Here is a 287,335-nt window from a genome sequence, read left to right on the forward strand (position 1 = left end):
TCTTCCCTGGGTGTGTTACATTGACAGAGTGAGGTCAGTCTTCTCTTCCCTGAGTGTGTTACATTGACAGAGTGGGGTCAGTCTGCTCTTCCTTGGGTGTGTAACATTGAAGAGTAGGGTCAGTCTGCTCTTCCCTGGGTGTGTGTTACATTGACCGGGTGGGGTCAGTCTGCTCTTCCCTGGCTGTGTTACAGTGACAGGGTGGGGTCAGTCTGCTCTTCACTGGGTGGGTTACATTGAGAGTGAGGGCAGTCTGCTCTTTCCTGGGTGTGTTACATTGACAGAGTAGGGTCAATCTGCTCTTCCCTGGGTGTGTTACATTGACAGAGTAGGATCAGTCTGCTCTTGTCTCGTTGGGTTACTTTGACAGAGTGGTGTCAGTCTGCTCTTCCCTCGGTGTGTTACTTTGACAGAGTGGGGTCAGTCTGCTCTTCATTGGGTGGATTAAGTTTAGAGTGAGGACAGTCTGCTCTTGCCTTGATGTGTAAATTGTCAGAGTGGCGTCTGTCAGCTCTACCCAGGATGTGTTACATTGACAGAGTGTGGTTAGTCTGCTCTTCCCTGCGTGTGTGACATTGACAGATGGGGTAAGTCTGCTCTTCCCTGGGTGTGTTACATTGACAGAGTGGGGTCAGTCTGCTCTTCCCTGGGTGTCTTGCATTGACAGAGTTGGGTCAGTCTGCTCTTCTCTGGGTGTGTTACATTGACAGAGTGGGATCAGCCTGCTCTTCCCAGGTGTGTTACACTGACAGATTGGGTTCAGTGTGCTCTTCCCTGCCTGTGTTACATTGACAGAGTGGGGTCAGACTGCTCTTCGCTGGATGTGTTATATAGACAGAGTGGGGTCAGTCTGCTCTTCCCTGGGTGTGTTACATTGACAGAGTGGGGTCAGACTGCTTTTCCCTGAGTGGGTTACATTAACAGGGTGGGGTCACTCTGCCCTTCCCTGGGTGTGTTACATTGTCAGAGTGGGGTCAGTCTGCCCTTCCCTGGTTGGGTTACATTGACAGATTGGGGTCAGTCTGCTCTTCCCTGGGTGGGTTATATAGACAGAGTGGGGTCAGTCTGCTCTTCCCTGGGTCGGTTACATTGACACAGTGGGTTTAGTCTGCTCTTCCCTGGGTGTGTTACATTGACAGAGTGGGATCAGTCTGCTCTTCCCTGGGCGTGTTTCATTGACAGAGTGGGGTCAGAGTGCTCTTCCCTGCGTGTGTTACATTGACAAAGTGGGGTCAATCTGCTCTTCCCTGCGTGGTTTAAATTGGAAGAGTGGGGTCAGTCTGCTCTTCCCTGGGTGTGTTAGATTGACAGAGTGGGATCAGTCTGCTCTTGTCTGGGTGGGTTACATTGACAGAGTGGGGTCAGTCTGCTCATCCCTGAGTGGGTTACATTGACAAAGTGGGGTCAGTCTGCTCTTCCCTCGGTGTGTTACACTGACAGATTTGGTTCAGTTTGCTCTTCCCTGCGTGTGTTTCATTGACAGAGTGGGGTCAGACTGCTCTTCCCTGGGTGTGTTATATTGACAGAGTGTGGTCATTCTGCTCTTCCCTGGGTGTGTTACATTGACAGAGTGGGATCAGGCTGCTCTTCCCTGGGCGTGTTTCATTGACAGAGTGGGGTCAGAGTGCTCTTCCCTGCGTGTGTTACATTGACATAGTGGGGTCAATCTGCTCTTCCCTGCGTGGTTTAAATTGGAAGAGTGGGGTCAGTCTGCTCTTCCCTGGGTGTGTTAGATTGACAGAGTGGGATCAGTCTGCTCTTGTCTGGGTGGGTTACATTGACAGAGTGGGGTCAGTCTGCTCATCCCTGAGTGGGTTACATTGACAAAGTGGGGTCAGTCTGCTCTTCCCTCGGTGTGTTACATTGACAGGCTGGGGTCAGTCTGCTCTTCCCTCCTTGAGTTACAGTGACAGAGTGGGGGCAGTCTGCTCTTCCCTGGGTGTGTAACATTGACAGTGTGGGGTCAGTCTGCTCTTCACTGGGTGGGTTACATTGAGAGTGAGGGCAATGTGCTCTTCGCTGGGTGTTTTACATTGACAGAGTAGGGTCAGTCTGCTCTTCCCTTGCTGTGTTACATTGACAGGCTGGGGTCAGTCTGCTCTTCCCTCCTTGTGTTACAGTGACAGAGTGGGGGCAGTCTGCTCTTCCCTGGGTGTGTAACATTGACAGTGTAGGGTCAGTCTGCTCTTCCCTAGGTTTGTTACAGTGACAGTGTGGGGTCAGTCTGCTCTTCACTGGGTGGGTTACATTGAGAGTGAGGGCAATGTGCTCTTCGCTGGGTGTTTTACATTGACAGAGTAGGGTCAGTCTGCTCTTCCCTTGGTGTGTTACATTGACAGGCTGGGGTCAGTCTGCTCTTCCCTCCTTGTGTTACAGTGACAGAGTGGGGGCAGTCTGCTCTTCCCTGGGTGTGTAACATTGACAGTGTAGGGTCAGTCTGCTCTTCCCTGGGTGTGTTAGATTGACACAGTGGGGTCAGTCTGCTCTTCCCTGGGTCTGTAACATTGACAGAGTGGGATCAGTCTGCTCTTCCCTGGATGTGTTACATTGACAGATTGAGGTCAGTCTGCACATCCCTGGGTGCGTTCCATTGACAGAGTGGGATCAGTCTGCTCTTGTCTTGGTGGGTTACATTGACAGCTTGGGGTCAGTCTGCTCTTCCCTGAGTGGGTTACATTGACAGAGTGGGGTCGGTCTGCTCTTCCCTGGGTGTGTTACATTGACAGAGTGGGGCCAGTCTTCTCTTCCCTGAGTGGGTTACTTTGACATAGTGGGGTCAGTCTGCTCTTCCTTGGGTGTGTAACATTGAAGAGTAGGGTCAGTCTGCTCTTCCCTGGGTGTGTGTTACATTGACCGGGTGGGGTCAGTCTGTTCTTCCCTGGGTGAGTTACATTGACAGGGTGGGGTCAGTCTGCTCTTCCCAGGTGTTTGTTACACTGACAGATTGGGGTCAGTCTGGTCTTCACTAGGTGTGTTGGAATGACAGTGTGGGATCAATCGGCTCTTCCCTGGGTGTGTTACCTTGACAGAGTGGGGTCAGTCTGCACTTCCCAGATTGTGTTACATTTAAAGAGTGGGGTCAGTCTGTTCTCCCAGGGTGAGTTCCATTGACAGAGTGGGGTCAGACTGTTGTTCCCTTCGACTGTTACACTGATGGAGTGGGGTCAGTCTGCTGTTCTCTGGGTGTGTTACATTGACAGAGTGGGATCAGTCTGCTCTTCCCTGGGTGTGTTACATTGACAGAGTGGGTTCTGTCTGGTCTTCCCTGAGTGTGTTACATTGAAAGGGTGGGGTCAGTCTGCTCTTCCCTTCGTGTGTTACATTGACAGGCTGGGGTCAGTCTGCTCTTCCCTGGGTGTGTTGCAATGACAGTGTGGGATCAATCGGCTCTTCCCTGGATGTGTTACATTGACAGAGTGGGGTCAGTCTGCACTTCCCAGGGTGTGTTACATTTAAAGAGTGGGGTCAGTCTGTTCTCCCAGGGTGAGTTCCATTGTCAGAGTGGGGTCAGAGTGTTGTTCCCTGGGACTGTTACACTGAGGGAGTGGGGTCAGTCTGCACTTCCCAGGGTGTATTACATTTAAAGAGTGGGGTCAGTCTGTTCGCCCAGGGTAAGTTTCATTGTCAGAGTGGGGTCAGACTGTTGTTCCCTGGGACTGTTACACTGATGGAGTGGGATCAGTCTGCTCTTCTCTGGGTGTGTTACATTGACAGAGTGGGATCAGTCTGCTCTTCCCTGGATGTGTTACATTGACAGATTGAGGTCAGTCTGCACATCCCTGGGTGTGTTACATTGACAGAGTGGGATCAGTCTGCTCTTGTCTCGGTGGGTTACATTGACAGCGTGGGGTCAGTCTGCTCTTCCCTGAGTGGGTTACATTGACAGAGTGGGGTCTGTCTGCTCTTCCCTGGGTGTGTTACATTGACAGAGTGCTGTCAGTCTGCTCTTCCCTTGGTGTGTTACATTGACATAGTGAGGTCAGTCTGCTCTTCCCAGGTGTGTTACACTGACAGATTTGGTTCAGTGTGCTCTTCCCTGCGTGTGTTACATTGACAGAGTGGGGTCAGACTGCTCTTCCCTGGGTATGTTATATTGACAGAGTGTGGTCATTCTGCTCTTCCCTGGGTATGTTATATTGACAGAGTGTGGTCATTCTGCTCTTCCCTGGGTGTGTTACATTGACCGAGTGGGGTCAGTCTGCTCTTCCCTGGGTGTCTTGCATTGACAGAGTGGGGTCAGTCTGCTCGTCCCTGAGTGTGTTGCATTGACAGGGTGGGGTCAGTCTGCTCTCCCCTGGGTGTGTTACAGTGACAGGGTGCGGTCAGTCTGCTCTTGACTGGGTGTGTTACAATGAGAGTGAGGTTATTCTGCTCTTCCCTTGGTGTGTTACATTGACAGACTGGGATCAGCCTGCTCTTCCCTGGGTTTCTTGCATTGACAGAGTGTAGTCAGTCTGCTCTTCTCTGGGTGTGTTACATTGACAGAGTGGGGTCAGACTGCTCTTCCCTGGGTATGTTATATTGACAGAGTGTGGTCATTCTGCTCTTCCCTGGGTGTGTTCCATTGACCGAGTGGGGTCAGTCTGCTCTTCCCTGATTGTCTTGCATTGACAGAGTGGGGTCAGTCTGCTCGTCCCTGAGTGTGTTGCATTGACAGGGTGGGGTCAGTCTGCTCTCACCTGGGTGTGTTACAGTGACAGGGTGCGGTCAGTCTGCTCTTGACTGGGTGTGTTACAATGAGAGTGAGGTTATTCTGCTCTTCCCTTGGTGTGTTACATTGACAGACTGGGATCAGCCTGCTCTTCCCTGGGTGTCTTGCATTGACAGAGTGTAGTCAGTCTGCTCTTCTCTGGGTGTGTTACATTGACAGAGTGAGGTCAGTCTGCTCTTCCCTGCGTGCGTTATATTGACAGAGTGGCGTCAGTCTACTCTTCTCTGGGTGTGTTACATTGACAGAGTGAGGTCAGTCTGCTCTTGCCAGGTGTGTTACACTGACAGATTGGGGTCAGTCTGTTCTTCCCTGGGTGAGTTACATTGACAGAGTGGGGTCATTCTGCTCTTCCCTGGGTGTGTTTCATTGACAGAGTGGGGACAGTCTGCTCTTCACTGGGTGTATTGCATTGACAGAGTGGGGTCAGTCTGCTCTTCTCTGGGTGCATTCCATTGACAGAGTGAGGTCAGTCTGCTCTTCCCAGGTGTATTACACTGATAAATGGGGTTCAATGTGCTCTTCCCTGCGTGTGTTACATTGACCGAGTGGGGTCAGTCTGCTCTTCCCTGGGTGTCTTGCATTGACAGAGTGGGGTCAGTCTGCTCGTCCCTGAGTGTGTTGCATTGACAGGGTGGGGTCAGTCTGCTCTCACCTGGGTGTGTTACAGTGACAGGGTGCGGTCAGTCTGCTCTTGACTGGGTGTGTTACAATGAGAGTGAGGTTATTCTGCTCTTCCCTTGGTGTGTTACATTGACAGACTGGGATCAGCCTGCTCTTCCCTGGGTGTCTTGCATTGACAGAGTGAGGTCAGTCTGCTCTTCTCTGGGAGTGTTACATTGACAGAGTGAGGTCAGTCTGCTCTTCCCTGCGTGCGTTATATTGACAGAGTGGCGTCAGTCTACTCTTCTCTGGGTGTGTTACATTGACAGAGTGAGGTCAGTCTGCTCTTGCCAGGTGTGTTACACTGACAGATTGGGGTCAGTCTGTTCTTCCCTGGGTGAGTTACATTGACAGAGTGGGGTCATTCTGCTCTTCCCTGGGTGTGTTTCATTGACAGAGTGGGGACAGTCTGCTCTTCACTGGGTGTATTGCATTGACAGAGTGGGGTCAGTCTGCTCTTCTCTGGGTGCATTCCATTGACAGAGTGAGGTCAGTCTGCTCTTCCCAGGTGTGTTACACTGACAAATGGGGTTCAATGTGCTCTTCCCTGCGTGTGTTACATTGACCAAGTGGGGTCAGTCTGCTCTTCCCTGGGTGTGTTATATTGACAGGGTGGGGTCAGTCTGCTGTTCCCAGGTGTTTTACACTGACAGATTGGGGTCAGACTGGTCTTCACTGGGTGTGTTGCATTGACAGTGTGGGATCAATCGTCTCTTCCCTGGGTGTGTTACATTGACAGAGTGGGGTCAGTCTGCACTTCCCAGGGTGTGTTACATTTAAAGAGTGGGGTCAGTCTGTTCTCCCAGGGTGAGTTCCATTGACAGAGTGGGGTCAGTCTGCTGTTCTCTGGGTGTGTTACATTGACAGAGTGGGCCCAGTCTGCTCTTCCCTGGGTGTGTTACATTTACAGAGTTGGGTAAGTCTTCTCTTCCCTGAGTGGGTTACATTGACAGAGTGGGGTCAGTCTGCTCTTCCTTGTGTGTGTAACATTGACAGAGTAGGGTCAGTCAACTCTTCCCTGGGTGTGTTACATTGACAGGGTGGGGTCGGTCTGCTCTTCCCTAGGTTTGTTACAGTGACAGGGTGGGGTCAGTCTGCTCTTCACTGGGTGGGTTACATTGAGAGTGAGGGCAATGTGCTCTTCGCTGGGTGTTTTACATTGACAGAATAGGGTCAGTCTGCTCTTCCCTGGGTGTGTTACATTGACAGAGTGGGTTCTGTCTGGTCTTCCCTGAGTGTGTTACATTGAAAGGGTGGGGTCAGTCTGCTCTTCCCTTGGTGTGTTACATTGACAGGCTGGGGTCAGTCTGCTCTTCCCTGGGTGTGTTGCAATGACAGTGTGGGATCAATCGGCTCTTCCCTGGGTGTGTTACATTGACAGAGTGGGGTCAGTCTGCACTTCCCAGGGTGTGTTACTTTTAAAGAGTGGGATCAGTCTGTTCTCCCAGGGTGAGTTCCATTGTCAGAGTGGGGTCAGACTGTTGTTCCCTGGGACTGTTACACTGATGGAGTGGGGTCAGTCTGCACTTCCCAGGGTGTATTACATTTAAAGAGTGGGGTCAGTCTGTTCTCCCAGGGTGAGTTCCATTGTCAGAGTGGGGTCAGACTGTTGTTCCCTGGGACTGTTACACTGATGGAGTGGGGTCAGTCTGCTCTTCTCTGGGTGTGTTACATTGACAGAGTGGGATCAGTCTGCTCTTGTCTCGGTGGGTTACATTGACAGATTGAGGTCAGTCTGCACATCCCTGGGTGTGTTACATTGACAGAGTGGGATCAGTCTGCTCTTGTCTCGGTGGGTTACATTGACAGCGTGGGGTCAGTCTGCTCTTCCCTGAGTGGGTTACATTGACAGAGTGGGGTCTGTCTGCTCTTCCCTGGGTGTGTTACATTGACAGAGTGGTGTCAGTCTGCTCTTCCCTTGGTGTGTTACATTGACATAGTGAGGTCAGTCTGCTCTTCCCAGGTGTGTTACACTGACAGATTTGGTTCAGTGTGCTCTTCCCTGCGTGTGTTACATTGACAGAGTGGGGTCAGACTGCTCTTCCCTGGGTATGTTATATTGACAGAGTGTGGTCATTCTGCTCTTCCTTGGGTGTGTTACATTGACTGAGTGGGGTCAGTCTGCTCTTCCCTGGGTGTCTTGCATTGGCAGAGTGGGGTCAGTCTGCTCTTCCCTGAGTGTGTTGCATTGACAGGGTGGGGTCAGTCTGCTCTTCTCTGGGTGGGTTACATTGAGAGTGAGGGCAATGTGCTCTTCACTGGGTGTCTTGCATTGACAGAGTGAGGTCAGTCTGCTCTTCCCAGGTGTGTTACACTGACAAATGGGGTTCAATGTTCTCTTCCCTGCGTGTGTTACATTGACAGAGTGGGGTCAGTCTGCTCTTCCCTGGGTGTGTTACATTGACCGAGAGCGGTCAGTCTGTTCTTCCCTCGGTGAGATACATTGACAGGGTGGAGTCAGTCTGCTGTTCCCAGGTGTTTTACGCTGACAGATTGGGGTCAGACTGGTCTTCACTGGGTGTGTTGCATTGACAGTGTGGGATCAATCGGCTCTTCCCTGGGTGTGTTACATTGACAGAGTGGGGTCAGTCTAAACCTTCCCAGGGTGTGTTGCATTTAAAGAGTGGAGTCAGTCTGTTCTCCCAGGGTGAGTTCCATTGACAGAGTGGGGTCAGTCTGCTGTTCTCTGGGTTTGTTACATTGACAGAGTGGGCCCAGTCTGCTCTTCCCTGGGTGTGTTACATTTACAGAGTTGGGTAAGTCTTCTCTTCCCTGGGTGGGTTACATTGACAGAGTGGGGTCTGTCTGCTCTTCCTTGTGTGTGTAACATTGACAGAGTAGGGTCAGTCAACTCTTCCCTGGGTTTGTTACATTGACAGGGTGGGGTCGGTCTGCTCTTCCCTAGGTTTGTTACAGTGACAGGGTGGGGTCAGTCTGCTCTTCACTGGGTGGGTTACATTGATAGTGAGGGCAATGCGCTCTTCGCTGGGTGTTTTACATTGACAGAGTAGGGTCAGTCTGCTCTTCCCTGGGTGTGTTACATTGACAGAGTGGGTTCTGTCTGGTCTTCCCTGAGTGTGTTACATTGAAAGGGTGGGGTCAGTCTGCTCTTCCCTTGGTGTGTTACATTGACAGGCTGGGGTCAGTCTGATCTTCCCTGGGTGTGTTGCAATGACAGTGTGGGATCAATCGGCTCTTCCCTGGGTGTGTTACATTGACAGAGTTTGGTCAGTCTGCACTTCCCAGGGTGTGTTACATTTAAAGAGTGGGATCAGTCTGTTCTCCCAGGGTGAGTTCCATTTTCAGAGTGGGGTCAGACTGTTGTTCCCTGGGACTGTTACACTGATGGAGTGGGGTCAGTCTGCACTTCCCAGGGTGTATTACATTTAAAGAGTGGGGTCAGTCTGTTCTCCCAGGGTGAGTTCCATTGTCAGAGTGGGGTCAGACTATTGGTCCCTGGGACTGTTACACTGATGGAGTGGGGTCAGTCTGCTCTTCTCTGGGTGTGTTACATTGACAGAGTGGGATCAGTCTGCTCTTGTCTCGGTGGGTTACATTGACAGCGTGGGGTCAGTCTGCTCTTCCCTGAGTGGGTTACATTGACAGAGTGGGGTCTGTCTGCTCTTCCCTGGGTGTCTTACATTGACAGAGTGGTGTCAGTCTGCTCTCCCCTTGGTGTGTTACATTGACATAGTGAGGTCAGTCTGCTCTTCCCAGGTGTGTTACACTGACAGATTTGGTTCAGTGTGCTCTTCCCTGCGTGTGTTACATTGACAGAGTGGGGTCAGACTGCTCTTCCCTGGGTATGTTATATTGACAGAGTGTGGTCATTCTGCTCTTCCTTGGGTGTGTTACATTGACCGAGTGGGGTCAGTCTGCTCTTCCCTGGGTGTCTTGCATTGGCAGAGTGGGATCAGTCTGCTCTTGTCTCGGTGGGTTACATTGACAGCGTGGGGTCAGTCTGCTCTTCCCTGAGTGGGTTACATTGACAGAGTGGGGTCTGTCTGCTCTTCCCTGCGTGTGTTACATTGACAGAGTGGTGTCAGTCTGCTCTTCCCTTGGTGTGTTACATTGACATAGTGAGGTCAGTCTGCACATCCCTGGGTGCGTTACATTGACAGAGTGGGATAGGTCTGCTCTTGTCTCGGTGGGTTACATTGACAGAGAGCGGTCAGTCTGTTCTACCCTGGGTGAGTTACATTGACAGGGTGGGGTCAGTCTGCTGTTCCCAGGTGTTTTACGCTGACAGATTGGGGTCAGTCTGGTCTTCACTGGGTGTGTTGCATTGACAGTGTGGAATTAATCGGTTCTTCCCTGGATGTGTTACATTGACAGAGTGGGGTCAGTCTGCACTTCCCAGGGTGTGTTACATTTAAAGAGAGGGGTCAGTCTGTTCTCCCAGGGTGAGTTCCATTGACAGAGTGGGGTCAGACTGATGTTCCCTGGGTGTGTTACATTGACAGAGTAGGGTCAGTCAACTCTTCCCTGGGTGTGTTACATTGACAGGGTGGGGTCGGTCTGCTCTTCCCTAGGTTTGTTACAGTGACAGTGTGGGGTCAGTCTGCTCTTCACTGGGTGGGTTACATTGAGAGTGAGGGCAATGTGCTCTTCGCTGGGTGTTTTAAATTGACAGAGTAGGGTCAGTCTGCTCTTCCCTTGGTGTGTTACATTGACAGGCTGGGGTCAGTCTGCTCTTCCCTCCTTGTGTTACAGTGACAGAGTGGGGGCAGTCTGCTCTTCCCTGGGTGTGTAACATTGACAGTGTAGGGTCAGTCTGCTCTTCCCTGGGTGTGTTAGATTGACACAGTGGGGTCAGTCTGCTCTTCCCTGGGTCTGTTACATTGACAGAGTGGGATCAGTCTGCTCTTCCCTGGATGTGTTACATTGACTGATTGAGGTCATTCTGCACATCCCTGGGTGCGTTACATTGACAGAGTGGGATAGGTCTGCTCTTGTCTCGGTGGGTTACATTGACAGCTTGGGGTCAGTCTGCTCTTCCCTGAGTGGGTAACATTGACAGAGTGGGGTCGGTCTGCTCTTCCCTGGGTGTGTTACATTGACAGAGTGGGGTCAGTCTTCTCTTCCCTGAGTGGGTTACTTTGACAGAGTGGGGTCAGTCTGCTCTTCCTTGGGTGTGTAACATTGAAGAGTAGGGTCAGTCTGCTCTTCCCTGGGTGTGTGTTACATTGACCGGGTGGGGTCAGTCTGCTCTTCCCTGGCTGTGTTACAGTGACAGGGTGGGGTCAGACTGCTCTTCCCTGCGTGGGTTACATTGACAGAGAGCGGTCAGTCTGTTCTACCCTGGGTGAGTTACATTGACAGGGTGGGGTCAGTCTGCTGTTCCCAGGTGTTTTACACTGACAGATTGGGGTCAGTCTGGTCTTCACTGGGTGTGTTGCAATGACAGTGTGGGATCAATCGGCTCTTCCCTGGGTGTGTTACATTGACAGAGTGGGGTCAGTCTGCACTTCCCAGGGTGTGTTACATTTAAAGAGTGGGGTCAGTCTGTTCTCCCAGGGTGAGTTCCATTGACAGAGTGGGGTCAGACTGTTGTTCCCTGGGACTGTTACACTGATGGAGTGGGGTCAGTCTGCACTTCCCAGGGTGTATTACATTTAAAGAGTGGGGTAAGTCTGTTCTCCCAGGGTGAGTTCCATTGTCAGAGTGGGGTCAGACTGTTGTTCCCTGGGAATGTTACACTGATGGATTGGGGTCAGTCTGCTCTTCTTTGGGTGTCTTGCATTGACAGATTGGGGTCAGTCTGCTCGTCCCTGGATGTGTTACATTGACAGATTGAGGTCAGTCTGCACATCCCTGGGTGTGTTACATTGACAGAGTGGGATCAGTCTGCTCTTGTCTCGGTGGGTTACATTGACAGCGTGGGGTCAGTCTGCTCTTACCTGAGTGGGTTACATTGACAGAGTGGTGTCAGTCTGCTCTTCCCTTGGTGTGTTACATTGACATAGTGAGGTCAGTCTGCTCTTCCCAGGTGTGTTACACTGACAGATTTGGTTCAGTGTGCTCTTCCCTGCGTGTGTTACATTGACAGAGTGGGGTCAGACTGCTCTTCCCTGGGTATGTTATATTGACAGAGTGTGGTCATTCTGCTCTTCCTTGGGTGTGTTACATTGACCGAGTGGGGTCAGTCTGCTCTTCCCTGGGTGTCTTGCATTGACAGAGTGGGGACAGTCTGCTCTTCACTGGGTGTATTGCATTGACAGAGTGGGGTCAGTCTGCTCTTCTCTGGGTGCATTCCATTGACAGATTGAGGTCAGTCTGCTCTTCCCAGGTGTGTTACACTGACAAATGGGGTTCAATGTGCTCTTCCCTACGTGTTACATTGACCGAGTGGGGTCAGCCTGCTCTTCCCTTGGTGTGTTATATTGACAGAGTGGGGTCAGTCTGCTCTTCCCTGGGTGTGTTACATTGACAGGGTGGGGTCAGTCTGCTGTTCCCAGGTGTTTTACACTGACAGATTGGGGTCAGACTGGTCTTCACTGGGTGTGTTGCATTGACAGTGTGGGATCAATCGGCTCTTCCCTGGGTGTGTTACATTGACAGAGTGGGGTCAGTCTGCACTTCCCAGGGTGTGTTACATTTAAAGAGTGGGGTCAGTCTGTTCTCGCAGGGTGAGTTCCATTGACAGAGTGGGGTCAGTCTGCTGTTCTCTGGGTGTGTTACATTGACAGAGTGGGCCTAGTCTGCTCTTCCCTGGGTGTGTTACATTTACAGAGTTGGGTAAGTCTTCTCTTCCCTGAGTGGGTTACATTGACAGAGTGGGGTCAGTCTGCTCTTCCTTGTGTGTGTAACATTGACAGAGTAGGGTCAGTCAACTCTTCCCTGGGTGTGTTACATTGACAGGGTGGGGTCGGTCTGCTCTTCCCTAGGTTTGTTAAAGTGACAGGGTGGTGTCAGTCTGCTCTTCACTGGGTGGGTTACATTGAGAGTGAGGGCAATGTGCTCTTCGCTGGGTGTTTTACATTGACAGAGTAGGGTCAGTCTGCTCTTCCCTGGGTGTGTTACATTGACAGAGTGGGTTCTGTCTGGTCTTCCCTGAGTGTGTTACATTGAAAGTGTGGGGTCAGTCTGCTCTTCCCTTGGTGTGTTACATTGACAGGCTGGGGTCAGTCTGCTCTTCCCTGGGTGTGTTGCAATGACAGTGTGGGATCAATCGGCTCTTCCCTGGGTGTGTTACATTGACAGAGTGGGGTCAGTCTGCACTTCCCAGGGTGTGTTACATTTAAAGAGTGGGATCAGTCTGTTCTCCCAGGGTGAGTTCCATTGTCAGAGTGGGGTCAGACTGTTGTTCCCTGGGACTGTTACACTGATGGAGTGGGATCAGTCTGCTCTTCTCTGGGTGTGTTACATTGACAGAGTGGGATCAGTCTGCTCTTCCCTGGATGTGTTACATTGACAGATTGAGGTCAGTCTGCACATCCCTGGGTGTGTTACATTGACAGAGTGGGATCAGTCTGCTCTTGTCTCGGTGGGTTACCTTGACAGCGTGGGGTCAGTCTGCTCTTCCCTGAGTGGGTTACATTGACAGAGTGGGGTCTGTCTGCTCTTCCCTGGGTGTGTTACATTGACAGAGTGGGGTCAGTCTGCTCTTCCTTGTGTGTGTAACATTGACAGAGTAGGGTCAGTCAACTCTTCCCTGGGTGTGTTACATTGACAGGGTGGGGTCGGTCTGCTCTTCCCTAGGTTTGTTACAGTGACAGGGTGGTGTCAGTCTGCTCTTCACTGGGTGGGTTACATTGAGAGTGAGGGCAATGTGCTCTTCGCTGGGTGTTTTACATTGACAGAGTAGGGTCAGTCTGCTCTTCCCTGGGTGTGTTACATTGACAGAGTGGGTTCTGTCTGGTCTTCCCTGAGTGTGTTACATTGAAAGTGTGGGGTCAGTCTGCTCTTCCCTTGGTGTGTTACATTGACAGGCTGGGGTCAGTCTGCTCTTCCCTGGGTGTGTTGCAATGACAGTGTGGGATCAATCGGCTCTTCCCTGGGTGTGTTACATTGACAGAGTGGGGTCAGTCTGCACTTCCCTGGGTGTGTTACATTTAAAGAGTGGGATCAGTCTGTTCTCCCAGGGTGAGTTCCATTGTCAGAGTGGGGTCAGACTGTTGTTCCCTGGGACTGTTACACTGATGGAGTGGGATCAGTCTGCTCTTCTCTGGGTGTGTTACATTGACAGAGTGGGATCAGTCTGCTCTTCCCTGGATGTGTTACATTGACAGATTGAGGTCAGTCTGCACATCCCTGGGTGTGTTACATTGACAGAGTGGGATCAGTCTGCTCTTGTCTCGGTGGGTTACCTTGACAGCGTGGGGTCAGTCTGCTCTTCCCTGAGTGGGTTACATTGACAGAGTGGGGTCTGTCTGCTCTTCCCTGGGTGTGTTACATTGACAGAGTGGTGTCAGTCTGCTCTTCCCTTGGTGTGTTACATTGACAGAGTGGGGTCAGACTGCTCTTCCCTGGGTATGTTATATTGACAGAGTGTGGTCATTCTGCTCTTCCTTGGGTGTGTTACATTGACTGAGTGGGGTCAGTCTGCTCTTCCCTGGGTGTCTTGCATTGGCAGAGTGGGGTCAGTCTGCTCTTCCCTGAGTGTGTTGCATTGACAGGGAGGGGTCAGTCTGCTCTTCACTGGGTGGGTTACATCGAGAGTGAGGGCAATGTGCTCTTCACTGGGTGTCTTGCATTGACAGAGTGAGGTCAGTCTGCTCTTCCCAGGTGTGTTACACTGACAAATGGGGTTCAATGTTCTCTTCCCTGCGTGTGTTACATTGACAGAGTGGGGTCAGCCTGCTCTTCCCTGGGTGTGTTATATTGACAGAGTGGGGTCAGTCTGCTCTTCCCTGGGTGTGTTACATTGACAGAGAGCGGTCAGTCTGTTCTTCCCTCGGTGAGTTACATTGACAGGGTGGGGTCAGTCTGCTGTTCCCAGGTGTTTTACGCTGACAGATTGGGGTCAGACTGGTCTTCACTGGGTGTGTTGCATTGACAGTGTGGGATCAATCGGCTCTTCCCTGGGTGTGTTACATTGACAGAGTGGGGTCAGTCTAAACCTTCCCAGGGTGTGTTACATTTAAAGAGTGGAGTCAGTCTGTTCTCCCAGGGTGAGTTCCATTGACAGAGTGGGGTCAGTCTGCTGTTCTCTGGGTGTGTTACATTGACAGAGTGGGATCAGTCTGCTCTTCCCTGGATGTGTTACATTGACAGATTGAGGTCAGTCTGCACATCCCTGGGTGTGTTACATTGACAGAGTGGGATCAGTCTGCTCTTGTCTCGGTGGGTTACCTTGACAGCGTGGGGTCAGTCTGCTCTTCCCTGAGTGGGTTACATTGACAGAGTGGGGTCTGTCTGCTCTTCCCTGGGTGTGTTACATTGACAGAGTGGGGTCAGTCTGCTCTTCCTTGTGTGTGTAACATTGACAGAGTAGGGTCAGTCAACTCTTCCCTGGGTGTGTTACATTGACAGGGTGGGGTCGGTCTGCTCTTCCCTAGGTTTGTTACAGTGACAGGGTGGTGTCAGTCTGCTCTTCACTGGGTGGGTTACATTGAGAGTGAGGGCAATGTGCTCTTCGCTGGGTGTTTTACATTGACAGAGTAGGGTCAGTCTGCTCTTCCCTGGGTGTGTTACATTGACAGAGTGGGTTCTGTCTGGTCTTCCCTGAGTGTGTTACATTGAAAGTGTGGGGTCAGTCTGCTCTTCCCTTGGTGTGTTACATTGACAGGCTGGGGTCAGTCTGCTCTTCCCTGGGTGTGTTGCAATGACAGTGTGGGATCAATCGGCTCTTCCCTGGGTGTGTTACATTGACAGAGTGGGGTCAGTCTGCACTTCCCAGGGTGTGTTACATTTAAACAGTGGGATCAGTCTGTTCTCCCAGGGTGAGTTCCATTGTCAGAGTGGGGTCAGACTGTTGTTCCCTGGGACTGTTACACTGATGGAGTGGGATCAGTCTGCTCTTCTCTGGGTGTGTTACATTGACAGAGTGGGATCAGTCTGCTCTTCCCTGGATGTGTTACATTGACAGATTGAGGTCAGTCTGCACATCCCTGGGTGTGTTACATTGACAGAGTGGGATCAGTCTGCTCTTGTCTCGGTGGGTTACCTTGACAGCGTGGGGTCAGTCTGCTCTTCCCTGAGTGGGTTACATTGACAGAGTGGGGTCTGTCTGCTCTTCCCTGGGTGTGTTACATTGACAGAGTGGTGTCAGTCTGCTCTTCCCTTGGTGTGTTACATTGACAGAGTGGGGTCAGACTGCTCTTCCCTGGGTATGTTATATTGACAGAGTGTGGTCATTCTGCTCTTCCTTGGGTGTGTTACATTGACTGAGTGGGGTCAGTCTGCTCTTCCCTGGGTGTCTTGCATTGGCAGAGTGGGGTCAGTCTGCTCTTCCCTGAGTGTGTTGCATTGACAGGGAGGGGTCAGTCTGCTCTTCACTGGGTGGGTTACATCGAGAGTGAGGGCAATGTGCTCTTCACTGGGTGTCTTGCATTGACAGAGTGAGGTCAGTCTGCTCTTCCCAGGTGTGTTACACTGACAAATGGGGTTCAATGTTCTCTTCCCTGCGTGTGTTACATTGACAGAGTGGGGTCAGCCTGCTCTTCCCTGGGTGTGTTATATTGACAGAGTGGGGTCAGTCTGCTCTTCCCTGGGTGTGTTACATTGACAGAGAGCGGTCAGTCTGTTCTTCCCTCGGTGAGTTACATTGACAGGGTGGGGTCAGTCTGCTGTTCCCAGGTGTTTTACGCTGACAGATTGGGGTCAGACTGGTCTTCACTGGGTGTGTTGCATTGACAGTGTGGGATCAATCGGCTCTTCCCTGGGTGTGTTACATTGACAGAGTGGGGTCAGTCTAAACCTTCCCAGGGTGTGTTACATTTAAAGAGTGGAGTCAGTCTGTTCTCCCAGGGTGAGTTCCATTGACAGAGTGGGGTCAGTCTGCTGTTCTCTGGGTGTGTTACATTGACAGAGTGGGCCCAGTCTGCTCTTCCCTGGGTGTGTTACATTTACAGAGTTGGGTAAGTCTTCTCTTCCCTGAGTGGGTTACATTGACAGAGTGGGGTCAGTCTGCTCTTCCCTGGGTTTGTTACATTGACAGGGTGGGGTCGGTCTGCTCTTCCCTAGGTTTGTTACAGTGACAGGGTGGGGTCAGTCTGCTCTTCACTGGGTGGGTTACATTGAGAGTGAGGGCAATGTGCTCTTCGCTGGGTGTTTTACATTGACAGAGTAGGGTCAGTCTGCTCTTCCCTGGGTGTGTTACATTGACAGAGTGGGTTCTGTCTGGTCTTCCCTGAGTGTGTTACATTGAAAGGGTGGGGTCAGTCTGCTCTTCCCTTGGTGTGTTACATTGACAGGCTGGGGTCAGTCTGCTCTTCCCTGGGTGTGTTGCAATGACAGTGTGGGATCAATCGGCTCTTCCCTGGGTGTGTTACATTGACAGAGCGTGGTCAGTCTGCACTTCCCAGGGTGTGTTACATTTAAAGAGTGGGATCAGTCTGTTCTCCCAGGGTGAGTTCCATTTTCAGAGTGGGGTCAGACTGTTGTTCCCTGGGACTGTTACACTGATGGAGTGGGGTCAGTCTGCACTTCCCAGGGTGTATTACATTTAAAGAGTGGGGTCAGTCTGTTCTCCCAGGGTGAGTTCCATTGTCAGAGTGGGGTCAGACTGTTGTTCCCTGGGACTGTTACACTGATGGAGTGGGGTCAGTCTGCTCTTCTCTGGGTGTGTTACATTGACAGAGTGGGATCAGTCTGCTCTTGTCTCGGTGGGTTACATTGACAGCGTGGGGTCAGTCTGCTCTTCCCTGAGTGGGTTACATTGACAGAGTGGGGTCTGTCTGCTCTTCCCTGGGTGTGTTACATTGACAGAGTGGTGTCAGTCTGCTCTTCCCTTGGTGTGTTACATTGACATAGTGAGGTCAGTCTGCTCTTCCCAGGTGTGTTACACTGACAGATTTGGTTCAGTGTGCTCTTCCCTGCGTGTGTTACATTGACAGAGTGGGGTCAGACTGCTCTTCCCTGGGTATGTTATATTGACAGAGTGTGGTCATTCTGCTCTTCCTTGGGTGTGTTACATTGACCGAGTGGGGTCAGTCTGCTCTTCCCTGGGTGTCTTGCATTGGCAGAGTGGGGTCAGTCAACTCTTCCCTGCGTGTGTTACATTGACAGGGTGGGCTCGGTCTGCTCTTCCCTAGGTTTGTTACAGTGACAGGGTGGGGTCAGTCTGCTCTTCACTGTGTGGGTTACATTGAGAGTGAGGGCAATGTGCTCTTCGCTGGGTGTTTTACATTGACAGAGTAGGGTCAGTCTGCTCTTCCCAGGGTGTGTTACATTGACAGAGTGGGTTCTGTCTGGTCTTCCCTGAGTGTGTTACATTGAAAGGGTGGGGTCAGTCTGCTCTTCCCTTGGTGTGTTACATTGACAGGCTGGGGTCAGTCTGCTTCTCCCTCGTTGTGTTACAGTGACAGAGTGGGGGCAGTCTGCTCTTCCCTGGGTGTGTTACATTGACAGATTGAGGTCAGTCTGCACATCCCTGGGTGGGTTACATTGACAGAGTGAGGTCAGTCTTCTCTTCCCTGAGTGGGTTACATTGACAGAGTGGGGTCAGTCTGCTCTTCCTTGGGTGTGTAACATTGAAGAGTAGGGTCAGTCTGCTCTTCCCTGGGTGTGTGTTACATTGACCGGGTGGGGTCAGTCTGCTCTTCCCTGGCTGTGTTACAGTGACAGGGTGGGGTCAGGCTGCTCTTCACTGGGTGGGATACATTGAGAGTGAGGGCAGTCTGCTCTTTCCTGGGTGTGTTACATTGACAGAGTAGGGTCAATCTGCTCTTCCCTGGGTGTGTTACATTGACAGAGTGGGGTCAGTCTGCTCTTCCCTGAGTGTGTTACATTGACAGGGTCGGGTCAGTCTGCTCGTCCCTGCGTGGGTTACATTGACAGAGTTGGGTCAGTGTGCTCTTCCCTGGGTGTGTTAGATTGACTCAGTGGGGTCAGTCTGCTCTTCCCTGGGTGTCTTGCATTGACAGAGTTGGGTCAGTCTGCTCTTGTCTCGGTTGGTTACTTTGACAGAGTGGGGTCAGTCTGCTCTTCCTTCGGTGTGTTACTTTGACAGAGTGGGGTCAGTCTGCTGTTCATTGGGTGGATTAAGTTTAGAGTGAGGACAGTCTGCTCTTGCCTTGATGTGTAAATTGTCAGAGTGGCGTCTGTCAGCTCTTCCCAGGGTGTGTTACATTGACAGAGTGTGGTTAGTCTGCTCTTCCCTGCGTGTGTGACATTGACAGATGGGGTCAGTCTGCTCTTCCCTGGGTGTGTTACATTGACAGAGTGGGGTCAGTCTGCTCTTCCCTGGGTGTCTTGCATTGACAGAGTTGGGTCAGTCTGCTCTTCTCTGGGTGTGTTACATTGACAGAGTGGGATCAGCCTGCTCTTCCCAGGTGTGTTACACTGACAGATTGGGTTCAGTGTGCTCTTCCCTGCCTGTGTTACATTGACAGAGTGGGGTCAGACTGCTCTTCGCTGGATGTGTTATATTGACAGAGTGGGGTCAGTCTGCTCTTCCCTGGGTGTGTTACATTGACAGAGTGGGGTCAGACTGCTTTTCCCTGAGTGGGTTATATTAACAGGGTGGGGTCACTCTGCCCTTCCCTGGGTGTGTTACATTGTCAGAGTGGGGTCAGTCTGCCCTTCCCTGGTTGGGTTACATTGACAGAGTGGGGTCAGTCTGCTCTTCCCTGGGTGGGTTACATAGACAGAGTGGGGTCAGTCTGCTCTTACCTGGGTCGGTTACATTGACACAGTGGGTTTAGTCTGCTCTTCCCTGGGTGTGTTACATTGACAGAGTGGGATCAGTCTGCTCTTCCCTGGGCGTGTTTCATTGACAGAGTGGGGTCAGAGTGCTCTTCCCTGCGTGTGTTACATTGACATAGTGGGGTCAATCTGCTCTTCCCTGCGTGGTTTAAATTGGAAGAGTGGGGTCAGTCTGCTCTTCCCTGGGTGTGTTAGATTGACAGAGTGGGATCAGTCTGCTCTTGTCTGGGTGGGTTACATTGACAGAGTGGGGTCAGTCTGCTCATCCCTGAGTGGGTTACATTGACAAAGTGGGGTCAGTCTGCTCTTCCCTCGGTGTGTTACACTGACAGATTTGGTTCAGTTTGCTCTTCCCTGCGTGTGTTTCGTTGACAGAGTGGGGTCAGACTGCTCTTCCCTGGGTGTGTTATATTGACAGAGTGTGGTCATTCTGCTCTTCCCTGGGTGTGTTACATTGACAGAGTGGGATCAGGCTGCTCTTCCCTGGGCGTGTTTCATTGACAGAGTGGGGTCAGAGTGCTCTTCCCTGCGTGTGTTACATTGACATAGTGGGGTCAATCTGCTCTTCCCTGCGTGGTTTAAATTGGAAGAGTGGGGTCAGTCTGCTCTTCCCTGGGTGTGTTAGATTGACAGAGTGGGATCAGTCTGCTCTTGTCTGGGTGGGTTACATTGACAGAGTGGGGTCAGTCTGCTCATCCCTGAGTGGGTTACATTGACAAAGTGGGGTCAGTCTGCTCTTCCCTCGGTGTGTTACACTGACAGATTTGGTTCAGTTTGCTCTTCCCTGCGTGTGTTTCATTGACAGAGTGGTGTCAGACTGCTCTTCCCTGGGTGTGTTATATTGACAGAGTGTGGTCATTCTGCTCTTCCCTTGGTGTGTTACATTGACGGAGTGGGGTCAGTCAGCTCTTCCCTGGGTGTCTTGCATTGACAGAGTGGGGTCAGTCTGCTCTTCCCTGAGTGTGTATTTTGACAGGGTGGGGTCAGTCTGCTCTTCCCTGGGTGTGTTAAAGTGACAAGGTGCGGTCAGTATGCTCTTGACTGGGTGTGTTACAATGAGAGTGAGGTCATTCTGCTCTTCTCTGGGTGTGTTACATTGACAGAGTGAGGTCAGTCTGCTCTTCCCTGGGTGTGTTACATTGTCAGAGTGGCGTCAGTCTCCTCTTCTCTGGGTGTGTTACATTGACAGAGTGAGGTCAGTCTGCTCTTCCCAGGTGTGTTACACTGACAGATTTTGGTTAGTCTGTTCTTCCGTTGGTGAGTTACATTGACAGAGTGGGGTCATTCTGCTCTTCCGTGGGTGTGTTACCTTGACAGAGTGGGGACAGTCTGCTCTTCACTGGGTTTCTTGCATTGACAGAGTGGGGTGAGTCTGCTCTTCTCTGGGTGTGTTACATTGACAGAGTGGGGACAGTCTGCTCTTCACTGGGTTTCTTGCATTGACAGAGTGGGGTGAGTCTGCTCTTCTCTGGGTGCGTTACATTGACAGAGTGGGGTCAGTCTGCTCTTCTCTGGGTGCGTTCCATTGACAGAGTGAGGTCAGTCTGCTCTTCCCAAGTGTGTTACACTGACAAATGGGGTTCAATGTGCTCTTCCCTGCGTGTGTTACATTGACAGAGTGGGGTCAGCCTGCTCTTCCCTGTGTGTGTTATATTGACAGAGTGGGGTCAGTCTGCTCTTCCCGGGGTGTGTTACATTGACAGAGAGTGGTCATTCTGTTCTTCCCTGGGTGAGTTACATTGACAGGGTGGGGTCAGTCGGCTGTTCCCAGGTGTTTTACACTGACAGATTGGGGTCAGTCTGGTCTTCACTGGGTGTGTTGCATTGACAGTGTGGAATCAATCGGCTCTTCCCTGGGTGTGTTACATTGACAGAGTGGGGTCAGTCTGCACTTCCCAGGGTGTGTTACATTTAAAGAGTGGGGTCAGTCTGTTCTCCCAGGGTGAGTTCCATTGACAGAGTGGGGTCAGACTGATGATCCCTGGGACTGATACACTGATAGAGTTGGGTCAGTCTGCTGTTCTCTGGGTGTGTTACATTGACAGAGTGGGCCCAGTCTCCTCTTCCCTGGGTGTGTTACATTTACAGAGTTGGGTAAGTCTTCTCTTCCCTGAGTGGGTTACATTGACAGAGTGGGGTCAGTCTGCTCTTCCTTGTGTGTGTAACATTGACAGAGTAGGGTCAGTCAACTCTTCCCTGGGTGTGTTACATTGACAGGGTGGGGTCGGTCTGCTCTTCCCTAGGTTTGTTACAGTGACAGTGTGGGGTCAGTCTGCTCTTCACTGGGTGGGTTATATTGAGAGTGAGGGCAATGTGCTCTTCGCTGTGTGTTTTACATTGACAGAGTAGGGTCAGTCTTCTCTTCCCTTGGTGTGTTACATTGACAGGCTGGGGTCAGTCTGCTCTTCCCTCCTTGTGTTACAGTGACGGAGTGGGGGCAGTCTGCTCTTCCCTGGGTGTGTAACATTGACAGTGTAGGGTCAGTCTGCTCTTCCCTGGGTGTGTTAGATTGACACAGTGGGGTCAGTCTGCTCTTCCCTGGGTCTGTTACATTGACAGAGTGGGATCAGTCTGCTCTTCCCTGGGTGTCTTGCATTGACAGAGTTGGGTCAGTCTGCTCTTCTCTGGGTGTGTTACATTGACAGAGTGTGGTCAGTCTGCTCTTCCCTGGGTGTCTTGCATTGACAGAATTGGGTCAGTCTGCTCTTCCCTGGGTGTCTTGCATTGACAGAGTTGGGTCAGTCTGCTCTTCTCTGGGTGTGTTACATTGACAGAGTGGGGTCAGTCTGCTCTTTCCTGGGTGTCTTGCATTGACAGAGTTGGGTCAGTCTGCTCTTCTCTGGGTGTGTTACATTGACAGAGTGGGATCAGCCTGCTCTTCCCAGGTGTGTTACACTGACAGATGGGGTTCAGTGTGCTCTTCCCTGCCTGTGTTACATTGACAGAGTGGGGTCAGACTGCTCTTCGCTGGATGTGTTATATTGACAGAGTGGGGTCAGTCTGCTCTTCCCTGGGTGTGTTACATTGACAGAGTGGGGTCAGACTGCTTTTCCCTGAGTGGGTTACATTAACAGGGTGGGGTCACTCTGCCCTTCCCTGGGTGTGTTACATTGTCAGAGTGGGGTCAGTCTGCCCTTCCCTGGTTGGGTTACATTGACAGAGTGGGGTCAGTCTGCTCTTCCCTGGGTGGGTTACATAGACAGAGTGGGGTCAGTCTGCTCTTACCTGGGTCGGTTACATTGACACAGTGGGTTTAGTCTGCTCTTCCCTGGGTGTGTTACATTGACAGAGTGGGATCAGTCTGCTCTTCCCTGGGCGTGTTTCATTGACAGAGTGGGGTCAGAGTGCTCTTCCCTGCGTGTGTTACATTGACATAGTGGGGTCAATCTGCTCTTCCCTGCGTGGTTTAAATTGGAAGAGTGGGGTCAGTCTGCTCTTCCCTGGGTGTGTTAGATTGACAGAGTGGGATCAGTCTGCTCTTGTCTGGGTGGGTTACATTGACAGAGTGGGGTCAGTCTGCTCATCCCTGAGTGGGTTACATTGACAAAGTGGGGTCAGTCTGCTCTTCCCTCGGTGTGTTACACTGACAGATTTGGTTCAGTTTGCTCTTCCCTGCGTGTGTTTCATTGACAGAGTGGGGTCAGACTGCTCTTCCCTGGGTGTGTTATATTGACAGAGTGTGGTCATTCTGCTCTTCCCTGGGTGTGTTACATTGACAGAGTGGGATCAGGCTGCTCTTCCCTGGGCGTGTTTCATTGACAGAGTGGGGTCAGAGTGCTCTTCCCTGCGTGTGTTACATTGACATAGTGGGGTCAATCTGCTCTTCCCTGCGTGGTTTAAATTGGAAGAGTGGGGTCAGTCTGCTCTTCCCTGGGTGTGTTAGATTGACAGAGTGGGATCAGTCTGCTCTTGTCTGGGTGGGTTACATTGACAGAGTGGGGTCAGTCTGCTCATCCCTGAGTGGGTTACATTGACAAAGTGGGGTCAGTCTGCTCTTCCCTCGGTGTGTTACACTGACAGATTTGGTTCAGTTTGCTCTTCCCTGCGTGTGTTTCATTGACAGAGTGGTGTCAGACTGCTCTTCCCTGGGTGTCTTGCATTGACAGAGTGGGGTCAGTTTGCTCTTCCCTGAGTGTGTTTTTTGACAGGGTGGGGTCAGTCTGCTCTTCCCTGGGTGTGTTAAAGTGACAAGGTGCGGTCAGTATGCTCTTGACTGGGTGTGTTACAATGAGAGTGAGGTCATTCTGCTCTTCTCTGGGTGTGTTACATTGACAGAGTGAGGTCAGTCTGCTCTTCCCTGCGTGCGTTACATTGACAGAGTGGCGTCAGTCTCCTCTTCTCTGGGTGTGTTACATTGACAGAGTGAGGTCAGTCTGCTCTTCCCAGGTGTGTTACACTGACAGATTTTGGTTAGTCTGTTCTTCCGTTGGTGAGTTACATTGACAGAGTGGGGTCATTCTGCTCTTCCGTGGGTGTGTTACCTTGACAGAGTGGGGACAGTCTGCTCTTCACTGGGTTTCTTGCATTGACAGAGTGGGGTGAGTCTGCTCTTCTCTGGGTGTGTTACATTGACAGAGTGGGGACAGTCTGCTCTTCACTGGGTTTCTTGCATTGACAGAGTGGGGTGAGTCTGCTCTTCTCTGGGTGCGTTACATTGACAGAGTGGGGTCAGTCTGCTCTTCTCTGGGTGCGTTCCATTGACAGAGTGAGGTCAGTCTGCTCTTCCCAAGTGTGTTACACTGACCAATGGGGTTCAATGTGCTCTTCCCTGCGTGTGTTACATTGACAGAGTGGGGTCAGCCTGCTCTTCCCTGTGTGTGTTATATTGACAGAGTGGGGTCAGTCTGCTCATCCCGGGGTGTGTTACATTGACAGAGAGTGGTCCTTCTGTTCTTCCCTGGGTGAGTTACATTGACAGGGTGGGGTCAGTCGGCTGTTCCCAGGTGTTTTACACTGACAGATTGGGGTCAGTCTGGTCTTCACTGGGTGTGTTGCATTGACAGTGTGGAATCAATCGGCTCTTCCCTGGGTGTGTTACATTGACAGAGTGGGGTCAGTCTGCACTTCCCAGGGTGTGTTACATTTAAAGAGTGGGGTCAGTCTGTTCTCCCAGGGTGAGTTCCATTGACAGAGTGGGGTCAGACTGATGATCCCTGGGACTGATACACTGATAGAGTTGGGTCAGTCTGCTGTTCTCTGGGTGTGTTACATTGACAGAGTGGGCCCAGTCTCCTCTTCCCTGGGTGTGTTACATTTACAGAGTTGGGTAAGTCTTCTCTTCCCTGAGTGGGTTACATTGACAGAGTGGGGTCAGTCTGCTCTTCCTTGTGTGTGTAACATTGACAGAGTAGGGTCAGTCAACTCTTCCCTGGGTGTGTTACATTGACAGGGTGGGGTCGGTCTGCTCTTCCCTAGGTTTGTTACAGTGACAGTGTGGGATCAGTCTGCTCTTCACTGGGTGGGTTACATTGAGAGTGAGGGCAATGTGCTCTTCGCTGGGTGTTTTACATTGACAGAGTAGGGTCAGTCTGCTCTTCCCTTGGTGTGTTACATTGACAGGCTGGGGTCAGTCTGCTCTTCCCTCCTTGTGTTACAGTGACGGAGTTGGGGCAGTCTGCTCTTCCCTGGGTGTGTAACATTGACAGTGTAGGGTCAGTCTGCTCTTCCCTGGGTGTGTTAGATTGACACAGTGGGGTCAGTCTGCTCTTCCCTGGGTCTGTTACATTGACAGAGAGGGATCAGTCTGCTCTTCCCTGGATGTGTTACATTGACTGATTGACGTCAGTCTGCACATCCCTGTGTGCGTTACATTGACAGAGTGGGATCAGTCTGCTCTTGTCTCGGTGGGTTACATTTACAGCTTGGGGTCAGTCTGCTCTTCCCTGAGTGGGTTACATTGACAGAGTGGGGTCTGTCTGCTCTTCCCTGGGTGTGTTACATTGACAGAGTGGGGTCAGTCTTCTTTTTCCTGAGTGGGTTACTTTGACAGAGTGGGGTCAGTCTGCTCTTCCTTGGGTGTGTAACATTGAAAAGTAGGGTCAGTCTGCTCTTCCCTGGGTGTGTGTTACATTGACCGGGTGGGATCAGTCTGCTCTTCCCAGGCTGTGTTACAGTGACAGGGTGGGGTTAGTCTGCTCTTCCCTGCGTGGGTTACATTGACAGAGAGCGGTCAGTCTGTTGTTCCCTGGGTGAGTTACATTGACAGGGTGGGGTCAGTCTGCTGTTCCCAGGTGTTTTACACTGACAGATTGGGGTCAGTCTGGTCTTCACTGGGTGTGTTGCAATGACAGTGTGGGATCAATCGGCTCTTCCCTGGGTGTGTTACATTGACAGAGTGGGGTCAGTCTGCACTTCCCAGGGTGTGTTACATTTAAAGAGTGGGGTCAGTCTGTTCTCCCAGGGTGAGTTCCATTGACAGAGTGGGGTCAGACTGTTGTTCCCTGGGACTGTTACACTGATGGAGTGTGGTCAGTCTGCTGTTCTCTGGGTGTGTTACATTGACAGAGTGGGATCAGTCTGCTCTTCCCTGGGTGTGTTACATTGACAGAGTGGGTTCTGTCTGGTCTTCCCTGACTGTGTTACATTGAAAGGGTGGGGTCAGTCTGCTCTTCCCTTGGTGTGTTACATTGACAGGCTGGGGTCAGTCTGCTCTTCCTTGGGTGTGTTGCAATGACAGTGTGGGATCAATCGGCTCTTCCCTGGATGTGTTACATTGACAGAGTGGGGTCAGTCTGCACTTCCCAGGGTGTGTTACATTTAAAGAGTGGGGTCAGTCTGTTCTCCCAGGGTGAGTTCCATTGTCAGAGTGGGGTCAGACTGTTGTTCCCTTGGACTGTTACACTGATGGAGTGGGGTCAGTCTGCACTTCCCAGGGTGTATTACATTTAAAGAGTGGGGTCAGTCTGTTCTCCCAGGGTGAGTTCCATTGTCAGTGTGGGGTCAGACTGTTGTTCCCTGGGACTGTTACACTGATGGAGTGGGGTCAGTCTGCTCTTCTCTGGGTGTGTTACATTGACAGAGTGGGATCAGTCTGCTTTTCCCTGGATGTGTTGCATTGACAGATTGAGGTCAGTCTGCACATCCCTGGGTGTGTTACATTGACAGAGTGGGATCAGTCTGCTCTTGTCTCGGTGGGTTACATTGACAGCGTGGGGTCAGTCTGCTCTTCCCTGAGTGGGTTACATTGACAGAGTGGGGTCTGTCTGCTCTTCCCTGGGTGTGTTACATTGACAGAGTGGTGTCAGTCTGCTCTTCCCTTGGTGTGTTACATTGACATAGTGAGGTCAGTCTGCTCTTCCCAGGTGTGTTACACTGACAGATTTGGTTCAGTGTGCTCTTCCCTGCGTGTGTTACATTGACAGAGTGGGGTCAGACTGCTCTTCCCTGGGTATGTTATATTGACAGAGTGTGGTCATTCTGCTCTTTCCTGGGTGTGTTACATTGACCGAGTGGGGTCAGTCTGCTCTTCCCTGGGTGTCTTGCATTGACAGAGTGGGGTCAGTCTGCTCGTCCCTGAGTGTGTTGCATTGACAGGGTGGGGTCAGTCTGCTCTCCCCTGGGTGTGTTACAGTGACAGGGTGCGGTCAGTCTGCTCTTGACTGTGTGTGTTACAATGAGAGTGAGGTTATTCTGCTCTTCCCTTGGTGTGTTACATTGACAGACTGGGATCAGCCTGCTCTTCCCTGGGTGTCTTGCATTGACAGAGTGTAGTCAGTCTGCTCTTCTCTGGGTGTGTTACATTGACAGAGTGAGGTCAGTCTGCTCTACCCTGCGTGCGTTATATTGACAGAGTGGCGTCAGTCTACTCTTCCCTGGGTGTGTTACATTGGCAGAGTGAGGTCAGTCTGCTCTTGCCAGGTGTGTTACACTGACAGATTGGGGTCAGTCTGTTCTTCCCTGTGTGAGTTACATTGACAGAGTGGGGTCATTCTGCTCTTCCCTGGGTGTGTTTCATTGACAGAGTGGGGACAGTCTGCTCTTCACTGGGTGTATTGCATTGACAGAGTGGGGTCAGTCTGCTCTTCTCTGGGTGCATTCCATTGACAGAGTGAGGTCAGTCTGCTCTTCCCAGGTGTGTTACACTGACAAATGGGGTTCAATGTGCTCTTCCCTGCGTGTGTTACATTGACCGAGTGGGGTCAGCCTGCTCTTCCCTTGGTGTGTTATATTGACAGAGTGGGGTCAGTCTGCTCTTCCCTGGGTGTGTTACATTGACAGGGTGGGGGCAGTGTGCTGTTCCCAGGTGTTTTACACTGACAGATTGGGGTCAGACTGGTCTTCACTGGGTGTGTTGCATTGACAGTGTGGGATCAATCGGCTCTTCCCTGGGTGTGTTACATTGACAGAGTGGGGTCAGTCTGCACTTCCCAGGGTGTGTTACATTTAAAGAGTGGGGTCAGTCTGTTCTCCCAGGGTGAGTTCCATTGACAGAGTGGGGTCAGTCTGCTGTTCTCTGGGTGTGTTACATTGACAGAGTGGGCCCAGTCTGCTCTTCCCTGGGTGTGTTACATTTACAGAGTTGGGTAAGTCTTCTCTTCCCTGAGTGGGTTACATTGACAGAGTGGGGTCAGTCTGCTCTTCCTTGTGTGTGTAACATTGACAGAGTAGGGTCAGTCAACTCTTCCCTGGGTGTGTTACATTGACAGGGTGGGGTCGGTCTGCTCTTCCCTAGGTTTGTTACAGTGACAGGGTGGGGACAGCCTGCTCTTCACTGGGTGGGTTACATTGAGAGTGAGGGCAATGTGCTCTTCGCTGGGTGTTTTACATTGACAGAGTAGGGTCAGTCTGCTCTTCCCTGGGTGTGTTACATTGACAGAGTGGGTTCTGTCTGGTCTTCCCTGAGTGTGTTACATTGAAAGGGTGGGGTCAGTCTGCTCTTCCCTTGGTGTGTTACATTGACAGGCTGGGGTCAGTCTGCTCTTCCCTGGGTGTGTTGCAATGACAGTGTGGGATCAATCGGCTCTTCCCTGGGTGTGTTACATTGACAGAGTGGGGTCAGTCTGCACTTCCCAGGGTGTGTTACATTTAAAGAGTGGGATCAGTCTGTTCTCCCAGGGTGAGTTCCATTGTCAGAGTGGGGTCAGACTGTTGTTCCCTGGGACTGTTACACTGATGGAGTGGGGTCAGTCTGCACTTCCCAGGGTGTATTACATTTAAAGAGTGGGGTCAGTCTGTTCTCCCAGGGTGAGTTCCATTGTCAGAGTGGGGTCAGACTGTTGTTCCCTTGGACTGTTACACTGATGGAGTGGGGTCAGTCTGACTTCTCTGGGTGTGTTACATTGACAGAGTGGGATCAGTCTGCTCTTCCCTGGATGTGTTACATTGACAGATTGAGGTCAGTTTGCACATCGCTGGGTGTGTTACATTGACAGAGTGGGATCAGTCTGCTCTTGTCTCGGTGGGTTACATTGACAGCGTGGGGTCAGTCTGCTCTTCCCTGAGTGGGTTACATTGACAGAGTGGGGTCTGTCTGCTCTTCCCTGGGTGTGTTACATTGACAGAGTGGTGTCAGTCTGCTCTTCCCTTGGTGTGTTACATTGACATAGTGAGGTCAGTCTGCTCTTCCCAGGTGTGTTACACTGACAGATTTGGTTCAGTGTGCTCTTCCCTGCGTGTGTTACATTGACAGAGTGGGGTCAGACTGCTCTTCCCTGGGTATGTTATATTGACAGACTGTGGTCATTCTGCTCTTCCTTGGGTGTGTTACATTGACCGAGTGGGGTCAGTCTGCTCTTCCCTGGGTGTCTTGCATTGGCAGAGTGGGGTCAGTCTGCTCTTCCCTGCGTGTGTTACATTGACCGAGTGGGGTCAGCCTGCTCTTCCCTGGGTGTGTTATATTGACAGAGTGGGGTCAGTCTGCTCTTCCCTGGGTGTGTTACATTGACAGAGAGCTGTCAGTCTGTTCTTCCCTGGGTGAGTTACATTGACAGGGTGGGGTCAGTCTGCTGTTCCCAGGTGTTTTACGCTGACAGATTGGGGTCAGACTGGTCTTCACTGGGTGTGTTGCATTGACAGTGTGGGATCAATCGGCTCTTCCCTGGGTGTGTTACATTGACAGAGTGGGGTCAGTCTGCACTTCCCAGGGTGTGTTACATTTAAAGAGTGGAGTCAGTCTGTTCTCCCAGGGTGAGTTCCATTGACAGAGTGGGGTCAGTCTGCTGTTCTCTGGGTGTGTTACATTGACAGAGTGGGCCCAGTCTGCTCTTCCCTGGGTGTGTTACATTTACAGAGTTGGGTAAGTCTTCTCTTCCCTGAGTGGGTTACGTTGACAGAGTGGGGTCAGTCTGCTCTTCCTTGTGTGTGTAACATTGACAGAGTAGGGTCAGTCAACTCTTCCCTGGGTGTGTTACATTGACAGGGTGGGGTCGGTCTGCTCTTCCCTAGGTTTGTTACAGTGACAGGGTGGGGTCAGTCTGCTCTTCACTGGGTGGGTTACATTGAGAGTGAGGGCAATGTGCTCTTCGCTGGGTGTTTTACATTGACAGAGTAGGGTCAGTCTGCTCTTCCCAGGGTGTGTTACATTGAAAGAGTGGGTTTTGTCTGGTCTTCCCTGAGTGTGTTACATTGAAAGGGTGGGGTCAGTCTGCTCTTCCCTTGGTGTGTTACATTGACAGGCTGGGGTCAGTCTGCTCTTCCCTCGTTGTGTTACATTGACAGAGTGGGGGCAGTCTGCTCTTCCCTGGGTGTGTTACATTGACAGTGTGGGGTCAGTCTGCTCTTCACTGGGTGTGTTAGATTGACACAGTGGGGTCAGTCTGCTGTTCCCTGGGTCTGTTACATTGACAGAGTGGGATCAGTCTGCTCTTCCCTGGATGTGTTACATTGACAGATTGAGGTCAGTCTGCACATCCCTGGGTGCGTTACATTGACAGAGTGGGATCAGTCTGCTCTTGTCTCGGTGGGTTACATTGACAGCTTGGGGTCAGTCTGCTCTTCCCTGAGTGGGTTACATTGACAGAGTGGGGTCGGTCTGCTCTTCCCTGGGTGTGTTACATTGACAGAGTGGGGTCAGTCTTCTCTTCCCTGAGTGGGTTACTGGACAGAGTGGGGTCAGTCTGCTCTTCCTTGGGTGTGTAACATTGAAGAGTAGGGTCAGTCTGCTCTTCCCTGGGTGTGTGTTACATTGACCGGTTGGGGTCAGTCTGCTCTTCCCAAGCTGTGTTACAGTGACAGGGTGGGGTCAGTCTGCTCTTCACTGGGTGGGTTACATTGACAGTGAGGGCAGTCTGCTCTTTCCTGGGTGTGTTACATTGACAGAGTCGGGTCAATCTGCTCTTCCCTGGGTGTGTTACATTGACAGAGTGGAGTCAGTCTGCTCTTCCCTGAGTGTGTTACATTGACAGGGTCCGGTCAGTCTGCTCTTCCCTGCGTGGGTTACATTGACAGAGTAGGGTCAATCTGCTCTTCCCTGGGTGTGTTACATTGACAGAGTGGGGTCAGTCTGCTCTTCCCTGAGTGTGTTACATTGACAGGGTCGGGTCAGTCTGCTCTTCCCTGCGTGGGTTACATTGACAGACAGCGGTCAGTCTGTTCTTCCCTGGGTGAGTTACATTGACAGGGTGGGGTCAGTCTGCTGTTCCCAGGTGTTTTACACTGACAGATTGGGGTCAGTCTGGTCTTCACTGGGTGTGTTGCATTGACAGTGTGGGATCAATCGGCTCTTCCCTGGGTGTGTTACATTGGCTGAGTGGGGTCAGTCTGCACTTCCCAGGGTGTGTTACATTTAAAGAGTGGGGTCAGTCTGTTCTCCCAGGGTGAGTTCCATTGACAGAGTGGGGTCAGACTGTTGTTCCCTGGGGCTGTTACACTGATAGAGTTGGGTCAGTCTGCTGTTCTCTGGGTGTGTTACATTGACAGAGTGGGCCCAGCCTGCTCTTCCCTGGGTGTGTTACATTTACAGAGTTGGGTAAGTCTTCTCTTCCCTGAGTGGGTTACATTGACAGAGTGGGGTCAGTATGCTCTTCCTTGTGTGTGTAACATTGACAGAGTAGGGTCAGTCAACTCTTCCCTGGGTGTGTTACATTGACAGGGTGGGGTCGGTCTGCTCTTCCCTAGGTTTATTACAGTGACAGGGTGGGGTCAGTCTGCTCTTCACTGGGTGGGTTACATTGACAGGGTGGGGTCGGTCTGCTCTTCCCTAGGTTTGTTACAGTGACAGGGTGGGGACAGCCTGCTCTTCACTGGGTGGGTTACATTGAGAGTGAGGGCAATGTGCTCTTCGCTGGGTGTTTTACATTGACAGAGTAGGGTCAGTCTGCTCTTCCCTGGGTGTGTTACATTGACAGAGTGGGTTCTGTCTGGTCTTCCCTGAGTGTGTTACATTGAAAGGGTGGGGTCAGTCTGCTCTTCCCTTGGTGTGTTACATTGACAGGCTGGGGTCAGTCTGCTCTTCCCTGGGTGTGTTGCAATGACAGTGTGGGATCAATCGGCTCTTCCCTGGGTGTGTTACATTGACAGAGTGGGGTCAGTCTGCACTTCCCAGGGTGTGTTACATTTAAAGAGTGGGATCAGTCTGTTCTCCCAGGGTGAGTTCCATTGTCAGAGTGGGGTCAGACTGTTGTTCCCTGGGACTGTTACACTGATGGAGTGGGGTCAGTCTGCACTTCCCAGGGTGTATTACATTTAAAGAGTGGGGTCAGTCTGTTCTCCCAGGGTGAGTTCCATTGTCAGAGTGGGGTCAGACTGTTGTTCCCTTGGACTGTTACACTGATGGAGTGGGGTCAGTCTGACTTCTCTGGGTGTGTTACATTGACAGAGTGGGATCAGTCTGCTCTTCCCTGGATGTGTTACATTGACAGATTGAGGTCAGTTTGCACATCGCTGGGTGTGTTACATTGACAGAGTGGGATCAGTCTGCTCTTGTCTCGGTGGGTTACATTGACAGCGTGGGGTCAGTCTGCTCTTCCCTGAGTGGGTTACATTGACAGAGTGGGGTCTGTCTGCTCTTCCCTGGGTGTGTTACATTGACAGAGTGGTGTCAGTCTGCTCTTCCCTTGGTGTGTTACATTGACATAGTGAGGTCAGTCTGCTCTTCCCAGGTGTGTTACACTGACAGATTTGGTTCAGTGTGCTCTTCCCTGCGTGTGTTACATTGACAGAGTGGGGTCAGACTGCTCTTCCCTGGGTATGTTATATTGACAGACTGTGGTCATTCTGCTCTTCCTTGGGTGTGTTACATTGACCGAGTGGGGTCAGTCTGCTCTTCCCTGGGTGTCTTGCATTGGCAGAGTGGGGTCAGTCTGCTCTTCCCTGCGTGTGTTACATTGACCGAGTGGGGTCAGCCTGCTCTTCCCTGGGTGTGTTATATTGACAGAGTGGGGTCAGTCTGCTCTTCCCTGGGTGTGTTACATTGACAGAGAGCTGTCAGTCTGTTCTTCCCTGGGTGAGTTACATTGACAGGGTGGGGTCAGTCTGCTGTTCCCAGGTGTTTTACGCTGACAGATTGGGGTCAGACTGGTCTTCACTGGGTGTGTTGCATTGACAGTGTGGGATCAATCGGCTCTTCCCTGGGTGTGTTACATTGACAGAGTGGGGTCAGTCTGCACTTCCCAGGGTGTGTTACATTTAAAGAGTGGAGTCAGTCTGTTCTCCCAGGGTGAGTTCCATTGACAGAGTGGGGTCAGTCTGCTGTTCTCTGGGTGTGTTACATTGACAGAGTGGGCCCAGTCTGCTCTTCCCTGGGTGTGTTACATTTACAGAGTTGGGTAAGTCTTCTCTTCCCTGAGTGGGTTACGTTGACAGAGTGGGGTCAGTCTGCTCTTCCTTGTGTGTGTAACATTGACAGAGTAGGGTCAGTCAACTCTTCCCTGGGTGTGTTACATTGACAGGGTGGGGTCGGTCTGCTCTTCCCTAGGTTTGTTACAGTGACAGGGTGGGGTCAGTCTGCTCTTCACTGGGTGGATTACATTGAGAGTGAGGGCAATGTGCTCTTCGCTGGGTGTTTTACATTGACAGAGTAGGGTCAGTCTGCTCTTCCCAGGGTGTGTTACATTGAAAGAGTGGGTTTTGTCTGGTCTTCCCTGAGTGTGTTACATTGAAAGGGTGGGGTCAGTCTGCTCTTCCCTTGGTGTGTTACATTGACAGGCTGGGGTCAGTCTGCTCTTCCCTCGTTGTGTTACATTGACAGAGTGGGGGCAGTCTGCTCTTCCCTGGGTGTGTTACATTGACAGTGTGGGGTCAGTCTGCTCTTCACTGGGTGTGTTAGATTGACACAGTGGGGTCAGTCTGCTGTTCCCTGGGTCTGTTACATTGACAGAGTGGGATCAGTCTGCTCTTCCCTGGATGTGTTACATTGACAGATTGAGGTCAGTCTGCACATCCCTGGGTGCGTTACATTGACAGAGTGGGATCAGTCTGCTCTTGTCTCGGTGGGTTACATTGACAGCTTGGGGTCAGTCTGCTCTTCCCTGAGTGGGTTACATTGACAGAGTGGGGTCGGTCTGCTCTTCCCTGGGTGTGTTACATTGACAGAGTGGGGTCAGTCTTCTCTTCCCTGAGTGGGTTACTGGACAGAGTGGGGTCAGTCTGCTCTTCCTTGGGTGTGTAACATTGAAGAGTAGGGTCAGTCTGCTCTTCCCTGGGTGTGTGTTACATTGACCGGTTGGGGTCAGTCTGCTCTTCCCAAGCTGTGTTACAGTGACAGGGTGGGGTCAGTCTGCTCTTCACTGGGTGGGTTACATTGACAGTGAGGGCAGTCTGCTCTTTCCTGGGTGTGTTACATTGACAGAGTCGGGTCAATCTGCTCTTCCCTGGGTGTGTTACATTGACAGAGTGGAGTCAGTCTGCTCTTCCCTGAGTGTGTTACATTGACAGGGTCCGGTCAGTCTGCTCTTCCCTGCGTGGGTTACATTGACAGAGTAGGGTCAATCTGCTCTTCCCTGGGTGTGTTACATTGACAGAGTGGGGTCAGTCTGCTCTTCCCTGAGTGTGTTACATTGACAGGGTCGGGTCAGTCTGCTCTTCCCTGCGTGGGTTACATTGACAGACAGCGGTCAGTCTGTTCTTCCCTGGGTGAGTTACATTGACAGGGTGGGGTCAGTCTGCTGTTCCCAGGTGTTTTACACTGACAGATTGGGGTCAGTCTGGTCTTCACTGGGTGTGTTGCATTGACAGTGTGGGATCAATCGGCTCTTCCCTGGGTGTGTTACATTGGCTGAGTGGGGTCAGTCTGCACTTCCCAGGGTGTGTTACATTTAAAGAGTGGGGTCAGTCTGTTCTCCCAGGGTGAGTTCCATTGACAGAGTGGGGTCAGACTGTTGTTCCCTGGGGCTGTTACACTGATAGAGTGGGGTCAGTCTGCTGTTCTCTGGGTGTGTTACATTGACAGAGTGGGCCCAGCCTGCTCTTCCCTGGGTGTGTTACATTTACAGAGTTGGGTAAGTCTTCTCTTCCCTGAGTGGGTTACATTGACAGAGTGGGGTCAGTATGCTCTTCCTTGTGTGTGTAACATTGACAGAGTAGGGTCAGTCAACTCTTCCCTGGGTGTGTTACATTGACAGGGTGGGGTCGGTCTGCTCTTCCCTAGGTTTATTACAGTGACAGGGTGGGGTCAGTCTGCTCTTCACTGGGTGGGTTACATTGAGAGTGAGGGGGAAGTCTGCTCTTCCCTGGGTGTTTTACATTGACAGTGTGGGGTCAGTCTGCTCTTCCCTGGGTGTGTTAGATTGACACAGTGGGGTCAGTCTGCTCTTCCCTGGGTGTGTTACATTGACAGAGTTGGTTCAGTCTGGTTTTCCCTGAGTGTGTTACATTCAAAGGGTGGGGTCAGTCTGCTCTTCCCTAGGTTTGTTACAGTGACAGGGTGGGGTCAGTCTGCTCTTCACTGGGTGGGTTACATTGAGAGTGAGGGCAATGTGCTCTTCGCTGGGTGTTTTACATTGACAGAGTAGGGTCAGTCTGCTCTTCCCTGGGTGTGTTACATTGATAGAGTGGGGGCAGTCTGCTCTTCCCTGGGTGTTTTACATTGACAGTGTGGGGTCAGTCTGCTCTTCCCTGGGTGTGTTAGATTGACACAGTGGGGTCAGTCTGCTCTTCCCTGGGTCTGTTACATTGACAGATTGGGATCAGTCTGCTCTTCCCTGGATGTGTTACATTGACTGATTGAGGTCAGTCTGCACATCCCTGGGTGCGTTCCATTGACAGAGTGGGATCAGTCTGCTCTTGTCTCGGTGGGTTACATTGACAGCTTGGGGTCAGTCTGCTCTTCCCTGAGTGGGTTACATTGACCGAGTGGGGTCGGTCTGCTCTTCCCTGGGTGTGTTACATTGACAGAGTGAGGTCAGTCTTCTCTTCCCTGAGTGGGTTACATTGACAGAGTGGGGTCAGTCTTCTCTTCCTTGGGTGTGTAACATTGAAGAGTAGGGTCAGTCTGCTCTTCCCTGGGTGTGTGTTACATTGACCGGGTGGAGTCAGTCTGCTCGTCCCTGGCTGTGTTACAGTGACAGGGTGGGGCCAGTCTGCTCTTCACTGGGTAGGTTACATTGAGAGTGAGGGCAGTCTGCTCTTTCCTGGGTGTGTTACATTGACTGAGTGGGGTCAGTGTGCTCTTCCCTGGGTGTGTTACATTGACAGAGTGGGGTCAGTCTGCTCTTCCCTGAGTGTGTTACATTGACAGGGTCGGGTCAGTCTGCTCTTCCCTGCGTGGGTTACATTGACAGAGTAGGATCAGTCTGCTCTTCCCTGGGTGTGTTACTTTGACAGAGTGGGGTCAGTCTGCTCTTCATTGGGTGGATTAAGTTTAGAGTGAGGACAGTCTGCTCTTGCCTTGATGTGTAAATTGTCAGAGTGGCGTCTGTCAGCTCTTCCCAGGGTGTGTTACATTGACAGAGTGTGGTTAGTCTGCTCTTCCCTGCGTGTGTGACATTGACAGATGGGGTCAGTCAGCTCTTCCCTGGGTGTGTTACATTGACAGAGTGGGGTCAGTCTGCTCTTCCCTGGGTGTGTTGCTTTGACAGAGTTGGGTCAGTCTGCTCTTCTCTGGGTGTGTTACATTGACAGAGTGAAGTCAGTCTGCTCTTCCCTTGGTGTGTTACATTGACATAGTGAGGTCAGTCTGCTCTTCCCAGGTGTGTTACACTGACAGATTTGGTTCATTTTGCTGTTCCCTGCGTGTGTTTCATTGACAGAGTGGGGTCAGACTGCTCTTCCCTGGGTGTGTTATATTGAACAAGTGTGGTCATTCTGCTCTTCCCTGGGTGTGTTACATTGACGGAGTGGGGTCAGTCTGCTCTTCCCTGGGTGTCTTGCATTGACAGAGTGGGGTCAGTCTGCTCTTCCCTGAGTGTGTTTTTTGACAGGGTGGGGTCAGTCTGCTCTTCCCTGGGTGTGTTAAAGTGACAAGGTGCGGTCAGTCTGCTCTTGACTGGGTGTGTTACAATGAGAGTGAGGTCATTCTGCTCTTCTCTGGGTGTGTTACATTGACAGAGCGAGGTCAGTCTGCTCTTCCCTGCGTGCGTTACATTGACAGAGTGGCGTCAGTCTGCTCTTCCTTGTGTGTGTAACATTGACAGAGTAGGGTCAGTCAACTCTTCCCTGGGTGTGTTACATTGACAGGGTGGGGTCGGTCTGCTCTTCCCTAGGTTTGTTACACTGACAGGGTGGGGTCAGTCTGCTCTTCACTGGGTGGGTTACATTGAGAGTGAGCGCAATGTGCTCTTCGCTGGGTGTTTTACATTGACATAGTGGGTTCTGTCTGGTCTTCCCTGGGTGTGTTACATTGACATAGTGGGTTCAGTCTGCTCTTCCCTTGGTGTGTTACATTGACAGTCTGGGGTCAGTCTGCTCTTCCCTCCTTGTGTTACAGTGACAGAGTGGGGGCAGTCTGCTCTTCCCTGGGTGTGTTACATTGACAGTGTGGGGTCAGTCTGCTCTTCCCTGGGTGTGTTAGATTGACACAGTAGGGTCAGTCTGCTCTTCCCTGCGTCTGTTACATTGACAGAGTGGGATCAGTCTGCACTTCCCTGGATGTGTTACATTGAGAGATTGAGGTCAGTCTGCACATGCCTGGGTGCGTTACATTGACAGAGTGGGATCAGTCTGCTCTTGTCTCGGTGGGTTACATTGACAGCTTGGGGTCAGTCTGCTCTTCCCTGAGTGGGTTACATTGACAGAGTGGGGTCAGTCTTCTCTTCCCTGAGTGGGTTACTGGACAGAGTGGGGTCAGTCTGCTCTTCCTTGGGTGTGTAACATTGAAGAGTAGGGTCAGTCTGCTCTTCCCTGGGTGTGTGTTACATTGACCGGTTGGGGTCAGTCTACTCTTCCCTGGCTGTGTTACAGTGACAGGGTGGGGTCAGTCTGCTCTTCCCTGGGTGGGTTACATTGACAGAGTGGGGTCAGTCTGCTCTTCCCTGAGTGTTTTACATTGACAGACAGCGGTCAGTCTGTTCTTCCCTGGGTGTGTTACATTGACAGGGTGGGGTCATTCTGCTCTTCCCTTGGTGTGTTACATTGACAGACTGGGATCAGCCTGCTCTTCCCTGGGTGTCTTGCATTGACAGAGTGTAGTCAGTCTGCTCTTCTCTGGGTGTGTTACATTGACAGAGTGAGGTCAGTCTGCTCTTCCCTGCGTGCGTTATATTGACAGAGTGGCGTCAGTCTACTCTTCTCTGGATGTGTTACATTGACAGAGTGAGGTCAGTCTGCTCTTGCCAGGTGTGTTACACTGACAGATTGGGGTCAGTCTGTTCTTCCCTGGGTGAGTAACATTGACAGAGTGGGGTCATTCTGCTCTTCCCTGTGTGTGTTACATTGACAGTGTGGGGTCAGTCTGCTCTTCCCTGGGAGTGTTAGATTGACACAATGGGGTCAGTCTGCTCTTCCCTGGGTCTGTTACATTGACAGAGTGGGATCAGTCTGCTCTTCCCTGGATGTGTTACATTGACAGATTGAGGTCAGTCTGCACATCCCTGGGTGCGTTACATTGACAGAGTGGGATCAGTCTGCTCTTGTCTCGGTGGGTTACATTGACAGCTTGGGGTCTGTCTGCTCTTCCATGAGTGGGTTACATTGACAGAGTGGGGTCGGTCTGCTCTTCCCTGGGTGTGTTACATTGACAGAGTGGGGTCAGTCTTCTCTTCCCTGAGTGGATTACTGGACAGAATGGGGTCAGTCTGCTCTTCCCTGGGTGTGTTAGATTGACACGGTGGGGTCAGTCTGCTCTTCCCTGGGTGTGTTAGATTGACACAGTGGGGTCAGTCTGCTCTTCCCTGCGTGCGTTACATTGACAGAGTGGCGTCAGTCTGCTCTTCTCTGGGTGTGTTACATTGACAGAGTGATGTCAGTCTGCTCTTCCCAGGTGTGTTACACTGACAGATTTTGATTAGTCTGTTCTTCCCTTGGTGAGTTACATTGACATAGTGGGGTCATTCTGCTCTTCCGTGGGTGTGTTACATTGACAGAGTGGGGACAGTCTGCTCTTCACTGGGTTTCTTGCATTGACAGAGTGGGGTGAGTCTGCTCTTCTCTGGGTGCGTTACATTGACAGAGTGGGGTCAGTCTGCTCTTGTCTGGGTGTGCTACATTGACAGAGTGAGGTCAGTCTGCTCTTCCCAGGTGTGTTACACTGACAGATTGGGTTCAATGTGCTCTTCCCTGCGTGTGTTACATTGACAGTTTGGGGTCAGCCTGCTCTTCCCTGGGTGTGTTACATTGACAGGCTGGGGTCAGTCTGCTCTTCCCTCGTTGTGTTACAGTGACAGAGTGGGGGCAGTCTGCTCTTCTCTGGGTGTGTTACATTGACAGAGTGGGGTCAGTCTGCTCTTCCCTGGGTGTGTTAGATTGACACAGTGGGGTCAGTCTGCTCTTCCTTGTGAGTGTAACATTGACAGAGTAGGGTCAGTCAACTCTTCCCTGGGTTTGTTACATTGACAGGGTGGGGTCGGTCTGCTCTTCCCAGGGTTTGTTACAGTGACAGGGTGGGGTCAGTCTGCTCTTCACTGGGTGGGTTACATTGAGAGTGAGGGCAATGTGCTCTTCGCTGGGTGTTTTACATTGACAGAGTAGGGTCAATCTGCTCTTCCCTGGGTGTGTTACATTGACAGAGTGGGTTCAGTCTGGTCTTCCCTGAGTGTGTTACATTGAAAGGGTGGGAACAGTCTGCTCTTCCCTTGGTGTGTTACATTGACAGAATGGCGTCAGTCTGCTCTCCCTGGGTGTGTTAGATTGACACAGTGGGGTCAGTCTGCTCTTCCCTGGGTGTGTTAGATTGTCACAGTGGGGTCAGTCTGCTCTTCCCTGGATGTGTTACATTGACAGATTGAGGTCAGTCTGCACATCCCTGGGTGCGTTACATTGACAGAGTGGGATCAGTCTGCTCTTGTCTCGGTGGGTTCCATTGACAGCTTGGGGTCAGTCTGCTATTCCCTGAGTGGGTTACATTGACAGAGTGGGGTCGGACTGCTCTTCCCTGGGTGTGTTACATTGACAGAATGGGGTCAGTCTTCTCTTCCCTGAGTGGGTTACTGGACAGAGTGGGGTCAGTCTGCTCTTCCTTGGGTGTGTAACATTGAAGAGTAGGGTCAGTCTGCTCTTCCCTGGGTGTGTGTTACATTGACCGGTTGGGGTCAGTCTGCTCTTCCCTGGCTGTGTTACAATGACAGGGTGGGGTCAGTCTGCTCTTCCCTGGGTGGGTTACATTGACAGAGTGGGGTCAGTCTGCTCTTCCCTGAGTGTGTTACATTGACAGGGTCGGGTCAGTCTGCTCTTCCCTTGGTGTGTTACATTGACAGACTGGGATCAGCCTGCTCTTCCCTGGGTGTCTTGCATTGACAGAGTGTAGTCAGTCTGCTCTTCTCTGGGTGTGTTAGATTGACAGAGTGAGGTCAGTCTGCTCTTCCCTGCGTGCGTAATATTGACAGAGTGGCGTCAGTCTACTCTTCTCTGGGTGTGTTACATTGACAGAGTTAGGTCAGTCTGCTCTTGTCTGGGTGTGCTACATTGACAGAGTGAGGTCAGTCTGCTCTTGCCAGGTGTGTTACACTGACAGATTGGGGTCAGTCTGTTCTTCCCTGGGTGAGTTACATTGACAGAGTGTGGTCATTCTGCTCTTCCCTGGGTGTGTTACATTGACGGAGTGGGGTCAGTCTGCTCTTCCCTGGGTGTCTTGCATTGACAGAGTGGGGTCAGTCTGCTCTTCCCTCGTTGTGTTACAGTGACAGAGTGGGGGCAGTCTGCTCTTCTCTGGGTGTGTTACATTGACAGAGTGGGGTCAGTCTGCTCTTCCCTGGGTGTGTTAGATTGACACAGTGGGGTCAGTCTGCTCTTCCCTGGGTCTGTTACATTGACAGAGTGGGGTCAGTCTGCTCTTCCTTGTGAGTGTAACATTGACAGAGTAGGGTCAGTCAACTCTTCCCTGGGTTTGTTACATTGACAGGGTGGGGTCGGTCTGCTGTTCCCTGGGTTTGTTACAGTGACAGGGTGGGGTCAGTCTGCTCTTCACTGGGTGGGTTACATTGAGAGTGAGGGCAATGTGCTCTTCGCTGGGTGTTTTACATTGACAGAGTAGCGTCAGTCTGCTCTTCCCTGGGTGTGTTACATTGACAGAGTGGGTCCAGTCTGGTCTTCCCTGAGTGTGTTACATTGAAAGGGTGGGAACAGTCTACTCTTCCTTTGGTGTGTTACATTGACAGACTGGGGTCAGTCTGCTCTTCCCTCGTTGTGTTACATTGACAGAGTGGGGGCAGTCTGCTCTTCCCTGGGTGTGTTACATTGACAGATTGAGGTCAGTCTGCTCTTCCCTGGATGTGTTACATTGACAGATTGAGGTCAGTCTGCTCATCCCTGGGTGTGTTACATTGACAGAGTGGGATCAGTCTGCTCTTGTCTCGGTGGGTTACATTGACAGCGTGGGGTCAGTCTGCACTTCCCTGAGTGGGTTACATTGACAGAGTGGGGTAAGTCTGCTCTTCCCTGGGTGTGCTCATTGACAGAGTGGGGTCAGTCTACTCTTCCCTGGTTCTGATACATTGACAGAGTGGGGTCAGTCTGTTCTTCCCCGGGTGTGTTACATTGACAGAGTGGGGTCAGTCTTCTCTTCCCTGAGTGGGTTACTTTGACAGAGTGGGGTCAGTCTGCTCTTCCTTGTGTGTGTAACATTTAAGAGTAGGGTCAGTCTGCTCTTCCCTGGCAGTGTTACAGTGACAGGGTGGTGTCAGTATGCTCTTCACTGGGTGGGTTACATTGAGAGTGAGGGCAGTCTGCTCTTTCCTGGGTGTGTTACATTGACAGAGTAGGGTCAGTCAACTCTTCCCTGGGTTTGTTACATTGACAGGGTGGGGTCGGTCTGCTGTTCCCTGGGTTTGTTACAGTGACAGGGTGGGGTCAGTCTGCTCTTCACTGGGTGGGTTACATTGAGAGTGAGGGCAATGTGCTCTTCGCTGGGTGTTTTACATTGACAGAGTAGCGTCAGTCTGCTCTTCCCTGGGTGTGTTACATTGACAGAGTGGGTCCAGTCTGGTCTTCCCTGAGTGTGTTACATTGAAAGGGTGGGAACAGTCTACTCTTCCTTTGGTGTGTTACATTGACAGACTGGGGTCAGTCTGCTCTTCCCTCGTTGTGTTACATTGACAGAGTGGGGGCAGTCTGCTCTTCCCTGGGTGTGTTACATTGACAGATTGAGGTCAGTCTGCTCTTCCCTGGATGTGTTACATTGACAGATTGAGGTCAGTCTGCTCATCCCTGGGTGTGTTACATTGACAGAGTGGGATCAGTCTGCTCTTGTCTCGGTGGGTTACATTGACAGCGTGGGGTCAGTCTGCACTTCCCTGAGTGGGTTACATTGACAGAGTGGGGTAAGTCTGCTCTTCCCTGGGTGTGCTCATTGACAGAGTGGGGTCAGTCTACTCTTCCCTGGTTCTGATACATTGACAGAGTGGGGTCAGTCTGTTCTTCCCCGGGTGTGTTACATTGACAGAGTGGGGTCAGTCTTCTCTTCCCTGAGTGGGTTACTTTGACAGAGTGGGGTCAGTCTGCTCTTCCTTGTGTGTGTAACATTTAAGAGTAGGGTCAGTCTGCTCTTCCCTGGCAGTGTTACAGTGACAGGGTGGTGTCAGTATGCTCTTCACTGGGTGGGTTACATTGAGAGTGAGGGCAGTCTGCTCTTTCCTGGGTGTGTTACATTGACAGAGTAGGGTCAATCTGCTCTTCCCTGGGTGTGTTACATTGACAGAGTGGGGTCAGTCTTCTCTTCCCTGAGTGGGTTACATTGACAGAGTGGGGTCAGTCTTCTCTTCCTTGGGTGTGTAACATTGAAGAGTAGGGTCAGTCTGTTCTTCCCTCGTTGTGTTACAGTGACAGAGTGGGGGCAGTCTGCTCTTCTCTGGGTGTGTTACATTGACAGAGTGGGGTCAGTCTGCTCTTCCCTGGGTGTGTTAGATTGACACAGTGGGGTCAGTCAACTCTTCCCTGGGTTTGTTACATTGACAGGGTGGGGTCGGTCTGCTCTTCCCTGGGTTTGTTACAGTGACAGGGTGGGTTCAGTCTGCTCTACACTGAGTGGGTTACATTGAGAGTGAGGGCAATGTGCTCTTCGCTGGGTGTTTTACATTGTCAGAGTAGCGTCAGTCTGCTCTTCCCTGGGTGTGTTACATTGACAGAGTGGGTTCAGTCTGTTCTTCCCTGAGTGTGTTACATTGAAAGGGTGGGAACAGTCTGCTCTTCCTTTGGAGTGTTACATTGACAGGCTGGGGTCAGTCTGCTCTTCCCTCGTTGTGTTACATTGACAGAGTGGGGGCAGTCTGCTCTTCCCTGGGTGTGTAACATTGACAGATTGAGGTCAGTCTGCTTTTCCCTGGATGTGTTACATTGACAGATTGAGGTCAGTCTGCACATCCCTGGGTGTGTTACATTGACAGAGTGGGATCAGTCTGCTCTTGTCTCGGTGTGTTACATTGACAGCGTGGGGTCAGTCTGCACTTCCCTGAGTGGGTTACATTGACAGAGTGGGGTAAGTCTGCTCTTCCCTGGGTGTGCTCATTGACAGAGTGGGGTCAGTCTACTCTTCCCTGGTTCTGATACATTGACAGAGTGGGGTCAGTCTGTTCTTCCCCGGGTGTGTTACATTGACAGAGTGGGGTCAGTCTTCTCTTCCCTGAGTGGGTTACTTTGACAGAGTGGGGTCAGTCTGCTCTTCCTTGTGTGTGTAAAATTGAAGAGTAGGGTCAGTCTGCTCTTCCCTGGGTGTGTGTTACATTGACCGGGTGGTGTCAGTCTGCTCTTCCCTGGCTGTGTTACAGTGACAGGGTGGTGTCAGTATGCTCTTCACTGGGTGGGTTACATTGAGAGTGAGGGCAGTCTGCTCTTTCCTGGATGTGTTACATTGACAGAGTAGGGTCAATCTGCTCTTCCCTGGGTGTGTTACATTGACAGAGTGGGGTCAGTCTTCTCTTCCATGAGTGGGTTACATTGACAGAGTGGGGTCAGTCTTCTCTTCCTTGGGTGTGTAACATTGAAGAGTAGGGTCAGTCTGTTCTTCCCTGGGTGAGTTACATTGACAGAGTGGGGTCAGTCTGCTCTTCCCTGGGTGTGTTGCATTGACAGGGTGGGGTCAGTCTGCTCTTCCCTTGGTGTGTTACTTTGACAGACTGGGATCAGCCTGCTCTTCCCTGGGTGTCTTGCATTAACAGAGTGGGGTCAGTCTGCTCTTCCCTGAGTGTGTTACATTGACGGAGTGGGGGCAGTCTGTTCTTCCCTGAGTGCGTTACATTAACAGGGTGGGGTCACTCTGCCCTTCCCTGGGTGTGTTACATTGTCAGAGTGGGGTGAGTCTGCCCTTCCCTGGCTGGGTTACATTGACAGAGTGGGGTCAGTCTGCTCTTCCCTGGGTCGGTTACATTGACACAGTGGGATCAGTCTGCTGCTCCCTGGGCGTGTTTCATTGACAGAGTGGGGTCAATCTGCTCTTCCCTGCGTGGGTTAAATTGACAGAGTGGGGTCAGTCTGCTCTTCCCTGGGTGTGTTAGATTGACACAGTGGGGTAAGTCTGCTCTTCCCTGAGTGTGTTACATTGACAGAGTGGGATCAGTCTGCTTTTGTCTGGGTGGGTTACATTGACAGAGTGGGGTCAGTCTGCTCTTCCTTGTGTGTGTAACATTGACAGAGTAGGGTCAGTCAAGTCTTCCATGGGTGTGGTCATTGACAGAGTGGGGTCAGTCTACTCTTCCCTGGTTCTGATACATTGACAGAGTGGGGTCAGTCTGTTCTTCCCCGGGTGTGTTACATTGACAGAGTGGGGTCAGTCTTCTCTTCCCTGAGTGGGTTACTTTGACAGAGTGGGGTCAGTCTGCTCTTCCTTGTGTGTGTAACATTGAAGAGTAGGGTCAGTCTGCTCTTCCCTGGGTGAGTTACATTGACAGAGTGGGGTCAGTCTGCTCTTCCCTGGGTGTGTTGCATTGACAGGGTGGGGTCAGTCTGCTCTTCCCTGCGTGGGTTACATTGACAGACAGCGGTCAGTCTGTTCTTCCCTGGGTGAGTTACATTGACAGGGTGGAGTCAATCTGCTCTTCCCTTGGTGTGTTACTTTGACAGACTGGGATCAGCCTGCTCTTCACTGGGTGTCTTGCATTGACAGAGTGGGGTCAGTCTGCTCTTCCCTGGGTGTGTTGCATTGACAGGGTGGGGTCAGTCTGCTCTTCCCTGCGTGGGTTACATTGACAGACAGCGGTCAGTCTGTTCTTCCCTGGGTGAGTTACATTGACCGGGTGGTGTCAGTCTGCTCTTCCCTGGCTGTGTTACAGTGACAGGGTGGTGTCAGTATGCTCTTCACTGGGTGGGTTACATTGAGAGTGAGGGCAGTCTGCTCTTTCCTGGGTGTGTTACATTGACAGAGTAGGGTCAATCTGCTCTTCCCTGGGAGTGTTACATTGACAGAGTGGGGTCAGTCTTCTCTTCCCTGAGTGGGTTACATTGACAGAGTGGGGTCAGTCTTCTCTTCCTTGGGTGTGTAACATTGAAGAGTAGGGTCAGTCTGTTCTTCCCTGGGTGAGTTACATTGACAGAGTGGGGTCAGTCTGCTCTTCCCTGGGTGTGTTGCATTGACAGGGTGGGGTCAGTCTGCTCTTCCCTGCGTGGGTTACATTGACAGACAGCGGTCAGTCTGTTCTTCCCTGGGTGAGTTACATTGACAGGGTGGAGTCAATCTGCTCTTCCCTTGGTGTGTTACTTTGACAGACTGGGATCAGCCTGCTCTTCCCTGGGTGTCTTGCATTAACAGAGTGGGGTCAGTCTGCTCTTCCCTGAGTGTGTTACATTGACAGGGTCGGGTCAGTCTGTTCTTCCCTGCGTGGGTTACATTGACAGTCAGCGGTCAGTCTGTTCTTCCCTGGGTGAGTTACATTGACAGGGTTGGGTCATTCTGCTCTTCGCTTGGTGTGTTACATTGACAGTCTGGGATCAGCCTGCTCTTCCCTGGGTTTCTTGCATTGACAGAGTGTAGTCAGTCTGCTCTTCTCTGGGTGTGTTACATTGACAGAGTGAGGTCATTCTGCTCTTCCCTGCGTGCGTTATATTGACAGAGTGGCGTCAGTCTACTCTTCTCTGGGTGTGTTACATTGACAGAGTGAGGTCAGTCTGCTCTTGCCAGGTGTGTTACACTGACAGATTGGGGTCAGTCTGTTCTTCCCTGGGTGTGTTGCATTGACAGGGTGGGGTCTGTCTGCTCTTCCCTGCGTGGGTTACATTGACAGACAGCGGTCAGTCTGTTCTTCCCTGGGTGAGTTACATTGACAGGGTGGAGTCAATCTGCTCTTCCCTTGGTGTGTTACTTTGACAGACTGGGATCAGCCTGCTCTTCCCTGGGTGTCTTGCATTAACAGAGTGGGGTCAGTCTGCTCTTCCCTGAGTGTGTTACATTGACAGGGTCGGGTCAGTCTGTTCTTCCCTGCGTGGGTTACATTGACAGTCAGCGGTCAGTCTGTTCTTCCCTGGGTGAGTTACATTGACAGGGTGGGGTCATTCTGCTCTTCGCTTGGTGTGTTACATTGACAGTCTGGGATCAGCCTGCTCTTCCCTGGGTGTCTTGCATTGACAGAGTGTAGTCAGTCTGCTCTTCTCTGGGTGTGTTACATTGACAGAGTGAGGTCAGTCTGCTCTTCCCTGCGTGCGTTATATTGACAGAGTGGCGTCAGTCTACTCTTCTCTGGGTGTGTTACATTGACAGAGTGAGGTCAGTCTGCTCTTGCCAGGTGTGTTACACTGACAGATTGGGGTCAGTCTGTTCTTCCCTGGGTGAGTTACATTGAGAGAGTGTGGTCATTCTGCTCTTCCCTGGGTGTGTTACATTGACGGAGTGGGGTCAGTCTGCTCTTCCCTGGGTGTCTTGCATTGACAGAGTGGGGTCAGTTTGCTCTTCCCTGAGTGTGTTTTTTGACAGGGTGGGGTCAGTCTGCTCTTCCCTGGGTGTGTTAAAGTGACAAGGTGCGGTCAGTCTGCTCTTGACTGGGTGTGTTACAATGAGAGTGAGGTCATTCTGCTCTTCTCTGGGTGTGTTACATTGACAGAGTGAGGTCAGTCTGCTCTTCCCTGCGTGCGTTACATTGACAGAGTGGCGTCAGTCTGCTCTTCTCTGGGTGTGTTACATTGACAGAGTGAGGTCAGTCTGCTCTTCCCAGGTGTGTTACACTGACAGATTTTGGTTAGTCTGTTCTTCCCTTGGTGAGTTACATTGACAGAGTGGGGTCATTCTGCTCTTCCGTGGGTGTGTTACATTGACAGAGTGGGGACAGTCTGCTCTTCACTGGATTTCTTGCATTGACAGAGTGGGGTGAGTCTGCTCTTCTCTGGGTGCGTTACATTGACAGAGTGGGGTCAGTCTGCTCTTGTCTGGGTGTGCTACATTGACAGAGTGAGGTCAGTCTGCTCTTCCCAGGTGTGTTACGCTGACAGATTGGGTTCAATGTGCTCTTCCCTGCGTGTGTTACATTGACAGAGTGGAGTCAGCCTGCTCTTCCCTGGGTGTGTTACATTGACAGGCTGGGGTCAGTCTGCTCTTCCCTCGTTGTGTTACAGTGACAGAGTGGGGGCAGTCTGCTCTTCTCTGGGTGTGTTACATTGACAGTTTGGGGTCAGTCTGCTCTTCCCTGGGTGTGTTAGATTGACACAGTGGGGTCAGTCTACTCTTCCCTGGGTCTGTTACATTGACAGAGTGGGGTCAGTCTGCTCTTCCTTGTGAGTGTAACATTGACAGAGTAGGGTCAGTCAACTCTTCCCTGGGTTTGTTACATTGACAGGGTGGGGGTCGGTCTGCTCTTCCCTGGGTTTGTTACAGTGACAGGGTGGGGTCAGTCTGCTCTTCACTGGGTGGGTTACATTGAGAGTGAGGGCAATGTGCTCTTCGCTGGGTGTTTTACATAGACAGAGTAGGGTCAGTCTGCTCTTCCCTGGGTGTGTTACATTGACAGTGTGGGTTCAGTCTGGTCTTCCCTGAGTGTGTTACATTGAAAGGGTGGGAACAGTCTGCTCTTCCCTTGGTGTGTTACATTGACAGAATGGGGTCAGTCTGCTCTTCACTGGGTGTGTTGGATTGACACAGTGGGACCAGTCTGCTCTTCCCTGGGTGTGTTAGATTGACACAGTGGGGTCAGTCTGCTCTTCCCTGGGTCTGTTACATTGACAGATTGAGGTCAGTCTGCACATCACTGGGTGTGTTACATTGACAGAGTGGGATCAGTCTGCTTTTGACTAGGTGGGTTACATTGACAGCGTGGGGTCAGTCTGCACTTCCCTGAGTGGGTTACATTGACAGAGTGGGGTAAGTCTGATCTTCCCTGGGTGTGCTCATTGACAGAGTGGTGTCAGTCTACTCTTCCCTGGTTCTGATACATTGACAGAGTGGGGTCAGTCTGTTCTTCCCCGGGTGTGTTACATTGACAGAGTGGTGTCAGTCTGCTGTTCCCTGGGTGTGTGACATTGACAGAGTGAGGTCAGTCTGCTCTTCCTTGGGTGTGTAACATTGAAGAGTAGGGTCAGTCTGTTCTTCCCTGGGTGAGTTACATTGACAGAGTGGGGTCAGTCTGCTCTTCCCTGGGTGTGTTGCATTGACAGGGTGGGGTCAGTCTGCTCTTCCCTGCGTGGGTTACATTGACAGACAGCGGTCAGTCTGTTCTTCCCTGGGTGAGTTACATTGACAGGGTGGAGTCAATCTGCTCTTCCCTTGGTGTGTTACTTTGACAGACTGGGATCAGCCTGCTCTTCCCTGGGTGTCTTGCATTAACAGAGTGGGGTCAGTCTGCTCTTCCCTGAGTGTGTTACATTGACAGGGTCGGGTCAGTCTGCTCTTCCCTGGATGTGTTACATTGACTGATTGAGGTCAGTCTGCACATCCCTGGGTGCGTTCCATTGACAGAGTGGGATCAGTCTGCTCTTGTCTCGGTGGGTTACATTGACAGCTTGGGGTCAGTCTGCTCTTCCCTGAGTGGGTTACATTGACAGTGTGGGGTCGGTCTGCTCTTCCCTGGGTGTGTTACATTGACAGGGTGGAGTCAATCTGCTCTTCCCTTGGTGTGTTACTTTGACAGACTGGGATCAGCCTGCTCTTCCCTGGGTGTCTTGCATTAACAGAGTGGGGTCAGTCTGCTCTTCCCTGAGTGTGTTACATTGACAGGGTCGGGTCAGTCTGTTCTTCCCTGCGTGGGTTACATTGACAGTCAGCGGTCAGTCTGTTCTTCCCTGGGTGAGTTATATTGACAGGGTTGGGTCATTCTGCTCTTCGCTTGGTGTGTTACATTGACAGTCTGGGATCAGCCTGCTCTTCCCTGGGTTTCTTGCATTGACAGAGTGTAGTCAGTCTGCTCTTCTCTGGGTGTGTTACATTGACAGAGTGAGGTCATTCTGCTCTTCCCTGCGTGCGTTATATTGACAGAGTGGCGTCAGTCTACTCTTCTCTGGGTGTGTTACATTGACAGAGTGAGGTCAGTCTGCTCTTGCCAGGTGTGTTACACTGACAGATTGGGGTCAGTCTGTTCTTCCCTGGGTGTGTTGCATTGACAGGGTGGGGTCAGTCTGCTCTTCCCTGCGTGGGTTACATTGACAGACAGCGGTCAGTCTGTTCTTCCCTGGGTGAGTTACATTGACAGGGTGGAGTCAATCTGCTCTTCCCTTGGTGTGTTACTTTGACAGACTGGGATCAGCCTGCTCTTCCCTGGGTGTCTTGCATTAACAGAGTGGGGTCAGTCTGCTCTTCCCTGAGTGTGTTACATTGACAGGGTCGGGTCAGTCTGTTCTTCCCTGCGTGGGTTACATTGACAGTCAGCGGTCAGTCTGTTCTTCCCTGGGTGAGTTACATTGACAGGGTGGGGTCATTCTGCTCTTCGCTTGGTGTGTTACATTGACAGTCTGGGATCAGCCTGCTCTTCCCTGGGTGTCTTGCATTGACAGAGTGTAGTCAGTCTGCTCTTCTCTGGGTGTGTTACATTGACAGAGTGAGGTCAGTCTGCTCTTCCCTGCGTGCGTTATATTGACAGAGTGGCGTCAGTCTACTCTTCTCTGGGTGTGTTACATTGACAGAGTGAGGTCAGTCTGCTCTTGCCAGGTGTGTTACACTGACAGATTGGGGTCAGTCTGTTCTTCCCTGGGTGAGTTACATTGAGAGAGTGTGGTCATTCTGCTCTTCCCTGGGTGTGTTACATTGACGGAGTGGGGTCAGTCTGCTCTTCCCTGGGTGTCTTGCATTGACAGAGTGGGGTCAGTTTGCTCTTCCCTGAGTGTGTTTTTTGACAGGGTGGGGTCAGTCTGCTCTTCCCTGGGTGTGTTAAAGTGACAAGGTGCGGTCAGTCTGCTCTTGACTGGGTGTGTTACAATGAGAGTGAGGTCATTCTGCTCTTCTCTGGGTGTGTTACATTGACAGAGTGAGGTCAGTCTGCTCTTCCCTGCGTGCGTTACATTGACAGAGTGGCGTCAGTCTGCTCTTCTCTGGGTGTGTTACATTGACAGAGTGAGGTCAGTCTGCTCTTCCCAGGTGTGTTACACTGACAGATTTTGGTTAGTCTGTTCTTCCCTTGGTGAGTTACATTGACAGAGTGGGGTCATTCTGCTCTTCCGTGGGTGTGTTACATTGACAGAGTGGGGACAGTCTGCTCTTCACTGGATTTCTTGCATTGACAGAGTGGGGTGAGTCTGCTCTTCTCTGGGTGCGTTACATTGACAGAGTGGGGTCAGTCTGCTCTTGTCTGGGTGTGCTACATTGACAGAGTGAGGTCAGTCTGCTCTTCCCAGGTGTGTTACGCTGACAGATTGGGTTCAATGTGCTCTTCCCTGCGTGTGTTACATTGACAGAGTGGAGTCAGCCTGCTCTTCCCTGGGTGTGTTACATTGACAGGCTGGGGTCAGTCTGCTCTTCCCTCGTTGTGTTACAGTGACAGAGTGGGGGCAGTCTGCTCTTCTCTGGGTGTGTTACATTGACAGTTTGGGGTCAGTCTGCTCTTCCCTGGGTGTGTTAGATTGACACAGTGGGGTCAGTCTACTCTTCCCTGGGTCTGTTACATTGACAGAGTGGGGTCAGTCTGCTCTTCCTTGTGAGTGTAACATTGACAGAGTAGGGTCAGTCAACTCTTCCCTGGGTTTGTTACATTGACAGGGTGGGGGTCGGTCTGCTCTTCCCTGGGTTTGTTACAGTGACAGGGTGGGGTCAGTCTGCTCTTCACTGGGTGGGTTACATTGAGAGTGAGGGCAATGTGCTCTTCGCTGGGTGTTTTACATAGACAGAGTAGGGTCAGTCTGCTCTTCCCTGGGTGTGTTACATTGACAGTGTGGGTTCAGTCTGGTCTTCCCTGAGTGTGTTACATTGAAAGGGTGGGAACAGTCTGCTCTTCCCTTGGTGTGTTACATTGACAGAATGGGGTCAGTCTGCTCTTCACTGGGTGTGTTGGATTGACACAGTGGGACCAGTCTGCTCTTCCCTGGGTGTGTTAGATTGACACAGTGGGGTCAGTCTGCTCTTCCCTGGGTCTGTTACATTGACAGATTGAGGTCAGTCTGCACATCACTGGGTGTGTTACATTGACAGAGTGGGATCAGTCTGCTTTTGACTAGGTGGGTTACATTGACAGCGTGGGGTCAGTCTGCACTTCCCTGAGTGGGTTACATTGACAGAGTGGGGTAAGTCTGATCTTCCCTGGGTGTGCTCATTGACAGAGTGGTGTCAGTCTACTCTTCCCTGGTTCTGATACATTGACAGAGTGGGGTCAGTCTGTTCTTCCCCGGGTGTGTTACATTGACAGAGTGGTGTCAGTCTGCTGTTCCCTGGGTGTGTGACATTGACAGAGTGAGGTCAGTCTGCTCTTCCCTGGATGTGTTACATTGACTGATTGAGGTCAGTCTGCACATCCCTGGGTGCGTTCCATTGACAGAGTGGGATCAGTCTGCTCTTGTCTCGGTGGGTTACATTGACAGCTTGGGGTCAGTCTGCTCTTCCCTGAGTGGGTTACATTGACAGTGTGGGGTCGGTCTGCTCTTCCCTGGGTGTGTTACATTGACAGAGTGAGGTCAGTCTTCTCTTCCCTGAGTGGGTTACATTGACAGAGTGGGGTCAGTCTTCTCTTCCTTGGGTGTGTAACATTGAAGAGTAGGGTCAGTCTGCTCTTCCCTGGGTGTGTGTTACATTGACCGGGTGGGGTCAGTCTGCTCTTCCCTGGCTGTGTTACAGTGACAGGGTGGTGTCAGTATGCTCTTCACTGGGTGGGTTACATTGAGAGTGAGGGCAGTCTGCTCTTTCCTGGGTGTGTTACATTGACAGATTAGGGTCAATCTGCTCTTCCCTGGGTGTGTTACATTGACAGAGTGGGGTCAGTCTGCTCTTCCCTGAGTGTGTTACATTAACAGGGTCGGGTCAGTCTGCTCTTTCCTGCGTGGGTTACATTGACAGAGTGGGGTCAGTGTGCTCTTCCCTGGGTGTGTTAGATTGACTCAGTGGTGTCAGTCTGCTCTTCCTTCGGTGTGTTACAGTGACAGGGTGGGGTCAGTCTGCTCTTCATTGGGTGGATTAAGTTTAGAGTGAGGAGAGTCTGCTCTTGCCTTGGTGTGCAAATTGTCAGAGTGGCGTCTGTCAGCTCTTCCCAGGGTGTGTTACATTGACAGAGTGTGGTTAGTCTGCTCTTCCCTGCGTGTGTGACATTGACAGATGGGGTCAGTCTGCTCTTCCCTGGGTGTCTTGCATTGACAGAGTGGGGTCCGACTGCTCTTCCCTGGATGTGTTATATTCACAGAGTGGGGTCAGTCTGCTCTTCCCTGGGTGTGTGACATTGACAGAGAGCCGTCAGTCTGTTCTTCCCTAGGTGAGTTACATTGACAGAGTGGGGTCAGTCTGCTCTTCCCTGGGTGTGTTGCATTGACAGGGTGGGGTCAGTCTGCTCTTCCCTGGGTGTGTTACATTGACAGAGTGGGGTCAGTCTGCTCTTCCCTGGGTGTGTTACATTGACAGAGTGAGGTCAGTCTGCCCTTCCCAGGTGGGTTACACTGACAGATTTGGTTCAGTGTGCTCTTCCCTGCCTGTGTTATATTGACAGAGTGGGGTCAGTCTGCTCTTCCCTGGGTGTGTTACATTGACGGAGTGGGGGCAGTCTGTTCTTCCCTGAGTGCGTTACATTAACAGGGTGGGGTCACTCTGCCCTTCCCTGGGTGTGTTACATTGTCAGAGTGGGGTGAGTCTGCCCTTCCCTGGCTGGGTTACATTGACAGAGTGGGGTCAGTCTGCTCTTCCCTGGGTGGGTTACATAGACAGAGTGGGGTCAGTCTGCTCTTCCCTGGGTCGGTTACATTGACACAGTGGGATCAGTCTGCTGCTCCCTGGGCGTGTTTCAATGAGAGAGTGGGGTCAATCTGCTCTTCCCTGCGTGGGTTAAATTGACAGAGTGGGGTCAGTCTGCTCTTCCCTGGGTGTGTTAGATTGACACAGTGGGGTAAGTCTGCTCTTCCCTGAGTGTGTTACATTGACAGAGTGGGATCAGTCTTCTTTTGTCTGGGTGGGTTACATTGACAGAGTGGGGTCAGTCTGCTCTTCCTTGTGTGTGTAACATTGACAGAGTAGGGTCAGTCAACTCTTCCATGGGTGTGGTCATTGACAGAGTGGGGTCAGTCTACTCTTCCCTGGTTCTGATACATTGACAGAGTGGGGTCAGTCTGTTCTTCCCCGGGTGTGTTACATTGACAGAGTGGGGTCAGTCTTCTCTTCCCTGAGTGGGTTACTTTGACAGAGTGGGGTCAGTCTGCTCTTCCTTGTGTGTGTAACATTGAAGAGTAGGGTCAGTCTGCTCTTCCCTGGGTGTGTGTTACATTGACCGGGTGGTGTCAGTCTGCTCTTCCCTGGCTGTGTTACAGTGACAGGGTGGTGTCAGTATGCTCTTCACTGGGTGGGTTACATTGAGAGTGAGGGCAGTCTGCTCTTTCCTGGTTGTGTTACATTGACAGAGTAGGGTCAATCTGCTCTTCCCTGGGTGTGTTACATTGACAGAGTGGGGTCAGTCTTCTCTTCCCTGAGTGGGTTACATTGACAGAGTGGGGTCAGTCTTCTCTTCCTTGGGTGTGTAACATTGAAGAGTAGGGTCAGTCTGTTCTTCCCTGGGTGAGTTACATTGACAGAGTGGGGTCAGTCTGCTCTTCCCTGGGTGTGTTGCATTGACAGGGTGGGGTCAGTCTGCTCTTCCCTGCGTGGGTTACATTGACAGACAGCGGTCAGTCTGTTCTTCCCTGGGTGAGTTACATTGACAGGGTGGAGTCAATCTGCTCTACCCTTGGTGTGTTACTTTGACAGACTGGGATCAGCCTGCTCTTCCCTGGGTGTCTTGCATTAACAGAGTGGGGTCAGTCTGCTCTTCCCTGAGTGTGTTACATTGACAGGGTCGGGTCAGTCTGTTCTTCCCTGCGTGGGTTACATTGACAGTCAGCGGTCAGTCTGTTCTTCCTTGGGTGAGTTACATTGACAGGGTGGGGTCATTCTGCTCTTCGCTTGGTGTGTTACATTGACAGTCTGGGATCAGCCTGCTCTTCCCTGGGTGTCTTGCATTGACAGAGTGTAGTCAGTCTGCTCTTCTCTGGGTGTGTTACATTGACAGAGTGAGGTCAGTCTGCTCTTCCCTGCGTGCGTTATATTGACAGAGTGGCGTCAGTCTACTCTTCTCTGGGTGTGTTACATTGACAGAGTGAGGTCAGTCTGCTCTTGCCAGGTGTGTTACACTGACAGATTGGGGTCAGTCTGTTCTTCCCTGGGTGAGTTACATTGAGAGAGTGTGGTCATTCTGCTCTTCCCTGGGTGTGTTACATTGACGGAGTGGGGTCAGTCTGCTCTTCCCTGGGTGTCTTGCATTGACAGAGTGGGGTCAGTTTGCTCTTCCCTGAGTGTGTTTTTTGACAGGGTGGGGTCAGTCTGCTCTTCCCTGGGTGTGTTAAAGTGACAAGGTGCGGTCAGTCTGCTCTTGACTGGGTGTGTTACAATGAGAGTGAGGTCATTCTGCTCTTCTCTGGGTGTGTTACATTGACAGAGTGAGGTCAGTCTGCTCTTCCCTGCGTGCGTTACATTGACAGAGTGGCGTCAGTCTGCTCTTCTCTGGGTGTGTTACATTGACAGAGTGAGGTCAGTCTGCTCTTCCCAGGTGTGTTACACTGACAGATTTTGGTTAGTCTGTTCTTCCCTTGGTGAGTTACATTGACAGAGTGGGGTCATTCTGCTCTTCCGTGGGTGTGTTACATTGACAGAGTGGGGACAGTCTGCTCTTCACTGGATTTCTTGCATTGACAGAGTGGGGTGAGTCTGCTCTTCTCTGGGTGCGTTACATTGACAGAGTGGGGTCAGTCTGCTCTTGTCTGGGTGTGCTACATTGACAGAGTGAGGTCAGTCTGCTCTTCCCAGGTGTGTTACGCTGACAGATTGGGTTCAATGTGCTCTTCCCTGCGTGTGTTACATTGACAGAGTGGGGTCAGCCTGCTCTTCCCTGGGTGTGTTACATTGACAGGCTGGGGTCAGTCTGCTCTTCCCTCGTTGTGTTACAGTGACAGAGTGGGGGCAGTCTGCTCTTCTCTGGGTGTGTTACATTGACAGTTTGGGGTCAGTCTGCTCTTCCCTGGGTGTGTTAGATTGACACAGTGGGGTCAGTCTGCTCTTCCCTGGGTTTGTTACATTGACAGAGTGGGGTCAGTCTGCTCTTCCTTGTGAGTGTAACATTGACAGAGTAGGGTCAGTCAACTCTTCCCTGGGTTTGTTACATTGACAGGGTGGGGTCGGTCTGCTCTTCCCTGGGTTTGTTACAGTGACAGGGTGGGGTCAGTCTGCTCTTCACTGGGTGGGTTACATTGAGAGTGAGGGCAATGTGCTCTTCGCTGGGTGTTTTACATTGACAGAGTAGGGTCAGTCTGCTCTTCCCTGGGTGTGTTACATTGACAGAGTGGGTTCAGTCTGGTCTTCCCTGAGTGTGTTACATTGAAAGGGTGGGAACAGTCTGCTCTTCCCTTGGTGTGTTACATTGACAGAATGGGGTCAGTCTGCTCTTCACTGGGTGTGTTGGATTGACACAGTGGGACCAGTCTGCTCTTCCCAGGGTGTGTTAGATTGACACAGTGGGGTCAGTCTGCTCTTCCCTGGGTCTGTTACATTGACAGATTGAGGTCAGTCTGCACATCACTGGGTGTGTTACATTGACAGAGTGGGATCAGTCTGCTCTTGTCTCGGTGGGTTCCATTGACAGCGTGGGGTCAGTCTGCACTTCCCTGAGTGGGTTACATTGACAGAGTGGGGTAAGTCTGCTCTTCCCTGGGTGTGCTCATTGACAGAGTGGTGTCAGTCTACTCTTCCCTGGTTCTGATACATTGACAGAGTGGGGTCAGTCTGTTCTTCCCCGGGTGTGTTACATTGACAGAGTGGTGTCAGTCTGCTGTTCCCTGGGTGTGTGACATTGACAGAGTGAGGTCAGTCTGCTCTTCCCTGGGTGTGTTACATTGACAGAGTGGGGTCAGTCTACTCTTCCCTGGTTCTGATACATTGACAGAGTGGGGTCAGTCTGTTCTTCCCCGGGTGTGTTACATTGACAGAGTGGTGTCAGTCTGCTGTTCTCTGTGTGTGTGACATTGACAGAGTGAGGTCAGTCTGCTCTTCACTGGGTGTGTTGCATTGACAGAGTGAGGTCAGTCTTCTCTTCCCTGAGTGGGTTACTGTGACAGAGTGGGGTCAGTCTGCTCTTCCTTGTGTGTGTAACATTGAAGAGTAGGGTCAGTCTGCTCTTCCCTGGGTGTGTGTTACATTGACCTGGTGGGGTCAGTCTGCTCTTCCCTGGCTGTGTTACAGTGACAGGGTGGTGTCAGTATGCTCTTCACTGTGTGGGTTACATTGAGAGTGAGGGCAGTCTGCTCTTTCCTGGGTGTGTTACATTGACAGATTAGGGTCAATCTGCTCTTCCCTGGGTGTGTTACATTGACAGAGTGGGGTCAGTCTGCTCTTCCCTGAGTGTGTTACATTAACAGGGTCGGGTCAGTCTGCTCTTTCCTGCGTGGGTTACATTGACAGAGTGGGGTCAGTGTGCTCTTCCCTGGGTGTGTTAGATTGACTCAGTGGTGTCAGTCTGCTCTTCCTTCGGTGTGTTACAGTGACAGGGTGGGGTCAGTCTGCTCTTCATTGGGTGGATTAAGTTTAGAGTGAGGAGAGTCTGCTCTTGCCTTGGTGTGCAAATTGTCAGAGTGGCGTCTGTCAGCTCTTCCCAGGGTGTGTTACATTGACAGAGTGTGGTTAGTCTGCTCTTCCCTGCGTGTGTGACATTGACAGATGGGGTCAGTCTGCTCTTCTCTGGGTGTGTTACATTGACAGAGTGGGGTCCGACTGCTCTTCCCTGGGTGTGTAATATTCACAGAGTGGGGTCAGTCTGCTCTTCCCTGGGTGTGTGACATTGACAGAGAGCCGTCAGTCTGTTCTTCCCTGGGTGAGTTACATTGACAGAGTGGGGTCAGTCTGCTCTTCCCTGGGTGTGTTGCATTGACAGGGTGGGGTCAGTCTGCTCTTCCCTGGGTGTGTTACATTGACAGAGTGGGGTCAGTCTGCTCTTCCCTGGGTGTGTTACATTGACAGAGTGAGGTCAGTCTGCCCTTCCCAGGTGGGTTACACTGACAGATTTGGTTCAGTGTGCTCTTCCCTGCCTGTGTTATATTGACAGAGTGGGGTCAGTCTGCTCTTCCCTGGGTGTGTTACATTGACGGAGTGGGGGCAGTCTGTTCTTCCCTGAGTGCGTTACATTAACAGGGTGGGGTCACTCTGCCCTTCCCTGGGTGTGTTACATTGTCAGAGTGGGGTGAGTCTGCCCTTCCCTGGCTGGGTTACATTGACAGAGTGGGGTCAGTCTGCTCTTCCCTGGGTGGGTTACATAGACAGAGTGGGGTCAGTCTGCTCTTCCCTGGGTCGGTTACATTGACACAGTGGGATCAGTCTGCTGCTCCCTGGGCGTGTTTCATTGACAGAGTGGGGTCAATCTGCTCTTCCCTGCGTGGGTTAAATTGACAGAGTGGGGTCAGTCTGCTCTTCCCTGGGTGTGTTAGATTGACACAGTGGGGTAAGTCTGCTCTTCCCTGAGTGTGTTACATTGACAGAGTGGGATCAGTCTGCTTTTGTCTGGGTGGGTTACATTGACAGAGTGGGGTCAGTCTGCTCTTCCTTGTGTGTGTAACATTGACAGAGTAGGGTCAGTCAACTCTTCCATGGGTGTGTTACATTGACAGGGTGGGGTCGGTCTGCTCTTCCCTAGGTTTGTTACAGTGACAGGGTGGGGTCAGTCTGCTCTTCACTGGGTGGGTTACATTGAGAGTGAGGGCAATGTGCTCTTCGCTGGGTGTTTTACATTGACAGAGTAGGGTCAGTTTGCTCTTCCCTGGGTGTGTTACATTGACAGAGTGGGTTCAGTCTGGTCTTCCCTGAGTGTGTTACATTGAAAGGGTGGGGTCAGTCTGCTCTTCCCTAGGTTTGTTACAGTGACAGGATGGGGTCAGTCTGCTCTTCACTTGGTGGGTTACATTGAGAGTGAGGGCAATGTGCTCTTCGCTGGGTGTTTTACATTGACAGAGTAGGGTCAGTCTGCTCTTCCCTGGGTGTGTTACATTGACAGAGTGGGGGCAGTCTGCTCTTCCCTGGGTGTGTTACATTGACAGTGTGGGGTCAGTCTGCTCTTCCCTGGGTGTGTTAGATTGACACAGTGGGGTCAGTCTGCTCTTCCCTGGGTCTGTTACATTGACAGAGTGGGATCAGTCTGCTCTTCCCTGGATGTGTTACATTGACTGATTGAGGTCAGTCTGCACATCCCTGGGTGCGTTCCATTGACAGAGTGGGATCAGTCTGCTCTTGTCTCGGTGGGTTACATTGACAGCTTGGGGTCAGTCTGCTCTTCCCTGAGTGGGTTACATTGACAGTGTGGGGTCGGTCTGCTCTTCCCTGGGTGTGTTACATTGACAGAGTGAGGTCAGTCTTCTCTTCCCTGAGTGGGTTACATTGACAGAGTGGGGTCAGTCTTCTCTTCCTTGGGTGTGTAACATTGAAGAGTAGGGTCAGTCTGCTCTTCCCTGGGTGTGTGTTACATTGACCGGGTGGGGTCAGTCTGCTCTTCCCTGGCTGTGTTACAGTGACAGGGTGGGGCCAGTCTGCTCTTCACTGGGTGGGTTACATTGAGAGTGAGGGCAGTCTGCTCTTTCCTGGGTGTATTACATTGACAGAGTAGGGTCAATCTGCTCTTCCCAGGGTGTGTTACATTGACAGAGTGGGGTCAGTCTGCTCTTCCCTGAGTGTGTTACATTGACAGGGTCGGGTCAGTCTGCTCTTCCCTGCGTGGGTTACATTGACAGAGTGGGGTCAGTGTGCTCTTCCCTGGGTGTGTTAGATTGACTCAGTGGGGTCAGTCTGCTCTTCCCTCGGTGTGTTACATTGACAGGGTCGGGTCAGTCTGCTCTTCCCTGCGTGGGTTACATTGACAGAGTAGGATCAGTCTGCTCTTCCCAGGGTGTGTTACATTGACAGAATGTGGTTAGTCTGCTCTTCCCTGCGTGTGTGACATTGACAGATGGGGTCAGTCAGCTCTTCCCTGGGTGTGTTTCATTGACAGAGTGGGGTCAGTCTGCTCTTCCCTGGGTGTGTTGCATTGACAGAGTTGGGTCAGTCTGCTCTTCTCTGGGTGTGTTACATTGACAGAGTTTGTTCAGCCTGCTCTTCACTGGGAGTGTTATATTGACAGAGTGGGATCAGTCAGCTCTTCCCAGGGTGTGTTACATTGACAGAGCGTGGTTAGTCTGCTCTTCCCTGCGTGTGTTACATTGACAGAGTGGGGTCATTCTGCTCTTCGCTGGGTGTGTTACATTGACAGAATGGGGTCAGTCTGCTCTTCCCTGGGTATCTTGCATGACAGAGTGGGGTCAGTCTGCTCTTCTCTGGGTGTGTTACATTGACAGAGTGAGGTCAGTCTGCTCTTCCCAGGTGTGTTACACTGACAGATTGGGTTCAGTGTGCTCTTCCCTGCCTGTGTTACATTGACAGAGTGGGGTCAGACTGCTCTTCGCTGGATGTGTTATATTGACAGAGTGGGGTCAGTCTGCTCTTCCCTGGGTGTGTTACATTGACAGAGTGGGGTCAGACTGCTCTTCCCTGAGTGGGTTACATTAACAGGGTGGGGTCACTCTGCCCTTCCCTGGGTGTGTTACATTGTCAGAGTGGGGTCAGTCTGCCCTTCCCTGGTTCGGTTACATTGACAGAGTGGGGTCAGTCTGCTCTTCCCTGGGTGGGTTTCATAGACAGAGTGGGGTCAGTCTGTTCTTCCCTGCGTCGGTTACATTGACACAGTGGGTTTAGTCTGCTCTTCCCTGGGTGTGTTACATTGACAGAGTGGGATCAGTCTGCTCTTCCCTGGGCGTGTTTCATTGACAGAGTGGGGTCAGAGTGCTCTTCCCTGCGTGTGTTACATTGACATAGTGGGGTCAATCTGCTCTTCCCTGCGTGGTTGAAATTGGAAGAGTGGGGTCAGTCTGCTCTTCCCTGGGTGTGTTGCATTGACAGAGTTGGGTCAGTCTGCTCTTCTCTGGGTGTGTTACATTGACAGAGTTTGTTCAGCCTGCTCTTCACTGGGAGTGTTATATTGACAGAGTGGGATCAGTCAGCTCTTCCCAGGGTGTGTTACATTGACAGAGCGTGGTTAGTCTGCTCTTCCCTGCGTGTGTTACATTGACAGAGTGGGGTCATTCTGCTCTTCGCTGGGTGTGTTACATTGACAGAATGGGGTCAGTCTGCTCTTCCCTGGGTATCTTGCATGACAGAGTGGGGTCAGTCTGCTCTTCTCTGGGTGTGTTACATTGACAGAGTGAGGTCAGTCTGCTCTTCCCAGGTGTGTTACACTGACAGATTGGGTTCAGTGTGCTCTTCCCTGCCTGTGTTACATTAACAGGGTGGGGTCACTCTGCCCTTCCCTGGGTGTGTTACATTGTCAGAGTGGGGTCAGTCTGCCCTTCCCTGGTTGGGTTACATTGACAGAGTGGGGTCAGTCTGCTCTTCCCTGGGTGGGTTTTATAGACAGAGTGGAATCAGTCTGCTCTTCCCTGCGTCGGTTACATTGACACAGTGGGTTTAGTCTGCTCTTCCCTGGGTGTGTTACATTGACAGAGTGGGATCAGTCTGCTCTTCCCTGGGCGTGTTTCATTGACAGAGTGGGGTCAGAGTGCTCTTCCCTGCGTGTGTTACATTGACATAGTGGGGTCAATCTGCTCTTCCCTGCGTGGTTGAAATTGGAAGAGTGGGGTCAGTCTGCTCTTCCCTGGGTGTGTTAGATTGACAGAGTGGGATCAGTCTGCTCTTGTCTGGATGGGTTACATTGACAGAGTGGGGTCAGTCTGCTCATCCCTGAGTGCGTTACATTGACAGAGTGGGGTCAGTCTGCTCTTCCCAGGTGTGTTACACTGACAGATTTTGTTCAGTTTGCTGTTCCCTGCGTGTGTTTCATTGACAGAGTGGGGTCAGACTGCTCTTCCCTGGGTGTGTTATATTGACAGAGTGTGGTCATTCTGCTTTTCCCTGGGTGTGTTACATTGACGGAGTGGGGTCAGTCTGCTCTTCCCTGGGTGTCTTGCATTGACAGAGTGGGGTCAGTCTGCTCTTCCCTGAGTGTGTTTTTTGACAGGGTGGGGTCAGTCTGCTCTTCCCTGGGTGTGTTAAAGTGACAAGGTGCGGTCAGTCTGCTCTTGACTGGGTGTGTTACAATGGGAGTGAGGTCATTCTGCTCTTCTCTGGGTGTGTTACATTGACAGAGTGAGGTCAGTCTGCTCTTCCCTGCGTGCGTTACATTGACAGAGTGGCGTCAGTCTGCTCTTCCTTGTGTGTGCAACATTGACAGAGTAGGGTCAGTGAACTCTTCCCTGGGTGTGTTACATTGACAGGGTGGGGTCGGTCTGCTCTTCCCTAGGTTTGTTACAGTGACAGGGTGGGGTCAGTCTGCTCTTCACTGCGTGGGTTACATTGAGAGTGAGGGCAATGTGCTCTTCGCTGGGTGTTTTACATTGACAGAGTGGGTTCTGTCTGGTCTTCCCTGAGTGTGTTACATTGAAAGGGTGGGGTCAGTCTGCTCTTCCCTTGGTGTGTTACATTGACAGAGTGGGGTCAGTCTGCTCTTCCCTCGTTGTGTTACAGTGACAGAGTGGGGGCAGTCTGCTCTTCCCTGGGTGTGTTACATTGACAGTGTGGGGTCAGTCTGCTCTTCCCTGGGTGTGTTAGATTGACACAGTGGGATCAGTCTGCTCTTCCCTGGATGTGTTACATTGACAGATTGAGGTCAGTCTGCACATCCCTGGGTGCGTTACATTGACAGAGTGGGATCAGTCTGCTCTTGTCTCGGTGGGTTACATTGAAAGCTTGGGGTCAGTCTGCTCTTCCCTGAGTGGGTTACATTGACAGAGTGGGGTCGGTCTGCTCTTCCCTGGGTGTGTTACATTGACAGAGTGGGGTCAGTCTTCTCTTCCCTGAGTGGGTTACTGGACAGAGTGGGGTCAGTCTGCTCTTCCTTGGGTGTGTAACATTGAAGAGTAGGGTCAGTCTGCTCTTCCCTGGGTGTGTGTTACATTGACCGGTTGGGGTCAGTCTGCTCTTCCCTGGGTGTGTTACATTGACAGAGTGGGGTCAGTCTTCTCTTCCCTGAGTGGGTTACTGGACAGAGTGGGGTCCGACTGCTCTTCCCTGGGTGTGTTATATTCACAGAGTGGGGTCAGTCTGCTCTTCCCTGGGTGTGTGACATTGACAGAGAGCCGTCAGTCTGTTCTTCCCTGGGTGAGTTACATTGACAGAGTGGGGTCAGTCTGCTCTTCCTTGGGTGTGTTGCATTGACAGGGTGGGGTCAGTCTGCTCTTCCCTGGGTGTGTTACATTGACAGAGTGGGGTCAGTCTGCTCTTCCCTGGGTGTGTTACATTGACAGAGTGAGGTCAGTCTGCCCTTCCCAGGTGGGTTACACTGACAGATTTGGTTCAGTGTGCTCTTCCCTGCCTGTGTTATATTGACAGAGTGGGGTCAGTCTGCTCTTCCCTGGGTGTGTTACATTGACGGAGTGGGGGCAGTCTGTTCTTCCCTGAGTGCGTTACATTAACAGGGTGGGGTCACTCTGCCCTTCCCTGGGTGTGTTACATTGTCAGAGTGGGGTGAGTCTGCCCTTCCCTGGCTGGGTTACATTGACAGAGTGGGGTCAGTCTGCTCTTCCCTGGGTGGGTTACATAGACAGAGTGGGGTCAGTCTGCTCTTCCCTGGGTCGGTTACATTGACACAGTGGGATCAGTCTGCTGCTCCCTGGGCGTGTTTCATTGACAGAGTGGGGTCAATCTGCTCTTCCCTGCGTGGGTTAAATTGACAGAGTGGGGTCAGTCTGCTCTTCCCTGGGTGTGTTAGATTGACACAGTGGGGTAAGTCTGCTCTTCCCTGAGTGTGTTACACTGACAGAGTGGGATCAGTCTGCTTTTGTCTGGGTGGGTTACATTGACAGAGTAGGGTCAGTCAACTCTTCCATGGGTGTGTTACATTGACAGGGTGGGGTCGGTCTGCTCTTCCCTAGGTTTGTTACAGTGACAGGGTGGGGTCAGTCTGCTCTTCACTGGGTGGGTTACATTGAGAGTGAGGGCAATGTGCTCTTCGCTGGGTGTTTTACATTGACAGAGTAGGGTCAGTGTGCTCTTCCCTGGGTGTGTTACATTGACAGAGTGGGGTCAGTCTGCTCTTCCCTGAGTGTGTTACATTGAAAGGGTGGGGTCAGTCTGCTCTTCCCTGGGTGTGTTAGATTGACACAGTGGGGTCAGTCTGCTCTTCCCTGGGTCTGTTACATTGACAGAGTGGGATCAGTCTGCTCTTCCCTGGATGTGTTACATTGACTGATTGAGGTCAGTCTGCACATCCCTGGGTGCGTTCCATTGACAGAGTGGGATCAGTCTGCTCTTCCCTGGGTGTGTTACATTGACAGAGTGAGGTCAGTCTTCTCTTCCCTGAGTGGGTTACATTGACAGAGTGGGGTCAGTCTTCTCTTCCTTGGGTGTGTAACATTGAAGAGTAGGGTCAGTCTGCTCTTCCCTGGGTGTGTGTTACATTGACCGGGTGGGGTCAGTCTGCTCTTCCCTGGCTGTGTTACAGTGACAGGGTGGGGCCAGTCTGCTCTTCACTGGGTGGGTTACATTGAGAGTGATGGCAGTCTGCTCTTTCCTGGGTGTATTACATTGACAGATTAGGGTCAATCTGCTCTTCCCAGGGTGTGTTACATTGACAGAGTGGGGTCAGTCTGCTCTTCCCTGAGTGTGTTACATTGACAGGGTCGGGTCAGTCTGCTCTTCCCTGCGTGGGTTATATTGACAGAGTGGGGTCAGTGTGCTCTTCCCTGGGTGTGTTAGATTGACTCAGTGGGGTCAGTCTGCTCTTCCCTCGGTGTGTTACATTGACAGGGTCGGGTCAGTCTGCTCTTCCCTGCCTGAGTTACATTGACAGAGTAGGATCAGACTGCTCTTCCCAGGGTGTGTTACATTGACAGAGTGTGGTTAGTCTGCTCTTCCCTGCGTGTGTGACATTGACAGATGGGGTCAGTCAGCTCTTCCCTGGATGTGTTTCATTGACAGAGTGGGGTCAGTCTGCTCTTCCCTGGGTGTGTTGCATTGACAGAGTTGGGTCAGTCTGCTCTTCTCTGGGTGTGTTACATTGACAGAGTTTTTTCAGCCTGCTCTTCACTGGGAGTGTTATATTGACAGAGTGGGATCAGTCAGCTCTTCCCAGGGTGTGTTACATTGACAGAGCGTGGTTAGTCTGCCCTTCCCTGCGTGTGTAACATTGACAGAGTGGGGTCATTCTGCTCTTCGCTGGGTGTGTTACATTGACAGAATGGGGTCAGTCTGCTCTTCCCTGGGTATCTTGCATGACAGAGTGGGGTCAGTCTGCTCTTCCCTGGGTGTGTTACATTGACAGAGTGGGGTCAGACTGCTCTTCCCTGAGTGGGTTACATTAACAGGGTGGGGTCACTCTGCCCTTCCCTGGGTGTGTTACATTGTCAGAGTGGGGTCAGTCTGCCCTTCCCTGGTTGGGTTACATTGACAGAGTGGGGTCAGTCTGCTCTTCCCTGGGTGGGTTACATAGACAGAGTGGGGTCAGTCTGTTCTTCCCTGCGTCGGTTACATTGACACAGTGGGTTTAGTCTGCTCTTCCCTGGGTGTGTTACATTGACAGAGTGGGATCAGTCTGCTCTTCCCTGGGCGTGTTTCATTGACAGAGTGGGGTCAGAGTGCTCTTCCCTGCGTGTGTTACATTGACATAGTGGGGTCAATCTGCTCTTCCATGCGTGGTTGAAATTGGAAGAGTGGGGTCAGTCTGCTCTTCCCTGGGTGTGTTAGATTGACAGAGTGGGATCAGTCTGCTCTTGTCTGGATGGGTTACATTGACAGAGTGGGGTCAGTCTGCTCATTCCTGAGTGGGTTACATTGACAGAGTGTGGTCAGTCTGCTCTTCCCAGGTGTGTTACACTGACAGATTTGGTTCAGTTTGCTGTTCCCTGCGTGTGTTTCATTGACAGAGTGGGGTCAGACTGCTCTTCCCTGGGTGTGTTATATTGACAGAGTGTGGTCATTCTGCTCTTCCCTGGGTGTGTTACATTGACGGAGTGGGGTCAGTCTGCTCTTCCCTGGGTGTCTTGCATTGACCGAGTGGGGTCAGTCTGCTCTTCCCTGAGTGTGTTTTTTGACAGGGTGGGGTCAGTCTGCTCTTCCCTGGGTGTGTTAAAGTGACAAGGTGCGGTCAGTCTGCTCTTGACTGGGTGTGTTACAATGGGAGTGAGGTCATTCTGCTCTTCTCTGGGTGTGTTACATTGACAGAGTGAGGTCAGTCTGCTATTCCCTGCGTGCGTTACATTGAGAGAGTGGCGTCAGTCTGCTCTTCCTTGTGTGTGTAACATTGACAGAGTAGGGTCAGTGAACTCTTCCCTGGGTGTGTTACATTGACAGGGTGGGGTCGGTCTGCTCTTCCCTAGGTTTGTTACAGTGACAGGGTGGGGTCAGTCTGCTCTTCACTGGGTGGGTTACATTGAGAGTGAGGGCAATGTGCTCTTCGCTGGGTGTTTTACATTGACAGAGTGGGTTCTGTCTGGTCTTCCCTGAGTCTGTTACATTGAAAGGGTGGGGTCAGTCTGCTCTTCCCTTGGTGTGTTACATTGACAGGCTGGGGTCAGTCTGCTCTTCCCTCGTTGTGTTACAGTGACAGAGTGGGGGCAGTCTGCTCTTCCCTGGGTGTGTTACATTGACAGTGTGGGGTCAGTCTGCTCTTCCCTGGGTGTGTTAGATTGACACAGTGGGGTCAGTCTGCTGTTCCCTGGGTCTGTTACATTGACAGAGTGGGATCAGTCTGCTCTTCCCTGGATGTGTTACATTGACAGATTGAGGTCAGTCTGCACATCCCTGGGTGCGTTACATTGACAGAGTGGGATCAGTCTGCTCTTGTCTCGGTGGGTTACATTGACAGCTTGGGGTCAGTCTGCTCTTCCCTGAGTGGGTTACATTGACAGAGTGGGGTCGGTCTGCTCTTCCCTGGGTGTGTTACATTGACAGAGTGGGGTCAGTCTTCTCTTCCCTGAGTGGGTTACTGTACAGAGTGGGGTCAGTCTGCTCTTCCTTGGGTGTGTAACATTGAAGAGTAGGGTCAGTCTGCTCTTCCCTGGGTGTGTGTTACATTGACCGGTTGGGGTCAGTCTGCTCTTCCCTGGTTGTGTTACAGTGACAGGGTGGGGTCAGTCTGCCCTTTCCTGGGTGTGTTACATTGACAGAGTAGGGTCAATCTGCTCTTCCCTGGGTGTGTTACATTGACAGAGTGGGGTCAGTCTGCTCTTCCCTGAGTGTGTTACATTGACAGGGTCGGGTCAGTCTGCTCTTCGGTGCGTGGGTTACAATGACAGACAGCGGTCAGTCTGTTCTTGCCTGGGTGAGTTACATTGACAGGGTGGGGTCATTCTGCTCTTCCCATGGTGTGTTACATTGACAGACTGGGATCAGCCTGCTCTTCCCTGGGTGTCTTGCATTGACAGAGTGTAGTCAGTCTGCTCTTCTCTGGGTGTGTTATATTGACAGAGTGAGGTCAGTCTGCTCTTCCCTGCGTGCGTTATATTGACAGAGTGGCGTCAGTCTACTCTTCTCTGGGTGTGTTACATTGACAGAGTGAGGTCAGTCTGCTCTTGCCAGGTGTGTTACACTGACAGATTGGGGTCAGTCTGTTCTTCCATGGGTGAGTTACATTGACAGAGTGTGGTCATTCTGCTCTTCCCTGGGTGTGTTACATTGACGGAGTGGGGTCAGTCTGCTCTTCCCTGGGTGTCTTGCATTGACAGAGTGGGGTCAGTCTGCTCTTCCCTGAGTGTGTTTTTTGACAGGGTGGGGTCAGTCTGCTCTTCCCTGGGTGCGTTAAAGTGAAAAGGGGCGGTCAGTCTGCTCTTGACTGGGTGTGTTACAATGAGAGTGAGGTCATTCTGCTCTTCTCTGGGTGTGTTACATTGACAGAGTGAGGTCAGTCTGCTCTTCCCTGCGTGCGTTACATTGACAGAGTGGCGTCAGTCTGCTCTTCTCTGGGTGTGTTACATTGACAGAGTGAGGTCAGTCTGCTCTTCCCAGGTGTGTTACATTGACAGAGTGGGGACAGTCTGCTCTTCACTGGGTTTCTTGCATTGACAGAGTGGGGTGAGTCTGCTCTTCTCTGGGTGCGTTACATTGACAGAGTGGGGTCAGTCTGCTCTTGTCTGGGTGTGCTACATTGACAGAGTGAGGTCAGTCTGCTCTTCCCAGGTGTGTTACACTGACAGATTGGGTTCAATGTGCTCTTCCCTGCGCGTGTTACATTGACAGAGTGGGGTCAGCCTGCTCTTCCCTGGGTGTGTTACATTGACAGGCTGGGGTCAGTCTGCTCTTCCCTCGTTGTGTTACAGTGACAGAGTGGGGGCAGTCTGCTCTTCTCTGGGTGTGTTACATTGACAGAGTGGGGTCAGTCTGCTCTTCCCTGGGTGTGTTAGATTGACACAGTGGGGTCAGTCTGCTCTTCCCTGGGTCTGTTACATTGACAGAGTGGGGTCAGTCTGCTCTTCCTTTTGAGTGTAACGTTGACAGAGTAGGGTCAGTCAACTCTTCCCTGGGTTTGTTACATTGACAGGGTGGGGTCGGTCTGCTTTTCCCTGGGTTTGTTACAGTGACAGGGTGGGGTCAGTCTGCTCTTCACTGGGTGGGTTACATTGAGAGTGAGGGCAATGTGCTCTTCGCTGGGTGTTTTACATTGACAGAGTAGGGTCAGTCTGCTCTTCCCTGGGTGTGTTACATTGACAGAGTGGGGGCAGTCTGCTCTTCCCTGGGTGTGTTACATTGACAGTGTGGGGTCTGTCTGCTCTTCCCTGGGTGTGTTAGATTGACACAGTGGGGTCAGTCTGCTCTTCCCTGGATGTGTTACATTGACTGAATGAGGTCAGTCTGCACATCCCTGGGTGCGTTACATTGACAGAGTGGGATCAGTCTGCTCTTGTCTCGGTGGGTTACATTGACAGCTTGGGGTCAGTCTGCTCTTCCCTGAGTGGGTTACATTGACAGAGTGGGGTCGGTCTGCTCTTCCCTGGGTGTGTTACATTGACAGAGTGGGGTCAGTCTTCTCTTCCCTGAGTGGGTTACTGGACAGAGTGGGGTCAGTCTGCTCTTCCTTGGGTGTGTAACATTGAAGAGTATCGTCAGTCTGTTCTTCCCTGGGTGTGTGTTACATTGACCGGTTGGGGTCAGTCTGCTCTTCCCTGGCTGTGTTACAGTGACAGGGTGGCTTCAGTCTGCTCTTCACTGGGTGGGTTACATTGAGAGTGAGGGCAGTCTGCTCTTTCCTGGGTGTGTTACATTGACGGAGTAGGGTCAATCTGCTCTTCCCTGGGTGTGTTACATTGACAGAGTGGGGTCAGTCTGCTCTTCCCTGAGTGTGTTACATTGACAGGGTCGGGTCAGTCTGCTCTTCCCTGCGTGGGTTACATTGAAAGACAGCGGTCAGTCTGTTCTTCCCTGGGTGAGTTACATTGACAGGGTGGTGTCAGTCTGCTCTTCCCTGCGTGGGTTACATTGACAGACAGCGGTCAGTCTGTTCTTCCCAGGGTGAGTTACATTGACAGGGTGGAGTCATTCTGCTCTTCCCTTGGTGTGTTACATTGACAGACTGGGATCAGCCTGCTCTTCCCTGGGTGTCTTGCATTGACAGAGTGTAGTCAGTCTGCTCTTCTCTGGGTGTGTTACATTGACAGAGTGGCGTCAGTCTACTCTTCTCTGGGTGTGTTACATTGACAGAGTGAGGTCAGTCTGCTCTTGTCTCGGTGGGTTACATTGACAGCTTGGGGTCAGTCTGCTCTTCCCTGAGTGGGTTACATTGACAGAGTGGGGTCGGTCTGCTCTTCCCTGGGTGTGTTACATTGACAGAGTGGGGTCAGTCTTCTCTTCCCTGAGTGGGTTACTGTACAGAGTGGGGTCAGTCTGCTCTTCCTTGGGTGTGTAACATTGAAGAGTAGGGTCAGTCTGCTCTTCCCTGGGTGTGTGTTACATTGACCGGTTGGGGTCAGTCTGCTCTTCCCTGGTTGTGTTACAGTGACAGGGTGGGGTCAGTCTGCTCTTTCCTGGGTGTGTTACATTGACAGAGTAGGGTCAATCTGCTCTTCCCTGGGTGTGTTACATTGACAGAGTGGGGTCAGTCTGCTCTTCCCTGAGTGTGTTACATTGACAGGGTCGGGTCAGTCTGCTCTTCGGTGCGTGGGTTACAATGACAGACAGCGGTCAGTCTGTTCTTGCCTGGGTGAGTTACATTGACAGGGTGGGGTCATTCTGCTCTTCCCATGGTGTGTTACATTGACAGACTGGGATCAGCCTGCTCTTCCCTGGGTGTCTTGCATTGACAGAGTGTAGTCAGTCTGCTCTTCTCTGGGTGTGTTATATTGACAGAGTGAGGTCAGTCTGCTCTTCCCTGCGTGCGTTATATTGACAGAGTGGCGTCAGTCTACTCTTCTCTGGGTGTGTTACATTGACAGAGTGAGGTCAGTCTGCTCTTGCCAGGTGTGTTACACTGACAGATTGGGGTCAGTCTGTTCTTCCATGGGTGAGTTACATTGACAGAGTGTGGTCATTCTGCTCTTCCCTGGGTGTGTTACATTGACGGAGTGGGGTCAGTCTGCTCTTCCCTGGGTGTCTTGCATTGACAGAGTGGGGTCAGTCTGCTCTTCCCTGAGTGTGTTTTTTGACAGGGTGGGGTCAGTCTGCTCTTCCCTGGGTGCGTTAAAGTGAAAAGGGGCGGTCAGTCTGCTCTTGACTGGGTGTGTTACAATGAGAGTGAGGTCATTCTGCTCTTCTCTGGGTGTGTTACATTGACAGAGTGAGGTCAGTCTGCTCTTCCCTGCGTGCGTTACATTGACAGAGTGGCGTCAGTCTGCTCTTCTCTGGGTGTGTTACATTGACAGAGTGAGGTCAGTCTGCTCTTCCCAGGTGTGTTACATTGACAGAGTGGGGACAGTCTGCTCTTCACTGGGTTTCTTGCATTGACAGAGTGGGGTGAGTCTGCTCTTCTCTGGGTGCGTTACATTGACAGAGTGGGGTCAGTCTGCTCTTGTCTGGGTGTGCTACATTGACAGAGTGAGGTCAGTCTGCTCTTCCCAGGTGTGTTACACTGACAGATTGGGTTCAATGTGCTCTTCCCTGCGCGTGTTACATTGACAGAGTGGGGTCAGCCTGCTCTTCCCTGGGTGTGTTACATTGACAGGCTGGGGTCAGTCTGCTCTTCCCTCGTTGTGTTAAAGTGACAGAGTGGGGGCAGTCTGCTCTTCTCTGGGTGTGTTACATTGACAGAGTGGGGTCAGTCTGCTCTTCCCTGGGTGTGTTAGATTGACACAGTGGGGTCAGTCTGCTCTTCCCTGGGTCTGTTACATTGACAGAGTGGGGTCAGTCTGCTCTTCCTTTTGAGTGTAACGTTGACAGAGTAGGGTCAGTCAACTCTTCCCTGGGTTTGTTACATTGACAGGGTGGGGTCGGTCTGCTTTTCCCTGGGTTTGTTACAGTGACAGGGTGGGGTCAGTCTGCTCTTCACTGGGTGGGTTACATTGAGAGTGAGGGCAATGTGCTCTTCGCTGGGTGTTTTACATTGACAGAGTAGGGTCAGTCTGCTCTTCCCTGGGTGTGTTACATTGACAGAGTGGGGGCAGTCTGCTCTTCCCTGGGTGTGTTACATTGACAGTGTGGGGTCTGTCTGCTCTTCCCTGGGTGTGTTAGATTGACACAGTGGGGTCAGTCTGCTCTTCCCTGGATGTGTTACATTGACTGAATGAGGTCAGTCTGCACATCCCTGGGTGCGTTACATTGACAGAGTGGGATCAGTCTGCTCTTGTCTCGGTGGGTTACATTGACAGCTTGGGGTCAGTCTGCTCTTCCCTGAGTGGGTTACATTGACAGAGTGGGGTCGGTCTGCTCTTCCCTGGGTGTGTTACATTGACAGAGTGGGGTCAGTCTTCTCTTCCCTGAGTGGGTTACTGGACAGAGTGGGGTCAGTCTGCTCTTCCTTGGGTGTGTAACATTGAAGAGTATCGTCAGTCTGTTCTTCCCTGGGTGTGTGTTACATTGACCGGTTGGGGTCAGTCTGCTCTTCCCTGGCTGTGTTACAGTGACAGGGTGGCTTCAGTCTGCTCTTCACTGGGTGGGTTACATTGAGAGTGAGGACAGTCTGCTCTTTCCTGGGTGTGTTACATTGACGGAGTAGGGTCAATCTGCTCTTCCCTGGGTGTGTTACATTGTCAGAGTGGGGTCAGTCTGCTCTTCCCTGAGTGTGTTACATTGACAGGGTCGGGTCAGTCTGCTCTTCCCTGCGTGGGTTACATTGAAAGACAGCGGTCAGTCTGTTCTTCCCTGGGTGAGTTACATTGACAGGGTGGTGTCAGTCTGCTCTTCCCTGCGTGGGTTACATTGACAGACAGCGGTCAGTCTGTTCTTCCCAGGGTGAGTTACATTGACAGGGTGGAGTCATTCTGCTCTTCCCTTGGTGTGTTACATTGACAGACTGGGATCAGCCTGCTCTTCCCTGGGTGTCTTGCATTGACAGAGTGTAGTCAGTCTGCTCTTCTCTGGGTGTGTTACATTGACAGAGTGGCGTCAGTCTACTCTTCTCTGGGTGTGTTACATTGACAGAGTGAGGTCAGTCTGCTCTTGCCAGGTGTGTTACACTGACAGATTGGGGTCAGTCTGTTCTTCCCTGGGTGAGTTACATTGAGAGAGTGTGGTCATTCTGCTCTTCCCTGGGTGTGTTACATTGACGGAGTGGCTCAGTCTGCTCTTCCCTGGGTGTCTTGCATTGACAGAGTGGGGTCAGTCTGCTCTTCCCTGAGTGTGTTTTTTGACAGGGTGGGGTCAGTCTGCTCTTCCCTGGGTGTGTTAAAGTGACAAGGTGCGGTCAGTCTGCTCTTCACTGGGTGTGTTGCAATGAGAGTGAGGTCATTCTGCTCTTCTCTGGGTGTGTTACATTGACAGAGTGAGGTCAGTCTGCTCTTCCCTGCGTGCGTTACATTGACAGAGTGGCGTCAGTCTGCTCTTCCTTGTGTGTGTAACATTGACAGAGTAGGGTCAGTGAACTCTTCCCTGGGTGTGTTACATTGACAGGGTGGGCTCGGTCTGCTCTTCCCTAGGTTTGTTACAGTGACAGGGTGGGGTCAGTCTGCTCTTCAGTGGGTGGGTTACATTGAGAGTGAGGGCAATGTGCTCTTCGCTGGGTGTTTTACATTGACAGAGTAGGGTCAGTCTGCTCTTCCCTGGGTGTGTTACATTGACAGAGTGGGTTCAGTCTGGTCTTCCCTGAGTGTGTTACATTGAAAGGGTGGGGTCAGTCTGCTCTTCCCTAGGTTTGTTACAGTGACAGGGTGGGGTCAGTCTGCTCTTCACTGGGTGGGTTACATTCAGTGTGAGGGCAATGTGCTCTTCGCTGGGTGTTTTACATTGACAGAGTAGGGTCAGTCTGCTCTTCCCTGGGTGTGTTACATTGACAGAGTGGGGGCAGTCTGCTCTTCCCTGGGTGTGTTACAGTGACAGGGTGGGGTCAGTCTGCTCTTCACTGGGTGGGTTACATTGAGAGTGAGGGCAGTCTGCTCTTTCCTGGGTGTGTTACATTGACAGAGTAGGGTCAATCTGCTCTTCCCTGGGTGTGTTACATTGACAGAGTGGGGTCAGTCTGCTCTTCCCTGAGTGTGTTACATTGACAGGGTCGGGTCAGTCTGCTCTTCCCTGGGTGTGTTAGATTGACACAGTGGGGTCAGTCTGCTCTTCCCTGGGTGTTACATTGACTGAATGAGGTCAGTCTGCACATCCCTGGGTGCGTTACATTGACAGAGTGGGATCTGTCTGCTCTTGTCTCGGTGGGTTACATTGACAGCTTGGGGTCAGTCTGCTCTTCCCTGAGTGGGTTACATTGACAGAGTGGGGTCGGTCTGCTCTTCCCTGTGTGAGTTACATTGACAGAGTGGGGTCAGTCTTCTCTTCCCTGAGTGGGTTACTGGACAGAGTGGGGTCAGTCTGCTCTTCCTTGGGTGTGTAACATTGAAGAGTAGGGTCAGTCTGTTCTTCCCTGGGTGTGTGTTACATTGACCGGTTGGCGTCAGTCTGCTCTTCCCTGGCTGTGTTACAGTGACAGGGTGGGGTCAGTCTGCTCTTCACTGGGTGGGTTACATTGAGAGTGAGGGCAGTCTGCTCTTTCCTGGGTGTGTTACATTGACAGAGTAGGGTCAATCTGCTCTTCCCTGGGTGTGTTACATTGACAGAGTGGGGTCAGTCTGCTCTTCCCTGAGTGTGTTACATTGACAGACAGCGGTCAGTCTGTTCTTCCCTGGGTGAGTTACATTGACAGGGTGGGGTCATTCTGCTCTTCCCTTGGTGTGTTACATTGACAGACTGGGATCAGCCTTCTCTTCCCTCGGTGTCTTGCATTGACAGAGTGGCGTCAGTCTACTCTTCTCTGGGTGTGTTACATTGACAGAGTGAGGTCAGTCTGCTCTTGCCAGGTGTGTTACACTGACAGATTGGGGTCAGTCTGTTCTTCCCTGGGTGAGTTACATTGAGAGAGTGTGGTCATTCTGCTCTTCCCTGGGTGTGTTACATTGACGAAGTGGGGTCAGTCTGCTCTTCCCTGGGTGTCTTGCATTGACAGAGTGGGGTCAGTCTGCTCTTCCCTGAGTGTGTTTTTTGACAGGGTGGGGTCAGTCTGCTCTTCCCTGGGTGTGTTAAAGTGACAAGGTGCGGTCAGTCTGCTCTTGACTGGGTGTGTTGCAATGAGAGTGAGGTCATTCTGCTCTTCTCTGGGTGTGTTACATTGACAGAGTGAGGTCAGTCTGCTCTTCCCTGCGTGCGTTACATTGACAGAGTAGGGTCAGTCAACTCTTCCTTGGTTTGTTACATTGACAGTGTGGGGTCGGTCTGCTCTTCCCTGGGTTTGTTACAGTGACAGGGTGGGGTCAGTCTGCTCTTCACTGGGTGGGTTACATTGAGAGTGAGGGCAATGTGCTCTTCGCTGGGTATTTTACATTGACAGAGTAGGGTCAGTCTGCTCTTCCCTGGGTGTGTTACATTGACAGAGTGGGTTCAGTCTGGTCTTCCCTGAGTGTGTTACATTGAAAGGGTGGGAACAGTCTGCTCTTCCCTTGGTGTGTTACATTGACAGGCTGGGGTCAGACTGCTCTTCCCTGCGTGCGTTACATTGACAGAGTAGGGTCAGTCAACTCTTCCCTGGGTTTGTTGCATTGACAGTGTGGGGTCGGTCTGCTCTTCCCTGGGTTTGTTACAGTGACAGGGTGGGGTCAGTCTGCTCTTCACTGGGTGGGTTACATTGAGAGTGAGGGCAATGTGCTCTTCGCTGGGTATTTTACATTGACAGAGTAGGGTCAGTCTGCTCTTCCCTGGGTGTGTTACATTGACAGAGTGGGTTCAGTCTGGTCTTCCCTGAGTGTGTTACATTGAAAGGGTGGGAACAGTCTGCTCTTCCCTTGGTGTGTTACATTGACAGGCTGGGGTCAGACTGCTCTTCCCTCATTGTGTTACATTGACAGAGTGGGGGAAGCCTGCTCTTCCCTGGGTATGTTACATTGACAGAATGGGGTCAGTCTGCTCTTCCCTGGGTGTGTTAGATTGACACAGTGGGGTCAGTCTGCTCTTCCCTGGGTCTGTTACATTGATAGAGTGGGAACAGTCTGCTCTTCCCTGGATGTGTTACATTGACAGATTGAGGTCAGTCTGCACATCCCTGGGTGTGTTACATTGACAGAGTGGGATCAGTCTGCTCCTGTCTCGGTGGGTTACATTGACAGCGTGGGGTCAGTCTGCACTTCCCTGAGTGGGTTACATTGACAGAGTGGGGTAAGTCTGCTCTTCCCTGGGTGTGCTCATTGACAGAGTGGGGTCAGTCTACTCTTCCCTGGTTCTGATACATTGACAGAGTGGGGTCAGTCTGTTATTCCCCGGGTGTGTTACATTGTCAGAGTGGGGTCAGTCTTCTCTTCCCTGAGTGGGTTACTTTGACAGAGTGGGGTCAGTCTTCTCTTCCCTGAGTGGGTTACTTTGACAGAGTGGGGTCAGTCTGCTCTTCCTTGTGTGTGTATCATTGCAGAGTAGGGTCAGTCTGCTCTTCCCTGGGTGTGTGTTACATTGACAGGGTGGGGTCAGTCTGCTCTTCCCTGGCTGTGTTACAGTGACAGGGTGGGGTCAGTATGCTCTTCACTGGGTGGGTTACATTGAGAGTGAGGGCAGTCTGCTCTTTCCTGGGTGTGTTACATTGACAGAGTAGGGTCAATCTGCTCTTCCCTGGGTGTGTTACATTGACAGAGTGGGGTCAGTCTGCTCTTCCCTGAGTGTGTTACATTAACAGGGTCGGGTCAGTCTGCTCTTTCCTGCGTGGGTTACATTGACAGAGTGGGGTCAGTGTGCTCTTCCCTGGGTGTGTTAGATTGACTCAGTGGGGTCAGTCTGCTCTTCTCTGGGTGTGTGACATTGACAGATGGGGTCAGTCTGCTCTTCCCTGGGTGTCTTGCATTGACAGAGTGGGGTCCGACTGCTCTTCCCTGGATGTGTTATATTCACAGAGTGGGGTCAGTCTGCACTTCGCTGGGTGTGTGACATTGACAGAGAGCCGTCAGTCTGTTCTTCCCTGGGTGAGTTACATTGACAGAGTGGGGTCAGTCTGCTCTTCCCTGGGTGTGTTGCATTGACAGGGTGGGGTCAGTCTGCTCTTCCCTGGGTGTGTTACATTGACAGAGTGGGGTCAGTCTGCTCTTCCCTGGGTGTGTTACATTGACAGAGTGAGGTCAGTCTGCTCTTCCCAGGTGGGTTACACTGACAGATTTGGTTCAGTGTGCTCTTCCCTGCCTGTGTTACATTGACAGAGTGGGGTCAGACAGCTCTTCGCTGGATGTGTTATATTGACAGAGTGGGGTCAGTCTGCTCTTCCCTGGGTGTGTTACATTGACGGAGTGGGGGCAGTCTGTTCTTCCCTGACTGCGTTACATTAACAGGGTGGGGTCACTCTGCCCTTCCCTGGGTGTGTTACATTGTCAGAGTCGGGTGAGTCTGCCCTTCCCTGGCTGGGTTACATTGACAGAGTGGGGTCAGTCTGCTCTTCCCTGGGTGGGTTACATAGACAGAGTGGGGTCAGTCTGCTCTTCCCTGGGTCGGTTCCATTGACACAGTGGGATCAGTCTGCTGCTCCCTGGGCGTGTTTCATTGACAGAGTGGGGTCAATCTGCTCTTCCCTGCGTTGGTTAAATTGACAGAGTGGGGTCAGTCTGCTCTTCCCTGAGTGTGTTAGATTGACACAGTGGGGTAAGTCTGCTCTTCCCTGAGTGTGTTACATTGACAGAGTGGGATCAGTCTGCTTTTGTCTGGGTGGGTTACATTGACAGAGTGGGGTCAGTCTGCTCTTCCTTGTGTTTGTAACATTGACAGAGTGGGGTCGGTCTGCTCTTCCCTGGGTGTGTTACATTGACAGAGTGGGGTCAGTCTTCTCTTCCCTGAGTGGGTTACTGGACAGAGTGGGGTCAGTCTGCTCTTCCTTGGGTGTGTGACATTGAAGAGTAGGGTCAGTCTGTTCTTCCCTGGGTGTGTGTTACATTGACCGGTTGAGGTCAGTCTGCTCTTCCCTGGCTGTGTTACAGTGACAGGGTGGGGTGAGTCTGCTCTTCACTGGGTGGGTTACATTTAGAGTGAGGGCAGTCTGCTCTTTCCTGGGTGTGTTACATTGACAGAGTAGGGTCAATCTGCTCTTCCCTGGGTGTGTTACATTGACAGAGTGGGGTCAGTCTGCTCTTCCCTGAGTGTGTTACATTGACAGGGTCGGGTCAGTCTGCTCTTCCCTGCGTGGGTTACATTGAAAGACAGCGGTCAGTCTGTTCTTCCCTGGGTGAGTTACATTGACAGGGTGGTGTCAGTCTGCTGTTCTCTGGGTGTGTGACATTGACAGAGTGAGGTCAGTCTGCTCTTCCCTGGGTGTGTTACATTGACAGAGTGGGGTCAGTCTTCTCTTCCCTGAGTGGGTTACTTTGACAGAGTGGGGTCAGTCTGCTCTTCCTTGTGTGTGTATCATTGCAGAGTAGGGTCAGTCTGCTCTTCCCTGGGTGTGAGTTAAATTGACAGGGTGGGGTCAGTCTGCTCTTCCCTGGCTGTGTTACAGTGACAGGGTGGGGTCAGTATGCTCTTGACTGTGTGGGTTACATTGAGAGTGAGGGCAGTCTGCTCTTTCCTGGGTGTGTTACATTGACAGAGTAGGGTCAATCTGCTCTTCCCTGGGTGTGTTACATTGACAGAGTGGGGTCAGTCTGCGCTTCCCTGAGTGTGTTACATTAACAGGGTCGGGTCAGTCTGCTCTTTCCTGCGTGGGTTACATTGACAGAGTGGGGTCGGTGTGCTCTTCCCTGGGTGTGTTAGATTGACTCAGTGGGGTCAGTCTGCTCTTCTCTGGGTGTGTTACATTGACAGAGTGGGGTCAGTCTGCTCTTCCCTGAGTGTGTTACATTGACAGGGTCGGGTCAGTCTGCTCTTCCCTGCGTGGGTTACATTGAAAGACAGCGGTCAGTCTGTTCTTCCCTGTGTGAGTTACATTGACAGGGTGGGGTCATTCAGCTCTTCCCTTGGTGTGTTACATTGACAGACTGGGATCAGCCTGCTCTTCCCTGGGTGTCTTGCATTGACAGAGTGTAGTCAGTCTGCTCTTCTCTGGGTGTGTTACATTGACAGAGTGGCGTCAGTCTACTCTTCTCTGGGTGTGTTACATTGACAGAGTGAGGTCAGTCTGCTCTTGCCAGGTGTGCTACACTGACAGATTGGGGTCAGTCTGTTCTTCTCTGGGTGAGTTACATTGAGAGAGTGTGGTCATTCTGCTCTTCCCTGGGTGTGTTACATTGACGGAGTGGGGTCAGTCTGCTCTTCCCTGGGTGTCTTGCATTGACAGAGTGGGGTCAGTCTGCTCTTCCCTGAGTGTGTTTTTTGACAGGGTGGGGTCAGTCTGCTCTTCCCTGGGTGTATTAAAGTGAAAAGGTGTGGTCAGTGTGCTCTTGACTGGGTGTGTTGCAATGAGAGTGAGGTCATTCTGCTCTTCTCTGGGTGTGTTACATTGACAGAGTGAGGTCAGTCTGCTCTTCCCTGCGTGCGTTACATTGACAGAGTGGCGTCAGTCTGCTCTTCCTTGTGTGTGTAACATTGACAGAGTAGGGTCAGTCAACTCTTCCCTGGGTGTGTTACATTGACAGGGTGGGGTCGGTCTGCTCTTCCCTAGGTTTGTTACAGTGACAGGGTGGGGTCAGTCTGCTCTTCACTGGGTGGGTTACATTGAGAGTGAGGGCAATGTGCTCTTCGCTGGGTGTTTTACATTGACAGAGTAGGGTCAGTCTGCTCTTCCCTGGGTGTGTTACATTGACAGAGTGGGGGCAGTCTGCTCTTCCCTGGGTGTGTTACATTGACACAGTGGGGTCAGTCTGCTCTTCCCTGGATATGTTACATTGACTGAATGAGGTCAGTCTGCACATCCCTGGGTGCGTTACATTGACAGAGTGGGGTCAGTCTGCTCTTGTCTCGGTGGGTTACATTGACAGCTTGGGGTCAGTCTGCTCTTCCCTGGGTGTGTTTCATTGACAGAGTGGGGTCAGTCTTCTCTTCCCTGAGTGGGTTACTGGACAGAGTGGGGTCAGTCTGCTCTTCCTTGGGTGTGTAACATTGAAGAGTAGGGTCAGTCTGTTCTTCCCTGGGTGTGTGTTACATTGACCGGTTGGGGTCAGTCTGCTCTTCCCTGGCTGTGTTACAGTGACAGGGTGGGGTCAGTCTGCTCTTCACTGGGTGGGTTACATTGAGAGTGAGGGCATTCTGCTCTTTCCTGGGTGTGTTACATTGACAGAGTAGGGTCAATCTGCTCTTCCCTGGGTGTGTTACATTGACAGAGTGGGGTCAGTCTGCTCTTCCCTGAGTGTGTTACATTGACAGGGTCGGGTCAGTCTGCTCTTCCCTGCGTGGGTTACATTGAAAGACAGCGGTCAGTCTGTTCTTCCCTGGGTGAGTTACATTGACAGGGTGGGGTCATTCTGCTCTTCCCTTGGTGTGTTACATTGACAGACTGGGATCAGCCTGCTCTTCCGTGGGTGTCTTGCATTGACAGAGTGTAGTCAGTCTGCTCTTCTCTGGGTGTGTTACATTGACAGAGTGGCGTCAGTCTACTCTTCTCTGGGTGTGTTACATTGACAGAGTGAGGTCAGTCTGCTCTTGCCAGGTGTGCTACACTGACAGATTGGGGTCAGTCTGTTCTTCCCTGGGTGAGTTACATTGAGAGAGTGTGGTCATTCTGCTCTTCCCTGGGTGTGTTATATTGACGGAGTGGGGTCAGTCTGCTCTTCCCTGGGTGTCTTGCATTGACAGAGTGGGGTCAGTCTGCTCTTCCCTGAGTGTGTTTTTTGACAGGGTGGGGTCAGTCTGCTCTTCCCTGGGTGTGTTAAAGTGACAAGGTGCGGTCAGTCTGCTCTTGACTGGGTGTGTTGCAATGAGAGTGAGGTCATTCTGCTCTTCTCTGGGTGTGTTACATTGACAGAGTGAGGTCAGTCTGCTCTTCCCTGCGTGTGTTACATTGACAGAGTGGCGTCAGTCTGCTCTTCCTTGTGTGTGTAACATTGACAGAGTAGGGTCAGTCAACTCTTCCCTGGGTGTGTTACATTGACAGGGTGGGGTCGGTCTGCTCTTCCCTAGGTTTGTTACAGTGACAGGGTGGTGTCAGTCTGCTCTTCACTGGGTGGGTTACATTGAGAGTGAGGGCAATGTGCTCTTCGCTGGGTGTTTTACATTGACAGAGTAGGGTCAGTCTGCTCTTCCCTGGGTGTGTTACATTGACAGAGTGGGTTCAGTCTGGTCTTCCCTGAGTGTGTTACATTGAAAGGGTGGGGTCAGTCTGCTCTTCCCTCGGTTTGTTTCAGTGACAGGGTGGGGTCAGTCTGCTCTTCACTGGGTGGGTTACATTGAGAGTGAGGGCAATGTGCTCTTCGCTGGGTGTTTTACATTGACAGAGTAGGGTCAGTCTGCTCTTCCCTGGGTGTGTTACATTGACAGAGTGGGGGCAGTCTGCTCTTCGCTGGGTGTGTTACATTGACACAGTGGGGTCAGTCTGCTCTTCCCTGGATGTGTTACATTGACTGAATGAGGTCAGTCTGCACATCCCTGGGTGCGTTACATTGACAGAGTGGGATCAGTCTGCTCTTGTCTCGGTGGGTTACATTGACAGCTTGGGGTCAGTCTGCTCTTCCCTGAGTGGGTTACATTGACAGAGTGGGGTCGGTCTGCTCTTCCCTGGGTGTGTTTCATTGACAGAGTGGGGTCAGTCTTCTCTTCCCTGAGTGGGTTACTGGACAGAGTGGGGTCAGTCTGCTCTTCCTTGGGTGTATAAGATTGAAGAGTAGGGTCAGTCTGTTCTTCCCTGGGTGTGTGTGACATTGACCGGTTGCGGTCAGTCTGCTCTTCCCTGGCTGTGTTACAGTGACAGGGTGGGGTCAGTCTGCTCTTCACTGGGTGGGTTACATTGAGAGTGAGGGCAGTCTGCTCTTTCCTGGGTGTGTTACATTGACAGAGTAGGGTCAATCTGCTCTTCCCTGGGTGTGTTACATTGACACAGTGGGGTCAGTCTGCTCTTCCCTGAGTGTGTTACATTGACAGGGTCGGGTCAGTCTGCTCTTCCCTGCGTGGGTTACATTGAAAGACAGCGGTCAGTCTGTTCTTCCCTGGGAGAGTTACATTGACAGGGTGGGGTCATTCTGCTCTTCCCTTGGTGTGTTACATTGACAGACTGGGATCAGCCTGCTCTTCCCTGGGTGTCTTGCATTGACAGAGTGGAGTCAGTCTGCTCTTCTCTGGGTGTGTTACATTGACAGAGTGGCGTCAGTCTACTCTTCTCTGGGTGTGTTACATTGACAGAGTGAGGTCAGTCTGCTCTTGCGAGGTGTGTTACACTGACAGATTGGGGTCAGTCTGTTCTTCCCTGGGTGAGTTACATTGAGAGAGTGTGGTCATTCTGCTCGTCACTGGGTGGGTTACATTGAGAGTGAGGGCAGTCTGCTCTTTCCTGGGTGTGTTACATTGACAGAGTAGGGTCAATCTGCTCTTCCCTGGGTGTGTTACATTGACAGAGTGGGGTCAGTCTGCTCTTCCCTGAGTGTGTTACATTGACAGGGTCGGGTCAGTCTGCTCTTCCCTGCGTGGGTTACATTGAAAGACAGCGGTCAGTCTGTTCTTCCCTGGGTGAGTTACATTGACAGGGTGGTGTCATTCTGCTCTTCCCTTGGTGTGTTACATTGACAGACTGGGATCAGCCTGCTCTTCCGTGGGTGTCTTGCATTGACAGAGTGTAGTCAGTCTGCTCTTCTCTGGGTGTGTTACATTGACAGAGTGGCGTCAGTCTACTCTTCTCTGGGTGTGTTACATTGACAGAGTGTGGTCAGTCTGCTCTTGCCAGGTGTGCTACACTGACAGATTGGGGTCAGTCTGTTCTTCCCTGGGTGAGTTACATTGAGAGAGTGTGGTCATTCTGCTCTTCCCTGGGTGTGTTACATTGACGGAGTGGGGTCAGTCTGCTCTTCCCTGGGTGTCTTGCATTGACAGAGTGGGGTCAGTCTGCTCTTCCCTGAGTGTGTTTTTTGACAGGGTGGGGTCAGTCTGCTCATCCCTGGGTGTGTTAAAGTGAAAAGGTGCGGTCAGTCTGCTCTTGACTGGGTGTGTTGCAATGAGAGTGAGGTCATTCTGCTCTTCTCTGGGTGTGTTACATTGACAGAGTGAGGTCAGTCTGCTCTTCCCTGCGTGCGTTACATTGACAGAGTGGCGTCAGTCTGCTCTTCCTTGTGTGTGTAACATTGACAGAGTAGGGTCAGTCAACTCTTCCCTGGGTGTGTTACATTGACAGGGTGGGGTCGGTCTGCTCTTCCCTAGGTTTGTTACAGTGACAGGGTGGGGTCAGTCTGCTCTTCACTGGGTGGGTTACATTGAGAGTGAGGGCAATGTGCTCTTCGCTGGGTGTTTTACATTGACAGAGTAGGGTCAGTCTGCTCTTCCCTGGGTGTGTTACATTGACAGAGTGGTTTCAGTCTGGTCTTCCCTGAGTGTGTTACATTGAAAGGGTGGGGTCAGTCTGCTCTTCCCTAGGTTTGTTACAGTGACAGGGTGGGGTCAGTCTGCTCTTCACTGGGTGGGTTACATTGAGAGTGAGGGCAATGTGCTCTTCGCTGGGTGTTTTACATTGACAGAGTAGGGTCAGTCTGCTCTTCCCTGGGTGTGTTACATTGACAGAGTGGGGGCAGTCTGCTCTTCCCTGGGTGTGTTACATTGACACAGTGGGGTCAGTCTGCTCTTCCCTGGATGTGTTACATTGACTGAATGAGGTCAGTCTGCACATCCCTGGGTGCGTTACATTGACCGAGTGGGATCAGTCTGCTCTTGTCTCGGTGGGTTACATTGACAGCTTGGGGTCAGTCTGCTCTTCCCTGAGTGGGTTACATTGACAGAGTGGGGTCGGTCTGCTCTTCCCTGGGTGTGTTTCATTGACAGAGTGGGGTCAGTCTTCTCTTCCCTGAGTGGGTTACTGGACAGAGTGGGGTCAGTCTGCTCTTCCTTGGGTGTGTAACATTGAAGAGTAGGGTCAGTCTGTTCTTCCCTGGGTGTGTGTTACATTGACCGGTTGGGGTCAGTCTGCTCTTCCCTGGCTGTGTTACAGTGACAGGGTGGGTCAGTCTGCTCTTCACTGGGTGGGTTACATTGAGAGTGAGGGCATTCTGCTCTTTCCTGGGTGTGTTACATTGACAGAGTAGGGTCAATCTGTTATTCCCTGGGTGTGTTACATTGACAGAGTGGGGTCAGTCTGCTCTTCCCTGAGTGTGTTACATTGACAGGGTCGGGTCAGTCTGCTCTTCCCTGCGTGGGTTACATTGAAAGACAGCGGTCAGTCTGTTCTTCCCTGGGTGAGTTACATTGACAGGGTGGGGTCATTCTGCTCTTCCCTTGGTGTGTTACATTGACAGACTGGGATCAGCCTGCTCTTCCGTGGGTGTCTTGCATTGACAGAGTGTAGTCAGTCTGCTCTTCTCTGGGTGTGTTACATTGACAGAGTGGCGTCAGTCTACTCTTCTCTGGGTGTGTTACATTGACAGAGTGAGGTCAGTCTGCTCTTGCCAGGTGTGTTACACTGACAGATTGGGGTCAGTCTGTTCTTCCCTGGGTGAGTTACATTGAGAGAGTGTGGTCATTCTGCTCTTCTCTGGGTGTGTTACATTGACGGAGTGGGGTCAGTCTGCTCTTCCCTGGGTGTGTTAAAGTGACAAGGTGCGGTCAGTCTGCTCTTGACTGGGTGTGTTACATTGACAGAGTGGCGTCTGTCTGCTCTTCCTTGTGTGTGTAACATTGACAGAGTAGGGTCAGTCAACTCTTCCCTGGGTGTGTTACATTGACAGGGTGGGGTCGGTCTGCTCTTCCCTAGGTTTCTTACAGTGACAGGGTGGGGTCAGTCTGCTCTTCACTGGGTGGGTTACATTGAGAGTGAGGGCAATGTGCTCTTCGCTGGGTGTTTTACATTGACAGATTGGGTTCTGTCTGGTCTTCCCTGAGTGTGTTACATTGACAGGCTGGGGTCAGTCTGCTCTTCCCTCGTTGTGTTACAGTGACAGAGTGGGGGCAGTCTGCTCTTCCCTGGGTGTGTTACATTGACAGTGTGGGGTCAGTCTGCTCTTCCCAGGTGGGTTACACTGACAGATTTGGTTCAGTATGCTCTTCCCTGCCTGTGTTACATTGACAGAGTGGGGTCAGACTGCTCTTCGCTGGATGTGTTATATTGATAGAGTGGGGTCAGTCTGCTCTTCCCTGGGTGTGTTACATTGACGGAGTGGGGGCAGTCTGTTCTTCCCTGACTGCGTTCCATTAACAGGGTGGGGTCAGTCTGCTCATCCCTGGGTCGGTTACATTGACACAGTGGGATCAGTCTGCTGCTCCCTGGGCGTGTTTCATTGACAGAGTGGGGTCAATCTGCTCTTCCCTGCGTTGGTTAAATTGACAGAGTGGGGTCAGTCTGCTCTTCCCTGAGTGTGTTAGATTGACACAGTGGGGTAAGTCTGCTCTTCCCTGAGTGTGTTACATTGACAGAGTGGGGTCAGTCTGCTCTTCCTTGTGTGTGTAACATTGACAGAGTAGTGTCAGTCAACTCTTCCATGGGTGTGTTACATTGACAGGGTGGGGTCGGTCTCCTCTTCCCTAGGTTTGTTACAGTGACAGGGTGGGGTCAGTCTGCTCTTCACTGGGTGGGTTACATTGAGAGTGAGGGCAATGTGCTCTTCGCTGTGTGTTTTACATTGACAGAGTAGGGTCAGTCTGCTCTTCCCTGGGTGTGTTACATTGACAGATTGGGTTCAGTCTGGTCTTCCCTGAGTGTGTTACATTGAAAGGGTGGGGTCAGTCTGCTCTTCCCTAGGTTTGTTACAGTGACAGGGTGGGGTCAGTCTGCTCTTCACTGGGTGGGTTACATTGAGAGTGAGGGCAATGTGCTCTTCGCTGGGTGTTTTACATTGACAGAGTAGGGTCAGTCTGCTCTTCCCTGGGTGTGTTACATTGACAGAGTGGGGGCAGTCTGCTCTTCCCTGGGTGTGTTACATTGACAGTGGGGGGTCTGTCAGCTCTTCCCTGGGTGTGTTAGATTGACACAGTGGGGTCAGTCTGCTCTTCCCTGGATGTGTTACATTGACTGAATGTGGTCAGTCTGCACATCCCTGGGTGCGTTACATTGACAGAGTGGGATCAGTCTGCTCTTGTCTCGGTGGGTTACATTGACAGCTTGGGGTCAGTCTGCTCTTCCCTGAGTGGGTTACATTGACAGAGTGGGGTCGGTCTGCTCTTCCCTGGGTGTGTTACATTGACAGATTGGGGTCTGTCTACTCTTCCCAGAGTGGGTTACTGGACAGAGTGGGGTCAGTCTGCTCTTCCTTGGGTGTGTAACATTGAAGAGTATCGTCAGTCTGTTCTTCCCTGGGTGTGTGTTTCATTGACCGGTTGGGGTCAGTCTGCTCTTCCCTGGCTGTGTTACAGTGACAGGGTGGGGTCAGTCTGCTCTTCACTGGGTGGGTTACATTGAGAGTGAGGGCAGTCTGCTCTTTCCTGGGTGTGTTACATTGACAGAGTAGGGTCAATCTGCTCTTCCCTGGGTGTGTTACATTGACAGAGTGGGGTCAGTCTGCTCTTCCCTGAGTGTGTTACATTGACAGGGTCGGGTCAGTCTGCTCTTCCCTGCGTGGGTTACATTTAAAGACAGCGGTCAGTCTGTTCTTCCCTGGGTGAGTTACATTGACAGGGTGGGGTCATTCTGCTCTTCCCTTGGTGTGTTACATTGACAGACTGGGATCAGCCTGCTCTTCCCTGGGTGTCTTGCATTGACAGAGTGTAGTCAGTCTGCTCTTCTCTGGGTGTGTTACATTGACAGAGTGGCGTCAGTCTACTCTTCTCTGGGTGTGTTACATTGACAGAGTGAGGTCAGTCTGCTCTTGCCTGGTGTGTTACACTGACAGATTGGGGTCAGTCTGTTCTTCCCTGGGTGAGTTACATTGAGAGAGTGTGGTCATTCTGCTCTTCCCTGGGTGTGTTACATTGACAGAGTGGGGTCAGTCTGCTCTTCCCTGGGTGTGTTACATTGACAGAGTGGGTTCAGTCTGGTCTTCCCTGAGTGTGTTACATTGAAAGGGTGGGGTCAGTCTGCTCTTCCCTAGGTTTGTTACAGTGACAGGGTGGGGTCAGTCTGCTCTTCACTGGGTGGGTTACATTGAGAGTGAGGGCAGTCTGCTCTTTCCTGGGTGTGTTACATTGACAGAGTAGGGTCAATCTGCTCTTCCCTGGGTGTGTTACATTGACAGAGTGGGGTCAGTCTGCTCTTCCCTGAGTGTGTTACATTGACAGGGTCGGGTCAGTCTGCTCTTCCCTGCGTGGGTTACATTGAAAGACAGCGGTCAGTCTGTTCTTCCCTGGGTGAGTTACATTGACAGGGTGGGGTCATTCTGCTCTTCCCTTGGTGTGTTACATTGACAGACTGGGATCAGCCTGCTCTTCCCTGGGTGTCTTGCATTGACAGAGTGTAGTCAGTCTGCTCTTCTCTGGGTGTGTTACATTGACAGAGTGGCGTCAGTCTACTCTTCTCTGGGTGTGTTACATTGACAGAGTGAGGTCAGTCTGCTCTTGCCAGGTGTGTTACACTGACAGATTGGGGTCAGTCTGTTCTTCCCTGGGTGAGTTACATTGAGAGAGTGTGGTCATTCTGCTCTTCCCTGGGTGTGTTACATTGACGGAGTGGGGTCAGTCTGCTCTTCCCTGGGTGTCTTGCATTGACAGACTGGGGTCAGTCTGCTCTTCCCTGAGTGTGTTTTTTGACAGGGTGGGGTCAGTCTGCTCTTCCCTGGGTGTGTTAAAGTGACAAGGTGCGGTCAGTCTGCTCTTGACTGGGTGTGTTGCAATGAGAGTGAGGTCATTCTGCTCTTCTCTGGGTGTGTTACATTGACAGAGTGAGGTCAGTCTGCTCTTCCCTGCGTGCGTTACAATGACAGAGTGGCGTCAGTCTGCTCTTCCTTGTGTGTGTAACATTGACAGAGTAGGGTCAGTGAACTCTTCCCTGGGTGTGTTACATTGACAGGGTGGGGTCGGTCTGCTCTTCCCTAGTTTTGTTGCAGTGACAGGGTGGGGTCAGTCTGCTCTTCACTGGGTGGGTTACATTGAGAGTGAGGGCAATGTGCTCTTCGCTGGGTGTTTTACATTGACAGAGTAGGGTCAGTCGGCTCTTCCCTGGGTGTGTTACATTGACAGAGTGGGTTCAGTCTGGTCTTCCCTGAGTGTGTTACATTGAAAGGGTGGGGTCGGTCTGCTCTTCCCTAGGTTTGTTACAGTGACAGGGTGGGGTCAGTCTGCTCTTCACTTGGTGGGTTACATTGAGAGTGAGGGCAATGTGCTCTTCGCTGGGTGTTTTACATTGACAGAGTAGGGTCAGTCTGCTCTTCCCTGGGTGTGTTACATTGACAGAGTGGGGGCAGTCTGCTCTTCCCTGGGTGTGTTACATTGACAGTGTGGGGTCTGTCTGCTCTTCCCTGGGTGTGTTAGATTGACACAGTGGGGTCAGTCTGCTCTTCCCTGGATGTGTTACATTGACTGAATGAGGTCAGTCTGCACATCCCTGGGTGCGTTACATTGACAGAGTGGGATCAGTCTGCTCTTGTCTCGGTGGGTTACATTGACAGCTTGGGGTCAGTCTGCTCTTCCCTGAGTGGGTTACATTGACAGAGTGGGGTCAGTCTTCTCTTCCCTGAGTGGGTTACTGGACAGAGTGGGGTCAGTCTGCTCTTCCTTGGGTGTGTAACATTGAAGAGTGGGGTCAGTCTGCTCTTCCCTGGGTGTCTTGCATTGACAGAGTGGGGTCAGTCTGCTCTTCCCTGAGTGTGTTTTTTGACAGGGTGCGGTCAGTCTGCTCTTCCCTGGGCGTGTTAAAGTGACAAGGTGCGGTCAGTCTGCTCTTGACTGGGTGTGTTGCAATGAGAGTGAGGTCATTCTGCTCTTCTCTGGGAGTGTTACATTGACAGAGTGAGGTCAGTCTGCTCTTCCCTGCGTGCGTTACATTGACAGAGTGGCGTCAGTCTGCTCTTCCTTGTGTGTGTAACATTGACAGAGTAGGGTCAGTCAACTCTTCCCTGGGTGTGTTACATTGACAGGGTGGGGTCGGTCTGCTCTTCCCTAGGTTTGTTATAGTGACAGGGTGGGGTCAGTCTGCTCTTCATTGGGTGGGTAACATTGAGAGTGAGGGCAATGTGCTCTTCGCTGGGTGTTTTACATTGACAGAGTGGGTTCTGTCTGGTCTTCCCCGAGTGTGTTACATTGAAAGGGTAGGTTCCGTCTGCTCTTCCCTTGGTGTGTTACATTGACAGGCTGGGGTCAGTCTGCTCTTCCCTCGTTGTGTTACAGTGACAGAGTGGGGGCAGTCTGCTCTTCCCTGGGTGTGTTACAATGACAGTGTGGGGTCAGTCTGCTCTTCCCAGGTGGGTTACACTGACAGATTTGGTTCAGTGTGCTCTTCCCTGCCTGTGTTACATTGACAGAGTGGGGTCAGACAGCTCTTCGCTGGATGTGTTATATTGACAGAGTGGGGTCAGTCTGCTCTTCCCTGGGTGTGTTACATTGACGGAGTGGGGTCAGTCTGCTCTTCCCTGGGTGTGTTACATTGACAGAGTGGGGTCAGTCTGCTCTTCCCTGGGTCGGTTACATTGACACAGTGGGATCAGTCTGCTGCTCCCTGGGCGTGTTTCATTGACAGAGTGGGGTCAATCTGCTCTTCCCTGCGTTGGTTAAATTGACAGAGTGGGGTCAGTCTGCTCTTCCCTGGGTGTGTTAGATTGACACAGTGGGGTAAGTCTGCTCTTCCCTGAGTGTGTTACATTGACAGAGTGGGGTCAGTCTGCTCTTCCTTGTGTGTGTAACATTGACAGAGTAGTGTCAGTCAACTCTTCCATGGGTGTGTTACATTGACAGGGTGGGGTCGGTCTCCTCTTCCCTAGGTTTGTTACAGTGACAGGGTGGGGTCAGTCTGCTCTTCACTGGGTGGGTTACATTGAGAGTGAGGGCAATGTGCTCTTCGCTGTGTGTTTTACATTGACAGAGTAGGGTCAGTCTGCTCTTCCCTGGGTGTGTTACATTGACAGAGTGGGTTCAGTCTGGTCTTCCCTGAGTGTGTTACATTGAAAGGGTGGGGTCAGTCTGCTCTTCCCTAGGTTTGTTACAGTGACAGGGTGGGGTCAGTCTGCTCTTCACTGGGTGGGTTACATTGAGAGTGAGGGCAATGTGCTCTTCGCTGGGTGTTTTACATTGACAGAGTAGGGTCAGTCTGCTCTTCCCTGGGTATGTTACATTGACAGAGTGGGGGCAGTCTGCTCTTCCCTGGGTGTGTTACATTGACAGTGGGGGGTCTGTCAGCTCTTCCCTGGGTGTGTTAGATTGACACAGTGGGGTCAGTCTGCTCTTCCCTGGATGTGTTACATTGACTGAATGTGGTCAGTCTGCACATCCCTGGGTGCGTTACATTGACAGAGTGGGATCAGTCTGCTCTTGTCACGGTGGGTTACATTGACAGCTTGGGGTCAGTCTGCTCTTCCCTGAGTGGGTTACATTGACAGAGTGGGGTCGGTCTGCTCTTCCCTGGGTGTGTTACATTGACAGAGTGGGTTCTGTCTACTCTTCCCAGAGTGGGTTACTGGACAGAGTGGGGTCAGTCTGCTCTTCCTTGGGTGTGTAACATTGAAGAGTATCGTCAGTCTGTTCTTCCCTGGGTGTGTGTTACATTGACCGGTTGGGGTCAGTCTGCTCTTCCCTGGCTGTGTTACAGTGACAGGGTGGGGTCAGTCTGCTCTTCACTGGGTGGGTTACATTGAGAGTGAGGGCAGTCTGCTCTTTCCTGGGTGTGTTACATTGACAGAGTAGGGTCAATCTGCTCTTCCCTGGGTGTGTTACATTGACAGAGTGGGGTCAGTCTGCTCTTCCCTGAGTGTGTTACATTGACAGGGTCGGGTCAGTCTGCTCTTCCCTGCGTGGGTTACATTTAAAGACAGCGGTCAGTCTGTTCTTCCCTGGGTGAGTTACATTGACAGGGTGGGGTCATTCTGCTCTTCCCTTGGTGTGTTACATTGACAGACTGGGATCAGCCTGCTCTTCCCTGGGTGTCTTGCATTGACAGAGTGTAGTCAGTCTGCTCTTCTCTGGGTGTGTTACATTGACAGAGTGGCGTCAGTCTACTCTTCTCTGGGTGTGTTACATTGACAGAGTGAGGTCAGTCTGCTCTTGCCTGGTGTGTTACACTGACAGATTGGGGTCAGTCTGTTCTTCCCTGGGTGAGTTACATTGAGAGAGTGTGGTCATTCTGCTCTTCCCTGGGTGTGTTACATTGACAGAGTGGGGTCAGTCTGCTCTTCCCTGAGTGTGTTTTCTGTCAGGGTGGGGTCAGTCTGCTCTTCCCTGGGTGTGTTAAAGTGACAAGGTGCGGTCAGTCTGCTCTTGACTGGGTGCGTTGCAATGAGAGTGAGGTCATTCTGCTCTTCTCTGGGTGTGTTACATTGACAGAGTGAGGTCAGTCTGCTCTTCCCTGCGTGCGTTACATTGACAGAGTGGAGTCAGTCTGCTCTTCCTTGTGTGTGTAACATTGACAGAGTAGGGTCAGTCAACTCTTCCCTGGGTGTGTTACATTGACAGGGTGGGGTCGGTCTGCTCTTCCCTAGGTTTGTTACAGTGACAGGGTGGGGTCAGTCTGCTCTTCACTGGGTGGGTTACATTGAGAGTGAGGGCAATGTGCTCCTCGCTGGGTGTTTTACATTGACAGAGTGGGTTCTGTCTGGTCTTCCCTGAGTGTGTTACATTGAAAGGGTGGGTTCCGTATGCTCTTCCCTTGGTGTGTTACATTGACAGGCTGGGGTCAGTCTGCTCTTCCCTCGTTGTGTTACAGTGACAGAGTGGGGGCAGTCTGCTCTTCCCTGGGTGTGTTACATTGACAGTGTGGGGTCAGTCTGCTCTTCCCTGGGTGTGTTAGATTGACACAGTGGGGTCAGTCTGCTCTTCCCTGGGTCTGTTACATTGACAGAGTGGGATCAGTCTGCTCTTCCCTGGATGTGTTACATTGACAGATTGAGGTCAGTCTGCACATCCCTGGGTGCGTTACATTGACAGAGTGGGTCAGTCTGCTCTTGTCTCGGTGGGTTACATTGACAGCTTGGGGTCAGTCTGCTCTTCCCTGAGTGGGTTACATTGACAGAGTGGGGTCGGTCTGCTCTTCCCTGGGTGTGTTACATTGACAGAGTGGGGTCAGTCTTCTCTTCCCTGAGTGGGTTACTGGACAGAGTGGGGTCAGTCTGCTCTTCCTTGGGTGTGTAACATTGAAGAGTAGGGTCAGTCTGCTCTTCCCTGGGTGTGTTACATTGACAGAGTGGGGTCAGTCTGCTCTTCACTGGCTGTGTTACAGTGACAGGGTGGGGTCAGTCTGCTCTTCACTGGGTGGGTTACATTGAGAGTGAGGGCAGTCTGCTCTTTCCTGGGTGTGTTACATTGACAGAGTAGGGTCAATCTGCTCTTCCCTGGGTGTGTTACATTGACAGAGTGGGGTCAGTCTGCTCTTCCCTGAGTGTGTTACATTGACAGGGTCGGTTCAGTCTGCTCTTCCCTGCGTGGGTTACATTGACAGACAGCGGTCAGTCTGTTCTTCCCTGGGTGAGTTACATTGACAGGGTGGGGTCATTCTGCTCTTCCCTTGGTGTGTTACATTGACAGACTGGGATCAGCCTGCTCTTCCCTGGGTGTCTTGCATTGACAGAGTGTAGTCAGTCTGCTCTTCTCTGGGTGTGTTACATTGACAGAGTGGAGTCAGTTTACTCTTCTCTGGGTGTGTTACATTGACAGAGTGAGGTCAGTCTGCTCTTGCCAGGTGTGTTACACTGACAGATTGGGGTCAGTCTGTTCTTCCCTGGGTGTGTTACATTGACGGAGTGGGGTCAGTCTGCTCTTCCCTGGGTGTCTTGCATTGACAGAGTGGGGTCAGTCTGCTCTTCCCTGGGTGTCTTGCATTGACAGAGAGGGGTCAGTCTGCTCTTCCCTGAGTGTGTTTTTTGACAGGGTGGGGTCAGTATGCTCTTCCCTGGGTGTGTTAAAGTGACAAGGTGCGGTCAGTCTGCTCTTGACTGGGTGTGTTACAATGAGAGTGAGGTCATTCTGCTCTTCTCTGGGTGTGTTACATTGACAGAGTGAGGTCAGTCTGCTCTTCCCTGCGTGCGTTACATTGACAGAGTGGCGTCAGTCTGCTCTTCTCTGGGTGTTTTACATTGACAGAGTGAGGTCACTCTGCTCTTCCCAGGTGTGTTACACTGACAGATTTTGATTAGTCTGTTCTTCCCTTGGTGAGTTACATTGACAGAGTGGGGTCATTCTGCTCTTCCGTGGGTGTGTTACATTGACAGAGTGGGGACAGTCTGCTCTTCACTGGGTTTCTTGCATTGACATGGTGGGGTGAGTCTGCTCTTCTGTGGGTGCATTACATTGACAGAGTGGGGTCAGTCTGCTCTTGTCTGGGTGTGCTACATTGACAGAGTGGTGTCAGCCTGCTCTTCCCTGGGTGTGTTACATTGACAGGCTGGGGTCAGTCTGCTCTTCCCACGTTGTGTTACACTGACAGAGTGGGGGCAGTCTGCTCTTCTCTGGGTGTTTTAGATTGACAGAGTGGGGTCAGTCTGCTCTTCCCTGGTTGTGTTAGATTGACACAGTGGGGTCTGTCTGCTCTTCCCTGGGTCTGTTACATTGACAGAGTGGGGTCAGTCTGCTCTTCCTTGTGAGTGTAACATTGACAGAGTAGGGTCAGTCAACTCTTCCCTGGGTTTGTTACATTGACAGGGTGGGGTCGGTCTGCTCTTCCCTGGTTTTGTTACAGTGACAGGGCGGAGTCAGTCTGCTATTCACTGTGTGGGTTACATTGAGAGTGAGGGCAATGTGCTCTTCGCTGGGTGTTTTACATTGACAGAGTAGGGTCAGTCTGGTCTTCCCTGAGTGTGTTACATTGAAAGGATGGGAACAGTCTCCTCTTCCCTTGGTGTGTTACATTGACAGGCTGGGGTCAGTCTGCTCTTCCCTCGTTGTGTTACATTGACAGAGTGGGGGCAGTCTGCTCTTCCCTGGGTGTGTTACATTGACAGAATGGGTTCAGTCTGCTCTTCCCTGGGTGTGTTAGATTGACACAGTGGGATCAGCCTGCTCTTCCCTGGGTCTGTTACATTGACAGAGTGGGATCAGTCTGCTCTTCCCTGGATGTGTTACATTGACAGATTGAGGTCAGTCTGCACATCCCTGGGTGTGTTACATTGACAGAGTGGGATCAGTCTGCTCTTGTCTCGGTGGGTTACATTGACAGCGTGGGGTCAGTCTGCACTTCCCTGAGTGGGTTACATTGACAGAGTGGGGTCGGTCTGCTCTTCCCTGGGTGTGCTCATTGACAGAGTGGGGTCAGTCTACTCTTCCCTGGTTCTGATACATTGACAGAGTGGGGTCAGTCTGATCTTCCCCGGGTGTGTTACATTGACAGAGTGGTGTCAGTCTGCTGTTCTCTGTGTGTGTGACTTGGAAAGAGTGAGGTCAGTCTGCTCTTCCCTGGGTGTGTTACATTGACAGAGTGGGGTCAGTCTTCTCTTCCCTGAGTGGGTTACTTTGACAGAGTGGGGTCAGTCTGCTCTTCCTGGTGTGTGTCACATTGAAGAGTAGGGTCAGTCTGCTCTTCCCTGGGTGTGTGTTACATTGACCGGGTGGGGTCAGTCTGCTCTTCCCTGGCTGTGTTACAGTGACAGGGTGGTGTCAGTATGCTCTTCACTGGGTGGGTTACATTGACAGGGTCGGGTCAGTCTGCTCTTCCCTGCGTGGGTTACATTGACAGACAGCGGTCAGTCTGTTCTTCCCTGGGTGAGTTACATTGACAGGGTGGGGTCATTCTGCTCTTCCCTTGGTGTGTTACATTGACAGACTGGGATCAGCCTGCTCTTCCCTGGGTGTGTTACATTGACAGAGTGAGGTCAGTCTGCTCTTGCCTGGTGTGTTACACTGACAGATTGGGGTCAGTCTGTTCTTCCCTGGGTGAGTTACATTGAGAGAGTGTGGTCATTCTGCTCTTCCCTGGGTGTGTTACATTGACAGAGTGGGGTCAGTCTGCTCTTCCCTGAGTGTGTTTTTTGACAGGGTGGGGTCAGTCTGCTCTTCCCTGGTGGGTTAAAGTGACAAGGTGCGGTCAGTCTGCTCTTGACTGGGTGCGTTAATGAGAGTGAGGTCATTCTGCTCTTCTCTGGGTGTGTTACATTGACAGAGTGAGGTCATTCTGCTCTTCCCTGCGTGCGTTACATTGACAGAGTGGCGTCAGTCTGCTCTTCCTTGTGTGTGTAACATTGACAGAGTAGGGTCAGTCAACTCTTCCCTGGGTGTGTTACATTGACAGGGTGGCATCAGTCTGCTCTTCCCTAGGTTTGTTACAGTGACAGGGTGGGGTCAGTCTGCTCTTCACTGTGTGGGTTACATTGAGAGTGAGGGCAATGTGCTCTTCGCTGGGTGTTTTACATTGACAGAGTGGGTTCTGTCTGGTCTTCCCTGAGTGTGTTACATTGAAAGGGTGGGTTCCGTCTGCTCTTCCCTTGGTGTGTTACATTGACAGGCTGGGGACAGTCTGCTCTTCCCTCGTTGTGTTACAGTGACAGAGTGGGGGCAGTCTGCTCTTCCCTGGGTGTGTTACATTGACAGTGTGGGGTCAGTCTGCTCTTCCCTGGGTGTGTTAGATTGACACAGTGGGGTCAGTCTACTCTTCCCTGGGTCTGTTACATTGACAGAGTGGGATCAGTCTGCTCTTCCCTGGATGTGTTACATTGACAGATTGAGGTCAGTCTGCACATCCCTGGGTGCGTTACATTGACAGAGTGGGATCAGTCTGCTCTTGTCTCGGTGGGTTACATTGACAGAGTGGGGTCAGTCTGCTCTTCCCTGAGTGGGTTACATTGACAGAGTGGGGTCGGTCTGCTCTTCCCTGGGTGTGTTACATTGACAGAGTGGGGTCAGTCTTCTCTTCCCTGAGTGGGTTACTGGACAGAGTGGGGTCAGTCTGCTCTTCCTTGGGTGTGTAACATTGAAGAGTAGGGTCAGTCTGCTCTTCCCTGGGTGTGTTACATTGACAGAGTGGGGTCAGTCTGCTCTTCACTGGCTGTGTTACAGTGACAGGGTGGGGTCAGTCTGCTCTTCACTGGGTGGGTTACATTGAGAGTGAGGGCAGTCTGCTCTTTCCTGGGTGTGTTACATTGACAGAGTAGGGTCAATCTGCTCTTCCCTGGGTGTGTTACATTGACAGAGTGGGGTCAGTCTGCTCTTCCCTGAGTGTGTTACATTGACAGGGTCGGGTCAGTCTGCTCTTCCCTGCGTGGTTTACATTGACAGACAGCGGTCAGTCTGTTCTTCCCTGGGTGAGTTACATTGACAGGGTGGGGTCATTCTGCTCTTCCCTTGGTGTGTTACATTGACAGACTGGGATCAGCCTGCTCTTCCCTGGGTGTCTTGCATTGACAGAGTGGAGTCAGTCTACTCTTCTCTGGGTGTGTTACATTGACAGAGTGAGGTCAGTCTGCTCTTGCCAGGTGTGTTACACTGACAGATTGGGGTCAGTCTGTTCTTCCCTGGGTGAGTTACATTGAGAGAGTGTGGTCATTCTGCTCTTCCCTGGGTGTGTTACATTGACGGAGTGGGGTCAGTCTGCTCTTCCCTGGGTGTCTTGCATTGACAGAGTGGGGTCAGTCTGCTCTTCCCTGAGTGTGTTTTTTGACAGGGTGGGGTCAGTCTGCTCTTCCCTGGGTGTGTTAAAGTGACAAGGTGCGGTCAGTCTGCTCTTGACTGGGAGTGTTACAATGAGAGTGAGGTCATTCTGCTCTTCTCTGGGCGTTTTACATTGACAGAGTGAGGTCAGTCTGCTCTTCCCAGGTGTGTTACACTGACAGATTTTGGTTAGTCTGTTCTTCCCTTGGTGAGTTACATTGACAGAGTGGGGTCATTCTGCTCTTCCGTGGGTGTGTTACATTGACAGAGTGGGGACAGTCTGCTCTTCACTGGGTTTCTTGCATTGACAGAGTGGGGTGAGTCTGCTCTTCTGTGGGTGCATTACATTGACAGAGTGGGGTCAGTCTGCTCTTGTCTGGGTGTGCTACATTGACAGAGTGGTGTCAGCCTGCTCTTCCCTGGGTGTGTAACATTGACAGGCTGCGGTCAGTCTGCTCTTCCCTCGTTGTGTTACAGTGACAGAGTGGGGGCAGTCTGCTCTTCTCTGGGTGTTTTAGATTGACAGAGTGGGGTCAGTCTGCTCTTCCCTGGTTGTGTTAGATTGACACAGTGGGGTCTGTCTGCTCTTCCCTGGGTCTGTTACATTGACAGAGTGGGGTCAGTCTGCTCTTCCCTGGTTGTGTTAGATTGACACAGTGGGGTCAGTCAACTCTTCCCTGGGTTTGTTACATTGACAGGGTGGGGTCGGTCTGCTCTTCCCTGGTTTTGTTACAGTGACAGGGTGCGGTCAGTCTGCTCTTCACTGGGTGGGTTACATTGAGAGTGAGGGCAATGTGCTCTTCGCTGGGTGTTTTACATTGACAGAGTAGGGTCAGTCTGCTCTTCCCTGTGTGTGTTACATTGACAGAGTGGAGTCAGTCTGGTCTTCCCTGAGTGTGTTACATTGAAAGGGTGGGAACAGTCTGCTCTTCCCTTGGTGTGTTACATTGACAGGCTGGGGTCAGTCTGCTCTTCCCTCGTTGTGTTACATTGACAGAGTGGGGGCAGTCTGCTCTTCCCTGGGTTGTTACATTGACAGAATGGGTTCAGTCTGCTCTTCCCTGGGTGTGTTAGATTGACACAGTGGGGTCAGTCTGCTCTTCCCTGGGTCTGTTACATTGACAGAGTGGGATCAGTCTGCTCTTCCCTGGATGTGTTACATTGACAGATTGAGGTCAGTCTGCACATCCCTGGGTGTGTTACATTGACAGAGTGGGATCAGTCTGCTCTTGTCTCGGTGGGTTACATTGACAGCGTGGGGTCAGTCTGCACTTCCCTGAGTGGGTTACATTGACAGAGTGGGGTCGGTCTGCTCTTCCCTGGGTGTGCTCATTGACAGAGTGGGGTCAGTCTACTCTTCCCTGGTTCTGATACATTGACAGAGTGGGGTCAGTCTGATCTTCCCCGGGTGTGTTACATTGACAGAGTGGTGTCAGTCTGCTGTTCTCTGGGTGTGTGACTTTGACAGAGTGAGGTCAGTCTGCTCTTCCCTGGGTGTGTTACATCGACAGAGTGGAGTCAGTCTTCTCTTCCCTGAGTGGGTTACTTTGACAGAGTGGGGTCAGTCTGCTCTTCCTGGTGTGTGTAACATTGAAGAGTAGGGTCAGTCTGCTCTTCCCTGGGTGTGTGTTACATTGACCGGGTGGGGTCAGTCTGCTCTTCCCTGGCTGTGTTACAGTGACAGGGTGGTGTCAGTATGCTCTTCACTGGGTGGGTTACATTGAGAGTGAGGGCAGTCTGCTCTTTCCTGGGTGTGTTACATTAACAGGGTCGGGTCAGTCTGCTCTTTCCTGCGTGGGTTACATTGACAGAGTGGGGTCAGTGTGCTCTTGTCTGGGTGGGTTACTTTGACAGAGTGGGGTCAGTCTGCTCTTCCTTCGGTGTGTTACAGTGACAGGGTGGGGTCAGTCTGCTCTTCATTGGGTGGATTAAGTTTAGAGTGAGGAGAGTCTGCTCTTGCCTTGGTGTGTAAATTGTCAGAGTGGCGTCTGTCAGCTCTTCCCAGGGTGTGTTACATTGACAGAGTGTGGTTAGTCTGCTCTTCCCTGCGTGTGTGACATTGACAGATGGGGTCAGTCTGCTCTTCCCTGGGTGTCTTGCATTGACAGAGTGGGGTCCGACTGTTCTTCCCTGGGTGTGTTATATTCACAGATTGGGGTCAGTCTGGTCTTCACTGGGTGTGTTGCATTGACAGTGTGCGATCAATCGGCTCTTCCCTGGGTTTGTTACATTGACAGAGTGGGGTCAGTCTGCACTTCCCAGGGTGCTTTACATTTAAAGAGTGGGGTCAGTCTGTTCTCCCAGGGTGTGTTCCATTGACAGAGTGGGGTCAGACTGTTGTTCCCTGGGACTGTTACATTGATAGAGTGGGGTCATGCTGCTCTTCCCTGCGTGTGTTACAATTACCGAGTTGGGTAAGTCTTCTATTCCCTGAGTGGGTTACATTGACAGAGTGGGGTCAGTCTGCTCTTCCTTGTGTGTGTAACATTGACAGAGTAGGGTCAGTCAACTCTTCCCTGGGTGTGTTACATTGACAGGATGGGGTCGGTCTGCTCTTCCCTAGGTTTGTTACAGTGACAGGGTGGGTTCAGTCTGCTCTTCACTGGGTGGGTTACATTGAGAGTGAGGGCAATGTGCTCTTCGCTGGGTGTTTTACATTGACAGAGTAGGGTCAGTCTGCTCTTCCCTGGATGTGTTACATTGACATAGTTGGTTCAGTCTGGTCTTCCCTGAGTGTGTTACATTGAAAAGGTGGGGTCAGTCTGCTCTTCCCTCGTTATGTTACAGTGACAGAGTGGGGTCAGTCTGCTCTTCCCTGGGTGTGTTACATTGACAGAGTGGGGTCAGTCTGCTCTTCCCTGGGTGTGTTTGATTGACACAGTGGGATAAGTCTGCTCTTCCCTGGGTGTCTTGCATTGACAGAGTTAGGTCAGTCTGCTCTTCTCTGGGTGTGTTACATTGACAGAGTGGGATCAGCCTGCTCTTCACTGGGAGTGTTACATTGACAGAGTGGGATCAGTCAGCTCTTCCCAGGGTGTGTTACATTGACAGAGCGTGGTTAGTCTGCTCTTCCCTGCGTGTGTTACATTGACAGAGTGGGTTCATTCTGCTCTTCCCTGGGTGTGTTACATTGACAGAGTGTGGTCATTCTGCTCTTCCCTGGGTGTGTTACATTGACCGAGTGGGGTCAGTCTGCTCTTCCCTGGGTGTCTTGCATTGACAGAGTGGGGTCAGTCTGCTCTTCCCTGAGGTGTTGCATTGACAGGGTGGGGTCAGTCTGCTCTCCCCTGGGTGTGTTACATTAACAGGGTCGGGTCAGTCTGCTCTTTCCTGCGTGGGTTACATTGACATAGTGGGGTCAGTGTGCTCTTCCCTGGGTGTGTTAGATTGACTCAGTGGGGTCAGTCTGCTCTTCTCTGGGTGTGTTACATTGACAGAGTGGGATCAGCCTGCTCTTGTCTGGGTGGGTTACTTTGACAGAGTGGGGTCAGTCTGCTCTTCCTTCGGTGTGGTACAGTGACAGGGTGGAGTCAGTCTGCTCTTCATTTGGTGTATTAAGTTTAGAGTGAGGACAGTCTGCTCTTGCCTTGGTGTGCAAATTGTCAGAGTGGCGTCTGTCAGCTCTTCCCAGGGTGTGTTACATTGACAGAGTGTGGTTAGTCTGCTCTTCCCTGCGTGTGTGACATTGACAGATGGGGTCAGTCTGCTCTTCCCTGGGTGTCTTGCATTGACAGAGTGGGGTCCGACTGCTCTTCCCTGGGTGTGTTATATTCACAGATTGGGGTCAGTCTGGTCTTCACTGGGTGTGTTGCATTGACAGTGTGCGATCAATCGGCTCTTCCCTGGGTTTGTTACATTGACAGAGTGGGGTCAGTCTGCACTTCCCAGGGTGTGTTACATTTACAGAGTGGGGTCAGTCTGTTTTCCCAGGGTGTGTTCCATTGACAGAGTGGGGTCAGACTGTTGTTCCCTGGGACTGTTACATTGATAGAGTGGGGTCATGCTGCTCTTCCCTGGGTGTGTTACAATTACCGAGTTGGGTAAATCTTCTATTCCCTGAGTGGGTTACATTGACAGAGTGGGGTCAGTCTGCTCTTCCTTGTGTGTGTAACATTGAAAGAGTAGGGTCAGTCATCTCTTCCCTGGGTGTGTTACATTGACAGGATGGGGTCGGTGTGCTCTTCCCTAGGTTTGTTACAGTGACAGGGTGGGTTCAGTCTGCTCTTCACTGGGTGGGTTACATTGAGAGTGAGGGCAATGTGCTCTTCGCTGGGTGTTTTACATTGACAGAGTAGGGTCAGTCTGCTCTTCCCTGGGTGTGTTACATTGACAGAGTGAGGTCAGTCTGCTCTTCCCAGGTGTGTTACACTGACAGATTTGGTTCAGTGTGCTCTTCCCTGCCTGTGTTACATTGACAGAGTGGGGTCAGACTGCTCTTCGCTAGATGTGTTATATTGACAGAGTGGGGTCAGTCTGCTCTTCCCTGGGTGTGTTACATTGACAGAGTGGGGTCTGTCTGCTCTTCCCTGAGTGGGTTACATTAACAGGGAGGGGTCACTCTGCCCTTCCCTGGGTGTGTTGCATTGATAGAGTGGGGTCAGTCTGCCCTTCCCTGGTTGGGTTACATTGACAGAGTGGGGTCAGTCTGCTCTTCCCTGGGTGGGTTACATAGACAGAGTGGGGTCAGTCTGCTCTTCCCTGGGTCGGTTACATTGACACAGTGGGTTTAGTCTGCTCTTCCCTGGGTGTGTTTCATTGACAGAGTGGGATCAGTCTGCTCTTCCCTGGGCGTGTTTCATTGACAGAGTGGGGTCAATCTGCTCTTCCCTGGGCGTGTTTCATTGACAGAGTGGGGTCAATCTGCTCTTCCCTGCGTGGGTTAAATTGACAGAGTGGGGTCAGTCTGCTCATCCCTGAGTGGGTTACATTGACAGAGTGGGGTCAGTCTGCTCTTCCCTCGGTGTGTTACATTGACAGAGTGGTGTCAGTCTGCTCTTCCCTTGGTGTGTTACATTGACATAGTGAGGTCTGTCTGATCTTCCCAGGTGTGTTACACTGACAGATTTGGTTCAGTGTGCTCTCCCTGCGTGTGTTACATTGACAGAGTGGGGTCAGTCTGCTCTTCTCTGGGTGTGTTAGATTGACAGAGTGTGGTCATTCTGCTCTTCCCTGGGTGTGTTACATTGACCGAGTCGGGTCAGTCTGCTCTTCCCTGGGTGTCTTGCATTGACAGAGTGGGGTCAGTCTGCTCTTCCCTGAGTGTGTTGCATTGACAGGGTGGGGTCAGTCTTCTCTCCCCTGGGTGTGTTACAGTGACAGGGTGTGGTCAGTCTGCTCTTGACTGGGTGTGTTACAATGAGAGTGAGGTCATTCTGCTCTTCCCTTGGTGTGTTACATTGACAGTCTGGGATCAGCCTGCTCTTCCCTGGGTGTCTTGCATTGTCAGAGTGTAGTCAGTCTGCTTATCTCTGTGTGTGTTACATTGACAGAGTGAGGTCAGTCTGCTCTTGCCTGCGTGCGTTATATTGACAGAGTGGCGTCAGTCTACTCTTCTCTGGGTGTGTTACATTGACAGAGTGAGGTCAGTCTGCTCTTGCCAGGTGTGTTACACTGACAGATTGGGGTCAGTCTGTTCTTCCCTGTGTGAGTTACATTGACAGAGTGGGGTCATTCTGCTCTTCCCTGGGTGTGTTTCATTGACAGAGTGGGGACAGTCTGCTCTTCACTGGGTGTATTGCATTGACAGAGTGGGGTCAGTCTGCTCTTCTCTGGGTGCATTCCATTGACAGAGTGAGGTCAGTGTGCTCTTCCCAGGTGTGTTACACTGACAGATTGGGTTCAATGTGCTCTTCCCTGCGTGTGTTACATTGACAGATTGGGGTCAGTCTGGTCTTCACTGGGTGTGTTGCATTGACAGTGTGGGATCAATCGGCTCTTCCCTGGGTGTGTTACATTGACAGAGTGGGGTCAGTCTGCACTTCCCAGGGTGTGTTACATTTAAAGAGTGGGGTCAGTCTGTTCTCCCAGGGTGAGTTCCATTGACAGAGTGGGGTCAGACTGTTGTTCCCTGGGACTGTTGCATTGATAGAATGGGGTCACTCTGCTGGTTCTCTGGGTGTGTTGCATTGACAGAGTGGGCCCAGTCTGCTCTTCCCTGAGTGTGTTTTTTGACAGGGTGGGGTCAGTCTGCTCTTCCCTGGGTGTGTTAAAGTGACAAGGTGCGGTCAGTCTGCTCTTGACTGGGTGTGTTGCAATGAGAGTGAGGTCATTCTGCTCTTCTCTGGGTGTGTTACATTGACAGAGTGAGGTCAGTCTGCTCTTCCCTGCGTGCGTTACATTGACAGAGTGGCGTCAGTCTGCTCTTCCTTGTGTGTGTAACATTGACAGAGTAGGGTCAGTCAACTCTTCCCTGGGTGTGTTACAGTGACAGGGTGGGGTCGGTCTGCTCTTCCCTAGATTTGTTACAGTGACAGGGTGGGGTCAGTCTGCTCTTCACTGGGTGGGTTACATTTAGAGTGAGGGCAATGTGCTCTTCGCTGGGTGTTTTACATTGACTGAGTAGGGTCAGTCTGCTCTTCCCTGGGTGTGTTACATTGACATAGTGGGTTCAGTCTGGTCTTCCCTGAGTGTGTTACATTGAAAGGGTGGGGTCAGTCTGCTCTTCCCTTGGTGTGTTACATTGACAGGCTGGGGTCAGTCTGCTCTTCCCTCGTTGTGTTACAGTGACAGAGTGGGGTCAGTCTGCTCTTCCCTGGGTGTGTTACATTGACAGTGTGGGGTCAGTCTGCTCTTCCCTGGCTGTGTTAGATTGACACAGTGGGGTCAGTCTGCACATCCCTGGGTGCGTTACATTGACAGAGTGGGATCAGTCTGCTCTTGTCTCGGTGGGTTACATTGACAGCTTGGGGTCATTCTGCTCTTCCCTGAGTGGGTTACATTGACAGAGTGGGGTCGGTCTGCTCTTCCCTGGGTTTGTTACATTGACAGAGTGGGGTCAGTCTTCTCTTCCCTGAGTGGGTTACTTTGACAGAGTGGGGTCAGTCTGCTCTTCCTTGGGTGTGTAACATTGAAGAAAAGGGTCAGTCTCCTCTTCCCTGGGTGTGTGTTACATTGACCGGGTGGGGTCAGTCTGCTCTTCCCTGGCTGTGTTACAGTGACAGGGTGGGGTCAGTCTGCTCTTCACTGGGTGGGTTACATTGAGAGTGAGGGCAGTCTGCTCTTTCCTGGGTGTCTGACATTGACAGAGTAGGGTCAATCTGCTCTTCCCTGGGTGTGTTACATTGACAGAGTGGGGTCAGTCTGCTCTTCCCTGCGTGGGTTACATTGACAGGGTGGGGTCAATGTGCTCTTCCCTGGGTGTGTTAGATTGACTGAGTGGGGTCAGTCTGCTCTTCTCTGTGTGTGTTACATTGACAGAGTAGGATCAGTCTGCTCTTGTCTCGGTGGGTTACTTTGACAGAGTGGGGTCAGTCTGCTCTTCCCTGGGTGTGTTACATTGACAGGGTGGGGTCAGTCTCCTCTTCATTGGGTGGATTCAGTTTAGAGTGTGGACAGTCTGCTCTTGCCTTGATGTGTAAATTTTCAGCGTGGCGTCTGTCAGCTCTTCCCAGGGTGTGTTACATTGACAGAGTGTGGTTAGTCTGCTCTTCCCTGCGTGGGTTACGTTGACAGAGTGGGGTCAGTGTGCTCTTCCCTGGGTGTGGTAGATTGACTCAGTGGGGTCAGTCTGCTCTTCTCTGTGTGTGTTACATTGACAGAGTAGGATCAGTCTGCTCATGTCTCGGTGGGTTACTTTGACAGACTGTGGTCAGTCTGCTCTTCCCTCGGTGTGTTACATTGACAGGGTGGGGTCAGTCTGCTCTTCATTGGGTGGATTAAGTTTAGAGTGAGGACAGTCTGCTCTTGCCTTGATGTGTAAATTGTCAGAGTGGCGTCTGTCAGCTCTTCCCAGGGTGTGTTACATTGACAGATGGGGTCAGTCTGCTCTTCCCTGGGTGTGTTAGATTGACTCAGTGGGGTCAGTCTGCTCTTCTCTGGGTGTGTTACATTGACAGAGTGGGATCAGTCTGCTCTTGTCTGGGTGGGTTACTTTGACAGAGGGGGGGCCAGTCTGCTCTTCCTTCGGTGTGTTACAGTGACAGGGTGGGGTCAGTCTGCTCTTCATTGGGTGGATTAAGTTAAGAGTGAGGAGAGTCTGCTCTTGCCTTGGTGTGTAAATTGTCAGAGTGGCGTCTGTCAGCTCTTCCCAGGGTGTGTTACATTGACAGAGTGTGGTTAGTCTGCTCTTCCCTGCGTGTGTGACATTGACAGATGGGGTCAGTCTGCTCTTCCCTGGGTGTCTTGCATTGACAGAGTGGGGTCCGACTGCTCTTCCCTGGGTGTGTTATATTCACAGAGTGGGGTCAGTCTGCTCTTCCCTGGGTGTGTGACATTGACAGAGAGCCATCAGTCTGTTCTTCCCTGGGTGAGTTACATTGACAGAGTGGGGTCAGTCTGCTCTTCCCTGGGTGTGTTGCATTGACAGGGTGGGGTCAGTCTGCTCTTCCCTGGGTGGGTTACATTGACAGAGTGGGGTCAGTCTGCTCTTCCCTGGGCGTGTTACATTGACAGAGTGAGGTCAGTCTGCTCTTCCCTGGGTGTGTTACATTGACAGAGTGGGGTCAGTCTGTTCTTCCCTGAGTGGGTTACATTAACAGGGTGGGGTCAGTCTGCTCTTCCCTGGGTCGGTTACATTGACACAGTGGGTTTAGTCTGCTCTTCCCTGGGTGTGTTACATTGACAGAGTGGTATCAGTCTGCTCTTCCCTGGGCGTGTTTCATTGACATGGTGGGGTCAATCTGCTCTTCCCTGCGTGGGTTAAATTGACAGAGTGGGGTCAGTCTGCTCTTCCCTGGGTGTGTTAGATTGACACAGTGGGGTCAGTCTGCTCTTCCCTGGGTGTGTTGCATTGACAGGGTGGGGTCAGTCTGCTCTTCCCTGGGTGGGTTAAATTGACAGAGTGGGGTCAGTCTGCTCTTCCCTGGGCGTGTTACATTGACAGAGTGAGGTCAGTCTGCTCTTCCCAGGTGTGTTACACTGACAGATTTGGTTCTGTGTGCTCTTCCCTGCCTGTGTTACATTGACAGAGTGGGGTCAGACTGCTCTTCGCTGGATGTGTTATATTGACAGAGTGGGGTCAGTCTGCTCTTCCCTGGGTGTGTTACATTGACAGAGTGGGGTCAGTCTGTTCTTCCCTGAGTGGGTTACATTAACAGGGTGGGGTCAGTCTGCTCTTCCCTGGGTCGGTTACATTGACACAGTGGGTTTAGTCTGCTCTTCCCTGGGTGTGTTACATTGACAGATTGGTATCAGTCTGCTCTTCCCTGGGCGTGTTTCATTGACATGGTGGGGTCAATCTGCTCTTCCCTGCGTGGGTTAAATTGACAGAGTGGGGTCAGTCTGCTCTTCCCTGGGTGTGTTAGATTGACACAGTGGGGTCAGTCTGCTCTTCCCTGAGTGTGTGACATTGACAGAGTGGGATCAGTCTGCTTTTATCTGGGTGGGTTACATTGACAGAGTGGGGTCAGTCTGCTCATCCCTGAGTGGGTTACATTGACAGAGTGTGGTCAGTCTGCTCTTCCCTCGGTGTGTTACATTGACAGAGTGGTGTCAGTCTACTCTTCCCTTGGTGTGTTACATTGACATAGTGAGGTCAGTCTGCTCTTCCCAGGTGTGTTACACTGACAGATTTGGTTCAGTGTGCTCTTCCCTGCGTGTGCTACATTGACAGAGTGGGGTCAGTCTGCTCTTCCCTGGGTGTGTTGCATTGACAGGGTGGGGTCAGTCTGCTCTTCCCTGGGTGGGTTAAATTGACAGAGTGGGGTCAGTCTGCTCTTCCCTGGGCGTGTTACATTGACAGAGTGAGGTCAGTCTGCTCTTCCCAGGTGTGTTACACTGACAGATTTGGTTCTGTGTGCTCTTCCCTGCCTGTGTTACATTGACAGAGTGGGGTCAGACTGCTCTTCGCTGGATGTGTTATATTGACAGAGTGGGGTCAGTCTGCTCTTCCCTGGGTGTGTTACATTGACAGAGTGGGGTCAGTCTGCTCTTCCCTGGGTGTGTTACATTGACATAGTGGGTTCAGTCTGGTCTTCCCTGAGTGTGTTACATTGAAAGGGTGGGGTCAGTCTGCTCTTCCCTTGGTGTGTTACATTGACAGGCTGGGGTCAGTCTGCTCTTCCCTCGTTGTGTTACAGTGACAGAGTGGGGTCAGTCTGCTCTTCCCTGGGTGTGTTACATTGACAGAGTGGGGTCAGTCTGCTCTTCCCTGGGTGTGTTACATTGACATAGTGGGTTCAGTCTGGTCTTCCCTGAGTGTGTTACATTGAAAGGGTGGGGTCAGTCTGCTCTTCCCTTGGTGTGTTACATTGACAGGCTGGGGTCAGTCTGCTCTTCCCTCGTTGTGTTACAGTGACAGAGTGGGGTCAGTCTGCTCTTCCCTGGGTGTGTTACATTGACAGTGTGGGGTCAGTCTGCTCTTCCCTGGCTGTGTTAGATTGACACAGTGGGGTCAGTCTGCACATCCCTGGGTGCGTTACATTGACAGAGTGGGATCAGTCTGCTCTTGTCTCGGTGGGTTACATTGACAGCTTGGGGTCATTCTGCTCTTCCCTGAGTGGGTTACATTGACAGAGTGGGGTCGGTCTGCTCTTCCCTGGGTTTGTTACATTGACAGAGTGGGGTCAGTCTTCTCTTCCCTGAGTGGGTTACTTTGACAGAGTGGGGTCAGTCTGCTCTTCCTTGGGTGTGTAACATTGAAGAAAAGGGTCAGTCTCCTCTTCCCTGGGTGTGTGTTACATTGACCGGGTGGGGTCAGTCTGCTCTTCCCTGGCTGTGTTACAGTGACAGGGTGGGGTCAGTCTGCTCTTCACTGGGTGGGTTACATTGAGAGTGAGGGCAGTCTGCTCTTTCCTGGGTGTCTGACATTGACAGAGTAGGGTCAATCTGCTCTTCCCTGGGTGTGTTACATTGACAGAGTGGGGTCAGTCTGCTCTTCCCTGCGTGGGTTACATTGACAGGGTGGGGTCAGTGTGCTCTTCCCTGGGTGTGTTAGATTGACTGAGTGGGGTCAGTCTGCTCTTCTCTGTGTGTGTTACATTGACAGAGTAGGATCAGTCTGCTCTTGTCTCGGTGGGTTACTTTGACAGAGTGGGGTCAGTCTGCTCTTCCCTGGGTGTGTTACATTGACAGGGTGGGGTCAGTCTCCTCTTCATTGGGTGGATTCAGTTTAGAGTGTGGACAGTCTGCTCTTGCCTTGATGTGTAAATTTTCAGCGTGGCGTCTGTCAGCTCTTCCCAGGGTGTGTTACATTGACAGAGTGTGGTTAGTCTGCTCTTCCCTGCGTGGGTTACGTTGACAGAGTGGGGTCAGTGTGCTCTTCCCTGGGTGTGGTAGATTGACTCAGTGGGGTCAGTCTGCTCTTCTCTGTGTGTGTTACATTGACAGAGTAGGATCAGTCTGCTCATGTCTCGGTGGGTTACTTTGACAGACTGTGGTCAGTCTGCTCTTCCCTCGGTGTGTTACATTGACAGGGTGGGGTCAGTCTGCTCTTCATTGGGTGGATTAAGTTTAGAGTGAGGACAGTCTGCTCTTGCCTTGATGTGTAAATTGTCAGAGTGGCGTCTGTCAGCTCTTCCCAGGGTGTGTTACATTGACAGATGGGGTCAGTCTGCTCTTCCCTGGGTGTGTTAGATTGACTCAGTGGGGTCAGTCTGCTCTTCTCTGGGTGTGTTACATTGACAGAGTGGGATCAGTCTGCTCTTGTCTGGGTGGGTTACTTTGACAGAGGGGGGGCCAGTCTGCTCTTCCTTCGGTGTGTTACAGTGACAGGGTGGGGTCAGTCTGCTCTTCATTGGGTGGATTAAGTTAAGAGTGAGGAGAGTCTGCTCTTGCCTTGGTGTGTAAATTGTCAGAGTGGCGTCTGTCAGCTCTTCCCAGGGTGTGTTACATTGACAGAGTGTGGTTAGTCTGCTCTTCCCTGCGTGTGTGACATTGACAGATGGGGTCAGTCTGCTCTTCCCTGGGTGTCTTGCATTGACAGAGTGGGGTCCGACTGCTCTTCCCTGGGTGTGTTATATTCACAGAGTGGGGTCAGTCTGCTCTTCCCTGGGTGTGTGACATTGACAGAGAGCCATCAGTCTGTTCTTCCCTGGGTGAGTTACATTGACAGAGTGGGGTCAGTCTGCTCTTCCCTGGGTGTGTTGCATTGACAGGGTGGGGTCAGTCTGCTCTTCCCTGGGTGGGTTACATTGACAGAGTGGGGTCAGTCTGCTCTTCCCTGGGCGTGTTACATTGACAGAGTGAGGTCAGTCTGCTCTTCCCTGGGTGTGTTACATTGACAGAGTGGGGTCAGTCTGTTCTTCCCTGAGTGGGTTACATTAACAGGGTGGGGTCAGTCTGCTCTTCCCTGGGTCGGTTACATTGACACAGTGGGTTTAGTCTGCTCTTCCCTGGGTGTGTTACATTGACAGAGTGGTATCAGTCTGCTCTTCCCTGGGCGTGTTTCATTGACATGGTGGGGTCAATCTGCTCTTCCCTGCGTGGGTTAAATTGACAGAGTGGGGTCAGTCTGCTCTTCCCTGGGTGTGTTAGATTGACACAGTGGGGTCAGTCTGCTCTTCCCTGGGTGTGTTGCATTGACAGGGTGGGGTCAGTCTGCTCTTCCCTGGGTGGGTTAAATTGACAGAGTGGGGTCAGTCTGCTCTTCCCTGGGCGTGTTACATTGACAGAGTGAGGTCAGTCTGCTCTTCCCAGGTGTGTTACACTGACAGATTTGGTTCTGTGTGCTCTTCCCTGCCTGTGTTACATTGACAGAGTGGGGTCAGACTGCTCTTCGCTGGATGTGTTATATTGACAGAGTGGGGTCAGTCTGCTCTTCCCTGGGTGTGTTACATTGACAGAGTGGGGTCAGTCTGTTCTTCCCTGAGTGGGTTACATTAACAGGGTGGGGTCAGTCTGCTCTTCCCTGGGTCGGTTACATTGACACAGTGGGTTTAGTCTGCTCTTCCCTGGGTGTGTTACATTGACAGATTGGTATCAGTCTGCTCTTCCCTGGGCGTGTTTCATTGACATGGTGGGGTCAATCTGCTCTTCCCTGCGTGGGTTAAATTGACAGAGTGGGGTCAGTCTGCTCTTCCCTGGGTGTGTTAGATTGACACAGTGGGGTCAGTCTGCTCTTCCCTGAGTGTGTGACATTGACAGAGTGGGATCAGTCTGCTTTTATCTGGGTGGGTTACATTGACAGAGTGGGGTCAGTCTGCTCATCCCTGAGTGGGTTACATTGACAGAGTGTGGTCAGTCTGCTCTTCCCTCGGTGTGTTACATTGACAGAGTGGTGTCAGTCTACTCTTCCCTTGGTGTGTTACATTGACATAGTGAGGTCAGTCTGCTCTTCCCAGGTGTGTTACACTGACAGATTTGGTTCAGTGTGCTCTTCCCTGCGTGTGCTACATTGACAGAGTGGGGTCAGTCTGCTCTTCCCTGGGTGTGTTGCATTGACAGGGTGGGGTCAGTCTGCTCTTCCCTGGGTGGGTTAAATTGACAGAGTGGGGTCAGTCTGCTCTTCCCTGGGCGTGTTACATTGACAGAGTGAGGTCAGTCTGCTCTTCCCAGGTGTGTTACACTGACAGATTTGGTTCTGTGTGCTCTTCCCTGCCTGTGTTACATTGACAGAGTGGGGTCAGACTGCTCTTCGCTGGATGTGTTATATTGACAGAATGGGGTCAGTCTGCTCTTCCCTGGGTGTGTTACATTGACAGAGTGGGGTCAGTCTGTTCTTCCCTGAGTGGGTTACATTAACAGGGTGGGGTCACTCTGCCCTTCCCTGGGTGGGTTACATAGACAGAGTGGGGTCAGTCTGCTCTTCCCTGGGTCGGTAACATTGACACAGTGGGTTTAGTCTGCTCTTCCCTGGGTGTGTTACATTGACAGAGTGGGATCAGTCTGCTCTTCCCTGGGCGTGTTTCATTGACATGGTGGGGTCAATCTGCTCTTCCCTGCGTGGGTTAAATTGACAGAGTGGGGCCAGTCTGCTCTTCCCTGGGTGTGTTAGATTGACACAGTGGGGTCAGTCTGCTCTTCCCTGAGTGTGTGACATTGACAGAGTGGGATCAGTCTGCTTTTGTCTGGGTGGGTTACATTGACAGAGTGGGGTCAGTCTGCTCATCCCTGAGTGGGTTACATTGACAGAGTGTGGTCAGTCTGCTCTTCCCTCGGTGTGTTACATTGACAGAGTGGTGTCAGTCTGCTCTTCCCTTGGTGTGTTACATTGACATAGTGAGGTCAGTCTGCTCTTCCCAGGTGTGTTACACTGACAGATTTGGTTCAGTGTGCTCTTCCCTGCGTGTGCTACATTGACAGAGTGGGGTCAGTCTGCTCTTCCCTGGGTGTCTTGCATTGACAGAGTGTAGTCAGTCTGCTCTTCTCTGGGTGTGTTACAATGACAGAGTGGGGTCAGTCTGCTCTTCCCTGAGTGTGTTGCATTGACAGGGTCGGGTCAGTCTGCTCTCCACTGGGTGTATTACAGTGACAGGGTGCGGTCAGTCTGCTCTTGACTGGGTGTGTTACAATGAGAGTGAGGTCATTCTGCTCTTACCTTGGTGTGTTACATTGACAGAGTGGGATCAGCCTGCTCTTCCCTTGGGTGTCTTGCATTGACAGAGTGTAGTCAGTCTGCTCTTCTCTGGGTGTGTTACAATGACAGAGTGAGGTCAGTCTGCTCTTCCCTGCGTGCGTTATATTGACAGAGTGGCGTCAGTCTACTCTTCTCTGGGTGTGTTACATTGACAGAGTGAGGTCAGTCTGCTCTTGCCAGGTGTGTTACACTGACAGATTGGGGTCAGTCTGTTCTTCCCTGGGTGAGTTACATAGACAGGCTGGGGTCAGTCTGCTCTTCCCTCGTTGTGTTACATTGACAGAGTGGGGACTGTCTGCTCTTCCCTGGGTGTGTTACATTGACAGAGTGGGTCAGTCTGCTCTTCCCTGGGTGTGTTACATTGACAGAGTGGGGTCAGTCTGCTCTTCCCTGGGTGTGTTACATTGACACAGTGGGGTCAGTCTGCTCTTCCCTGGGTGTGTTACATTGACAGAGTGGGATCAGTCTGCTCTTCCCTGGGCGTGTTTCATTGACAGAGTGGGGTCAATCTGCTCTTCCCTGTGTGGGTTACATTGACAGAGTGGGGTCAGTCTGCTCATCCCTGAGTGGGTTACATTGACAGAGTGGGGTCAGTCTGCTCTTCCCTCGGTGTGTTACATTGACAGAGTGGTGTCAGTCTGCTCTTCCCTTGGTGTGTTACATTGACATAGTGAGGTCAGTCTGCTCTTCCCAGGTGTGTTACACTGACAGATTTGGTTCAGTGTGCTCTTCCCTGCGTGTGCTACATTGACAGAGTGGGGTCAGTCTGCTCTTCCCTGGGTGTCTTGCATTGAAAGAGTGGGGTCAGTCTGCTCTTCCCTGAGTGTGTTGCATTGACAGGGTCGGGTCAGTCTGCTCTCCACTGGGTGTATTACAGTGACAGGGTGCGGTCAGTCTGCTCTTGACTGGGTGTGTTACAATGAGAGTGAGGTCATTCTGCTCTTCCCTTGGTGTGTTACATTGACAGAGTGGGATCAGCCTGCTCTTCCCTGGGTGTCTTGCATTGACAGAGTGTAGTCAGTCTGCTCTTCTCTGGGTGTGTTACAATGACAGAGTGAGGTCAGTCTGCTCTTCCCTGCGTGCGTTATATTGACAGAGTGGCGTCAGTCTACTCTTCTCTGGGTGTGTTACATTGACAGAGTGAGGTCAGTCTGCTCTTGCCAGGTGTGTTACACTGACAGATTGGGGTCAGTCGGTTCTTCCCTGGGTGAGTTACATTGACAGGCTGGGGTCAGTCTGCTCTTCCCTCGTTGTGTTACATTGACAGAGTGGGGGCTGTCTGCTCTTCCCTGGGTGTGTTACATTGACAGAGTGGGTCAGTCTGCTCTTCCCTGGGTGTGTTACATTGACAGAGTGGGGTCAGTCTGCTCTTCCCTGGGTGTGTTACATTGACACAGTGGGGTCAGTCTGCTCTTCCCTGGGTGTGTTACATTGACAGAGTGGGATCAGTCTGCTCTTCCCTGGGCGTGTTTCATTGACAGAGTGGGGTCAATCTGCTCTTCCCTGGCCGTGTTTCATTGACAGAGTGGGGTCAATCTGCTCTTCCCTGCGTGGGTTAAATTGACAGAGTGGGGTCAGTCTGCTCATCCCTGAGTGGGTTGCATTGACAGAGTGGGGTCAGTCTGCTCTTCCCTCGGTGTGTTACATTGACAGAGTGGTGTCAGTCTGCTCTTCCCTTGGTGTGTTACATTGACAGAGTGGGTCAGTCTGCTCTTCCCTGGGTGTGTTACATTGACAGAGTCGGGTCTGTCAGCTCTTCCCAGGGTGTGTTACATTGACAGAGTGTGGTTAGTCTGCTCTTCCCTGCGTGGGTTACGTTGACAGAGTGGGGTCAGTGTGCTCTTCCCTGGGTGTGGTAGATTGACTCAGTGGGGTCAGTCTGCTCTTCTCTGTGTGTGTTACATTGACAGAGTAGGATCAGTCTGCTCATGTCTCGGTGGGTTACTTTGACAGACTGTGGTCAGTCTGCTCTTCCCTCGGTGTGTTACATTGACAGGGTGGGGTCAGTCTGCTCTTCATTGGGTGGATTAAGTTTAGAGTGAGGACAGTCTGCTCTTGCCTTGATGTGTAAATTGTCAGAGTGGCGTCTGTCAGCTCTTCCCAGGGTGTGTTACATTGACAGATGGGGTCAGTCTGCTCTTCCCTGGGTGTGTTAGATTGACTCAGTGGGGTCAGTCTGCTCTTCTCTGGGTGTGTTACATTGACAGAGTGGGATCAGTCTGCTCTTGTCTGGGTGGGTTACTTTGACAGAGGGGGGGCCAGTCTGCTCTTCCTTCGGTGTGTTACAGTGACAGGGTGGGGTCAGTCTGCTCTTCATTGGGTGGATTAAGTTAAGAGTGAGGAGAGTCTGCTCTTGCCTTGGTGTGTAAATTGTCAGAGTGGCGTCTGTCAGCTCTTCCCAGGGTGTGTTACATTGACAGAGTGTGGTTAGTCTGCTCTTCCCTGCGTGTGTGACATTGACAGATGGGGTCAGTCTGCTCTTCCCTGGGTGTCTTGCATTGACAGAGTGGGGTCCGACTGCTCTTCCCTGGGTGTGTTATATTCACAGAGTGGGGTCAGTCTGCTCTTCCCTGGGTGTGTGACATTGACAGAGAGCCATCAGTCTGTTCTTCCCTGGGTGAGTTACATTGACAGAGTGGGGTCAGTCTGCTCTTCCCTGGGTGTGTTGCATTGACAGGGTGGGGTCAGTCTGCTCTTCCCTGGGTGGGTTACATTGACAGAGTGGGGTCAGTCTGCTCTTCCCTGGGCGTGTTACATTGACAGAGTGAGGTCAGTCTGCTCTTCCCTGGGTGTGTTACATTGACAGAGTGGGGTCAGTCTGTTCTTCCCTGAGTGGGTTACATTAACAGGGTGGGGTCAGTCTGCTCTTCCCTGGGTCGGTTACATTGACACAGTGGGTTTAGTCTGCTCTTCCCTGGGTGTGTTACATTGACAGAGTGGTATCAGTCTGCTCTTCCCTGGGCGTGTTTCATTGACATGGTGGGGTCAATCTGCTCTTCCCTGCGTGGGTTAAATTGACAGAGTGGGGTCAGTCTGCTCTTCCCTGGGTGTGTTAGATTGACACAGTGGGGTCAGTCTGCTCTTCCCTGGGTGTGTTGCATTGACAGGGTGGGGTCAGTCTGCTCTTCCCTGGGTGGGTTAAATTGACAGAGTGGGGTCAGTCTGCTCTTCCCTGGGCGTGTTACATTGACAGAGTGAGGTCAGTCTGCTCTTCCCAGGTGTGTTACACTGACAGATTTGGTTCTGTGTGCTCTTCCCTGCCTGTGTTACATTGACAGAGTGGGGTCAGACTGCTCTTCGCTGGATGTGTTATATTGACAGAGTGGGGTCAGTCTGCTCTTCCCTGGGTGTGTTACATTGACAGAGTGGGGTCAGTCTGTTCTTCCCTGAGTGGGTTACATTAACAGGGTGGGGTCAGTCTGCTCTTCCCTGGGTCGGTTACATTGACACAGTGGGTTTAGTCTGCTCTTCCCTGGGTGTGTTACATTGACAGATTGGTATCAGTCTGCTCTTCCCTGGGCGTGTTTCATTGACATGGTGGGGTCAATCTGCTCTTCCCTGCGTGGGTTAAATTGACAGAGTGGGGTCAGTCTGCTCTTCCCTGGGTGTGTTAGATTGACACAGTGGGGTCAGTCTGCTCTTCCCTGAGTGTGTGACATTGACAGAGTGGGATCAGTCTGCTTTTATCTGGGTGGGTTACATTGACAGAGTGGGGTCAGTCTGCTCATCCCTGAGTGGGTTACATTGACAGAGTGTGGTCAGTCTGCTCTTCCCTCGGTGTGTTACATTGACAGAGTGGTGTCAGTCTACTCTTCCCTTGGTGTGTTACATTGACATAGTGAGGTCAGTCTGCTCTTCCCAGGTGTGTTACACTGACAGATTTGGTTCAGTGTGCTCTTCCCTGCGTGTGCTACATTGACAGAGTGGGGTCAGTCTGCTCTTCCCTGGGTGTGTTGCATTGACAGGGTGGGGTCAGTCTGCTCTTCCCTGGGTGGGTTAAATTGACAGAGTGGGGTCAGTCTGCTCTTCCCTGGGCGTGTTACATTGACAGAGTGAGGTCAGTCTGCTCTTCCCAGGTGTGTTACACTGACAGATTTGGTTCTGTGTGCTCTTCCCTGCCTGTGTTACATTGACAGAGTGGGGTCAGACTGCTCTTCGCTGGATGTGTTATATTGACAGAGTGGGGTCAGTCTGCTCTTCCCTGGGTGTGTTACATTGACAGAGTGGGGTCAGTCTGTTCTTCCCTGAGTGGGTTACATTAACAGGGTGGGGTCACTCTGCCCTTCCCTGGGTGGGTTACATAGACAGAGTGGGGTCAGTCTGCTCTTCCCTGGGTCGGTAACATTGACACAGTGGGTTTAGTCTGCTCTTCCCTGGGTGTGTTACATTGACAGAGTGGGATCAGTCTGCTCTTCCCTGGGCGTGTTTCATTAACAGGGTGGGGTCAATCTGCTCTTCCCTGCGTGGGTTAAATTGACAGAGTGGGGCCAGTCTGCTCTTCCCTGGGTGTGTTAGATTGACACAGTGGGGTCAGTCTGCTCTTCCCTGAGTGTGTGACATTGACAGAGTGGGATCAGTCTGCTTTTGTCTGGGTGGGTTACATTGACAGAGTGGGGTCAGTCTGCTCATCCCTGAGTGGGTTACATTGACAGAGTGTGGTCAGTCTGCTCTTCCCTCGGTGTGTTACATTGACAGAGTGGTGTCAGTCTGCTCTTCCCTTGGTGTGTTACATTGACATAGTGAGGTCAGTCTGCTCTTCCCAGGTGTGTTACACTGACAGATTTGGTTCAGTGTGCTCTTCCCTGCGTGTGCTACATTGACAGAGTGGGGTCAGTCTGCTCTTCCCTGGGTGTCTTGCATTGACAGAGTGTAGTCAGTCTGCTCTTCTCTGGGTGTGTTACAATGACAGAGTGGGGTCAGTCTGCTCTTCCCTGAGTGTGTTGCATTGACAGGGTCGGGTCAGTCTGCTCTCCACTGGGTGTATTACAGTGACAGGGTGCGGTCAGTCTGCTCTTGACTGGGTGTGTTACAATGAGAGTGAGGTCATTCTGCTCTTACCTTGGTGTGTTACATTGACAGAGTGGGATCAGCCTGCTCTTCCCTTGGGTGTCTTGCATTGACAGAGTGTAGTCAGTCTGCTCTTCTCTGGGTGTGTTACAATGACAGAGTGAGGTCAGTCTGCTCTTCCCTGCGTGCGTTATATTGACAGAGTGGCGTCAGTCTACTCTTCTCTGGGTGTGTTACATTGACAGAGTGAGGTCAGTCTGCTCTTGCCAGGTGTGTTACACTGACAGATTGGGGTCAGTCTGTTCTTCCCTGGGTGAGTTACATAGACAGGCTGGGGTCAGTCTGCTCTTCCCTCGTTGTGTTACATTGACAGAGTGGGGACTGTCTGCTCTTCCCTGGGTGTGTTACATTGACAGAGTGGGTCAGTCTGCTCTTCCCTGGGTGTGTTACATTGACAGAGTGGGGTCAGTCTGCTCTTCCCTGGGTGTGTTACATTGACACAGTGGGGTCAGTCTGCTCTTCCCTGGGTGTGTTACATTGACAGAGTGGGATCAGTCTGCTCTTCCCTGGGCGTGTTTCATTGACAGAGTGGGGTCAATCTGCTCTTCCCTGTGTGGGTTACATTGACAGAGTGGGGTCAGTCTGCTCATCCCTGAGTGGGTTACATTGACAGAGTGGGGTCAGTCTGCTCTTCCCTCGGTGTGTTACATTGACAGAGTGGTGTCAGTCTGCTCTTCCCTTGGTGTGTTACATTGACATAGTGAGGTCAGTCTGCTCTTCCCAGGTGTGTTACACTGACAGATTTGGTTCAGTGTGCTCTTCCCTGCGTGTGCTACATTGACAGAGTGGGGTCAGTCTGCTCTTCCCTGGGTGTCTTGCATTGAAAGAGTGGGGTCAGTCTGCTCTTCCCTGAGTGTGTTGCATTGACAGGGTCGGGTCAGTCTGCTCTCCACTGGGTGTATTACAGTGACAGGGTGCGGTCAGTCTGCTCTTGACTGGGTGTGTTACAATGAGAGTGAGGTCATTCTGCTCTTCCCTTGGTGTGTTACATTGACAGAGTGGGATCAGCCTGCTCTTCCCTGGGTGTCTTGCATTGACAGAGTGTAGTCAGTCTGCTCTTCTCTGGGTGTGTTACAATGACAGAGTGAGGTCAGTCTGCTCTTCCCTGCGTGCGTTATATTGACAGAGTGGCGTCAGTCTACTCTTCTCTGGGTGTGTTACATTGACAGAGTGAGGTCAGTCTGCTCTTGCCAGGTGTGTTACACTGACAGATTGGGGTCAGTCTGTTCTTCCCTGGGTGAGTTACATTGACAGGCTGGGGTCAGTCTGCTCTTCCCTCGTTGTGTTACATTGACAGAGTGGGGGCTGTCTGCTCTTCCCTGGGTGTGTTACATTGACAGAGTGGGTCAGTCTGCTCTTCCCTGGGTGTGTTACATTGACAGAGTGGGGTCAGTCTGCTCTTCCCTGGGTGTGTTACATTGACACAGTGGGGTCAGTCTGCTCTTCCCTGGGTGTGTTACATTGACAGAGTGGGATCAGTCTGCTCTTCCCTGGGCGTGTTTCATTGACAGAGTGGGGTCAATCTGCTCTTCCCTGGCCGTGTTTCATTGACAGAGTGGGGTCAATCTGCTCTTCCCTGCGTGGGTTAAATTGACAGAGTGGGGTCAGTCTGCTCATCCCTGAGTGGGTTGCATTGACAGAGTGGGGTCAGTCTGCTCTTCCCTCGGTGTGTTACATTGACAGAGTGGTGTCAGTCTGCTCTTCCCTTGGTGTGTTACATTGACAGAGTGGGTCAGTCTGCTCTTCCCTGGGTGTGTTACATTGACAGAGTCGGGTCAGTCTGCTCTTCCCTGGGTGTGTTACATTGACAGAGTGAGGTCAGTCTGCTCTTGCCAGGTGTGTTACACTGACAGATTGGGGTCAGTCTGTTCTTCCCTGGGTGAATTACATTGACGGAGTGGGGTCATTCTGCTTTTCCCTGGGTGTGTTACATTGACAGAGTGGGGACAGTCTGCTCTTCACTGGGTGTCTTGCATTGACAGAGTGGGGTCAGTCTGCTCTTCTCGGCGTGCGTTCCATTGACAGAGTGAGGTCAGTCTGCTCTTCCCAAGTGTGTTACACTGACAGATTGGGTTCAATGTGCTCTTCCCTGCGTGTGTTACATTGACAGAGAGTGGTCAGTCTGTTCTTCCCAGGGTGAGTTACATTGACAGGGTGGGGTCAGTCTGCTGTTCCCAGGTGTTTTACACTGACAGATTGGGGTCAGTCTGGTCTTCACTGGGTGTGTTGCATTGACAGTGTGGGATCAATCGGCTCTTCCCTGGAGGTGTTACATTGACAGAGTGGGGTCAGTCTGCACTTCCCAGGGTGTGTTACATTTAAAGAGTGGGGTCAGTCTGTTCTCCCATGGTGAGTTCCATTGACAGAGTGGGGTCAGACTGTTGTTCCCTGGGACTGTTACATTGATAGAATGGGGTCACTCTGCTGGTTCTCTGGGTGTGTTACATTGACAGAGTGGGCCCAGTCTGCTCTTCCCTGGGTGTGTTACAATTACCGAGTTGGGTAAGTCTTCTCATCCCTGAGTGGGTTGCATTGACAGAGTGGGGTCAGTCTGCTCTTCCTTGTGTGTGTAACATTGACAGAGTAGGGTCAGTCAACTCTTCCCTGGGTGTGTTACAGTGACAGGGTGGGGTCGGTCTGCTCTTCCCTAGGTTTGTTACAGTGACAGGGTGGGGTCAGTCTGCTCTTCACTGGGTGGGTTACATTGAGAGTGAGGGCAATGTGCTCTTCGCTGGGTGTTTTACATTGACTGAGTAGGGTCAGTCTGCTCTTCCCTGGGTGTGTTACATTGACATAGTGGGTTCAGTCTGGTCTTCCCTGAGTGTGTTACATTGAAAAGGTGGGGTCAGTCTGCTCTTCCCTTGGTGTGTTACATTGACAGGCTGGGGTCAGTCTGCTCTTCCCTCGTTGTGTTACAGTGACAGAGTGGGGTCAGTCTGCTCTTTCCTGGGTGTGTTACATTGACAGTGTGGGGTCAGTCTGCTCTTCCCTGTCTGTGTTAGATTGACACAGTGGGGTCAGTCTGCACATCCCTGGGTGCGTTACATTGACAGAGTGGGATCAGTCTGCTCTTGTCTCGGTGGGTTACATTGACAGCTTGGGGTCAGTCTGCTCTCCCCTGAGTGGGTTACATTGACAGAGTGGGGTCGGTCTGCTCTTACCTGGGTTTGTTACATTGACAGAGTGGGGTCAGTCTTCTCTTCCCTGAGTGGGTTACTTTGACAGAGTGGGGTCAGTCTGCTCTTCCTTGGGTGTGTAACATTGAAGAAAAGGGTCAGTCTGCTCTTCCCTGGGTGTGTGTTACATTGACCGGGTGGGGTCAGTCTGCTCTTCCCTGGCTGTGTTAGAGTGACAGGGTGGGGTCAGTCTGCTCTTCACTGGGTGGGTTACATTGAGAGTGAGGGCAGTCTGCTCTTTCCTGGGTGTGTTACATTGACAGAGTAGCGTCAATCTGCTCTTCCCTGGGTGTGTTACATTGACAGAGTGGGGTCAGTCTGCTCTTCCCTGAGTGTGCTACATTGACAGGGTCGGGTCAGTCTGCTCTTCCCTGCGTGGGTTACATTGACAGAGTGGGGTCAGTGTGCTCTTCCCTGGGTGTGTTAGATTGACTCAGTGGGGTCAGTCTGCTCTTCTCTGTGTGTGTTACATTGACAGAGTAGGATCAGTCTGCTCTTGTCTCGGTGGGTTACTTTGACAGAGTGGGGTCAGTCTGCTCTTCCCTGGGTGTGTTACATTGACAGGGTGGGGTCAGTCTTCTCTTCATTGGGTGGATTCAGTTTAGAGTGAGGACAGTCTGCTCTTGCCTTGATGTGTAAATTTTCAGAGTGGCGTCTGTCAGCTCTTCCCAGGGTGTGTTACATTGACAGAGTGTGGTTAGTCTGCTCTTCCCTGCGTGGGTTACATTGACAGAGTGGGGTCAGTGTGCTCTTCCCTGGGTGTGTTAGATTGACTCAGTGGGGTCAGTCTGCTCTTCTCTGTGTGTGTTACATTGACAGAGTAGGATCAGTCTGCTCTTGTCTCGGTGGGTTACTTTGACAGAGTGGGGTCAGTCTGCTCTTCCCTCGGTGTGTTACATTGACAGGGTGGGGTCAGTCTGCTCTTCATTGGGTGGATTAAGTTTAGAGTGAGGACAGTCTGCTCTTGCCTTGGTGTGTAAATTGTCAGAGTGGCGTCTGTCAGCTCTTCCCAGGGTGTGTTACATTGACAGAGTGTGGTTAGTCTGCTCTTCCCTGCGTGTGTGACATTGACAGATGGGGTCAGTCTGCTCTTCCCTGGGTGTCTTGCATTGACAGAGTGGGGTCCGACTGCTCTTCCCTGTGTGTGTTATATTCACAGAGTGGGGTCAGTCTGTTCTTCCCTGGGTGAGTTACATTGACAGAGTGGGGTCAGTCTGCTCTTCCCTGGGTGTGTTGCATTGACAGGGTGGGGTCAGTCTGCTCTTCCCTGGGTGGGTTACATTGACAGAGTGGGGTCAGTCTGCTCTTCCCTGGGCGTGTTACATTGACAGAGTGAGGTCAGTCTGCTCTTCCCAGGTGTGTTACACTGACAGATTTGGTTCAGTGTGCTCTTCCCTGCCTGTGTTACATTGACAGAGTGGGGTCAGACTGCTCTTCGCTGGATGTGTTATATTGACAGAATGGGGTCAGTCTGCTCTTCCCTGGGTGTGTTACATTGACAGATTGGGGTCAGTCTGTTCTTCCCTGAGTGGGTTACATTAACAGGGTGGGGTCACTCTGCCCTTCCCTGGGTGGGTTACATAGACAGAGTGGGGTCAGTCTGCTCTTCCCTGGGTCGGTTACATTGACACAGTGGGTTTAGTCTGCTCTTCCCTGTGTGTGTTACATTGACAGAGTGGGATCAGTCTGCTCTTCCCTGGGCGTGTTTCATTGACATGGTGGGGTCAATCTGCTCTTCCCTGCGTGGGTTACATTGACAGAGTGGGATCAGTCTGCTTTTGTCTGGGTGGGTTACATTGACAGAGTGGGGTCAGTCTGCTCATCCCTGAGTGGGTTACATTGACAGAGTGGGGTCAGTCTGCTCTTCCCTCGGTGTGTTACATTGACAGAGTGGTGTCAGTCTGCTCTTCCCTTGGTGTGTTACATTGACATAGTGAGGTCAGTCTGCTCTTCCCAGGTGTGTTACACTGACAGATTTGGTTCAGTGTGCTCTTCCCTGCGTGTGCTACATTGACAGAGTGGGGTCAGTCTGCTCTTCCCTGGGTGTCTTGCATTGACAGAGTGGGGTCAGTCTGCTCTTCCCTGAGTGTGTTGCATTGACAGAGTCGGGTCAGTCAGCTCTCCACTGGGTGTATTACAGTGACAGGGTGCGGTCAGTCTGCTCTTGACTGGGTGTGTTACAATGAGAGTGAGGTCATTCTGCTCTTCCCTTGGTGTGTTACATTGACAGAGTGGGATCAGCCTGCTCTTCCCTGGGTGTCTTGCATTGACAGAGTGGCGTCAGTCTACTCTTCTCTGGGTGTGTTACATTGACAGAGTGAGGTCAGTCTGCTCTTGCCAGGTGTGTTACACTGACAGATTGGGGTCAGTCTGTTCTTCCCTGGGTGAGTTACATTGACAGGCTGGGGTCAGTCTGCTCTTCCCTCGTTGTGTTACAGTGACAGAGTGGCGTCTGTCAGCTCTTCCCAGGGTGTGTTACATTGACAGAGTGTGGTTAGTCTGCTCTTCCCTGCGTGTGTGACATTGACAGATGGGGTCAGTCTGCTCTTCCCTGGGTGTCTTGCATTGACAGAGTGGGGTCCGACTGCTCTTCCCTGGGTGTGTTATATTCACAGAGTGCGGTCAGTCTGCTCTTCCCTGGGTGTGTGACATTGACAGAGAGCAGTCAGTCTGTTCTTCCCTGGGTGTGTTGCATTGACAGGGTGGGGTCAGTCTGCTCTTCCCTGGGTGTGTTACATTGACAGAGTGGGGTCAGTCTGCTCTTCCCTGGGTGTATTACATTGACAGAGTGAGGTCAGTCTGCTCTTCCCAGGTGTGTTACACTGACAGATTTGGTTCAGTGTGCTCTTCCCTGCCTGTGTTACATTGACAGAGTGGGGTCAGACTGCTCTTCGCTAGATGTGTTATATTGACAGAGTGTGGTCAGTCTGCTCTTCCCTGGGTGTGTTACATTGACAGAGTGGGGTCTGTCTGCTCTTCCCTCGGTGTGTTACATTGACAGAGTGGTGTCAGTCTGCTCTTCCCTTGGTGTGTTACATTGACATAGTGAGGTCTGTCTGCTCTTCCCAGGTGTGTTACACTGACAGATTTGGTTCAGTGTGCTCTCCCTGCGTGTGTTACATTGACAGAGTGGGGTCAGTCTGCTCTTCTCTGGGTGTGTTAGATTGACAGAGTGTGGTCATTCTGCTCTTCCCTGGGTGTGTTACATTGACCGAGTGGGGTCAGTCTGCTCTTCCCTGGGTGTCTTGCATTGACAGAGTGGGGTCAGTCTGCTCTTCCCTGAGTGTGTTGCATTGACAGGGTGGGGTCAGTCTTCTCTCCCCTGGGTGTGTTACAGTGACAGGGTGTGGTCAGTCTGCTCTTGACTGGGTGTGTTACAATGAGAGTGAGGTCATTCTGCTCTTCCCTTGGTGTGTTACATTGACAGAGTGGGATCAGCCTGCTATTCCCTGGGTGTCTTGCATTGACAGAGTGTAGTCAGTCTGCTCTTCTCTGGGTGTGTTACATTGACAGAGTGAAGTCAGTCTGCTCTTCCCTGCGTGCGTTATATTGACAGAGTGGCGTCAGTCTACTCTTCTCTGGGTGTGTTACATTGACAGAGTGAGGTCAGTCTGCTCTTGCCAGGTGTGTTACACTGACAGATTGGGGTCAGTCTGTTCTTCCCTGGGTGAGTTACATTGACAGAGTGGGGTCATTCTGCTTTTCCCTGGGTGTGTTACATTGACAGAGTGGGGACAGTCTGCTCTTCACTGGGTGTCTTGCATTGACAGAGTGGGGTCAGTCTGCTCTTCTCTGCGTGCGTTCCATTGACAGAGTGAGGTCAGTCTGCTCTTCCCAGGTGTGTTACACTGACAGATTGGGTTCAATGTGCTCTTCCCTGCGTGTGTTACATTGACAGAGTGGGGTCAGCCTGCTCTTCCCTGGGTGTGTTATATTGACAGACTGGGGTCAGTCTGCTCTTCCCTGGGTGTGTTACATTGACAGAGAGTGGTCAGTCTGTTCTTCCCTGGGTGAGTTACATTGACAGGGTGGGGTCAGTCTGCTGTTCCCAGGTGTTTTACACTGACAGATTGGGGTCAGTCTGGTCTTCACTGGGTGTGTTGCATTGACAGTGTGGGATCAATCGGCTCTTCCCTGGGTGTGTTACATTGACAGAGTGGGGTCAGTCTGCACTTCCCAGGGTGTGTTACATTTAAAGAGTGGGGTCAGTCTGTTCTCCCAGGGTGAGTTCCATTGACAGAGTGGGGTCAGACTGTTGTTCCCTCGGACTGTTACATTGATAGAATGGGGTCACTCTGCTGGTTCTCTGGGTGTGTTACATTGACAGAGTGGGCCCAGTCTGCTCTTCCCTGGGTGAGTTACAATTAACGAGTTGGGTAAGTCTTCTCATCCCTGAGTGGGTTGCATTGACAGAGTGGGGTCAGTCTGCTCTTCCTTGAGTGTGTAACATTGACAGAGTAGGGTCAGTCAACTCTTTCCTGGGTGTGTTACAGTGACAGGGTGGGGTCGGTCTGCTCTTCCCTAGGTTTGTTACAGTGACAGGGTGGGGTCAGTCTGCTCTTCACTGGGTGGGTTACATTGAGAGTGAGGGCAATGTGCTCTTCGCTGGGTGTTTTACATTGACTGAGTAGCGTCAGTCTGCTCTTCCCTGGGTGTGTTACATTGACATAGTGGGTTCAGTCTGGTCTTCCCTGAGTGTGTTACATTGAAAAGGTATTTCAGTCTGCTCTTCCCTTGGTGTGTTACATTGACAGGCTGGGGTCAGTCTGCTCTTCCCTCGTTGTGTTACATTGACAGAGTGGGGTCAGTCTGCTCTTCCCTGGGTGTGTTACATTGACAGTGTGGGGTCAGTCTGCTCTTCCCTGGCTGTGTTAGATTGACACAGTGGGGTCAGTCTGCACATCCCTGGGTGCGTTACATTGACAGAGTGGGATCAGTCTGCTCTTGTCTCGGTGGGTTACATTGACAGCTTGGGGTCAGTCTGCTCTCCCCTGAGTGGGTTACATTGACAGAGTGGGGTCGGTCTGCTCTTCCCTGGGTTTGTTACATTGACAGAGTGGGGTCAGTCTTCTCTTCCCTGAGTGGGTTACTTTGACAGAGTGGGGTCAGTCTGCTCTTCCTTGGGTGTGTAACATTGAAGAAAAGGGTCAGTCTCCTCTTCCCTGGGTGTGTGTTACATTGACCGGGTGGGGTCAGTCTGCTCTTCCCTGCCTGTGTTACAGTGACAGGGTGGGGTCAGTCTGCTCTTTAGTGGGTGGGTTACATTGACAGTGAGGGCAGTCTGCTCTTTCCTGGGTGTGTTACATTGACAGTGTAGGGTCAATCTGCTCTTCCCTGGGTGTGTTACATTGACAGAGTGGGGTCAGTCTACTCTTCCCTGAGTGTGTTACATTGACAGGGTCGGGTCAGTCTGCTCTTCCCTGCGTGGGTTACATTGACAGAGTGGGGTCAGTGTGCTCTTCCCTCGGTGTGATAGATTGACTCAGTGGGGTCAGTCTGCTCTTCTCTGTGTGTGTTACATTGACAGAGTAGGATCAGTCTGCTCTTGTCTCGGTGGGTTACTTTGACAGAGTGGGGTAAGTCTGCTCTTCCCTGGGTGTGTTACATTGACAGGGTGGGGTCAGTCTGCTCTTCATTGGGTGGATTCAGTTTAGAGTGAGGACAGTCTGCTCTTGCCTTGATGTGTAAATTGTCAGATGGCGTCTGTCAGCTCTTCCCAGGGTGTGTTACATTGACAGAGTGTGGTTAGTCTGCTCTTCCCTGCGTGTGTGACATTGACAGAGTGGGGTCAGTGTGCTCTTCCCTGGGTGTGTTAGATTGACTCAGTGGGGTCAGTCTGCTCTTCTCTGTGTGTGTTACATTGACAGAGTAGGATCAGTCTGCTCTTGTCTCGGTGGGTTACTTTGACAGAGTGGGGTCAGCCTGCTCTTCCCTCGGTGTGTTACATTGACAGGGTGGGGTCAGTCTGCTCTTCATTGGGTGGATTAAGTTTAGAGTGAGGACAGTCTGCTCTTGCCTTGATGTGTAAATTGTCAGAGTGGCGTCTGTCAGCTCTTCCCAGGGTGTGTTACATTGACAGATGGGGTCAGTCTGCTCCTCCCTGGGTGTGTTACATTGACAGAGTGGGATCCGTCTGCTCTTCCCTGGGAGTGTTACATTGACAGTGTGGGATCAGTCAGCTCTTCGCAGGGTGTGTTAAATTGACAGAGCGTGGTTAGTCAGCTCTTCCCTGCGTGTGTTACATTGACAGAGTGGGGTCATTCTGTTCTTCCCTGGGTGTGTTACATTGACTGAGTGGGGTCAGTCTGCTTTTCCCTGGGTATCTTGCATGACAGAGTGGGGTCAGTCTGCTCTTCTCTGGGTGTGTTACATTGACAGAGTGAGGTCAGTCTGCTCTTCCCAGGTGTGTTACACTGACAGATTGGGTTCAGTGTGCTCTTCCCTGCCTGTGTTACATTAACAGGGTGGGGTCACTCTGCCCTTCCCTGGGTGTGTGACATTGACAGAGTGGGGTAAGTCTGCCCTTTCCTGTCTGGGTTACATTGACAGAGTGGGGTCTGTCTGCTCTTCCCTGGGTGGGTTACATAGACAGAGTGGGGTCAGTCTGCTCTTCCCTGGGTCGGTTACATTGACACAGTGGGTTTAGTCTGCTCTTCCCTGGGTGTGTTACATTGACAGAGTGGGATCAGTCTGCTCTTCCCTGGGCGTGTTTCATTGACAGAGTGGGGTCAGAGTGCTCTTCCCTGCATGTGTTACATTGACAGAGTGGGGTCAGTCTGCTCTTCCCTGGATGTGTTTGATTGACACAGTGGGGTCAGTCTGCTCTTCCCAGAAGTGTTACACTGACAGATTTGGTTCAGTGTGCTCTTCCCTGCGTGTGTTACATTGACAGAGTGGGGTCAGACTGCTCTTCCCTGGGTGTGTTATATTGGCAGAGTGTGGTCATTCTGCTCTTCCCTGGGTATGTTACATTGATGGAGTGGGTTCAGTCTGCTCTTCCCTGGGTGTCTTGCATTGACAGAGTGGGGACAGTCTGCTCTTCCCTGAGTGTGTTTTTTGACAGGGTGGGGTCAGTCTGCTCTTCCCTGGGTGTGTTACAGTGACAGGGTGCGGTCAGTCTGCTCTTGACTGGGAGTGTTACAATGAGAGTGAGGTCATTCTGCTCTTCCCTTGGTGTGTTACATTGACAGAGTGGGATCAGCCTGCTCTTTCCTGGGTGTCTTGCATTGACAGAGTGTAGCCAGTCTGCTCTTCTCTGGGTGTGTTACATTCACCGAGTGAGGTCAGTCTGCTCTTCCCAGGTGTGTTACACTGACAGATTTTGGTTCGTCTGTTCTTCCCTGGGTGAGTTACATTGACAGAGTGGGGTCATTCTGCTCTTCCCTGGGTGTGTTACATTGACAGAGTGGGGACAGTCTGCTCTTCCCTGGGTTTCTTGCATTGACAGAGTGGGGTCAGTCCGCTCTTCTCTGGGTGCGTTACATTGACAGAGTGGGGTCATTCTGCTCTTGTCTGGGTGTGCTACATTGACAGAGTGAGGTCAGTCTGCTCTTCCCAGGTGTGTTACACTGACAGATTGGGTTCAATGTGCTCTTCCCTGCGTGTGTTACATTGACAGATTGGGGTCAGCCTGCTCTTATCTGGGTGTGTTATATTGACAGAGAGCGGTCAGTCTGTTCTTCCCTGGGTGAGTTACATTGACAGGGTGGGGTCAGTCTGCTGTTCCCAGGTGTTTTACACTGACAGATTGGGGTTAGTCTGGTCTTCACTGGGTGTGTTGCATTGACAGTGTGGGATCAATCGGCTCTTCCCTGGGTGTGTTACATTGACAGAGTGGGGTCAGTCTGCACTTCCCAGGGTGTGTTACATTTAAAGAGTGGGGTCAGCCTGTTCTCCCAGGGTGAGTTCCATTGACAGAGTGGGGTCAGACTGTTGTTCCCTGGGACTGTTATATTGATAGAGTGGGGTCAGTCTGCTGTTCCCTGGGTGTGTTACATTGACAGAGTGGGCTCAGTCTGCCCTTCCCTGGGTGTGTTACATTTGCAGAATTGGGTAAGTCTTCTCTTCCCTGAGTGGGTTACATTGACAGAGTGGGGTCAGTCTGCTCTTCCTTGTGTGTGTAACTTTGCAGAGTAGGGTCAGTCAACTCTTCCCTGCGTGTGTTACATTGACAGGGTGGGGTCGGTCTGCTCTTCCCTGGGTTTGTTACAGTGACAGGGTGGGGTCAGTCTGCTCTTCACTGGATGGGTTACATTGAGAGTGAGGGCAATGTGCTCTTCGCTGGGTGTTTTACATTGACAGAGTGGGTTCAGTCTGCTCTTCCCTGAGTGTGTTACATGGAAAGGGTGGGGTCAGTCTGCTCTTCCCTCGTTGTGTTACAATGACAGAGTGGGGTCAGTCTGCACTTCCCTGGGTGTGTTAGATTGACACAGTGCGGTCAGTCTGCTCTTCCCTGGGTCTGTTACATTGACAGAGTGGGTTCAGTCTTCTCTTCCCTGGATGTGTTACATTGACAGATTGAGGTCAGTCTGCACATCCCTGGGTGTGTTACATTGACAGAGTGGGATCAGTCTGCTCTTGTCTCGGTGGGTTACATTGACAGCGTGGGGTCAGTCTGCTCTTCCCTGAGTGGGTTACATTGACAGAGTGGGGTCGGTCTGCTCTTCCCTGGATGTGCTCATTGACAGAGTGGCGTCTGTCTAATCTTCCCTGGTTCTGATACATTGACATAGTGGGGTCAGTCTGCTCTTCCCTGGGAGAGTTACATTGACAGAATGGGGTCAGTCTGCTCTTCACTGGGTGCGTTACATTGACAGATTGGGCTCTGTCTGCTATTCCCTGGGTGGGTTACATTGACAGAGTGGGGTCGGTCTTCTCTTCCCTGGGTGTGTTACCTTGACAGAGCCGTGTCAGTCTGCTCTTCACTGGTTGTGTTACATTGACAGAGTGGGTTCAGTCTACTCTTCCCAGGGTGGGTTACATTGAGAGTGTCGGTCAGTCAGCTGTTCCCTGGGTGTGTTACATTGACAGAGTGGGGTCAGTGTGCACTTCTCTGGGTGTGTTACATTGACAGAGTGGGGTCAGTCTCCTCTTCCCAGGGTTTGTTTCATTGACAGAGTGAGATCAGTCTGCTCTTCCCAGGGCGTGTTACATTGACAGAGTGGGGTCAGGCTGTTGTTCCCTGGGACTGTTATATTGATAGAGTGGGGTCAGTCTGCTGTTCCCTGGGTGTGTTACATTGACAGAGTGGGCTCAGTCTGCCCTTCCCTGGGTGTGTTACATTTGCAGAATTGGGTAAGTCTTCTCTTCCCTGAGTGGGTTACATTGACAGAGTGGGGTCAGTCTGCTCTTCCTTGTGTGTGTAACATTGACAGAGTAGGGTCAGTCAACTCTTCCCTGCGTGTGTTACATTGACAGGGTGGGGTCGGTCTGCTCTTCCCTGGGTTTGTTACAGTGACAGGGTGTGGTCAGTCTGCTCTTCACTGGATGGGTTACATTGAGAGTGAGGGCAATGTGCTCTTCGCTGGGTGTTTTACATTGACAGAGTGGGTTCAGTCTGCTCTTCCCTGAGTGTGTTACATGGAAAGGGTGGGGTCAGTCTGCTCTTCCCTCGTTGTGTTACAATGACAGAGTGGGGTCAGTCTGCACTTCCCTGGGTGTGTTAGATTGACACAGTGCGGTCAGTCTGCTCTTCCCTGGGTCTGTTACATTGACAGAGTGGGTTCAGTCTACTCTTCCCTGAGTGTGTTACATTGACAGGGTCGGGTCAGTCTGCTCTTCCCTGCGTGGGTTACATTGACAGAGTGGGGTCAGTGTGCTCTTCCCTCGGTGTGTTAGATTGACTCAGTGGGGTCAGTCTGCTCTTCTCTGTGTGTGTTACATTGACAGAGTAGGATCAGTCTGCTCTTGTCTCGGTGGGTTACTTTGACAGAGTGGGGTAAGTCTGCTCTTCCCTGGGTGTGTTACATTGACAGGGTGGGGTCAGTCTGCTCTTCATTGGGTGGATTCAGTTTAGAGTGAGGACAGTCTGCTCTTGCCTTGATGTGTAAATTGTCAGATGGCGTCTGTCAGCTCTTCCCAGGGTGTGTTACATTGACAGAGTGTGGTTAGTCTGCTCTTCCCTGCGTGTGTGACATTGACAGAGTGGGGTCAGTGTGCTCTTCCCTGGGTGTGTTAGATTGACTCAGTGGGGTCAGTCTGCTCTTCTCTGTGTGTGTTACATTGACAGAGTAGGATCAGTCTGCTCTTGTCTCGGTGGGTTACTTTGACAGAGTGGGGTCAGCCTGCTCTTCCCTCGGTGTGTTACATTGACAGGGTGGGGTCAGTCTGCTCTTCATTGGGTGGATTAAGTTTAGAGTGAGGACAGTCTGCTCTTGCCTTGATGTGTAAATTGTCAGAGTGGCGTCTGTCAGCTCTTCCCAGGGTGTGTTACATTGACAGATGGGGTCAGTCTGCTCCTCCCTGGGTGTGTTACATTGACAGAGTGGGATCCGTCTGCTCTTCCCTGGGAGTGTTACATTGACAGTGTGGGATCAGTCAGCTCTTCGCAGGGTGTGTTAAATTGACAGAGCGTGGTTAGTCAGCTCTTCCCTGCGTGTGTTACATTGACAGAGTGGGGTCATTCTGTTCTTCCCTGGGTGTGTTACATTGACTGAGTGGGGTCAGTCTGCTTTTCCCTGGGTATCTTGCATGACAGAGTGGGGTCAGTCTGCTCTTCTCTGGGTGTGTTACATTGACAGAGTGAGGTCAGTCTGCTCTTCCCAGGTGTGTTACACTGACAGATTGGGTTCAGTGTGCTCTTCCCTGCCTGTGTTACATTAACAGGGTGGGGTCACTCTGCCCTTCCCTGGGTGTGTGACATTGACAGAGTGGGGTAAGTCTGCCCTTTCCTGGCTGGGTTACATTGACAGAGTGGGGTCTGTCTGCTCTTCCCTGGGTGGGTTACATAGACAGAGTGGGGTCAGTCTGCTCTTCCCTGGGTCGGTTACATTGACACAGTGGGTTTAGTCTGCTCTTCCCTGGGTGTGTTACATTGACAGAGTGGGATCAGTCTGCTCTTCCCTGGGCGTGTTTCATTGACAGAGTGGGGTCAGAGTGCTCTTCCCTGCATGTGTTACATTGACAGAGTGGGGTCAGTCTGCTCTTCCCTGGATGTGTTTGATTGACACAGTGGGGTCAGTCTGCTCTTCCCAGAAGTGTTACACTGACAGATTTGGTTCAGTGTGCTCTTCCCTGCGTGTGTTACATTGACAGAGTGGGGTCAGACTGCTCTTCCCTGGGTGTGTTATATTGGCAGAGTGTGGTCATTCTGCTCTTCCCTGGGTATGTTACATTGATGGAGTGGGGTCAGTCTGCTCTTCCCTGGGTGTCTTGCATTGACAGGGTGGGGTCAGTCTGCTCTTCCCTGAGTGTGTTTTTTGACAGGGTGGGGTCAGTCTGCTCTTCCCTGGGTGTGTTACAGTGACAGGGTGCGGTCAGTCTGCTCTTGACTGGGAGTGTTACAATGAGAGTGAGGTCATTCTGCTCTTCCCTTGGTGTGTTACATTGACAGAGTGGGATCAGCCTGCTCTTTCCTGGGTGTCTTGCATTGACAGAGTGTAGCCAGTCTGCTCTTCTCTGGGTGTGTTACATTCACCGAGTGAGGTCAGTCTGCTCTTCCCAGGTGTGTTACACTGACAGATTTTGGTTCGTCTGTTCTTCCCTGGGTGAGTTACATTGACAGAGTGGGGTCATTCTGCTCTTCCCTGGGTGTGTTACATTGACAGAGTGGGGACAGTCTGCTCTTCCCTGGGTTTCTTGCATTGACAGAGTGGGGTCAGTCCGCTCTTCTCTGGGTGCGTTACATTGACAGAGTGGGGTCATTCTGCTCTTGTCTGGGTGTGCTACATTGACAGAGTGAGGTCAGTCTGCTCTTCCCAGGTGTGTTACACTGACAGATTGGGTTCAATGTGCTCTTCCCTGCGTGTGTTACATTGACAGATTGGGGTCAGCCTGCTCTTATCTGGGTGTGTTATATTGACAGAGAGCGGTCAGTCTGTTCTTCCCTGGGTGAGTTACATTGACAGGGTGGGGTCAGTCTGCTGTTCCCAGGTGTTTTACACTGACAGATTGGGGTTAGTCTGGTCTTCACTGGGTGTGTTGCATTGACAGTGTGGGATCAATCGGCTCTTCCCTGGGTGTGTTACATTGACAGAGTGGGGTCAGTCTGCACTTCCCAGGGTGTGTTACATTTAAAGAGTGGGGTCAGCCTGTTCTCCCAGGGTGAGTTCCATTGACAGAGTGGGGTCAGACTGTTGTTCCCTGGGACTGTTATATTGATAGAGTGGGGTCAGTCTGCTGTTCCCTGGGTGTGTTACATTGACAGAGTGGGCTCAGTCTGCCCTTCCCTGGGTGTGTTACATTTGCAGAATTGGGTAAGTCTTCTCTTCCCTGAGTGGGTTACATTGACAGAGTGGGGTCAGTCTGCTCTTCCTTGTGTGTGTAACTTTGCAGAGTAGGGTCAGTCAACTCTTCCCTGCGTGTGTTACATTGACAGGGTGGGGTCGGTCTGCTCTTCCCTGGGTTTGTTACAGTGACAGGGTGGGGTCAGTCTGCTCTTCACTGGATGGGTTACATTGAGAGTGAGGGCAATGTGCTCTTCGCTGGGTGTTTTACATTGACAGAGTGGGTTCAGTCTGCTCTTCCCTGAGTGTGTTACATGGAAAGGGTGGGGTCAGTCTGCTCTTCCCTCGTTGTGTTACAATGACAGAGTGGGGTCAGTCTGCACTTCCCTGGGTGTGTTAGATTGACACAGTGCGGTCAGTCTGCTCTTCCCTGGGTCTGTTACATTGACAGAGTGGGTTCAGTCTTCTCTTCCCTGGATGTGTTACATTGACAGATTGAGGTCAGTCTGCACATCCCTGGGTGTGTTACATTGACAGAGTGGGATCAGTCTGCTCTTGTCTCGGTGGGTTACATTGACAGCGTGGGGTCAGTCTGCTCTTCCCTGAGTGGGTTACATTGACAGAGTGGGGTCGGTCTGCTCTTCCCTGGATGTGCTCATTGACAGAGTGGCGTCTGTCTAATCTTCCCTGGTTCTGATACATTGACATAGTGGGGTCAGTCTGCTCTTCCCTGGGAGAGTTACATTGACAGAATGGGGTCAGTCTGCTCTTCACTGGGTGCGTTACATTGACAGATTGGGCTCTGTCTGCTATTCCCTGGGTGGGTTACATTGACAGAGTGGGGTCGGTCTTCTCTTCCCTGGGTGTGTTACCTTGACAGAGCCGTGTCAGTCTGCTCTTCACTGGTTGTGTTACATTGACAGAGTGGGTTCAGTCTACTCTTCCCAGGGTGGGTTACATTGAGAGTGTCGGTCAGTCAGCTGTTCCCTGGGTGTGTTACATTGACAGAGTGGGGTCAGTGTGCACTTCTCTGGGTGTGTTACATTGACAGAGTGGGGTCAGTCTCCTCTTCCCAGGGTTTGTTTCATTGACAGAGTGAGATCAGTCTGCTCTTCCCAGGGCGTGTTACATTGACAGAGTGGGGTCAGGCTGTTGTTCCCTGGGACTGTTATATTGATAGAGTGGGGTCAGTCTGCTGTTCCCTGGGTGTGTTACATTGACAGAGTGGGCTCAGTCTGCCCTTCCCTGGGTGTGTTACATTTGCAGAATTGGGTAAGTCTTCTCTTCCCTGAGTGGGTTACATTGACAGAGTGGGGTCAGTCTGCTCTTCCTTGTGTGTGTAACATTGACAGAGTAGGGTCAGTCAACTCTTCCCTGCGTGTGTTACATTGACAGGGTGGGGTCGGTCTGCTCTTCCCTGGGTTTGTTACAGTGACAGGGTGGGGTCAGTCTGCTCTTCACTGGATGGGTTACATTGAGAGTGAGGGCAATGTGCTCTTCGCTGGGTGTTTTACATTGACAGAGTGGGTTCAGTCTGCTCTTCCCTGAGTGTGTTACATGGAAAGGGTGGGGTCAGTCTGCTCTTCCCTCGTTGTGTTACAATGACAGAGTGGGGTCAGTCTGCACTTCCCTGGGTGTGTTAGATTGACACAGTGCGGTCAGTCTGCTCTTCCCTGGGTCTGTTACATTGACAGAGTGGGTTCAGTCTTCTCTTCCCTGGATGTGTTACATTGACAGATTGAGGTCAGTCTGCACATCCCTGGGTGTGTTACATTGACAGAGTGGGATCAGTCTGCTCTTGTCTCGGTGGGTTACATTGACAGCGTGGGGTCAGTCTGCTCTTCCCTGAGTGGGTTACATTGACAGAGTGGGGTCGGTCTGCTCTTCCCTGGATGTGCTCATTGACAGAGTGGCGTCTGTCTAATCTTCCCTGGTTCTGATACATTGACATAGTGGGGTCAGTCTGCTCTTCCCTGGGAGAGTTACATTGACAGAATGGGGTCAGTCTGCTCTTCACTGGGTGCGTTACATTGACAGATTGGGCTCTGTCTGCTATTCCCTGGGTGGGTTACATTGACAGAGTGGGGTCGGTCTTCTCTTCCCTGGGTGTGTTACCTTGACAGAGCCGTGTCAGTCTGCTCTTCACTGGTTGTGTTACATTGACAGAGTGGGTTCAGTCTACTCTTCCCAGGGTGGGTTACATTGAGAGTGTCGGTCAGTCAGCTGTTCCCTGGGTGTGTTACATGACAGAGTGGGGTCAGTGTGCACTTCTCTGGGTGTGTTACATTGACAGAGTGGGGTCAGTCTCCTCTTCCCAGGGTTTGTTTCATTGACAGAGTGAGATCAGTCTGCTCTTCCCAGGGCGTGTTACATTGACAGAGTGGGGTCAGGCTGCTCTTCGCTGAGTGGGTTACATTCACAGAGTGGGGTAAGTCTGCAGTTGACTGTGTGAGTAAATTTGCAGAGTGAGATCAGTCTGCTCTTCCCTGGGTGTGTTACATTTTCAGAGTGAGGTCAGTCTGCTCTTCCCTGGGTGTGTTACATTTTCAGAGTGAGGTCAGTCTGCTCTTCCCTGGGTGTGTTACATTTTCAGAGTGGGGTCGGTCTGCTCTTCCCTGGGTGTGCTCATTGACAGAGTGGGGTCAGTCTAATCTTCCCTGGTTCTGATACATTGACATAGTGGGGTCAGTATGTTCTTCCCTGGGTGTGTTACATTGACAGAGTGGTGTCAGTCTGCTCTTCCCTGGGTCTGTTACATTGACAGAGTGGGATCAGTCTGCTCTTTCCTGGATGTGTTACATTGACAGCTTGAGGTCAGTCTGCACTTCCCTGGGTGTGTTACATTGACAGAGTGGGATCAGTCTGCTCTTGTCTCGGTGGGTTACATTGACAGCGTGGGGTCAGTCTGCTCTTCCCTGAGTGGGTTCCATTGACATAGTGGGGTCAGTCTGTTCTTCCCTGGGTGTGTTACATTGACAGGGTGGTGTCAGTCTGCACTTCCCTGGGAGTGTGACATTGACAGAGTGAGGTCATTCTGCTCTTCCCTGGTTGTTTAACATTGACAGAGTGGGTTCAATCTGCTCTTCCCTGTTTGGGTAATATTGACCGAGTTGTGTCCTTCTGCTCTTCACTGGGTGTGTTACATTGACAGAGTGGTGTCAGTCTGCTCTTCCCTGGGTGTGTTACATTGACAGAGTGTGGTTAGTCTGCTCATCCCTGGGTGTGTTCCATTGACAGGGTGATGTCAGTCTGCACTTCCCTGGGTGTGTTACATTGACAGAGTGTGGTCAGTCTGCTATTCCCTGGGTGGGTTACATTGACTGAGTGGGGTCAGTCTGTTCTTCCCTTGGTGTGCTACATTGACAGAGTGGGATCAGGCTGCTCTTCCCTGGGTGTGTTACATTGACACAGAGGGGTCAGTCTGCTCTTCCCTGGATGTGTTACAGTGACACAGAGGGGTCAGTCTGCTCTTCCCTGGATGTGTTACAGTGACAGAGTGGGGTCAGTCTGCTCTTCCTTTTGTGTGTTGCATTGACAGAGTGGGGTCAGTCTGCTCTTCCCTGGGTGTGTTACATTGACAGAATGGGGTCAGTCTGCTCTTCACTGGGTGCGTTACATTGACAGATTGGGCTCTGTCTGCTATTCCCTGGGTGGGTTACATTGACAGAGTGGGGTCAGTCTGCTCTTCCCTGGGTGTGTTACCTTGACAGAGTCGGGTCAGTCTGCTCTTCACTGGTTGTGTTACATTGACAGAGTGGGTTCAGTTTGCTCTTCCCAGGGTGGGTTACATTGAGAGTGTCGGTCAGTCAGCCGTTCCCTGGGTGTGTTACATTGACAGAGTGGGGTCAGTGTGCACTTATCTGGGTGTGTTACATTGACAGAGTGGGGTCAGTCTCCTCTTCCCAGGGTTTGCTTCATTGACAGAGTGAGATCAGTCTGCTCTTCCCAGGGCGTGTTACATTCACAGAGTGGGGTAAGTCTGCAGTTGACTGTGTGAGTACTTTTGCAGAGTGAGGTCAGTCTGCTCTTCTCTGGGTGGTTTACATTTTCAGAGTGAGGTCAGTCTGCTCTTCACTGGATGTGCTCATTGACAGAGTGGGGTCAGTCTAATCTTCCCTGGTTCTGATACATTGACATAGTGGGGTCAGTCTGTTCTTCCCTGGGTGTGTTACATTGACAGAGTGGTGTCAATCTGCTCTTCCCTTGGTGTGTGACATTGACAGAGTGGGATCAGTCTGTTCTTTCCTGGATGTGTTACATTGACAGATTGAGGTCAGTCTGCACTTCCCTGGGTGTGTTACATTGACAGAGTGGGATCAGTCTGCTCTTGTCTCGGTGGGTTACATTGACAGCGTGGGGTCAGTCTGCTCTTCCCTGAGTGGGTTACATTGACAGAGTGGGGTCTTTCTGCTCTTCCCTGGGTGTGTTACATTGACAGAGTGGGTTAAGTCGGCTCTTCCCTGGGAGTGTGACATTGACAGAGTGAGGTCAGTCTGCTCTTCCCTGGGTGTGTTACATTGACAGAGTGGGGTCAGTCTGCTCTTCCCTGGTTGTTTACCATTGACAGAGTGGGGTCAATCTGCTCTTCCCTGGATGTGTTACAGTGACAGAGTGGGGTCAGTCTGCTCTTCCCTGGTTGTTTACCATTGACAGAGTGGGGTCAGGCTGCTCTTCCCTGAGTGGGTTACATTGACAGAGTGGGGTAAGTCTGCAGTTGACTGTGTGAGTAATTTTGCAGAGTGAGATCAGTCTGCTCTTCTCTGGGTGGGTTACATTAACAGAGTGAGGTCAGTCTGCTCTTCCCTGGGTGTGTTACATTGACAGTGTGGGGTCAGTCGGTTCTTCCCTGGTTCTAATATATTGACAGAGTTGTGTAAGTCTGCTCTTACCTGGTTGTGTTACATTGACAGAATGGGTTCAGTCTGCTCTTCCCAGGGTGGGTTACATTGAGAGTGTAGCGTCAGTCAGCTGTTCCCTGGGTGTGTTACATTGACAGAGTGGGGTCAGTCTCCTCTTCCCAGGGTGTGTTTCATTGACAGAGTGAGGTCAGTCTCCTCTTTCCAGGTTGTGTTTCATTGACAGAATGAGGTCAGTCTGCTCTTCCCAGGGTGTGTTACATTGTCAGAGTGGGGTCAGTCTGCTCTTTTCTCGGTGGGTTACATTGACTGCGTGGTGTCAGTCTGCTCTTCCCTGAGTGGGTTACATTGACAGAGTGGGGTCAGTCTGCTCTTCCCTGGTTCTGATACATTGACAGAGTGGGGTCAGTTTTCTCTTCCCTGTGTGTGTTACATTGACAGAGTGGGTTAAGTCGGCTCTTCCCTGGGACTGTTTCATTGACATAGTGGGGTCAGTCTGTTCTTCCCTGGTGTGTTACATTGACAGAGTGGTGTCAGTCTGCACTTCCCTGGGTGTGTGACATTGACAGAGTGAGGTCAGTCTGCTCTTCCCTGGGTGTGTTACATTGACAGAGTGGAGTCAGTCTGCTCTTCCCTGGTTCTGATACATTGACAGAGTTGGGGAAGTCTGCTCTTCCCTGGTTGTGTTACATTGACAGTGTGTTCAGTCTGCTCTTCCCAGGGTGGGTTACATTGAGAGTGTAGGGTCAGTCAGCTGTTCCCTGGGTGTGTTACATTGACAGAGTGGGGTCAGTGTGCACTTCTCTGGGTGTGTTACATTGACAGAATGGGGTCAGTCTCCTCTTCCCAGGGTGTGTTTCATTGACAGAGTGAGGTCAGTCTGCTCTTCCGAGGGCGTGTTACATTGACCGAGTGGGGTCAGGCTGCTCCTCCCTGAGTGGATTACATTGACAGAGTGGGGTAAGTCTGCAGTTGACGGTGTGAGTAATTTTGCAGAGTGAGATCAGTCTGCTCTTCTCTGGGTGGGTTACATTTACAGAGTGAGGTCAGTCTGCTCTTCCCTGGGTGTGTTTCATTGACAGAGTGGTGTCAGTCGGTTCTTCCCTGGGTGTGTTACATTGACAGGGTGAGGTCAGTCTTCTCTTCCCTGGGTGTGCTCATTGACAGAGTGGGGTCAGTCTGCTCTTTCCTGGGTGTGTTACATTGACAGAATGGGGTCAGTCTGCTCTTCACTGGGTGGGTTGCATGACACTTTGGGCTCTGTTTGCTATTCCCTGGGTGTGTTACATTGACAGAGTGGGGTCAGTCTGCTCTTTCCTGGTTCTGATACATTGACAGAGTCGGGGAAGTCTGCTCTTCCCTGGTTGTGTTCCATTGACAGAGTGGGTTCAGTCTGCTCTTCCCAGGGTGGGTTACATTGAGAATGTAGGGTCAGTCAGCTGTTCCCTGGGTGTGTTATATTGACAGAGTGGGGTCAGTGTGCACTTCTCTGGGTGTGTTACATTGACAGAGTGGGGTCAGTCTCCTCTTCCCAGGGTGTGTTTCATTGACAGAGTGGGGTAAGTCTGCTATTCCCTGGGTGGGTTACATTGACTGAGTGGGGTCAGTCTGTTCTTCCCTTGGTGTGCTACATTGACAGGGTGAGGTCAGTCTGCTCTTCCCTGGTTCTGATACATTGACAGAGTGGGGTCAGTTTTCTCTTCCCTGGGTGTGTTACATTGACAGAGTGGGTTAAGTCGGCTCTTCCCTGGGTGGGTTACATTGACTGAGTGGGGTCAGTCTGTTCTTCCCTTGGTGTGCTACATTGACAGTGTGAGGTCAGTCTGCTCTTCCCTGGTTCTGACACATTGACAGGGTGAGGTCAGTCTGCTCTTCCCTGGTTCTGATACATTGACAGAGTGGGGTCAGTTTTCTCTTCCCTGCGTGTGTTACATTGACAGAGTGGGGTAAGTCTGCAGTTGACTGTGTGAGTAATTTTGCAGAGTGAGATCAGTCTGGTCTTCTCTGGGTGGGTTACATTTACCGAATGAGGTCAGTCTGCTCTTGCCTGGGTTTGTTACATTGACAGAGTGGGGTCAGTCGGTTCTTCCCTGGGTGTGTTACATTGACAGGGTGAGGTCAGTCTTCTATTCCCTGCGTGTACTCATTGACAGAGTGGGGTCAGTCTGCTCTTCCCTGGTTCTGATACATTGACAGAGTTGGGTAAGTCTGCTCTTCCCTAGGTGTGTTTCATTGACAGAATGGTGTCAGTCTCGTCTTCCCTGGGTGTGTTACATTGACAGACTGTGGTCAGTCTGCTCTTCCCTGGGTGTGTAACATTGACAGTATGGGGTCAGTCTGCTCTTCCCTGGGTATGTTACATTGACAGAATGGGTCAGTCTGCTCTTCCCTGGGTTTGTAACTTTGACAAAGTGGGGTCAGTCTGCTCTTGGCTGGGTGTGTTACATTGACAGAGTGGGGTCAGTTTGTTCTTCACTGAGAGTGTTAATTTGACAGAGTGGGTTCAGTCTGCTCATCCCTGGGTGTGTTACATTGACAGAGTGGGGTCAGTCTGCTCTGGGCTGGGTGTGTTACAGTGAAAGAGTGGGGTCAGTTTGTTCTTCCCTGGGAGTGTTACATTGACAGAGTGGAGTCAGTCTGCTCTTCCCTGGCTGTGTAACATTGACAGAATGGGGTCAGCCAACTCTTCTCTGGGTGTGTTACATTGAAAGGGTTGGGTCAGTCTGCTCTTCTCTGGGTGTGTTACATTGACAGGCTGGGGTCAGTCTGCTCTTCCCTCGTTGTGTTACAATGACAGAGTGGGGTCATTCTGCACTTCCCTGGGTGTGTTAGATTGACACAGTGGGGTCAGTCTGCTCTTCCCTGGGTCTGTTACATTGACAGAGTGGGATCAGTCTGCTCTTCCCTGGACGTGTTACATTGACAGATTGAGGTCAGTCTGCACTTCCCTGGGTGTGTTACATTGACAGAGTGGGATCAGTCTGCTCTTGTCTCGGTGGGTTACATTGACAGCGTGGGGTCAGTCTGCTCTTCCCTGAGTGGGCTACATTGACAGAGTGGGGTAAGTCTGCTCTTCCCTGGGTGTGTTACATTGACAGAGTGGGTTAAGTCGGCTCTTCCCTGGGACTGTTTCATTGACATAGTGGGGTCAGTCTGTTCTTCCCTGGGTGTGTTACATTGACAGGGTGGTGTCAGTCTGCACTTCCCTGGGAGTGTGACATTGACAGAGTGAGGTCAGTCTGCTCTTCCCTGGGTGTGTTACATTGACAGAGTGGGGTCAGTCTGCTCTTCCCTGGTTGTTTAACATTGACAGAGTGGGGTCAATCTGCTCTTCCCTGTTTGGGTAACATTGACCGAGTTGTGTCCTTCTGCTCTTCACTGGGTGTGTTACATTGACAGAGTGGTGTCAGTCTGCTCTTCCCTGGGTGTGTTACATTGACAGAGTGTGGTTAGTCTGCTCATCCCTGGGTGTGTTCCATTGACAGCGTGTTGTCAGTCTGCTCTTCCCTGGGTGGGTTACATTGACTGAGTGGGGTCAGTCTGTTCTTCCCTGTGTGTGCTACATTGACAGAGTGGGATCAGGCTGCTCTTCCCTAGGTGTGTTACATTGACACAGAGGGGTCAGTCTGCTCTTCCCTGGATGTGTTACAGTGACAGAGTGGGGTCAGTCTGCTCTTCCTTTTGTGTGTTGCATTGACAGAGTGGGGTCAGTCTGCTCTTCCCTGGGTGTGTTAGATTGACAGAATGGGGTCAGTCTGCTCTTCACTGGGTGCGTTACATTGACAGATTGGGCTCTGTCTGCTATTCTCTGGGTGGGTACATTGACAGAGTGGGCTCAGTCTGCTCTTCCCTGGGTGTGTTACATTGACAGAGTGGGTTCAGTGTGCACTTCACTGGTTGTGTTACATTGACAGAGTGGATTCAGTCTGCTCCTCCCAGGGTGGGTTACATTGACAGAGTGGGGTAAGTCTGCAGTTGACTGTGTGAGTAATTTTGCAGAGTTAGATCAGTCTGCTCTTCTCTGGGTGGGTTACATTTACAGAGTGAGGTCAGTCAGCTCTTCCCTGGGTGTGTTACATTGACAGTGTGGGGTCAGTCGGTTCTTCCCTGATTCTAATACATTGACAGAGTTGGGTAAGTCTGCTCTTCCCTGGTTGTGTTACATTGACACAATGGGTTCAGTCTGCTCTTCCCAGTGTGGGTTACATTGAGAGTGTAGGGTCAGTCAGCTGTTCCCTGGGTGTGTTACATTGACAGAGTGGGGTCAGTCTCCTCTTCCCAGGGTGTGTTTCATTGACAGAGTGAGGTCAGTCTCGTCTTCCCAGGGTGTGTTTCATTGACAGAGTGAGGTCAGTCTGCTCTTCCCTGGCTGTGTTACATTGACAGAGTGGGGTCAGCCAACTCTTTTCTCGGTGGGTTACATTGACAGCGTGGGGTCAGTCTGCTCTTCCCTGAGTGGGTTACATTGAAAGGGTTGGGTCATTCTGCTCTTCCCTTGGTGTGTTACATTGACAGGCTGGTGTCAAAATTACTCACACAGTCAACTGCAGACTTTCCACACTCTGTCAATGTAACCCACTCAGGGAAGAGCAGCCTGACCCCACTCTGTCAATGTAACACACCCAGAGAAGTGCACACTGACCTCACTCTGTCAATGTAACACACCCAGGGAACAGCTGACTGACCCGACACTCTCAATGTAACCCACTCTGGGAAGAGCAGACTGAACCGACTCTGTCAATGTAACACAACCAGTGAAGAGCAGACTGACCCGACTCTGTCAAGGTAACACACCCAGGGAAGAGCAGACTGACCCCACTCTGTCAATGTAAACCACCCAGGGAATAGCAGACAGAGCCCAATCTGTCAATGTAACACACAAAAGGAAGAGCAAACTGACCCCACTCTGTCACTGTAACACATCCAGGGAAGAGTAGACTGACCCCTCTGTGTCAATGTAACACACCCAGGGAAGAGCAGCCTGACCCCACTCAGTCAATGTAACCCACCCAGGGAATAGCAGACTGACCACACTCTGTCAATGTAACACACCCAGGGAAGAGCAGACTGACAACACCCTGTCAATGGAACACACCCAGGGATGAGCAGACTAACAACACTCTGTCAATGTAACACACCCAGGGAAGAGCAGACTGACACCACTCTGTCAATGTAACACACCCAGTGAAGAGCAGAAGGACACAACTCGGTCAATGTTACCCAAACAGGGAAGAGCAGATTGACCCCACTCTGTCAATGTTAAACAACCAGGGAAGTGCAGACTGACACCACCCTGTCAATGTAACACACCCAGGGAAGAACAGACTGACCCCACTATGTCAATGAAACAGTCCCAGGTAAGAGCCGATTTAACCCACTCTGTCAATGTAACACACCCAGGGAAGAGCAGACCGACCCAACTCTGTCAATGTAGCTCACTCAGGGAAGAGCAGACTGACCCCACGCTGTCAATGTAACCCACCGAGACAAGAGCAGACTGATCCCACTCTGTCAATGTAACACACCCAGCAAGTGCAGACTGACCTCAATCTGTCAATGTAACACATCCAGGGAAGAGCAGACTGATCCCACTCTGTCAATGTAACAGACCCAGGGAAGAGCAGACTGACCCCACTGTGTCAATCTAACACACCCAGGGAAGTGCAGAATGACCCCACTCTGTCATTGTAACACAACGAGGGAAGAGCAGACTGACCCCAGCCTGTCAATGTAACACACCAAGGGAAGAGCAGACTGACCCAACCCTTTCAATGTAACACACCCAGAGAAGAGTTGGCTGACCCCACTCTGTCAATGTAACACAGCCAGGGAAGAGCAGACCGACTCCACTCTGTCAATGTAACACTCCCAGGGAAGAACAAACTGACACCAATCTTTCACTGTAACACACCCAGCCCAGAGCAGACTGACCCCACTCTGTCAATGTAACACACCCAGGGATGAGCAGACTGAACCCACTCTGTCAAATTAACACTCTCAGTGAAGAACAAACTGACCCCACTCTGTCAATGTAACACACCCAGCCAAGAGCAGACTGACCCCACTCTGTCAAAGTAACAAACCCAGGGAAGAGCAGACTGACCCATTCTGTCAATGTAACATACCCAGGGAAGAGCAGACTGACCCCATACTGTCAATGTTACACACCCAGGGAAGAGCAGACTGACCACAGTCTGTCAATGTAACACACCCAGGGAAGACGAGACTGACACCATTCTGTCAATGTAACACACCTAGGGAAGAGCAGACTTACCCAACTCTGTCAATGTATCAGAACCAGGGAAGAGCAGACTGACCCCACTCTGTCAATGAGCACACCCAGGGAAGAGAAGACTGACCTCACCCTGTCAATGTAACACACCCAGGGAAGAACCGACTGACCCCACTCTGTCAATGTAACAAACCCAGGCAAGAGCAGACTGACCTCATTCGGTAAATGTAACCCACCCAGAGAGGAGCAGACTGATCTCACTCCGCAAAATTACTCACACAGTCAACTGCAGACTTACCCCACTCTGTCAATGTAACACGCCCTGGGAAGAGCAGACTGACCTCACTCTGTCAATGAAACACACCCGGGGAAGAGGAGACTGACCCCACTCTGTCAATATAACACACCCAGGGAACAGCTGACTGACCCTACAATCTCAATGCAACCCACCCTGGGAAGAGCAGACTGACCCCACTCTGTCAATGTAACACACCCAGGGAATAGCAAACAGAGCCCAAAGTGTCATGTAACCCACCCAGTGAAGAGCAGACTGACCCCATTCTGTCAATGTAACACACCCAGGGAAGAGCAGACTGACCCCACTCTGTCAATGAGCACACCCAGGGAAGAGAAGACTGACCTCACCCTGTCAATGTAACACACCCAGGGAAGAACCGACTGACCCAACTCTGTCAATGAAACACACCCAGGGAAGAGCAGACTGACCTCACTCTGTAAATGTAACCCACCCAGAGAAGAGCAGACTGATCTCACTCTGCAAAATTACTCACACAGTCAACTGCAGACTTACCCCACTCTGTCAATGTAATCCACTCAGGGAGGAGCAGCCTGACCCCACTCGGTCAATGTAACACGCCCTGGGAAGAGCAGACTGACCTCACTCTGTCAATGAAACACACCCTGGGAAGAGGAGACTGACCCCACTCTGTCAATGTAACACACCCAGAGAAGTGCACACTGACCCCACTCTGACAATGTAACACACCCAGGGAACAGCTGCCTGACCCTACACTCTCAATGTAACCCACCCTGGGAAGAGCAGACTGAACCCACTCTGTCAATGTAACACAACCAGGGAAGAGCAGACTTCCCCAACTCTGTCAATGTATCAGAACCAGGGAAGAGCAGACTGACTGCACTCTGTCAATGTAACACACCCAGGGAAGAGCAGACTGACCTCAATCTGTCAATGTAACACACCCAGGGAAGAACAGACTGACCCCACTATGTCAATGAAACAGTCCCAGGGAAGAGCCGACTTAATCCACTCTGTCAATGTAACACAAACAGGGAAGAGAAAACTGACCCCACTCTGTCAATGTATCAGAACCAGGGAAGAGCAGACTGACCCCACTCTGTCAATGAGCACACCCAGGGAAGAGCAGACCGACCCCACTCTGTCAATGTAACCCACTCAGGGAAGAGCAGACTGACACCACGCTGTCAATGTAACCCACCGAGAAAAGAGCAGACTGACCCCACTCTGACAATGTAACACACCCTGGGAAGAGCAGACTGACCTCACTATGTCAATGAAACACACCCTGGAAAGAGGAGACTGACCTCACTATGTCAATGAAACACACCCTGGGAAGAGGAGACTGACCCCACTCTGTCAATGTAACACACCCAGGGAACAGCTGACTGACGCTACACTCTCAATGTAACCTACCCTGGGAAGAGCAGACTGAACCCATTCTGTCAATGTAACACAACCAGGGAAGAGCAGACTTACGCAACTCTGTCAATATATTAGAACCAGGGAAGAACCGACTGACCCCACACTGTCAATGTAACACACCCAGGGAAGAGCAGACTGACCTCACTCTGTAAATGTAACCCACCCAGAGAAGAGCAGACTGATCTCACTCTGCAAAATTACTCGCACAGTCAACTGCAGACTTACCCGAATCTGTCAATGTAACCCACTCAGGGAAGAGCAGCCTGACCCCACTCTGTCACTGTAACATTGACAGAGTGGGGTCGGTCTGCTCTTCCCTGGGTGTGCTCATTGACAGAGTGGGGTCAGTCTGCTCTTCCCTGGCTCTGATACATTGACAGAGTGGGGTCAGTTTTCTCTCCCCTGGGTGTGTTACATTGACAGAGTGGGTTAAGTCGGCTCTTCCCTGGGACTGTTTCATTGACATAGTGGGGTCAGTCTGTTCTTCCGTGGGTGTGTTACATTGACAGAGTGGTGTCAGTCTGCACATCCCTGGGTGTGTGACATTGACAGAGTGGAGTCAGTCTGCTCTTCCCTGGTTCTGATACATTGACAGAATTGGGGAAGTCTGCTCTTCCCTGGTTGTGTTACATTGACAGAGTGGGTTCAGTCTGCTCTTCCCAGGGTGGGTTACATTGAGAATGTAGGGTCAGTCAGCTGTTCCCTGGGTGTGTTACATTGACAGAGTGGGGTCAGTGTGCACTTCTCTGGGTGTGTTACATTGACAGAGTGGGGTCAGTCTCCTCTTCCCAGGGCGTGTTACATTGACCGAGTGGGGTCAGGCTGCTCCTCCCTGAGTGGATTACATTGACAGAGTGGGGTAAGTCTGCAGTTGACTGTGTGAGTAATTTTGCAGAGTGAGATCAGTCTGCTCTTCTCTGGGTGGGTTACATTTACAGAGTGAGGTCCGTCTGCTCTTCCCTGGGTGTGTTTCATTGACGGAGTGGGGTCAGTCGGTTCTTCCCTGGGTGTGTTACATTGACAGGGTGAGGTCAGTCTTCTCTTCCCTGGGTGTGCTCATTGACAGAGTGGGGTCAGTCTGCTCTTCACTGGTTGGGTTACATTGACAGAATGGGGTCAGTCTGCTCTTCACTGGGTGGGTTACATGACACTTTGGGCTCTGTTTGCTATTCCCTGGGTGTGTTACATTGACAGAGTGGGGTCAGTCTGCTCTTCCCTGGTTCTGATACATTGACAGAGTTGGGGAAGTCTGCTCTTCCCTGGTTGTGTTCCATTGACAGAGTGGGTTCAGTCTGCTCTTCCCAGGGTGGGTTACATTGAGAATGTAGGGTCAGTCAGCTGTTACCTGGGTGTGTTATATTGACAGAGTGGGGTCAGTCTCCTCTTCCCAGGGTGTGTTTCATTGACAGAGTGAGGTCAGTCTGCTCTTCCCAGGGCGTGTTACATTGACAGAGTGGGGTAAGTCTGCAGTTGACTGTGTGCGTAATTTTGCATAGTGAGATCAGTCTGCTCTTCTCTGGGTTGGTTACATTTACAGAGTGGGGTCAGTCGGTTTTTCCCTGGGTGTGTTACATTGACAGGGTGAGGTCAGTCTTCTCTTCCCTGGGTGTGCTCATTGACAGAGTGGGGTCAGTCTGCTCTTCCCTGGTTCTGATACATTGACAGAGTTGGGTAAGTCTGCTCTTCCCTAGGTGTGTTACATTGACAGAATGGTGTCAGTCTCGTCTTCCCTGGGTGTGTTACATTGACAGACTGTGGTCAGTCTGCTCTTCCCTGGGTGTGTAACATTGACAGTATGGGGTCAGTCTGCTCTTCCCTGGGTATGTTACATTGACAGAATGGGTCAGTCTGCTCTTCCCTGGGTTTGTTACTTTGACAGAGTGGGGTCAGTCTGCTCTTGGCTGGGTGTGTTACATTGACAGAGTGGGGTCAGTTTGTTCTTCACTGAGAGTGTTAATTTGACAGAGTGGGTTCAGTCTGCTCATCCCTGAGTGTGTTACATTGACAGAGTGGGGTCAGTCTGCTCTGGGCTGGGTGTGTTACAGTGAAAGAGTGGGGTCAGTTTGTTCTTCTCTGGGAGTGTTACATTGACAGAGTGGAGACAGTCTCCTCTTCCCTGGCTGTGTTACATAGACAGAGTGGGGTCAGCCAACTCTTCCCTGGGTCTGTTACATTGACAGAGTGGGGTCAGTCTGCTCTTCCCTGGGTGGTTTACATTGACAGAGTGTGTTCAGTCTGCTCAAAACTGGGTTGGTCAGGTGACGGCCTACCTCATTCATTGGGGCGGATGTCAAAGAGCATGTTGAACCGGAGAGGGATCGGAGCGAATTGGAGCCGTTTCGTGAGAGATTACAGAAGATAAGACAGCTCAGCTCAAAGCACAGCGCTTTATGCTGCCCCGATTAAAATATTGAAGATGGCAGAGGGGCAGATGAGCTGAGACAGGGTGGGAGCTGGGCAATATTGATGATGTGGAAGGACAGTGTGTGTATCTGATCACATTCTGTCAGTCTGACTAATAGCAGTCATTCCTGACACTGGATTCACTGAGGGGTGAAGGGTCAGTGAACAGAGCGGCCTGTCCCTGTTATTCTGTTCCTGACTCTCCAGCTCCCGCTCTGTTAGTGACCTCTCAGTCTCCCGGGAAATGGGCTGTTTCCCAATTGTGCCGGTTTCCTGGCCTTCATCCTTGGCCGAGCTGAGAGTTGATGGTCTGAGGAATATCATTCCCAAATGACTCCTGTCCAAGATAATACCGATTAATGTGTCTGTGTGTCCTCCATTAATCTGTAAACATCATTGCTCAGGGCTGGAGGGACATGGATTGATGACATTGAGGATGTTATGAACCAGACCAAACTCCTCTGCCTTAAGAAAATGGTGTCGACCCCTTTTCCTGATTTACATGAATGTTTGCAGAGTCAGGATTTCTGATTGTTTTGTGGCTGGAGTTTATTTTATCCTTATATAGATTTGACACATTAATCCTCCCTCCCCACCACTACAGAAGCTGTTGGAACTGTTCAGTGTTTCCAGCGGCTTCTGTAATTATTTCAGGTTCCTGACGGGAGCAGTCTCTCAATTTTCGAACAAAACAAACCCATCCTTGTGCTGCAACTAATATTTCAATAAGAAATGGGAAGCAGCAGAGGGGAAAGCTTCTGAGATGCCGTGATATGCTGCCCGGTTCCATACTGCAATTCACAGGAACCATCGCCAGGAAAAGCAAGGAGTAACGTGAGAGATCTGGTTTACCGGAGGATGCAAGATTTATTGCCTCGTTTCATTCCAGTGCTTTTCATTTTAAAGGCTATTTACCAATCGCGACACTGTGATGACTGGGAATCGATCCCAGGTCAACTGTATGGAAGGCAGCTCTGCTCCCCACTATCCCACCATCACCCTGCTCCCAGCTCCCTCCCCATTCCCAAACACACTTAACAAGGCCGTGATCATCACCAACTGGATTGGGGCTGAAATCCAAACAGACACATCCTCTGTATCTAACCCAGTGATGGAGCTCTCCTGATTGAGTTTGATGTGAACAGGATGGGGGAAGTGGGAGATTTAATCAGTACCTAACGCCGAGCTCAAAATGACCTGGGAATTTGAAATGCTGCAGTGTAGAGGGAGATTTAGTCTGTATCTGACCCCATTCTCTACCTGCCCTGGGGATTTAAATGGGGACAGTTTAATTGTAGCTTTACGTTGTCTGGAACCCTGTGCTCCCTCTGCCCTGGGAGTGTTTGCTGGGAACACTGTCTAACCTCTGTGATATGGATCCTATGAAGATTGATGGGAGACAGTGTAAATGGAATTGTCAGGGTCCAATTCCTTCACGTGGATGAGAGAAGGTGAGAAAAAATGATCCCAGTGGGACTGAAGGGTCAGTAACAGAATGAAGACCCCATTGGCTCAGAGACAGGAGACAGGATAGAGGGGAATGAGGGTTTCAGACTGGAGGGAGCTACAGGCACATACAAGTTGGGAACTGTTTTCAGTAAAAGGCAATTGATCCCAGGTCACTGCAGAGTGTAAGAATCTGATGCCTTTCCCTCACTATCCCCCTCCAATCCCTGGGAAGATCTGCTCCCACACCATGTTCCATCCCAACTGCTGACTGTGTTACATACATTAATACATTGGAGCTGGGCAGAGGTGCTTTTAAACCTGGGATCTTGCTGAGTAACTTGCCTCCAAAATGCTCTTGCTCCCCCTTGCAACTAATCTTTTCCCTCTTTTATCCTGAAGAACATTTGTTTGGAAAACTGCAACGTGAAGATCCAAAATGTTCGAGGCCAGGAAAGAACAACCTCCAGAGGGGGAGCACGGGCCTGAGGCCTAAGGCCTGGTCGACAGGCTGCACCCCATGGGGGCCCACAGTGAGTTGTGTGTTTATTTACCCCGAGGTTTAATCTCCTCTGGGGGACCCTGGGTTTTAGGGGCCTCTGGGTAACTGGCTCATGTCAGATTGTGGCCCTGTCATTTTTAAAACTGGTTTGAAGCCTGGGGTTAAAGTTTGTCAATCCCCAGGATCTGAGAGGTAGGACTCTCTTAGGGTGGAATTAAAACCCAAATGCTGTGACCCTTTCTAAAGACTCCCTTTCTCAACCTTCCCTCTCACCCCTCTCTCTCTCACACCCCTCTCTCTCACCCTCCCTCTCTCATCCCGTCTCTCTTTCCTCCTCCCACTCTCATCCCTCCTATCTCACACTCTCCCTATCTCACCCCTCTCTCACAGCCCCTCCTGCTCTCACCCACGCTCTCTTGCACCCCCTATCTCTCTCACCCCCTTCTCTCTAACTGCCTCTCTCTCACACCCCCTTTCTCTCTCACCTTGTTATGTCTCTCTCCCTCACTCTCTCTCACCCCTCTCTCTTCACCCTGCTCTCTCACTCTCACCCCTCCCTCTGTCATCCCTCACCCTCTCTCCCCTTTACACCCTCTCTCTCCCCCGCCCTCTCTCTCGTCCCCTCCTGCCTCTTGCTCCCTTTTTCTCTCTCTCTTTCCCCTTCCCTCTCGCGCTCTGTCTCACACTCCCGCTCTTTTCTCTCTGTATACCCCCTCTCTCGCACCCTCTTTCTCTCGTTCACACCATTTCTCTATCTCTTTTGACCCCTTTCTTCCTCCCTCCTCCTTGCTCTCGCTCTGTCTCTCTCTAGCGCCCACTCTCTCATCCCATCTCGCTCACACCCCTCTAACTGTCTCATCTGTTCACTCGCTCTCTCTCTCTGTTTCTCTCTCTCTCAACCCATCATTCACTGTCTATCTCACCCTCTCTCTCACATCGTTAACTCTCTCTCTCTCGCGTCCCATCTCTCTCTTCCTTCTTTATCTCGCTGTCCCCCTTTCTCTCTCACCCTTTCTCTATCTCTCCTCCTTTCTCTCAATCCCTCTCTCTCACCACCTCTCTCTCCCACTCTCTCTCCCACCTCCTCTCTCTCACCCCCTCACATTCACTGTTTCTCTGACCTTCTCTCTCTCTCTCTTCCCCCTCTCTCCTTCTACCCCTCTCTCCTTTTCTCAGACCTCTCTCCCTTTCTCACCCCTCTCTCTCTCACCCCTTTCTCTCTTACCCCCTCTCTCTCAACCCCTCTCTCTCACCCTCTCTCTCTCACCCCCCTCATCCCCCTCTCTCCCCCCTCTCTCCCCCTCTATCCCCCCTCTCTCCCCCGCTCTCTCACCCCCTCTCTCCCGCTCTCCTCCACTCTCTCCCCCTCTCTCCGCCATCTCTCTACCCCTCTCTGTGCCCTCTCTCTGCCCCCAATCCCACCCTCTCTCCCTCTCCACCCTCCCTCCACCTCCCTCGCCCCCTCTCTCTCGTCCTCTCTCCCCTCCTCTCTCGCCCCTCTGTCTCGCACCCCTCTCTCACCCCCCCACTCTCTCTATCACATTCTCTCTCTCTGTCTCACTCTTCCGCTCGCTCTCTTCCTCTTGCGGTCTCTCTCTCACTCTCTCACCCTCTTCTCACGCGCTCTCTCTCTCCCTGCCTCTCTCCCTCTCTCTTGCCTCCCGCTCTCTCTTATCTCACCTGTCTCTCTCGTTCGCTCTCTCTCGCTCGTGCTCTCTCTCTCTCTCTGTCGCTCATGCTCTCTCTGTCTGTCACTCTCACTCTTGCTCTATCTCTCTCTGTCTGTCACTCTCTCTCTCTCCATCTCTCTCTCTCAGTCCTCCACCTCACCTCCTTTCTCTTGCAACCCATCATTCTCAACCCCTCTCTCTCCCGTCTCTCTCTAACCCTCTCTCTCTCTCACCCCCTCTTTCCCCAGTCTCTCTCTTAACCTCTCTCTCTCAAAACCTCTCTCACCCCCTCTCTCTCAATCTCTCTCTCACCCCTCTCAACCCCCCTCTCTCAATTGCTCTCTCACCCCTCTCATTTCTCCCACTCTCTCTCTCTCATTCCCGTCGCTCTCTCTCTCAACCCTCCCTCTCTCTCATCCTCCCGTCTCTCTCATTCCCCATCTCTCACCAAACTCTCTCTCACCTTCACTCTGTCTCTCTCACCCACCTCTCTCTCTCTCAGCCCCCCACACCTCCTCTCACCCAGCTCTCTCTCACACACCTCTCTCTCTCCCACCCCCCACACCCCCTCTATCTCCCCCACCTCCCTCACCCTCCTCCCACCCCCTCTCCCACCCCCATCCCCACACACACCCTCACCCACCTAGCCCTCTCACCCCCCTCACACCCCTCTCACACCCCCCTCTCTCTCAAACCCCTCTCTTTGTCACCCGTATCTTTCTCTCACCACTCTAACTCTCTTACCGTCTCTCCCCCTCTCTCTCCCCCCTCTCTCACTTCTCTCTCTCATCCTCTCTCTCACCTCTCTCTCTCTCACACACCCCTCTCTCACGCCCTCCCTCTCTCATCCCGTCCCTCTCTCACACCCTCCCACTCTCACACCCTCCCTCTCTCCCTCCTCTCTCTCCCTCTCCCCCTCTCTCACCCCTCTCCCCCCACTCTCACTCCTCTCTCTCACCCCCTCTCTCTCACACCACTCTCTCTCTCACCCTCCCTCTCTCATCCCGTCCCTCATTCCCCCCACTCTCATACCTCCTCTCTCACACTCTCCCTATCTCATCCCCTCTCTCTCTCAGCCCATCTCTCTCTCATCCCCTCCCACTCTCACCCACCCTCTCTTGCACCCCCGTCTCTCAGCCCCCCTCTCTCACCCCCTCTCTCATTCCACACTCTCTCCACCTTTCTATTACACCCTCTCTCTCACACCCTACTAACTCTCTCTCCCCCTCTCAAACCCTCTCTCTCACCCCCTTCGTTCTCTCACCCCCTTCTCTCTCTCAACCCCTCTCTATCTCAACCCCGCTCTCTCACCCCTCTCTCTCACCCCCTCTCTCTCTCACCCCCGTCACCAACCCCTCGCTCAACACCCCCTCACTCTCTCATCCCCTCACTCTCTCACCCCCTCACTGACCCCTCTCTCTCACCCCTCTATTTCTCCCTCTTCCCCTCTCTCTCTCATACCTCTCTTTCTCTCTCTTCCCCTCTCTCTCTCACCCCTCTCTTTCTCTCTCAACCCCCTCTCTCTCACCCCTCTCTCTCACCCCTCTCTCTCACCTTCTCTCTCACACCCTCTCTCTCACCCCACTCTCTCTCAACCCTCTCTCTCACTCCCTCTCTCTTTCACCGTCCCCCTCTCAACACTCCCTCTCTCAACACCCTTCAATCTCTCATCCCCTCACTCTCTCACCCCCTCAGTCTCTCACCTCTCTCTCTCTCAAGCCCCCCTCTCTCTCTCTCACATCTATCTCCCTCTCACACCCCCCTCTCTCTCCCCTCTCTCTCCATCACCCCTCTCTCCCCCACCCCAATCTCTTTCACATCCCCTCTCTCTCTCACACACACACTCTTACACACCCTCGCTCTCTCATCCCCTCCCTCTCTCCCACCATCTCTCTGCCTCTTTCTCATCCCCTCTCTCTCCTTCTCGCTCCCTCTCTCTCACCTACTCTCTCTCTCCCACCTCCTCTCTGTCACTCACTCCCACCTCTCCCTCTCACCGCCCTCTCACCCAGCTCTCTCTCTCTCTCCCCCTCTATCTCACCTCCTCTCTCTCACCCCTCACTCTCGCACCCCTCTCTCACCCCCCCTCTCTCTCACATTCTCTCTCTCTGTCTCACTCGTCTGCTCGCTCTCTTCCTCTTGCGGTCTCTCCCTCACTCTCTCACCCGCTTCCCACGGTCTCTCTCTCTCCCGGCCTCTATCCCACTCTCTTGCCTCCCGCTCTCTCTTATCTCACGGTCTCTCTCGTTCGCTCTCTCTCACTCGTGCTCTCTCTCTGTCACTCATGCTCTCTCTGTCTGTCACTCTCACTCTCTCTCTCCCTCTCTCTCAGTCCACCCTATCTCTCTCACCTCTTTGCTCTCACTCTTGCTCTATCGTTCTCTCTGTCTGTCACTCTCTCACCCCTCACTCTCACTCCCTCTCTCTCTCAGCCCCCCTCACCACCCCTTCTCTCGACACCCCTCAATCTCCCATCCCCTCACTCTCTCACGCCCCTCCGTCTCTCACCCCCCTCTCTCTCAATCCCTCGCTCTCTCTCACATCCAACTCTCTGTCACCCCTCTCTCTCAACCCCCCTCTCTCTCCCCTCTCTCTTCCTCACCCCTCTCTCCCACCCCAATCTCTTTCACAACCCCTCTCTCTCACACACACTCTTACACATCCTCGCACTCTCACCCCCTCCCTCTCTCACACCATCTCTCTGCCTCGTTCTCATCCCCTTTCTCTCCTTCTCACTCCCTCTCTCTCTCCCACCCCCTCTCTCAACCCCCCACACTCTCTCATTCCCTCAGTTTCTCACCCCCTCTCTCTCAACCCCTTGCTCTCTAAACCCCCCTTCTCTCACCCCCCTCTCTCTCACTCCCTCTCTCTCTCCCACCCCCTCTCTCAACCCCCCACACTCTCTCATTCCCTCAGTCTCTCACCCCCTCTCTCTCAACCCCTTGCTCTCTAACCCCCCCTCCCTCTCCATCTCCCTCTGTCTCTCACACCCCCTCTCTCTCCATCCCATCTCACTCTCTCACACCCACTCTCTCTCACACACCCCCTCTCTCTCACCCCCACTCCCTCACCCCCTCTGTCTCACCCATCTCTCTCCCCCCTCCCGCTCTCTCCACTCTCTCGCTCCCCCCTCTCTCGCCCTCCCCTCTCTCTCACCCTCCCCTCTCTCTCGCCCTCCCCACTCTCTCTCCCTCCCCTCTCTCGCCCTCCCCTCTTTCGCCCTCCCCTCTCACTCGCCCACCCCTCACTGGCTCTCCCCTCTCTCTCCCTGCCCCCTCTCTCTCTCCCTCCCCTCACTGGCCCTCCCATCTCTCTCCGTCCCCCTCACTCTCCTTCCCCTCTCTTGCCCTCCCCTCCCTCTCACTCTCCCTCCCCTCTCAATCTCCCTCCCCTCTTACTCTCCCTCCCCCTCCACCCACCCAGCCTCCACTCTCTCTCCCACCCGCTCTCTCCCACGCTCTCTCCCCTCTTCTCTCTACCCCCTCCCCCTCTCACCTGTTTCACGCCCTCCACTCCCCCTCCTCTCTCTCCTCCCTCCTCTCTCTTCCTTCCTCTCTGACCCTCCTCTCTCCCCTCCTCTCTTTCCTCCTCTCTCCCCCTCCTCTCTCCCCTACTCTTTCTCCTCATTGCTCTCCTTCTCTATCTCTCCCTTATCCTCTCTCCCCTCCTCTCTCTTCGCACCTCTCTCTTCCCTCCTCTCGCCTCCTCTCTCTCCCACTCTCTCTCTCTCTTGCTCTCTCTCTCTCTCTCTCACTCTCTCTCCCCTCTCTCTCTGCACTCTCTCCCCTCTCTCTCCTTCCCCTCTTTCTCTCCCCGAACTTTCTCTCCCCCCCACTCTCTCTCTCTGCCCACTCTCTGTGCCTCATCTCTCTGTCCTCTCCCTACCGTCCCCCCGTCCCCCTCTGTCCCCCACTCTCTGCATCCCCCATTCTCTGTCCCCCTCTCTCTGACCCCTTCTCTCTTCCCCACTCTGTACCCCTCTCTCTGCCCCCGACTCTCTGTCCCCCTCTATCTCCCCCACTCTCTGTGCCCCTGCTCTGTAGTCCTCTCTCTGTCCCCCTCTCTCTCTGTCCCCCTCTCTCTGTCCCCCTCTCTCTGTCCCCCTCTCTCTGTCCCCCCTCTCTCTGTACCCCTCTCTCTGCCCCCGACTCTCTGTCCCCCTCTATCTCCCCCACTCTCTGTGCCCCTGTTCTGAAGTCCTCTCTCTGACCCCCTCTCTCTCTGTCCCCCTCTCTCTCTGTCCCCCTCTCTCTGTCCCCCTCTCTCTCTGTCCCCCTCGCTCTCTGTCCCCCTCTCTCTGTCCCCCTCTCTCTGTGCCCCTCTCTCTCCCACCCGCCTCACTACCCCCCTCTTTGTCCTCCTCTCTCTCTGTTCCCCTCTCTCTCAGTCCGGCTCTCTCTGTTCCCCTCTCTCTGTCTCCCCCTCTCTCTGTCCACCCTGTCTCTGTCCCACCTCTCTCTGTCCACTCTCTCTGTCCCCCTCTCTCTGTCCCCTCCACCTCTACCCCGCTCTCTGCCCCCCTCTCAGTCGCCCTCTCTCTGCACCGTCTCTCTCTTCCCCCAGTCTGACCCCCCCTCTCTCTCTGTCCCTCACTCTCTCCATCTCCCCACTCTTTGTCCCCCACTCTCTGTCCCCCTCTCTCTGACCCCCTCTATCTCCCCCACTCTCTGTGCCCCTCTCTCTATCGCCCTCTCTCTGCCCCCTCCCCTTCCACCCGCCTCTCTCTGTCCCCCCCTTTCTCTCTCCCCCCTCTGTGTCCCCCCTCTGTCCCCCCCGTCCCCCCTCTCTGCCCCCTCAATCTCCCCCTCCCTCTAACCCCCTCTACCTCCCCCTCTTTTTGTCCTCCTCTATCTTCCCCACTCTCAGTACCCCCTCTCTCTACCCCTCCCTCTGACCCCCTCTACCTCGCCCTCTTTTTGTCCCCCTCTATCTCCCCCACTCTCAGTACCCCACTATCTGTCCCCCTCCCTCTGACCATCTCTACCTCCCCCTCTTTTTCCCCCTCTTTTTGTCCCCCTCTATCTCCCCCGACTCTCAGTACCCCCCTCTCTGTCCCACTCTCTGTCCCCCTCTCCGTGCCCCCCTCTCTGTGCCCCCCTCTCCGTGCACCCCTCTCCGTGCCCCCCTCTCTGTCCCCCTCTCTCTGTCCCCCTCTCTCTGTCCCCCTCTCTCTTCCACCCGCCTCGCTATCCCCACTCTTTGTCCCCCCCCCGTCCCCCTCTCTCTCAGTTCGGCACTCTCATACCCCTTCTCTCACCCACCGCATCTCTCTCTGCCCCCTCTCTCTGCCCCCATCTCTCTGTCCCCCCTCTCTCTGTCCACCCTCTCTCTGTCTCCTCTCTCTGTCCCCCTCTCTCTGTCCCCCTCTCTCTGTCCCCCCTCTCCCTGTCCCCCCTCTCTCTGTCCCCCCTCTCTGTCCCCCTCTCTCTGTCCCCTCTTTCTCTCCCCTGCTCTCTGCCACCCCCTCTGTCGCCCTGTCTCTGCTCCGTCACTCTCTGCCCCTCTCTCTAACCCCCCCTCTCTCTCTCTCTCCCCCACTCTCTCCATCCCCCCCACTCTCTGTCCCCCTCTCTGACCCCCTCTCTCTGACCCCCTCTCTCTCCTCCACTCTGTACCCATCTCTCTGTCCCCCACTCTATATTGCCCTCTCTCTCTGTCACCCTGTCTCTGAGCCCCGCTATCTCCCACCTCTCTCTGTCCCCCCTCTCTCTATCCCCTCTCTCTCTGTCCCCCTCTCTCTCTGCCCCCTCTGTCTCTCTGTCCCCTCTCTCTCTGTCCCCTCTCTCTCTGTCACCCTCTCTCTGTCGCCATTTCTCAGCCCCCCTCTCTCACTGTCCCCCTCTGTCTCTGACCCCCTCTCTTGCTGTCCCCCTCTATATCACCCTCTCTCTGTCCCCCTCTCTCTGACCCCCTCGATCTCCTCCACATTCTGTGCCCCTCTCTCTGTCGCCCTCTCTCTGTCACCCTCTCTCTGTACCCCCTCTCTCTCTGTCCCCCCCTCTGTCTCCCCCTCTCTCTCTGTCCCCCTCTATCTCCCCCTCTCTCTGACCCCCTCTATCACCCCCTCTTTTTGTCCTACTCTCTGTCCACCTCTATCTCCCCCACTCGCTGTACCACTATCTCTTTACTCTTCGCTCTGAACCCCTCTATCTACCCCTCTCTCTGTGCCTCTCTCTCTGTCCCCCTCCCTTTGTCAACCTCTATCTCCCCTTTCTCTGTCCCCCTCTCTCTGTCCCCCTCTCTCTCCCACCAGCCTCTCTCTGACCCCCTCTCTCTCCCACCCGCCTCTCCCTCTCTGTCCCTCTCTCTGTCCCCCACCCTCTGTCCCACCCTCTCTGTCCCCCCTCTCTCTGTCCCCCCTCTTTCGGTACACCCCTCTTTCTGTCCCTCCCTCTCTCTGTCCCCCTCTCTCTGACCCGCTCTCTCTGACCCTCTCTTGCTCCCCCACTCTCTGTGGTCGTCTCTCTGTCGCCCTCTCTCTGCCCTCCTCTCCCTTCCACCTGCCTCTCTCTTCCCCCCTCGCTCTGACCCCCTCTCTCTCTGTCCCCCTCTCTCTCTGTCCCCTTCTCTCTGTCCCCCCCTCTCTCTGTCCCACCTCTCTCTGTCCCCAATCTGTCTGTCCCCCCTCTCTCTCTGTCCCCCCTCTGTCCCCCTCTCTCTCTGTCCCCCCCTCTCTCTGCCCCCCTCTCTCTCTGCCCCCGCTCTCTCTCTGTCCCCCCCTCTCTCTCTGTCCCCCTCTCTGTCCCCCTCTCTGTGGCCCCCTCTCTGTGCCCCCCTCTCTCTGTCCCCCTCACTCTGTCCCCCTCTCTCTGTCCCCCTCGCTCTCTGCCTCCTCTCTCTGTCCCCCTCTCTCTGTCCCCCTCTATCTGTCCTCCTCTCTCTGTCCCCTCTATCTCTACCCCGCTCTCTGCGCCCCTCTCTTTCGCCCTCTCTCTGCTCCGTCTCTCCCTGACCCCCTCTCTGACCCCCCCTCTCTCTCTCTCTCTCTGTCCCACACTCTCTCCATCTCCGCACTGTCTGTCTCCCCCTCTCTCTGACCCCATCTATCTCCCCCACTCTCGGTGCCTCTCTCTGTCGCCCTCTCTCTGCCCCTCTCTCCCTTCTACCTGCCTCTCTCTGTCCTCCTCTCTCTCTGTCCTCCTCTCTCTCTGACCTCCTCTCTCTGTCCTTCTCTCTCTGTCCACATCTCTCTCTGTCCCTCTCTCTCTCTGTTCCCCTCTCTCTCTGTCCCCACTTCTCTCCGTCCCCCCAACCCCCCACTGTCTGTCCCCCTCTCTCTGTCGCCCTCTCTCTGCCCCCATCTCTCTGATTCCCTCTCTCTCCCCCACTCTGTACTCCTCTCTCTGTCCCTCACTCTCTGTCCCCTCTCTCTGTCCCCCTCTATATCTCCGTCTCTCTGTCCCCCTCTCTGACCCTCTCTCTCTGCCCCCTCACTCTGTCCCCTTCTGTCTGCCCCATCTCTCTCTGCCCCTCTCTCTCTGTCCCCCTCTCTTTCTGCCCCCTTTTCTCTCTGTCCCCCTCTCTCTGTTGCCCTCTCTCTGCCCCTCTCTCTCTGTCCCCCACTCTCTCTGTCACCGTCTCTCTGTCGCCATTTCTCTGCCCCCCCCTCACAGTCCCCCTCTGTCTCTGACTCCTTCTCTCGTAGTCCCCCTCTATATCACCCTCCCTCTGTCCCCCTCTCTCTGACCCCCTCTATCTCCCCCACTCTCTGTGACACTCTCTCTGTCGCCCTCTCTCTGTCCCCCCTCTCAGTCCCCCCCTCTCTGCCCCTCTCTCTACCCCCATGCCCCCCCACTCTCAGTCCCCCCAACTCTCTGTCCACCCCATCTCTCTGTCCCCTCTATCTCCCCGACTCTCTGTGCCCCTCTCTCTGTCCCCCTCCCTTTGACCATCTCTGTCTTCCCCTCTCTCTGTCCCCCTCTCTCTGTCCCCGCCTCGCTCTCAGTCCGGCTCTCTCTCTGCCCCCTCTCTCTGTCCCCCTCTCTCTGTCCCGCGCTCTCTCTGCCCCCTCTCTCTGTCCCCCTCTCTCTGTCCCCCTCTCTCTGTCCCCCCCCTCTCTCTGCCCCCTCTCGCTGTCGCCCTCTCTCTGTCCCCCCCTCTCTCTGTCCCCCTCTCTCTGTCGCCCTCTCTCTCTTTCCCTCTATCTCTCCCCCGCTCTCTGCCCCCTCTCTCTGCTCCGTCTCTCTCTGCCCCTCTCTCTTTGACACCCTCTCTCTCTCTGTCCCCCACTCTCTCCATCCCCCCACTCTCTGTCCCCCTCTCTCTGACCCCCTCTCTCTCCCACTCTTTACCCCTCTCTCTGTCCCCTCTCTCTGTCCCCCACTCTCTGTCCCCCACTCTCTGTCCCCCTCTCTGTCCCCCTCTCTCTGTCCCCCTCTATGTCCTCCTCTCTCTGAGCCCCGCTATCTCCCCACACACTGTGCTCCTCTCTCTGTCGCCCTCTCTCTGCCCCCCTCTCCCTTCCACCCGCCTCTCTCTCTGTACCCCCCTCTATGACCGCCTCTCTCTCTGTCTCCCTCTCTCTCTGTCCCCCTCTCTTTCTGCCCCCTTTTCTCTCTGCCCCACTCTCTCTGACCCCCACTCTCTTTTCACTCTCTCTCTGCCCCCTCTCTCTCTGCCCCCCTCACTCTGTCTCCCTCTGTCTGCCCCATCTCTCTTTTCCCCTCTATCTCTGCCCCGCTCTCTCTCTGTTCCCCCCCTCTCTTTCCCCCCCTCTGTCCCACCCCCTCTTTGTCCCCCCTCTCTCCGGCCCCCCCTCTCTCTGACCCCCTCTATCTCCCCCTCTCTCTTTTTCCCCTCTCTCTCTTTCCCCTCTCTCTCTGCCCCCTCACTCTGTCCCACTCTCTCTGCCCCCCTCTCTCTGTCCCCTCTTTCTCTGTCCCCCACTATCTCCCCCACTCTCTGTGCCCCTCTCTCTGTACCCCTCTCTCTGACCCCCTCTACCTCCCGCACTCTCTGTGCCCCTCCCTCTGTCCCCTCTCTCTGACCCCCTCTATCTCCCCCTCTCTCTGTCCCCCTCTCTCTGAACCCCTCTACCTCCCCCTCTTTCTGTCCCCCTCTCTCTGTTCCCCCCCCTCTCTCTGTCGCCCTCTCTGTGTCGCCCTCTCTCTGTCGCCCTCTCTTTTCCCCCTCTCTCTCTGTCCCCCTCTCTCTCTATCCCCCTCACTCTGTCCCTTACTCTCTGTCCCCCTCTCTTTGTCCCCCTCTCTCTGACCACCTCTACCTCCCCCACTCTCTGTCCTCTCACTCTGTCCCCCCCGTCCCTGTGCCATCTCTCTCTGTCCCCCTCTCTCTGACCCCCTCTCTCTCTCACCTCCCGCTCTCTCTCTGACCCCCTCCCTCTGTCCGTCTCCCTCTGTCCTCCCTCCCTCTGTCCCCCCTCTCTCTGTCCCCCCTCTCTCTGGTCCCCCTCTCTCTCTGTACCCCTCTCTCTGTACGCCTCTCACTCTGTCCCCCTCTCTCTCTGACCCCCTCTTTCTCACCCGCTTCTCTCTCACCCCCGCTCTCTGCCCCCCTCTGTCCCCTCTCTCTGCCCCGCTCTCTCTCCCACCCGCCTCCCTCTCTCCCCCTCTCTCTCTCCCCCACTCTCTGCCCCCCTCTCTGTCGCCCTCTCTCTGACCCCCACTGTCTGACCCACTCTTTCACCCCCCTCTCTCCCACCCATCTCCCACTATCCCCCCTCTTTGACCCCCTCTCTCTCTGTCCCCTCTCTCTCTGTCCCGCGCTCTCTCCCACCCGCCTCTCTCTGATGCTCTCTCTCTGTCCCCCGCTCTCTGACCCCTCTCTCTGTCCCCCCCTCTCTCTGTCCCCCACTCCCTGTCCCCTCTCTCTGCCCCCCTCTCTCTGACCCCTCTCTATGTCGCCCTCGCTCCGCCCCCTCTCTGCCACTGTCTCTCTGCCCCCCCCGTCCCCCCTCTCTGTGTCCCTCCTCTCTCTGTCCCCCTCTCTCTCCCCCATCTCTGTCATCGTCTTTTTGTCCCCCCCTCCCTCTCTCCACTCCCTCTCTCCCCCCTTTCTCTGTCCCCCCTCTCTCTCTCTGTCCCTCCCTCTAGCTGTTCCCCCTCTCTCTGTCCCCCCTCTCTATCCCGCCTCTATCTGTCCATCCTCTTTGTCCCAACCCTCTCTGAACCCCCTCCTCCTCTCACTGTCCCCCTCTCTTTCTGTTCCCCTGTCTCTGAACCCCTCTACCTCCCCCACTCTCTGTCCGCCCACTTTCTGTCCCCCCCTCTCTCTGTCCACCCCTCTCTCTGTCGCCCTTTATCTGACCCCCTCTCTCTCTGTCCCTCTCTCTGTCCTCTCTCTCTGTCCCCCACACTCTGTCTCTGACCCCCTCTCTCTGTCCCTCTCTGCCCCCTCTCTCTGTTCCCTTGTCTCTGTCCCCCTGTCTCTGTCGCCTCTCTCTCTGTTCCCCTCTATCTCTGTCCCCCTCTCTCTCTGTCCCCCCTTTCTCTGTCCCCCTCTCTCTTCCACCCGCCTCGCTATCCCCACTCTTTGTCCCCCCCCCGTCCCCCTCTCTCTCAGTTCGGCACTCTCATACCCCTTCTCTCACCCACCGCATCTCTCTCTGCCCCCTCTCTCTGTCCCCATCTCTCTGTCCCCCCTCTCTCTGTCCACCCTCTCTCTGTCTCCTCTCTCTGTCCCCCTCTCTCTGTCCCCCTCTCTCTGTCCCCCCTCTCCCTGTCCCCCCTCTCTCTGTCCCCCCTCTCTGTCCCCCTCTCTCTGTCCCCTCTTTCTCTCCCCTGCTCTCTGCCACCCCCTCTGTCGCCCTGTCTCTGCTCCGTCACTCTCTGCCCCTCTCTCTAACCCCCCCTCTCTCTCTCTCTCCCCCACTCTCTCCATCCCCCCCACTCTCTGTCCCCCTCTCTGACCCCCTCTCTCTGACCCCCTCTCTCTCCTCCACTCTGTACCCATCTCTCTGTCCCCCACTCTATATTGCCCTCTCTCTCTGTCACCCTGTCTCTGAGCCCCGCTATCTCCCACCTCTCTCTGTCCCCCCTCTCTCTATCCCCTCTCTCTCTGTCCCCCTCTCTCTCTGCCCCCTCTGTCTCTCTGTCCCCTCTCTCTCTGTCCCCTCTCTCTCTGTCACCCTCTCTCTGTCGCCATTTCTCAGCCCCCCTCTCTCACTGTCCCCCTCTGTCTCTGACCCCCTCTCTTGCTGTCCCCCTCTATATCACCCTCTCTCTGTCCCCCTCTCTCTGACCCCCTCGATCTCCTCCACATTCTGTGCCCCTCTCTCTGTCGCCCTCTCTCTGTCACCCTCTCTCTGTACCCCCTCTCTCTCTGTCCCCCCTCTGTCTCCCCCTCTCTCTCTGTCCCCCTCTATCTCCCCCTCTCTCTGACCCCCTCTATCACCCCCTCTTTTTGTCCTACTCTCTGTCCACCTCTATCTCCCCCACTCGCTGTACCACTATCTCTGTACTCTTCGCTCTGAACCCCTCTATCTACCCCTCTCTCTGTGCCTCTCTCTCTGTCCCCCTCCCTTTGTCAACCTCTATCTCCCCTTTCTCTGTCCCCCTCTCTCTGTCCCCCTCTCTCTCCCACCAGCCTCTCTCTGACCCCCTCTCTCTCCCACCCGCCTCTCCCTCTCTGTCCCTCTCTCTGTCCCCCACCCTCTGTCCCACCCTCTCTGTCCCCCCTCTCTCTGTCCCCCCTCTTTCGGTACACCCCTCTTTCTGTCCCTCCCTCTCTCTGTCCCCCTCTCTCTGACCCGCTCTCTCTGACCCTCTCTTGCTCCCCCACTCTCTGTGGTCGTCTCTCTGTCGCCCTCTCTCTGCCCTCCTCTCCCTTCCACCTGCCTCTCTCTTCCCCCCTCGCTCTGACCCCCTCTCTCTCTGTCCCCCTCTCTCTCTGTCCCCTTCTCTCTGTCCCCCCCTCTCTCTGTCCCACCTCTCTCTGTCCCCCCTCTGTCTGTCCCCCCTCTCTCTCTGTCCCCCCTCTGTCCCCCTCTCTCTCTGTCCCCCCCTCTCTCTGCCCCCCTCTCTCTCTGCCCCGCTCTCTCTCTGTCCCCCCCTCTCTCTCTGTCCCCCTCTCTGTCCCCCTCTCTGTGGCCCCCTCTCTGTGCCCCCCTCTCTCTGTCCCCCTCACTCTGTCCCCCTCTCTCTGTCCCCCTCGCTCTCTGCCTCCTCTCTCTGTCCCCCTCTCTCTGTCCCCCTCTATCTGTCCTCCTCTCTCTGTCCCCTCTATCTCTACCCCGCTCTCTGCGCCCCTCTCTTTCGCCCTCTCTCTGCTCCGTCTCTCCCTGACCCCCTCTCTGACCCCCTCTCTCTCTCTCTCTCTCTGTCCCACACTCTCTCCATCTCCGCACTGTCTGTCTCCCCCTCTCTCTGACCCCATCTATCTCCCCCACTCTCGGTGCCTCTCTCTGTCGCCCTCTCTCTGCCCCTCTCATCGTCTTTTTGTCCCCCCCTCCCTCTCTCCACTCCCTCTCTCCCCCCTTTCTCTGTCCCCCCTCTCTCTCTCTGTCCCTCCCTCTAGCTGTTCCCACTCTCTCTGTCCCCCCTCTCTATCCCGCCTCTATCTGTCCATCCTCTTTGTCCCAACCCTCTCTGAACCCCCTCCTCCTCTCACTGTCCCCCTCTCTTTCTGTTCCCCTGTCTCTGAACCCCTCTACCTCCCCCACTCTCTGTCCGCCCACTTTCTGTCCCCCCCTCTCTCTGTCCCCCCCTCTCTCTGTCGCCCTTTATCTGACCCCCTCTCTCTCTGTCCCTCTCTCTGTCCTCTCTCTCTGTCCCCCACACTCTGTCTCTGACCCCCTCTCTCTGTCCCTCTCTGCCCCCTCTCTCTGTTCCCTTGTCTCTGTCCCCCTGTCTCTGTCGCCTCTCTCTCTGTTCCCCTCTATCTCTGTCCCCCTCTCTCTCTGTCCCCCCTTTCTCTGTCCCCCCCTCTCTGTCCTCCCCACTCTGTCCCCCATTTCTCTGTCCGCCATTTCTCTTTTCCCTCTCTCTCTGTCCCCCCTCTCTCTCTGTCACCCTCTCTCTGACCCACTCTCTCTGTCGCCCTCTCTCTGTCCCGCTCTCCCGCCCACCCACCTCTCTCTGACCCCCTCTCTCTATCCCCCTCTCTCTGAACCCATCTATCTCACCCACTCTCTGTCCCCCCCTCTCTCCCACCCATCTCCCTCTATCCCCCCTCTTTGTCCCCCTCTCTCTCTTTCCCCCTCCCTCTTTACCCCCGCTCTCTGTCCCCCTCTCTGTCGCCCTCTATCTTCCCCCTCTCTGTCCCTCTCTCTCTCTGTCCCCCCTCTCTCTCTGTCCCCCTCTCTCTGACCCACTCTCTCTGTCGCCCTCTATCTGTCCCCCTCTCTCTGTCCCGCTCTCCCACCCACCCACCTCTCTCTGATCCCCTCTCTCTCCCACCCGCCTATCTCTCTGTCCCATGCCCTCTGATCCCCTCTCTCTCTGTCCCCCTCTCTCTGTCCCCCTCTCTCTGTCCCCCCTCTCTCTGTCCCGCTCTCTCTGTCCCCTTCTATCTGACCCACTCTCTCTGTCACCCTCTCTATGACCCCCTCTCTCTACCACCCGCCTCTCTCTCTCCCCGGTCTCTGACCCCCTGTCTGTCGCCCTCTCTCTGTCCCCCTCTCTCTCCCACCTCCATCTATCCCCCCCTTGTTCTCCTCTCTCTGTTCCCCTCTCTCTCTGTCCACTCTCTCTCCCACCCGCCTCTCTCTGACCCCCTCTCTCACCCCCACTCTATACCCCTCTCTCTGTCCTCCAGTCTCTGTCCCCCACACTCTGTCCCCCTTTCTGTCCTCCTCTCTCTGTCGCCCTCTATCTCCCCCTCTCTCTGACCCCCTCTACCTCCGACTTTTTCTGTTCCCCTCTCTTTATCCCCCTCTCTCTATCCCCCTCTCTCTGTCGCCCCTCTCTCTGTCGCCCCTCTCTCTGTCCCCCACTCTCTGTCCCCCTCTCTCTCCCACCTGTCTCCCTCTATTCCCCCTCTTTGTCCCCCTCTCTCTCTGTTCCCCTCTTGCTCTGTCCCACGCACTCTCCCACCCGCCTCTCTCTGACTCCCTCTCTCTCCCACCAGACTCTTTCTCTGTCCCCCTCTCTCTGTCCCCCTCCCGCTCTCTGTCCCGCGCTCTCTCCCACCCGCCTCTCTCTGACCCACTCACTCTGTCCCCCTCACTCTCTGCCCACTCACTCTGTCCCCCTCTCTCTGACCCCTCTCTCTGTCCCCCTCTATCTCGCCCTCTCTCTGTCCCCTCTCTCTGTCCCCTATCTCCGCCCCCCTCTCTGCCCCTCTCTCTCTCTGTCCCCCCTCTCTGTCCCCCTCTCTCTGTTCCCCACTCTCTCTGTCCCCCCCTCTCTGTCCCCCACCACCCTCTGACCCACTCTCTCACCCCCACTCTGTACCCATCTCTCTGGCCCCCCACCCTCTGGCCCCAATCTCTGTCCCCCCTCTCTGTCCCCCTTTATCTCCCCCTCTCTCTGGCCCCCTCTACCTCCCCCTCTGACACTGCCTCTCTCTGACCCCCTCTCTCTCTGTCGCCCTTTCTCTGTCGCCCTCTCTGTGCCCCCTCTATCTTTATCCCCTCTCTCTCTGTCCACCTCTCTCTCTTGCCCCCCTCTCTCTCTGTCCCCCCTCTCTCTCTGTCGCCCCTCTCTCTCTGTCCCCCCCGTCTCTGTCCCCATCTCTCTGTCCCCCATCTCTCTGTCCCCCGTCCCTCTGTCCCCGTCTCTCTGTCCCCCTCTCTCTCTGTCCCCCTCTCTCTGTCCCCCGTCTCTCTGACCCCCTCTCTCTCTGTCCACCTCTCTCTCTGTCCCCCTCTATCTGACCCACTCTCTCTGTTGCCTTCTCTCTGTCGCCCTCTCTCTGTCCCCCTCTCTATGACTCCCTCTCTCCCACCCACCTCCCTCTATCCCCCCTCTTTGTTCTCCTCTCTCTCTGTTCCCTCTCTCTCTGTCCCCCTCTCTCTCTGACCCCCTCTCTCTCTGTCCCCCTCTCTCTCTGACCCCCTCTCTCTCTGTCCACCTCTCTCTCTGTCCCCCTCAATCTGACCCCCTCTCTGTCGCCTTCTCTCTGTCGCCCTCTCTCTGTCCCCCTCTCTATGACTCCCTCTCTCCCACCCACCTCCCTCTATCCCCCCTCTTTGTTCTCCTCTCTCTCTGTTCCCTCTCTCTCTGTCCCGCTCTCCCTCCCACCCGCCTCTCTCTGACTCCTCCGCCTCACACTCACCTCTCTCTCTACCCTCCTCTCCCTGTCTCCTCTCTCTGTCTCCTCTCTCTATCCCCCTCTCTCTGTCCCCCTCTCTCTGTCCCCCATCTCTCTGTCCCCCATCTCTCTGTCCCCCTCTCTCTGTCCCCCGTCTCTCTGACCCCCTCTCTCTCTGTCCCCCTCTCTCTGTCCCCTTCTCTCTGTCCCCCTCTCTCTGTCCCCCCTCTCTCTGTCCCCCTCTCTCTGTCCCCGTCTCTCTGTCCCCCTCTCTCTTTCGCCCTCTCTCTGTTGCCCTCTCTCTGTCCCACTCACTCAGACCCCCTCTGTCTGGCCCACTCTCTGACCCCTCTCTCTCCCACCCGTCTCGCTCTATCCCCCCTCTTTGTCCCCCTCTCTCTCTGTCCCCCTCTCTCTCTGACGCCATCTCCCTGTCCCCCTCAATCCCCCCGTCTCTCTGTCCCCGTCTCTCTGTCCCCCTCTCTCTGTCACCCCTCAGTCTCCCCGCTCTCTGTCCCCCCTCTCTTCGCCCTCTCTCTGCCCCTCCCTCTTTGCCCCCACCCTCTCTGTCCCCTCTATTTCTGTGCCCCACTCTCTCCATCCCCCCACTCTCTGACCCCCTCTCTCACCCCCACTCTGTAAACATCTCTCTGTCCCACTCTCTCTGTCCCACTCTCTCTGTCCCCCTCTCTCTGTCCCCCCTCTCTCTGTCCCCCTCTCTCTCTGTCCCCCTCTCTCTGTCCCCCTCTCTCTTTGTCCCCCTCTCTCTCTGTCCCACTCTCTCTCTGTTCCCCCTCAGTCTCCCCCGCTCTCTGTCCCCCCTCTCTTCGCCCTCTCTCTGCCCCCTCCCTCTCTGCCCCACCCTCTCTGTCCCCTCTATCTCTGTGCCCCACTCTCTCCTTCCCCCCACTCTCTGACCCCCTCTCTCACCCCCACTCTGTAACCATCTCTCTGTACCACTCTCTCTGTCCCCCTCTCTCTTTCCCCCTCTCTCTGTTCCTTCTCTCTCTGTCCCACTCTCTCTGTCCCCCTCTATCTCTGTCACCCTCTCTCTGTCCCCACTCTCTCTGTCCCTCTCTCTCTGTCCACCTCTCTCTGTCCCCCTCTCTCTGACCCCCTCTCTCTGCTCCTCTCTCTCTCACCCGCCTCCCTCTATCACCCCTCTTTGTCCCCCTCTCTCTCTCCCCCTCTATCTCTGTCCTGCTCTCCCTCCCACCCGCCTCTCTCTGACCCCCTCTCTCTCACACACGCCTCTCTCTCTGTCCCCCCCTCTGTCCCGCACTCTATCCCACCCGCCTCTCTCTGTCCCCCTCTCTCTGTCCCCCTCTCTCTGTCCTTCTCTCTCTGTCGCCCTCCCTCTGCCCCCTCTCTCTGTCCCCCTCTCTCTCTGTCCCCCTCCCTCTATCCCCCTGTCTGTTCCCCCCTCTCTCTGTCCCCCCTCTCTATCTGTCCCCCTCTCTCTCTCTGTCCCCCACTCTCTCTGTCACCTCTCTCTCTGTCCCCAACTCTCTCCATCCCCCCAATCTCTGACCACCTCTCTCACCTCCACTTTATACCCCTCTCTCTGTCCCCCTTTCTGTCCTCCTCACTCTGTCGCCCTCTATCTCCTCCTCTCTCTGACCCCCTCAACCTCCGACATTTTCTGTCCCCCTCTCTCTATCCCCCTCTCTCTATCCCCCCCTCTCTCTATCCCCCTCTCTCAGTCGCCCCTCTCTGTATCCCCCCTTTGTCCCCTCTCTCTCTGTCCCCCTCTCGCTCTGTCCCCCTCTCTCTGTCCCCTCTCTCTCTCTCTGCTCCCCACTCTCTCCATCCCGCCACTCTCTGAACTCCTCTCTCACCCCCACTCTGTACTCCTCCTCTCTGTCCCCCTCTCTCTTTCCCCCCCTCTCTCTCTCTGTCCCCCTCTATCTCGCCCTCTCTCTGTCCCCCTGTCTCTGCCTCCCTCCCTCTGCCCCCTCTCTCTATCCCCCCGCTCTCTGTCGCCCCTCTCTGTCCCCCTCTCTCTTTCCCCCTCTCTCTCTGTTCCCTCTCTCTCTGTCCCCCACTCTCTCCATCCCCCCACTCTCTGACCTCCTCTCTCACCCCCACTCTGTACCCCTCTCTCTGACCCCACTCTCTGCCCCCCCCTCTCTGTCCCCCACTCTATCACCCCTCTCTCTCACCCCCTCTACCTGCGACTTTTTCTGTATCCCTCTCTGTGATCCCCTCTACCTCCCCCTCTCTCTGTCCCCCCTCTCTGTCACCCTGTCTCTGTCCCCTCTCTCTCTCTATTCCCCTCTCACTCTCTGTCCCTCTCTCTCTGTCCCCCCTCTCTCTATTCCCCTCTCACTCTCTGTCGCCCTCTCTCTGTCCCCTCACTCTCTCCAACTCTCTCTACCCCTCTCTCTCTGTCCCCCGTATCTCCCCACTCCCTGTCCCCCTCTCTCTGTTGCCCTCTCTCTGACCCGCTCTCTCTGTCCCCCTCTCCCTACCCCCTCTCTCTCTGTCCCCTCTCTCTGTCTCCTCTCTCTCTGCCCCCCTCTCTCTCTGTCCCCTCCTCTCTGACCCGCTCTCTCTGTCCCCCTCTCCCTACCCCCTCTCTCTCTGTCCCCTCCTCTCTGCCCCCTCTCTCTCTGCCCCTCTCTCACTGTCCCCCTCTCTCTCGCCACCTCTATCTCCCCCACTCTCTGTCCTCTCTCTCTGTCACCCTCTCTCTGCCCTCCTCTCTCTGTCCCCCACTCTGTCCTGCCTCTATCTATCCACCCTCTCTGCCCCCTCTCTCTGACACCCCTTCCTCTCTCTGTCCTCCTCTCTCTATCACCCCTCTCTCTCTCCCCCACTCTCTGTCCCCCTCTCTCTGCCCCCTTTCCCTGTCCCCTCTCTCTCTCCCCCCCTCACTTTATCCCCCTCTCTCTGTCCCCCCTCTCTCTCTGTCACCCCCTTTCTATGTCTCCCCCCTCTCTCTGCCCCCCCTCTGTCCTCCCACTCTCTGCCCCCTCTCTCTGTCCCCCTCTCTCTGTCCCCGTCTCTCTGTCTCCCGCCTCTCTTTGTCACCCCCGTCCCTCTCTCTCTCTGTCCCCTTTCTCTCTCTGTCCCTCTCTCTCACTGTCCCCCCCGTCGCCTTCTCTCTGACCCCACTCTCTCTGTCCCCTCTCTCTCTGTCCACTTCTCTCTCTGTCCCCCTCTCTCTGTCCCCCCCTCTCTGTCCCCCCTCTCTGTACCCCTCTGTCCACCCACTCTGCCCCCCTCTCTGTCCCCGCTCTCTTTCCCCCTCTCTCTCTGCCCCCTCTCTCTGCCCCTCTCTCTCTCTGTCCCCCACTCCCTCTGTTCCTCTCTCTCTGCCCCCCTCTCTCTGCTCCACACTCTCTCTGCCCCTCTCTCTCTGTCCCCCTCTCTCTGACACCCTCTCTCTCTGTCCCCCCATCCCCCTCTCTCTCTGTCCCCCCTCTCTCTGCCTCCCCCTCTCTGTCCACCCCTCTCTCTGTCCCCCCTCTCTCTGTCCCCCTCTCTCTCTGTTCCCCTCTCTCTCTGTCCCCCCTCTCTCTGTCCCCCTCTCTCTCTGTTCACCTCTCTCTCTGTCTCCCTCTCTCTCTCTGTCCCCTCCTCTCTCTCTGTCCCCCTCTCTCTCTGCCCCCCTCTTTTTCTCTCGCTCTCTCTGCCCCCTCTCTCTCTGCCCTAATCTCTCTCTGTCCCCCACTCCCTCTGTCCCCCTCTCTCTCTGTCCCCCCGTCCCCCTCTCTCTCTGTCCCCCTCTCTCTCTGTCCCCCTCTCTCTCTGTCCTCCCTCTTTCTGTCCCCCGCCACTCTCTGTCCCCCCCGTCCCCCTCTCTCTCTGCCCCCTCTATCTGTCCCCCTCTCTCTCTATCCTTCCCTCTCTCTGTCGCCCCCTCTCTCTGACCCCCCTCTATGTGTCCCTCTCTCTCTCTGTCCCCCCATTCTTTGTCCCCCCTCTCTCCTTTCCCCCTCTCTCTGTCTCCCCCTCTCTCTGTCCCCCTCTCTCTGTCTCCCCACTCTCTGTCCCCTCTCTCTGTTCCCCCTCTCTCTGCCCCCCGCTGTCTGTGTTCCCCTCTCTCTGTGTTCCCCTCTCTCTCTATCTCCCTCTCTCTATCTCCCTCTCTCTCTCCCCCCTCTCTCTCGCGCTCTCTCTGCCCCCCTTGCTCTCTGACCCCTCTCTCCCTGCCCCTCACTCTCTCTGCCACCCCCTCTCTCTGCCCCCTCTCTCTCTGCCCCCCTCTCTCTCTGTCCGCCTCTCTCTGTCCCCTTCTCTCTCTGTCCCTCTCTCTCTGCCCCTCTCTCTCTGTTCCCCTCTCTCTGTTCCCCTCTCTCTGTCCCCCTCTCTCTCTGCCCCCCTCTCTCTCTCTGTCCCCCCTCTCTCTCTGGCCCCTCTCTCTCTGTCCCCCTCTCTCTCTGTCCCCCCCTCTCTCTGGTCCCTCTCTCTCTGTCCCCCTCTCTCTCTGTCCCCTCTCTCTGTCCCCTTCTCTCTCTCTCTCTCTCTCTGCCCCCCTCTGTCTCTGCCCCCCTCTCTCTCTCCCCCCCCTCTCTCTGTCTCCCTCTCTCTCTGTCCCCTCTCTCTGTCCCCTTCTCTCTCTCTCTCTCTCTCTCTGCCCCCCCTCTCTCTCCCCCCCTCTCTCTGCCACCTCTCTCTCTGTCCCCCTCTCTAGCTGTCCCCCTCTCTCTCCCCCCCTCTCTCTGCCACCTCTCTCTCTGTTCCCCTCTCTCTCTGCCCCCCTCTCTCTCTGCCCCCTCTCTCTCGGCCCCCCTCTCTCTCTGTCCCCCACTCTCTCTGTTCCCCTCTCTTTCTGTTCCCCTCTCCCTTTGTCTCCCTCTCTCTCTGTCTCCCTCTCTCTGTGTGTCTCTCTCTCTCTGTCCCCCACATTGTCTGTCACCCTCTCTCTCTCCCCCCTCTCTCTCTGCCTCCCTCTCTCTCTCGCCTTCTCTCTGCCCCCCCGCCCCCTCTCTCTCTGCTCCCCTCTCTCTCTGCCCCCGCTCTCTCTGCCCCATCTCTCTGTCCCCCTCTCTCTCTGTCCCCTCTCTCTCTGTCCCCTCTCTCTGTTCCCCTCTCTCTTTGTCCCCTTCTCTCTCTGCCCCCCTCTCTCTCTGTCCCCCTCTCTCTCTGTCCCTCCTCTCTCTGTCTCCCACTCTCTCTGCCCCCTCTCTCTGCCCCCTCTCTCTCTGCCCCCCTCTCTCTCTGTCCCCTCTCTCTGTCCCCTTCTCTCTCTCTCTCTCTGCCCCCTCTCTCTCTGCCCCCCTCTCTCTCTGTCCACTCTCTCTCTGTTCCCCTCTATCTCTGTCCCCTTCTCTCTCTGCCCCCCTCTCTCTCTGTGCATCTCTCTCTGCCCCCTCTCTCTCTGCCCCCCCTCTCTCTGTCCCCTCTCTCTGTCCCCTTCTCTCTCTGTCCCCCTCTCTCTCTGTCCCCCTCTCTCTGTCCCCCTCTCTCTCTGTCCCCTCTCTCTCTGTCCCCTCTCTCTCTGTTCCACTCTCTCTCTGCCCCCCTCTCTCTCTGTCCCCCACTCTCTCTGTTCCCCTCTCTCTCTGTTCCCCTCTCTCTCTGCCCCCCTCTCTCTCTGTCTCCCTCTCTCTCTGTCACCCTCTCTCTCTGCCCCCCCTCTCTCTGACCCCTCTCTCATTATGTCCTCCCCTATTTCTCTCTCTCTCCCTCCCTCCCTCACCTTATTTCTCCCTTCCCTCTCTCTCTGTCTTTCCCTGCTCCTTCGCTCTCTCTCCATCTTCTCTCACTCTCGATCTCCCTATCTTGGTCTCTCTTTTCCCACCACCCTCCGTTTCTCTCTAACCGAATCTCTCTCCCTTCTGTCCCGCCCTTACTCTCTCTCTCTGACACACTCTGTCTCCCTGGTCCTTCCCTCTCCCTCTGACCCAGAGACTGCAGGTTGGTGGTGAGTCTGCTTGTGGGGGTTGGGGGGGTGGGGGGGCTTGTGGGTGTGAGATGATCGAGAGATGTGGGAAGTGGGAGGTGGGGAAAATGGGGTAGAGCCAGAATTGTGAGAAGGAGATAGAGACGGCAGGAGAGAGAGAGAGAGAGAGTGAGGGTGAGGGGGAGAGAGAAGAATGGAGGCAGGTGGATAAACTCATGTTGGGGGTGTGAGAGAGAGAGAGGGGGAGAGTGAGGCAGAAAGAATAGTGGAGGCAGGTGGAGAAACTGGGGTTGGGGGCTCTGAGAGGGGACCAGAGAGAGTGAAAGGGAGAGGTGGTGAGAAAGAGAGATTGTGCAGGAAGGGAGAGATGGAGAGAATTGAGGAGGAAAAGTGGGGGTGAGGAATTGGGGAGGCCAGGTTGGAGTGGGGGGGGGTGTCAGAGGGAGTTAAACCCAGCTCCTGAGCTCAGGGCGCGGTGTCCTCCCCTTCCCTGAGGACCAGGACTTGGGGCTGAGTCTGTCTCTCTCCAGCTCAGCTTCTCCAACACAAAGACACACAACAACATCGGTCACTCTGCTGCTCGGCACGATTTAATCAACATTTTTATTGGTTACAAATGGAAGTGATGGATACAGTCAGTGGGATGGTGCCTTATCTCACTGGCCCCTGAGTTGTGAGAAACATTGAAATGTTTCCCTGTAACCCCCCTGTGGGATAAGGATGGACAAACCAGCGCTACCCTCAGTCTGTTACCATAGCGACAGGCTGCTCCATCGCTGAAACAATGAACTGAAATGAGAAAATCCCAGATGGATTGATTAATGAGGGAATTTGATGGATGGATGGATTTGGGTGAAGGGATATTTCAACACATTCTTCAGCTGCTGCCTGAACTTCGTCTGGGTCACGGCATAAATCGCGGTGTTTGTGCAGCAACTGAGGAGCTGCAGCATGAAGCCCAATTCCTGCACAAAGAGATCGAGATTCACAGACCGATACCCAAACCAATACATCCGTCTCCATATAGAATACAGCATTAACATTGACCATAACAGGATGAAATTGGCCGAGATCACAAACAGTAAAATGATGGATTTTTTTCGGTTTCTCATTTCAGTGTCAGACTGAGCGTCCCCATTGGTGTGAGCGCGGAGTCTCCTGCGGGCTCTGCTGGTCACTAAAATGTGTCTGACGGTGAGAACATTGAGCAGCAGAATCAGGAGAAATGGGACACACGGGGTTAGAATGTGGTGGAGGGACTCGATTGTGACCCAGACACTGGAGAATTGAACAGCGGCTGTTACATCACAAAACCAGGGGGTGTTCGCGAGCCGATACCGAGCCGTGAGAATAAAATACCAGGAAATGTTCTTTAAACAGCTCAGCACAGTCACTGCTCCCAGAACCACAGCCGCCGTTTTCTCACTGCAATATTTACTTTTCAGCTTCTGGTAACAAATGGCCACAAACCGATCAAAGGTGAAAGTGACGGTGAACCAGACAGAGCAGTCAGTGGCTGCATAAAGCAGGACGGCGTGGATATTACACACGGGGACGGAGACCCTCAGGAAATAAAACTGTTCCTTATAAACAATGGGAATGTGTCTCAGGATCAGGTCGAGGATAATGACCAGGAGATCCGCCGCTGCCATGGCCCCCAGGTAACGTCTGACACACGGAGACAATCCACAATCTTTATAAAGCAGGACGTAGATGGTCACTACGTTAACTGTGAGGAAGGAAAACAAACCCATTATCCATCAGCCTGGAGGCAAAGGGACCCGTTTGATCAGGGACCCAGTGAGATTTTCAAATGTGTCCCTGTATTCAGGGATTTATTAACATAATTGGAGCTGGAATAACAAATGGGAAGGTCGGAATTACTGACAAAAATGTGACATAAACCACAAGAAACCCTCCCTCCCCAAACACACAGAGACACATCCATAAGGACAGATGGTTTCTAGAACATTCCCACACACTCGACCACTTGAGAGCAGACACAGGTCACTCCTTCCCAGTTCCTAATACGGAGGGTGGAAACGTTGCTGTCCTGAAGGATTCTCTCCCAGTTTCCTGAAGACAAACGGAGTTTGGGAATTCCTGTATTTTGGTCTAAATTGTGGTCGATCCTGTGTCGTGGAGAAATGTAAACGCAGGGAAAACATATTCACCCCTTTAACTGCCCGAGGGGCCTTCGGAACAGTGTCTCCTTCTCCCTGGAACGGGATCTCTTCCCTCGGGATCTTATCGTTTGTTCAATTCACTGACGTCCGGCCGTTCACAAACAATGTCAGGGACAGAACGTTCCGGGGAATGTCAGTTATAGAATGTCGGGGACAGAATATTCCGGGGAATGTCAGTTATAGAATGTCGGGGACAGAACGTTCCGGGGAATGTCAGTTATAGAATGTCAGGGACAGAACGTTCCGGGGAATGTCAGTTATAGAATGTCAGGGACAGAACGTTCCGGGGAATGTCAGTTATAGAATGTCAGGGACAGAACGTTCCGGGGAATGTCAGTTATAGAATGTTGAGGACAGGACGTTCCGGGGAACCCCTTGACCTGTCCATGACCTTTCCCCCCTCCCCACCCCACCAACATGATGTCCTGTGCCTGGACACACTGTAACATTAATGGGGTGTGAGACGGAGCGTCCAATCACAGGAATGGGAACTAAAGGCATTGCCAGATCAGCTGAAATGGTTAGATATACCACATTCTCAATCCACCTCCCAGAACCAGCCCAGACACCATATACCCAGAGGAGATATCTGTTCACTGTGGAACACTGTACAGAACAAGCCAGTGTCCTGCTCAGTACAACCCAGCAATCTGGACAGATTCATCCATTCCACTGGTCAATACAATCCAGCAATCTGTCCAGAGTGGAACACTGCGCAGACCACAGCAGTGCATTGATCTATAAACCCGGACTAGATATCTGTACAGAGTGGAGCACTGTGCAGACCACTGCAGTGCATTGATCTATAAACCCGGACTAGATATCTGTCCAGCACAGGGAGCTGTGTAGACCACAGCAGGGCACTAATGTGTGAACCTGAAACAAATATCCATCCAGCATAAGGAGCTGCACAGACCACATCATTGTATTATCTATAAACCTCAACCAGAATGAGTGACCAGCACAGGGAACTGTGCAGTGATCACCCGTGCATTGATCTGTAACCCAGGAGCAGTTACCCTCCCAGCATGTAGGACTGTGTACCCCACCCCAGTACATTGATCTGTATCCCAGGAGCAGTTACCCTCCCAGCATGTAGGACTGTGTACATCACCCCAGTGCATTGATCTGTAACCCAGGAGCAGTTACCCTCCCAGCATGTAGGACTGTGTACACCACCCCAGTACATTGATCTGTAACCCAGGAGCAGTTACCCTCCCAGCATGTAGGACTGTGTACATCACCCCAGTGCATTGATCTGCAACCCAGGAGCAGTTACCCTCCCAGCATGTAGGACTGTGTATCCCACCCCAGTGCATTGATCTCTAACCCAGGAGCAGTTACCCTCCAGCATGTAGGACTGTGTACACCACCCAGTGCATTGATCTGTAACCCAGGAGCAGTTACCCTCGCAGCATGTAGGACTGTGTACACCACCCCAGTACATTGATCTGTAACCCAGGAGCAGTTACCCTCCCAGTATGTAGGATTGTGTACCCCACCCCAGTGCATTGATCTGTAATTCAGGAGCAGTTACCCTCGCAGCATGTAGGACTGTGTACACCACCCCAATACATTGATCTGTAACCCAGGAGCAGTTACCCTCCCAGTATGTAGGATTGTGTACCCCACCCCAGTGCATTGATCTGTAATTCAGGAGCAGTTACCCTCGCAGCATGTAGGACTGTGTACACCACCCCAGTGCATTGATCTGTAACCCAGGAACAGTTACCCTCCCAGCATATAGGACTGTGTACCCCACCCCAGTGCATTCCTCAGTAATACTGTATTCGATCCCTGCCCAGTGTGGGGAAAGTTGCAGCCCATGCTGGAACTGACAGGATGTGCAGCTCCCACCCATTTACAGCTCCATGTCTCCATTGTTGCCCTAACAAGGGGGTGTTGTGTGTGTGAACCTCACTGCCAGAGAGACCAAGCGGGGGAATCAGTTTAAATATCATCACATGGGAGGGGTTTGGGGTATAGACAGAGAGGGGGAGACTGAGAGACAGTGTCATGGAAGGATGGGTTCCCAGGTTGCAGAATACTGAAAGCTGGACACTTCGATAACATTCTGTAACATGAGCCAGTCTTCCCAGGAAAGATGGGAAAATGGGATATTGGTGTGAGGTCAGATGATGGAGAGTTTTGGATGAGCATTTGTTCTCCAGCTTTGTAAATGGAGTCCTTCATGGCTGGAGGTACTCACCATCACCCAGATGCCCCTGGATATTCCGTGATCCCTGGCACTGGGGCCATCTTTAAAAGGCCAATGGGCACATGGTTGAGCTTTCTCAGTTTGGACCTGCCCTGGACAGTTTACCCCGAGCCTGGCAAATAAGGGGCAATTACACCATGGTTTGTCAACAGGGGTACGGAGGTCCTGGTGGCTGGGCTAGTACAGAGGGGGACCATTCTCTTCCCAGAGGGGGACACACCACCAGACCCACCGAGCATGGTCTGAGCTCCCCACCCAGCTCAGTGCAGTATCTGGGGTCTGAAGAAATGTCCAGCAATACAGGACAAGCATCAATTACCTCCCCCACTCTGTCAGGATAAGGGTCACCGTATTCTCTCTGCTCCCTCACACTCACGGTATATCTGTTATAGTACCAACCACCGAACAAGGCTCATGGTCCACCACTCTCACTGCCTCATGCTGCACCTTCTCTCTCTGTCTCTGTCTCTGTCTCTGTCTCTCTCTCTCTCTCTCCCCCCCTCCCTCCACTTCACCCCCACACTAATAACACTGCATGGAATCAACACTGTGGACTGACTCCCTCCAGACACCTCACTATGACCCCCTCCACACCGATACTCACACTAACAGTAGGACCACACCCACTCCCTCCCTCCCTCCCTCCCTCTCTTCCTCCCATTCCAGGAGAAACAGCCTGGAAAAGGACAGAAAGGGCCAAGCCGGGTGGTGGAGTGCCCGATATCCGTTCCCTCACCCCCCCCCCCCCCCCGCCATGTGGGGAGGATCCTGGTACAAGCCGGAGAGGACCGGGACGTCTCGTGTGGAGATTCTGAAACATCCACGTCCCACCGACCGAGTAAGGAGCAATGTTCAGTGAAGGGCAATTCTCACTTTAAACCCACTGGCAGTTCTGTTTCCTCCCGGCACAACTTAGAAGCTGTGGCCCTGATGCCATCTCCCTTTTGTGTCGAGCTGGTAAAATTGTTGGGCTCACATCACATCGTCACCACCACTTCCCAGGAAAGGAGCACCGAGACTGCCTCCTCCACCTCCCCCAATAAACATCTCCGATACTGAAACTATTCTTCAGTGAAAAAAGTCCCAGCCGATCCAGCCTCTCCTTATAGCTCACTCCCTCCTTTCCCAGCAACATCCAGGTTAATCTCTTCTCAATCCTCTCCAACTTAATAATATCAAAGTCAGTAATATCAAAGAGAATAGTCAAGGTATTTTCTAAGGGTACGGGGAGTCCAAAACTAGAGGACATAGGCTTAAGGTGAGAGGGGAAATATTTAAAAGTGACCTAAGGGGCAGCTGTTTCACCCAGAGGGTGGTGTGCCTATGGAATGAGCGGGCAGGATGACCAGACTGGACACAGAGGTCTCACCAATGTCCTGTACAACCACAACATGACATCCCCACTCTGATACTCAAAGGTCTGACCAATGAAGACAAGTGTGTTAAACACTTTCTTAACCACACTATCTATATGAGATGCAAATTTTAAAGAATTAAACCTGACAGCCTAGGTTTCTGTACTACAACACTGCCAAAGGCTCTACTTTTAATTGTACAGGTCCTGCTGTTGTTTGATTTACCAAATCCAGTACCTCGCATTAATCCAAATTAAACTCCATCAGCCACCCCTCAGCCCAGTGTGTGATATGACTGTCACCTCCCCCTCCCCCTTCAATTTTAAAATGCCCATCTCCCTCTCCAGGAGGCCTGCACACTCCGGCCTTGATTATCACAAAGACCCTGAGCTTGGTTTGCCTTGTGTGGTTAGGGGGAGGAGGGACAGATTGCAGACACAGTCAGTGGGGAGGAGAGGCTGGCCAGTAATCAGCAGCCAGGAAGAGGGGAGTCGCACATTAGAGTTAGGTAAGTGTGATCGGTGTTTTGTGACCAGAAATTAAGCTCTTCCTTCGTCTCTGGTGTTCAGTAATAAATATCTAATTGAGACCCTTCATTGGGCATTACCTTCATTACCATTCTTATTTTTATTGAATCCCTGCAGTGTTGACACAGGCCCTTCGGCCCAACAAGTCCATACCAACCTTCCCAAACCATTTCCCTATATTTACCCCTGACTAATTCACCTAACCTAGAAATCCCTGAACACTACAGACAATTTAGCATGACCAATCCACCGAACCTACACAGTTTGTGGTAGGAAACTGGATCACCCATTATAAGTTCACGCAGACAAGGGGAGAATGTGTAAACTCCACACAGATAGTCACCCAAGGCTGGAATCAACCGCAAGTCCCTGGTGCTGTGAGGCAGTAGTGCTAACCACCGTAGTACCCTTTGGATGATCCCTAACCAGCATTCACTGGAATCTACTCACTGCCTAAAGCAAAGGGAATTCAGTCAAATCCAAACTCTCCCAGGATGAAATCCCATTGCAAGTAGCTTGTGTGAGTACAATGTCTTCAGAAGCAGAATAACGTTTTGGACAATCTCACAATTTTTCCTTTGTCACACGTTTCAATAATATTTGGACAAAGTTCTTTCAAGTTAAAATTGCAGAGATTGTGTGTGTCTGTGTGTGTGTGTGTGTGTGTGTGTGTGTGTCAGCATTTTTAGAAAGGGAAATATTGATTATATAATTGCAATACCCAAACAGTTTGCCATTCATCTTTCCACCATAGTTTGAGTAACATTGCTTTGGATCATGAACATGTTGTTTTAGCAGATTAAAGAAACTAGTCTGACTTGTTCCTAAAACTGACACTGACCCAGTCTGAGACCGATATCATCGGCCATATCACCAACCTGGTCACATTTAACATTTGTTTTGAGCAGTGGAGGAGTGGGACTAGAAAAGGAAACAGTGACCCAAAAAGCTGGGGAACTATAGACCGGTGAGCCTGATGTCAGTGGTGGGTAAGTTGTTGGAGGGGATTCTGAGGGACACGACTTACATACATTTGGGAAGGCAAGGGCTGATCGGAGTAGACAACATAGCTTTCTGCATGGGAAAGCATTGATTTGGTTGAGATTTTGAAGAGGTGACAAAGAAGATTGATGAAGGCAGTTTGGTAGGCATTGTCTATATGGACTTCAGCAAGGTGTTCATTTAAAGAACAAAGACCAAAGAAAATTTACAGCCCAGGAACAGGTCCTTCTCCCTCCAAACCTGAACCAATCCAAATGTACTGTCTAAATCTGTCGGTCAATTCCTAATCATCTGTCTCCCTCTGCTCCCCACCTCCTCATGCATCTGTCCAGACGAATCTTAAATGAATCTACCGTGCCTGCTTCCACCACATCTGCTGGAAACGCATTCCAAACGCCCACCAGCCTCGACGTGAAGTACTGACCAGGTGTATTCCCCTTAAACATTCCACCTCTCACTTTGAAAGTATGACATCTCGTTATTGAATCCTTCAACCTGGGAAAAAGCTTGTCTCTATCCACACTGTCTGTACACATTGTGATTTTGCAAACCTCAACCAGGACCCCCTCAACCTCCTTTTTTGTAGTGAAAATAAACCGAACCGACTCAGCCTCTCTTCATAGCTAGTATTTCATTCCGATTGGTAGACAGATTAGTAAGTTTCAGTCACATGGGATACAGAGGAAGCTCGTCACAATTGGCTTGAAGGAAGACGGATATTTTTCAGACTGGAGGCTTGTGAGCAGCAGTGTGCTGTAAGAATCAGTACTGAGTTCACTGTATTTCATCAATTATGTAAAGGATTTGGATGTGAATATTTGGGCCATTGTTAGTAAGTTTACAGATGACATCAGAAAGGTGGTGTAGTAGATTATCTCAGAGTACAACAAGACCGCAATTAGATGGGACAAAAGGGGCAAGGAGTGACAGATGAAGTTTAATTTAGAGAAATACGAGGTTTTTGTATTGTGTGAAAGCAAATCAAGGCAGAAATTATACACTTAATGATAAGGTCCTGGGGCGTGTTGTGAAACAAAGAGACCGAGCGATGCAGGTATTTTGTTCCTTGAAAGTGGAGTCGCAGGTAGACAGAGTGGTGCAGAACACATTTGGCACATTTGCCTTAATCAGTCAGAGCATTGAGTATAGGAGTTGTGGTGGTATGTTACATCTGTACAGGACGTTGGTGAGGCCACTTTCAGAATACTGCGTACAACTCGGTTTTCTGCAGAAATGATTTACACAAATGTCCCAGGAGTGGAGGTTTGAGCTTTAGGGAGAGGTTGATTAGGTTGAGGTGTTTCCCCCTGGAGTGTCAGAGGCTGAGGGGTGACATTATAGAGGTTTATAAAACCATCAGGGGCATGGATATTCTGAACAGCCACGTTCTGCTCCCCAGGATAGGGGGTGTCCAGAACAAGAGGGCAGAGGTTGAAGGGGAGAGGGCGAATGATTTACAAGGGACCTGAAGGTAAATATTTCACACAGAGAGTGGTGCGTACATAGAAAGTGCTGTCAGAGGAAGTGCTGAAGGCGGTTACAGTCGCACATTTAAAAGTATCTGAGAGGAGGAATATTGGCCAAATGCTGGCAAATGGGACTGGATCAGATTTGATATCTGATTGGAGGGAACGGATTGGACTAATGGATGACTCTCTGATTCTACAAGAGAGATGACAAAAAATTCTGAAAGGACTTGTCAAGTCAGAATTCTCTTCACTGGAAGTTTATTTTGTCTCTATGCTCATATTGATTGAATGCTGCGTTGGGTCAATATTTGACAGAGAAGTGAATCATGCATAATGGGACATAGACAGGAAAGTGGGGCTGAGACCCCAACCTGATCAGCCACAATCTTAGTCCCTGGTAGAGAAGGCTCAAAATATCTAATGACCCACTCCTGCTCCTCAGTCCCATGTTCCTGTGTTCCATTCAGCCCCTCATACCTGCTAGACAGGAGCAGTTGGAGGCTACTTACTCCTATAACCTGGTGCACAGAAACACAGGAGACTATTCGGCCCTTCAAGACTGTCCCACATTGTTTGAGGTGATTTGGGAAATGTAATTGGGAAGCCCAGGCTGGGTATGAAAGAGGCCCCTCATCTCTCTTTGCAGAGCCCCTCCTCTCTGCAACTTGTGATTCATTTGTTGGTCATGTTGTAGACCCAGATTCACTGTGATTACAGCCCACATACCTCACCAAGCAATGGCTCACAAAATCCTCTGGTCTCCCTGACTGCAACATTCAATAACAGAACTTTCATGAAAATAACACCCACTAACTTTCAAATAATAGAATGGGAGAACATCAGAAACAGGGGCAGGTCGTTCACTCCCCAAGGCTGCCTTACCCTTCACTAAGATCATGGCTGATCTGTTCTTGGTCTCAAATCCTTTTTCATACCCAATTATTCATAGCACTCACTTCCTTGACAGGTCAATATCTATCTACCTCCTCTTCAAATACTTTCAGTCATCTTGCTCCCCAACACTCTTGAGAAGAGAAATCCACTCATTCAATCCTACCTGTTTGAAGAAAACAGTTGCTGCTCCTATATCATGGCTTATTGATGTGAACAAAAGAGGTTGACTCAAGGGTTCAGGTAAAAATGACTGGCCCCGATATCAAGGCAGTGATTAACTTCTGTTGACACCAAGGAGCTGGACTTAATGGGAATCAGAGTAAACTCTCCAGTGTTTGGTGTCAAACATGGCACAAAGTAAGATGTTCATCATCTCAGTTCTGGGTCACCTCTGTCGGAGATCGTTAGGTCAGCTTCCTTTTCTCAAAGATATTCAGCTGCTTCATCAATGTCTCCCCGACCCACCCTCCCCACCATAAGATCAGAAGTGGGGATGGTCGATGAAGATTCCACAATGTTTGGAACATTTTTTCCCCCCTCAGCTCCTGAACTGGTCTGTGTCCATTGCAGCAAGACCCTGACTCCATTGAGACTTGTGCTGTTAAAGTGTCAGTAACATTCATGTAACAGTACATTGCCACAGTAAAACAAGAGTTCATTCACCATCTAACTCTGGTTTCACAGCAATATGAGGAAGCCATTCAGCCCATTTACACTATTGGAGAAGAACAGTGACAGCCCATTCAGCGCCTTCAGCCTATTACTCAGGAAGAGAAGGAGTCTAGTGTGATGGACCACACCAGAGACCCCCGAAAATATTTGAAGGCAGTAGCCGCGATTCTAATGTTTTCTTATTTTAAAGGAATTGTAAAGTTTCTGTTCCAGATGCAATGTGATTGGTCAAACTACTCGGTGGTAAGCAAAACACCATTTACTTAAACACAAAAGATGACACAAAACCAAAGAAAGAGGAATTTAGAATAATGTAATTACATTGGACAGCTTAACAGAATAATAGATCTAGGAGCTATTACTAATGAACTATTCTAACATAGGAAACTCCCATAAACACAGCCCTTGGCAAAAAGAAATATTCAGATACAGAATGCCACAAACATTTCTCCAATCCAAGAATTAAAAACAGCAGCAAGAGAAAATTCAGAGAGAGTATCAGCTAGGAGACATTCCTTAAAGCTTCCAACTTTGTGGAGACCCCAATAGTTTCTGATGTTACTGAGAAACCAAAACCCAGTGATCCTAATCTGTGAGAGCTGGCCACACCCATTCAGACTTGATGGCCTCCCTCACTGTTACTCAAGTGGTCTTAACTAGCCAGCTTGGTAACAATCGTTCAATCTCTCTCTTAAAAAAAACAGGACAAAATGACCCCTTAAAGCTGCAGCATTGTCACACTTGTCAGCACATCGAGCTGTCAAACAGGAACCCAGTCAGGCCCTTGGCCCTGTCCAATTGGATGAGGAAGTAGCCAGTCAGTCCCTTGAGCCACTTACACAGGAACAGAAGGATGCCATTTCCACCTCAATGCGCTTACACGGGGGCAGAATTAGGTAATTTATGCTGATTCCTGATGAATGTCTTATGCCCGAAACGTCGATTCTCCTGGTTCTCGGACGCTGCCTGTCCTGCTGTGCTTTTCCAGCAATCCACTATCTACTCTGATCTCCAGCATCGGCAGTCCTCACTGTCTCCTAATTGATGCTCTAACATGATGAACAATTGGAGCAGAGGCTGCACAGAGAGATTGCTCCACGGTGTTCCTCTTGGCTCCGTGGCTTATGATACACACGTGGGACTTTAACGTGGTTTTCTCGAGGTGAGCAGGGAAGCCATATGTCTTGTGTAAAGTCTCAAGAAGGCACCTTCCATCTCCAAGAAGACAGCCTGGTGTTCTCTATGTAGGGCAGAAGTGGGTGGGAATGGCTACCTGTTTCAAATAGAAGATATTGTGGCTGCTGTTGGGGATTGTGAGCAACCTGACGTTCAGTACAGGGTTCACACGCCGACTGCACAATAACATGGGGAGAGTTAATTTAGGCATATAAACTGTTAGGAAAGTCACGTTAGACTGATGAATGGATGCTCTAAGTTCAAATAATGGTGATCTTGTTCATGTTGATCTTGTCTAGTGCACGTCCTGTTCAGTGTAACCTGTATGCCTTACCCTGTCCAAGTCTATTTCCACCCTATGATCTGTCTGGCCATGCTTCCTATGATCTTCCTCCACTGCTCATAAATAAAGTGTTTCCCTGTACTGAGGTACACGTGACAATAAATCAAACCAATCAATCCTGGGTAAAGTATAGAATTTCTCTCCCTGTCAATGTCTTTTTTGGAAATAAGTGATCGCTACCACTCCTAGTGTTTCAGCATCACCATTTCCTCGTCTCTCACAGTACTACAGATTAAACACTCAGCTCCTTCACTTTATTCACATGATACCATCACTGGTTTATATGGTAAGGAGATCATTCCTTACAAAAGTGATCAAATCTGTACAGAGTGCCCCGAGTTCTCTCTCAGCAAAGCTCTACAACAGCAGGAAGATGGCTTTACTTATGTACTCGAATCATCTTACAATGAAGGACAGCATACCATTGACTGCACCCATTACTTACACAGGGTTTGATTCAGAGCAGTCAGCATAGACTTGTGAGTGGGAGATCATGCTTCCCAAATTTCTTAGAGTCCTTTGATGAAGTGACCAAGAAGGTTGACGAGGGAAGAGCGGTAAACATAGTCTGTAATGATTTCAGTAAGTCCTTTGATAAGGTTTCACATGGCAGGCTGCTCTGGAAGGTTCCATCACGTGGAATGTTGGGAGATTTGGCCAATTAGATACACAGTTGGCTTGATGGTAGGATGCAGCGGGTTTAGTGGAAGGATGCTTGTCAGACTGGAGGCTGGGCCCATAGCTGTTTGTTATCTATGATTGGGTTGAGAATGTATAAGGCATGATTAGTAAGTTCGCAGATGACACTAAAATAAGTGGTATTGTGATTCGTGAGGAAGATTATCACAAATTGCAGCAGACCCTTAATCAAGTGGGCAAGTGGGCCGAGAAATGGCAAATGGAATTTAAAATAGAAGTGTGAGGTCTTGCATTTTGGAATCTCAAATCAAGGTAGGAGTTCCATGGTGAATGGGAGAGCCTTATGGGGTGTAGTGGGCAGAGAGACCTTGGCGTTCAGGTGCACGGTTCTCTGAGAGTGGAGTCACAGGTCGACAGGGCAGTGAAAAGGGCATTTGCGACACTGGCCTTCATCAGGCAGGACATTGAGTATAGAAGTTGGGAATTTATGTTTCAGTTACACAGGACTTTGGTAAGGCTGCACTTGGAGTATTCAGTTTTGTCACCTTTGTTATGGGGAGGATGTTATGAAATTAGAAAGCGTGCAGAAGAAATTTACAAGGACATTGCCAGGACCCATTGGTCTGAGTTATAGGGCGAGGTTGGGCAAGTAGGTCCTTTTCTTTAGAGTGGAAGAGACTGAGGAGGGTCCTTATAGAGCTGTATAAGATCATGAGGGATACGGATAGGGTGAATACTCTCAGTCTTTTCCAAGGTTTAGAAAATCGAGGACGAGGGGGGATCAGTTTAAGGTTAAAGGGGAAGGAATAAAAGGGAACCTGAGGGGCCACTTCTTTACACAGAGGGCTAGTACGTGGATGAGCTGCCAGCAGATGTGGTTGAGGGGGGTACATTAACAACATTTCAATAGCATTTGGATAAATATGTGGATCGGAAAGGACTGGAAGGATATGGGCCAACTGCAGGGAATTGGGGTTAGCGTGGATGGACATTTACAAAGTGGTGTCAAACCCCTCTGTTAATTAAAACCAAACATCCAGAAAAGCTCGCCTCACCTTGTTAAACTGTTAAGATATGAGTGACACAGATCTCCTACATTCCACTATTTAAACAAAAATTAACAAGTTAATTTCTTAACTTTAAAAGTGAACACTAAACAACAACTATTCACAAATACAAGCCCCTCTTGTCTGAGCTAATTACTATCTGACTCAGACTCTGTAAAAATATGCTGTTCCAACAACCCAATCACAACCCAAACCCATGCAACATCACAATCTCAAGACCACACATTCTCTATCTTCCCCGCTGTGTTCACTCTTTCAGCTGCTGATCTCCTGGGTCATTTTTTTACGCAAGTAGGTTTGACATGAACATGTATCTTTGCTAGAGAGTGTTAGAAATGGCCAGTTAGCACTCCTGCTCTACAGCAGTTACTCTGCTGTAGGATGGCAGTGGCTCTCCCTCTAGTGTTCAAAATGCTGGGTTTATATACTCCCCACGATACAATAATTCTCATAATTCGATTGCTTTCCAGGTGTCCAAACAATAATATTCACATTCTGTTGGCTTCTGGTATCCTGAGCGTTATTTAAACTCTTTGGTTGTCTTTGAATTGTTGTCAAAACAGCAACCAAAACTCAGGTTCCCATTTCCCAGCTCAGTGTTACATGTGAAACATTTTGAACTTTAGCTTCCATCTCTGGCTGTACTTCCTATTCAGCAAAACCCGTTCTGTATTAAAATGACCGGACATGCTTTCGGCTTCATAACATCTCCCCACTTCAAAAAAAAACATGAAATGGCAGAATGAAAAGATGGCTTCATTTCTTTTCCTCTAGTTCTTAATACCATTATTATGAATTACAAAAGTATTAATCTCAGCTATACCATATATATTAATTCTGCACACATATATATAACACTGCAATAAGTCAAATTTTATCTAAACGTATTCCATAAAATCGGGGTTAACGCATCTGCTATCACATTTTAGGACCCACAACATGTACATTTTGTAAGGTTAAAGTCGGTAAGATTAGACTCAAATGAAATAGTCTCATATTCTGGTCTTTAAATATTCCAAAAAATGCGAGAGGTATGTCGTTCTCCACAACCATCTCTGACAATTCCTTTGTCATACAAACATAAAAATATTGTCAGTCCAGTGCTAAACTTAATCATTCTTTTTCAATAATGGAGATGTTGCATTTTTTTTCTGGTGGATATTGAATTTTTTCGACAAGTAGCCAATTGGTCATTCAATTCCATCATCCTCTTTCTGTATCAATACATCTCCGACCACGATACCCCGAGCATCAAACTCAATTTTCAAAGGGTTTCAGAATATTTGGTGCAGCTAAAACTGGTGCGGTGATTAATCCTGCTTTAAAATCCTCAAATGCCTCCTGGCATTGTTCTGTCCACCACAATTCTGTGTTCATCTTTAGTAAATCCATCAGTGGTGCCAATACGCTGCTGAAGTTTGGAACAAACTTCCGATAGAATCCACGCAGTTCGAAAAATCGAAGCACCTCTTTCTTCGAGGATGGTCGTGGAAATTTCTCAAAGCCCTTCGTCTTTGTGTTCCATGGGGTCAAGCTTCTATGTCCAATGTAATGTCCCAAGAACTTCCCCTCTGCCTTCGCGAATTCTGTTTTCTTTAAGTTTATTACCAAGTTTGCTTCTTGTAATCGTTCAACATGCTTTGCCAACTGTAACATGTGAGCTTTCAAACACTTGCTAAAGGTCACTACATCATACAGATAAGCTGCATAATTTGTTCATCTGGCCACAACTCTGTTCCTGAGTCTTAAATGTATCTGGAGCATTATTCATTCACGTGACGAACTCTAACTTTTTTTGTCATCTCTGCTATCTTTACCAGATAGTTGAACTGACTCAACACTTTTTTCATTTGAAAGGGGGCACTAAACCTGGCTTTGAAGGGATTTCCTACCACTGGTGGCAATACTAATACCTCATCCCCACGGGAAATCGTCAAAGTTTCAGAGTTTCTATCTGCCACCTGCTTCATTCCATGCTGTGTCCTCTTCAGGTGCTGTTTAGCTAACTCACCTACTCCATCTAATTTCTCCCTCACGTGTGACACATAATCCAAGTGTGGATCTCCGACTTCGGTCCTGTCAATTTATATTTAATTAATTTCAAAGGACCTCTCACTTCATGTACGAATATTAACTCAAAGGAAGTAAACTGAGTAGATTTATTTGGGGCATCTCTCATGGCAAACAATATAATGAGACGCCTTTATTCCAATCATTCTGGTAATTCTGACAGTACGCTGTTAATATTGCCTTTAGCATCTGATGCCAACTTTCCAAAACTCCCTGGGATTCGGGATGGGATGCACTTGATTTAAATTGCTGTATGCCGAAGTTATCCAAGATGTACTTAAATAGCTGATTGGTAAAATGAGACCCTTGGTCTGACTGAATCACACTGCATAGCCCACAGCGAGTAAAGAAAGCTACCAACTCCTCCACCTCCCCTTTTGCCTTAACACCCCATAATGGAATTATCCCTGGAAATCTGGTGGACACATCCATTATGATCAGCAGATATTGGTTTCCTCTTTAATTTGAAAAGGGGAGCTCCACCACTAATCATAACTTACGTGAAAAGCTCTTCGAATACAGGAATTGGCAACAAAGGTGCTGGTTTTAATATGGCCTGTGACTTTCCTACCATTTGGTATGTATGACATGTACAACAAAAAGTAAACATGTCCTTGTTCATTCCAGCCACTAGAAATGCTTTAGCCTGAATATTCCGTGCATCAACTCCTTTGGCGTTTTCTTTCAGTTTTCCTTTCTGTTGTAACTTACGACAGTAGGATCTTGTTACGACACAGTCTGGAAAAATCCCTGGGGTATTTTCCTTTTAATTCCCCTGTTCCCTGGTCTTACTTTGGCTTCTCCACCACAAGGGGCGCCTTTCCCACCTTTGACCCTGCTAACCCATTCCCAAGAACAAACTGCATTCCTGGAACTGACACCCTGCCACTCAATCTCACTGTTACTTCCCCAACCTTGATGTGGCACTGCAACCTGATTTTACACAAGGGAATGCTTAATTTCTGTCCCCATTCCACAAATTATCATGCTGTTGAGTAATATGTCAGAAAGAGTGAAAATACTTCCAGCTCTTCCGATTAGAGGCTGAGGGAAAGTGAGGACGACAGGTGCTCGAGATCAAAGTTGAAAAGTGAGGGGCTGGAAAAGCACCGCAAATCGGCAGCATCCGAGGGGCAGGCAAGTTGACGTTATAGACAATAGACAATAGGTGCAGGAGTAGACCATTCTGCCCTTCGAGCCTGCACCACCATTCAATATGATCATGGCTGATCATCCTTAATCAGTATCCTGTTCCTGCCTTATCTCCATAACCCTTGATTCCACTATCTTTGAGAGCTCTATCCAACTCTTCCTTAAATGAATCCAGAGACTGGGCCTCCACTGCCCTCTGGGGCAGAGCATTCCACACAGCCACCACTCTCTGGGTGAAGAAGTTTCTCTTCATCTCTGTCCTAAATAGTCTACCCTGTATTTTTAAGCTGTGTCCTCTGGTACGGCACTCACCCATCAGCAGAAACTTGTTTCCTGCCTCCAGAGTGTCCAATCCTTTAATAAACTTATATTTCTCAATCAGATCCCCTCTCAGTCTTCTAAACTCAAGGATATACAAGCCCAATTGCTCCAGTCTTTCAGCGGAAGATAGTCCCGCCATTCCAGGAATTAACCTCGAGAACTTACGCTGCACTCCCTCAATAGCAGAATGCCTTTCCTCAAATTTGGAGACCAGAACTGCACACAGTACTCCAGGTGTGGTCTCACCAGGCCCCTGTACAGCTGCAGAAAAACCTCTTTGCTTCTATACTCAATCCCTCTTGTTATGAAGGCCAGCATGCTATTAGCCTTCTTCACTACCTGCTGTACCTGCATGCTTACCTTCATTGACTGGTGTACAAGAACACCCAGATCTCTCTGTACTGCCCCTTTACCTAAATTCCATTTAGGTAGCAATCTGCCTTCCTGTTCTTGCCACCGAAGTGGAAAACCATACATTTATCCACATTAAACTGCATTTGCCATGCATCTCACCACTCAACTAACCTGTCCAGGTCACCCTGCAATCTCCTAACATCCTCCTCACGTTTCATCCTGCCACCCAGCTTAGCATCATCAGCAAATTTGCTAATGTTATTACTAATACCATCTTCGATATCATTAACATATATTGTAAAAAGCTGCAGTCCCATCACTGATCCCTGAGGTACCCCACTGGACACTGCCTGACATTCCGAAATGGAGCCGTTTATCACTACTCTTTGTGTCCTATCAGCCAACCAATTTTCAATCCCAGTCAGTACTTTGCCCCCAGTACCATACTCCCTAATTTTGCTCACTAACCTCCTAAGTGGGACTTTATCAAAAGTTTTCTGACAGTCCAGGTACACTACATCTACTGGATCTCCCTCGTCCATCTTCAGAGTTACATCTTCAACAAATACTGGAAGATTAGTCAAGCATGATTTCCCCTTCATAAATCCATGCTGACTCTGACCTATCCTGTTACTACGATTCCAGATGTGTCGTAATTTCATCCTTTATAATAGACTCCAGCATCTTTCCCACCACTGAGGTTAGACTACCTGGTCTGTGATTTCCTGTTTTCTCTCTCCCACCTTTCTTAAAAAGTGGTAACATTAGCCACCCACCAATCCGCAGGAACTGATCCCGAATCTATCGAACTCTGGTAAATAATCAACAGCGCATCCACGATTTTTTGAGCCACCTCCTTCAGTACCCTGGGATGCAGACCACCAGGCCCCGGGGACTTATCAAACTTCAGACGTAACAGTCTCTCCAACACCAATTTCTGGCAAATATTAATTCGCTTAAGTTCAGATCCTTCAGCCACTGTTACCTCAGGGAGATTGCTTGTGTCCTCCCCAGTGAACACAAATCTGAAGTACCAATTCAATTCTTCTGCCATTTCTTTGTTTCCTGTAATATATCCCCCTGTTTCTCTCTTCAAGGGCCCACCTTTAGTCTGAACCATTTTTTTGCCTTTCACATTCCTGAAAAAGCTTTTACTATCCTCCTTTATATTTTTGGCCAGTTTTCCTTCGACCTCATTTTTTCTCTGCGTATTTCCTTCTTAGTAATCCTCTGTTCTTCTTGAAAAGCTTTCCAGTCCTCTGTTTTCCCACTTTTCTTTGCTATGTCATACTTTTTCTCTTTTAACTTTATATCTTTCTTAACTTCCCTCGTCAGCCACGGCCGCCCATGCCTCCTCCTAGGATCTTTCTTCCTTTATGGAATGAACTGATCCTGCATCTTCTGCATTATACACAGAAATATCTGCCATTGTTCCTCCACTTTCATCCCTGCTAAGGAATTAAACCATTGAACTTTGGTCAGCTCCTCCCTCATAGCTCCATATTTCCCTTTATTCAACAGAAATATTGTCACTTCCGATTGTACCCTCTCCCTCTCAAATTGCAGATTGAAGCTTATTGTATTATGGTCACTACTTCCCAACGGCTCCTTCACTTTGAGGTCACTGATTTATTCTGATTCGTTGCACAATACCAGATCCTGAATTGCCTTCTCCCTGTTAGACTCCAGCACCAGATGTTCTAAGAATCTATATCGGAGGCACAAAGTCTCTTTCTTGAGGTCCAATACCATCCTGATTCTCCCAATCTACTTGCATGTTGAAATCCCCCATAACAACTGTAGTTACATCTTTGCGACAGGCCAATTTCGCCTCCTGATTCAACTTACATCTGACATCCAGACTACTGTTTGGGGGCCTGTAGGTAACTCCCAAGAGGGTCTTTTTATCCTTAGAATTTCTCAGCTCTATCCACACTGACTCTACATCCCCTGATTCTAGGTCCCCCTACGCAAGGGACTGAATGTCATCCCTTACCAACATGGCCACCCGACTCCCTCTGCCGATCAGTTTGTCCTTATGATAGCACGTGTAGCCTTGTATATTCATTTCCCAGGCCCTGTCCACTTGAAGCCACGTCTCAGTTATCCCCACAATATCGTATTTGCCAATTTCCAAAAGAGCCTCAAGCTCATCCATCTTATTTCTAATGCTTCGTGCATTCATGTATAGTGTTTTTAATTTGTTACTGCCCTCACCCTTCCCATCAACTCCTATTTCACTCAACCTTACAACATGATCCCTTTTTGAGTTTTCTGCCTCATTGATACTATTGTCTTTCTTGATTTCCCTTGTTCTAATTTTCCCTTCAATTTCCTTCTAAAACATCCAGTTTGTCCTCTCCCTCCCGATACTTAGTTTTAACGTAGCTGTGTTGCAGTAACAAACCTGCCTGCCAGAATGCTGGTCCCTAATCTATTAAGGTGCAAACCGTCTCTCTTGTACAATATATGCTTACAACAAAATATACCCCAGTTATCCAAGAATTTAAATCCTTGCTTCCTGCACCAGTTTCCCAGCCACGTGTTCAAATCCATTATCTCCCTGTTTCTGGCCTCACCACCCTGAGGAACTGGAAGCAAACCCGAGATAACCACCTTGGACGTTCTGCTTTTCAGTCTTCTTCCTAGTTCTCTGAAGTCCCGCTGTAGTATGTTCTTCCTCTTCTTTCCGACATCATTTGTGCCGACATGTACGACCGCCTCTTGCTCTTCACCTTCGTCCTTGAGAATTTCCTGCACTCTGTCTGTGATGTCTTTAACCCTGGCACCAGGAAGGCACCAAACCATCCTTAAGTCCCGTCTGCTGCCACAAAAACCCCGGTCAGTTCCTCTCACGATGGAGTCCCCTATTACCACAGCTCTGTGTGATGTCCGACTCTTCCGCTGTGCCTCCACGCCAACTTTTGATTGACGGACCTGGCAGTGTCATCTGTCTCTACTGTTTCCAAAAGATTCAACTTGTTCCCGACAGGTACTTCCCCCGGAGTCTCTTACACCCCGGGGTCTCCTCTCCGCCTTCCTCATCGTCTGCTCTCTTCTGCTCTTTTCTGGTATGGTCGGTGTAATAATCTCGCTGAAGGTCTTGTCCAGAAAGATCTCATTCTCTCGGATGAGCCAATGGTCCTCGAGTTCTTTCATCAATGCTGCAATATGCTCGGTCAGTAGCTGAACGTGAACACACTTTCCACACTTATACGAGCCAGACACACCAGAGTCGTTGACCTCCGACATCAAGCACGTAGCACACTGAACTTGGCAGCCATGTCTTCACCGTCTTCAACTGTGGCGTAATCACTTCACTCAATCTCCTTGTCAAAGACTCGTTTCAGGCGTAAGTTCTTCATCAGGAAAGTAAGGGAGGGGGAAGGGGCTGAGAATTAAATAGGATGGTGGGGGTGGAACTGGGTGGAAGGTCGCTTGGAAGGCGATAGGTAGATTTAGGCGGGGTCTGATGGTTATAGTTCGGAGGGGAGGGTAAAGTGGCTAGGTGGTAGGACAGCTGAAAACGTCAAACTATTCAGCATCAACGTTGACTTCACCAATTTCCAAAGTGCCCCTCCCCCAACCATTTAAATTAGCACTGCCCTCTTGAACTGCCCTAACTGTCCATCTTCCTTCCCACCTATCCACTCCACCCTCCCCTCTGACATATCAGTTATACTCCAACCTACATTTTCCTATCACCCTCCTAGTGACCCTCCTGCCATCCCAGCTCCTACCCTCGTATTTACCTTTCAGCCCCCTTGTTCCCTGCCACATTCCTGATGATGGGTTTATGACTGATACATTGATTGTCCTGCTCTTCGGATGCTGTCTGATCTGTTTTGCCTTTCCGGCTCCTCACTTCTCAACTATTAGAAACTGAACAGATCCTGCATCTTGCAAAATTATTACTTTTGTCCTCTCCCCACACCCCTTTTTTGCTTAGTAAGTTTTATCTACAGAGGTGTATTCTTTGTAGGGATCAGGCACTGACTCCATACCCAGCCCCTGTCTAGGCTGTGCACTCTCCTGCAGCTCCTCGGCTCTACTTGGGGTCTCCTTTACCAGGTTCACTAATACCACTGGCTTAATCACATCTTTTCCCAAAGTGCCTTGCTTCAATGCCCAGCACGGTGTGTCCCAGTTTACTGCAGTGAAAACACCTTTTCCCAGTGTCCTTCTTAAACCATCAGCACTGTAATTTTATGTGTTCCGCTCCGTTATAATGAGAACACCTGAGGCCTTTCACCACCTTTCAACCCCCTTGGGCTTCTTTTTCACCGGTGGTAAACTATTGCCAGTGTGCTTTACTCTATGTTTTGTTGTTTAGGATCTCCCCTTCTCCCAATTTCTATCCCTCACAGGATGAAAATCCTCCCAGAAGCTAAATATAATCTCATGCACCAGTGCATATTTACCTGCCATTTCTGCTGCGCTTCTCACTTCTTGAACTTCCTATTCATTCACTTGAATTCTTACCATCTCTGGAAGTGAGTCTTTAAACTCCTCCGGCAGAATAATCTCCCTTCGAGCCTCACAGGTCTTATCCATTTTTAAGGCCTGCACCCATCTCTCAAAATGACTGTGTTTAATTCTTTCAAACTCAATATAAGTCTGACCTGGTTCCATCTCTATATTTCTGAACCGCTGTCTATATTCTTCTAGTACCAATTCATAAGCACTCAACGTAGCCTGCTTGACATCTGCATAATCTCTTGCTCCCTCATGTGACAGCACTGCATATACCTCTCAAGCTGTACCCACCATCTTAGTCTGAACTAGCATTACCCACAGGTTCACTGGATATGCCATCTGCCGAGCCAATTTCACAAATGAAATAAAAACGGTTTTGGCATTTTTCGCACTGAAATATGGCAATGTATTAACACAGTTGCATACATCCCTACATTCTCCCTTCATCTTCATCCTGCTAATTTAACTTTCTTAACTAATTCCAAACTTTTGAATTTCAAATTCTCCCTCTCTTCCTTTTTCCTCTCTTTCTCTTTCTCTATCTTCTCTCTCTTTCAGTCTCTCTCTTTATCTTCTAACTGCAGTTGTCATATTTGCAATTTAAGTTTTTTCTAACTCGACTGCAGTTGCCAGCTTCTCTGATAGACCAAAGTGCTTGAGCAACTCCATTATGATGACAGCTTTCCTTTTGTCTCTGGTGAAACACAATTCTACTCTTCATGTTAATTCTAAAAGTATGCCCTTCCTTTATCTTTCTACACGTTCTTGGCAAATTTGGGTACCATCTTCAAACCTCAGAACCTTTTTAGTAATATTAAAAGCCATTTCTTTTAAATTAACCGACCACAAGGAAACAAAATTAAATGAATTTTCTCACCTGTATTACTTGAAGATCTAGGTCACTAACTGCCAAGTGTTGGAATCTGCTGGGACCTTTTGTACCCCAAATCTGTTCACATCTGTCTAAATTCCATACGACAAGCCCTCAAACTGTTATGATGTCGATGTTGAACCCCTCTGTTAATTAAAACCACACACCCAGAAAAGCTCACCTCACCTCGTTATCTGTTAAAACATGAGTGACAAAGTAGTCGCAAATTCCACGATTAAGAGAAAAATAACAATTTATAATTATGTATGTTAACTCGCTGAACTTGAAGGTTTGTTTTCAGATGTTTCGTCACCAAGACTGGGTAACATCATCAGTGAGAGTCTCTGGTGACGCACTGGTGGGATGTCATGTCTTTCTATTTCTAGGTCTTGGTTTCTTAAGTGTCGTGATGTCATTTCCATTTTTTTGTTCAAGGGAAGGTAGATAGGATCGAAATTAATATGTTTATTGATGTACTTCTGGCTAAAATGTCATGCTTCTAAGAACTTTCGTGTGTGGCTTTGTCCTAGGAAGTGTGTGTTGTCACAGTCAACGTGGTGTCCTTTTCCTGTATGTATGGGAACGAGTGAGAGTGGGTCATGTCTTTTGGTAGCCAGTTGGTGTTCATGTATCCTGCGAGCACGACAACAGGACAGTGTGAAATGGAGGAAAAATGATTTTTTATACACTGTTTAATCAGTGTGTGTTCAGATAAGGAAGATTGTTCATATGTGTACAACACATTCTGAATGACAACGGAGACATAGTTAACGAAAAATGATGCACACGATGTATAAAATTTATAAATCATTAAAACAATATTTGATCCTCATCTGAAGTGATATCTTCCCTTTCTCTCAACGTTCCCCCTTTTCTGGGATTCCCAACTCTAGTCTCTCATTCTTCTTAGGATGTGTGTTATAAATTCTTGTTTCTGGTTTCCCAACTTATTTCAGTTAATCCACTTTCTACCAGGAATTAAATATGTTGGCCTGTTGGGTTCTTTCCAAAGCTAGTGTCTGTCATATTGTTGGAGAGAAAAGTTATGGCATCAGACCCAGCATTTAAACATATTGCTCTGTTGTACGTGCACTGTACAAAGGACCACCGCCCACAGGAATTGCCAAAACATTGAGGGAAGTACATCTATTTCGATCATATAGTTTCTCATTTTCCACATCTCCATATCTATATCCTCTCTCTCTCTCTCGTTCACCCTTTGTGTCTATTTAAGAAATCCACCAGTCATTCTTCGTGGCCCATCTCTCAAAACTCCTTCTTTCAGTTATACGCAATGCTTTCTTCAAGATGTAATGTGGTTATAATTAAGCAATGTAACTACCAAGACATGCGGGAGGAGCTGGCCAGAGTAATTGGAAGGGGAGCTGAGCAGGAAAGACCATGGAGCAGCAATGGGAGAAGGTTCTGGGGATAATTCGGAAGATAATACCAGAAATGCAACCCCAAGAAGATGAAACATGCTCATGGGAGAACAAGGCAGCCATGTGTTACAAGGCATCAAACCAAAAGAGAAAACATGCAATGTGGTGAAGATGATTGGGAATCCAGAGAATTCATTGGCTCTGCAACTACATAAGGCTGGTATCACTGACACTACAGAGCTCTTAATCATGGTCAGGGAGAGAAACAGAGGAAACACATTCACTTTAAACACAGAAGATGGTATTTCTCAAGGAAAAGGATTCAGGTGAATTAAACATTTGAATTAAGATCAGTTAAATGCTTTTGCGGAATGTGTCAGATTGGAAGCAAGACCCGGGGAGACAGACCCTCAGCAGAATGAGAGTTTGAAAATGGAAGTATTTCCACATCAGAAACCAGGTTAGGTCACTGAGTGCAGGGCTCATGGGTGAATGGGTCTCAGTGAGATTTGGGGAACAGACAGCAGAATTGCATTGCAGATATTGCAGCTCGAAACTGAGTATTCACGTAGTGCTGTAGACCACAGCAGCAGGAGAAGTAGAACAGCATTCAACCACAACCTGTAACTTCTTGCCAGGGTAACACCTCAGTCTGTCATTACCATCAACACCATCTATGACTCAGTGACGAGTGTGGGTGAAGATGTCAGTCAGAATCACATGAACTTTAACCTGATGCTAACTCATTAAAGCTACCGTGCTTGACAAAAAGATCTGATGGAAGCACAGCAGTCCTGTCACATTCAGTCCTAAATGGTGATGGACGATTAAACAAATGACTGGAGGAGAATGCTCCACAATCTTTCCCATCCTAAATAATGGAACATACCTGCACATCAGTGTAAAAGAGAAGGATGTTTTATCTGCACCATCCTCTGCAAGAAGTGCCAGCCCGATCCCACCCATCATGGCTGGAGTTACTCACGATCGCCAGGATGCCCCGATAGTCCGTGATCCCTTGCACTGGTGCCATCTTTAAAACATAATGGACACACGATTGAGCTCTCTCAGTTTGCAGCTGCCCTGCACAGTTTATCCTGAGCATGGCAGGTAAGGATAAATTGCACCACGGTTTGTTGACAGGGGCATGGAGGTCCTGGTGGAAGGGCTAGTACAGAGGGGGACCATTTTCTTCACAGAGGGAGCCACACCACAAGACCCACCAAGCATGGCCTGAGCTCACCAACCAGCTCAGTGCAGTATCTGCGGTCTGAAGAAATATTCAGCAATACAGGACAAGCTTCAATAACCTTTTCCCACTCTGTCAGGATAAGGGTCACCATTCTCCCTGCTCCCTCACACTCACTGTATAGCACTGTATATCTGTTATAGCACCGACATCCGAACACGATTCATGGTCCATGACTCTCACTATTGCATGCAAAGCCTACACACACACACAGACACACACACACACACACACTCTCTCTCTCTCTCGCATTTGCAATATTCCCACATGTTGATAGAATATTCTGAAGAACGCTGATTGTGGAATGTTCAAGTTAGTGTTCCAAATAATTCCCATTTTCAGGAAAATGTCAATGACCCCGCATGTAACACAGAAGGGGAAGGAACAAAGTTGTACAATTTTCAAATCACATGCAATTCAAATCCACCATGAGGCCATTCAGCCCTTCAAACGCATTCTAGCATTTAAGAAGATTGTGGCTGATCTGATGCATTTCTCAGTTCCATTTTACATGAATTTCCAGTCATTCAACCCCTGGGCTCCTGTCACTGAGCAGACAACACTCAGGCACTTTTACTCCGGTTTTCTTCAAGCGCCTGCTCGAGGGCTTTTCCCATGGGGGCGCACTCTCCCAACAATATATTCCACCAGCTTTCTTTGTCTATGTAATGGTAAGAACATTTTACACAGAGCAATCAAAAATCTACACGTTATCGATATCCAGTCACACTTAGTAATTCTGGTTATTTCATATGTCTTACCCTATCGTATTCAGCCAAAGACGGATTTGAAATACTTGTCTCATTATAAAATACAATTTCTAGCAGAGAACGTTTTTACCCTCAGTCGTTATTTTGACCGTTACCTGAATTGTAACTTTTTCATTGTTATGACTGTTTCTCTTGCCCTTTGCCTGTGCCTGTTTCTGTCTGTAACAGTTACACTGTCTCCCACTCAGTTGGCTGGACGGCTGGTTTGCGATGCAGATGGAGGCCAGCAGCGCTGGTTCACTTCACCACAGTCACAGAGGTTACCATGATGGGGACGCTGTCTCATCCTCAACCCATCACTCGAGGCGTGGTGACCCTCAGCTTAAACGACCACAAGTGGTCTCTCTCTAATGACAGAGCAGCTCTCTGATCCTTGGAACTCTGTTCTATCACTGTTAGCATTTTAAAATGTTTTCTAGATTACCATTTCATTTTGCCGGATGTTCTGAAGCAGTGTCATTTTTTACCACAGTCAACATTTCCCCATGGTGCACATCGCTGCCCATTCCTTGATAATCCTTGACTCTGTTGCTACTTAGGAACATTCTGTCTGTGCCTCAAAAATATTCAATAACTCTGCCTCCAATGGTCTGCGGGGAAGAGAGTTCCAAAAACTCATAGCACTGAGAAAGCAAAAAAAAACCTCACCTGGGGTGTGAGGTGAGTTTTTGTCTACTTCCCTGAGATTGGATACAATTACATTGGAAGCAGTTCAGCGATGTTACACTTCATGTATTCCAGGGATGAAGGTCTTATGTTATGGTTACTCATCGAAAGAGAGGTGATCTTACTGAAACATACAAAGCCTTCAGCAGAGTGTATCAGGTAGATATCCGTTGGGTATTTGTATAGTCCAAACTTTTTGATATTGTTCTAGAACCTCAACCGTGGGCATTCTACCCATCAAATCCACACTGACCCAGCGAACAGCATCCCAGCCAGACCTGCCCCCATCCTATCCATGTAACCATGCATTTCGCATGACTGACACATCTAACATACACATCCCTGGTCACTATGGGCAAATTAGCATGGCCAATCCACTCTAGGCTGCACATTCTTTGACTGTGGAAGGAAACTGGAACACTGGGATGAAACCCACACAGACACGGGGAGAATGTTCAAACTCCACATACAGGACCCCTGAGGTTGGAATTGAGTCCAGCTCCTTGGTGATGTGAGGCAGCAGTGTGAAACACAGATCAACCATGCTCCTCCATTAGTTATAATAGTTACTTGTGTCTGACTAAAGAAATCTGCTTGACTTGTTCTTATCATTGAACCTGACCCAGTCTAAGACTTTTATCATCGGCCATTTCACCAATCTGGTCACATTTAAAATGTGATGTGAGTAGTGAAGGAGTGGGACTAGAAAAGGAAACAGTGACACCCTCCAACCTCAGTCAGAACCAGAGTGAGGAGAAATTCACAAAGTGGGGATTTATTCACGTAGGAATTCTCCTTCCCAGAAGTATGGGATGAATGAAGCTTTTTATTATGTCGAGGCTGGCTTCATCTGATTTTCCATAGAAAGTGGATAATGCTGCTTGGAGTGAAAAGTGCAGCTGGGACCACAATGCGATAAGCCATGACCTTATCAACTGGTGGAGTAGTGTCAAAGGGCCGAATGTCCCACTCGTGTCCCTCAGCCCTATGTTCTGATGTTCCATTCAGCCCTTCGGGCCTGCTACACAGGGGCAGATCGAGGTCACCCCGATGGTTAGATATAGTTTGGGAAATTTAATTGGAAAATCCAGGCTGAGTCAGGAATTGACCCTCACCTCAATCCCTCTTTTCAGGTTTCCTGTCTCTGTAACTTCTGCTCCAGGTGTGGGTCTTGTTACAGACCTACATTCGCTGTGAATACAGCCTTCTCCCCGCAACCAGCGTGAGCTCAAACAAATCCTCTGCTCTCCCTGAATGCACCATTGTACAACACCATTTTCAGGGAAAAAACCAGTTACTTTCCAGAAGAATAACATAAGAACGTAAGAAATAGAAACAGAAGCAGGCTATTCGGCCCCTCAAGCCTGCACTGTCATTTAATAAGAACATGGCTGAACTACTTCAGGGCTCAACTCCACTTTCCCGCTAACCCCTTGTATCCCTCAACTCGCTGATATGTCAAAACCCAATCCAGCCAGTCTGTAAATACATTCAGTGACCCAGTCTCCACAACCTCTGGGTTAGAGAATTCCAGGCATTCACTCTCTTCTGAAAGAAGACGTTTCTTTGTATCGATTTCCCTTATTTTGTATCTCCAACCCTAAGTTCGGCTCTCTGCCCTGGAATTGATCCACATTCTCGAAAGCTACCTTGTCAAGCCCCCTCTTTCTCTTGTCCATTTCAGTAATATCATTCACATTCATTTCAACCACAATGAATAAACGCCTCACCATTTTAGATGTACTCAATAATTAATCCCTTTCATTCCAGGAACCCGCCTAATGAACCAATCTAGTTATTTGCTGCATCAGCATGCTGACGTTATGCTTCAGACACAAAAACAATCCCATCCCTTCGCACTGATCCTTTTGCGGGTGTCTTCTCCATTAAGTAACAGTCTGCCTTTTGGTTCTCAGTGTCATCCTCAAACTCGGATATATATTGCACTCAGCTCCGGCTTTCAGTATAGATTGTAACTAAATCTTGCATTGGACTGATATTTGTGATACTCCAGCAGATAGATTCATCAGGAAGATCCATTAACCCTGACAGTCTGATTTCTATGTGTTAACCAACCGTCATCCCATGCTAATATATTAGCTGTCAAATTATGAGCTTCTGTCTTGTGTAACAAGTTTTTTTTCGTGAAACCTTATGAAAAATCTTGAGAAAGCCTCGTATCTACCAGATCCCCTTTATCATGTCCTTTTTTTACATTCTCAGGGATCTCCAGAAAAAAAACTTTGCATGATTTTACAGGCAAAATGTAGATCGCCTTTCACAAAACCATGTTGACTTTGCATGAAGCTTTTTCTAATTGTCCTGCAATTCCTTCCTTAATAATAGACTCTAGCAGATTCCCAACAATAATATTGAGGCTAAATGGTTACTGCTTTCAGTCTCGCTGTTTTCTTGAAAACAGGCGCCCCATTGAAGGGTCTCCAGTTTCACTGGAAAATTCCTGCAATCCAAAGAGTTATGAAATATTTCTCACAGGAACACCAGTCACTCTGTAACCGCCGCTTTTAAAACCAACTGTGGATTACTGCTGACCTGCGTACCCTTACTCTTATCTGTTTATTAAAAAGCCTTTTTCCTTTTGTTAGAGGCAGTTCACTAACTTCCCTCTTATTGCTATTTTGATTATATCATTGAAATACTTACAGTGCCTTCTAATGTGAGGAATGATATAAAATTCTGGTGTAAATTATCTGTCTGTTCCCTCTAGGCATACCCTCCAAACATCCTCAATATATTTTCCTGACTTCATTTCTACCAAAGGGCATACATTCATCTTGAACTTTCTTTATATACATATTAAAGCTTGCACTGCTTGCTTTTATATTTCTTGCCAGTTTTCTTACATCATATCTTTCTTCCCTTTTTCCTTGCTTCCTTTGATTCATACAGTCATATCGTGCACAAACAAACCCTTTGGTCCAACTTGTCCATGCTGACGAGGTTTTCCAAACGAAACTAGTCTCATCTGCTTGCATTTGGCCCATATGCTTCTGAACGTTTCCCATTTATATATTTGTCCAAATGTCTTTGAACTGTTGTAGCTGCACTTGCATCTTCCTCTGGCAGCTCATTCCATAAGCAAATTACCCTCTGTGCGAAAATGTTGTCCATTTGTCCCTTTTAAATTTCCTCCTTTTAACCTTAAGCTACGTCATCTATGTTTGGACTCTCCTGTCCTCTCAAAAAGACCTTGGCTATTCACCCTATCCATGCCTCCCATGATATTAAAACTTCTAGAATGTCACCCCTCAACACTCCATCTGATTCTAGCTTCAAGAGCAAACATTTAAAGATAACCACTGCAAATTTGTAACAGTATTAAAAGTGACAGGTAAACAACACACTGCCCAAACTTCATAATGTAATTTGTTTTTCTCCATGTTACAATACTAAGGCAGCTTGCAATTCTTACTCGTGCTCATGAGACGTCAAGCAAACAAATTCCTTTGTCTAAAGGGGGTGATGATCTCAACAGTGAAAACGTATATTTGGCCAGTTCTATGTTAAAAAAAAAAGAATTCTTATACCATACGGTCAGCATGCACCTTTAGCAGAGTGAGATGAAGGCTGGGTGTACTTTTTGGATTTGGGATCACAATGTGAATTCAGTGCAAAGGGAGAATGGTGTTTTCAATACGGTTTACTCCAACAATGAAACTTTCCAGAGTGAGATGTGAATGGGAGGTGTAAAACAGCATGAATAGTGAGGCTGAGCCACACTGAGACCAGTGGCAAGGTGGCAGCACAAAACGCAGATTGATGCTAGTGCAGGGAAGGTAGACTGGAACGAGTTTCAGGTGAAGTGGGGAGGGACCATAATGTGAGAGAATGTGCTCTGTAATTTGAGATGGAGAACCTGGAATCAGGAAAGGAGAGGAGCAGGGAAGAGGATGGAGCAGCAGTGACAGGGGTTTCTGGGGAGAATTCAGGAATCACAGCTGAAAGTCATGCCCCACATCTGCTTATGGGCCCTGAAATAAACATCCTAAATCTGGCCCTACACTAATGCTCATCATAGTATCCTTGTCAACCATGGTGGTACATCTTCTAATCGAGTCCTTCTTTTTGAACAGAAACAACAATTTCTTAGCGTTATTGGATATCTGCTTGAATGTCTGCCCAGGTATACCCACTGACCTTCCTCTGGGTCTACTTCCACATCCCGCTTCAGATCAGATGTGAGACAGAAAGCCTTAATTTAGATGTCTAAGTCTTTTCAATCATTCAGGGGGGACTTCTGCATGTAGCTGAACACATGATCAGCGGAAGCTGACTCCATTCTCCCAGTTTCTCCATCTCTGTTGTTTCTGTTTGATGACGCCACATTCCAGTGAACTGCCACTGATGTGACCGCCTTTTCCTTCAAATCAGAAGTCCGCTAATTCCATTGAACAGGGCCTTCAGCTGTGACTATCACAACTCCCGCGCTTCTGTCCTCACTCCGTCCCCTCCTTACCAGAACAATGATAGATCTCCCCTCGTCCTCACTTCTACTGTACTAGAATCCACATTCACAGAATCATCTTCCATCATTCCACCATCTCCAATGGGACAGCACTATCAAACACATCTTCTCTCGCGACCACTGACAGCATTTCATAGGGACCATTTCTTCTGTAACACCCTCCATCATCCTGAACACTTCCCAACTCCCCATGACACATTCCCATGCAATTACAGAAGCTGCAACACATGCCCGTTCACCTCTTCTATCTCCACTGGGAAGTGTAAATTAACAAAAGATGCACAAATATCTTGGTTCTGAAACTACATACGACTGGAATCATTGACACTACAGAGTTCTTAATGAAAGTCATGGAGAGAAGCAGAGTGAAGCACATTCAATTTAAGCACCGAAAGTGGCATAACTGCAAGGGAAAACGTTCAGATGAATGTTAGAATTAGAATCGCTACACTGTGGAAACAGGTCCTTCAGCCCAACAAGTCCACACCGATCCTCTGAAGAGTAAACCAAGCACACCCATTTTCTTATCCTATATTTACCCCTGAATAATGCACCTAACCTGCAAATTTTTGGTTTGTGGGAGGGAACCAAAGCACTCAGAAGAATCCCACATGGAGAATGCGCCAGCTCCATAAAGACAGTCGCTAGACGATGGAATCGAACCTGGGTCCTTAGCACTGTGAGGCAGCAGCACTAAACACTGAGCCTTGGTGCTACCTCACGGAATGCGTTTTGGAGTTTTGAAAAACAAGACAATGAGAGGTGTGACACAATAAACAAACGCTCAGAGGGATGAGAATATCGAAATGGAAGTGCTACCACATCAGAAACCAGAGTAGCTCACGGGGTGCAGGTCAATGGGTCTCTGTATGAATTGGGCGATAGACAGCAGAATTGCATTGCAGAAGTTGCAGCGCAAACCCGGGAATTCATGTAATAGTGTAGATCACAATTGGACAGAAGGAGAATTGTACTGACTTACAATCTGTAACTTTTTGCCCAGGATAATTCCTCAGTCCATTATTCTCATTAAGCTGAATGATGTTTCAGTCACGAGTGTAGGTGAACATACCAGGGTCAGAGCCGTGTGGACCTAAAACTGATGGCAACCCATTTAAAGCTACCACACTTGACTACTCACATACATTGCAAACAACAGGACTAACATCTGATAGAGAGGACGAAATGATTACAAAGCAAACAGATCAGATCGAAGCTCTGCAGTCCTGCCACAGCTAGTCAGAAATGGAGTTGAACTATGAAACTACTGACGAAAGAAGAGGACTCCACAAATATTATTTTTAAAAATTATTCAATGGGATTAGTGTGTCGCTGGATAGGTCATCTTGTATTGCCCGGAGGGTAGTTAAGAGTCAAACACATTACTGTGGGTCTGGAGGTACATGTAGGCCAGAGCAGGAATGAATGGCAGTTTCCTTCCCGAAAGGGCATCTGTGAACAAGATGGGTTTCTCACACAATCAGCAACTGTTTCTTGATCATCATTAGACTCTTAATTCCAAATATTTATTGGATTTGAATTCCACCATTTGCTGTGGCAGTATTCGAACTGAGGTCACATGAGCATTGCCTGGGTCGCTAGACTAACAGCTCAATACCACTAGGTTATTGCTTTGCCATTCCCCGAAAGAATGGAACTTTGCTGCACATCAGTGTAAAAGACAGTATGCAATGTCTGCACCATCCTCAGCCACAAGTATCCCTTAGATGATACCCAACCAATTCGATTTGCTGCATGTGACATGAAGAAACAGCTGAACACAGTAGGTAAGAAAAAGGCAATGGGCCCTGACACCATTCCTGCAATAGGACTGAAGACTTGTGCTGCATAACAAGCCGTGTCTCTGGGAAACTGTTTCATTCCAGCTCCAACTCTGATATCTCCCTGGCAACGTGGAAAATTCCTCAACTATGTCCAATCCCTTAAGAGAAGAATAATTACAATCTGACCATTTACCACCCCCTCAGTCCCATCACGAAAGACAAAAATGTGTGAGTTATTTTTGACAGAGCTGTCAAGCAGCACAGAAATTATCTGCTCAGTGTGGTTTCCGATTGGTCCCCATGTGGAGATGGTGCTGTTGTGGAAATGTCACTGGATTACCAATCCCGACCAGGCTAATGCTCTGGCAGCTGGTGGAAGTTAAAAACAACTAATAAAATATCGAAATCTAAAATCTGCTGTCAGTAACAGTGACCTTGAAGCAAAGTCGATTGTAAACACCAATTGCCTTCCCAATGTAATTTCAGGCAGTGAATCTCCCCTGCTTTCCTATTCTGGCCGAAAAGTGCCTCCAGACGATAGACATGTGGCAAACTCTTCTACGGTCTCTAAAATGCCAAGCAAGACATTCTATTGTATCAAACTGTTCCGAGCCCTTAATGGATAAAATTGAACAGAACACCCAGCACCAATCTCGGTATGAGAAAAGGTAATGGGAAACACAGTCCTGTTGATCCAGAAGATGCCTCCTTCCTAACAGCTGAGAGCTTGTGACACAGTTATAGAGTTTTCACACAGACTGCACAGAAACATTGGGGAAGGAATAGGTCATTCAACACATTGAGCCTCCCCCATTCTAGTTTTTGGTCTAACATCTCTTCAATTTTTTTCCCAAACACTGCATACTGTATATCCTTTGAAGTGATTAATTATTGGAACAATGTGAATTACGAACTTCGGTCCATCAATTTTGCTTCCCCATTCAATATAACGATGGTTGATCCTTTCTCCCCACACCAAACTTCTGCTGCAACCTTGTCCCTTTAGTGTCAAGAAATACTTAACGAAATTCAGTGCGTTGCCTTCCACAGGCTTGTGTAGCATAGAATTCCCAGATTCACCAGTCTGTGAGTTCAGACATTTATTCTCATCTCAATGCAGAGTGCCCTGGCCGTACCTAATACTGTGGCTGCTTGTTTTAGACGTCCCAGGAGGTGAATTATCATCCCTGCTTCCAATAAATCTCGCCCTGTCAGAGTATTATATATCTCACTGAGATCTTCACTCATTTTCCTAAACCACATGGAATACAGACTCAGTCGCCCCAAACTCTGCTCCCACAACAAGTTTGTCATCCTATAGATCAGTCTGGTCATTCTTTGCTGCTCTCCCTCAATGTCAGGTTTGTCTTTCATTAGGTAAGGAGACCAAAACTGCACACAATACTGCACAAAGTTCGAGATGGGGTCTCACCAAGGTCAAGTAGAGCTGTAATAAAATACCCTTATTCCTGGACTCAAATTCCCCGGAAATGAAGGTCAACACATCATTTACCTTCCTAACGGCTTTCAGTTGCTCCAATAATGCTTTGAGTGACTGGTGTACAGGGAGATCCAGATCCTTTTCAATGTTACATATACTCAATTGGTGGGTCTATGTACATGGGGCAGCGTTCCAGTGCCAATCCCAGTATTGACGTCTGGCTTCAGAATGCACTGCCGTGAATGGACCTCAGAGTTCAGTGAAGAAGTCAACAAAGTATGCACGTTACTATCTTCATCGACCAACATTTCACATCAATTCCTTTTGAAATGCTAGCCTGATATTATATTTTTCCAACCAAAATGTTCAGTGTTACGTCAATCCACATTGCTGTTCATCTGCCACGTATTTGCCCATTTCCTCCACGTGTCTCAATTACCTTTAACTTCTTTACATCCGCCTCATCCAATCAATTCTCAGTTTGCTACCATCAGCAGATTTTGAAACATTCCATTTAGTACCCCAGAGCAGATGTTTAATCTACTTCCTGAATAGATGGGTGCCAAACATCAATTCCAGGATCATCCTGCTCGTAATTGCTTTCCACTCCAAAAAAAAGGAACTGTTTATTCTGACTCACTTTTTCTTTCAGCTCTCTACCATTCTCAACCCATGCCAGTATATTAGATCACACTGTTGCACACTGTTATGGGCCAGGACAGAACACCTCAAGTCTTTTTAAGGAAGTAGTGCAGACTCAAACTTTGCTTCTTGCCTTAAGCAGGTGTAAGGAAGATATTCCAGGAGTGACGCAGCTTGTTAAGCCACTTAGTTTTAAATAAAACAGAATTTATTTTCAAGGTTACGGAATGAAACACAAACAGAAGAGAATAGCATGCAGAATAACAACCTATCCGAAAACCCAACAGATTATCCTAACTTAATGATGTAAGCAAATTAAATTCATAAGGAGTGGGTACATGGGAAGACCAAGAACTGACTTTCAATTCAGCCTACATAGATGTGGGGCATTACTGTGTGACATGATTAGGGATGACAATACCAAGAGACAGCCAATTAAAAGCCATTTCCATGCTACTAGTTCCACAGTAGGTAGAACTAAAGTGACTTTTCCCAGCTTTTCTCATTTTAAAGTTTTATAAATAAATATTTAAAAATATTAAAAGTTGGCTACTCAGCTAATCGTCCAGGTGAAGCTTTCTGGTCTTCAGTAGCACTTCATTTCTCAACCGAGAATCTGAAATTGGTTGAAAGCCATTGGGTGGTACCGTGGCAAAGTGGTTAGCACTGCTGCCTCACAGCGCCAGGGACCCGAATTCAATTACTGCCTCAGGCAACTGTTTGTGTGGAGTTTGCAAATTCTCCGCTGGTTTCCTGCGGGTGCTCCGGTTTCCTCGCACAGTCCAAAAATGCGCCGGTTAGCTGAATTGGCCATGCTCAATTGCGCAGAGCGAAGGGGTAAATGTAGACAAATGGATCTGGATGGGTTGCTCTTTGGGGGGTTGGTGTGGACTTGTTGGGCCAAAGGGCCTGTTTCCACACTGTAAGTAATCTGTATCTAAATAATCTAAGGTGTTGTTCGAAGTACTTGAAACAATCGCCATAAACACCCCATGGAAAATTCGAAAGGAAAAATCAAACCCAGTTTCTTCCAGGAGAGATATCAGAGAGAGGGGGCGGGGGTATCAGCATGGAACTTCTTCTTTGGCCTGATAGCTTCACAACTGGCTGCCTGCTTTCAGTAAACAGCCAGTCTGTGAAAAATCAGTCCAAACAAATCAAAGCAGAGGGTCTGCGCTGGGAGAACTGGCCACTCAACTTTCATAAGAACAGAAGGACGAGGATCAGGAGTAGGCCATCTGGTCCTTCTAGCTTGCTCAGCCATTCTGTAACATCAAGGCTGATCGACTCGTGGACTCATGTCCACTTACCCGCACTCTGACCGTATCCGTTATTTACTTGATTGTTCAAAACATATCTATCTCAGCTCGAAAAACATTTACTGAAGTAGCGTCAACTACTTCACTGGGCAGGGAATTCCATAGAATTACAAGCCTCTGGGTGAAAAGGTTCTTTCTCAATTCAATCCTGAATCTGCTCCCTCTAATATTGAGGTTATTCCATCTTGTCCTAGCTTCACCTGATAGTGGAACCATCCTCTCTACTTTTTTCTGACCTCTTCCCTTCATAATATTGTTTATGTTTCTATAAGATCCTCCCCTCATTCTTCTAAATTCCAATGAATATAATGCTGATCTACTCTGTCTCTGCTCATAAGACAACCCCCTCAACTTCAGATTCACCAGAGTGTATCTCCTCTGCATAACCTCCACTGCCAGTACATTGCTTTGCAAGTAAGGAGGCCAAAACTGCTCACAATACTCCAGGTATGACCTCACCAGCACCCTGTACAGCTGTAACATAACCTTCCTGCTTTTAAATTCAACCCCTTTTGCAATGAAGAACAAAATACCATTTACGTTCCTAATTATTTTATGTACCTGCAGATCAACCTTCTGTGATTCATGCACAAGGACAGCCAGGTCCCTCTGCACAGCAGCATGCTGTAACATTTTTACAATTCAAGTAATAATCCTTTTTACTGGTACTCCTAACAAAATAGATTACTTCATATTTATTAACATTGTATTCCATCTGCCAGACCTATACCCATTCATGCAATGTAACTATTTTCCTCTGCAAAGTTTCACAGTACTCTCAAACTTTGCTCTGCCACTCATCTTCGTGCCATCTGCAAACTTTGTCCAACTACGCATGCTCCCAACTCCACATCATCTTTATAAATTGTGAATAATTCCAACCCCAACACTGATCCCTGAGGCACACCACTCAGCACTGATTGCCAGCCAGGATAGCACTCATTTATACCCACTCTTTGCTTCCCGTTAGTCAACCAATCTTTTATCCATGCCAATACTTCAGCCGTAGCGCCATCCATCTTGATCTTATGCAGCAGCCTACTATGTGGCACCCTGTCAAAGCCTTTTTGAAACCTAGATACACCAGATCCACTGCTGCCTCGTTGTCTATCTTGCTCGTAATGTCTTCGTAGATTTCCAAAAGATTGTTAAGCATGATCTGCCCTTCATGCATCCTTGCTACATCTGTGCAATGGGCCGTTTTCTATCAAAATGCCTTGCTATTTCTTCCTTGATAATATTGTCAAGGCATCTTCCCCACTACTCAGATGAAGCTAACTGGTTTATAATTCCCCAACTTTTATCTACCTGCCTTTTTAAACAATGGCGTTCCATTTGCTGTTTTCCAATCTGCTGGGACGACCCCAGAGTTCAGCAAATTGTAGAAAATTACCACAAGTGCACTTGTTATTTCTCCTGCTATCTTTTTAGTACCCTGGGATACATTACATCAGGGCCAGGGGATTCGTCTAACCTTATCTCCATTACTCGATTAGCTTGCCCAATGCTACCTCCTCTGTAATAATGATTGTTCACAAGTCCTCACCTACCTTCATCTCTTTGGTAAAAACAAGGACAGCAGATGCTGGAAACCAGATTCTAGAGTGGTGCTGGTAAAGCACAACAGTTCAGAGCATTCCTGATGAAAGGCTTTTGCTCGAAACGTCGATTTTTCTGCTCCTCAGATGCTGCCCGAACTGCTGTGCTTTACCAACACCACTCTAATCGAGAATCTTAATCTCTTCGTCGATCACTGGCATGTTATTAGTGTTGTTCGCTATGAAGACTGATACAAAATACCTGTTCAATGCCTCAGCCATTTCATCATATCCTGTAACTAAATGCTCCTTCTTATCCTCTCAAGGACCAACATTGAAGTTAGCCACTCATTTTAATTTTATATATTTAGGGAATCATCTGCTATCTGTCTTCATATTCTGTACTAGTTTTTTTTTCGTGTTCTATCTTACTTTTCTTTATAGCTTTTTTCGTGGCTTTCTGTTGATCTTTAATCTTTTCCCAATCTTCTAGGTTCCTGCTGTTCTTGACCACTTTGCATTCCATCTCTATCAATTTCATAGCCTTGCGTATTTGCTTAGACACCCACGGCAGACTGCCCCTTTTCTGTGAGTCTTTCCTTTTCACTGAATTTACTTTTACTTAGGACTTGGAAAAAATCCTTTGAAAATCCTCCACTGCTCGTCAACTCTCACCATAAGGTATTTGTTTCCAGTTGACCTTTGCCAAGTCCTCCCTCCATTCTGTTGTAGTCTCCTTCGTTTTAGCACAGGACCCTGGTATTAAATTTTATCTTCACTCTCCATCTGTGTTTTAAATTCAACCATACTGTCATCATTCCTTCCAAGTTGATTCCTAACTAAGAGTTCATTAATTATTCCTGTCTCATTACACAGGACCGGATCTAGCATAGCTCGCTCCTCATTGTACGTGTTTTAATTTTCAACTTGAAAGCATTCCCAAGTTGTCAAACCCAGACTCTTTGGATTCGCTGCTTTTCAGACTGCTATGAAAGAAAAACAAAGACAGCATAACCTTGTTAAAGGAGTAGCATTGTCACAACACTACACTTGGGACATCATCAAAAATGTTTCTGAAAATTCAAATTCACTGCATCTATTGCTTCGCCATAATTTATTTCGCAGTCGGAATCTTCAATATTATTCTCCATTAATAATTTGGTATTGACTTGATCCATGTTCATTACTTTCAAATTAACATAATTCTCAAAGTTCCCTGGCAAAGCGTTCTTTCTAATAGACTCTTGTATTGTCCTGATTGCTTCTCTGGTACTAAGCAGACGGTAATTTCCTGCTGTCTCCCTGCCTCCTTTAGAAATATTGGGATTCCATTTGCTGCTCTCAAATCTATCAGTTCAATCACCTGGAATTTGGAACACGGAAAGCAGAGTATCCATTATTTCCATGGCCACCTTCTTTAGGAATCAGAGATATAGATTATCATTCCATGGGGATTTATCAGATTTCAGTACAAATACTTTCTCCAAAACTGCTTAGTTAGTGATTGATTGTATTTCCTTTCTTTCTCAGTAGACTTCAAATTGTTTGGAAGCATTTTTTTAATATCCTATCATGAAGGCAGAACAGAAGTAAATGCTTCATAGTCTGCCATTTTCCTCTTCTCCATTCGTTGGTTTTGGACTGTAAGGAAGCTACAATTATCTTCTCCAACATTTCACCTTGGTATATTGTACGATGAGAAGATTTTACATTTCACGCTTGTTAATGTACTCTTCCAAAGTCCATTAGTTGCTGTCTTAAGCTGTTCAATGATTGACCTTCCACAGACATACAATCACAGAAGCATAGACTCTGTACCATCAAAAATACAGCACGATTTATATTATTCCAAATTTCCTACATCAGTCCCGTAGCCATGAATGGTATGACACTTCAAGTGCTCGTCCAAATAATTTTTAATGGTTGTGAGATTACCCGTGATAACTGCCCCACCTTCGGAAGTCCATTCCAGATTCCATGACCCTCTGGGTGAAAAACAATCCCCGAATCATCTCTAAACCTCAAATCCTTCCCTTTAAACGTGTGCTCCCCTGTTCTTGGCCATTTGACTAAAAGGAACAGCTACTGTCTATCTACTCTGTCCATGTCCCTCTAATCTTATCCTTCTGAATCACGTCCCCCTCAGCCTTCTCTCATTCAAACTGAACAATCCGAGCTTATTCAGCCTCTCTCCATAGCTGACATGCTCCATCATTGGAAACATCCAGGTGAATCTCTGCACCCCCTCCAGAATAATCACATCCTTCCTGTAATGTGGCTCCCAGAACTCCACATAGTATTCCATATTGGCCTCAACAAAGTGCTACATCGATCTTGTAATCTATGCCTCGATGAGTAAAGGTTATGCCTACTGCTTCCATTGACTTCTTACGTAACCTTTTATTCTCCCACGTCACATTCAAGAATGTGTGTAAAAGCTCCCTATGATCTTTCTTGTGTGCTACAATTCATTGCGTATTCCCCATTTAGTTCCTTCTGCCAAAGTGCATCACCTCAGTTATCAGACTTACATTCCATCTGCCATTGATCCACCCATCTGACCATTCCATCTGTATCTTACTGTCACATAAGACCTTCCTCCTCACTGCCAATCACCCGGTCAATCTTTGTATCAAACACAGACTTACTTATCACACTCCCACTCCCCCTCTACATCCACACCTGCACCATTTATGAATACCACAAGTAATAATGGACACAGCACTGATCACTCTGGTATACCGGGGACACCGGTCTCCAGTAACACAAACAGCCTTCTAACACCACCTGTCTTGTGCAAAATTTTCTTTAACACTGATCTGAAACACACTGGTGTATAGTTCCCTGTTCTATCTCTACAACCCTTCCTATAAAGGGTGTTCTCCAGTCCTCAGACACCTCACCTGTGACCAGATTCTATTTAAAAATTTGCATCAGCGCCTTTCATCCCTTGTCTCCAACAGCAGCCTGAGATGTAACTGATCTGGACTTGGGGATTGGTCCAATTTTATACCAGTCCATCTTCTTGAGTTCTGTATCTGCCTCCTCCTTTTCCCAAGTAAAACAGACGTGAAATTCTCATATAACAATCAATCAGCGTCTCCAGTTTCAAACACAAATTTCCACCTTGATCTCAGACCAAGTCTCCTCAGCAGTCCATTGTGCCATCTGAGGAATTAATCTGGAGAAAGCCCATTCAATATATGTGATCAGTTTATTTTACTTAGATCACGACATCAAAATTGTACAGGTACAGTCTCCTCAAATCTCTGTGTTACTCGTGCAGAATGTCTTTACTTCTAGTAGGAGCAAATCACTGCAGAAGCAAAATCTGCACTGAGACCAACACATGCTATAGATCACAGTGAGTCAGACAGCGTCCGCAAAGAGAGATTAAGTTAACACTTTGAGTCTAGTTGATTCTTCATCTGTATTCGGATTCCCTTTAAATGAAGGCGTTTAAAGGGAGACAGCACTGAAACCTGTGGCACACCAGCGTACTCCGGGCTGCAGTCACACAAACAACCTTCTACCACCACCTATGTTCTCCAATAGTTTCTCCAGTGCTTACCTTCCCCGTTTGCATATGTTCCTCCCAATACACTTTGCTTTAATGTTTTCTGCTAACTTACTGCGTGTGCTAATTAAAACTCGTCCTGAATATCTGACTGTACCATATTCACTGATTTGCCATTATTTACAAATACAAGAGATATCTTCAAGAAAAACTTTGTAAATTGTAACTTCCCTTTCATAAATGCAGAACAATTCACTTGAAATTTGCTATTACTTTCTCAGTGTCCAAAAAGATCTTCGTTCCAATAGGTTGAAACAGATTCCCTACTGCGGATAACAACTAACTGGCCTGTAGTCCTTCACTCTCCCACTCCTTCCCTTCGTTAATCATTTGAATGCATTTATAACCGTCTGAAGTGAATACAGAAAAGTACAGTTGTCCCTATTGTAATCAACATGTGTATTGCTGTTTTCTCTGAAATTTCAGTTTGAATTATATCCCGTCTGTCAGACTGATCAATCCTCATCCCAGTTCTGTTTCCAAATACAACTTCATAACTGTATATGAATTATTTTAGTCTTTAGTTACAAAGATCCCGTGGTGACCTGGTATTTCTGGGAGATTTTCTGGAAGTCATCTTTGAAGACAGATGCAATTAACTGTTTCGTCTCCTTGTCATTTTTCTGTTCTCTACAATAAATTATTGTATCCAGACATACGCTGTGTCACATTTGATCTTGATTTCATTTTCCTTTCAAGTACCAACAGACGCTTTTCGCCAGTATTTACAATTAACAAAGAAAATCACAGAACAGGAACAGGCCCTTCAGTCCTCCAAGCCTGTGTCGATCCAGATCCTCTATCTAAATCTGTCGCCTATTTTCTAAGGATCTGGATACCTCTGATTCCTCATATTAAATGACGCTATCGTCCCCACCTCTACTACCTCAGCTGGCAACGCATTCCAGCCACTCACCACCCTCTGCGCAAAGAACTTTTCGAGCATATCTCCAATAAAGGTTTCCCCTTTCATCTTGAATTCTTGACCTCTAGTAACTGAGTCCCCCACTCTGGGAATAAGCTTCTTGCTATCCACCCTGTTTACATCTCTCAAGATTCTGTAGACCTCAATCAAGTCCTCCCTCAACCTTCATCTTTCTAATGAAATTAATCCTAATTTACCAAATTTCTCTTTATATGTCGTTCTCACCATAATAGGCAACATTCTGGTGAAAATCTTCTGCCCTCTTTCCAAAGCATCCAGAACCTTTCAGTAATGTGGCAACGAGAACTGTCTGCAGTATTCCGAATGTGACCGAACCAAAGTCCTATACAACTGTAATACGGACTACCTACACTTGTACGCAATAGATTCCAACAGATTCCCTCCTGTTCGTGACGGGTTAACTGGTCTGTGGTTCTCCACTTCTTAAATTGTTAGAATGCAGGAAGGAAGTGTGCTGTATGCCTTCTTGATCATTCTATCGACCTGCCACTTTCAGCGAACAATGGACCTGAACACCCAGATCTCTCTGCACATCAATTTTCCCCAGGGCTTTTTCCAGTTACTGCACAATTAGTTCTCGAATTGGATCTTCCAAAATGCATCACCTCACATCTTCCTTTTCGCCACCCAACTCTCCAATCTATTTACATTCAGCTGTGTTCTCTGACAGTCCACTCAACTTTCTGCTACTCTACCAATCTTAGTGTCATCTGCAAACTTGCTAATCAGACCACCTATACCTTCCTTCAGATCATGTAGTATATCACAACAAACAGTGGTCCCAGCACGGATCCTGTGAAACACCACACAGAACAATTGTCCATTTTGAGAAACTCCCTTCCATTACGACACTCTGTTTCCTGTTGCCCAGCCAGTTCTCTAATCAATCTAGCTAGAACACCATGGACTTCTGCGACTTCACCTTCTCCATCAGTCTATCTCATCAAACGCCTTACTGAAGTCCATGTACATGACATCTACATCCCTTTCTCCACTATCAACTTTTTCATTCCTCAAAGAATTCTATTACGTTTGCTAAGATGTGACCTTCCCTGCATAAACCATGGAAGGTCTTGTGTGGAGTCCGACTTTTTTCACCCTGGAGTCATACTGGTTTTATTTCCACTGCAAGACATTATAAAATGCCACATGATTGGCTGCGTGCAAATTGAATGTTGTTTTGAACAAAATACAATCTATCCACCAAATATAAAACTGCAAACGCAAATTAGCCCCCCAGATTTATAGGTGTGTCTGTGCGAGAGATGCAGAGTGTGTATGTGGCGGGGGGTGGGGGGAGGATGGAGGTGGCGTGCGAGTGAGAGAGAGAGGGTGTGTATGTTTCTTTCCATGTGTGTGAGCGAAAGAGGGTGTGTGTGCGTGTATGTTTAAGGATGAGAGTGAGAGTCTGTGCTACTTTAAGACCAGACAGATTTAGCAGATCCCTTTCCCCACACACACCCAGTCCGTGGTTTCAGAGCGTCCATGCTCTGCAGCCTCTGCTCCATTTGTTGTTCATGTTACAGACACTGATGCTATAACTAAGGTCCCAATGCTCCATCCAGAGTTGGGTCACCAAATCCTCAGGTCTCCATGAACGTCTGAGGTAGCTCACAGCACAACCTCCAGCAAACCATCCCCATCCCCATCCCCTCCACTAACTTTTCAATAACAGGAGACAATCAGACTTCCCTCCACTAAAAGTGAGATATCTACTCCTTTATCTACCTCAGGGTCAGGGTCCTCCTCGTGTTTCTGACCACGTGATCAGCTGAAAGGGGCAAACACAGGCGTTCAGTAGACAGGCACAGACCAAACTTTAAAGACATGAGTCAAAGATGCTGAAACTTCCTGTCCAACATGGAGCACAACTTGGTACGCACTGGGAAGTGAGTAATAACCCGAAACACAACCCCCTGTCTATGGAGCACCACATGGGACACACCAGCAAGTGAACAACAGCCCAGCACACACACCGCTGTCCAACATGGAGCACGACGTGGGGCACACCGGGAAGTGAACAGCTGCCCTGAATACACACGCACCTCTTCATGAAGCACCTTAAGGCACACACCTGGAAGTGAACAACAGCACAGCACACCCTCCCCTGTCCATAGAGTAACACATGGGACACAACGGGAAGTGAACAATAGCCTGACACACACCATTACATTATTTCTGAAATTCATGATGCCAGCATTCGATACAATACACAACGAAAAACCAAGGCCAGGGAAAGAATCAGATGGACAGAGACATTCACATTAAAGATAGAAACGGAAGGTGTAATATTTTGTTGAGGCAAATTGTGTTAGCACTTATAGGTAGCATCCTGGGAAGTGTTTTCAAACACAGACAGGTACATACAAATTAAAGAAGCCCTGCAGTGTGGAACCAGGCCATTTGGCCCACCGAGCCCAGAATGACCCTCCTGATAACATCCCGAGCAACAAACTGAAACGTTACCCCGGTAACTCTAAATTTTCCACAGACAATCCAACGAACCTGCACATCCCTGGATACAGCAGAACAATTTATTGAGGTCACTGAATCTAACCTGGACATTTTTGGCTGTGAGAGGAAAACCAAACACCCAGAGGAAACTCACGCACACACAAGGAGAGCGTGCAAACACCACACAGAATGTCACCAAAGGGTGGAATCGAACACAGGTAATTGATGCTGTAAGGCCGTATTGCTATCCACTGTGACACTCAATGACCAGCTGCGCGAGAAACTGCATCCTCCCACTTTCTCTGAATCTGTCACATCTGTTCAAATGATGCCGAATTCCAATGTGGTGCTTCCAACAAGCCTTCCTTTACCTCCACAGGGCCTTAAGCTGTGACTGACACACTGCCTGATCTTTGCCCTCACCCCTTCCCCTCTTCCCAGATCAAGTTGTTCATTAATACTGCAACATGCAAGATAATTGCTGATCTAAAATAAAACAAAGAGCTGCATATACTAGAGATCAAACACAAAAGCTGTTCTGATGAAGAAATCCCAAATTAAAAATGTTGACTCACTCTCTTCCTACAGAGGATTAGGAAAAAGTGAATTCTGAAGTAAATTCATGATGAAAGGCTGATGACCGAAACATAGACTTTCCTGCTCCTTGGATGTGCCCTAACCTGCTATGCTATTCGAGGGTCAAACTTCCGACTTTCTTCCTTCAAATAGTACCAGACCCGTCGGGTTTTGCCTGCAAACGCTTGTATATCTAATCTCCTGTTTAGAACGTACATTTTTTCCCTGCAGTATTGACTTCCATACACATCTCCCACCAGTATTTGCTTGTACTTCTTGTTTATAATCTCTAGTCAAAATGTTTCTGTGTAATCTGATTGCTGGGGTGAGATGAATGGTAGATTCAGCGAGATCTTTCCTGAAGCCTTCCTTGACATCACAAAACCTCGCTGCACTTTGTTCGAACAATATATGAATTGGAAAGACAGAGAAGAATATGGGCCAAGTGCAGGGAATTGCGGTTAATGTGGACGGACATTTTGGTTGGTATGGACCAGTTTTGGCTGAAGGTCCTGTCTCCGTGCATGACTGTAAATGAAAGTGGTTTTGGGTATAGACAGAGAGGGTGAGATTGAGCAACAATATCATGGAAGGATGTGCTCACATGTTTCAGAATGCTGCGATATAGACATTTCGATAGCATCCAGTAAAATACGCCAGTATTATCAGGAATGATGGTGAACAGAATATAGGTGTGAGTTCAGATGATGGAGAGTTTTGGATGAGGATTTGTTCTGCAGCTCTGTAAATGTGAATGGGGTCAGCAGAGTGTTCAACTTATCCGTCTGAATCTAACAATAATTTATCTTTGAGTGATTTCCATTGAGTGTGACAGGGGGATTCTTTGCACGAGGCCAAACTAGTTTTCTGGTGCTCTCTTACCGAACTCACCTCATTAACTACCCACCCTAACCCATGGTGTCACTCTCATTCAATGTTAACCCGATTCTTCCACCCAATTTGGCTGGAGGTGCCCACTATCTCCCAGATGCCACTGGATATTCCATTATTGCTGGCACTCGTGCCATCTTTAAAAGGACAATGGGCACTCGATTGAGCTTTCCTCAGTTTGGAGCTGTCATGTACGTTTTACCCAGAGCATAGCAGATAAGGGTCAATTACCCCACGTTTTGTCAACAGAGTCACAGATATCCTGGCGGATGGTTTAGTACATCTCTTCCCTAGTACCACCAGACCCACCAAGCATGATCTGAGCTCACCACCCAGCTCAGTGCAGTATCTGAGATCAGTAGCAATGACCAGCACTTCAGGACAAACATCGATAACATTCCCAACTCTGTGAGGATAAGGGGCATCGTATGCTGTTTGTCCCTCACACTCAATGTATGTCTGTTCCAGCACCGACATCCGAACAAGGCTCATGCTCCACCACTCTCACTCTTGCATACAGCACGCCCCCGCCCCCCCCCCCCCCCCCCCACCGTGTCTCTTTCCTTTGTAATATCTCCACAGATTGTAGAATTCTCCAGAGAATGTTGATTATGGAATGTTCTAGATAATATTCCAAATAATTCCCAGTTTCAGGAAAATGACAGTGCCCCAGTGTGTAAAACATGAGGTGAAGGAACAGTTTTTTTTTAAATCATATGCAATTAAAATTCACATTGAGTCCATTTCGCCCTTCAAATGTGCTGTACCATTTAATAAGATCGGGGGTGATCTGACTGTCTCCTGAGCTTCACGTTGCAGGAACTTTCAATCATTCAGCCCCCTGGTTTCCTGTCACAAACCAGACGACACTCACGCACTTTCTACCCTGGGTTTCTTCAAGCTTGTGTTTGGGAGGCATTTCCCATGGGGACCAACCCTCCAAAAAATATGTTCCATCAGCTTTTTACTTTCATACAATGCTTCACAGAGACCAATCAAAAATGTACTCATATTGTATAGTTATCGACATCCAATCACAATTAGTAATTCCGGTTATTTCACTTGGTTCAACTTATTCAACCAAAGATAGCATCCAATCAACTCTCTCGTTATAACGTACAATTTCCAGCGGAGATTTTTCCCCCTCAGCAACTATCTTGACCGTTATCTGAATTGTACCTTTTTTTTCCTTCTTATCAAAGTTTATATTTTACATTGACTTTGGCTATTTCTATTTATAGCAGTTACACAGTCTCGCAATCTGTTGGCTGGATGGATGGCTTGTGATGCAGAGGAAAGCCAACAGCGCATGTTCAGTTCCCCACACAGACAGAGGTTGCTCCGAAGGGCACACCCTCTCAACATCATCCTGTCACCCGAGGTGTGATGACCCTTAAGATAAATCATAATTTGTATTCTATCCATGTTAACATTTTAATTTTTTTCAAAAATATTTTTATTCAGAGAAAATTAGTTTAATGCTTCAATGAACAAATCAGTCCCCAACTCAAAGAGCAATGCAAATTGAACACAATTACACCCATGTGCATGTATATAAGAAAAGGTAAATCAACAGGCCGAAGAAAAATAAAAAATAAAAAAACGAATACTGGAACTCATTATAACAAAACTATAGCTCTCAACCTTCAAGAGCGTTAATTAATACACGTTCATTTGTTCGTAATTCTTCCTCTCTGGACATTAGATTCATTAGTCAATTTCGTCATAGCTATATTAGCCTGTACCTTGGTAATTCAAAAAGGGCTGTCATGTCGAATAAAAATCCTCTATTGTATGGTGCAAAATACCTTTTAAAAAGTCCAAGGGGCTATGCTCCATGACAAGGTTACGACAAACCAATAGACCCAGGGGGTTTTCAGACACCCAACTCAACAGAACTTTTTTTTTCTGAACTCAGAGAGTGAGGGTATTGAAGTATTTTTTCCTATGCACATCTGAGTAAGGTAGACTGGGCAGGCCCAGGAAAAGGGAAACCTGAACCATCTCCAATTCTGTCCGCAATATCCTGTCCATCGCAGAGAACACACCGCTCCTATAGCGCCGGTGGATGGTCAACAAGCAATGAGTAAGAGTGTCCATAGTCATTTTGTATTTAAGACAGACTCCCACTTGAATTTTGAGAGAGTGTCTGGGGGCAGATAGACTCTATGATGAATCTTCAACTTCAGGGCAAAAGTCTTCTTACAGATTGAAATACTTCTTGTATTTTCACAAATATCCTCCCCTGTGTCCGAAGAGATCTGAACCCCCAAAATTGTTTGCAGACCTCATAAAGGCACAAAGTCTCGTCTAAGGGGTCACTCTGCAACAAATGATAAAGGGTACTGACAGAGAGTGTGTTCTTAGCAATAAGCACCCTCTTTTCTGTATCGGATCTGTACGGGTCTATTAAAAGCGTGGTTCTTTTCTGAATAACATCTCTGATCTGATAAAAAGAAAACAGAACAGATCTCTACTCGGTAGTCATTAGTTACGACTTATTTTGATCAAAGGACATCATTGTTTCTCCCTCAGATAAATCATCCAAGCAAGATAAACCAACTGGTTGTCCATAGTTTAAACATGGAATCCAGTATTCCCCGTCGGAAACATGGTACACCACGTTTTGGGGTAAGAAATGGGGTTTGGCTATATTGCCTTCGATCGGACACATTAGAGTCCCTACTTTAAAATTATTGATATTTATTGGGAAATGGTAATACTTCGTAACTGTCCTCATTTTGTCTATGAGTAGCAGACTACTAAGGGAGTACTTTGCCTGAGAAGATTCAATATCTAACCATATTGATGCCGAAGCCTCACTAACATCGGGTAAAGAAGAGCGTAATTGATAGCTTTTAATATCCGGGAGATCTACTCCCCACAAACTGTTGGGGTCGTTGTAATTTGGTTAACTTGATAAGGGGTTGCTTATGGTGACAAATCAGAGCTACATCATCCATTTAGTCTCCTAAATATCTGTCTGGGAAACATCAAAGAAAGCAGTCACACGGGGTATAGCAAACAAGGGAGGGAATTCATTTTAATAAGAGCTATCTAACCCAGCCAGGATATTGGAAATGTCTCCCATCTTCGAAGGTCTTGTTTAATTTTGTCAAACAAATGGACAAATACCGCGTTAAATGTAAGTTCAAAGATAGGATTAATGAATATACCTAAATAGGGAGCATCCCCATTACCCCGGGACCATTGAAAAGGAAATCAGGATTCTCCCACGGCATCAGGTATTTCCCTGACTTCGCCCAGAGGCATGGCCTCTAACTTTGTAAAATCAATGGTATTGCCGGAAAAGACACCAAACGAACTGATGCATTGCATCAGGTGAGGGACCAAAACTATGGGATTTAACAAAAATTTAAGACAATCATCTGCAGACAATGTAATCTTACGTGACTTCTATCCCACTTCTGGGGCAGATATGTTGGGGTCCCTGCAGATGCCCTTCGCCAGTTGCTTAATCACTATCGTAAACAACACTGGCGTAAACAACCTTGTCGACTGCCTCTAGAAATAATAATTTTACAGGATCGCACACAGAGTGTCACTTTCAAGGACCCTCACCCACTTGATAAAAACTTTGCTGAGACCAAACCATTCTAACGTATAGAAGAGATACAGCTACTCAACCCAAGCAAATGTCTTCCCTGCATCAAAAGAGATCATTAATAGCTGCTTAATTTGCTGTTGACACGCTTGGATCATATTGAGTAATCTGCTAACATTGTTGGAATATCTGCAGCCTTTTATAAGCTGGTTTGGTATACCTTGACAATGGAAGGATAAATAGTTTCCATCCTCAATGTGAGGGACTCAGACAGAATTTTGAAATCAATATTTCGAAGTGAGATAGGCCGATAGGAAGCACAATCTTTCGGTGTCTTCCTTTTCTTCAGAATAAGAGAGATATGAGCCTCTCTTAAGGATGGTGGGATGCAGTCGTGACTGTGTGAGTGACGAACATAGTAAGCATCGGCTCTGACAACAGGTTTATAAATTCCTCATAAAACACACGTGGACATCTGTCAGGACCGGGCGCCTTTCCGCCTGGAAGCTGCTTTACACCCTCCAGCACTGACAGTGGTGAATGAAGGCAAGACTCTTATTCGGGGGTTACCCCTGGAAGGTCCAAGTTCTTGAAGAAAGATTCCAGCTTAATCCATCTATCCTCATAATGCTCAAACTGATATAATTCAGAGTAAAATCTCCGAAATGCTGTTTTAATTTTTATGGGATCGCAGGAAAGGGTCCCAGTACCTTCCCTAATTGAGGTAATGGCATTGGGGCTCTCTTTTTCATCGCAAGATAGGCTAACTTCTTGCCCGGTTTTGTTTTGCAAAAGTAAGTTCGTGCTTGGCTGTCTGTGTGAGCATGGAATTCACAGCAAACCGAAGCGTTGTGATCCTCTACAGCCGAGCCACCGAGGGTCTATCATAGTGTGCCCTCTCGGCTGCCTTCAACAGTGCCTGGAGCAAGCGCTCCTGCTCCAGCTTCTGCCGCATCCTAAGGAATTGTTCCTTTGGCATAAGCCTTAGCAATTCCCATAGAATGGGTGTGTTACTGGTTGAATCTGAATTAATGGCTAAGAAAGATCTGAATTCATTACAGAAATACTCAATGTACTTAATATCCTTAAGAATAAAGGGATTAGCCAGTGTCTTGAACCTGCTATATTTCCCTTGATCTTAACCAATAAGTATGCAGCTGCATGGTCAGAAATGGTAATATTCCCAATTGTCCAGAACACCACTGAATTGAAGATTGCTGCAAGGTGAGGAAGACATCAACACTAGTGTGGCATTTCTACGGGTTAAAGAAGAAAATAAAATCCCTGTTTATGAGGTGGATCTGCCTCCATACATCCACCAGCCCCAGTTCCACACAAAAATCCACTAATTGCTTAGATTGGAAAAATGGTGCTTGGAGCCTTTGGGCATACTGTCCACTGTGGGTGCAAAAGACAATTGAAGTCTCCTCCTACGATAATGTGCGACGAAGAAAGGTTACTTAATTTGGAAAAAGCATCTATCAGGAATTTCCGGCAGTGAACCGGGGGCAATAAACATTCAAACTATTGCTTTGTTCCCCATATATCTTTGAGGGTTATAATCCTCCCGTGGGTATCTAATACAATCTACTAATTTAAATGAAAGATTCTTCCTCACCAGTATGGTTTCTCTCTTATTCCTCGTGTTAAAAGATGAGAAATAAACCCGATCAAACCCACCTTGCTGTAATGTCAAATGTTCCTTGTCATCAAAGTGCATCTCTGCAATACGACAATATCCACCCTCTCCTTTTTCTTAACTGGCGAATGGCTCCCCTTAATGTTCTAGATACACCATTTAAGCACGACATTTGCCATTATACACTGAAACAATATTTGAAATCCAGAGAGGAAGAACTCGAATTACAAATCGCTGAGCACCAATGAAAACAGAATCATAGAGCCTAAAAAAACATACAACCTAAAGCTACTACAACTAATAAGCTCTCAAAAACGTTCCAAAACTAAATACATACAAATACAAAAAAAGATACAAAGTGCCAATGGCACTCAGGAGGGGCATTTACCCCCCGTCGACTGGGAGCATTTTCACGTCACAAATCTCTATCTTCTGCCCATTTATAAATACTGCATCCAGGGCAATTAATCACAAACATCGGGACTGAACTGCCCTTAGGTAGGCATTCAGTCATCACGATCACCTTCATAACTCCGTCCAGCTTGAGCCCAACGCAACACACAAACTAAACAAGAGAAAAACGAGCATTAATACTAATGAAGGAGTTAAAAGTATGTACTCTATCCAGCCCGGTCTATAATTTAACACTGCTTAATACCAGAAACTGCCATCAAACTTTCTTTTAAAAAAGAGAAACAAGGTTATCGCTTTCCATTAACGCATCCAGCCTACTTTAAAGTGCCCACAAAGTTTTCACAACCTCTGGAGAGTTAGTGGATCTATTGAAAGATCCACTAGTGCATACGGAGCACCGCTGAGTTCATTAAGGAATACTGAATCTCAAGTTCCCTTCATCTTCTCTTGTTATCATCGAAAGATTTTATTTTCTGAATCACTGCCGCTGAAAAGACCTGGAAGAACATAATCCTGAAGCCCTCTTCGGGTCTCTTCCCTGTATTCTGGAGGCTTCCCTAAGTCTTTGTTTGTCCTTGCACCAATGTAATAGCACAAGGACAGGGTGAGGGCGTTGGTCTGAGTATGACCTGCGCACCGTAACCCGATGAACTGTCTCACTCTTCACCCGTCCCTCTTCAGCTTTGTTGTGAAGGAATCTTTGCAGCCAGTTCTCGCAAAAAAAACTCACTGACTGATCACCCTATGTCCGGTCCACCAGACCGATTATGTGAACATTCTTCATCCTGTCCCTGTTCTCGAGGACGTCACCTTGTTCAGCTAAGTTACGGACCTGTTTTGCAAAGGTGAGGATCCGCTCCTTAAAGGAATTGATCACAGTCTCTGCCCCTGCAGTTTGGCTCTCGACCTCATCCGTTCTGTTTCCAAGGCTTTCAAGTTGCTGCTCATGTTTTTGGAGCACTGCTGAGAGTGGTTCTATCCTCCCGCTGAATTTGTCTTCAATCATGGTTTCAGTCATTTCCCGTAACTTGGTGAACTCGGTGACCAAGTCCTGGTGAGTGACTCGGTCCATTAAACGAACAGAGGGTGTTACAGGTGCGGCCACAGACATGCTGAAAGCTTCTGACGGGTGCGCTGTGTGTTGGGACTTACTCGATCCTTTCCCATATTTTGTCATTTCCACTTGACAAAATGGCATTAGTGAGGATTCTGTAGCTCTTTTAGTGTTCAATTGTAAGTAAATGACTGTGGTGGGGTGGGGTAGAGCATTATTGTGGTACAGAGATCAGCAAAGCTGACCTTTCAGATCGCTGCCATCTTGTTTTCCCGGTAAAACCTTATTGATGTTATCATTTCATTTAATTCCTGCATATTCTGAAGCCGTGTCATTCAGTACCACTGACTACATTTTCCCAACACTGCACATTGCTGCCCACTCCTCGAGAATCCTTGACTCCTTTGTGATTCATGAACCTTGCCTCAAAAATACTCAATATCTCTGCCTCGAATGGTCTGCAGGGAAGAGTGTTCCAAAGACTCACTACACCCTGAGAAAACAAAAATAAACTGACTAATCGGTAATTTAGCATGGCCAATCAAACTAAGCTGCACATCTTTGAACTGTGGGAGGAAACTGGAGAACTGGGAAGAAACCCACACAGACACGGGAAGAATGTTCAAACTCCACATAGAGTGTTGGACGAGGTTGGAATTGAGCTGAGCTCCTTGCTGATATGAGGTAGCAGTGTTTACCACAAATCTATCACGCTGCTCCGTTAGCCCTATTAGTTACCTGCGGCTGACGAAAGAAATCTGCCTGACTTGTTCCTATCACTGAACCTGACCCCGTCTGAGACCTTTATCATCGGTCATATCACCGACCCGGTTACATTTAAAATTTGTTGTGAACAGTGGAGTAGTGGGACGAGAAAAGGAAACAGTGACACCCTCCAACATCAGTCAGAACCGGAGTGAGGAAAAATTCACAAAGTCGGATTTCACTCAAGTGGATATTCCCCTTCCCAGAAGTTTGGGATGGCTGAGTCATTATATTATATCGAGGCTGGCTTTGTCTGATTTTCCATAGACAGGTGAATCAGGGATAATGGTGCAAGGAGAGAAAGGTGCAGCTGGGACCACAATGAGATGAGCTATGACCTTATTTACTGGTGGGTTAGTGTCAAAGGACCGTTCAGCCCACTCGTGTCCCTCAGCCCTATGTTCTGATGTTCCATTCCTCCCTTCGGACCTGCTACAAACAGCCAGATCGAAGCCACGCTGATGGTTAGGTGAAGTTTCGGAAATGCACTTGGAAATTCTAGGCTTAGATCATAAAGTGGCCCCCAGCCGCAATCCTTTTTTCCATGCTTCCTCACTCTGTAACTTCTGCTCTGGAATTGCTTTAAATGCAGATCCCATATCCCATCCAGGATTAACTCAGGCAAATTTTCTCCTCTCCCGAATGCAACATTGTACAACACGACTTCCAGGAAAATAACCAATTACTTTCCAAAAGCATGACATAAAAGACTAAGAAGTAGGAACATGAGACGGCTATTCGGCCCCTCAAGACTGAATTCTCATTCAATAAGAACATGGCTGATCTACTTCCGAGCTCAACTCCACTTTCCTACCCAATTCCTTGTATCCCTCCACAACTCTCTGGGTTAGGGAATTCCAGACATTCACTACCTTCTGAGAGAATGCTTCATTTTTCACCTCAGATTGAAATCAATATTTCTTATTCGGTATCTACCGCCTCGAGTTCGAGACTCAGGGGAAACACCTTCTCAGCATCTACCTTGTCAAGCCCCCTCTGTATCTTGTACATTTCAGTAATATCACCCTCATTCATTTCAACCACAATGAATAATCTCCTCACCATTTTAAATGTATTCAATAATTCAACCCTTTCATCCCAGGAAGCTGCCTCATGAACCAACCTAGTTACTTGCTGCATCAGCATGCTGACGTTACGTTTCATACTCAGGAACACTCCAATCCCTTTGTACTACTCCTTTTTTGGGAGTCCTCTTCATTAAATAGCAGCCTGCATTTTGGTTCGCAAAGTGATCCACTAACTCCAATGTATATTGCACTCAGCTCCCGCCGTCAGGCTATCAGTATAGATTGTACATAACTGATGCCATCGGCCTGATATTTGTGGTAATCCAGTAGATACACCTTTATCATAAAGATCCATTAATCCTGACACTCCGATTTCTATGTGTTAAGCAACCATTATCCCATGCAAATATATTATTCATCATACTACAAGCCTCTGTCTTGTGTCAGAACGTTTATTTTGTGATACCTTGTGAAAACTTTCTGGAAAGTCTCATGTTAACCAGTGCCCTTTATCAAATCTGCTTGTCACTTTCTCAGGAATTCCTGATGAACGGCTCCTGCCCGAAACATTGATTTTCCTGCTCCTTGGATGCTGCCTGCCTTGCTGTGCTTTTCCAGCATGACTCTAATCTTGACCTTCTCAGGGATCTCCAAAGAATAATTTGTATGTTGTGACAGAGCAAAAATAGTTTCCCCTTCACAAAACCATGCCAACTCTGCATTAAGATTTTCTAACTGCCCTGCAATTCCTTCCTTAATAACAAGCTCTAGCAGATTCCCACCAATAATGGTTAGGCTAAATTGTTCCTGCGTTCTGTCTCATTCCTTTCTTCAAGATAGGCACCACATTGGAAGATCTCCAGTTTCAATGGAACACTCCTGTAATCCAAAGAGTTATGAAATATTTCACACAATGTCACTAGTCACTCTGTGACTACTTCTTTTAAAATTAACTATGAATTACTGCTGACCTGCCTACCCTTATTCTTACCTGTTAGGTAAATACCTTGTACCTTTTGTTAGAGACAGTTCAATAACTTCCCTCCTGTTACCACTTTGTTTATACCATTGACATTCTTACACTACTTTCCTCATGAGGAGTGATTTAAATTACTAGTGTAAATTACCTGCCTGTTCCCTTTGGTCAGTTCTCCAGTCACACCCCCCTAATGGCCTCAATGTACTTTCCTCACTTCACTTCCCCCTCAGCTCACACACAAATCTTCAAGCTTTTTTTTAATGTTGACAGAAAAGCTCATGATGCTTGTTTTTATATTTCTTACCAATTTGTTACATCATATCTTTTCGTACATTTTCGTCAATTTCTACATTCATACAGTTATATCGTGCACGAACAGACCCTTTGGTCCAACTTGTCCATGCTGACCAGGTTTTCTAAATTATAATAATCCCATCTGCTTGCACTTGGCCCATATGCCTCTAAACGTTTCCCATTCATATGTTGGTCTAAATGTCTTTGAAATATGTACTTGCATCTCCCACTGTTTTTCTGGCAGTTCATTCTATACATACATCACACTCTGTGTAAAAAAAGTTGTCCCTTTGTCCCTTTCAAGTTTCCCCCCTTCCACCTTAAAGCTATGCATCTGTGTTTGAAATCCCCGATCCAACATAAAAGACCTTCACTATTCACTCTACCCATGCCTCCCATGATATTATAAACTTCTAGAATGCCACTCCTCAAACTCATACACTCCATCTGATACTAACTTCAAGATCAAACGTTTAACGATCAGCACTGCAAATTTGAAAGAATATTAAAAATGACAGGTGTAGATAACAGCCCAAACTTCATACTGTTAGTTTTGCTCTATGTTACAAAACTAAGGCAGCATGAAACTCTTACTCGTGCTAATAAGAGGTCAAGCATCTGAATTCCATAGTGTGAAGGCAGTGATGATGGAAACTGTGAAAACGTATACATCGAGATCTATATAATACAACATTCTCTCTCCTGTTCTCCCTATGGCCTTGTGTGGTTGTGTCTTCTTTATCTTACACTCAACGAGAGAGAACCCCTTTCCCCCATTCACATCTTAATTTAAACCCATTTTGCATCATCTTCTCGTTCACCACTGCTAATAGCCCGTTTATCTTTTGCCACGCCCTCTTTTCCAAGTCACCCATCCCCCATCTCCGCAAGGGATTAAAAAGCCAACCCTTTTCAGTTCAGAACAAGTCACATTGGTCTTGTTATGCGAACTCAGTTTCTCTGTCTCTGCAGATGCTGCCAGACCTGCTGAGGTTCTTCAGAAACGAATAGGCACAGCACAAATTTTGAATGAAACAAATAACTATGGATACTGGAAATAAATATAAAATAAATGCAAAAATTGCTGAAGAAACTGCGGGCTTTGTAGAGGGCCACTGGACTCGAAAGATTAACTCTGCATTCACTACAGAAGATGCCACCAGAGCTGCTTTATTTCTTCAGGAATTTCTGTTTTTGAACAAGTTCCAATGACGTGTTTGAAAGCTGCTCAAACGCCCTGTCCAACACGGAGCGCCCTACACTGGGAACTGAAGTGCACACATTCATTCGCTCAGAAACTGCATAAGGCTGATATCACTGACACCACAGACCTCTGAATCATGGTCAGGGAGAAAACTAGAGGGAAACACATTCAATTCAAACGCAGATGGCATGACGAGCAAGGAAAAGATTCAGATGAATATATTAAAGGGTTTGAGTAATGTAACAAATTGGAAGCATGGCACCAAGGAGAACCCTCAGCAGAATGAGAATATGAAAATGGAAATATTACTGCATCAGAAACCAGGTGCGGTCACTGAGTACACGGCTGATGGGTGACTGGGTCTCGATGTTAACTGGGGGACAGACAGTAGAATTGAATTGCTGATATTACAACTCAAACTGGGCTTTCATGTGATGCTGTAGACAACAGCAGCAACAGAAGCAGGATTGTATTCAAACATAATCTGTAACATTTTCCCCAGGATATTCCATCAGTCTACCATTATCATCAAGCCGAGCAATGGTTCAGTGATGAGAGTGGGTGAACTTGCCACGGTCAGAACCATGTGTACCTAAAGCTGATCACAACCCATTACAGCTACCACACTTGAATGGTTTCATTCCAAACAGCAGAACTAACATCTGATAGAGAGGACAAAATGATCCCAAGACCAACAGATCAGGTCTAAGCTCTGCAATCCTGCCACATCCAGACATAAATGTCGATGTACTATTACAAAACTTACTGGAGGAGAGGACATCAGAAATATCCCCATCCTAAATAATGGAACAGCCTGGCACATCAGTGAAAAAGACAAGGATTTAGTATCTGCACTATCCTCAGCCAGAGGTGTTGAAGGATTGATCCACCTCATCCTCGCCATGATATCCACAGAATCATAGATGGCGGTGTTCAACCAATTCGATTCGCTGCATGAGACATGAAGAAACCGCTGAACACAGTAGATACGACAAAGACAATGGACCCTGACACCATTCCTACAATAGAACTGAAGACTTATGCTGCACAACAACCCGTGGCCCTCGGGAAGCTGTTTCATTCCAGCTCCAACTCTGACAACTCCCTGGCAATGTGGAAATTTATCGAGGAGAAAGTGAGGACTGGAGATGCTGGAGACCAGAGCTGAAAATGTGTTGCTGGAAAAGCGCAGCAGGTCAGGCAGCATCCAAGGAGCAGGATAAGAAGGGCTCATGCATGAAACGTCAATTCTCCTACTCCTTGGATGCTGCCTGACGACTGCATCACATTTTCAGCAACACATTTTCAGCAATGTGGAAAATTACTCAACTATGTCTGGTCCCCTAATAGGTGAATAATTACATTCTGACCATTTACCACCCCCTCAGTCCCTTCACGATAATCAAATTGGTGGGAGTTCTTTTTGACAGAGCTGTCAAGCAGTCCAGAAATAACCCGCCCATTGTGGTTTCTGATAGGTTCCTATGTGGTGATGGTGCTGATGTGGAAATGTCACTGGATTACTAATCCAATGCAGGAAAATGCTCTGGCAGCTGGTGGAAGTTAAAAACAATTAATAAAATATCAAGATCTAGAATCTGGTGATTGTAACAATGACCTTGCTTACAATGTTGATTGTAAACTTCGATCTCATTCCCCAACGTACTTCCAGGAAGTGAATCTCCCGTGCTTTCCTTGTTTGGCCTAAAAGTGACTCCAGACACATAGACATGTGATAAAGTCTTCAATGGTCCCTGAAATGGCCAAGCAAGACACTCAATTGTATCACACTGCTCCGAGGTCTTAAAGGAAATAAACAGACAGAATAACCGGCACCAGCCTCGATATCAGAAAAGGGAACGGGAATCACAGTCCTATTGACGCTGAAGAGTCCTCCTTCCTCACATCTGAGAGCTTGTGACAACATTTACAGAGCTTTCCCACAGGCTGCACAGAAACATCGGGAAAGGAGTAGGTCATTCAACACATTGAGCCTTCCCCATTCTACTTCATTGAGAAAATCTCCTCAAAGCAGTTTTCCCGACACAGTGTTCATATCTATTAATATGTTTAAACATTGTGAAATGTAAAATAAGAACTGTTGTAGACCTTCAGTCCATCAATCTTGCTCCTCGATTCAATATACAGGCATTTCTCTGATAACGCGTGTTTATTCAACGTGATTTGACTGCAATGCGATTCGTGAATTGTGCACCTTTTTTCTATAAAGTGAGCTCCCGCTCAAGGTGACGCGATTCCTTGCCAGGCACCATCTGTACAACAAAACCCAGCTTCAGGATCCTCTGTCTGCCAAATGCACCCTCTGAGTGTTCAGCTAAAACAGGAATGTAATCCGCTCTGCAAGCTTTGAACCTGAGCTTGAAACAGGGAATTGCTCTCTCCAATTAGAAGGAACTTTATTTCAAACCGGGGGAGAATCTTCAGGAGAACTGGAATTCCATGTTGGCATCACGTGGTCAGTCAGTCCTGAGCGCTTTCTGGTGAAGAGCTTGGTGAAAGGTACAGGGATGTAGCCAGTGACTGAATTGTCATTATTAACACTATTTCATTACAATATATGATTTAAAGGTTTAATTAGACTGTGCTAGTGTGTGTTAGACTAACTTTATTTTTTGTTTTTTACTGATATTTTGCAGTTCGCCCATTATCCTCTTTTCCCCATAGACCACATTATTAATATTGCATGATTTTCTGCAACACAGTGATGCACAGGAACGCAGCTACCACGTTATTGGAGAACAACCTGTAATGGTATCTGATCCTCTATCTTCACACAATACCCTGCTGTCTCCCTATCCCTTTAGTTTCCAGAAATGCATATTTATATTCAGTGCCTTGGTTTCCACAGCCTTAACTGTGAGATAGTACCCCAGGTTCACCAGTATCTGAGTGCAGACATTTATTCACATCTCAATGCAGAGTGGCCTGTCTGTACATAATACTGTGGCCCCTTGTTTTGAAGTCCCAGCCAGGGGAATTGTCACCCCTGTTTCCAATCTGTCTCGCCCTAACAGAGTTTTATATGTTTCACTGAGATCGTCACTCATTTTCCTAAAGCCCATGGAATACAGGCATAGCCGCCCCAAACTCTGCTCCACAACAAGCCTATCATCCCAGAGATCAGTCTGATTATCCTTTACTGCTCTCCCTCAATGTCAGGTTTCTCCTTTATTGGGTAAGGAGACCAAAACTGCATAACATACTGTACAATGTGCGAGATGAGGTCTCACCAAGGCCCTGCTCAGCTGCAGTAAAACACCCTTACTCCTGGATTCAAATCCCCCTGAAATGAAGGTGAATACACTATTTATCTGCCTATCTGTTTTCTGCTCCTGCAAAATTGCTTTCTGTGACCAGTGCACAGGGAGATCCAGATCCTTTTCAATGCTACACCTCCCCACGTGTTGGGTCTCCCCACGCTGGTCAGCGTGCCAATGCCATTCCCAGTATTGACTTCTGGATTCAGATCTCATTGCCCTACACTGACCTCGGAGGGTTGCACAGGAGGAAACAAAAATGCAGCTTAAGTTCCTTTATAGATCAACATTTTTCAAACAATCCCTTTTCAAATGATAGGCTCCCGTTCTGTTTTTACCAACAAAGGTCACAATATCACATATCCCACATAGACCATATCACCCACCCCTCATTGCTCTCCATCTGCTACGTATTTACCCAGACACTCCACTTGTCGCAATCACCTTGCAGTTTTTTGGACATCCAGCACACCCACTCACAATCCGATATTGTTTAGTGCCATCAGCAAACTTGGAAATATTAAATTTGATCCACTCAACAAAATATATGTTGTGTATTGGGAATAGCTGGAGCCCAAACCCCGATCCTTGCTATATCTTCCAAGCCTTCCTTTCAAATAAACCCATTGTTTTATTCCTAGTCACTGCTTCCTGCCCGCTCTCCCATTCTAAAACCATATTAGTCCCAGTCCCAGAGGATTTGAATTTGCATAATAGGCTTTGGGCTTTATCAAAAATCTTTCTGAAAATGCAATTATATTGCATTGATTGCTTCTCCATAATTATGCTAAACGTCACTTTCTTAATTATGATTCCCATTTGATCAATCTCGGTTAACTTTATCTGTGCTCATTACTTTCAGTTCCAATACTTCCTCTAAGAGTGTTTGGTTGCAAATGTCATTCTATTCCTTTTTTCTCAACAGACTAATGTTCACTAGGATTGTTGGGAAGTTTTCTTTTTTGTTTTGTTTTCTTCTGTGAAGACATAACTAAAGTATTTGCTCCATAGTTCTGCCTTTTCCCGGTCCTCAATTCACTGCTATCAGACTGTAAGAAAGCTGCACATTTGTCCACTTAATTTTGCCACTGACATATTTTCATAAGATATTACAAGTTCAATCTTAAAACCCTTGTTAATATACTCTTCAGAAACCCATCAATTCGTATCTTAAACTACTCAATGATTGACCTTCCACAGCCATACAAACACAGAAGCACAGACTTTGTCCCATCAACAATACAGCACTGTCTACATTAGTCCCATTTTCCGACACAAGTCCCGTAGCAGTTAATCTTATGGCATTTCAAGTGCACAGCCGTGTATTTTCTAATGGTTGTGAAGTTACCATGACAACTTCTCTCAGGAAGGACATTCCTGACCCCAACACCCTCTGGATGAAAAACAAACCTCAATTCCCTTCACTTTAAAATGTGCTGCATTGTTCTTGGCCCTTTGACTAAAAAGAACAGCTGTTGTCTATCCACCCTGTCCATGTCCCTTAGAATCCTATCCTTCTGAATCACGGCCGCCTCAGCCTCCTCTGCTCCAAACTAAACAACCTGAGGTTATCCAGCCTCTCTCCATAGCTGATATGTTCCAGCCCTGGGAACATCCTGGTGAATCTCCTCTGAGCCCCTTCCACTACAATCAGATCCTTCCCGTAATGTGGTTCCCAGAACTACACACAGTACTCCATCTTGGCCAAACCAAAGTTCTGCATAGCTCTTATAATCTATGCCTTGATGAATAAAGATTACGTTTACGGTCCCTTATGTTTTTTTCAAAATTGTGCATTAACGCATTTAGTCATATTCAGGGAAGTGTGGAGAAACACCCTCTGAGCTTCCTCGTGTGCTGCCATTCATTGAGTACTCCATGTCCAGTTCCTTCTTCCAAACTGTATCACATCATATTTATTAAGGTTACATTCCATCTGCCATTGCTCTGCCCATCTGACCATTCCATCTGTATCTTGCTGCAACATAAGACCTTCCTCCTCACTGCCAACCACCCGGCCAATCTTTGTATCAAACACAAAATTAGTTGTCACACTCCCAGCACCCCCGCCTATATTCACAGCTGCATCATTTATGAATACCCCAAATAATAAGGATAACGATCACACAACACCAGGTTATACTAAAACCGGTGTATTTGGAGGCACTAACTTCGAAGCGCTGCTTCTTCATGAGGTGGTTGTGTGCTTTGAAAGCTCGTGCCTCTGAATAAACCTGCTGGACTATAATTTGGTGTTATGTGATTTTTAGGTTTGTTCACCCCAGTCCAACACCAGCATCTCCGAATCACAGCACTGATCCCTGTGATACACCATTGGACATCAGTCTCGAGTCACACAAACAGCCTTCAACCACTACCCTCTGTCTCCTAACACTAAGTTGATTTGGATGCAACTTGGCAAGTCATTAATGACTCGTATCTATTCCCTTGTTATTCATTTCTGCTTGACACATTTGCAGAATATCTGGAGATTTTCCTTAATCTTACACTGCCAGCAGGTTTCTATGACCCTGTTTTAGGCAGTTCTCACCGAGTGATGAATTTCCTCAAAGTTACAGTCTTCAGTGGCCAATCCCTTATCTTGCCATTATTTGCCTTGAATTTGGATTGGGGAGCCAGGGAAGCGTCCTGTTAATTTCCCATTTGTTATATGTTTTGTGAATTTTGTAAATCTCACTGTGACCCACTTCTCATTCTTTGAAACACTGGAGAACATAGGCCGAGTTTCCTCATCCAACAATCCCGCCATCTGTGAGATTAATCTGGACAACGTCCATTGCAATTTTATTGTGGTCAGTATATTTTTTCTCAGATTGGGTCACCAATACTGTACATAATGGATGCAGGTTCGCTCGCTGAGCTGGCAGGTTCATTTCCCGACGTTTCCTTACCTTACTAGGTAACATCTTCAGTGGACCTCTGGCGAAGTGATGCTACACATTCCTGCTTTCTTTTTAAGGGTTTCTTTGGGTTGTTGATATCACTTCCTGTGGCGAAGTCACTTTCTGTTCCTTTTCTCAGGGGGTGGTAGGTGGGGTCTAACAACTAATAGCACATCGAGTTAGACGTCTGCCAGAAATACATGTGGATTCTCTCCATTGATCCTATTAATTTCTAAATATCCATTATCACATGCTGCGTAATAGATTACAACAGTTTCCCTGCAGATGTCAAGTTAATTGGTCGGCAGTTCTCCAAACTATGGCTTCTTCCCTTTATAGATGTTTGGATCCCTTCCATTAATCTATAGTGCTTGGACCACGTTTACTAACTTCCATTTATCTCGAATGGCTTCCGACCTCTGCAGAATACACAGGAAAATAAAACACAGCCATCGACAGTGCAATTAATACTTCTGTTGCTGATTTAAGTCTGACATTTTAACATGAAGTACGTCAGGTTTGTCAGGTTGAGCAATGCTCAATCCATTTACACTTTCAAATACTACCTTGTTCCTGATATAAATTGACTTTTTGTCTTCAGTTGCACAAGCGCTACATGTTCACTTGGTATTACTGGCTGATTTTATGGATCTTCCTCCTTGAAGACAGATACAAAGCAGCTGATTATTTTCTTGGCCATTTCCCTGTTCTTCACAATAAACTCTCCTCTCCCAATTACCAATTTCCATATTTGACCTTGCTTTTACTTTGTTTCCTTTGAAATACAGATTGTAGATTTATGCAGTGTTTTTGTTCCTGTTTGTTAGCATTCATGTTCTATTTTTGATTTCCTTATCAGTTTCATGGCCCTTGTTTCTGGATCGTGAATTTCTGAGAATTCTCAGGTTTCCACAATGACTGAAATTCATCTGAAGCCATTTCCTATGATTAATACATTTTCGAATTTGTTATGTTCAACATCATTGTGTCACTTTTCCTTTCTTTGGTGTTTGTACCTGAAATAAAAAGACTTTGCAATATTTCTGTAAATTTCCTCGTCCTGACCATATATATTCAGGAACACTGCAGGAGGACATAGAAGGAATTGCCGAAGCCCTGGCTGATATTTTTGCATCATCGCTGGCCAACGGGCGAAGTCACGAAGGACTGGGGGACAGCGAATGCTGTGTCCTTACTCAAGAAGGGCTACAAAGAAAAACGCGGGAGCTATAGACCAGTAAATGTAAAATCTGTTGTAGGTAATTTACTTGAACAGGTTCTGAGAGATAAGTTATAAATGCATTTGGAAAGACAGGGTGTGATTAGGAGCAAGATTAGAGTGGTGCTGGAAAAGCACAGCGGAGCAAGCAGCATCCGAGGAACAGGAAAACCAACATTTAGGGGAAAAGCCCAACATCAAACTCAGCACGGCTTTGTGCATGAGAGATCATGGCTCACAAATTTGTTCAAATTCTTTGATTAAGTGACTAGCAACGTTGAGGAGGGCAGGATGGTGTATGCAGTCTTTATGGATTCCAGTAAGGCCTTCAATAAGGTTCCAAATGGTACACTGCTCTGGAAGGTTAGATCGCATGAAATTGGGGAGGAGCTGCCAAATGAGATGCAAAGTTGCCTTGTTGGTTGGAAGCAGAGGGTAATAGTGGAAGGATGCTTGTCAGCCTGGAGGCCTGTGATTAATGGAAAGCCTCACGGGTTACTGCTTCGCCCACTACATATTACATATATCTGTGGTTTAGATGAGAATAAACAGGCAAATTTGTAAGTTTGAAGACAACACTAAAATAGGCAGCATCGTGGAGACTCAGGAAGGTTATCAGAAATTTCAGCAAATACAGCAGTACCTTGATCAGCTGGAGAAGTGGCTGAGAAATGGCAAATGGATTTTAATATAGATCAGTGTAAGTTCCTGCATTTAAGAAAGTCAAATCAAGGTAGGAATTTCAAGTTGAATGGTTGGGTCCTAAGGAGTGTAGTGGAACAGAGGGACCTTGGAATTCATGTGCATGGTTCTCTGAAATTTGATTCAGAGGTAGACAGGGCAGTGAAGAAAGCTTTTGGCACACTGGCTTTCATCAGTGTATATTTACGTTGCAATTATACAGGATGTTGGTGAGGCCATACTGGGAGCGTTATGTTCAGCTGTGTTCACTTTACTATGGGAAGGATGGTATTAAACTGGAAAGAGTGCAGAAGAAATTTACAAGAATGTTGCAAAGATCTCAATGGTTTGAGTTATTGGGAGAGGTTGGACAAGTTAGGACTTTTTACTTAAGATGTATGAGGCTGAGGGGGAATCTGAGAGAAGTGTATAAGATCATGGGAAGGACGGACAGAGTGAATGCACTCAGTTCCTTTTTCCAGGGTTAGGCAATCACGGACAAGAGGGCATCAGTTTAATGTCAGAGGGGAAACAATAAAAGGGAACCTGAGGACCAACTGCTTTTCACACAGGGGTGATACGCATATGGAATGATGTGCCCGCGGAAGAGTTTGAGGCGGGCACATTCGCAACATTTAAAAGGCATTTGTACAAATACATGGACAGGAAAGGATTAGAAAGATACAGGACAACAGCAGGGAAATGGGGTTAGCGTGGATGGACAGTTTGGTGGGAATGGACGTGTTTGGGCTGAAGGGCCTGTCTCTGTGTTGTCTGACTCTCTGACTCCAACAAACATGGCTTGCCTCCCACTGTATGTTATATTGTACTTTCCCAATTCACTGGAGGGAACTTGACCCTTTAGCCTCCAGGCTACCATGATTTTTAACCAGAACGTTCAAGCATTCTATATTCATGCAGACACCGTGTAAACTGCACCTTATTAATGTCTCTGTTACTTCAAAGCTGATTCAGAGCAAGGTCATTAACTCTTCCTTCTGATCACACAACAAACCCAAAATAAACTGCTCTATAGTTTGCTTCACAACATACTCTTCAACCCACCTCACATACACGTACAGAATTTATTTTGCACAGCATAAGCAGTCACTTAGTTAATACAGTTTAGATGCAATTTGAGAACATCCTACAAAACTGCGGTATCCTTGATACTTGCATATCTAATTCCCAGAGCATATGATGTTCAGATTTTCTACAACCGATATATAACACAGCAATATTTGCTGTGCCTTGCTCTTTGTAAGTTCTACATAAACTGATTCCGTAGACTTGGAGGGACAGGTCTGTGTCATTATTAGTGATAGACTTGGAAAGGACATTCGGGGAGGCTCACCTTGACGCTGAGATGATCTAAAGATATCTCCATCAATACAGGACAAGCATCAATATCCTCCCGGCTGTCTCAGGATAATGGTCACCGAATTCTCTCTGCTCCGTCACCCTCTCTGTATATCTGTTATAGCATCTATCCCCAGAAAATCCTCATGCTCTATCTCCAAATAAGGCTTAGGCACTACCTCACTCACTATTGAATTCAGCAACTTCCTTCCCACACTTTTTCTGTCACCTACGCAATACGCCCACACATTAATAATACTATATGGATTCAAAACTGTCGACTGTCTCATTCCGGACGACTCACAATTCCTCCCAGATACACCTCCACCAGCACTAACTGCAAGGCCATCCACTCCTGCCCTCACTCCATCCATCCCTTTCTTCTATTCCAAGAGAAAAAGTCTGGAATAGGACAGAAATGGCCAAGCCGGGTGGTGGAGTGCCCAATATCCATTCCCTCACCCCTCCCCGCCACCCGCCATGTGGGAGGAACCTAGTACAAGATGAAGCGGACTGGGATGCCTCGCGTGAAATTTCTGAAACATCCATGTCCCACTGACCGATTAAAGAGCAGTGCTCAGTGAAAGACAATTCTCACTGTAAACACATTGGCATTTCAAACGACAGTCCTTTAACTCCCACACCCCCCACCCCCAAATACAGTTACCTCACTGCACAGAGATGCAGACACAGAAATACACAGAATTATTGGTATCACCCCATTATACGAACAAACACAATACATACAAGGGAATAGACATACACAAACGTAGAAACACACGCAGACATATAGAGTCACACACAAATAGACACAAACATAGATAAAAACACACAGGCTGATGCACAGAAAGACAAACGTAGAAGCACAAATACCCAGATGACAAGCAGATGGACAAACATATGCACACGTCGACACAGATACAAATTGATAAGTTTTTGTTTTATAACGGGATCAAGGATTCTTGAGGGAAGGCAGGAGAATGAGGTTGAGGAACAGAAAAGAAATTATTGAATGGCAGATCAGACTAGATGGGCCGAATGGCCTCATTCTGCTCCTTTTTTCATGTGGTGCTATGCTAACAGTTATTCTCTTCCTGAGACAGCAGCAGAGACTGGGTTTGATACATATTCGATTGGAAAGGTTCGGTGGGAATGTGGGACAGGTTTGGAGTCCGGAATGGTTTATGTTTATTCCTAATTATTCTGTCCTTTTATCTGCAAAGAGGTGGTGATTTGATGTTCAGTTAACAAAGTTTTAAAATAACAGGTTCCACAAAGAAATAAGGACGTACCTTTCACTTTAGTGTTGTGCTACCTGTGGTGTCCTTATCCTCAGGGAGCAGTGAAGACTCGTTTATAGAGTCATAGAGATGTGCAGCATGGAAACAGACTTTTCAGTCCAACCCGTCCATGCCGACCAGATATCTCAACCCAGTCTAGTCCCTCCTGCCGGCAACTGGCCCATACACCTCCAAACCCTTCCAATTCGTATACCCATCCCAAATGCCTCTCAAATGTTGCAAATTGTCCCAGCCTCCACCACTTCCTCTGGCAGCTCATTCCATAGAAGTACACCCACTGGGTGAAAACTGTTGCCCCTTAGGTCTCTTTTGTATCTTTCCCCTCTCATCCTAAACCTATTCCCTCTAGTTCTGGACTCCCCGACACAAGGGAAAAGACTTTGCCTATTTAAATTATCCATGCCCCTCATAATTTTGTAAACCTCTATAAAGTCACCCCTCAGCCTCCGATGCTCCATTTAAAACAGCCCCAGCCTGTTCAGCCTCTTCCTGTAGCTAAAATCCTCTAACCCTGGTAAAATCTTCGTAAATCCTTTCTGAACTCGTTCAAGCTTCACAACATCTTTCTGATAGGAGCGAGAACAGAATTGCACGCAATATTCCAACAATGGCCTCAACAATGTCCTGTACAGCAGCAACGTGACCTCCCAACTCCTGTACTCAATACTCGACCAGTAAAGGAAAGCATACCAAACGCCTTCTTCACTATCCTATCTACCTGCGACTCCACTTTCAAAGAGGTATGAAGCTACACTCCAAGGTTTCTTTGTTCAGCTACACTCCCGAGGACCTTGCCATTAAGTGTATAAGTCTGCGCTCGACTGATCTGTGTTGGGCAGGAGAGTCAATGTTTATTGGGAACAGACAGGAGACGGATGGACAGACACACTCGGATCAGCCATGAGCATTCTGAATGGTGCAGGCAAATGACCAACTGTTACCCCTACCCCGTGTGTTGCTCCCTCAATCCACCCTCGAGGCTATTACATGGTAGGGGACCACCCCATTCAATCAGACAGGATCGATACAATGAGACAGGAGGAGACCATTCTGTCACTCTAAGGAAATGCACAGCAATATAGAATGAAGTCATTCAGCTCGTTGAGTACATTACACAGCCCACCAGGAGGCCATTCAACCCGCCTGAACGGCTACCCAGGAGCAGGGAACATTGACTCTCCTGTCCAGCAAAGATCAGTCGCTAACAGGAAATAGAGAGTAGAGACAAATGTTTATTTTTAGGCTGCAAAGCTGTAACTGATGGAGTGCCTCAGAGATCACTGTAGGGTCATCAATGATCAACAATTTGTATCCAAGATCTGGAGGAAGGGGAGGGAATTGTTTGGAGCTCAATTAGCTCGTAATCCAAGATGGTTATTTAATGTGTCATCAAATGAAGGTAGTGAGTCTGCAATGTGTAACAGACAGGGAAGGTTAGTGAGCAAACCTTCAGCAAAATAGCATAAGGTAGGTTGAGTATTTTGGCATGAAGAATAAAACAATGGTAAACAATGTAAATGCAGAGAGCTTGCAGAACTCTGTGATTCAGGCGGTTTCCATGTTCCTGGGACATGAATCATATGAATTCAGTCTGCAGATGCAGCAAGTGATTTGGAAGGTAAGTGGAATGATGCTGTTTTTGGCAAAAGGTATCAGGGTTAATCGCAGGAATGTTTAACTGCATCGGTACGAGGGCATTGCTGTGACCACATTTGATGCACTGTGTGCTGTTTTGATCCCCGAAACTAAAATGAAAGGATTTAATTCTTTTCGAAGATTTTCAAAGAGGTTTCCCTTTACTCATTCCTAGAATGCCGGCCTTTTGTTATCGGGGATTATCAGTTTTGATCTTAGCTGAGAAATAGAATTCAACCATCCATGACGTTCTGAAGAGTGTATCAACTGGATGCACATTATCTCTTGTCAGGGAGACTAAAGCTAGAGAATAAATTTTAAGAAAAAGATGCATTTATATTAACACACATACTATGAAGACACCTACCAATATTTACAAATTACACAGACACATGTAACCATGTCTTCAAATTATAAAGTGGGGACTTTTTTGCGATTGAAACAAATGCACTTGCATATAATCTATAATCGGGTTTTCCAGAGAATGTTCCAGAAGAGCACACCTGGTCCAGTTTGGTGTTCAGTTGACATAATCGTATGTTTCAACACAGAGAGGGAGAAAAATGTCCCCCGCCTGAGAAGCAGCAGCCTATTGATCTCTCTCTCTTACGTTGTTCCATCCGATAGCAAAGTGTGAGACCATAAAATCCCTGTGTTATCTTTACCACTTGTGAAGGATTTCTGGTGAGAATTCACTAGAATCTCTCCACTGCCTGAAACAAAGGGAATTCAGCCAAATTCAACTGTTCCAGAGTGAAACCCCACTACCAGTAACTTGTGTGAGCAGAATAACTTCAAAGGCAGAATAACGTTTGGGGCACTCTATCATTTTACCATTTGTTATGAGTCCAACGTTCTGTGTCTCACACTTTTCTAGTAAATGACCTACTCTGAGACCTACATCATTGGTCACATCACAAAAATGGTTCCATTTAATATTGGTGTAACCAGTGGAGGAGTGGGACTGGAAAAGGACGGAGTGACCTTCCAACATTGGTTGAAACACAAATGAGAAATTTTCAAAGGGCTGTTCAAGTGGAAATTCCCTTCCCCAGAAGTTTGTGGTGCTGGATGCTTGCATTTATTCAAAATTATATTTGGTGACATTTGACAGACAAGTGAATGCAGACAAATGGCATACAGACAGAAAAATGCTTTTGAGACCACATGCACATCACCCATGGAATTTGTGAGTGGTGAAGCGGTGACAAAGTGTCTAATAGCCCACTCCTGCTGCTCAGTCCTATGTGCCTATGTTCTATTCAGCTCCTCACAGCTCCTGATATTAGCAGATGGAGGCCACCTGCTCCAAATACCTGGTCCACCGGAACACAGGATGTCATCCTCAAGACTGTCACACACGGTTTGGTGTGGGTTGGAAAATGTTATTTGGAAAACTAGGCTGGTTTCGAAAGACAGCTCTGGTCTCTTTACAGAGTATCTCCTCTCTGCAACTTGTGCTTCATTTGTTGGTGATGTTGGAGACTCAGATTCACTGTGAATACAGCCCCCATACCTCAACCTGAGATGACTCACAAAATACTTTACTCTCTGTGACTGCAACATTCAATAACAGAACGTTCAGGAAAATTACAATTATTAACTTTATAATTACAGAATATGAGAACATAAGAAGCAAGATTAGGTGACTCGGATGATCAACCTATTGTATACCATCATGGCTGACTTACTGTTATCAATAACTGGTCTTTAATGTCCAATTCTTCACACCCTTTAGCACTCTGACAGGCCAAAAAATTCATGTACCACCTCTTTGAATACTTTCCATGATGTAACTCCCCTCACTATCTAGCCCAGATAATTCCTGGCATTGATTACCCTCTATGAGAGGAAAACACTCCCAACACAGACACCATCATCTATTGATGTGAACAAGAGGTGAAGACAGGGGCTCAGGAAAGAGTGAATGGCCTTGATGACAAGGTAGCATTTTACTGTGGATGACATCAGGACCACCTACTTATTTGAGATTAATGGGAATTAGGTATACCCACCCCACTGGTTTGGGGTCTTTCAGAGCACAAAGAAAGATGTTTATGGTCGGTGACCGACAATCCTTTCAGTCCTGGGACATCTCTGCAGGAGATCCTCAGGGTAGCTGCCTGAAAACAAACACCTTCATAAGATCAGAAATGGGGATGATCACTGAAGACCACCCAATGTTCAGAACAATGTGCCACATCTCAGCTCCTGAAACAGTCTGTGTCCATGTGCAGTAAGGCCTGGACAGCATTCAGGTTTGTGCTGTTAAAGTGTCGGTAACATTCATGTAACAGCAAGGCCAGACACTCTACATTTCCACAGTTAAATGAAGAGCTCAGTCAGCATCTCAGGCACATTAGAAACAGATATGTGGAAGCCATTCAGCCCATCGAAACTACTGAACAAAGAGAGGAATAGCCGATTCAATCCTCCTGCCTGTTCCACAGGAAGAGAAGAGGTCTGATTACCACATCAAGCTGTTAAACAGGAACAGGCAGGGCGAAGTCCGACCCATGAACTTGTTCCATGGGACATGGAGGAGGCCATTCAGCCCCTCGGGACACTTATACAGGAACAGGAGGGTGCCATTGATGCTCCAACCTGACAAATCAATGGAGTAGAGAATGCACTCTGAGACGGATCCACGATGTTCTTCATGGCTCCATTACCTGTGGGACACTTGAAACTTTAATATGGTTTGCTGCCAGTGAGGAAGGTAGCCAGATGCTTTGTCTGAAATCTCAGAGAGGCATCTTCCATCTCTGAGAAGACAGACCCATGTCCTCCATGGATGTCAGAAGCTGGTGGGAATAGTTAACTGTTTTAGAATGAAGGTATTGTGGCTGTTGTCGGGATTGTGGATAACATGACGTTTAATGCAGGATCACACCCTAAATGCACTGTATTAATGTGGGGAGAATTAATTCAAAGACTGACCCTCTGTCTCTCTCAATCAACAAATGGAGTCGGGGTGGGATGAGGGGATTGTCCTCGGAGGCTCTTAACCTATTGAGAATCACTTAACCTGAGTTAATAAAACCCATGGAATTTATCATCGTAGCAGTGCCTGTTTAGAACATCATGAGTGACTGTCCATCCCCCTTCAGGTTCAATACAATCATCTCTTATTCTCTCACTGAGCTTCACTCTCTGCTCATGGTGCCATCATCCCAGGGATTAGTCTGTTGAAACTTGAGAGAAAGTCTATCCAGAGTACCCCAAATACTGCCTCAATAACACTCTCAGGGATGATCGCAATAATCCTTTTCTCTCACTTAGACATCACCGTTTCTTTCCTGTGCCACAAAAAGCCATTCTTTCTCTATGCACTACGACTGACATGGAATGTATAAGTTCCTTACATCTGTCCGTCAGCATCAATAAAGCCAACACCAGAGATGCGTAGGAGATGTGCATCACTCTCGGGGAGAATTTCAATGAGATTGAATACACCTAAAATAGGGAATGACACCGACCTGAATAGAAATAAGCTGTACAAATACGGGAAACAGGCAGAGGAAGGGAGCTATCTTTACTTCTGTTCTTCTCTCACAGGATGTATGCAGCCCTAGTCACGGCAGCATGTTATGCCGATCTTGAACTGAATGTTTGGTTCAGCTGTTCCACAGGACAGTAAAGAGAAAAGCACATTCCTGTGGGATTGTAGTGTTACAACACAGGATACATTCTCCAGCTTAATGTAAAACCAACAACAGGGAAATGATTTATCCACTGCAGTAATCCATGATAATTCTCGAGTCCATAACTATTTGAAGTAAAAATTAACAACTTTATTTCTTAAAGCATAATAGGGAATAATAGATGAATGAATATTTACAGTTTCTTCCTCTAAGCAATATTTTATCTCTCCCCCCCTCCCACTATATTAGTTCGATTAGACTCCTAATTAAGATTTACAAAACAAAACTTCTTATCTCAAAACCGAGAAGCTGTCGGTTCTTCTCCATATTCCGTTCTTCTTTTCTTCTTTGAGATTCTGCTTTTCCAAGTTACTAATCAATAAAGTTACTGAGAGGAAAACTATTTTTCAGGCAGTCTTTGCATGCTGGTAACTTGGCAGATCTCCTCTCAACTGTCAATTTCCCGCGGTCTTGTACCCCCAAACCATTGGACTGTGTCATTGGCTTTTAAGATTATCAATATACTAAATTCACACTTGATTGGAGGTGGGCACTTTGGGTTATTACTTAAACAGTTTGGCTGAATTTGTTTTTGTCTTGAGAAAATAAACTAATCGACCAAATGTTACATTAAATCTATTTTTCGACGACTTGGTGCTGTCAGATAGTTATTGCTGGCTTTTAATTCTGTTAAAGGTGCAGAACACCCACATGTTCCTCACAGAAGTCACACTGAAACCTGACTAGAGAAGTATGACCCATTGACTTCGCTTAAGGACATGGGGCAAGCAGATGGGCTTAAATGGCAAATGAAAATTGTTGCTTTTAATTTCCCTCATGAGATTTCAACAGACTATTATTCTGTGGCTCTAGAGTATGAGTCTTGAACACCATAAACTGCCGTCCCGTATGTACAGAGAACAAGTTAAACATCCTCAGAGCAATTTTTTTAGTGATGGACATATGGTTAGAAGGAACTTGAAACTGTTAAACAAAGGCACAAATTCTGATTTATTCAGAAGTTGCAATGAGACTGAGACGGGACTGGAGTATCATGACGGCGATATTGGACAGGATTCGTGCGTGGGGAGGAGATGGAGATGTAAATTTGCGAAGGACAAAATGGGTTATGGAATTTGAGAACAGTCTAGTTCCTTCTTGCATATCAGTGAGTAATTTAGAAATAGTAGTTTGACACTGATTAATATAAGGAAAGGAGGTTTTGTTTGTAACTGAAGACATTGTCTTGCAATTTTCAAATTTTATATATCATGAGCAGAAATTCAGTTCAACCCAGTTTAGTAGACAAATATAATGACTTACCAGGTACACCAACTATAGCGAGGATGGGATAGTAACCACCTTGAATAATCCAAAGGATATCCTGGATCCGTGATGCTAATGATATCCAAGGCTGAGAAAGGTAGGAAAGACCCAAGGATAAACTCCTGACTGTTATTGTAATATTCCAGTCTAATATTCTCAGATTCTGATCCATTGTTGTACCATTCCAGTTTACCATTCTTAGATTCTGATCCACTATTAGAACATTTCAATCCAAGGTCCTCACATTCTGAACCATTATTCTAACGCTCCAGTCTAATGTTCTCAGATTCTGATCTCTACTGCCCCTCTCTCTCGAGCTGATGATCCCTGTTAGTGCTGTCAGTGATGCTCCAACTCATACTATGGGATAACACGCTGAAAAGAGCCCATTTATCATTCAATGATGGAAACGCTCCACTGGGATAATTAGGATCCACGGAGATTGACATTAATCACAGTCACTGCACAAATAGCTCCAGTTAACCCCTTTCAATTTAATATTGATTTTATTAAAATTCTAAAGAACGTATAAAATTTATACATTTGGCATGAGATATGTGGGAGTGACTGAGGAACGGAATATTGGAGATGGTAGATTGATTGCGTGCAATCATTCAATCTGCCTTGGATATGGTAATAATGACAAAGGATTGTCAGAACATAAACAAGTTTCTACGTTTATAAATGGAAACATACAATCTGTAACTACTGATCAGTGATTATAATGTCAGTAAAATATGGAGAGAACTTTTCTCGTCCAGAATCTGACAGGAAAATGTGCCTACGATAACATGAGTGATAACGGACAATTGACATGGATATGGTAACAGAGAATATGACGTGACACACAATTCAGATGAGTATTCGAGAATCAGAGAGGGCAGGTGAGGGTCATGCTGTTAATGTTATCGATGTCAATCAACTGTGATTATTTACCATTGGATTTCAATTGCAGTGTGATTATGATATTGGGGACATGGCTGCTGAGACTGGAGTGAGGAAACATGATATTTCCCACTCATCACTAGTGAAACGTTACTCTTTGTAAATCATATGAAGATCAAATTTCAGGATACAGCTCCAATGAGGAATGAGGAGAGCCAATATTAACCATACAACCAGAAGATATTGGAGCAGAAATTTGGACATTAGTCCCCTTGAGCCTGCTTCACCATTCAATGATGGCTGTTTAGCTTCTCAACCCCATTCTCCCGCTTTCTACCTGTAATCCTTGATCCCCTTTACAGTCAAGAACCTATCTGTCTCACTCTTAAATGTACGCAATGATCTGGACTCGACAGCCCTCGGTGGCCTCTGTAGCAGTGAATTCCATAGATTCACCACTGTCTGGCTGGAGATGTTTCTCTTTATCTCTGTTTGAAAAGATCTTCTCTTTACTCTGTCCCTTTGGGTACTCGTCTCTCCTACCATTGGATATCTCTTCCCAAAATCCACTCTGTCCCACGGCATGCAGTATTCTGTAAGTTTCAATTAGACCTCCTAACATCTTTCTGAACTCTATCAAATACAGACCCAGAGCCCTCAAATATTCTTCATATGTTAAGCTTTTCATTCCTGGCACCATTCTTGTGAATCTCGTCTGAAAACGCTCCAGGACCAGTACATCCTTCCTGAGATATGGGACCCAAAGCTGCGCAAAATAATCCAAATGGAGCCTGACCAAAGCCTTGTAGAGCCTTAGAAGTACATCCCTGGTTTTATATTGAAGCCTTCTTGAAATAAATGCCATCATTGTATTTGCCTGCCTAACTACTGACAAACTGCAAATTTACCTTTCAAGACTCCTGGACTAGAACGCCCTAGTCTTTTTGCACTTCAGATTTCTGAATTTGCTTGCTATTTATAAAATAGTCTATGCCTCTATTCATCCTGGTAAAATGCTTTTCCACACTTTTCCACATTGTACTACCTCGGCCACTTCTTTGTTCACTCTCTGAACCTGTGAAAATCCTTCAGCAGGTGAAAGTGAGGACCGCAGATGCTGGAGATCAGAGTCAAAAAGTGTGGTCATAGAAAAGTACAGCCTGGCAGGAAGCATCCGAGGAGCAGGAGATTTGACGTTTCAGGCATAAAGCCTTCATCAGGAATGTGGGGTGGGCGGAAGGTGCCAGAGAGATAAATGGGAGGGGCTGGTGCTGGGAGGAAGGTCGCTTGGAAGGCGACAGCTAGATAAAGGTGGGTTGTGATAGTGATAGTTCAGAGTGGAAGGTGGAGTGGCTAGATGGGAAGGAAGATGGACAGGTAGGACAGTTCAAGAGGGCGGTTCTGAGTTGGAGGGTTTGATCTGGGATAAGGTGGAGGGGAGATGAGGAAACTGGTAAGATTGTCCTTGATACCGTGTGTTGGAAGGGTCCCAAGGCAGAAGATGATGCGTTCTTCCTTCAGACGTCAGGTGGCTAGAATTTGACAGTGGATGAGGCCACAAACCTGCAAAGCCTTGGCGGAGACGGAGGGGGAGTTGAAGTATTCAGCCACAGGTCAGGAGGGTTGTTGGGTGTGTGTGTCTGAGAGTGTTCCCTGAACTGTTCTGCAAGTTGACGTCTTCTCTCGCCAATGTAGTGGAGACCAGGAGCAATGGACACACTAGAAGAGGTATTTGCATGCACAGGATGTTATCTGACTGATGTGGAAGGATCCTTTGGGGCCTTGGGTGGAGGTGAGGAGGGAGGTGTTGGCACAGGTTTCATACCTGTTGTAGTGGCAAGGGAAAGTGCCGGGAGTGGAAGGTGGCTTGTTGGGGTTGCGTGGACCTGATGAGGGAGCTGTGAGGGAATGGTCTCAGCAGTATGATGATAGGGGTAGGGAGGGAAGTATATCTCTGTTGGTGAGGTCTGACTGTTGGTGGCAGAAATGGCGGAGGATAATGCGTTGTATCCTGAGGTTGGTGGGATGGAAGGCATGCACCAGAGAGGTTCTAACTTGTTGTAGTTGGAAGGGTGACGCTCAAGGCTGAAGTTTTGGGCAGTTGAGGAGATGCGCCAGAGCACCCTCCTGCAGCCAAACCACCTCTTCAATGCTACCTGTCCCTATATCTATTTTTGCACAGTTTGAAAGCTTAACCCAAATGCCCTCAGTTCCATCATATAGATAATGAATGCACAAAGTGAAAAGTTGTGGTCCCAAAACTGAGTCTTGAGGAACACCACTTGTCACTGGCTGCCATCCTGAGAAGGACACTTTAATCCACACTCTCTGCTTTCTGTCAGACAGCCAAACTTCAACTTCCACCATGCCTCTAACACCATGGACGCATATCATTCTCAATAGCCTCATGCATGACACCTTGTCAAAGGATTCTTGAGGTGCAGATGGATAACATCTATTGGTTCTCCTTCATCAAATCTGCACATTACTCCCTCAATGTATTCTAGCAGGTTTGTCAGGCATGACCTCCCCTTGATGAAACCATGCTGACTCTGTCCTATTTTACCAAAGACCTCCAAGAATTCAAAAATCCCATTCTTCACGATGAATTCCATGATGTTACCCACAACCAAGTCTGCAAATCAGTCTGCAGTTTTCCATCTTCTGCCTAACTCCCTTATTAAACCGGGTGTCATGTTAGCAATTATACAGCCACTTGGCCCTTTCCTGATTTTAGTCATTCCTGAAAGATTACCACTTTCGGTTGTACTAACTCTTCAGCGATCTCCCTTACAAGGCTGGGGTGTAATCCATCTGGTCCAGGTGAGTTATCCACATTCAGGCCATTCCGTTTTCAAACATGTTCTTCTTGGTGATGGCCACTGTATTTAGGACTGCCCTCTCACTCTCTTCAAACCTTGGGTAATTACTCGTGTATGCCACCGTCAAGACTGATGCAAAATTCCTCAGCCATTTCTTTGCTTCCCACTACTGTCTCTCCAGCATCATTTCCAGTGGTCCATATTCACATTTACGTCTCTTTTGCATTTTATATATCTAAAGAATCTCTTACAGTTTCCTTTATATTACTGGTTAGCTTAGCCCCATACTTAATGTTCTCCCTCCTTATTTATTTTTTCTTGCCTTCTGTTGGCCTTAATTCTCCAGTTCCCAACTGCTCTTCACTCTGCTTGCTCTTTTGCTTATATGCAATCCCTGACTTCCCTTGTCAGCCCTGGTTGCCTCATCCTCCCTGTACCATACCTCTATTACTCAGCACGCATCACTGCAGTGTCTTTTAAATTATCATGGAATCTCCAGCCATTGCTGTTACCCTGTCTTTCCGGCTAGACGCCTGTCCCGGTCAATTCTACCCAGCTTCTCCCTTATGCCTCTCCAGTTGCCTTTATTCAGCTGAAATACTGTTATCTCTGATTCTATCTTCTCTCTCAAATTTCAGAATAAATTCAACCATGTTCTGATCAATGCTTCTGAAGTTTTCCTTCACCTTAAGCTCCCTTGTCTAGCCTGCGTCATTAAATCCAGTGTCATCTGTTCCCGAGTGGGCTCCACCACATGATGCTCCAAAAAGCCATCCCGTAGATATTCCTCAAATTCCTTTTCTTGCGATTCACTACCAAACTGGTTTCCCATTTCACTTGCATATTGAAATCCCCCATGATCACTGTAACGTTGTCTTTCCTACAGATCTTTTCTATCTCCTGGTGTATCTTGTGCCCCAGCTCCTGACTACTCTTTGGAGGCCTGTGCAAGTCTCCAACTGTGGTTGTCTTACCTTTGTGGTTCCTCAATTCTACCATGCAGATTCTAAACCATCTGACCTTATTTCCTTTCTTTTGTTGATTAAATTTCATTTTTTATTAATAATGTAAATCCACTCTCTCTATCTTTTCGATACGATATGTGTCCTTGAATATCCTGATCCCCTTGCAGCCACTTCTCTGTGATGCCCATTACGTCATACCTCCCAATTTCAATCTATGCCACAAGCTCATATACCCTATTCCTTATACTGCTCGCATTCAGATATAACCCTTCAATCTTGTGTTAACGTTCCCTCTTCTATTGCCATTTGTTTGTCCAGTGTGATTGAAGTTTGATTGCTTACACTTTCCATACACTCTGTTCTATTTGCGTCTATGCTGAAGATTTTAAAAACCTCTCTTGAGCTCTGTGCTCTTACCTCCTCTTTTCTTATTAAACCCGATAAGGAAACCCCGACCCCGCGCACACACACACTCCTAATCATTTTAAAGCTCTGTCGACATCCTTGGTTAGGATTCACTTGGACTCTGGTCTCAGCACGGTTCAGACGAAGACTGTCCCATCAGAACAGGTTATTTCTTCCTCAGTAATAAAATGTGTTTAAAGTTTGTGAGAAGATTTGTAGCTCGGGTGCTCATTGTTGTATTTCTGTTCGCCGAGCTGGGAATTTGTGTTGCAGACGTTTCATCGCCTCTCTAGGTGACATTCTCAGTGCTTTGGAGCCTCCTGTGAAGCGCTTCTGTGATGTTTCCTTCGACATTTATAGTGGTTTGAATCTGTCGCTTCCGGTTGTCAGTTCCAGCTGTCCATTGCAGTGGTCGGTATATTGGGTCCAGGTCGATGTGCTTATTGATTGAATCTGTGGATGAGTGCCATGCCTCTAGGAATTCCCTGGCTGCTCTCTGTTTGGTCTGTCCTATAATAGTAGTGTTCTCCCAGTCGAATTCATGTTGCTTGTCATCTGTGTGTGTGGCTACTCAGGATAGCTGGTCGTGTCGTTTCATGGCTAGTTGGTGTTCATGGATGCGGATCATTAGCTGTCTTCCTCTTTGTCCTATGTAGTGTTTTGTGCAGTCTTTGCATGGGGTTTTGTACACTACATTGGTTTTGCTCATGCTGGGTATGGGGTCCTTCGTTCTGGTGAGTTGTTGTCTGAGAGTGGCTGTTGGTTTGTGTGCTGTTATGAGTCCTAATGTTCGCAGTAGTCTGGTTGTCAGTTCGGAAATACTCTTGATGTATGGTAGTGTGGCTAGTCCTTTGGGTCGTGACATGTCGTCGTTCCATTGTCTTTCCCTTAGACATCTGTTGATGAAATTGCGGGGGCATCCGTTTTTGGCGAATACCTTGTCTAAGTGTTCCTCTTCCTCTTTTTGCAGTTCTGGTGTACTGCAGTGTGTTCTGGCCCTTTTGAATAGTGTCTTGATGCAACTTATTTTGTGTGTGTTGGGGTGGTTGCTTTCGTAGTTCAGGATTTGGTCTGTGTTTTTGGCTTTCCTGTAAACCTTTGTGGTGAATTCTCCGTTCGGTGTTCTCTGTACCATCACGTCTAGGAATGGGAGTTGGTTGCCCTTTTCTTCCTCTCTAGTGAATCGGATTCCTGAGAGTGTGGCGTTGATGATCCAGTGCAATTTCAACAACAGATGCCTAGGGGAAAGACAATGGAACGAGGACATTCCGCAACCCAAAGGACTAGCCACACTACCATACATAAAAAAACATTTCTGAACTGACAGCCAGACTACTGCGACCACTCGGACTCATAACAGCACACAAACCAACAGCCACTCTCAGACAACTCACCAGGACGAAGGACCCGATACCCAGCATGAGCAAAACCAATGTAGTGTACAAAACCCCATGGAAAGACTGCACAAAACACTACATAGGACAAACAGGAAGACAGCTAACGATCCGCATCCATGAACACCAACTCGCCACGAAACGACACGACCAGCTATCCTTAGTAGCCACACACGCAGATAACAAGCAACATGAATTCGACTGGGAGAACACTACTATTATAGGTCAAGCCAAACAGAGAACAGCCAGGGAATTCCTAGAGGAATGGCACTCATCCACAGATTCAAACAATAAGCACATCGACCTGGACCCAATATACTGACCACTGCAATGGACAACTGGAACTGACAACCGGAAGCGGCAGATTCAAACCACGATAAATGCCGGAGGAAAGATCACAGACGCGCTTCACAGGAGGCTGCCAAGCACTGAGGATATCACTTCGACAGGGGACAAAACGTCTGCAACATAAATTCCCAGCTCGGCGAACAGAACCACAACAATAAAATGTGTTTATTCAACACAAAATACTGGGACAAAAAACAAGCGTTTCAGCACATACCAAAACATGAAAAATACAAAGAGACAAATCTGTTAAAATTCACTTACGATGTGGAGCTATATGAATTGAAATGTGAATTACAAAACCACGGACGAGGTATTCAAGCTTTATTGGTCATTATCTGACCCACAGCTGAGGTACTGATTTCCCCCCAGTCAGTGATCCACCTCACTGAGACTCTCTCGCCCTGTCTCACACATTGTCTAGTTGGCCCAAAATTTTTAAATTAATTCACCTTCTCCCTGGAACCAATCTATTGTTATTTTGGAACTTGTTCAGCGTCAGCAACCCGGCTCTGTGAAATTATTGGCGATAAATGATCTGGGATGACAGCATAGTGCTCACAGGGTACGGCACCAGACAAAGGGCTTGCAGTCTGTGGGAATTTCTAAATAAAATTTCTGTATGTTTGTCCTCATGCTGTCTTCTGATCTAACTTCATACTCGTCTGACACCCCTTGCTCTCACTCACTCTGTCGCTTCATTTTCCCTCCATTCCTTTTATCTCTCTGCACTTCCTTTTTCTCTGTTAATTTTTCTCTCTCTCACGCACACACAGTTCACTCTGTTTTCAAATTGTACAATTGGCTAAACGGCCTCGTTCAGTGCTCTATTAATTCTGAAGCTCTCTGAACCACTATGAAGACTTCAGCACAATAAAGACATCAGGTGCCTGGAGAGACAAGCTGGTCCTGCGAAGGACACAGTGCAGAATCATCCTTTATCTCTTCCTGTTGCCTGTTGTGCAGTGGCCTTGTGCAGTGCCACTTTTACAATAAACCCGTCATATTTGCAGCAATTCTCCATCAAATACAAGTAAATATACTGCAGATGGCAGAAACCTGAAACAAACATAGAAACATACTATGAAGAGAGAAACGAGTTAATTCTCCCAATGCAGACACGGGGAGATTGTAAAAAACTCCCCAAAACAGGGTCCAGAGATTGGAATTATTCTTATTTGAATGAAAATAGTCTTATCAGTGATAGGCAACATGGTTTTGTGCAGAGAAGGTCATGTCTTACCAAATCAATAGATTGTTTGAGGAAGTGACAAAGTTGATTGATGAAGGAGGCACTGTAGATGTCATGTACGTGGACTTCAGGAAGGCGTTTGGTATATTTCCCCATGGTTGGGGTATGTCAAAAGTGAAGTCACATGATGCACGAGCTGGTGGATAAAGAACTGGCTGGGCAACAGGAGGAAGAGAATAGTAAGGGGAGGGAGTTTCGCAAAATTGAGAACTGTGACCAGTGGTTTATTTTAAGATGTTTCTGGAAAGATACATGAATGGCTGGGAACAAAGGGATACAGAACCTTAGAAAATAGGCGACAGGTTTAGATAGAAGATTTGGATCGGCGCAGGCTCGGACCACCGAATGGCCTGTTTCTGTGCTGGAATGTTCTTTGTTATAAGATTAGCAATGACCCATCAGACCCCAGTGATGGTCTCCTCCAACCTCTTCCCTCAGACTAAAAGGTACAGAAGCTTGAAAACACTGATCAGCTGGTTCAGGAACAGCTTCTTCCTGACTGTTATTAGACTGATGAGTGGACTCCCTAATCTCAGATAATGCTGATCTTGTTCCTGCTGATCTCGCCTCGCACACGCCCTGTGCATCGTAACCTGCATGGCTCTCAAACATATTTTATAGCCATTGTTCTGTACATCATTGTTTACTATGCTTTGTCTGCATTTCTTGGTAAAGGTCAAAGTAAATCCTCACCTCCCTTCCCCCAGTTACTACAGTGCTCACTTCCACCTGTCTCTGGTCCACAGCCCCAGAACCTCCCATTCACCACCCCCAGCACACTGTGACCCCATCCCCACTCCCTGTGTGCTTTGTATCTCACTATTTCTCTCACACTGTCTGTTTCCTAGTATTATCCTTTTATTTGTCTTCTGTTTCTTTCCCATAACTTACTATCTCCCCTTCTCCCTGTTCTTGTGAATGTTTGTTTCTTGTTTTGTTTCCTTTCTCTGTTTTACTGACTGTCCTTCTGTTTGCCTCGCTGTGTTCTCTCTCTCCTTCTACATGTCCATCTCTTTCTCTCTCGTTGTGATAGTGATGGCTTCTCTATTCTTTTGAAGCATGTGATGGCTCTTTGGTTGGATGTTAGAAATACAATAAATTCAATTATGTTTTGGTATCTTAAACATAATTTAAATTTATTGGTTAAATTTCAATTGTTGTCAAAACAGCAACCAGAACTTGGATCTCCATTGAACAACCAATTCTTACATCTAAATATTTTGGAACTGCCTTCTCCCAGTGCTCTGCATACTGGCAACTGAAAGCATTCTATTCACGTGCATAATAGTGTGACGGTAACTGCTCTTCCCAGGACCATAAGAAACTACAGACGGTTTTGTGCACAGCCCATACTATCATGGAGGACAACCTTCCATCCATTTATACTTCTCATTGTCAGCGAAAGTCTGGCAACATCAAATATCTCTCCCAAACTGGTAATGATCTCCTACAACCTCTTCCAAAAGGGAGGAGATACAGAGACTTGAAAACATGGATCAGTATGCTCAGGAACACCTTCTTCCCCACCCTAATTAGACTGACGAATTGAAATCTCTAACTTTTCAAATAATATTAATCTTGCTAAATTTGATCTTGAATCGCACTGCTCCTGTGTTGCTGTCACCTTGTGTGCCTCACTCTGTGTAAGTGCCCTGTGAGGCTCAAGGTCTTCTCAAGGGCAATCAAAAAAGTGAACTAATGCTGGCCCACCCAGCGATACCTATATCCCATTAATAAATATAAGAACATGACAATACTCAGGGAACACAGACAGGTCGGATCAAATCGCTTTAAACATGATCTTAGATAGATAGAGATTTCCCTCGGTATCTGAAAGTAGAGTGTTCTGACAAAGCCTTTCATAAGCTGATATGGCATAAAGTGAGGTATCATTAATTTATGTGGGGAAAATTTACTTTTCTTGTTAAAAGTGAAAATCCTCTTCGGATTTCTTTTGATTAGTGAAAACAGGACGTAATGGAGGTTTTTCGGAAAGGGAAATGGCAAAATGCGAATTTTTTTAAAAGCGGGGGATACGTGTAGCAGCATGGGCGTGATATTCAGGAAGATTTGAAAAGTTAAAAATAAATGAGGTGATTCTCACATTTTATTTCCACCCCAGCTGATCATCATTCCCTTTGTTTGCTCTTTGTCTTCTATCTCTCTCTTTCTCTATCGATTCAACTCACTCCTCCTGCCCTTCAAAGCAGACTTCCCTGTCACCAGCATTGTTCACACTATTTTCCAGCTGCTTTCAGTTCAGAAAAGCTTCCCAGAACTTTCTGATCTTTTCCTTGCATTATTTATGCAATTTCAGATCTCCAGCATCTTTCAAATTTGTTTAACCTTCAAATTTTTTATTCCATGGGAAGTCGGCATCTCTGCCCAGGGCAACATTTGTTAAGCATCACTAATTGTCCTGACTCTGACGACATTCCACAAGCCAATAGAAAGTCAAGCACATTGATATGGGTCTGAAGTCACACTTAACCCAGATGGGTAGTAACATTAGATTTCTTTACCGAAGGTCATCAGTGAAACAGGAAGATGTTCAGACAAAATGTGGTTTTATAGTTGTTTTTCGTGAAATTCACTTTTATTCCAATTCTTATTATTTTTATTTAGTTCTGCCATCAGCTGTGGTAGGACTTGAAACAAATCGCTTGAAACAATGTCTTTCGTTTAATAAGCTTTGCTCCTGAATTATGTCCAGTGACATTCCTACTCTGATACATTGTCCTAAACATGAAGTAACGTCCGAGACAAGAACAATTTTGTGATTGAAATACTTGTAACTGGAAAAGTGGCCAGAAGAGAGCTTGAAACATAAAGTCTGAATTTTACCAACGAGCAGACAATGGTTTGTTCAGCCACAGCACTGACGCAGAGATGAAGACTGGGGATATTATGACCTGGTAGTGGACAGGGTTCGTGACAGAGAGAACAAGATACATAAATCAGTTCAGGGCAATAAGAGATCTCGAGGTTGTGCACAGTTTTGTTCTCAGATGTTTGTAAGGGAGTGGTCTGCAATTCAGATGAATGGAAACTGCAATTGAAATTGAAGATAAAAGTTTTTTTCATTGGCAAATATAGATATTAGAAATTGCAATGAAGTTCAAAATTGTTTATGGGCTTAATGAATGGACAGAGGTAGAGAACACCAACAATAGCGAGAATAGGTTATGATTTGGAGATGCCGCTGTTAGACCGGGGTGTACAAAGTTAAAAATCACACAACACCAGGTTATAGTCCAACAGGTTTAATTGGAAGCGCACTAGATTTCGGAGCGTCGCTCCTCCACCAGGAGTAACACACTCTCCACTCCGCCCAATCAGCACCACTAATATCCGATAAGGTAAACATTTCCGACAGAGGGAAATGTTGTAAAGACCCAAGGAAAGCCTCCTCTCCATTTGTGTAATTATCCAGTCCATTATTCGCAGATTCAGATCTGTCCTCTCCATGTCTCTCCAGCTGCTGATCTCTGTTACTGTTGAAGCTGATGCATTGGCTCCTCGGCTGGGACAGCGCACTGAGTGAAGCCCCTCACCAATAGGGCACAGTTACAATGCATGGAGACTGACATCAATCGCGGTCACTGAGCAAACAGGTCTAGCTTTCAATACAGCAGATTCAGTTCACAATATAACTGGACTGGACTGGACTGGATTCTGACATTGCTGGCTATTGGTCACATCTCCCATCGCCAATTCCTCGAGTGAAGTCAGTTGTGAGGGAGAATGATGGAAGTTTTCTGATCGCAGGCTAGAATACTCTGCCTTGATGTACGTTTGCAATGCTGTCGTCATCATACCCGGAATCTCTGCCCCTCCACAAAATAAAGAAACACAGTCAGGATGTTGTTACTGTGCTGATCTCTCCTTCACGGGAACAAACCCCAGCCAACAGACTGTCACTGGGCACAATTGCCCTGAACATAGACAGGAAGTGTGGACTTCTCTGAATGGTCCTCTCACTGCTCTAATAAAGAAACGTTGGACCTTCCATATAGCATATGCTTCAGTAATTAATTTATACAAATTGACAAACATCTTAATGCAGTTTTATTTGCTGTAAAGCAATAATTTTTCACTTTTTTCCCCTCAGCCCAAAACCAAAAGTGAACTTATTCATTAAGACTTATGAATTAATAAGTCAGATTTACCGAGTAGATCGGGCGGAATGGGGATAGTGGCTGTGGAGACTGCATGGGGAGTACAATGATATTCCCCAGTCATCATCACTCTTAACGTCAGATAGAATTAAATATAGTTCACAACAAGGAACGAGCCAACGTTTGGGATATGTAATGCTCAATGACAATGTGAACTGAAACGGATAATTGTAAATGTGATAAAGTGAACTATATTATATATACACACCATTTCATCATTGGGAATACAGATTGAGTAGTGTCACCGCATCTGAAGCATTAACTTTGATGTCTCTTCACAGATACGGCTAGACCTGCTGAGCTTTCCCTCCAACGTCTGTTTTTGTTTGAGATTGATCATGTTGTTCATATCTGGCAGGATGCTTGCAATTAAAAGCAGATGCTAATAACAAACTGTACAGGGGTGTGGTGACAATACAAGAGAATGACTGTAGAAATATCGCTCATTCCAAACTGGAAAAGACAATGGGCTGAGTTTTCACCACCTTTGCTGTAATAATTCTATGTTATGCATTGAAAGCTTTTGGAGATTGGGGAGACAAGCTTGTTCAATGAAGGACACAAGTGTTCCATCATCAAAAATCTATTGCTATTATTTCATGAAGTTCAGCTGCCTCTAAAATGTATTGTCAAACAAAATAGATTTCCTGAGATTTACAAGATGTTGAGATTTTCTTTTTACTTTTGATCTTAAAGAAGAGACAGATTTCGGCTGTAATTCAGGTATCACAGACACACCAACAGTAATAGAAACAGGAAAGTACCACATTGTCCAAACATTACCAAGGTCAACATGTAGACCTGTCAAGAAACATGCAATAAAGTGATAATGGAAACATGAAATGCAAACAGAAAATCCTGGATAAACAAAAAACGTGAGGATGTGTCTGCAGAGAGCAGCACAATTAACATATGTAATATGATGTGACACTGTTCTGAAAAGTCCTATTAGAATCAAAGGTTAATTTTTTGCATCTCTGTTCAGATGTTGCCAGATTTACTGAGTTTCGCTCCAGCTCTTTTGATTTCTTTCTTCTTTCTGAACTGTGACAAAGTGTCTGATCTGAATGATAGCAGCAAAGCTGTTATCTTAGTTGAATCTCGAGTAATTTGTTATTGATTTTAAATGAGAAATTACAAAGTTCCTATATTTGACAGGCTCTAAATATCGATGACGTATTGCATTGTGAGACCTTGCCATGACAATGTTGAAACAAAACAGAAGTTGCTGTAAACGCTCAGCAGGTCTGGCATCATCTGTGGAAAGAAATCAGAGTTAACGTTTCAGGTCCAGTGCCCCTTCCTCAGAACTGATAGTAACACGGAAAATGTTGTTTTATATGCAGAAGAGACTGGATAGCTCTTAATGGAGACTGTTAGTAGCTAACAATAGGGTGTGAGTAATGGAAGGCTATGTGACAACTCGGCCTGGTGTATGGATAGGGGGCTAGGACTTTGGGGATTTCAGGCCCAAAAATTATTGAACTTGATTTTGAGTCTAAAGGACTGCAGAGTCCGCACATGGAAAATGAGGTGTAGTTCTTTTAGCTTGCGTTGAATTTGCCTGGAACACTGCAGCAAGCCTGACACAGCGATATTGGTCAGGAAACAGGATGGGCTGTTAAACTGGCAGGCAACTGAAAGCTCAGAGTCATCTGCAGCGGTCCAACTTGGATGTTCTGTGAAGCGGTCACCCAGTCTACCCTTCATTTCCCCAATGTAGAGGAGACCACATTGTGAGCAGCGCATGAGGTAGACTGGATTGTGGGAAATGTTGGTAAGGTGCTGCTTCACCTCGAAGGTATAGTTGGGCCCTTTGATACTGATGAGGAGGGAGGTAAATGGGCGGCACGGTGGCACAGTGGTTAGCACTGCTGCCTCACAGCACCAGAGACCCGGGTTCAATTCCCGCCTCAGGCGACTGACTGTGTGGAGTTTGCACGTTCTCCCCGTGTCTGCGTGGGTTTCCTCCGGGTGCTCCGGTTTCCTCCCACAGTCCAAAGATGTGCAGGTCAGGTGAATTGGCCATGCTAAATTGCCCGTAGTGTTAGGTTAGGGGTAGATGTAGATCTAGGGGTATGGGTGGGTTACGCTTCGGCGGGGCGGTGTGGACTTGTTGGCCCGAAGGGCCTGTTTCCACACTGTAAGTAATCTAATCTAAATGGGAATGTGTCATACCTCCGGCAGGGGAAAGTGAAGTGGACCTGTGGTGGGAGTGAATAAAGAGTAGACCAGTGTATCCTGGAGGGAATAATCCCTCTAGAAGGTGGACAAGGGAGGAGAGGTGAATATGTGCAGGTGGGGCATCTCGCTGAAGGTGGGGGAAATGTGGGCTGATGATCCTCTGCATGTGAATGCTGCTGGGATAGTAGGCAAGTGCAAGGGAAACTCCGTTGCGAGAGGGAAGGGGAGGGGCAGGCTAGAAGTGCAGGAGATGGATCAGACTCAGTTGAGGACCCTGTTGTCAACAGTGATGGGGAATCCCTTGATTGAGGAACAAGGTGGACATTTCAAAGGCTTCCTTGTTGAATTTAGTATCATCAGAAGCAATGCGGTGGAGATTGAGGAACTGGGGGAATGGAATTGAGTCTACAACAGGAAACCAGATGTGAGGATGAATACTCCAGGAACCTGTGGGAGTCGGTGGGTTAATACTGGATATCAGTTGCCTGGCTATCCCCAGAAATGGAAGCAAGAATGTTGAGGAAAGGAAGTAAGGAGCCAGAGATCGACCAGGTGAAAGTGATGGAGAGTTTCAAATTCCAAGTGAAATTGGTGAACTTTTCCAATTCCGGACAAGAGAGAGATGCAGCAGCGATGATATCATCTGTGTATCGGACAAAGATTTGTGGATGGGTGCTGGAGTAGAACTGGAACAGGGAATGGTCGATGTTCCCCAGGAAGAAACAGGCATAACTGGGGCCCAAGTGTGTATCCGTGCACTTCCGCCGTGTAGCAGGAGGAGGCTGAAGCAATGGGTCTGCCTGGGCTGTTCTGTTTGTGAACTTTTGAGAGGAGATAGAAGCGAGCTCTGCTATCAGAGGATTATCAGCTCGGGGGCAGTTAGGGGCGTGGGGCGAGTGGGGCAGAAATCTCCAGATGAAATGTGGTCAGTTATCATAGTTGATACAATTGCCTGATGTGGCATGGTAGGGTCATGGTCGAGGGGGAGATTAGAGGCAGTACCTGAGAGTGGGCGTTCAACCTTTGCAATGTCGAGGTCAGTCCACCAGACTATAGCAGCACCACCCTTGTCAGCACAGGCTGAATAACACAGTCAGAGTTGGACCTAAGCACATGGAGTATAGGCTGTTCGGACATTGATAGTATGGATTTGGTGAGGCAAGTGCAGAGAAATTACGACAACCAATGTCAAGTTGAGATTTATCAACGAACCGATTTAGTTCAGGTAAAGGCCAGAGGGAGGAGTCCAGGTGGAGGGAGAGTGTTGGAGCTGGGTAACGGCGTATTTGGAACAGGGAGAGGAATATTGCTGAAAGAAATGGGCACTGAGGCGAACGCAGTGGAAGAGCTCAACTAAATGTCATGCCTAAAATTCCTTCAAGTGGGGGCACAGAGAGGTAATGTTCAGATATTTGCTGAGTACAGAACATTCAGCATCAGAGAGTGGAAGTTAAGGAGGGACGGTGAATAAACGATAGGAGGTGGAGCTGGGGGAGGGCATGGAGTCAGTGGGCAGGTATGAGAGGGGAGGAAGGTTCCAGAGGGTCAAGGGCATCTCTACCTTGTTGCAAATTGTGTGACCAGTGCATCTGTTTAGCATGACGAATGAGCCGGTGAATAAATTAGAATTGTAGAGTGGTGCAGTCTTTAGACAATATAATGCGATTCTGCTGGACAGAGAAAACGTTGATCTCAGTGGTACTGATATCGCACGATCAGACCTCAGAAAGTAAATGATTGACTATAATTGGGTAGGTATACTTATTGTAACATCCTTATTTCAATGGAGTGACACTCAAGCAGCAAGGTCTTTTTTTTTCGGACACTTTAGACCAAACTTTAAAATATAATAAGTCTTGATGTTATTAACAAGAAAAAATTATCAATGGTTTTGGAAGGCACTAGCAAGGGCAGAGTTTATTTGGCATTCCCAATAGCTCTGGGGAAGGTGTTATTGTTTAGTGAGGAAATTACCAGCGCAAAATCTCCTGCGATTCCCAGTGACCACAGTTTACTCAGGATCTCTGATGTCACAGGAGTCAAATACTACTTTAATGCAATGCAAGTTACTCTGATCTCACCTCAACTGATATTGGAAGATCAGTTAAATGAATAAAGAATAAAAGGCCAGTACACAGCCTGTTAGAACAATGTGCTCACTCTACTCACAATGTTTAAGGTAAAACTGATGCATGGATTTCTGACTGTGAGGAGAGGTTTGTCCTATTTGTGATGAGGCTGTTTGGTTAAGCGCTGTGACAGAGAGACAGAAAGACACTCCACTCTGTACCATGGGGAACAAAACCACCCTGTTTACGGTGCATCAGACAGTGACAGAAACAACTATTGTCAGTTCCTATTGGACATTGATCATCTCAATTTCATCATTCACTGATGCTCAATAGCAGCCCAAAAGCCAGCAGCTCCCATCAACCCAGTTGGAAAGCAAAATGGGGAAGGAATAGCCAGAGAAAGTGGGAGTAACTGGGGAATTGGTGTAACTTACAGTGGGAGTGGCAGAAGAAGAGTGTGAAGGGAGATCATCAGTGGAAGAGAATGTAGCAGCAGGAGGGGCAATGCAAGGGAAGTAGGACTGTAAGAAAAGAGTAGGACAGAGGAGGAAGAAAGGCAGATGAAGTTTTAGTGACAGGGAAAAGCTTGCTTTTGAGGAAGTGAGATTGGATGAGAAAACATCACTGTACAAGAAAATCGGGATCTGGTTTCCATTCAAAATTAAGAAAGGATTTCTTGTACTTTCTCTTCTATCACTTGATTCTTGTTCAGGTTGTACATGTACTATATATTTCTATATCTCCATCAAGTACAGAAGACATGTTTCTTTCTCCCCTACGGTGGTGTTTCAATATTTTTGATTTTATTTTTACAGTATATATTTGCTTCCAATTCAAGGTGGATATGAGAATATGATTTGATCTTCTGCAGTTTGCCCATAATATAGAATTTATTTGAATATTTATCCTCATCACACTCGCTGATTAAAACAAACAATGAATGAGTGCATGTCCATCCTGCAGATGAAAAATTTCTTCAGCTCTGGCTCTTGCAGGGAATGTTACAAAGAACAGTGCCACGCAAAATGCTAATGTTCTAACGCAAAATGCCAAATCCTAGTTTATCCTAAATTATTTACAATGTTTATAAACAAAACATGCAGAGGGGCGGAGTGTAAAAGGTGAATTCAAATCTGTGTCGAAAATGTTAATAGTGGATCCCTCATAAAATGCGTTAACTACATCACTCATAAATTCACCAAAATAGGAAAAGCAAGAGACTGTAATTGTCCAATCATCATCTAAATAATATCTGGCGAACAGGAAGGAAATCACTGGTTGTTTGTGATATTCAGAAATGACGATTGTGAGAATGTGGAGGTGGGGAGCAGTGAAATGGTGATCAATGTTGTGGATGACACAAAGATGGGCTGGGTGGATCACAGTCAGGAGGGAGGTGTTAGGCTACAGAAGAACAGAAACAGATTATTCAGATAGCCAGATCAATGGCCTGATGAAATTTAACACCGATAATTTGGGAAGATGCAAGTCAGAAGTAACAAGACAAGTGAGTACTCAAAAGTGAGTATGAAAGAGGAGGGCTAAATTTGCTCCTTTTTTCTTTGCAGCAGGGAAAGTTAAGGAGGGAATATGGTACAGCTGCACAAGAGCAAATGGGGTATGGAGGGGATGAACAGACAGCAGCTGTTTTCCTTCGTCAAAGGATCAAAAACAAAGAGACACACTTTTAAAGTGAATGTCAGGGGATTGAGAGAGGATTTGTGGAATGTGTTTCGAACTGAGAGGATGGTATGAATCTGGAATGCTTTGTCTCGATGGGTGGTTGAGGCAGGTAACCTCACAAACGGTTAAAATGTCTTTGGATATGCACTTGCTGGCACAGACGTGATAGGCCTGTTTTTCATTGCATGATTCTTTGCAGTGGCAGCCATGAACACTCTGGAATATTCTGAAACAATTGACAATGGCAGTTGCTGCTTTGTTCCTTTGACTGTACTCAGTAAGTGGTTATATTACAAACCAGCATCATATCATGCATCTTCAGCACTCACTCAACCAAAGGCAGCCCAGCCATCTCTGGGACCATCCAGTGGAATTCATATTCTCAGTGGATGCTGTCTAACAACAACACTGACACTATTCTAGCTGTATGCAACCATTAGTAAAGCTACAGTCATAATATGAAGACAGTTTTTCCTCCATTATAATACAGACCTCTAGCAATAAGGGTGTTCTTTATCTGAAGCATAATAAATTCTTTCCCAGGTATTCACTTTTACAAGCAGCAAGATTTCCTGTGTTTTGCTGCCAGTCGTTTATCATGGAATTTCCCAGCCAACCTCTTTCCCATTTAACATTTTCTTGTGCACTGTCTCCCTGATCCCACACACCTCACTCCTCACATCCCCCACACTCTCCATCCTTACTTGTTAATCTCTGAAAAACCTGCGCCTCCTCTCTATAATTTATTCCAACTCCCAACTCACTGTTTTGATTCCTTCTCTCGGCATGGTCATTAGACTGGCCGTGCCTGATGTCCTATTCACCTAACCTTCTGCTCAGTTCCTGATATTCTGCTTTGGTTCTCACTCTCCTGGTTTATTCAAATCCATCTGACTTGTACTAGAAAACATCCCCACAAGGATGATGGTGCTTGTACAGTTAAGATACAATGTGTCTTTTTTCTGCAGGTCCCCACCTGTCCTGGAAGAGATCCCAATGATACAACAATCTGGAACTCTCACCCCTGAACTAGATTTTTAACAACATGTTAAGCTTTAGTGTCTTCCTCATCCTTGTCTCTTTTCCACATGGCACGGGGAGTAATCCAGGGATTACAGAGGATTATTCTTTCTCTTTCTCGCTCGCTGTCTCTCTCTCTCTATCATATACACACACACATTCAAACACACACAGAAAGACACTATATTACTTTGCAAAAGAATGCAAATAACCTTAAAATAATCGGAATGACAAGTGGAATGAAGTATTTAGTTAAAGGGAGGATGAGAGAAATTGCGCTTCTTCTGGATGTCAGTTTGCTCGCTGAGTTGGAGAGTTCATTTTCAGATGGTTCATCACTGTACTAGGGAACATTATCAGTGAGCCTTCGGTGAAGTGCTGGTATTATGTCCCATTTGCTATTTATGTGTTTAGGTTTCCTTGAGTCAGTGATGTAATTTCCAGTATTGGTGATTTTATGGCCAGTTCTTTTTGTCAGGGAGTGTTCGATGGAATCAAAATCGATATGTTTGTTGATAGAGTTCAGGTTGGAATGCTATTTTTCTAGGAATTCTCGTGCGTGTCTCTGTTTGGCTTGTCCTAGATGGATATGCAGACCCAGTCTATATCGTGTACTTCCTCATCTCTAAGTAAGGATACTAGTGATAGTGGGTCATGTCTTTTTCTTCTGGCCAGTTGTTGTTCATGTATCCAGGTGGCTAGTTTTCTGACTGTTTTTCCGATGTAGTGCTTGTAACAGTTCTTGCAAGGATTATTTTTGCTTGAGCAGAACAGACAAATATGTGAACTTATTGCAGTGCTCAAAAGTATGAAAAAACGTTGTAGAGTAAAACAGGAATACTCTGTTTCCGTTAGTTGGCATTACAGCATCAAGGAGTTCTAATTTCAAGCTTGTCAGCAAAAGAGCCAGGAATGAAATAAGGAAACACTTCTTTATTGAGAGAGTTGTTAGGATTTGGAATGGAACTGCCTGGGAGAGATGTGGATGAACATTAAAAAATAGAACCGGATATGCATTTGGAAATATGAATTTAACAGGATGCAGAGATAGGGCTGGCAAATGGGAGGGGCTTGGGAGACATTCCTGGAACTGATGCACACACAGTGGCCAATGGCCTCCTCCTGTACTTTAAGGTTTTGCAATCTATCATGTGTCTGATGCGAATAAAAGTCAGGATCCAATTATTTCCCATTGTAAATACTCACAAATATCTGATTATTTAGTGCAGCATAAGCATTTAAAATGCAACTACTGCAAGGTCAGCTTCATTAAATAATCTAATTATTACTCAGAATATGAATATTTGAAATGTTGAATTCCAATTACGAAAACAAATCTGTCATTGCTTTGGCACAAATCTCTTTGAAAAGGTTTGACTTTTCACTTACACAATAATATGCTCATCGTTTTTGTTCACTGCATTTCAAATCAAATGACATTCTTTCTAAAAGTTAAACGTTTTCAAATTGTCGTTCACTAAAATTTGATAGCACAAATCATTTAGTTAGTTTAATATTCACAGAGCATTTTGAACTATAGCCATTTCTAATTCGCTGACAAATAGCTGAAGCTTGTACATTTTAGTGAGAAATTGAACTGATTGATTATATATAAATATATAAGAATGCTAATTCTATTTGATTATTCAATCGTTTGCTCACCCTGAACATGTAATCATTCAGAAGCCAACCGCTTTCAAAATGTTGGAGTGACAATGCATTGTTTTGAATCCTGACATTGTGTGTGTAATTCTGATCACCAAAAGAGTTACGTCCATGTTGTTTGTTTGATACAAAATAAAATGTACATTCTTTATTTCTGTGTTAGAAAATCTTGACAGGAGTTTATAGTTTTGTTCCATAAATATAGAATCAGCCTAATTCTTTTCAGAGATTATAGTTCAGTCGAATAATCATAGTTGACATCTTATTTTTGCGCAATTCACGAAACATAGCAAACATCGGATTAATACATGGGTCACCCAACAGATTGTATCTGAAGAAAACAGCAGCAAATGACAAGTCAAGAATTACATTAATAACTGAACTTGACGGAGCCTGTCTGGTGTAGGACACGTCACATATTGCACTGGCATTCAGGTGAATGGAACAATGAACAACATAACTGGAAGTTTTGGGCTAACGCCCCTCCCCAGCTTCCTTTTCTCACTCAGATCACTCCCTCACACATTCAACAATTGAAAAGAATCCAGAGGCTGGGTGAAACATAAAACACAGAACAGTACAGCTTAGTGCAAACCCTTCAAGCCTTGACGTCCTGCCGAACTTTTATCCTACTCGAAGTTCAGATTAACTGACATACCCTTCATTGTACTATCATTCATGTGTCTATCCAATAGTCACTTAAATATCCGTAATGCAGCTGACTCCACTAACGCTGCTGGCAGTGCATTCCAAGCACCCACCACTCTCTGTTTAAAGAACCTACCTCTGACATCCTCCTTTGTAAGACATGCCATCCAGTCTCGTAAGCATCCTGGTAAATCTCCCCGGCACCCTCTCCGAAGTCTCAACATCTTTGCAGTAATGAGGCGACTAGAACTGAATACAATATTCCAAGTGTAGTCCCAAGAGAGATTCTTGGCGCTGCAGCGTAACGTTGCGGCTCTTAAACGCAATCCCTGGCTAATTTAAACGCCAGACATCTTAACAACCTTATCAGCATGGGTGACAACATTGAGCATCCTATGATATGGACCACACTATCCCTATGGTTCTCCAGTCTACCAATAATCCTGCCTTTAAACCTGTATGCTGCATTCGAATTCGACCTTAAAAAATGAATCGCTTTCCACTTATCCAAGTTGAACTCCATCTTCCATTTACCAGCCAATCCTGTCAATGTCCAATTACAACCTAAGACAGCCCTTAACAATATCCATACCTCTAACATCTTTATTACATTGTAAAACTTACTAAAGCACCCTTTCACTTTATCATCCAAGTCATTTGTAAAAATCACAAAGAAGAGCAGTCCCAGAACCGATTCCTGAAGAACGCCACTGGTCACCAACCTCCAGGATGAACCCTTTCCATGTTCTACCACCATCAGTCTTCTACAGGTCAGACAATTTGTATCCACACACACAGGTTTCCGTTTCCTTGTACCCCATGCCTCCTTACTTTCTGAATGGGCCGATCTTATGGGAACTTTATCAACCACCTTGCTCAAATCCATGTACATCACATCCACTGCTCTACCTTCATCAATGTGGTTGATCCCATCCTGAAAGAATTCAATAAGTTCTGTGAGGCATGATTGTCCCTCAAAACGCCATGCTCACTACCTCTAATCAAACTATCACTTTCCAAGTAATCATAAATTCTGTTTCTCAGAATCCTCTCCAATACTTTTCCCAATACAGAAGTAAGACTGACTGGCCAGTATTTCGCAGGATTATCCCTATTACCTTTCCTGAACAAGGGAATAACTTTTGCCACCCTCCAATCATCAGGCAATACTTCAGTGGACAGTGGGGACGCAAGGATCATCTCCAAAGGCGCAGCAATCTCTTCCCTCACTTCCTCTGGTAACCTCGGGTGCCTCCTGCCTGGTCCAGGGGACTTATCTATCCTTATGTTTGTACTTCAATCAGTCTGTACTCACCTTACTTTGTCTACCCCCTGTCCAAACAACTGATTGACTGCTTTCCATTTCAGGGCTATATACAGTGCTGCCCTCCTGAGCAAGTACAGTTCCAAATTTCCCATGGAATGGAAAAAATGTGAAAGCACCAATGTCTTCCTGATGAAGGGTCTGTGCTCAAAGTTTTCACTCTCCTGCTCCTCAGATGCTGCCTGACTCGCTGTGCTTTACCAGCACCATACTTTTCGACTCTGATCTCCAGCATCTGCAGTCCTCACTTTTTCCATTACTGAGGGCTGACCCCTCTACACACGAAGCAAAGTAAGGTATTTGGAGCTGACTGTTCAGTTCTGGAACATTGCATTTGATTAACACATAAATTAAAAAAGAAATTACAATTCAACAATTATTCATTCAGTCCCAGAGTTACAGTTTTAGTTCATGGAAAGGCAGTTTGATAACAAACAATAAATGACTGAAGAACTGCGAGGTACAGAGTATTCCGTGTGCTATATTCCAGGCTGGATGTCCTTTACCTTAATGTTGGGAATATTATCAGACTGATAAGCGAATGAGATGACATTTTTGCAGTGTGACATTTTTGCCATCACAGAGATGTGTTTGAGGGTGGTCAGGGCTGACAACTCAATATTCTGTGGTACAAGAACTATGGACAGCACAGGAGAAGGGTAAAAGAGAAGGTGGCGTTGCCTTATTAATTATGGAGTCAATGACTGCATTTAGCTAGCATCATATCTTGGAAGGGTATTCAAATGACGCTTTGTGGGTTGAGGTTAGGATCAAAACGATGACAAATGCACTGCTGGGGATATATTACCGACTCTCAGATAAAAGAAAATACAGCAGCAGATATATAACCAATTCACTGAGGTGTGTAAAAACAATAATAGGATTTTTATATTTAGACATTTCAATTCCAAATATTCATTAGGACTGTGATTTTTTTAAAAGAGGGGAAGATGACTTGACATTTATTCCAGAGAGACTCTTATATCAACATGGAGCAGATACAACGATGGGCGGAGCAGTGCATAGGCGTGACTGTGGGGAGCGAAGCCAGTCAGGTGCCAGGCAGGTTTGGGAGAGCATTGCAGGACCAGTGACCGTGACTCAAGCATTTTTAGCTTGTTAAGGAAAAGACCAAAAGAAAAAGGCTTGAAAATTAAAAATAATTTGGATGATGGAGGCAGATCTTACCAAGAGAAAGACAGGATCTGGCCACAGTACAGTTACTTCTGGGTGAAACTGTAACAGAACAGCGTATAGGTGGGGGCGCGGGGGGGGGGGGGGGGGATCACATGCTCACAATGGAATTGATGAGAGTGTCACCACAACATGTTACACCAAAGATGAAATGTAGGAAAACCAGCCCGGATGGCCTGGGATATCTACACATATTCAGAATGGAATTAACAATGAAAGAGAAGCTTAAAACAGGCATAAAGGGAGCAGGTCAATGGAGGTCCCAGAAGAGGAGAGAACGTGAAGGTCTAAACTCAAGAAAGTAAGTAAAAGAGCAAAAATAGGGTAGGGGTGCAGCGGTGATAAAAATATTAGTGGGCAGTATTTTCAAGACTCCAAAGACATTTTATCGGTTTATTCAGGGTAAGAGGGATAACAAGAGAAAGAATAGGGAGCATTAGGATCCGAGGAGGCAAACTGTGCATCGAGCCAGAGAATATGTCAAAGACCTATTACATATTGGTCTTCAATTTGGAGGAGCAGTTACTGTATTCAATGTCTGTTCCTGACAGTGTGACCTTGAGCAAATTTACACAGAAGCTGAGGAAGAATTGGAAGTTGGTGTATGATAAAATGTGGCCAAATCCCTTGATCCGGATGAACTGTATCTTAGACTGATGTGGAAGATGAGGGAGGAGATTACAGGTTCTTAACCGTTGTGTTTCTTTTTTTTTTAGTTTTGCCTCTGGCCACAAAGTTGGTATTATCGAACATGATAACATCTAATGTAGGTTTAACTTCCACACAGAGTGCTAGAAAAAAAGCCATGGGATTAAAGACCACCAAGTCTCACCTCAGTGGGAGGGAAACAATTGTAGAAAATTGAGATAGCTGTTGAGGAATGATCACTAAATATGTTCAAGGCTGAGATGGACAGAGTTTTAAACAAGGGTTGCAGGGAAAATGCTGGAAAATGGAATTGAAGGTTATCAGAATAAATGTACCCTAATTGAAAGGAAAAACAGAGTCAGCGAGCGGATGGGCATTATATCGCTCATATGTCTAATGGTAAACCTTTTCAAATAGCCTGTATTCACTGGAACACCAGCATCTCTCCCTCCAGAATGAGACACAGTTTGGAAAGCAATCAATAGATTCAAAGAATTCACAAATGCAGTACTAATAGACAGAAAAGATCAGAGGACTGCGACAACGTGGATTGGCTGTCAGGGTGAATATTTGCATCTGTGCAGTCACCACGACGAGAAAGAAAACCTCAGCAAGACACTCTCCATGTCCAAGTATTTTGGTCTGGTGTCAAGGGGTGCTTAAGTCCCAAACAATGCATCACTGTCGTGTTTCCCTCCTGCCTTAACCAAAACTAAATGTGGAGTGGTCTATTGACGTGCTGTTAGTGGCAGAATAGGTAGTAATGCTTTGGTTCCAGAGGCTTTGGTGAGCAGAGGCTCAGCCAAAGGTACAGGTTAGCTCACGTAAAGTCTTTTTAATGCTAGTTTGACAACAGTTGAGCTGGCAGTTAGGGCAGTTGCACGTTCCACCTGCGGGATGTGGAGCTCAGGAAGATTTCCACTGTCCCTGATGACTACACATGTGGGCAGTGCAACCAGCTGCAGCTCCTGGGAGACAGTGTTCAGGATCTGGAGTTGGCTGTTCTCCGGATCATCCAGATACAGAGCACTTCAGAGATAAGAGCTTTCGTGAGGTGGTCACACCCAAGTCCCTCCCTTCGTCGTGTTTCTTTAAAGACTGTCATATCCCAGTCCCATGTAAAGATCCACGCCCTGAGTTCATCAGCCTTACCTGTCAGCCGTGTTGCATTTAAATAAACGCAATTTAATCCAACAGGCGTTCCTTGCTTCCTGTCGTGTTCCAGGCAGAGAGTAGCTGGACGACAACCAGGAATGGGGAAGGGAGTAGGCAGAGAGTGCAGGAATCCCCTGTGGCATTCCTCTCGAAAACAAGTATACCATTTTTGATACTGACTTTGTGGTGTTGGGAAATGGGTATCTGGAAATGACCGTTTAGGGGAAAGCAGCAGTAGCCAGCTTAGTTGCATTACGACTGGGTCTGGGGAGCAATGGGAAAGGATAAAGGTAAACAGGGTCTTCGATATAAGAGATTCTGTGGCCTCAAACGGCAAACCAGGATGGTGTGTTGCCTCTCAGTTGTCAGTGTCCAGGATGTCTCTGAGTGTCTGCTGGAGTTGGCGGGGTGGAGGGTGGGGGGAGGTGTGAACTGTTAGAAGTCATTATGCACGTTGGCACAAATGACACAGGTAGACATAGGAATGTGGTCCTTCAGAGTGATGACTGAAATCTCGAACAAAAGTTAAAAGAACAGGACCTTGACAGTCACCTGATGACTTCCATTGTCATGAGCGAGTGTAGGTATGAACAGGAAGATATGGCGGATAAGTATGTGACTAAAGAATTGATGCAGGGCGTGGGATTCATATTTTTAGATCATTGGGAGCTTTTCTGTGACAGAGTTGACCTGTTCAAGAGGGACTGGTGGCACATGTACTGGACGGGGGACCAATATCTTCGCAGCCAGTTTTGATCGTGCTACAAGGGAGTGTTTAAACGAGATTGGCAGGAGGTGGTATCCTCAAGAGCAGGGAGGCAAATATGAGGCTGGAAGGAAATACAGTATTCAGAAATAGTACGTTGAAGAGACAGACCAGGCTGGAACATGATAGGGAGCAAGGAATTTCCTGTTGATTAAATTGCATTTATTTCGATGTGAAAGGGCTGACAGGTAAGGCCAATGAATTCAGGGTGTGGATAGATAATCGGCGCTGGATAGTCTAGCTATTACAGAAACATGGCTGAGGGATGCATAGGACTGACCTTTAATGTAAAAGGATAAATGCATTAGGAGGGACAGAGATGGTGGAAAGTGGGAGGGGAGTAGCATTTCTAATCAAGGGGAGTAGAAAGCACTGATCAGAGATAAAATAACTGATGAATCATCCAGTGAGGCTTTGTGGGTGGAACTAAGAAATAAGAAGCGGATGGTGACTTTATTGGGGTGGTACTATAGACCCCCTAACAGTCAACAGGAATTACAGTAACAAAAATATCGAGAGAGGTTGGGGAGACTTGCAGGGAACATTCGGGTTGTCATAATAGGGGTTTTAATTTTTATAACACAGACTGGAACTGCCAGAGCATTTAGGGATTTGATGGGATGGAATCAATTCAGTGCGTCAGGGAAGTTTCCTCCAGCAGTATATAGAGGGTCCTAATCAGGAAGGGGCAATATTTGACCTACTCTTACGAAATATATCAGGATAGGTGAGTGAGGTGACAGTAGATGTGCACTTTGGGACCAGTGACCATAGTTCTGTTAATTTGAAAATAGTTATGGAGAGGGAAGAAATTGGTCCACAGATTCAAGTTCTAAATTGGGGCAAGGTTAATTTTGATAAACTCAGACAGGCATTTGCAGGGGTTGATCGAAGTAGTCAGTTTGCAAGCAAATGAACCTCCAGCAACTGGGAGCTTAAGATCTATATGTTCCTGTGAGGATGAAAGGAACGTTGACAGGAATGAGGAACACTGGATAACAAGAAATGTTTATGCTTTGACCATACAAAATGTGGAGGCGTGGCTCAGGTAGAGGCAGCTTGGATCACGGAAATCCCTGGAGGTGTACAGGGGATATCGGAGTTCACTGAAGAAGGAAATCAGGAGGGCGAAAAAGGGGGTATGAGATAACCTTGACTGAGAAAATCAGGGTGAATCCAAAGAGGCACTTTAAGTATATTAAAGGAAAATCATTAACTAAAGAGAGAATAACACCCCTCAAAGACCAAAGTGGACATGCATGTGTAGTACCAGAAGAGATAGGTGATGTTCTCAACAAAAATTTCTCCTCTATATTTACATTGGAGAAAGATATGAATATATGGGAATTTGGGGAAATTAGTGGTGATATCTTAGGGACAGTCTGTATCACAGTAGAGAAGGTAATTGATGTACTAGAATCTTTGAAGTTGGAGAAATCTCATGGTCCTTACCAGATATATCCAAGAACACTGAAAGGGGCAAGAGAAGAATTTGCGGGGGCCGTGGCTGATAATTTTGACCATCAGTTACCACAGGTGAGATCCCAGAAGACTGAAGGAGAGCAAATGTGCACTTAATCAAGAAGGACTGAAAAAATAAAGCCTGGGAAATACAGACCAGTCAGCTTAACATCTGTGGTAGGTAAATTACTTGAGAAGATTCTGAAGCATAAGTTTTACATGCATTCGGAAAACAGGGTTTGATTAGGAATAGTGAGCATGGCTTTTTGAGTGGAAGTTCATGCCTGAAGAATTTGTTAAATTTCTTTGATGATGTGACCAGGAAGGTTGACTAGGGCGGACCAGTAGACGTCCAAATGTGTGGTGCTGGACAAGAACAGCAGGTCAGGCAGCATTGGAGGGGAAGGAAAATCGACGTTTTCGGCATATGTCTATCATCAGGAATGTCCAAGGTTTCGATACTCCTGCTTCTTGAATGCTGCCTGACCAGCTAGGCATTTCCAGTGCCACACTTTGCAACTCTGATCTCCAGCATCTGCAGTGTTCACTTTCTCCGAGGGTGGTAGATCTGGACTATATGGATTTCAGTTACACCAGAACAGGATGAGGCATTTCAGCCCCTGGAGTATGATATACAGTTACAGGAGGAGGCCAATCAGCCCTCAAGGCAATAGAACTAGACCCATTCTAGATCATGCAGCAACATGATCAGGCTATTCAGCTACTTGAAGTCAATAACACAGGAAATGGAAGAGGCAACAAAATGACTGGCCTATGGGGTACACTGGAATAACACCAGACTATATAGCCTGTAAAGCCTGCCCTTCCCTTCAATAAGGTCAGGGCTGATCGCTTCCGGCATTAATTTCTCTTCTCTGCCCAATTCTTTGTCGCCCTCAACTCCCTGATGTGTCAAGATCCATTAACACCATTCTGCTCCCCCAAACAGTTCAGAGATGTAGCTGTCTGGGATAGAGAGGCCAGAATAGTCACTACCCTCTGAGAGAAGGAAACAGTCCCCACGGATTTACTTTGACCTTTGACATGAACAAAATATATGAGCATAGTATCAGAGTGACTGGCCCTGACATCACTGCAGGGCGTGACTGAGGAATGTGTCAAGGAAACTGAATAACATTGAACCTAATGGGAATCAGTTGTAAACTACCAAGTGGTTGGGCCATTCAGGACACCATGTGGCTGGTGCAGATCAATCCTCTCAGTCCCTAGATATCTATGTTGGCGATCTTTAGGGTAGCTTCCTCGGCACAAACATCTTCAGCGGGTTCATTAACGTCTTACCCTCCGTCATTAGATCAGAAAGAGGAAAGAGAAAATATCGCATAAAGCATCAAAACCTGGTCAACATTCAAGCTCATGCTGTTAATATCTAGGTAACATTCATGTAACAGTACTACTAGACCCTGAACATTTCCAAAGAACTAAAAAAGAGGAGCTCATTCTGTATCCCAAGCTGGTGTCACAGAAATGTGAGAACGCCATTCAGCCCATTGAAGCTATTGGATAAGAAGAGGCACAGCCCATTACAAATGTTGGAATGCAGGAGACTGGAAGAACACAACAGGCCAGGCAGCATCAGGAGAAGAAGTCCACTCCTTAGGCATAAGCTTTCTTCATGACTGGGGGTGGGGTAACGGTGTGTACAGATAAAGAGTCGAGGTGCACGAGTCGGAGGAGGCAGTCTGGTGAGGTGGGGAACACAGGTAGAGGGTACCACTGGGTTGGTCAATGGGAGGAATGAATCCAGTTGACAGCTGGAAGATGGGTTGATCAGAGGAAAGGAAGGAGGAGAGGCTGGGAAGGGAGTCGGGGTATTGGAAGGGAGGTTACTAGAACTTGGAAAACTCAATGTTGAGTCTCCCGGGCTTTAGGCTGCACCGGTGGAATATTCAATGTTCCTCCAGATGTGCTTTGGTTCGTTGTGGCAATGGAGGAGGTCAAGGATGACCATGTCGGAAATGGAGTGGGAGGGGGAATTGAAATCGGAGGTGATTGTGAGGTCAAATCAGCCTTTCAGGCCCAGCTGAGATGCTCAGCAAAGCATTCCATTTAGTTTATATTTGGTCTCCCTGACATAGAGAAGACCACATCAGTACCACCAGATACAGTTAACTAGGTTGGATCCCATCACCTGACACATCTTCCACAAGGACCAATCTCTTCGCCAATTTTGGTTCGTGCCACACTCCCCACCAAACCCGCCACGCCCCACTGGCAACTGACCCTGCAGATGAAAATAATGCATCACCTGCTGGCACACCACCTCCCTCATCTCATCCAAGGCCCCAGACAGTCCTTCCACGTGAAACAGAGGTCACATGCCTCTCCTTCAACCTAGTTTACTGCATCAGGTGCACCTGGTGTGGTCTTCTCCACATCGGGGAGAGCAACGTAAACTAAGGGCTCATTTCGCCGAGCATCACGATAGGGCCCACAGCGGCCGACCTGAACTCCCAGGCACCACCCATTTCAATTCCCCTTCCCAATTCCTTTCCAACGTGACCTCCTTGGCCTCCTCTGTTGCCACAGTGAGTCAGACCGCAAATTGGACGAACAACATCTTACCTTCTGCCTGGTTAGCCTACAACCTGAAGGACTCAACATTGGGTTCTCCAATTTGGAATAAACTTCCCAGCCATGGCCCTACTCCCTTTCCAGCCCCGCCTTCTCCCTTTCATTGCACCAAATGACCCACCTTCTAGCTCCCAAACGGATTCATCCCTCCCATCGACCAACCAGGTTGCACCCACCACTTGTGTCCACCTATCTGTTACCTCACCATCCTGCTGCTCTTCCCACCCCAACAACTCCCTTCCCTCTTTATCTGCAGTTCCCCCTACCCCCACCCGCAGTCCTGAAGAACGGGTATACTTGAAGTGTTGACTTCTCCACCTCCTGATGCTGCCTAACTTGCTGTTTCTTCCAGCCTCCTGTTTGTCTAATGTTACACAGGAAGATAAGGAATCTAGTCAGCACAACACGCAGGTAAGCAGCTACCACGGGTCACCCAATAATGAACCTCTTCCCTGGAACGAGGCAGAGGACATTCAGCCACCCGAGACATTGACAAATGAACAGAAGAGGCCATTCAGCCCGACCAAACAGTTACACTGAAATTGGAGGATGTAATTGATGCTGCAACACTACAAACTAATGAAGCAGAGGCTGCATAGACAGATTGCTCCATGTTGTGCCTCCTGGCTCCTTTGCTAATGTTTCACACGTGTTACATTAACATGGTTTGCTGATGGTAAGGAGGCACACCGGATGGTATGTGGCACATCTCAAGGAGGCATCTTCCATCTCCGAGAAGACAGGGCTAGTCTTCTGTATGGATGTCAGAAGCCTTTGAGAGTGACCAACCCTGTCAGAATGTGGCTGCTGACAAGTTTGTGAACAACATGATGGTCAGTGCAGGGTCTCACTCCAACTGTGCGTTGAGACGGAGAGAGTTTGGTCAGAGCCTGGAGCTGTCTCTCAACCAACATGTGGGCTCCACAGGGACATGTAAACTATCACAGAGTCAAAGAGTTCAACAGGCCCTTTAGCCCAAACTGGTCAATTCAGACTAAAATGTCCATCCATGCTAACTCCATTTTCCTGTACTTGGCCCATGTCCTTCTTAACATTCCCTATCATATATTTGTCCAAATGAGAAAACATAAATTGCGGGAAACACGGAATATTTAACGGTATCAATGCTTAGTTTTGAAAATAATGAATACTGGTCCATAACGCTCAAGTTTTATTGCAATCACTTTTTATTCTTTTTACGCATTACAGATTAATCACTCATTTCCTTCACACTCTCCTTGTGGTACCTTCAACGCAGGGATTACTCTGGCGCATTGCCTGTATTCTGTCTCATTGTGGCAAGGAGATAATTCCTCATAAAGGAGAGAAAATCTGTTCACAGCGTCCCAAGTACTGTTTCAATAACACTTTACCAATTCAGTAAGGTGTCTTCATACTTATACTTCCATCATTTTACAATGAAGGACACTGTACATTACTGTGCTGATTACCTACTGCTCCGTATGAATTCTATCAGTGGCTCATGACCAAGGACACCCACCTCCTTTTCACCAAGAACACTTCCCATCATCTCACCTTCGCATAAATACAAACTGGGAAGGATGGTATGTTTTGCCAAATCATTTTGTTGCCTTGAAAAACGCTATGCTTTAAGCACAGCCACGCCAACAACAACACCACTATTGCCATTGGAGATGGTTGGAGATGGTGGCAGATGCTGCAGAGGTGATGGCCTAGCTGTATTTTCTCTGGAATAATAACCCAGAGACTCAGGTGATAACCGAGACTCCGGTTTCGAATCCCACCACGGCAAATGTTGGAAATTGCATTCAATAAAATATCAGGAATTGAGAATCTAATGAAACCATTGTGTTTGTCCTACCTGGAACACTAATGCACTTCAGAGAAGGAAATCTACTGTCTTCACCTGGTCGGATTTACCTGTGACTCCAGACCACAGCACTGTGGTTAACATACAGTTGTAGTTTGAAATGGCCAAGCCAGCCGCTCCGTTATATCACTCACTAAAATTTTCAAATAAATGAAACCGGGCGGACCACAACACTGACTACTTACAGCCAACAGGCTGCAGTGGGTCAGGGAGGTGGCTCACCAACACCTTCTCAAGGACAATCAGGAAAGGAATTAATTACTGGCCCAACATCCCATTACTGAATAAAAGAAGATGATGACACTCAAGTAAGAGAGACAAAGGGACATAGTTGACTTCAAACTGGGACATGGAGGTACACCTCACATGGGCATGCATTTCAGTAATATGGGAACAGGAGAAAAATAAATAAGATTAGTCTGGACTATTATTTCCATTCCAGCTAATCATCAACATTCCCTCTGTTTGTCTCTTTCTCTCTACCTCTCTCTTTCTCTATCTATTCAACTCACTGCTTCTCCCTTTCACAACAGCCATCCCTGTCATCAACAACAAACACACTATATACCAACTGCATTCAGTTCTGATGTATGGTCATTGGACGCGAAATGTCACTTCTATTATTCTCTCGACCTGAGGCTACCATATCTGTTCAGTTTCTCTGGCACTTACTCGCTCCTTTTGTTTCTAATCTCTAGCAACATTCTTTTTTTTTTGCCTCTACCTTTCATGGGATGTCTGCATCACTGACAGGGCAGCATTTGTGGACCTCACTAAATGCCTTTTACTGTGAGGCCATACCTTAAGGTATTGGGTCTGACGTCAGTTTTAATTCAGACCAGACAATAATGTGAGATTTCTTCACCAAAGGGCAACAGTGAAATAGATAAACTTATTGACAAAGTGCTGGTGGGATTATACTAGTAAAATTCACTTTTATTTCCAGTTCCTGTCATTTGAATTTAAGTTCTGTCATCATCTGTGATAGGATTTGAAACAGTGTCCATGGTGTAGTTACCTGGGCCACTGAATTACGTGGCCATCGACATTACTACTCTGACACAGTGTCCCTGTCATGAATTTAATTTACAGACAAGAACAAGATTTTGATGGAAACATTTGTAACGGAAAGACTGATTAGAAGAGAACAGGAACCATAAAGTCTGACTTTTACAAAGGTATAGATAATGGGTTATTTAGCACTCGCACTGACGTCAAGACGGCGTCTGGCGATACCATGGATAGCTTTGGTGATGGAAAGAATACCAAGACATAAATCAATTCGGGGAAAATAGGTACTTTGTGATTGTGAACAGTCTTGTTTTCAGATGTTTATGTGTGCGGGGGTGTGGGCGGTTCTGAATTTGTGGGTAATGAATGCATTTGCATTTAAAACTGAAGATGACAGTTTCAGCATTTACTAAATATAGATAACAGAAATAGCACTGAAGTTCACCATGGGATTAATAAATCGATAGTGATGGGAAGACTTACCAGGAACACCAACAATAGCGAGCATTGGATAGTAACCAGCCTGAATAATCAGCAGTACACCGTATATCCTCTCTGGTAATATGTGCCCATACCAGGAAAGATACAAAAGACCCCAAGATAAACTCCTGTCCATTGTTGCAGCATTCCAGTCTATTTTTCTTAGATTCTGAACCATTGATGCGTCATTCCTGTCGACTGTTCTCAGATTCTGATCCATTGTTGGCATATTCCAGTCTAATGCTGTCAGATTCTGATCCACTGTTGAAACATTCCAGTCTATGGTTCTCAGATTCTGATGTTCGCTGCAACTGCTGATCCTTGTCAGTGTTGCTGCTGATACATCTGCAGCAACAATGGGGTAAAGCATTGGAAGAAGCCCCGTACAAAGAGAAGAAGAAAACCATTCAGTGACATAATTAGAATCCATGGAGACTGACATCAATCACAGTCACTGAACAAACAGATCCAGATAACTCCTTTTGGAATGCGACCTTCAGTTCAAAATAACAACTGGATTGAACTGAATGTTGACATTGCTGGCTAATGGTCACATCTCCCATTTCCAGTTGCTCTCGTGAAGTTAATTGTGAGGGAGAATTATTGACGTTTTCTTATCGCGGGTTAGATGATTCTGCTGTGTTATTCATTTGCAATGCTGTAACTACCTGAACGCTCCACCATGACCATCCACAAAAGAAAAATCACAATCAAGATGTGGTTTCCATGCTGGTCTCTTCTCGACTAGAACAGGCGCTAAGCAACAGATTCTCAGTGGATATATTTGCCCTGACCATACACAGGAAGTGTGGATATTTCTGGACATTCCACTCGTGACAATGCTGAATCTTCAACACACAATATGATTGAGCACTGTTTTATGTAAACTAACAAACACCTTAATACATTATATTGGCTTCAAAGCTGTAAGACTTACATTTTTGGAATTCAGTCCAACGCCAAATGTGCATGTTCTCACAAAGCCAGTCCTTTTACAGGGTTATGTTGTCCTTGGTTTTTTTGAAAGAAGGTCTAAAGGACCCAAGATTCCAAGATGTCAGAATTTTGAAAGGTTCTTTGTGGTCCATTTGTTTATACCTAACAGATAATGCCTCATCCAGAAGCCTTTCAAATCTTTAGAAAGTACCCTGTATAATCAGGAGGACCTGTCCTGCTCCCTCGCTGGACAGGTTGGATCAGTTCGGGGTTAGTTGAGTCAGAGTCACTGGACGCTCTCTGCCTCCTTCTGCACTTCCGACATTTTAACCTGTAAGCAGTTGTGTCAGTTTTATTCTTGGTGCGAAGGCGTTTTGTTTATTGGAATTGTTGCAAGTATATTGGAACAGCATCCTTAAATCGGGATAGACTGTCAGGTTCGGATACGATACGTTATTCAGGTATTCTGTTTTTGGTTCGTTATGTTTAATGGGCGGCACGGTGGCACAGTGGTTAGCACTGCTGCCTCACAGCGCTGGAGACCCGGGTTCAATTCCCGCCTCAGGCGACTGACTGTGTGGAGTTTGCACGTTCTCCCTGTGTCTGCGTGGGTTTTCTCCGGGTGCTCCGGTTTCCTCCCACAGTCCAAAGATGTGCAGGTCAGGTGAATTGGCCATGCTAAATTGCCCGTAGTGTTAGGTAAGGGGTAGATGTAGATGTAGGGGTATGGGTGGGTACGCTTCGGCGGGGCGGTGTGGACTTGTTGGGCCAAAGGGCCTGTTTCCACACTGTAAGTAATCTAATCTAATTTGGCAAATAAATGTCATTTGTTTAAAACTCGGCAGTTTGACCAGCTAATTCACTCTGGGAATATCAGCTATACACTAACCTTCAACAAGTAGCAAATTTACCGTCCGGCTACCTGCTTAAAATGTTTTGAGGGTTCGGGTTTGGTCCATAACAGATTAGGGGCCTTCGCGGGATTTAGACAGCGAGTGGCGGGTATTATGTCTCTTATTTCGTGTGTTGATTTGGTGAGTAAACAGACCTTCAGACAGCAATGGTTCTTGCTGGAACCAAGCTTGTTTTGGAGGTGGAGAAAGTGACCTTGGGGGTTTTACAAAATGCACATAAGTCCAAGCCGTGGGAATTAGAAGACAAAGGGAGTTAAAGCTACCGTCTGATGTGAGGAAAGATGAGATGATTACAGCAGTAGCTCAGCATTCCAATTTGCTGCAAACTCCATCAGGATCTGTGGAGATGACTAAACTTCAATCGCAAAAGAGGCAGCTTGAGTTGGAAGCAGAGGTGAAGCAGTTTGAGCTACGACTAAAATCAGAAGAGGAAGAAAGATAACGAATAGGTTTAACAGAGGAAAGAGAAAAAAATAAATAGCTTCAGCAGGAGAGAAAGAAAAAGAGGGAGCATTTGAGCTTCCGAGGTGGACACTTAGAATGGAAAGTCAGCTGAAAAGGATAAGGATGAAGGTTGAAGGTAAGCTTCATGAGGAACAGACTGAAGATGGGTAAACCCATGGTCGTCCAAAGCCTGGTGAGAAATGTGTTTCAGTATATTCACAGCTTGCCCAGATTAATGAGTAGGGAAGTGGCTGAAGAATTTCAGTGGGCAGTGACCATGTAGGTTTTGTTGACCCAGACAAAACTTGTAGGTAGAGCTAGTGAGGTATGCGCAACACTATCAGAGGAGGGATCTGGGGAGTATGAGGAGAGGAAAATATACGTATGAGCACGTGCCAAAAGCCTACAGACAACGTGAGGAATTTAAGGAAGGATCCTGGTCGAACCCATATTGAGTTGGAAAGAATCAAAGTAATTTTGATAGATGGATAAGAGCTATAAAAAGAGAGCAAACCTACGATGCTCTGAGAGAGACAATTACTTTGGAGGAGTTTCAGCATTCACATAGTGCAAACTCATTTGGAAGATACTAGAGTAATAAAGGCAAGGCTGGCAGCTGAATAGTCTGATGATTATGACTAGTGATTATTGTTATAAAACTTGTTTTGGCTTCCAGAGTCAATTTCAGTCCATGATGGATAAAAATTGGGGCAAAGAGAAATCCCCACGTAGAAAGGGAGACGTAGATCTCGGTGAAGGCAATACTTGAAGGAGGCAGAGAAGATTTTTTTTTAAACTCCAGTGTTTTCATTGTAACAAATTAGGGCACATGAAATCATTGTTTTGGTGGATTCAGAAAAAAACACAGACGTAGGAAAAAGGAATAAATCTGGGAGTTTTGATGGAGTGGTAACAGAAAGCACAGTGGAAACTAGAAAGCTGCATCAGAGCGTATAATCTGATTGGAGGTTTGTTACGGAGGGAGTACCAGATCTGCTTATAAAATATACCTGCAAAGGGAAAGTTTATTCACATAGGGCAGGTAAAGAGAATGCAATATTAAGAGACACCGGATCCTCTGTGAATAGATAAGGAGATATGTACTCCTGAAGGTATATTTCCAGAAAACGTACAGCGAAAGGCAATTCACCATGAGGCAAAAGGTGCAAAATCATGTAATGTGAGCATAGCGTGTCCAGAAAAGTGTGGGGAAACTGTGGTAGAGGTATTGGACAAACTCTCAGCTCCAGGAATACAATTTGTTCTTGCGGAAAATATAGCTGATTCATTGGTAGGATTACTGCTACTCTAGTTGAAAAGCCAGTGGATATGCAGGCAACTGAATCAATGTAGGAGTCTTATCCTTGAAATTTTCCTGATTGTGGGTCACAAAGTCCCAATGTCACGAGTTGAAACAGAAAATACCAAAAGTGTAAAGATAAGGAAGCTTCAGTGGCATGAACAGATACATTGTTCCATCAGAAAGTTGAGACAAAACAGGAGCAAATAGGTGATCATGTAAATATTTTTTGCTCAGCTAAACTAATTGAGTCACAGCAGAAAGATAAAAGTTTAAAGCAGTTGTATCAAAAAGCACATACGTTAGGAATTTTGAATGTATCCCTGAGCTTTATTACCTTAAAAATGATGTCCAAATGAGGAAATGGAGACTATCATATATTCAAGGAGATGAGAAATGAGAAGAGATTCATCAAGTCATATTGCCAATGTGGTACAAAAACGAGGTGATGCGAATGGTGGATGATTTACCACCGAGAAGTCAGTTCGGAGTGAGGAAAAAAAACAGACTGAATACAGAGACATTTTACTGGCCTGGACTGCAACAGGATGTAGTTGAATTTTGCCAGATGCATCATACATGTCAGGTAATTGGAAAAACACAAGCGATAATAAAACCTGCACCTGTCATAACTACTCCGGCATTTGAGGAACCTTTTACAGGAGTCTTAATTGATTGGCTAGGTCCCAGACCGCAATCAAAAGAGTGGGCATCAGTATTTTTTTTGACAATAATGGATGCATCGACTAGATTTCCAGAGGCCATCCCAAGGTGCAGTATCACAGCTAAAAGAATTGCAAAGGAATTACTCTTTCTTAAAAAAAATAGATACGGACTACCAATGAAGATACAGTGAGATAAAGGTTCAAAGTTCACATCTAATTAATCACGATAATGTCTTAGGAATGAAGCAATTCAAATCTACTGCAAACCATCCACAATTGCAGGGAGCCCTAGAAATGTGACATTAAACATTAAAGACCATGTTGAGGGCTTATAATCAGGATTATCCAGATGATTAGGGTTAGGGAATTCCATTTGTATTTTTTGTGATCAGGGATGCCCCAAATTAACAGAGCAAATTCGTTCCATTGGAATTATTTTTGGAGCATTAAGTGAGAGGACCATTAAAATTGATTAAGGAGAAAATAGTAAATCAGAGTTCAAAGGCCACACATTTGGACTCGGTCTCAAAATTTAAGGAACGATTAATAGCGATGGGGAGTTGGCTAGACAGCATTTAAAAGAAATGCAACATGCAATAAAACAGGAAGCAGATAGGAAATTTTTAAAAATGCAATTTTGTTATCGGGGATAAGATATTACTGTTAGTTCCAGTTATAGGTGAAACTTGAAAAGCAAGGTTTAGTAGACCTTATCAAACACAACGGATATTGAGTGAGAGTAACTACTTGATAGGGACTCCAGAAAGAAAGAAATCTCACAGCGTATGTCATGTGAATATGCTCAAAATGTACTTTGACAGGTAAGGACAGCCAGAGAACTAGGTGTTAATGATTACGGCACAGAAGGAAAAAACAACTTCAGAGGATTCTGATTCGGACATTCCTCAAATTAAAGTGGACAATGAGGTAGTTGTTTAAAAATGTGTTGCTGGAAAAGCGCAGCAGGTCAGGCAGCATCAAAGGAGAAGAAGAATCAACGTTCCGGGCATAATCCCTTGTTCAGGATTGAGGAGGGTCTGCCAAGCAGGCTAAGATAAAAGGTAGGGAGGAGGGACTTGGGAGAGGGGCATTGGGAATGCGATAGGTGGAAGGAGGTTCAGGTGAGGGTGATAGGCCGGAGAGGGGGTAGGGGGGGGAGAGGTCGAGAAGAAGATTGCAAGTCAAGAAAGCGGTGCTGACTCTGAGGGTTTGGACTGAGAAAAGGTTGGTGGAGGGGAAATGAGGAAGCTGGAGAAATCTGCATTCATCCCTTGTGGTTGGAGGGTTCCTAGGCAGAAGGTGAGTCGCTCTTCCTCCAGGCGTCGTGTTGCCATGGTCTGGTGATGGAGGAGTCCAAGGACCTGCATGTCCTTGGCGGAGTGGGAGGGGGAGTTAAAGTGTTCAGCCACGGTGCAGTTCGGTTGGTTGGTGCTGGTGTCCCAGAGGTGATGTCTGAAACGTTCTGCAAGTAGGTGGCCTGTCTCCCCAATGTATAGGAGGCCACATCGGGTGCATTGGATGCACTAAATGATGTGTGTGGAGGTGCAGGTGAATTTCTGATGGATATTGAAGGATCCCTTGGGGCCTTGGAGGGAAGTGAGGGGGGAGGTGTGGGCGCAAGTTTTTCATTTTTTGCAGTTGCAGGGGAAGGTGCCGGGAGCGGAGGTTGCATTGGTGGAGTGTGTGGATCTGACAAGGGAGTCATGGAAGGAGTGGTCTTTCCGAAACGCTGATAGGGGTGGGGAGAGAAATACATCCTTGGTGGTGGGGTCCGTTTGGAGGTGGCAGAAATGACGAAGGATGAACCGATGTTACTGGAGGTTGAAGGGTGGTAGGTGAGGACTAGTGGGGTTCTGTCCTGGTGGTGATTGGAGGGGCGGGAAGTTTAGGAGATGCGGTGGAGAGCATCGTCAACCACGAATGGGGGGAAATTGCGGTGTTTGAAGAAGGAGGCCAGTGGATTGTTCGGTATTGGAATTGGTCCTCCTGGGAGCAGATGCGGTGAAGGCGAAGGAATTGGGAATATAACCCCACCTTTTCCTCCACTACATTGATGACTGTATCGGCGCTACCTCGTGCTCCCACGAGGAGATTGAACAGTTCATCCACTTTACGAACACCTTCCACCCAGACCTCAAATTTACCTGGAGAATCTCAGACTCCTCCCTCCCCTTCCGAGACCTCTCCATCTCTATCTCGGGCGACCGACTCAATACGGACGTATACTATAAACCGACTGACTCCCACAGCTACCTAGATTAAACCTCTTCCCACCCTGCCCCCTGTGAAAAAGCCATCCCACGTTTCATTCCAGCTCCAACTCTGACATGTCCCTGTAGATGAGGAAAATTACTGAACTATATCCAGTCCCTGAATAGGAGAATAATTACAATCTGGTCAATTACCACACCCTCAGTCCCATCTCGACAGACAAATTGGTGGGAATACGTTTCGATAAAGCTGTCAAGTAGCAACGAAATAATCAGGTCAGTGTGGTTTCTGATAGGTCCCCATGTGGAGATGGTGCTGCAGTGGGCATATCATTGGTTTACGAATCCAGTCCAGGCCAATGATCTGGCAGCTGTTGGAAGTTAAAAATAATTAATAAAATATCGATATCTAAAATCTGGTGTCGGTAATAGTGTCCAATATTGATTGTAAACATCAGTCTCCTTCCCCAAGTGATCTCCCGTGCCTTCTTGGCCTAAAAGTGACTCCAGACACACAAACATGGTCTCTGAATCGGCCAAGTGAGACACTCAATTGTATCAAACTACTCTGAGGTCTTAAAGGATAAAACCTGACAGAACATCTAGCATCAACCTCGTTATCAGAAAAGGGAGTGAGAAACACAGTTCTGTCGACCCTGCATAGACATCCTTCCTAACATTTGAGAGCTTATGACAACATTTACAGAGCTTTCCCACAGACTGAACAGAAACATCAGGAGAGTAGGAGGTCATTCAGCACATTGAGCTTTCCGCATACTATTTCATGGCCGAACATCTCCTCAAAGCAGTTTTCCCCACACAATGTTCATATCCCAAAATATGTTTAAACATTGTGAAATATAGTGCCTTCGGCCCATCAATATATAGGGAGTTCTCAGATAACACATGTTTAGTAAGTATGATTTGACTGCAATGTGATTCGTGAACCATTTTCTAGAAAGTGAACTAACATCCCTGCTTCCAATCTGTCACACCCTGTCAGAGTTTATATATCTCACTGATATCTCCACTCATTTTCCTAAAGCCCATGGAATATAGGCCCAGTCACCCCAAACTCTGCTCCCACAACTAACTGTCATCCCAGAGATCAGTCTGTCATCCTTCACTGCACTCCCTCAATGTCAGATTTGCCCTTTATTAGGTAAGGACACCAAAACTGCACACAATACTGCACAATGTTCGAGATGGGGTCCCACCAAGGCCCTGTACAGTTGCAGTAAATGACCCTTACTCCTGTATTCTAAATCACCCTGAAATGAAGGTGAATAAACCATTTATCTTGCTACCTGCTTTCTGCTCCTGCAATATTGCTTTCAGTGACTAGTGTACAGGGAGATCCAGATTCTTTTCAATGTTACATCTCCCTACTTGCTGAGTCTACGTACACT

This window comes from Chiloscyllium punctatum, chromosome 31 (genome assembly GCF_047496795.1).
Source record: "Chiloscyllium punctatum isolate Juve2018m chromosome 31, sChiPun1.3, whole genome shotgun sequence".
NCBI classification, from domain to species: Eukaryota; Metazoa; Chordata; class Chondrichthyes; order Orectolobiformes; family Hemiscylliidae; genus Chiloscyllium; species Chiloscyllium punctatum.